The sequence below is a fragment of the Camarhynchus parvulus genome, chromosome 1 (genome assembly GCF_901933205.1).
Source record: "Camarhynchus parvulus chromosome 1, STF_HiC, whole genome shotgun sequence".
NCBI classification, from domain to species: domain Eukaryota; kingdom Metazoa; phylum Chordata; class Aves; order Passeriformes; family Thraupidae; genus Camarhynchus; species Camarhynchus parvulus.
In genome coordinates this window covers 33714837-34003194 of record NC_044571.1, presented here as the reverse complement: position 1 = coordinate 34003194, position 288358 = coordinate 33714837, and the positions used below count along the sequence as shown (strand labels likewise).

General features: G+C 39.8%; 5 protein-coding genes across 8 annotated transcripts; 2 read left to right on the top strand and 3 right to left on the bottom strand.

The window, feature by feature from the left end:
• The first annotated feature begins 114374 nt into the window (after positions 1 to 114374).
• Positions 114375 to 161322, top strand: PPP2R3B (protein phosphatase 2 regulatory subunit B''beta). 2 transcript variants are annotated; one of them, XM_030958715.1, is made up of 13 exons: positions 114375 to 114732; positions 145453 to 145638; positions 147278 to 147381; positions 147920 to 148022; positions 148746 to 148820; positions 152235 to 152321; positions 152748 to 152904; positions 154269 to 154317; positions 155411 to 155500; positions 156192 to 156367; positions 159061 to 159179; positions 159287 to 159393; positions 160154 to 161322. In XM_030958715.1, exons 1-13 carry the CDS (start codon positions 114385 to 114387, stop codon positions 160296 to 160298), a joined length of 1746 nt encoding a protein of 581 aa, XP_030814575.1. In that variant the 5' UTR covers positions 114375 to 114384; the 3' UTR covers positions 160299 to 161322. The 2 variants fall into 2 exon arrangements, with proteins under 2 accessions (XP_030814575.1, XP_030814584.1); XM_030958724.1 differs by lacking the exon at positions 114375 to 114732 and adding an exon at positions 130630 to 131224.
• A 1358-nt stretch (positions 161323 to 162680) lies between these two features.
• On the bottom strand, positions 162681 to 220768 carry LOC115909393 (cohesin subunit SA-2-like). 2 transcript variants are annotated; one of them, XM_030958693.1, is made up of 33 exons: positions 220630 to 220768; positions 220345 to 220512; positions 215921 to 216005; positions 215153 to 215299; positions 213611 to 213707; positions 212505 to 212581; positions 208428 to 208499; positions 206485 to 206689; positions 205257 to 205408; positions 203952 to 204025; positions 203395 to 203518; positions 199287 to 199385; positions 197144 to 197223; positions 189181 to 189288; positions 187122 to 187224; positions 186174 to 186291; positions 185177 to 185280; positions 184648 to 184740; positions 184473 to 184562; positions 183296 to 183499; positions 181670 to 181746; positions 180633 to 180720; positions 179543 to 179620; positions 177729 to 177821; positions 176905 to 177073; positions 174189 to 174334; positions 173217 to 173318; positions 171752 to 171906; positions 171521 to 171649; positions 167545 to 167735; positions 166280 to 166454; positions 165217 to 165301; positions 162681 to 163690 (listed from the first exon to the last, which is right to left on the bottom strand). In XM_030958693.1, exons 2-33 carry the CDS (start codon positions 220386 to 220388, stop codon positions 163682 to 163684), a joined length of 3573 nt encoding a protein of 1190 aa, XP_030814553.1. In that variant the 5' UTR covers positions 220389 to 220512; positions 220630 to 220768; the 3' UTR covers positions 162681 to 163681. The 2 variants fall into 2 exon arrangements, with proteins under 2 accessions (XP_030814553.1, XP_030814562.1); XM_030958702.1 differs by lacking the exon at positions 184473 to 184562 and having other exon boundaries at positions 163292 to 163690.
• A 51-nt stretch (positions 220769 to 220819) lies between these two features.
• Positions 220820 to 232011, top strand: GTPBP6 (GTP binding protein 6 (putative)). The gene is made up of 10 exons (XM_030958659.1): positions 220820 to 221159; positions 223887 to 224024; positions 224450 to 224520; positions 226017 to 226147; positions 226850 to 226920; positions 227366 to 227524; positions 228857 to 229065; positions 230389 to 230537; positions 230848 to 231000; positions 231301 to 232011. The coding sequence occupies exons 1-10, from the start codon at positions 220820 to 220822 to the stop codon at positions 231440 to 231442; spliced, it is 1563 nt and encodes a 520-aa protein (XP_030814519.1). The 3' UTR covers positions 231443 to 232011.
• Positions 232012 to 232343: 332 nt separating this feature from the next.
• PLCXD1 (phosphatidylinositol specific phospholipase C X domain containing 1) lies at positions 232344 to 251370 on the bottom strand. Of its 2 annotated transcripts, XM_030958681.1 has the most exons (7): positions 251241 to 251370; positions 246340 to 246482; positions 242895 to 243031; positions 239557 to 239685; positions 238880 to 239035; positions 235322 to 235505; positions 232344 to 233713 (listed from the first exon to the last, which is right to left on the bottom strand). In XM_030958681.1, exons 2-7 carry the CDS (start codon positions 246449 to 246451, stop codon positions 233418 to 233420), a joined length of 1014 nt encoding a protein of 337 aa, XP_030814541.1. In that variant the 5' UTR covers positions 246452 to 246482; positions 251241 to 251370; the 3' UTR covers positions 232344 to 233417. The 2 variants fall into 2 exon arrangements, with proteins under 2 accessions (XP_030814541.1, XP_030814532.1); XM_030958672.1 differs by lacking the exon at positions 251241 to 251370 and having other exon boundaries at positions 246340 to 246532.
• A 22706-nt stretch (positions 251371 to 274076) lies between these two features.
• LOC115901753 (regucalcin-like) lies at positions 274077 to 280326 on the bottom strand. The gene is made up of 6 exons (XM_030944691.1): positions 280161 to 280326; positions 279522 to 279704; positions 278087 to 278302; positions 276507 to 276638; positions 275737 to 275891; positions 274077 to 274127 (listed from the first exon to the last, which is right to left on the bottom strand). Exons 1-6 carry the CDS (start codon positions 280324 to 280326, stop codon positions 274077 to 274079), a joined length of 903 nt encoding a protein of 300 aa, XP_030800551.1.
• Positions 280327 to 288358: the final 8032 nt, after the last annotated feature.

Here is a 288358-nt window from a genome sequence, read left to right as displayed (position 1 = left end):
TTAGCGAAAAAACAAGTACCTCTGCTCCTCAGCAGACCTATTCAATCTGAATAAGCCTGGGTGTTGCTCTGACAAGCAGGCTGCCCAGAGCCTGCTGCTCTGCTTCTTTCTGTGGCAGAAGTGAGCTCGTTTGAGGATATATCCACAAGAATTTTTAAAATAACATTCTGCTTATGAATAAAGCCAGCAAGGAGTCCACAGTCAGAGGAATCAATAACCTAATTAGTAATTAGTGCTAATTAGAGATTTATTAGTTCAAGCTACTCATAAATGTTCAAGTAATGCAAAGCCACTCATGAGAATACCAATACAGCATTTAGTTAAAACAAAATACCATGTGTACTGCTCCCCAGGATTTGAGCTTTCATTACCACAGGCTCCAATCTCTCTTCCAAACAGAAAAGACACTAATGAATGGTATACAGATTGTGTGTGAGAAGAACATCAGTTTTTATTCAGCAAGATGAGAGAGACTTAAACCAGAATTAAAGATAAATTACATGCGAGGGATCAAGTTTTGCTCTCATTTACACTGATGTAAATCTGGAGTTGCTCTGTTAACTTCAGTTGTGTTGATTTCGATGATTGCATATTTATATTAATGATACTGAGCAAATACTAAAAGCAGTGGGGGAAAAAAAAGACTAGCATTTTTTTCTTTAGCAGACTCTAAGTGTCATCTGCTGCCTGGGATTTAACAGAGATCAGTAACTGAATTTTTGTAGTTGAAATGTTTGCATATGTCAGTTTTAATGAGTCCAACAACTTGGGTTTGAATGTACAGAGCCATTTAAAAACTTTCAGTTCAGTGCACAGACACATTATCTTATATATCCAATTTTGCTGGAAAATGGTTACACTTTTGGACACCCATAATCTTCTGTATCTGGTATATTGAAGCATCTGTGGAGGCAGCAATGACAGTTCTTTGAAAAGATAGCTTCTGAAAAAACACCACCATTAAAAAACCAAACAAACAAAAACCCAAGAAAGACAAATAAAGGAAATGTGGTTAGAAATAACACATCTCAGAAGAAACCAGCAGATTAAAATAAATTCCAAAAGAAACAAAAGAAAACCCAGGAAGATCAAATCAGACAAGTCAATATACTGAAGGCTTCAATCAAATCAAAAGGAGTGACACTGGCACATAGAGGGATGTTGTTGATGCTGGATGAGATCCTGGGCTTGCAGATGAGGTAGGATGGACACCACGCCCTTTGTCACAGCTTCCCAACTCCAGCAGAGAGGGAGCTGCTGGTGGGGAGGGTCTCTGCCCTACACATGCTGTGCTGCACTAATCTGCCCATACAGATGTCTCAGCTGCTCTCATGCCGAGCAGATGTCCCCAGGTGCTACGCACTGGCTGATTAATCCCCCCAGGAAGATCACCTGGCACTTCTGTGGGCAGTGCTCCTCTGGGAAATCGATGTGGGAGTATGCCTGAGAAGCTGGGATGCTGCTGGTTCTGTGGAGACATAAGGTTGGGCCCGTTTAAATAAGATCCCACACAGACACAGGTTTTTCCCTGTCTCTGGCACATGGTTTCACTGGCTGCAGTTGTTTGCACGTATGCTTTCCACATGGCTCAAGCTCTCCCAGGGAGACATTATCTCAAGGAGAGACCATGGGGGTTGAATCAGTGGTCAGGTTGATCTAACTACAGGTTTGGGGACCCCACAATTTCCCCAAGCACTGTTCTGGCAACAAGAAACATCGTCCCTCAATCTGCTGAGCCCAGCAAGGAGGCTCAAGCAGCTTTCCCCCAGTCATGGCAGAAAGAGTTGCCATTCAGGGATGTGCCCTTTCCAGTGCCTCTCTGCCCTAAGCAACACCTCAGCACAGGCAGCAGCAGACAACATGCACCTACACGTCTGGCCTGGGCTGCCAGCAGATACTGCAGACCATCCCTCCATGTGGCCTCTCCCTCCTCCGCAAAAAATCCCCCACAAGTTAGGTTCCACCCACAGGCCACCAGGAGAGCCCAGATTTTTACAGAATATCTAGATACCTAACCATAAGCAGCTTGTGGGATTGCTGGTATGAGATTTTCCTGTGAGTTTAGTGGCTAGATATTTTTGAAACCCCCACTAGGTCAGCCTCCTGAGGCTAGGAGATACCTTTAAAACCCTGTCCCATATGACAAGCAGCTGTGCAAGAAACATCAGCAAATATTGTGGAGCCCATCCATGATGGATACAGCTCACTTTGGAAATCATTAAAGTTGGGGTCCTTGCAAACACTTAGAAGGAGTAGATCTGCTGTCGCTAATATTCCAGCTTGCTGTTCAGCTCGTTTCATTAATCTCTATACAGAGCTATGCATAAGATTTGGGATGTATAGCTTTTAGAAATCTGCTTTTTTTTATGCTCTGGTCTACTCTTGTGCTCAGATACCACAGCAACGGGTTACTTAAACAGAATAGCTTCAATTCTTTGTTCTTTTGAATCCCTTCTCCATATATAATGCAATTAACTGCACTGTTAAGGCAGTCCAGATGGGCACTGTGCTATCCTCAGATATACCCAAATATCAACATGTTGATGATAGCATAATGCTTCATTTGGGTTTCTTTCCAAATTTCATACTAACAGTAGCTTTTGAACTTAAAAAGACTAAAATAGAAAGAAAGAGAAAAAGAACTCTTACTTACAGAAACTACTGTTATATGAAGGATTTGATCAAAATGTATACACATAAATAGAAGCAGAGCTTATATCTGCTCCTTTTCTGGTCAGCCCACAGGAGACATGAGGTTTACTGTTCTCAGGTCCATGGGCAAGAATATTGCCTGAAGCCATGAATGTTTTTGACTTCCAACAGAGGAGAATGCTAACTCATTAGACAAATGTTGGCTGGCTTCCTTGCCTTCTCTGTATGAGGAAGGACTTTGGCATCTTATATCTGATGGAACAAAATTTGTTATTTTCCTAAAAGCTTTCTTTTATTCGCGTACGAACTGTTGACTATGTGATATTCTTACAGAATTTTAATTATATTTTGATTGTGGAAACGCAGTGTCATTTGCAGTAGGGGACAGCTCCTACCTAAAAACCCATATAACCTACATACACGAGACAACAGGAATCACTAAGTGTGGCTGAACTACAATCAAGGCCTGACCCAGTGCTGAACTTCCATTTCCTGCTTCTCCCCTTGTTTGAGCAAGGGGAACACCACTTTGGATGTGATGCAGCTCAAATACCTAAATTTAGCAATTCAGCTCAAGTAGACACCCTTCTTAGAGCAGCTGAACACTGAGGGCTCCACTGATGGCACTGACAGGAGCTCCCTCAGACGGTTCCCCAGCCAAGGAAACACACACAGCAGCCAAATAAAGCACACCACAGCATCATGCCTCTGCAAGAGGCACCAAGGGAACCCAGACTGCCCAGGGCATGAGAACCAGAGCCTTTCTCTGCTGCATCTACCAAAGGCAATGGACATATAGGGGAGGGAGATAATTTACAGCAGGAAGTGATTTAAGCAGACTGAATTCTGCTGAAAGACCCTAGCTCTCTATCCTGTATTGCAGAGAAAGAGATCCCTCAAATAGATGGTGTCAATACCTCTTAATGGACAATTTTCACCTTTTTTTTTAAGTATTGGCAATTCCTACAGAACTGCAGGAAAAATCCTATTTTCCATGTCTTTGCCCATGTTATACTGGAAATGGGAATGATCCAGCAGCACCCTAGGTCCCTCTGAAAGAGACAGTAGTCACAAATTTTAATCCTCAGTATTATTATTCACTGATATTTTTACCATCTGGCTGCTCTTGGTGCCTGGTGGCTGTGCCCTCCTACCTTCCTTCCTGAAGAAGCCCAGAAGATAAGGGGATAATGTGTATTTCCCAAAAACCAACAGCCAGATAGCCACGGAGCAACTGCTGGTAAGAACATACTGTACATGAGGCAAGAATGCTGAAGTTTTGGCTGGAGAAGGGCAGCACTTTTCTGGGACAAATACCCTTGTTCTGGCTCCTGGAGGTAAGAACAGTTCAGTGCAGCACAAGGGCAGGAATGAGATGAAGGGGCAGACATGTACTGTCAGGAGGGAGCAAGACAACCAAAGCCTTCCAAACCCTCTTCCAGAAAGGTCTAGAAGAAAAAATTGTGCATGATAACTCGCACCAAAAGCAAGAAACTTAGCCCCAGTATGGGTAAATTTATCTATGAAAGGTACCCGCACAAAGCCCAGCTTTGCTAGGGCCCTTGACATCCCATCAGCTGGATTGATGCTGGAACCAGGGCTGGGGATCATCTTTTCTTTTCTTTTCTTTTCTTTTCTTTTCTTTTCTTTTCTTTTCTTTTCTTTTCTTTTCTTTTCTTTTCTTTTCTTTTCTTTTCTTTTCTTTTCTTTTCTTTTCTTTTCTTTTCTTTCCTTTCCTTTCCTTTCCTTTCCTTTCCTTTCCTTTCCTTTCCTTTCCTTTCCTTTCCTTTCCTTTCCTTTCCTTTCCTTTCCTTTCCTTTCCTTTCCTTTCCTTTCCTTTCCTTTCCTTTTCCTTTCTTTTTCTCTTCTTTTCTCTTCTTTTTCTCTTCTTTTCTCTTCTTTTCTTTTTTCTTTTTTCTTTTTTTCTTTTCTTTTCCCTGCTTGCCTTCCTGTCTTCCTTCCTTCTTCTCTTTAATCTCTCTCTTTCACTCTACCTATTCTCTACCTCTCTCTCTGTTTTGCTCTTTCTATTCAAAACCAACCATCATGTGTTTATATTAGAAGATAAGGGACTAACATACCAATTTCCATGCCAAGTGTATAATTCATTAATAAAACTTTGCAAGTTTTTGTGGGGCCTCTGATTTTTGTTGTGTCTTTTTGACCGAGGTCATCTATGAATCTTGGATGTTCCCTTCCCTTCAGGATGGGACACCACATCCTTTGCCTCTTCCTTCACAGCTGGCAAGGGCTGTGATGTAAATTTGTGGTTGACAGTGCCAGTGACATTTCAAAATATTTAGCTAGCAAAGAGGTTTGCTCAGCCCCTTTCCTCCTTCCAAGCATCATTTTTAATTGTTAGCACAGACATCAAGTACAGATAGATTATCAGAAAGCCACAACCAGGAAGCTGATGTGCATATTAAAACTCCAGTTGGAAAAAGCCTAACATGCAAGATCACTTGTCATTTTTTCTGTTAATTTACTGAGTTGTTTGACCCCTTTCTTCTTTCTCCCACCCAACCCCCACTTTCAAAATACCAAGAGCAATTAGAGCACATTACAGGCTAAATCACTTGTTAAATTTCAGTTTTTAAGTCAGAGCCAATTCTGAATTATTGCAAGCAAAAAAGTACCTTAATTACAGTAAAGCTTAGGGCACTTAACTCGTCCTAGTTGCCAGATTTCAGGAGGATTATTGCTATTATAAAACAGAGCAGCAATACAGCAAGGCAAGACACTGATAACTTCCCAAGTGGGATGTGAAAAGAAATGCATTTTTCCAATAGTTGAAATAGAGAATATGATGCTATACTACATTTATAATGATTGGTAAATCAAACTCTGCATTTAACTCTCTGAGTAGATTTCAGGTGGGCACAGAAATTCACTTCAGGTTATTCTCCTCTTTCCTCCAAATGAATTGACAGCCTGAGGGGAAATCCTCTACCTGTCTGACACTAATGCAGACTTTCCTAACTAATACTTTTCACCTATGACAGTCACAGGTCAATCCCAGTGCTTGGCACCTGGGATAGAGATGGGAGCAAACCAACATTTTCACAGCAGAAGAATAAATGAGTCTGTTGCTGTGATCACCCCTCATGTTTTGCATGGCAGAAGGGCTTCTCACTCTTAGATATTAGCTAAGGGGCCATTAAGTAAACAATAAAAAAAAAGTGTTGTCTTCCTCCTGCCCCCTTAAGCGAGGGTGGTGACTCCAGCATTGTAGCTGGAGCCAAGTCTCAGGTGAATTTTAATCCTTCATTATTCAGTACATACTGTTTTTTCCCTTTCTCTCTAAAATGACAGTCATGCTGTTAAGCATAATAATTGTTCATGAGTGAGCGCTGCTTTTTGTCCCTCTTGATTTTGCCTCTAAGGCAGGCTTCTTACTCCACTGAGGTCAAGGGTCACCTGCTAAATCATGCATACCCACAATCCCTGGTGAATTATGCAGTTGACAAACTGCCGCTAATGATTAGTACAACCTGCATTAAAACCCTGGCACTAAATTGATATTACTTGAGTGATGGATTACACCTCTAATGAGCGGATTATTGCCACAAGTGACCTTGTCGGCTGAAAGAGTGTTTCAATATAACTAACATCTCTCACATTCTCGTGTCACAGCAGTTCTAAAATAATATTCTCTCTCCTATTTGATTTTTTTTTATTCCTACTTTGCTTTCTAGTCCCTCAAACGAGCGGGTAATCTGTAAACAGCACCTCTAATGGGATTAGTCATTACACTGTACCCCAATTAGTACAGCTTCATGCCTCTGAAATACCCAGTGCGCAAAAAGATAATTTTTTTCAGTCAAAAACTGTTCTAATTTTCCTCCCTGTTCTTCAGAACATTGAAGTCCCCTTGCAAGCAGGCTGCCTCACTGCTGAGGGGATCACATGGCCCTGAGATATCAGTAAATTTGTTGCCCTTTTATGAAGAAAAAGATGAAATGATGGCTGTGCTCTCTCAGAGAAAGTCATCACTGCCTAATCGTATTGATGGGACAGAACATGGTCAGAGCATCTTCTTTATCAAAACACTTAGCCAGAGTTGATCACCTGCCCCACTTGATCACACAGGGCAGACTCCTGAGCTCTCCCAAGCAGGGAGCTTGTGCTCTGTGAGCGCAGGAGAAGCATGTCCAGCCACCCCCGTGTTTCATCGGGCGCGGTTCAGACGGCAGTGCTGCCGCTCACCAGCAACCAAGTGGCAGCTAATTCACCAGGAGGGAGGAAACACGTTTCACTAAATGTTTCACCAAAAAAGAAACCCCTCCTGCAAAGGGACTGTGCTGAAGACGAAGCCACAGTCTGTCTATGGAGTTAATAGACCCCTCGTGGAGCCTTCTCACGCCATTGTCTGGACACAGTTAGTGGTATATTCACAACTGCCTGTCACGCTACACAAGTGCAGATGAGGCTGGAGGGGACCGTATATTGATGGAATTAATTGAGCATAAGCCATGCTGACTGGCGGGGAAAATCACATGAAAGAAACAAAACACACGTGCCTGGCCATTTCTGTGTTCTAACAAAGAATGAGCAGCTACAAACAAATAAAAATCGTGGCGGAGGATGTCAGCACAAGTGGCATTTCATTTATTATCAGTGGCATTTCATTCCCCGAGGGATCTGCACACCCCTCAAAACCAAGAATCATTCCCCCAAAGTCAGACGCGTTATATCAGAGAAAATCCAGTTTAAATAAATGCAATATTAAGTCCTGTGACAGCCTCTGACAGGGTCAGATTAAATCTCCTAGTCCATATTGCTTCCCTCTGACTGCAGCCTCTGCTTCCCCAGTCCTCCCTGCCTCCATCCCACATGCTATCTAATACATTTGATGTTCTGCAAAATGAGGAAAAACCCTAGTGCTATAGCTATAATGAGAATGTGTTCTCGGGATGCCCATTAATTAATCCTGGGAGACCTCTGCTCCCCTGTGCCATACCGTTAAAGCTGCAGGCAGCTCAGATGCTCTTCCTGGCAGTTCCCAGGGATGCAGCAGAAGTGAAGAGGAGGGTTTGCAGGGCACTCTGAGGTAATGGCTCTGCACACCCTCCTCCCCTCTGCCCACCAGAGCCCTTGCCTGGGCACATCCAGCCCATGCTTGCTTAATTGGACGTCTAGCCCATAACGACGGTGTTGGCTGCTTTTCTTCCTGTTGCAGGGCGTGAGAGGGAAAATGTACAATGGGTTGGTCTTGAGATGTTATACCAAACGTCAAGGCCAGGCAGATCACCCTGTGCACATGACAGCTGGCCCAAAAATAGCAAAGGCAGCAGGAGTCAGAGTCACCTAATGAGCCTCCTTTTACTTCAGCAGGTGTTCATGTTACAGGCAAGGCCAGCGATCTTACACTCTGCTTCCTTTTCTTTTTTAACATTCCAAGCTCCCAGGTATGCTTTGGGACAGCTCTACAAAAACAGAAAAAAAAAGTCACAACTTGAAACTGACAGACACATTCATCCTAATATTGCCATGGAAAATCTAGCAGGGAATGAAGTAGAAAGGGGGAAAGAGAATATTAAAAAATTAAATAAATAAACCCTCTGAAAAGAGATTGCCAAGTACCACACAACACCCAGCTTAATTTCCTGTTGTTCATAGGAAGGAAGTTAACAAAACAACCTGGAAATATCCTGTCATCCCCTCTGTAGTGATTACAGCATTTACAGTAGCTATGAAAAGTATCCACAGGCAGCAACAGGATTTGCAAGGATGCCAAGAATAAGACAACTCTGTCACCTTAGGCTGGCATCAGTGACATCAAACGTAAAGTGTCTGTCATGTGCATTAGCAAACTCAGGCATGATCAGTCTTCTGGTAGACTAAGGGAGAATGGTGCTGTAGGCTCCACAAATCATGGAAATGCAGAGGCAGGTGAGGAGGCTGGAGGCAGGACCACCTTCCAGCTGGCTTAGACCTGAAGTGCCAACTTCACAAACCACAATGAGTCAAATTGCCTCTTGCCCTATTAAACTACCTTTCATCTGTCCACTTGCAATTTAATCCTTCACTGTTCATAAATGTAGGCAGAGAAATATTCTGTATTCAGAGTCAAGATACCACTGTAGACAATGATGATGACAAAATATGCACTCAAGAATGAGTTGAATATATGAGAATGGTGTCTGCTGCTTCTCTCTCCCTGCTTCCTGGTGTGAAGTCTGAATGCATTCCAAAATTATAAAGAAAACATATACAGCCATTTTTTTCTTCTTCTCTCCAGCTCTTTTCCATTCAGAATCAGCAGGGAATAGACTTTGTTTGTACTTATTTATAATTGTGGTAAACTGAGGAATGTTCAGAGAGATGTGTTTCACATCTCATCTCAGAAGTCCACATGCCTATTCCGATCTTTTCCAAGCACAGTATCAGATATGTCTCTGGTTGCTTAGAAAGATTTGTATCCTGCACATATGAGCTCTGCACTGGAGGACGGTGGATTTGCTTTCCCGTGGGTCAGAAGAAGAAAATTTTGGCTATACTGCTCCTTCCAGTGAATTAGTCATTGCCTGGTTTTTGTTCGCTTGAAGATGTGGCCCAACACCTGCTATGCCCTATTATGTTAAATGGCTTGCTACAGTAATTTGCTTTTGGCAGCAAATTGCAGACATGGGTGCTCTGTGCTGAAACACTTGTACTGCCCACTTAGCACATATTGCCCTAATATTTTTATAGCTATGTATACAGAGGAAGGCTACTCAAATATTTTCCATAGAAAAACAGTTTACTGACGGTTTCCATAAAATGCTGCTTCTTTCCAAGGAAAATTTTACTACTGGCTGAGAAACTAAACAACTGAAAGCTAGTGGGCTTTTAGTCTTGAGGCAATAACCAAAAAAATGTTAATTAAAAAAATATAGAAATGGTGATTCAGACAGCAGAACAGCTTTTCCTGCAGGAAAGCTTTATAAAACAATTCAGTGTTTCACAAGATGCGTCGTTTTTATGCTCCTCTTTTATGTACAGGGCTTTTCTGCCCTGTTTCATATGTAGCAAGCAAAAACCTAACATGATGCAATCAAGAGAAGATGCAGTGGCACAACAAATACACAAATACTTGAAAGATCGGTCACCAGTGAGAGAGAGAAATTACAATGCCACCTTCACTAACTCTTTCAAAGTCAGTCTAAGATACAGGGAGTCTTTCTGGAGGTATCTCTCCAGATAGAGTTCTTTCTTTCAACAAAAGATAGTCCCTGCTTCTATTTTAAAAATAATAAGCAGTTGTAAACTCTCTTAGATGTGGAGGAGAGGTAACTAATGGGCCTTAGAGGCTTTAGAAACATCAGGCAAATAAAGGAAACTCAGAACATACCCTGTCTTTAAAATTGTGTCATTTTAAAGTCCATTTCTAACAAGAGATTAGGGGAAACTGAAGACAATTTTTCTAACAGACTTGCACTGGAAATCCTGGAACTATATTGTGTGATAAAAAGCAGTAGCAGCAGACATAGTTTGCTGAAATCAAGAAACACCTTATTTTTTCTTACAATCTAATTAATTGGCTTTATTTCCCATGGTTGTAGAAGCACTAGTGTTTGAAGCATTCTGAGTTAATTACAGACATTCAAGAAAAGAAATCATAAAAACTATGAATCACTGTGGATTCAAATCCAACAGATTTGGGCATCATTTTCTAAGTAACCCTCTTAACTTATATACCAAAAATGTGCACTGAAATCCTACACTGGCAGAGAAATTAGATGACTAGATCTTTTTCATCTACACTTTCTCTGGTTTCAGATTTCTGTGGTTTTATTATTACAAATTGTTTTAGGAATCCTTTATCCTGTAACAATGAACATACTTGTTCTCTGTTTTAATCATTGAGAGACACAACAAGGCTAATAGTTTCATATATTAAGTAATTGAAACACTTGGCCTTCCATTGTGGTGACATCCCAGGAGATTACCCCTCCTGCTGGGTGGTATCACTGAGATTATATAGCTCCTATAATCTTTCGGTTTTGGTGGAATGAAGTAAAATATTGACTAAAGGGGAAAAAAAAAAGGAGGGGAGGGGAGTCAAACTGTAGGGGTTTTTTTTCCCTGAGATTTTAAATTTTCCAATTGTCTTTCTTCTTAGGACTGCCAACCATGCCAGCCATTCAGAGACCATACCAGTATGAACTCCAGGATTATATGCCTTGAAGTCTAGCCAGGACTAGTAGGGTCCTCACATTTGGACAAAACTGCAGTACTCTTAATCTTGATGAATAGTCTGGTTTTGGTCTATATCCACCAATTAAGTTGTCTAACGTCAGGAGCAACAGGGAGCTGGAAAGAGCAGAGCTTTTGAGTACTCCATCAAAGCCAAAAGGTGACATGAGCAGTAAAGCACTGTCAAATGTTAGGAAAAGCATCACTGCATGACTTTTCATGAACAAAGGAGACTGGAAAAATCTGTGTATGCTACAGTCCAGAGTGGAAGTCAGGCAGAGGTTGAAGGAAATTACTTTCCTTTGCTGCTTAGAATTATAAAGCCCAGTGCTTTAGACTTCTCCAGCCCAAGCAGCTTTGTCTTACATGAGCAATTCTACTTCGGTCATAGGAAACATTTCCATCAGTATGAGTTTGTGAAGTTGAACCACAATATAATTCCCATGTTTATATGAATTGTCACGGGGAAAAAGGAAAGAATGAAATGAATGACAACTAAACCTGCCATTGTAGTTGGCTGAGGTAAAGAGAAACAGGGTATTGAAATGGAACCAATACAGTCTGCAGAAAGAAGCACCTATGAGCTAAGAAATACACTGCAAGAAATGGGCATTATATGCTGAGTATTAAAATGCAATGCTCTGCTTTAATGAGCCCCGCAGAAGTAAAACCCACTTTTTCAATGTTTGTGGTAATCCACTAAAAGCAAACTGTGGAAAGACCTTAACAATGCTCATTCCTTCCAGTAACAACAGATACAGGCAGTGTTGTTCATTTCTTGAAAAAAAAGAACACTTTCCATTTTTTTGTTCAGTTTCTTTATGCTGTGCAGCGCAGAACATAATTACTTTACACTGTAGGCTCAAAAAGTCACTAAGCAGCTGATAAAAGGCAAAGAAATCAGTACGATTTTCCAGCTGAAAAAAGGGCTTTTCTTATTGGAGCTGATAACTCTCACCAAGGGCTCCAGGCTTTTGTTACATCAATTTGAGAAACTCATAATCTCTGCATTATGAATGTTCAACCAGGATATTTTCTGTTGTAGTGTATCAAGCACCTTCAATATCACAGCTCCTGTTGTCATTGTTGGGTAAACAGCTTTTGACACGTTTTCAATATGATTACATTAGAACAAGTGGGTCATGATTGATAACCTAATATTCAGGCCATGCAAATCATCAATCACAGGAAGTATATTAATTATTCAATGAAACCATCTAATGCAAGAATCAATGTTGGAAATGAAGAAAAGAAACTCACAGCTCCCAGTAGAGGCTACACCGGATAATAAAAAAGGAATACTAAATAATCTCAGCCCATAATCCTGTTTAATAAAATCCATTTATTTAGCTGTCAAAAACATGATACAATTATTTTTTAAAAAAACAAAAAACAAAACCCAAAAACAACAACCAAAAAAACGCAAGATAATGAAAAACTTTTTTTTCTTGTGGAAAATAGACTTTTGCACTTTTACATTGTGATTAAATGTGAAATCTAAAAATACACTGTAAATAATGAGAATAGCTGTGACATATGTGAAGAAAAAGAATCACTTAGAAAAAACAGGTGTTCTCAGTTGTTCTTGGTGAGGTTAAATCAATTATAACAGTACGACACATGGTCTGCAACAGCCCAAGAACCTCACAGATCCCCTACACATCACACACACATGGTGTAACTAATGATTCTGCATAGGAGTGGACACTGTCCCTCCTTAAACAAACCAAAATTACTCAAGTAGCCAAAGCAGCCCTAGAAAGAAGGATCCTCAAAATGTCTGCCATTCTTCTAAAGTGACAGAAATTGTGGCCAAAAAGGTTTGTAATACAGAAATGAAGGGGCATAGCAGGCAACACTGGAAATTGCAAGATTCATGAGCCACCTGGCTGATGTGTTGCTGTGATGGTGGAGGGGGATTTGATGGCACTCACCTGAGCAGGCACTTGACCCATATTCTCTACTGGTTTCGACTTCCACAATTCCTGAAATAACTCATCCTGCTTCATTTGAAGCAGACCTCAGGGTATCTTAAACATAAAATCTCTGGCAATTAATGTTGGCATTATCAGCATCCACTTAGGTAGGAAACTATGTACAGACTTCTACATTCTCCTCATAATATAATCCTACATGACTTCTACTCCATCCACTCTCTTGCTGGTTATTTTCTCCTACAGCACATCTCATCTCTAGTTCACAAGGCCCTTTGCAATTTTTGGCATAACACTGCTTGGGCTGCCACTGAAATTATCATCTCATAGCCACCTCTCTTTTCATTTTAGTATGAAATCCCTTTCTCAATGTGTTTTCCTTCTGCATTTTAGCATCAGATTTTCAAAGCATACAGTTTATTCCTAGGATCTGCTTTTCTTTCAAAGGAAACATCAAAATGTATCGGTGCTCCCCCTGCACTCAAACAGATAAGTATGAGATTTTTCACAAAAGTTCCACCCACCAGGATCAGAAAGAAAACCAAAGAGAGGAGCATCTGACTTTGACTGTAAATGCACAGAAACCCTCTTGGAGCTTGTTCCATTTTGCTGTTTCTAAGATTTATAAAGGTCTACACATACTCCCTGAGTGGCATACTCCCTGATTGTGACAATATGCAATAACTAGTCCACGAGGATGAAATAGTGACCAACCTCACTAATCTTGTCTGCACCATGCCCATCCACCTGCAGAAAGACAGTAATTATCTTAATTGTGTGGCAAATACCACTAATTATCTTAATTGTGTGGCAAATACCACTTTATCATTGCCAAGAAGTAGATACACTCTACCGTGAAACATGGCTTTCAAGTTATATGCAAGAAGGACAGTGACAGTCATAGTAGGTTCTTGCAAAAGCTCCAGGAAGGAAGCCTTGAGTGATGAGGCAGCAGCTCCATCCACAGTATCTACCCAGTGAGGTGCACCCAAAGATTTCACTCAGCCAAACTTACAGGTCTCCTAGTTTATCTTCCCACTAGGAAATAGTATAACAATTTCAGTACGCACCTGCTTAAATGGTGCAGTGTTTGGCAATGAGAGGTTTGGGCTTCTGGAGAAATGCTGCAGCACAGCTTGTGATCTTCCTCAGTGTACGGGTGGAAAGCCACAGCAGCACAGTGGCAGCACAGGGCAGCGTGTCCCCACAGAACCATTCACCCCCCTCTACCTGAACAGACTCATCAACAAAGTCTTGATTTTAAAACATCATCTTCTAAACAAGCTGAAGAAGTGAGTTTCTCTCGTTTCATTACTATGTTTGAAATGTTTGAAATGGACTTTCTGTTTACGTTGACAGCAAGCTGGTGTTTAAGCCCTCAGTAGTGGGTTTTGCATACTTATAAGTTCCCAGGGGTCTTCACGACTCCCATGTTTGCCCCTGCCTCAACATGTTTCAAGTGCTTTTCTTGAACATTGGTTACTACCTATAACCCCTCTATTAATACCCATCTTAAGATGCTCAAGGTCCAAACCAATGCCAGTCCCAGAGGTGTTTCAGCATCTGAAATACATTTCCCCTGTTTCCAAATCTCTTCCCTATCCAGGGACAAATGTTAACTGAGCTCATCAAAAACAAAGCTGTTGTAGTGTTTCAAAGGCAATCAGGTTTTAGGAATGTAAGACCTGAAAGGACTTCTACATTGAGAGTGAAGTTCCTTGTTCTTACAAGGACTAATCATACAAACACTTTCATGACACTCCTCAGAAGCTTATCAGGTTCAATCAGGTTCTAACTTTTTTTTTTTAACATATAAACACACATATGTGTATGTATATTAGATTTTGGGCTCACCATACTATGGCGAGATTGATCCATAGCCTCACCACTGGAAACTCAATAGAAATTCTGTCCTAATTTTCAGACACAAAGTATTCATGAGCAGTTTCTGTTCATTTATTTTGATATTTACATTGTTCTGTAGCTCATCTCCTTCCTTGGAAGCAAAAAATTGCAGAAAACGCACATAAGCCCCATATTGGAAAAGGAGTATACAGCTATACAGTTTAATGTACATAGAGATAGGAAGTCTATAAACCAAAAAAAAGCTTCTTAAATTATACAGTCTCCTTCAAATTGCACATTAATAAAAATCTTCATGTCTGTTTTCTAAAAAGATAGCAAAAATAGAAAAACATTGTTGAGTAGCAAAAATGCTTAAGCCAAAGCTTTAAATGTTGTACCAATACCTAATGAAGGTCTACTAAACTTCCTAAGAGAACACAGTTGTTTTACAGGAAAATGGAAATTGAGTGTGTTCAACTCTCTCCATTCAGTCTGTAACAGGGGAAAAATACAGATATACACACAAAGAAAATGTGTTTAACCGTTTTTCCTATCAAGAATATCAGGTAGTTATTTTTGGAGGATATGGGCGGGGGAGGGGGGGAAGTAGAAATAAGATCACTTCATCGATCTGGAGAGATTTCAAAAAACTTTTTCCAGTACTATTGTGAGTAAATACAAATCACAAGCAGATGAAACCCTGGGGTCAAGCGGCAGTGTGACTGGGCCCTGCCATTCCTTTTCCTATCTCCACAGTGCAGCTTTTCACAGCCCCCTGCTCTACTGCGCTGTGATTCCAAGTTCATGGGAGAGCATTGTGGCTCATCAGAAAAGAGTCAGTGAGAGAACTTGCAAGCAAATAGCTTTCCACTATAATACAACAAAGCACTTTAAGATTCTAGTAACAGGAATGTGTTGATCACTTATTCAAACACATCCAGTTTTTCTTTTAAAAGAATTGAAATTATGGCACAGAGCAAAAGGAGTTCAACCACAGCCAGAGCATTTTGATCACTACAGAAGATAGTGTCATGGAGACCTTCCTGATTCATGTCAACTCTTGCTAGTACACTCAGGCTTCTCCTTTAAAATATTCTTAGTACATCTTTTATGCTTAGTTCTAAAATGCATTGTATTTACCCAAGAGATCAGACCAAGTTTCTGTTTCCAATACATTTATACAGACTTTTTTTTTCTTAATTGCACAAGAGACTAAAACTCATCTTTCTGGTCTACCAGGCAATTATACATCTAGGCATTCAAAAGAAAAAAACATTTTTCTTCCACACCCCAATGGACAGTTGATTAAACACACATTATTTTAGCTGTGGATTATCTTTTTAGTCTTCAAATCAGAATATATATATTGGTAGCTACCTGGCCTCTTGCATGAAGAAGTGGAGAAAAAAGTATAGGTCATACAAAAGGTGACAGAAGCCACACCAACAGAAAACTAGTCAAAGCATAGAGTCAGAAAGTCCATCATAGAATAAAATTTGGCCCACAGTCTGTATCTTGAAGTGTCTGTGGCAATTTATTCACAATAGTTTAGCTTTATCTCATTTTGAAATCTTATTGACTTAATCAAACCATTAGCTTGACCCCACATATCCAGAGGCAGAAGATAAACTTTGTCAATCTTGCTTGCTGCTGAAAAGCTCTTGGACCAGACTTTCCTTGTTGCTGTTCCCTAGCCATATATTCTTGTCATAGCACTGAATGTCTCCCCAGGCCAATTTCACTTATCATGTACTTTGTATCTTTCTATATTATGATATTGCTCATGTGAAGAAGACCAGAACAACTCCAGAACATCACCATGCTAATGCAGATCTCCAGGTTTTAGGACCTGTGCTGGTCTCTCCAAATGGATATGCTTCTCCTCTCTGTGCCTCCAGCTCCTTTTTCAGTAGTACCAATACACTCAAAGCCCTGAAAGCTCTCTCCAGAGTAGCTGTCTAAACCTTTTCATTCAAAATCTGAGTGTGGATTGCAGCTTTCTTTCATAACCACTTTAGAGTTTTCACAACATAAGCCACCAAAATCTGGGAACCCTGGGCTCATTGCCTTTTAACTGATGGGATTCATGTGCTTTGTTTCACAGGTAGTTTTTCCTTCCTCCCTCTAGGCTAATCTGCCAAGAGAAGAATGCAGTTTCAGCCAATCTTGGAAGTTATTTCGTTCTGCATCAGAGATTTTACTGCGAGTCTCTTTAGGTATCAGTCAGATCAGATATCAGATTTCTCACACAACCAAGACAAATGCTTTGTCACCTGGCTGAGGGAACAAGGATGAGGAGATGGAGAGGTACGCAACAATTCTATCTTGTGTAGAACTCAATCAAGGTGGTGTGTTTGGAGAGCCTCTATTGGATTGAGCCCTGCACACAAGCAAACAGAAACACCTAATTTATGGATCCAAGGACAATTAAAACGTGAAACAAACTGTGAGCTGCTAAGACTGTCAAGAATGAAGTGCCTATGAGAAGGACCAGGAGAAGAATTTAAGTTCCCAAAAAAACCAAATGTCAAAAACTTGTGCAGTGGCAGACTTAAAGCAGTAGTTGAGCAGAATTTGTGAGGTTAGGATACCAAAGTCACATTTGGAAATTTTGGTCCCTTCATGAATTTGACTCTCATTTTTCAGCATCTTCATTTTCTTTCTTCAAAAGAGGAACAGCAGCACTCTTTTCACAGGAACATCAAAAAAAATGCATGCAATAAAGTCTGTGAGGGGATGAGCCTTACAGGAAAAGTGCAAGCCTTTGAAAGAGAAATTACAGTTCACAGGTGGAGTTTGCAAAATGGCAAACTTCCAGAAAAAAACATGTTCACTCTGGAGCAATGAGGCCTTGTACTTAGCCCAGGGGCTGTGCTGGCTGGCCACGAGTTAGTCTGTGATACCTGAACACCACCGTTTCATTTATAATACCATGTGCTGTGATGGTTGTTATCACACCATGTGTACAGGACTCAATATGTGAGCACAAAACACATGCAGAACCTGCTAGTCCCTCACTCCACCCTGCTCCTGATTTGAGCTGTCAACGTAGTGGAGGAAGAAACTCTGCCCTTCTTCCATATCAGCCTTCATCTGCTTCCTCCATCATGGAATTTGTCCAGAGTCCCAGAGAAATTTTCACAGGCATTTGTTGTATGCAAATAGCTGCCAAATAAATCATTGTATATTGCAGCACAACCCCTGAGGGGGTTTGTACCTATGGAACTTGCTACTGTCACTCCACTTCCCCATATACCTTAATCATGTTATTCATTCAGCAAGAAGGATGAATGTTACAGCATGAGACTTTAATCCCTCACTGCTGAGGATCTGATTCTCTGAGAGAGAGCAAAAGAGTGAGCAGGAAATCCAGAGGAAAAAACTTAAGGTGAGAGGCAAATACTATTATTTCTCAGCACTGGGTTTAGGCAAGAGTTATATTATAAAAGCATCTTCCTAAAATGCTTTGGAGAAATTTATTGTATGAACACACATTGATTGTGCATGTGTGCACTTATGTATGCACACATCTGTAAATACAGAGCCTAAACAGGACCATTAAGGCAGAGAATTTGCAACCTTTTAAAGCTTCTGAAAAATACTTCCCTTCTCTCTCCCTCTGTGGGCTAACTCTACGGATTACAAAGTAACTTTACAAGAATGTTTCCTCTGTCGCCCAACCCTTTGAATTTTTTCCATGAAGACAATAAAAATGGAATAGCAGCAGACACAAGGAGAGAAGCACAGCATTTAGGGGTAATCTAAGAGCCTGTCTCTTTAATAGCCCAGTACATTTTAAAGGTACCAGTTTATTTGATAGCGCTGCAGTCAGTGCTCTCTGTATGAAGGGCAATGCCTATTTCATCATGCTGCCCTTGACAGTAACCCTGATGAATCCCTTCCACTAAGATTTAAGCTCTCAGGCTTCTGTTAAAACTGCCAGCAAACATGCTAACTACCAGGTCCCAGACAAATCTGGAGGAAACTAGAGGACCACTATGTCACACCCCATAAAACAGTGATGGTGTAACACTAAATGGCGCTGATACTTTTGTTTACCTATATTCAAGAGTGTTTATAAATCAGCAGATGAGAGATGCAATGCCACTGTAGTTCATTACAAACTTCTCCCTCCAGTTGGCCCCTATTATTCCAAAACCCAGGAAAGTACAAGAATTTGAGTGAAAAAATGCAGACTTTGGGATTTTCAAACAAATTGAAAAAAAGAGCTAACACAATGTAGTCCAGTTTATGTTTTACAAAAAGCACATCTAACATTGTTTTTGTGAACATTTCCTCTAAGCCTTATTTATGACTGATGACTTAATCAGCAATCTTCATCAGATCCACTTTCATAAGGTGAAGATGAGGTCTCACTTTCTTTTCCGGTATATCTTTCTGATCTCATCCCTGCTGGAGGGATTGACCTGTGTCGATTTGCTGGATCCATTTTGATGTACGGTGTTTGCAAACCTGCTGACTCTCTTCTTGGCCTCATTCCACGTCCTCTATCCATCAACATGGGAAAGAGTACTCCCTTTCTTGAAAGCCCCTACTTCTGAGAAGCCGCAGAATGACAAAAGTGATGAGTTATTAGAGATGACAGAGGTGTTAGCCCATTGACCAATTCACCAGTTTTAGTAACTCGTTAAATTAATAATATTAAAGCAGATAGCCATAAACTGCATTGTTCTGTTCAGGAAGGGAGTAGGAAAAATCACTTTTTTATTCAGACTAGTGTAAAAGTTAGATTTTTATTTTTTTCCCAAAACCTTACCTATCAATCAGATTTCCCAACTGGCTGGTGACTGTGAGGGACTCACTACCGTACAACCATTATTCAGTGATGTTGTGTTACATTGACACCACTTTCATTCTTCCAGTACTTATCAGTCTCCACCAGACAGACTTGACACCTTTTTTGCTCTGTAAGCCCCACATGACTGCTAGTTTTCCAGGTGACAGAAACGTGGAGTGTGAGAACAGAAGGACTGAATCCCATTTCTGCTACTGCTGCCCAGCTCTGAGTGGCCACAATGCACAGCATAGTGATAACCATGGCATTCCTGAGTCACCGTGGATTTGCTGCACACATTTTATAGTCAAAATACAAAAGACTGTGATGAAGACTGGTAATACAAAGCCCTCCACACTCCTTTCTTGCCACCCCTGCTAAGCTAGGGAAGAACAGTAGTTTATGGATAATCTCAGTTTACTGTCTTGTTCATTACTATTGAGCATTCTATGTCAACAAATGAAAGTACAGTGGTTAACATTACAGATGAATTGTTGCATCTTGCTCTATATTTAAGCAATAACATTTGACAAGATTATCAGAGACAGGAATGAAAAAGAGTATGATAAGACATAGTATCTGGCATGAAAATTTTGCTGACTTTGTAAAATCACAGCTCAACTTCGAGCTGCTACCCAAAAACTCCATATCCTCTCAATTTGCATCTAACACAGGGCAATACAGCACAGGACTATATCTTTGCAATTTTTGCAATACTTGCAAGACATAACATAGACCAAGAGCCTAGTTGAAAAATGTGCTTTATATTTTAGGATTTTTTAATAACTTCTTTAATTTTTACTAAATCAAATTATTTGGGAAATGTCAGCATTTTATATTTTCACATAATCCACAAGGAAGGTAATTCTACAAGTATTTACTACACACTACTCCACAGCATGCTGCAGTCTACATAATTATGCTTCATGGACTTTCTGTGGATGGACCATGTCATGCTAAACTTCAAAGCTCCACTGAATTGCCCTACAGCCACTATTTCATGTCATGGCCAAGAATAGCAACCATATCTTTGATCTACCAGATCTGAATGATTATCCTTGATCCCAATGTGTTCTACTTCTGTTCCAGTGCTTGTCCAAAGCAGTGTGTCACGACAAAACCCCATGATTGCTCAGCTCATCCCCAACACTAGAAAGTCTTGCATCAAGACTGAGCAAGCTTTTTTTGTACAAGGGGGAAAGGTGGTGGCCTCATGTTCTGATTGTCCTCATGAAACCACAGTTGTATGGGCAATTGAAAATTAGTTGTTAATTTTAAGTACATAGGTTCAATGAAAGGATGGCTAGGTTATGAAAACATACCCAAATCCTTCCAAAAGTGAGGGTCTGTGCAACGTGAACAAAGCGAGCAATTCACTGCTGAATGGTTTGATCAGGTTGCCAGCACTGGTTTCAAGAAATGATGTACTAAATAGTTTTCTCATTATTTCCCATTTACACGGATTGTTATCCTGGGAAAAACTTATTTAAGAGTACCAGCATGTACTGTTGCAAATTAATGACAGTTACTTTCTCAAAGTCAAAAATATTTTACAGGAAAATGATTTCTTATGTTATTCACCACTTTTCTGAGGTTACATTGTTTGGATTCAGCCTTAAGTTTAGGACTGAAATCCAGATACAAACATATATCCACTCTTAACCCGTAATGTCACCCTGGATAAAAATGCGATTAGAATTTTCTCTTAATTATATTTCTGCTAATACAGCCTGCATTTTCAAAGATGCTCAGGACTTTGTTTTATGCAATGTGGAGATTTTCATGAGGGCACATACATACTGTTAAATTACAGGGATATTTAGCATAGGCACAAAATAGTTATGTGCTTTTTTCTCTTTTTTTTCCTTCTCTTCCTTTCTATATAGTCATAGTTCACTGGCCAACATCAGCATAATAGCTATGCTGCCAAAAAAAACCTCTAAGTAATAACGGGCAGAGACTTTGTAAAGAAATTCACCCAAGACATTTCTTACTATTTTTTAATCTGGAGAGACATGTTTTACAGAACAAATAGGAAGGCACAAGTGCTACCCAAGTGACCTTGCAGTCCAGCTTTTGCAAAGCTGCAAAGGCGAGATGTCATGCCACACACCAGGCTTTTATTCTTGGCTCTGCCAGCAGCCTGCTAGCAAGCTGGGCACTCACCTTAGCTTTCTGCCCCTCAGTTATCTCATCTGTAGGGGAGAGATAAGGCTACAGCATACACTTAGCTCTATGGCTGAAAACAGGAGTGCAGTGCAATGGCTGATCTTTTGAGGGAGTGTTATTCCCTTTCAGAGCTCAGTGAATTTGGGTGGGGCATGGAGGCAAGTGGGAACACTACAAACCAAACCATGGAGGATTTCCCCTCATTAAAACCATCAAGCTGTTGCATAGTTCTGGCCTAGGGGTCTCTTCAAGTGTGAGGGATATTTCTGGGACCTGGGCTTTCCCCTCACTTCAAAGTGTTCCTGGACAGCAGCTGGCTTTGGAAATGCCCCTCCACAAGGCTATACATACAGTCAGCCATGAGCTGCCATGTACCATGGAATCACAGAATCATGGAATGACCTGGGTTAGAAGGAACATTTAAGACCATCTAGCTCCAAACCCTCTGCCATGGGCAGGGATATCTCTCACTAGACTAGGTTGGTGAGCGCCCCATGCAATCTGACCGTGAGCACTTCCAGGGATGCAGCATCCACAGTTTCTCTGGGCAGCCTGTTCCAATGCCTCATCACCCACAAAATAAAGAATTTCTTCCTAATACCGAATCTAAAGCTACTCTTTTTCAGTTTTAATTAATTCCCCTTGTCCTACATGCTTTTGTAAACAGACTCTCTCCATCTTTCTCGTAGACTCCCTTCAGTCACTGGAAGGCCACAATTAGGTTACCCCAAAGCCTTCTCTTTTCCAGGCTGAATATAAATATATATGAATATATACATATGCTGTATTACCAGCAACCATTTTTACAGACATCCTTCTTCAAAAGAGGGAAAGGGTCACAATTAGGCATGAAGGATGAAATACAGCAGATTCAGCCATGTCACAAAGCACACACATGTGAGCACATGCACACCACATATCCACACTCACTGAGGGTCAGACTCTCACCTTTATTGCTGTAGTACAAAAGTAAACCAAAGGAGGTTTTAGAAATATGTTTCTGCCTTCTACATTCTTATTGCATAAAATCATCAGGTGACATTCTTACATTTTAATTTCATGCAATTAATTGCAATGCTGTAGACTCACCTGAAGGGTTGTCCCCACAGTCGTCAGTTTAGAGGAATACTTGGACAGTGTGAAGCCATGACAAGAAGTTTTATGTCACTAACCAGCGGCTACCAGGGGCTACATCCCTTTGCATGGGGCTTGTTTAGGCCTCTGCAGCCAATGTCAGTTTCAGCCTCCTAAAGCTGATAGTGCCAGATTGTTAATGGAAAGTTTTCAAATTCTGTCAACTAATATGATCAAGAAAATAAATTTTTCTCCTGTGTCACATAAAACCAGACATTTCTACCCATAAATAGGACTTTGTAACCATACAAGTCTGTATTTTTCAGTGGTAGTGTTGCCACAACAGCATCAAGTGTCAAGGAGTGGCGTGGATAAATCATGCAGTATCTGCAAGACAGTGGTTTAGGTTCACATGAATTATCCCTTTAAAGAGCTGAAATCCGTAGAGAGCTGTGGGCAAGGGAGCCCCATTCCAGGCTGAGATAACCCCTTAAGAGCCTTGGCAGTCCATGCTTTCCCAAACACACCTCAGCTCTGACACTACATCATCACCCAGTCACAGCTCTTCAAGATTCAAGTGATGTGAAAGCAGGAAGTAGCACAGCAAATATATTTGACCATCAGATGATAAAACAGGCCAGCAGGAAGCCTGATAATTGCATTTTTACCAAATGGGAAGAAATATTTCATTATTGTTCAAAAAGATACATTTACCAAGCCAAGGTTAGGTGCCTTTTTTATTTTTTTGGCTTTCCTTGATGCAAAAAGGAGCAGAGGAGCAAAAAAATTACTCAATAAAGGCTCTCAGATATTGTACCTCGTTAGCATATAAATTTTTATGTGAGTTTTTCATTAGTTTGAGACAGGCCCAACAGACATTTGAACTCCTGTAGCCTCATTCTTGGTTTTCATTAGTTTCCATGTAAGGAAAAAATATAAATAAGCACCCTTGATATATCCATTTTACATTTTTCATCTTTCTATATACATTCCTCATGCTCCCTTCTAATTGTCCTCTCATGCTGTAACCTTTTCATTTTCCCTAGCTAAAGTGTTCAGGAATTGCCTTTTATAACTTCTATCCATTGCCTATCTTATTTATGCTCTGTATTTCCAGATAAAATTATATCATGACAATCCAATACTTTCAGCGTTCTTGAGTCCTTGATTTTAACACATTTTTTGCTTTTTCATTACTGCCACTCCCTAATTTGTCCACTGGCAAACTCTTTCCTGCAGTGACTTCAGTTCAGTTAAAAGGCAGTGATCAAATTATTCCTTCTAATATGTATTACAATGTATTTGTCAGCACTGAATTTCATCTGACATTGTGCTCCCCAGCCACCTAGCTTTAAGTCCCACAGTCTCATTTCATCTGGACTAACCTAAATAATTTTGCAGATTTTGGGATCTCGAGGTTTTCCTCCTCTAGTCCTCACAGATTATAAATGGGTCTGTTAAATGTTTGGGCTCACACACAGCAACATCATAGTATCATGCTGAAAATGGACTGTCTAGTCCAGTCCCTTTTTTTTCCTGAAAACCAGCCATAATTGGTGGCAGAATTTTACCCCTCTCACCTCCCCTAGAATGGCTGGATTTTGTTGACTTAATTTTCTTAGCAACTTTTTTAAAAATAAAAACTGTACCTGCTAGTTCTCAGAAACTGAACACAAGAAACATGTAGTCCTTACCAGCCTCTCAGGTGCTGAATATATTAATTTGGATGGATACCACATCTTTTGACACCTCTGCTTCCTTAGTCAGGGAAAGTATCCTTGAATGCTTGCCCTGTTTAGACTCTTCCCTAGGCGTCTTCTATTGGCCACTTCTGAGACAGAAGATGGAATAAATGGGCCTATGGTCTTGCTTGGTACAGCCATTCCTATGCAGTAATCCCATCTTCATTATCTGAAATATTAGGTTTCAGGTTGGGTTTTCCCCAGCCTCCCTGTGATGACGAATGATTTCAAGAAAGCATTAAGACAAAAATGTTCCAAAGTGACTGATTTCAGATGGCATCCGATGACAGCTTTGTATCACGTCTGAATGTAAATAACTTCCTGCTTACTCTCACCTTCGAATCTTTAATGGAGACAGTAAAATAAGACAAATCTTATATTAGTGCACCCTCGAGCCCATCAATCATTTCCCTTTCTCAACAGAATACAATTACCTTTGTATATGATTTTTTCTACAGTCTTGAATCCACATGACAGTGGACTCAACCACCCTTCAATGAATTAAGAGAAAAATATTTTTGAGCTGCATCTAATGTTTCCCAAGCTGTTATCATATATATGCTCTGAATTTACAATTTTTTTTTTTTAAGGAAGAAAAATAGCAGACGAGCACATATATAAAGCAAACAGTTTATAATCCCACGACTGAGGTCAGAGCTTCAAAGAGGCTGTATTGCTTCCTTTTCTTGTGATATTTGTTTGTTTATGGTAGTAGGAGGTCTAGTCCAAAAAGAGATTCAGTCGCCCTTCTGGTTTTAGAGATTATTACAACACTTGTCATTATTTAACACTAGATTTGAGTGCCTCAGTCCTAGACTGTCTCATTGACATCAGTTCAAAGTCCTCCAGCACTAACATCAGGCTTCACATTGATAGATATTTTAAATTAGAAGCTGAAGGGTCTGGATGAAGGGCAAGATAACAGCACTGACTTTGGGTTGCTCTTTGTACCAAGACAGATGTGTATGCTTTTGACAGTAGGAAGATAAATCAGCACTGAATGTTTGGGTAATATTCCTCCTCTGGGCCTGTTACTTGCTGCCAATTTTTCAGAAATATGTGAGCTTTAGCGCATTGGTGATTTGGCTTTGTACTTTTGGTGCGAGGTCTGACATCTGGACCACCCAGGTGAAAGTCCACTGCATTTCAGAAAACAGCTGACTCTAAGTGGGAATGTCCCCATACAAAAATGATGTCTGGGGGCTAATCCACGAATTTTACATATGCTGGGAATATCTGCTTATGCTCCAAGGTCAGAAGACCTCTGAAATAACAGAATTTTTAAAGAAAACAACTATTTTTATGTTTTCAAGAGACCCAAACCTAGACCCCCAAATCTGAGTGTTACAGAAAAAAAAATTACAAGGCAGGTTGAGGCAACTGCTTTGGGATTCTTTATCATTGGCTACCATTTAGCCTGGAGACGCAATGTTCCGCCCACAAATCACATGTTCAGTAACCAACCCGCTCAGCCACAGCCAGCCAGTAATTGTTTGCTGCACAAACTCTGTAACACTTCATTAGTTCTGCCACACATCTACTTCCACTGAAGGTACCTCTCCAAAACGAAAAAGCACAGAGCAACATTACAACTTCCATCTATTTTTAGTGCAACTTAAAAAAAAAAAATTACAGGAAATGCAATTGAGGAAAAAGGCTGCTCGCACTGCAGTTTACAATTAAAAGCAAAAATATGACCTGTGTTTTTAGTTTGGTTTTATTTTTTTTTTCTGTCAATCTTACATTTCTCCAATGAGACTGTGAGAAATGTGCAAAGTTATGTGATCATTTCTGACAGTTCTTGGCAGCTGGGCAGGCAAGCATTGGAAAGGATCTCTCTCTCCCGATCCAAGATTAAATTTGGACTGAAACACAGGGCTCATTTAGGCAGCAATTAAAGGACCTTATAGACTGAGGGAGAATGAAATGATAAATGCAAAGAGGCTTATTTAATGGGGATATTAAGTAAACTGCTGGTAAAAATGCCCATTTATCATCCACTGATTCCTAATTGGTTTCCTGTTCCTGCCTGCATGTGGCATTTTCAGAAGGAATTACCTTCCTTTAGTGCGACTGTTGCAAATGCAATAAATCAAGGCCATAGATTTCTAGCTAATTTAGATGGAGACTAAATTGGAGCCAAAGCATGCAAGAGTGCTTGCAATTAATGTTCATTACAACTTTTAGCTTCAAAAACAGGAAGGATCATTTTAATGCACCATTCCCAAGCAAGGACACAGCTTCAAGACTTGGCTACCCTTTGTATGCTCAACAAAAATCACTTGCCTTTGTAAGCCACTGGCCTTCCTGAAACCTTCCTAGGAATCCAGTTTGAGGTCTAGCAACCCTTTAAACACCTGTATTTCCAGACAATTCCCCTTTTTTTTTAACACTAATTTGCCTCTTCTTTTATAAAGGCCAACTTAGACAAAAATAACTTACATTCACCACATCGTTATTGATCTCAGCCACCTGATTATATCGTAAACTTTATTTCCATCAGGTGGTAGGAGAAGGTGCAATTTTCTAGATGGAAAATTAATGAAGTAAACTTTAGTTTCCCAAGTGCAGGCTTTAGTAGATGGTCTAAAGTCTTTCAGTATATTCCTTTTCCAAGGTTTCAGCTTTGCCGAAGAGAGGAAAAAAGACTTCTTACTGTACTTTGCCATTCTCACAAGGTACTTTAGAGATGGAGTCTGTGTCTCATTTTATGGCATTTTATTGTTTGATACAGCAAGCTGCTTTTGAAAACTCATGCAGCAACCCAGAGTTTCTGCAGCTCTTGGCATTTGCTCCACTTGAGTGTAGACCTGATATGCAGCACTGTGGGTATAAGCAAAACTTGGGTAGCTGTTGTGAGTTTCCAAACACAGCAAAAAGAACAAAAACTATTCCGCTTTCTGAATCCAACTAAGGTCATGGAACTCATTTATATTCAGAGAAGATTGATTTACTGGGTCTGAATCCCCCCAAAAGTTTGTATGCGTGTTTCTCTTTGTTTCTCTTACACAGTGAAAATAAAAAAAGCTTGCTTGTCTTTTGCTTTCAAACATACAAGTGGCACAATCTAAATACCTCATAGCAATCAAGAGAAAAAGGTTTAGAAATACACTGTATTGTTGGCATCATAAAACAGACAACAGTCTATCTTTTCTTTAGACCTGAATCCAGCCACAGACATATTTTTTGTTGTCTTCTGCTTGGTCATTTACCATTTAATTCCTTGTTCTCAGTTTGGATCACCACTCACAGAATTAACATTCAGAATTTACAGCTTTCAGCGTTGGCATGTTTGTTGCAAATGATCAGTTTTGAGTGCAATAGGTTGAAACCCAAGTGGGTGATAAAGAAATCCATTAACTTACTGACACACAAGTCTTCCATCTTCCTCTGTAATGTACCCATGAATGGTTAAAGGCAGTACCCTGGGGAAGATGAGGGTTACACTTATTCTCCTCCCCCAACCATATGTAGATAAATATTCATTGGGAAAAAAACCTGACATGGAAACACAAATGTTGGTATTAATGCCCATTCTGAGAGTCCACGCTGTGGAGGAAATGGGCTGGCAATCTGAAGATCCAATTTCCTTTTTCCAGGCTCTGCTACCAACTTACTATTTCATCATATGCAGAACATTTAATTTTTCCATGCCTCATCTTCTCCTTCACAATAGCTTGTCTGAATTCCACAGATGGGGATTACCATATACAAGCACTAACTACTTTCACTTTTTAATTTTAAGCAGCTTTAGGATATTTACCCCTGAATGCCAGGAGCACAAAGAAACACTAAGACAGGCCTGGGAATGCTCTGCCGTGACAGAAAGCAAGGCATAAGTGTTGCTTAAGTGAAACAACCTGTCTAGCTCTTGCCCCAGCCACACTGCTGTTTCAATGCTTGCTGCACACACAACTGAAATGACTTAGTGTTAAAGGAAAGTGTGGATTATACAGAGAGGCAGAGTGCTTAAATTTGCCATTCTATCTAAGGATTCCCATTGGTTTTATATTTGATTAAGCCAACTGAGGTTCCAGATTAAGGAAGATCACATTTAATTTACACAATACTTCAAACAGTAGAAAATTACTCTTTAAAAGTACTTATTCCCTTTTTTTCCCCCTCCTTTTACATTACTCTAATACCTTCATAAATCAGGGCCTAGATGACCTCTGAATTTAAAAGCCAGAAGCAGATTTTTACCAGAGGAGCATATAAAGCTGTTGGGGCCTGGTGCACTGAGCCATTACACTTCAAAAGGCAGAGAGTGCAGATCTTCAACTACAGTACTTTCAATTCCAAATAACTGACCAAGGCTTGATCTGACATTAATGGGTTTTATACTGCTTTAATGCCTTTGACTGCAGTGGAGCTACTGATTTTTACCAAGGAAAGTAACATCAGAATCAGGCCCCAAACCTCATGGTTGATAGGCTCTTTTGCCCAAACAGCTCAATAATTTGCTTTAAATCCTTCTCAATTTACCATTCTTAAGGCCTAAGTCTTCAGAAGAGAAGATATTTGGGGTTTCTTTAAACCAGATGCAGCTTGTCTGCCAAGCATTTAGTCCAATTAAGTCCCAATTTTATATTATTTTTCAGCCACATGTTACAATAAACAACTGAGTAGAAATGCACATATGGTTTCTGATATTGGAATAATGAAACTCAAAGAAAGAAAGAATTGAATTTCCTGTGGTTACTTTTAAAAATACAAAATGTGTAATATTTTAATAGACTAAAATCAGTACACATGGAATATTACTTGGTCCCAACTGAATACAAGGTTGTACATTAATGGAAAAGTCCTGCTGAAGTAAATGAAGAGGCAGAACACTGTACTAAATAACTGGGAATTTATTACTCAACCAAAACCATATACAGAATTGGTACACATCAAATCCATCGGCAAAAGGGGAGAGCACATTTATGTTAAAAGCAGCTGCCTGTAGCCAGTGGTGGTAGAATGAACAGATTCTGACCTCACATACCTACAAATGAAGAGTAATTCCAGTGTTTCCATAGGGACTGCAAGACTGCAAAGCAGTTGTGGAGAAAACTGAATCAGCCCAAGGTGTAATTAACTCCACCAAGTTCTCATGAACTCATCAGCAAAACACACATAACACTGTAGTCAAACAGATACGGTCAGGTGTGTTTCATTTCTTTCAAATAATGTGCCTGTCCCATAAACAATGTGCCCTGATAATCAATTTCCTGTTTCAGTCTGAGATGCACACATTTGACAAGGGAAGACTAACGCAGATTGAGGGCTCTACAGGCCCTCCAACATGAAGACCCAGTAACACACCTGCTACTGGTGTTTCCTGTATGCAGGCTCCACAGAATCAATGACCATCCAGGGTGGGACAGGTTTGGCTCAAACCAAAGCCATCCATGCTTTTGACATCATTGTTTCAATCCTCAGTGTGTGACTTCCCACACCAGTAATCCTACCTGTACCATGGAAAGATTAATTTCGGGGGGCAATAGCTAATACCCACATGGCACAACCCTCAAACCTGGATGTCTTACAGCAAGCCAGGAAGACTGAAAGAAGCTTAGGTGCAAATTATTTATTCTCTGTGGGGTTCAAAGGGAAAGAATCATAGAACTCAAACCTTCCCTTCTCCCTCCATTTCTTCATCACTTGTCATGATTTAGGAAAAGAATTGAAATAACATGGTGACTCTTACAACCCATCTCAAAACAATCCTGTGTGAGGAATGTACTGTTATTGACCTTCCCCTTGGTATATATTAATCTACAACATTCTTTACATCTGTAGGATGTCAGATGCAGGAGAGAAACAACGAAGTAAAACTACAGTCTGAGTCTCCTGAACAATAGTAAAATGCAGCAATCCACAAGGGTAAAGTGACCACTACAAAATTAACTGTGAGGATTTACAGCTGAGAATTAATTTCATCTCTATTATTATTTCAGGTAAAATAGTCTAAGTTATACACTAATTTATATGGAATCACAAAGGAAATCCTATTTCATTAAGTGGGTTAAGCATTAATGTATTACCCTTTCCATTTTTATCTTCATTTCATAAAGTGCCTAACAGGAGGTCAAATTAAGAGACCAAATTAACATTTAAAAAAGTCATAGTGAATGTTATACCACAGTGATTCTAACTACACTATTCTTTATCATGATGGTATCAAGGCTATTTTAGCCTTGGTACTTGAAATTAATAACTGTTATTTCCACAGGGACCCATTTTTCCTGAATGTAAATCATTCAGCAAAGTCAGGCAGAAGAAACAAAAACATTACTCATTTGAAACAAAGGTGTAAGCAGAAGAGGAAGAAAGAAAGCAGAAAGTGCTAAATCAGTTCCCCATTCTCCCTGTGTGAGCCATACAAAGGAAGCCCTCAGCAATCTCATGTTTATGACTGAAACCAATGGAGTCCACTCTAACCCAGTATGTCATAGCAGCTTTTTTGAAGGCCATTCTTCAATTACTGACTATTCAAAACTATATAATATGACCATTGCCCACATCAAAACACACCCTTGTGCAAAGCCTTATATACAGTTACTCACCAGTGCAGGTCTCCAAATCAAATTCCAGCTACAGTATTTTGATTGGTCTGTTTGTTTGTGGTTTTTTTACACCACAGGCATTCTCCTGTTAACACAGTTTCCTAGTCTTTGTTGTTGGTAATTCATATTATCCTTAACTAACATTAAAAGTTTATCACTCCAATGTTACTAGATCAGTTTTCTAATGAATTTCTATTTTATTTGTGTAATGTTGTTTATATGTCAAATATGTGTCAAGTCTGAGGGCACTGAGAGTATAATAGCTTGGAGTGACTAGTGAAATCACATCTGGAAATCAGCATTGTTGGAATCTGAGTAATAAACTCATCTTACCATAATAACAAACAGGAAAGATTTCTGTGCAGAAATACATAACTTTGAAGAAATATTTTTTTTCTATTCTAATCTTCAGAAGCTCCATTACTAGGTTGTAGTTGGACCATTCAATTTAATTTGTGCATCTGCTTTTTTGCCCTTGCTGATTATGAGCTTTCATTTGGAATGTTTTTATATGCCAGTGAAGATAGATTTCCCACATGACATGGGTGGGAAATGAGTAAGAAAAAGAGTACCAAATGTAAATTGAACCTGTCCTCTGTGAAGGACTTGGATGTGTTGTCCTTCTACCCCTTTTTTCCACCAGCAGGCAACCCATTACCTCCTAGTCTTTTCCTAAGAGCTTCTCTTTCTGTGCAAAACATTTTACAAACATCCTACACCATCAGCGGCTGGCTTCCCCACCATTCTCCTACTCCCACATCCAAGAACAGCTTTTCTGTTGGCTGGTATTACTTCTCATTTTTGAGGGTCAGACTTTCTTTTCGTGAGATTCACCTCCCTCCTTAGAGACTTCTCACACTATGAGAAGAACATAAAGGCAGCTCTGACCCCTCTGCCAAACTCTGCTTCCTGCTCTTCCCGTCTTTCAGCAAAGGGCATTGTGGGTCAGTTGCTAACATGGAAAGAAATGGCTTCTATCAGAGGCTGGTAAGTTCTATTGGGAGAAAAGAGGAAACATGACTGGGGATGCTAAGAGAAAGTCTTCCCTGGACAGCTGGTATTGGTTCTGTGGATAATGTGACTGAAAATGTATCTATGGATCAGGTTACAGAACTTCTGCAAGTTCAGGCTATGCTTGGCAAATCTTGAGGTTTCAAAAAATAGCTTGTCAAATTCACAAAAATTTGTATCCTGTAAGATTTGTGTCTCTGTAGCTAAAAAAGTTATTCTACTGCTAAGAATTATTGCTGTTGTATTGCACAGAAATTGCAGGAAAGGAAAGGAAAGGAAAGGGACAAATACGTCTGAAAAGTCCTTTTTTTTAATTCAGCATGGGATGGCTTTCTAAACACCTCTCAATGTCTGTTTCTCAGAGCTATTTTTAATACATGTAGTCTTGCAGAGATGTTTAGTCAAGATGTGCTGTGCTGGTCCAGCTGGCAGAAAGAAAAACTTCCCTAAGGAAAAAATCAGTTAAAGTCAGTTTTTTAATTGTGCTGCCACAAGTACTGTTCAGAGTGAATCAGTGCTACTCAACCTGTATCTAGCCACTTTGGCCCACTGTACATCAAGGACAAAAGGTGTGTCAGGCAAATATGTCACCAAGAATGTGGGATTTTCACTCTGAATATGTGTCTCTCTCTCAGCTAGCTGTAGAGAAGGGATCAGTTACTAATATAGACTACCTGGACTTTAAAATACCTAAACTGGAAAAAATAAATTGTGCTCATGCCTGAGACCATGAGTTAGTCAAAGACCATTTTATATTGACACACAACAGAAATATAGTTTTGTGCCAGCCCAGCAAGGTCAACCCAGTAAGACTGAAAAGAAGGGAGAAGACAGTGAGATACTACTGTTTGTACTTGGCATAGATAATCCACCCATCTTCTGGTTTTGCACAAAACAAATGAGCAGATATGTAGGTGGGGAAAGGAAACAGGTACATTTGGTCCTAGCCTACAGTGCATTTGAAAAGACAAAGCTTAGGAAAGGCATGTTTGCTTGAAGCCACATTCTTCTTGACCAGGGAAAATTTCTTCCCTTCCTTTCCATTTGGCTAGGGAGTCGCTGGTATGGAATTACAGATGGGACAGGTTGAAGAGAGTCACTTCAGCAGTTCAGAAACACAGAAAAGAGCTTGGAAAATAATGTTCAGTGTTTTAGAACTTGCAAAGAGCCCAATGTGGGGCAGGGAGATAACACACCTAGCAGGCTGGCAAGCAAAAGACAGCAAAGGGGTAGAGGGGCTGTGGGTCCAAAGAAGCTGCTGAATGAGGTTATGTCTGATCATCTGTCCACATGTCTATTGACCACATGGAAAACAATATTGGAAAACAAGCCAGAATGGCCACACTGGTCAGTCATCCTGATGGCAGTCCTCCAACAGGTGGAGTGGATTATGGAAGGAAGAATGATCTGTTTTGTACAAGTTATTGCTGGATAGTTCCCAGATGTGTTAACAAAGCTGCAAGCTATTCAAACAGCATCTCAGGGTCTATTCTGGCTCTTCCTCTACCTCTACCCTAATCTTGAGAAAAAAAGACTGTTAGATAAGCCAGCGACCAGCTTCCTTAAGGAGTCTCATTTCAGTGGTCTCCAGAACTCAGAAATGCAAAAATAGTTGTATAAAATTGTGCAAGTTTACATGGGTCTAATAAAATAATGTGTTTTTTTCAGGTACCACAAAAATGGCAAGATAGCTTACTGAGCTATGGCTTTCTGCCTTTACAGGTATGGTCCCTGTCAGCTGTTTGTTTCCGCTCTGCAACTGGAATGAGACTCCTTGTCCTGGCTTCTCACTAAGCCCATGGCAATCAGAAGTCAGGAAACTAGCTTAGTACATGTTTTCTTAAGCAATGAAAAGAGACATTCAGGCACAGAAAAATCAGCAGACATAATTAAAATACTCCTGATGATTTTGCTATATTTTCTAAAACACTGCTTTTGTTTGAAAACAGTGATGTTTATAGCCCCCTTTAATGCCTTTGCAATGTCAACTAACTGTGGCCAAACAGACTGAAATAATAGCTGTATTCATTTAATAGACTGTTAGCTTTGAAGTTTAATTATCAGGGGTAGGAACTCTCCACATTCAGGGAAATGCAGACTGAAGTATAAAATCCCCTTGGCTGCAGATCATTTCTATACCATGTCAGTGCAAGGAGGAATTTCAATTGCGTGCCTGCAGAAGTGAAATCAGATCTCTAGACTGTCCTTGTTGCCTCTCACAATCCCAACATCTGATCCACTCCATACAACCTCTCACTGATTTCCTTCCAAATCCTGACAAATTCTTCTCCTCTTTCCGCAGAGTGACCCTTGGGAAATAGGAACTTGATTGGATTGGATTTTTCATTTCTACTGCTGTCTGTACCACTCTTCGGAGCATCCAGCACTGCGGCTTTGGCACAGACATCAATAACCACATAAAAAATCCTGAGATTTTGGGAACCATCCCAACTATCTGAGAACTCTCCCAGAAGATGGAGGGACCTTTCTCTGCTGTTTAACATTTTGGGCCCTCTTCTCACCTCCATAAGAGGTAACAGACTCTCCTCCTAGAGCAACAAAATTTGTTACTTGCATTGCAATAATGTAAATTGGGTTGATCAATCCAGCTGGCAGATCTGACCCATGCAGTCCATGCCTTTCTTTCCTATGGCCTTGAAGGAGATCAAGAACAATTGTTAGGATGGCACACAGGCTGCAAAAACTGTTTGGAAACCTCTTCCACTTTCAGGACATGGTTGGGTATTTGGAGCTGTGAGTGGCCGCAGCCACATCGGACCTGGAGACAGTTCCCAGTCTGGCATCCAACCCCAGCCTGACTGAGAAATTCAGAACAGTTGATTTTAATGTTCCCAAGGAGGTAAGGAAAGAACAACACAAATCACATGCCTGGAGCAAGGCAGATCTGCTTGGGAAGAGAGTTGTTCCTCAGAATTTGGGGCTCTGTGAATATTAAGGGTTTATAAACAGGATTCCAAATCTTCTCTGAGAATGTCACTGCACTTCATCCAAACAATCCAAACCTGCTGAATATCAAACCAATCTTTTCCAAATCCAGTAATGGCCTTTCCTCACAGTGTCCATTCTCAGTTTATACGCTTAAATGTCAGTTGTTTTTCCTAGAGTTTACTTCTCAAGCAATGCTTAAAATGCTATATTTCTGAAACCACAAAACAATTTCCTTTTCATTCATCTCCAATACTTCAAAAGAGATCTTAGATTTCATTTAAACATTTTAAAAGTTAGATGTGCACCATTAAAATTTTTCACTCCTGTGGCAATAAAATCAATTACCACAACGTCTCACACAATTATTTGAAATGTCAAGGTTTATTTTTTTTACGTCATTCTATATAGTTGAAAAAAACCCAATTACTTTGACTCAGCTATCTATTATATCACAGTATCTTATTGCATTATTTTTGGATTAAAATTAATGAACATATAATATTGATATGAAAATACAAGATCAAATTCAACAGCTTGATGGTGAGTCTAACCATCATTTTAACCTCTAACCTTTAACTTTAAAGCATTAATCTCAACACTGATTGTACAAGAATATGCAATGAACTGCCCATACAGTGTTCACAGTAAACAGCTTTGCACCTTCTCCCCCAGTATTAAAAGGTGAGATAGAAAAGTACATCTTTCCTAAAAAAAAAACAAAAACAAAAACAAAAACAAACAAAAAACCACTTCACTTCTGACAGATAAATCCCCTTAAGCTAAAAAAGGCAAATAGGATGTAATAATTAGGATAAGTTATCCAACATGCAAATCAGGTCCCGTGGATTGCTCGGGAGCTACTGAAGGTTATTCAGCAGGTTTATCCAGACACTGTATTCCTTTAAAAAAATCATATCCTGGGAAAAAGGCACAATGGAACAAATGGGCCCTGCCCCTTCACAGAACATCTGGCTGACATGCAGCTTGCTAAAAGAACATAAATGATTTAAAGAAAGGCTAAGCAGAAATGTACATCAAGTGCCATTATTTTATCACCCACTTTAATCACAGGCCGCTGTTCAGGATGGTTTGGGATGTTGGTTGTTACAGAAGAGATTTCTGTACCATTATTAGTACCTCTGAACAACTGCGGTGAGCATGGGAAGAAAAGACAGCAGGAGGGAGAGAGTGAGAGTGAGAAGGAAAATGTAGCAGCGGTTAAAGCATAGTTTAATAACTCCAATCTCAGTCACTTTTTTCATATTCATTGTATGTGCAAGTCCATAGTACAGCATAATGTGTCATAATTTGGCCTCCAATTCTGACAGCACTGCTTGACTTGGGCATTAAATCATTGCCCCGAGGAATTCACATTCTGGCAATTCCTGATGGTAGGGCTGTCATCTCCTCCCACACATGACCTATCATTTTTGACATGATTGAATCAAAATTAGTCAGTACATTTAGATGTAAATTAGAGACATCCAAGAATAATAATGAGCACAAAAATATAGCTCTGTGTAATTGACACGGCAACAGCTTAGTACAGTCTTCCACAGTGTCCTCAAAATTATTAATATCATGATAACAGAAGCACTGTATCAAAAAAGTGAGAAAACTTTTCCTTTTTTTTATTTTATTTTATTGTTAGAGGGGCATATTTAACTAACCCTTAAATCCTAGAGAAAATCTGTAAGTGTTCACCCACCTAACACTTGCATTATCCGTGTGGTCCTGACCAGAGAAAGACTTAACCGGATGGCCAAGGAGCACGTGAGGGCTGTGGCGTCCTGCCCCATTCACGTCCCATCCTTCCACCTTCACCACCATTCCCCCTTCAGACAGCGGCCACTGCCTGCCCTGGTGCCACCACTGGTCCCTGAGAGGGATGGCCAGGTGCTGCTCCAGGAGATGGTGCCTTCCAAAATCATCAGGACTCCTGTGCACTTTCCAGTGCTGCCCCATAGCAACATTGTGCCCAGCATTTCCCCCCTTATCAGCTCCTTTTTGATGTGTTTTACCAACCCAGACAGGCGAGACCATCAGGAAGATGCCAGAAGCCACCAACACACTGCTCCATGGGCCCAGCTCTCCCCACACCTCCCCGGACAGCTCTGTCCAGGCAGAACCCAGACTACCCTTGGGTTCCATCACCTCACAAGCGAGGAAGGCTAAAACTCTTGAAGATAAACTATGCTGGTCCTTCCCCAGAGCTTTTTCCTTCCCTGGGCAAAGGGTCCTCCATGTCACCACAACCCGAGGGAGTGCCCACACCCAGAGTGGGTGTGAGGGGTACAAGAAAGAGCCACTGACTTTAGGGAGGAGAAGCACCCCAACTCTCTAAAGAGTGGGGTGAGTAACACACCCAAAGTACTCTTCTGTCAGGTGGAAAGAGAGGAAAACGGGAGGAGCTCTTGATTTTTCCATTTCCCTACTTCCAAAAGGCTTGGGTGACCTCAGGACAGGTACGTGGCAGAGAAATCTTATAACCAGAGCCACTTTACACACCGAGCTAAGGCAGACAAAAATAGGCACAAGATTTAGAAACATTTCCAAGTGGTTTCTGTGTTTTGCCTACAGAAATGCCATTTAAAGTTTCTGGTGGTGGTGATTTACCCACAGGGTGTGCCAGCTCTGGTGTCCTAGCGGAATGGCTGCCCACCATCAGCCGTCTCAGAGCCATGGGGTGCATCACAAGGGGAGGGCCTGATTTTGTTCCCATGTGCCCAACAGGAAAATAAATAACTGTTTAGAACCCAAACAGTGCAATGAATCTCTCTTTTTTTTTCTCTCTCTTTTTTTTTTAATATATGGTGGGAGCATTTACATGTGTTAATGTGGCACTCAGTGATCTCGAAAACCCAAGTCTGTGCTGCTACCTTGAAGCAAACCTAAAATCTCCTGGGGTCATGCCAACATCTCAATGGTTGCGTACTGAGTATCTCCCTAAAGTCTTTGATTACCATGTTGCCGGGGGAAAAAAGAAATTAGCTGGAACAATTTCTGTGTCAGTTGTCTGTGATGAAAGAGGAAGTGCCCAAGATTACTATGTCCTCAATGCACTTGCCATACCTTCACTCAACAGAGATGTTAATATTTTGAGTAACCAGGTGAAGCAAGTGTCAAAGCTGCTTTATTGGAATATGTTTTTCTGGAAGCCACAAATCATAAAACCATTTCTGAAACAATATTGCAAACACTACAAAAGTTTCCCTGTGCAGAGCATATATGGCCAGAAACACTGCTTAGTGAAACAAGTCCTGGTAAGAAAAGAAAATTTCTACCCCTTGCAACTCAATTTTCAGGGCTGATTAATAATTTGTACCCTGAACACTGGAGTTTTCAGGTGCCTAGCATCTCTGAAAATGTGGCTAATGAGGGCATGCAATCTGTGAGACTTAAACTGCAAAGCTTACTGGGTGAAAATAATTTCTTTACATACATGGTCTCACTAGCTCTGTTTAAACAGTAAAAAAGAAATCCAAGAATATTTCTGTAAGAGAAGAAAAACACAAGCAGTTCTTATGTATTTCAGGCAGACACCTCTATTTTCTTTCACAAGAACGCAAGATAAAATGCTAGTTTTCTATTTATTTTTAGGACTGGATATTTTTTGCCCTTTGACTTTATGATACCACCCAATATGTGCTAAAGTATCGTATCTTACATTCATAACAAATTCAGTAATGGGTCAGTTACTTGTTAGGGTCGAGAATGACAGAAAAGTCAGAGAAAGTAAGCCTAAATCCGGGTGCATGTCACACCCAATTTTTCTGGATTATATTAATTCAGTAGGACCTATCAAGTGGATTCAGAAAAGGTAGCAGCAATTAAACTCATGGAAAATTGTGCACTGGATGAGCATTGTCAATTGTATTAACAAATCTATGCTAATTTAGCAAAAATGAAGGGCATTTCAAAATACTGTTTATATTTCATGCAGAATGCTACTGAAAGGGCTGACATTTGCCAGTGTAAAATAATGTTCTTCTGGCAACAAAGGGCTGTGAAATCTACACAGAGAGCCTGGCTTCCCTTCAAGGACTGTGTCTGAAAATGGCTGGAAAATCATCTCCCACTTTCTCTTAGCAAGGACCGATGGGTTTTAAAAGCCTGTCCCTTCTTTTTTAACTCAAAGGATGTTGCTTCTAGTAAAGATGACCATTGTAGTGGGTAGAAACCAAAGAGTAAAAATGAGGTTAAAAAATTAAAGAGGAGTCCCCTATACTTCCCTATGGGAAACTGAAGTCATAGAGGACAAAGAAGACTGAGAGTAAATACATAAAGGAGAAGGTAGAAATAGGACTGTAGTGCCTTTTTCAGACAGCGCTACTGGGATAGATTCAAAAGTTCAGAAGGAAGAAAAATAAAGGGGTTGGCAAAGATCCAAGTGAATTCCTAATTTATGGAGGATGCAGCCAATGGGAATGAGCAGGAAGAGGAAAGGCCTGCACTTTAGTGTTACCAGAGGTAGCAATCTAAATTCAACATCTACAAATTCAGGATGAGAACCTCTCAGTAAAGTTGAAAATAGCCAGGACATAAACCCATACACCTAATAACATTCCACTTGAAGTCCTTACATTTTGGGAATATGAATTATGCTCTCTTAGCTGCTGGTAACACCTGTTCTGATAAGCTCCCCCTGCAGTCTGCACAACATTTAGCAATCCAAAAATTCAGGATATGGACAGAATTCAGCCTCTTCAAGCAGGAACAGAGATGGAACATTATTTCTGAAGTACTACAGCGGGCTTCTAAAGGCTACAATAAGCCCACACATAAGCTTGGCTGACTCAAGCATACATACCTGGCATTTGAGCCTTATCCCTTCAAATGCTTTACAGTGTTAAATCAATGGGAGAAACTGCTGAAGTAAACCTTGTGTCTGTTATGTAAAACCTGTAAACCTGTTGTGTTGTGTTTCCCCACACAGCAGAGTGGACAATGTTTTCTTCTTTGTGAGAGCACATGGGTGGGATTGTGCACATGAAGTAGAAGTGCTCTGGCTGGTGCCTGCAGAACCAGGACCCTACTCCTCAGTCATCCGGCTGGTTGTGCATAGTTTGTCAGATTAATTGCCAAAGCAACACTTACACTTTTGTATCTGCCTTTTTTTCATGTCCTACTCTAATGGTACCAAGGAAACCAAATGCAAAAAACAAAGGTATTAAATATTACATTATAAGAGAGAGCATAAAGCGCCTTGATAAGGCTGACAAGCCAGCCTTGTGGGAAAATATTACAAAAAATAATTCTCTTGCAAACTTTAGCGATGCTCTTTTGAAATAAGCCTTCAAAAATTGAGGCAAATCCCACCTCAGTATGACATGCAGCAATAATAAAAGACACATGTGATATACAAAATTTCTATCTGATAAACAGATCAGCCAAGCTACATCAAATTAGGTAATTAATACTTACTTAGTTTGTTAGAAATGTTTAGGGGAGCAGCTGATTCCTGAAAGTGTCATTATGCAGATAGGCAAGCTCCTCTGGCATTTCTTTACTTGACCAAGAAAAGCCTGGTACAGTTAAAACCATAGGGTCTCTGTATACAGCTGTATTTAATGATTGCCTCTACATTGTATCAATGACTGGTCTAACTAGGACAAGGTGAAAACCCGCCTCCAGCTCTGTAGAGGCAGGAAAGCAGAGTGTATGTTTATTATCACCCTGGCGAACAGATATTCACAACTAAAATAATAACACATTGTTATAAATAGGGCAACTCAAAATCCACCTGAAAAGAAGAATATCAGTATTTTACAAAAGTGTTTCGGCAAAATAAACTATAAACCACATAAAACAAATTCTTTGGTAATAGCAATTTTAATCTCCTTTGCATACATAGGTAATTTTCCATGTACTTCTACTACAGCAGATGCACAACATTTTGAAAATTCTGAAATAGTCTTCATAACATCATGGAAAAATTCTGTTACTACAGAGCCCTGCAGAGATTATAGAAAAATAGATTTAATCCCCATATTATGTTTTGTTTGCCTCAAGTAACCAGGCTTTTTGAGTGGCAAGAAGTATTCAGCAAAAAGCATTTATCTTAGAAAAAGGAAACAAGTGAAAAAACAAAAACCAACCAAAACCACAAAACTTTCTTCCTGTTCCTACATTTGAAATTAAATGGGGTTTTCTAGCCTACAGAAGTTATCACAGAATGTATCATTCCACGACATTACAGGATTTATGCAACCCCTGATACCGTCTGTGTCACAAAAGACTGCATTCTGGAAAGTCATTAGCAAATTAACAAACACCTGGAGGATTCCACAGGAGAGAGAAAAAACAGGAGTTTCATACTTGGTTGGTTCCTCTCATAAATCCCTTAAGGTGATTCATGAAGATATTCTCACAGAACTCTAGCATTAATTCAGTTGTCTTTTTAGGCCCCATTTTCTGCTATCTGTAACATAGAAGGCACCATCTGGTGTCATACTGTATGACAATATTTCACAGTCTCACATATATCCTTTATGAATAAAAGTGCATTTTCACAAGGACTGGTGCACTGTCTAAAAGATTTTTGATAGATAAAAGCTTTGTATAGGACAGTAACTGGCTTTATTTGCAGCATTCCAAATCAAAATATTTTCTTTAGACCATATTAGGTGTTATCTGGATTTCAAAACGTCCCCTTTATTCACACATAATCAACAAATTCAAGAGTGAGCCTCAGGAAAAGATCATCCTCTAATTCCCTGGGCTACCTTGGAAGATATTATAACTTCTGGATTCTCAAGAGTTTTCCTGGAACCCTTTACACACATTGTCCATCTGCATCTCTAATACCCTTGTTCCTGAATGCTACACCTGCTCTTAGAACAACAACACAGATGTTTTTTGACCAGATGTTGAAAAAAAGCAAGAGTTCTCAAGTGGCTGCAGTACAGTTAGTGTTGTCTTGGATACTTTTTCTTTAATTAATTTATTTCTTTTACTCGGTTCATTCCATGAGTCTTTCATCTAAAAATTGAATGGGGAAAAATCAGCAGCTCACATGAGCATTCTATGCACATTTTCAGTCAGAAGATGAACTAGAAAACAAACTCAAGACACTCTGAGCAAACATGTATCTCTTTTTATTGTAAACATGATAAACTAAAAATTATCCAGAGCTAAATTCTTATGAACATTAAAAAAGTGGAACCAAAAAAGTGGGATTGTTTAAGAAACTTAAGGAAAGTTCCAATGTCCTCCATAGTAGAAAATATATTTTCTATTAAATACAGAATTTATCATGGAGATATACCATGCCTCAAAAGAAAGCCCCTTGCCATGTTTTGAGGTAAGGGATTGCATGGTAAACAACAATCACATACTCTAGGTTTTGGATGCTTTAAAGACACAAACCCCTGTTGATCACTTTGCTTCTTGTTTCTTGCATATTTGATCATCAGTTAAATAATAGCATGAACTCTGAGACAATCATCATTAGGCTTCAGAGTCAACAAGATGTTGAAGTGAAAGGACTGAATATAGGGCATTCTGAGCTGCTGTCTCCAGTTATTACAGAAGCTAGAGGCAACATGGCATCAATTTGCTGTCAGTCCAAGTGGGGAAGGCTATTTTTGCAATTATATGCTAGAGGCTATTTTTAATGAAGGATTAGAATTTGGAGCACAAGATGACAGCTTCCTAAAACAATAGGGCTTGTTCAGCTGCTGTGAGCCAACATCATTCATCTGCTGAGTTGTGGCCCTGATCCGTCAAAGCACTGGATCTTCAAGGAGACTATTTGCATATTTTTCAGTTTTATTACTTGAGCACCTGGGAGCTTTTCGTCATGAGCAAGAATGGCACTGTATGGACACCAGCAAAACAGCCCTGTCCCTAGCAGTTTACAGTCTAATCTTTCTTCAAGTTTAGGGTTCTGTTGGATTGAGGACTCCCTGGATCTCCTAATCCCATTCTAGTAACACAGATGTTATGAGACAGTGGGCAAGCACAGTATTTCTCTCATCCAAACTACACCTGTTAAAAAATTACCAGGGAGGAATATTAATATGACATTAGGAAATCCTTACTTGGGCTAGAATACAAGGAGAAAAATGCAGTTTACCAGCCTATAATTCTGAATCCAGGTTGATATTTTTTGCATTTAAGAATAGGAATGTGCTCTGTAATATTCTATTTTAGAAAGTGCACTCTCTTCTAAGGGGTCTGCAGTTTGCTTCAAAAGTAACCAAGTTCTTTATTACGTAATTAATTTACCCCATTAAGCCATATTGCAAATTCCTTGGCTGAAAACAACTGTCTTATTGAAGGGTTAAGCTGGATTCTCAGCTGCCAACCCTTAAGCTTAGTGAAGTAACAGAATTAAAATGGGCTTAAATTGTCATTTTTGGAAGAGCTCTGTTTCTCTTAGTGTTTTGGCACATCATAACACAGACTGTTGACATGCACAAAAATCTAATACAACATGGTGAGTCAAATTATTTGGCGAGTGTCACTCTGCAAAAGTCTGTCACTGTGTTAATACCCAGATTTGATAGATTTTGGAAAAATGTCATTGTATATCCAGTGTTCAAGCTCTTTCTGCTGGGAGTGTAGTGAAAGCTATCGGACCTCTTATGTTACATAGAATGCTCTGGCAGGCAGGCACTTACCCTGCAGTTTTGTGGTCATAATTTAGCATGCAACTACAGAATATTACACACAAATGTCTGCAGATAAAACAAACAAATTCCACTGTGAGTACAGCTCAATGGGAACTCAAAGTGTCTTACAGTGGCAAAGAAAAGAACAGCCTTTAGATGCTTAAACAGGGAATGCAGGAACAAGAGACGATTTATGACAATGGTGAACACATGTGGTGTCCTTTCTCTAAGAAGGAAATGGTAAAAATGGAAAATGTGGAGAAAGCATCCCAAGAGCTAAAGAAAGTGCTTTACAATGAGACATTCTAGGAGCTCAATATATTTGCTCTTTTGAAGCAAGACTGAGAAGTAATATGATTTCAGTAAGTAAATATCTTCTTAGGTAGCAAATACTGTGAGAAATTCTAGAAGAGAGAAGTACAGCAAGAACCCAAAGGATGGGAAGCTTAAGCTTTAGATCAGAATAAATGTATCTGGGGTTTATGCTGCAGGAGGTGATTAAGTTTTGGAATTCTGTTCTACTTGAAATAGCAGTATTCTTTCACATTTTTGGACTTCTTCCTTGTAAGACTGGTCACCACTATGAAGATATTCTTTCACTGGAGCACAAGTTATTTGGATTTTATGTCTGTAATTTAGGATATATATGGGTCTGTGATAATACTAAGTCTAGATGACATGATCATTTCCTGGCCTTCAGCTCTTCATGTTCTGGGGAAAAAAAAGATACAATTTCTTCAACAAGGATTTGCTCTCTACATTAAAATGTTCATATTTAAAATAATCTCAATCTTAAATCCCTGATTCTGCCCACTGAGTATATTATTATATAATATCAGATTAGAAAATTCAGCTCATTAGTAGGCAAACAGGGTCACCATACCATTCCACTCCACATTATATAAGTGAGGAATACCAATAACCACTACTCCCAAGAGCCCGCATTTCAAACCTGACAAATGAGGGAGAAGTATAGCCAAAATTAAGACAGCCAAGTGTCCTGTTGATTCTACAGTTATTCTTCATGAAAGGGCAGTGTAGTAAGAATACTACCCTCCTAAGGACACAGTTACTTGTTTTGTCTGTATCACTTTCAATCTCATCAACAATGAGGGAAAAAATTACTGCAATAGGTGGACATCATATCTTTCTCCCAATACTACTTAGTGTTCACTAGCCAAAGACATTCAATTCAATCAATAAACAATCATGGGTTACAAATGGAAAAAATAACAGTATAGTAAAGCATAGTTATCAGTCCAGGCTCTACTCAATTGGGTCATTCCAATAATATTAATTCAGAATTCTGCATGGCATTACAGCAGGTCCAGTGGCACTTGTGAATTACTCCATCCAGATTTTCCACAGCTAAAAAGATGCATCATAAACACAAAACCCCATAACTGTCTTATATTCATAGGGGTATTTTTTGCATGGTACATGATATAACTGATTATGGCAAATCAATTACCTCTAGAAACTAGACTTTTTGACAACCTTCTACACCCTGAATGCTTTCTGTGGCTTCCAAGTTAGCTAATATATTTCTCTGGTGTAGATCCTTTAGATTGATTGTACATTTCTAATGTGTAGTTATATATAGCATATGAAGAGAAAAACAGATAGTTAAAATGCTGCAAAAGAGGAGTTAAAATGCATCCAGCTAAACAGGAATAAACACACACTTAATGAAAAAAAAGTGAAAAAAAATACTAATTTTAATGTGAGAATGACAAAAGAGGTTTTTCTACAGAAAACCCAAAATATGTCCCTCATTAGAGTGCACCCGCAGAGCACCTGGGGCACTTGACTACTCCCTAGAAGATTCTGGGTTCACCCTGAGACGATGTCCAAGGCCCCACATCCTGACTGCAATGACTTCACTGCTCCATGCAGTGCCATAGGAAGGGAGGTTTTCAGAGAGAAACTTTGGCTGATCTCCATCTGTCCCATCTCTTCAGCTGGAGCAGACAGGGTGGTTTGCCCCTCCATAGATACAGGGGGGAAATTACAAATCTTGGCAAATCTCTGCTGGTTCCATTTGGTTTTGCTTGAATTCCACACAGATATTTATTTTCTCATCAGACCCCCCTGAGCTTGCTACAGCATGCCTCTTTTGTGGGGTTTAAGCCACAAAACAAATTACAATAGACAAAAAAAACAATAAAGTTTTGTGTCTTCTGAGTGCAAGGTTTTCAAAAGTGACTAAGTGATTTTGAAAGGTTTCCATATGACACACACATGTCCAGCAGAGACCTCTTTAAAGTGTCCCAATTTACAGAGGTCAGATACTCTTCATTTCCTTAAAGTCTAGTACCTTTCAAAGGCATTGAGATGAGCATTCAAATGCTGAGAAACCTAAAATCACTAAATTGCTTTGGAAAAAGTTGAGCTAAAAATGTACCTAACTGCAAGAGATTGATTTCAGCTGCTTAACATCAAAACCCAACAGTTGCCTTTTCAGAGGCCAAGAGCAAGGCTTACTTTCCTTGATAAAGTGTTCTCCAAAAGGAACTCATTGCATCTGACGGAAAATTAACACAGGGCATAGAAGATCACAAAAGACTATGACCTTTCTCCTATATAAATATTTAATCAGGTACTTGACCTCACCGGATTACAAATTAACAGTAATTGAGACCCAAAAGGTTTCCTCCTCTTAACAATTTTTTTCAATTGAACATGTTATTAAATTGGTTCAACTATTTTTTTTTAGTAGAAGGGAATTTGTTACTTACAAAAATTATATTGAGGGACATTAGGAAGACTGCCATGCCTCTTACCAGTTTTCTGTATCCATGCGCTCCTCCTCCACACAAAGAAAGTCACCCATCTTACCAAAGTTTCATCTGAAGAGATTGTAGACACAGGGCACAATGTAGTTTGTCCTGGACCCCATATTCCAGACAGCAGGTCAGATGCTTAGAGACCCTGTTAATATCCTTTTCACCTTGTACATGTAGGCAACAGAAACAGGGAAACTTCCACCAAAGCTTTTGATCATCTTTCAAAGCAGCAGAGGATGGATTTTGATCTAAGCTGGGACTTCAGTTCCATTCAGGACAATGATTTTCCAGCCTGGGAATTTTGTGTGCAACCATCCTATTAAATAACATGCACATGTCATAAAAATTATATGGGCATGCCTGTCCACTCACAGAGCTCACAAGTCCATAATCTGCACTCAAGAAAAACTACCAGTGAAGTTTTCAAGAAAATTTTCATTTGCCCCAGGATTTCTGACTCTAAAAAAAAAATGTTTCTTTCTTTCTTCATGAGTGTAGTAGTCTCCACAACTTATGCTATATTTTTATCAACAATATAATTATTCTCCCAGCATTTTCAAAAGTTCATAAAGCATACGGAAAAAATTCATATGGAAGGAAACAGCCTGCACATTTATGGGAGAAGACTTTTACTGGACATAAAATAATTTGGTTCAGCTGTGTGCAAGTAAAAAGAGAAGAAAAAACAAATATAGCAATTTCTTTATATCTGTAATTCAAAAACAGCTTTGAAATGACAACTTTCTGCTGGCACAGATTCATTCTTATCTGCAAAGGGCCATGGCCTTTTTTAATACCGTGCTCCACAGGAAAAATTCCCATGGCACAACAATCTCTGCCCTCCTGAACAAGAAGGATCTCTTTCCCTGGGCCTTCATGTGTTCATCTTCCATTTCAGCAGGCATCACAGTGCTCAACACAGCTCAGTTGCAACCTTTCAGGTCTAGCAAAACCTGCTTTGGATGGCCAGAGACTGCCCTAGATACACAATGTGAGGAAGAAGCCTGTGGAATGAAGAGCCTGCCAGTGACAGTTTTACATATGAACCGGCCATAGCATGAGTGAAAGGAAAACTCAAAGAAATGACGGTGGGAAACAGGTCTTCAAATTAATCCAACTATTTGCCAAATTAATTTCAATTTCAGGGCTGATGGAAGTACAAAAGTGACTTTGAGCCCAGCTTTGACAGGTAAGTGCAAGTGATCAAAGAAATATCTTGTTCTTGAAGATTTTTATGCCTGTTCATTATGTCATGAAGACCAAGGTCATGCTGACCTTCATCCTGGCACTAGCCAAAACCACATTAAACACCAGGTCCCTACAACCCACAAGTTCTGTACCAGCTTTTTCTGGGATGGCTAACCAGGGGGATTATCCAGCTCTTTCTTACGGTGACCTTGCATTTCCAATTTAAAAGAAGAACAGGCATATCAGCCAAATCCTAAAATTTAAATAAGTTTTCCTATAACCCAAGTACTGAGATGATACATTTGTCTGAGAAGTCCATTCACTGGCTCAAGTCCCAGAATGTAAACCAGGTGATGTATCTTCACTCCTTTTTTCTGACAGCAGTAATCTTGCTGAGGTCTGTATTTCTGGGCTGTGGCAAACACCTGGCGACTGTTACAGTTCTTTGTCCATTTTGACTTTTCTAGGCTGTTTGCCAAAAATCACAGTTATACGTTGTTCTCTGATTTAGTCTTGTTTTTATGTCTCAGGTACCTATGTAGATTTGTATAGCTGAATTTACTTTTTTTTTTCCCCAGGGTTCTCTTGTGCCAAGTGTTTTCTGATCAAATTCTTCTTTATGCAGAGAGTGTGCTCTGACATCTATGGTTAAAGAATTACTGGAGTCTTTATAGGTATATATGGGTATCTATGAGATTTGAGATGCCCTAATACCCTAATATGTCCACCATGGCCTCCAGCTTTCACTGTAGTAATGCACAGGTCTCCTTTAAGTCCTACATCATTCCTTGTGGATGTTTCAGGTATGTCTGTGCATCTTAAATGGAATAAGAAGAATCAAGCCTTTGATGTCTTATGTTAAAATGCATACGCCGTAGAAACATTTGGGAGTTCAGAATTTGTGAAGTATAATAATAACCATTCGCTTTCCCAACAGTTATGCATCAGTTGTAACACATTTGATCACAGCTAAACCTGTGGTCTTTTCAATTAGTGATATGCCTTGAGAGATGCTATGCTTATTCACATAAATCATGTTTCACTTCTGATTTTGGAACCTGGAACATATCAACACTATAGGCATTACAGGCTAGCTTATGGAGGTCTACTCGATGCAGTTAAACCAGTCACCACGTATGTTCACCATTTCTGATATCTGCCTCATCTGTGAATAAAGTGCAACTTCACTGGTATGTTTTTTGACTAGTCATTCCAAGGTGTCCTTCTTGATGAACATCTTCCCTGCATTTTACTTTGCCTTACTGTGATAAGTGCCATTCTTGTACTTCTTGTGACTGATCTCCAGATGATCCAATGTGAGCATGAGAAATGTTTTTGGTTTTTATCATTCTTTGCTTGTAGTTCATACGACTGCTTGCATAACTTATCCCACATCCAAGGTAAATACAGAGCTTCATACATTTATAGTAGTCATACTCTGTGTTATAGCTCATTCTAGGTCACCTGGTTGCTTACAATTACAATTGACGGTCTTAGCAGGACCTCCATATTCACAGCCTTCTTTCAGCCTTTGGAAAAAAAATTTCAATAAGCTTGCTTGGCAAAAAAAGCAATTGCAATAAGCTTGCTTGGTTTCAGTGAGTCCTTTCTTGTGTTTCATAAAAAGTTATCTATACTTTATGTCTTGAAAATCACAGAACTTTTTATGGCTGTTGCATGTTCTATTTAGAATATACATTCATACATCTGTCCTGTGTCACTGTCACAGCCCTCAAGGCCTCTGCTGTAGGTGAATTAGGCATCATTTGTTTTGTGGTCTACTTCTCTTATTAGCTTATTAGACATTGACAATTTGGAGTTGTTCAATTTGAGGATGCTTCTTCTTGCAATTTTTAGTGTTCTCCACAATAATTCCTGATGGTCAAAAGTGCTGCTGCCCATTTCTCTTGTGTCGTTCACATGTATTTTCACCCCAGGGACACCTCCTAGTGTTTGGGGTGTTTTTCTGCAGTATGCTACATGGATTCCAAAAGGCAATCCCAGGAAGCAGCATTTGCAAAATGGTGATTTGAAAGCAAATTTTGAAGTGTTCAATGTCCAGGGGAGCCTGCCAAAACCCTCCCTCTGTATCTAATATTCTGAAGAACTTGGCTTCTGCCATCTCAGCAAACATTTTGTTCCTTGAGAGCAAATGGAAATGTTTCCCTCTTTAAATGATCTTGTTCAGCATCTTGTGGTCACTGCAAAAATCTAAGACCAATCCTTTGTGCTATTTTTCTCCACAGCTACAAAGAACAAGCCTGTTTTATTGCTCTGACTGATCCTGTGAATGAAGCCATCTGTTGTCATGTTTTGCTGCACTTTTATTAGTGCCACATGTAAGACATTCTGCGTCTTCCATTAACTGTACCTGGAATGTCACCAGGTGACCCCTTTTTTTTTCTCCAGGCACTCTTCACTTCACGCATTGGCACATTCACGTCTGGTTCAGGTTGTTCCCGGGGCTATGAATCTACTGGGCTTTGGCACACATTTCAGTGACGAGACCAAACTTATGCCCACGGACCACTTGCTCTCCTTAATGCATTACCACAACGTCTTGTTTTACTCTTTGTGCCTTTGAACATCAGTGACACTTCACACTTGGCCAGGCCTGGAATTTGTCCCTTGCTTTCAGATTTCAGTCTCACCTTTGACTTCTCCAACTCCATACTTTCTTTTGAACAAGTGTGTTTCAGTTTTTCTCACTCCTTTCATTTGTGCTCCTGGGCCTAATTTGTGCATCACATGGAGGCCATTTGTGCTTTGTTTTATTAGGCATTCTTTTGACTTTGCAGCATCTTTCTTTGTTGAGCAAATGCACAGCTCACCTCTGCACACTATTTATCCATTTCATTACCTGCTCTAGTCTGAGTGATTTTGCCAACACATGCTTGTTTTCCTTTCTTGATATTGGTACATATACTGTACTGGTTTATATTCATTTACATCAGCTGAAAAAGCTACTTTTGTCCTTTTTTTTGAAGAAAAAGTACCTGCATTTCTCCTACAGACCTATTTGACTGGTGTTCACAGATATAGGCTCAAGCATTTAGTCTAAGAACTTTCAACTGATTCACCTCAAGGTGTGTAACTTTGAACAAGGGCTCTTTTCATTGCCCTAAATTCACAAGGACTGGCTAGTTCTGAGTCTGCGCTAAGTTAGTCCCTTGTTCCATCTTTATTATATATAATATCTCTTCTAGAGGATTCTTACCCCCTGATGAAACTTCGAAGATCAAATGTCCATTTCATTCACCTTGCTCTTGGGAAAAATAAGGTTTATTTGACTTTAGAGTATATATACAGCCTCTACACATCTGCTTGAGCTTTCTCCTTACCTTTTCAGCATTCATCATCCTTTTCAAATATTGGAGATTTTTATCTACTCCAGGTACTGGTTCTTTAGCAGAGAGAAAAATAAATTCCTATTTTTCTGCTCAAGGAAAGCTTAGCACCAGTTGGCTCTTCTTTTGTTTTTGTTTTTCTAGACCTTGAAACAGATCCTCTTTGTGGCCTGCTGATAAAATTGCTAAGCTACCACAATTGTGTCTCTCTTTGATGAAAGCAACATCTCCCATCCATGAGTCAGAAACATCCCCATAAGCCACCCTGTGAGCAGTCACTGCATTTCCAGTCCTTATGTCTCTACAGGCAATCACAGAAGATTTGCAGATCTGCCAGCCCTCCATCAGTTTGTGAAAGTTAGTCCTAATGAGGACAGGGAAATGTCACACCAGATTACACTTCCACGGATTTTTTGCCAAATCCAAAGCACTCTGTTCCCCTTCCCTCTTCCTCTTACCATTTGTTCTCCTTCTTGGACTCTCAGCACCCTGGTTTCTGATGCATTGCACAGGCAGAGCTTCAGATTGGTGTGCCAGTAAGGCAAACTACTAAATTTGGAGTTGTAGCTGTTATGTATGTGATGTAGCATCACATACATACAGGCATCACCTGTAACTTCCTACTTTTAGCAATGCATTTCCCAGGAAACCTGTGGCATTATTTTATAAATCAAACAAAAATGGCCATGAAAAATGATGAATTTGTGTAACAGAAGATTTGAAAGACAAGCTAGCACATTTGGATCCAAATGAACAGTCAAGTATTTAATATACTGCAGCTAATCTCAGCAAACCTAAAGGAGTTTGTCTTTCCTTTTTTTCTGAACCTGCCAGGCTTTATGCAGAACTATTTTGAACAGAACAAAATTGTTTTGTCTCCTCTCCTAGGTAAGAAAACACCTCAGTGACTGTCATCTCCATGAGATATTTCTTGGAGTTTTTCACTTACTTCTCTCTATATGGATACAGAGTTTTGCCTCATATTTGCTATTAGCACACAGATGGAAAGTTGCATAGGTGGACCAGAAATAGTTGAGATGTTTGGGTTGAAGTTCAGGTTTTTTCCCCATTTATTTTTTCCTTTTTCTTTCAAATGGAAAAATTGTCATGAAGGTGGTTAACTGTAGACTTAACAAGCCTGGTGTAAGGACTCTGAAATTCATTTAGATCAGAATCCTTAGGACTAAATTGGGTCAATTGATCCTGGAGAAGAACTTGCTCTGTAGCTTTGGGACTTTAACTGTGATGGTGTTCTTCAAAAATGTAGCAGCAGATGAATGCTCAGTATTCAGCCCTTTTTAAATAGGTTGTATTGCAAATACAAAAGTGAGTATGTCAAAGGGGTTATGTGGAGTGCTGTGGTGAGAGGGAGATGATATTAGGACCATTGTATTTTGTTGAGTTGAAATCTTATCCTGAATGTGAGGGATTTCTGATCTGCTGCTCTGAGGAATTCTACTGATAACCTATTCTAAATATATACATATATATATATATATATATATGTATGTATTTAAAAAAAATCCCAAACATACTTCAATATACTGTTTGAAACAGTATGCATGCAACATTGATCCCAAATGAAAATACTGATGTACTCTAATTCCCTTAGAGTGGCTTGCTCACTTGTTTGCTTTTGGAAATGAAAGAAAAATAATTACATCTTTATACATGAAAGAGTGTATTGTCTTTAATGTTTAATTCTTTATTCTCATGGTTTGACTTTATATTATAAGTCAAATATTTGTACTCAAGGAAAGGTATTAATCTCAAGCCAGCCCAATTATGTATATATGTTCAAACACAAGGGAATCCTATTCTCATACAAAACCACCCAAATTACTTAGGTGTCTGCATGTATTCTGAAGATGGAATTGAAGGATTTTGGGATGAGGGAAGGGTCTGGAAATCCATCCAAAAGGAGGCACCAAATTTAAATTTTGTAACCAGAATCAACGTCAAATCTCTATTTAAATGTCATTAATTGTAAATATTTTCAATTTCAAATATAACTGATAAATGGGAATTTTCTCAAAGCCTATACCATCCAGCTAGCTATTATAGCATTAGAAAAACTGGTAAGTCATGAACCATTTACAAATAATGAGAAGGAAAAATGTGCAGTTAGCTGGCCATACATGTTATTCAATAGGGATGAAAAAAACAAAAGCAATACAAACGGTGAAAAGACATTTTTCCCAACAATTTTTTCCTCCTCCATTATATTTGGACAGTATTTTTTTATTTTATGCATCATTTTATCGGTAATATTTTTTCCATAACAATTGTGCTTAATTTTAACAGTATCCACATTTACACCCTTAATGTTAAAAATCCTGTTCCTTTGCATGAGCCTCTTCTGCTAGAGTAAAAATATGCCATTGCCATGCAAGCAGACCATCCCACTGTGCATTTCATTTGTGCATTGAGTGTTCTCTGTAAATAAGAAGAAAAACTACAAACTCTTAGCATCCAAACAATTGTTTCTTTTAATGTAGAAACCCAAGCTAAGGTCTAGAATAGGCAGATATTAAATTTGATTAGTCTAAATATACGCCTAAGGACAGCTTTATGGTAATTCTGTGTATCGCCCCCTCCTCAGTCCATTGAGTTAAAAGCAAAAGCACAGACATGAGGCGAACATGGAAAATGCCATTACGGTATGTTGAGAAAAGCAGCAACCTGGTGTCTATGAAAATTTAATAACCATTGACTTTTTTTTTTATTTCTTACTGCAAATCCAGGACAAACTTTTATTTGACAACCATATGTCCTTTAAAAGAGATCCATAAGTCTTCAAATAAACCAGACTGTTCTTCCCTCTCTCTTTCCCCCCCTCTCTCTCTCTCTCAATCCCTCTCTGTCTCCCCTTTTAATGCCCACATCTCCACTATCAGGAACAAATATGATTTCTGATTGAACATCACTTTATTTGCCAGTTCTGTGGTCTTTTCTTATCTTGTTCCACACTTCTCAGGCTTTGTGGTTAAATTATGTATTAAGGTCAATGTCAAAACACGGAAGATCTGTAATCTACAGGGAGCTCCCTTTTATTCGTTATTACAGTGAAGGCTGAGTGCAACTGTCAGGGAGCTTGGGATGTGCTCAGCATGGAGGCTTGCTACACAGCAGGGCTCTACAAAGCCTCTCTCCTTGTTCTCCCAGGACGAACCCTTGATAGATTTACCCAGATAACCCATCTCACTTTAAAGCTCTCTTGTCTCTGCTTCAATCTGAAAGCTGTCAAGTGCACCTATATAGTAATGTCATAAATCAAACGTAAAATGTGTACACTGGAGACACTGCAAGTGTCATGTATTCACTTGTACTTTGAGATCTTCTAAAGTAAAATGGTGTCAGAATAAGGAAGGCTGGGAGGAATGTTTTTTTCCTTAAAAACGACAGAATATTTGAAGAGGTTGGCTGTAAACTTTTTTTAAAAAAACTTCTGTTGTTATAAAGCCAAATTCTGGTCTATCCTAAATTAATCAGGGACAGCTATTTAGTAAACAAAAAAAAAAAGTTTCAGGAGATCTATCTGTAAACAATGTGATTTAATGCAAGAGTATGTATTGATTTTGTTTCTTTGGTTTTCTTCTTGACAAGCATTTGTCAACATGGATTTGTACTAGCTCCCAGGTTTGTTTATTAAAGACGCATCATTCTTTCCCTGAACTAGGAACAATTCTCTTGCAACAGGAGTACCACATCAGAGGGATCCTAAAACAAGATGCCAAGCATGACAAGAAAGAAAAGGAGCCCTCTATGTGGAACCTGCCATCACTGAACTTAATTTGTTTCATATCTTTAGATAAAGAGAATTTTAATTTTTTTATTGGCAGAAAAGGCTTGGTATTTCTTAAGTATTGGAACCTGCATTTTAGTTTTCTTACAGGAAGAAAGGGTTGCATTGCAACACTCATATTGCCTCATAATCAGATAACTCCTAGCAAAATATCCTAAAAATTGGTTGTGCACTTCAGGCTTTTTGACTTTAAATGTTCTGGCCCAAAGCACATCTATTTTGAGGCCAATCTGCATATGACATACAAGTAAGGGAACCTGTGAATCAAACTGTACTGGGAGGTCATCAATCTGTGTTCCACACTGTGTCTCAAACAAGTTTACATCATTAATCTACAAAGAGCATTTAGCATTACTGAGAAAGAATCTCACCCGTTGAAGCCCTAAAAGAGGATTGTCTCTCCTTTTAAATCATTTGGAAGTGAAAAGTATCCAGTTCAGCTGGGATCCAGAGCGTGTGTGTTTTCTGGTGAAGGGCAAGGTGAGGCCCAAGAGGTGTTCAGCTCTGGAGACAGATGTGTGAGTCTGAGCTATAAACCAGCTGGTGCCAAAGGTCACCCCAGAGGGTGCCAGATTTTTTAGGCTGGGGAACCAGCCTGAACAGGATATGATACTAGCTTTTTCATCCCCCTTCTTAGTGCGGATTGCAAATCTCTCCAGCTCCTTCACCGAACATATCTCTGGTCTGCATAGGTTCATGGAGGTTCTTGGATCTCTTGAAGCTATAAAATAATTTATATTTATTTCCAATGTTTCTGATATTACATCATGCAATATTCCAAAAGGCTTCAGGTACAGGCAGTGACTTTTCCTGTACTCCATACTACTGACATACTACTGACTCCATACTTTACTACATGAGGTGTTACTTTTACACTTTGCTAATCTACATGCTTTGTCTTGTTTTCATTTAAAACAAAGGCCTTTCTGCATGGTGGTATCTTCTTCATCTTCTTTCAATTTGAAAATGACGCAGAAATGTTTTGCCATCAGGACCTCAATTTGATCTATCTGGAGACATACTACAAGAATATCAGTGAGAGACATACTACAAGAATATCAGTGACCATGCGGAGTCAGGACAGAGCCCATTTGCCCAGTTCACTGGGCACACTTTTTAGCAGTTTACCCAAGATCTGTAACATGGAAAAAAGAGCAGAGGAATGTCAAAAAAGGACCTGATTTAAAAGAATCCACAAAGCATTAAAGACTGTCTAGTCTTGTTGTCATCATCTGGAATCTTTTGATTATTCCAAGCAGGAGAGGACTTTGTGCTTTTCACTTTGAAGTGTAACCAGATCTACAACTCTATTAGTGTTCTTATGTAGAAAGACAAGACTTTACGAGGAGAGCAGTCCCAACCTCAGCATCTCCTTTACCAGGAGAAATTTTTTTGTTCTGTCTTAAATATTTCATTCATCATTATTGAAGATGAGAAAGTCGGAAAAAATGAGTTTTTTCCTGCCATTCTTCAGCCAGATTTCTTTGGAGTAATTCCCAAGTAATGGCAATACTCTGTGTTACTGAAATTTAAAAGACTGCGATCTCACCAGTTGTGTCTCTGTATTGTAGGCTTAAATTCAGCTAGAGGAGGCATTGGCTATGACAAAGAAAACACCTTGGCTGAATGTTTCAGTGCATGAATCTTTGTATACCTCTTCTTTCTCAGGTGAGCAACATTCTACTGAGACTGGTTATTACTAGAATCAAGGATTTGTATTTTGAGGATCATGATTTTACAGACTGTTTAAGTAAAGACAAGGTAAATAGAGCTGTGCTTTTAGATAAATGTACAGTCTAAGATATCTATAGAAAATACATATTTCTCTAAGAAAAATAGAAATTGAAATTATTTCACTTTCTTTAACTATACAAGATAAAAAGGCCAACCTGTATTCAGAGTTTACTCAATCCTTCCTCACTTGTAATCTCTCAAAAGTACCTCTAGGCTCCAAAAGTACCCTGACTTATCTGGGTAATGTAGCAACTATTCTAACACAATATTTTCCCCCTTTTTGTTTTTAAAAAGAGATAAGTAGGTTTGTTGTTCAATGTTCTTCTTTTTATAGAGGTCAGAGGGTATATCCTAGAAACTCATGGTTACATTATACTCAGGAGTAGCCAATCAAAAGAGGAATGAGCATTCAGCAATACAAATCACATTATCCATATTTTGCACTTTTAAATTCTTCTCAGTGTCAACATTCCTAGGTTGCAAGAATAAGGAAAGCAATAAGAAAAGTCACTGAAACCCCTGTAGATTTTTTAACAGGTCACTGTTAGGAGAGAGCAAGTTTAGGGCTTTCTTTAAATCCTTGCTTTTATATTCAAAAGCGGTTGAGTGTCAGGCTCACCACTGCTCCACTTTACATGTATGCTTTCCACTTCAGAAGGAAAAGCCATGGTGAATCTGAAACAAACCCTATCTGAAGAGCCATGAAAATAACTTCTGACTACCAGGCCTAATTAATGCCTCCATGCTGACCTCTACATCCAGCCCATATCAAAAATGTTACAGCAGTGCTGATTCAACATGAACTCAAGATCAGGCAAGACCTGGTGCTAATGAATACTAATGAACAGTAATTACTGGAACTCTGCCACAGAAACCCACTGCAGAGACATATGCTAATGGGCTTTACACAATCAGGCACAGGACTTCATATCCACTAAGAAACTTCTGCTAGACTGAAAGCAAAGGGAACCATATGTCACACGCAACCCTATGTGCATCCATTTCCTCCCTTACTCCCTCGTACCTGGCATCCAATTTCTGTCTCCCATACAGGCCAGATCAGACCCAGCTCAGGTCTCCTTTCCTTAGCAAGCACACAGGGTCATTTGCATCCACTTGGTGGCTGAGTTTGCTTTTCTGCTCTTGTTTCTCCCTCAAGATGGGCAAAACTCTCTCCCTCAGGATGGAAAAAAATGGGATTTTAAGTTTGGAGAAGAGGAAGCTCTGGGAAAATCCTATTGTATCCTGACATGGGCTATAAGAATGAGAGGGGCAAACTTTTTAGCAGGACCTGTTATGGTAGGATAAAGAATAAATGTTTTTAAATGAAGGAGGATCTATTTAGATTAGATATAAAAAAATAAGTCTTTTACAATGGGGGAAGTGAAACACTAGAACGGATTGTCCAAAGACGTCATGGAAGCCCCATTTCTGGAAACCTTTAAGGTCAGGTTGGATGGGACTCAGCAACCTGATCTAGTTGAATATATCCCTGTTCATTGTAGGGGTGTTGGACTAGATAATATTTAAAAGGAGCCTTCCAACTCACAGCATTCTGATTCTATTAAAAAATAACCTAAGGGAAAGGAATTTTAGAAAGATAAATCTTTGTAACAATTGTGTAGATAATATTTCTTGTTAGTGGGAAGATATAATGGGAATATAGATCAGCATGTATGACATGTGGATTTCCCCTGATACATATAACAAAAATGGTATCTTCCAGAAGGAACACATGGGATATTTTCAAACATGATGGTGGCCAGTCTGACAGCATCCTCCCTTTTATAAAGTCCAATGCTGGTTCTGCCCTACTGAGAGAACACCCAGACCTTAGTAAAACTTGCTCCTGATGTTACTTTGATTTTATTTTCATTTCTGAGGCCTAATCCTTGCAATAAAGGAATAGTCAAAGGAGTAAATGTCATGTAATCAAACCCCCAAGCGAGATGTTTATGCAATAAACTTACTATTCTGAGTTAGTGCAAGAGGTAAAGTAATAAGTACATGAGTAAAAGAATCAGGCTTAAGGCTGGATCCAGCATCTAAGTTTCTGAGTGTGGGGCAACATAGAGTTAGAACACCCCAAAACGAATATTGAAGAGGCATTATGCATTCCTCCCTGCACTCACAGATACTTGAGTCACACAAGCTCTATAATACCTGTGGTTTTATTGAAGCCTCAGTTTCTGGAATTATGTAATTAGAATCTCAGCTTGCACTTTACTTTGTAAGCCATTTTCTAACCCTGGTGGATATGGGCAAGAGTTTATAAATATGACCCAGATGATCACTAATGGCTCCAAAACACAGTGTTAATTTAATAAAACAAACAAACAAACAACAACAACAAAACCTATGAGTATTCTTTGACTTTGTTTAACAAGGTGATTTAAAATATCCTTCCCTTTGGAGTAAGTGTTGAATTACAACACTTGGAACTCAGGGCTGTGTGCAGACTGTATAGAGGTTATGCTGTGAGTGCAGCCTGCCGAAGGATTTGCACCCATCTTTGAGCACAATAAAAGGGACTGGCCCTGGTGGCTCCCTCTGAAACCCCTCAGCTACCAGGACGTTGCTGGTCATAGCTCACTCAGGCTGTTTAATTTGCCATGTGTTGGTGGTAGCTTCTGTGCTGGTCCACATGTCCATAAACACAGAAAGGAGCTTCAGGAAGGAAAAAATAACCAGCCTTGTCAATTTCCACAGGGACAGAAAGAAAAGAGATAGAAAAAGGGCACACAGCAGTTTTACTTCTTCATTTGACTGCGCACTTCTACCCTTCCTCAAAAGATTTGTGAGTTCAAGTTTCCCCCACCAAGAGATGGGGAAAGCACAGCACTTGTTTACCTGGTACAAGGGAGAAATGACTGACGTGACAAACATCTGCATGTTGGGCCCTGGAGGGTCATGAACACTAAAGAACATAGGGATCTGTGGTTAGCACTGCCAGTACTCAGCCACTAGCTTAGCTGTGATTTAGCACTCTATCCACTCAGATCTGTTGTTCTTTGTGACATTTTGGTGCTCAGTTATTATCCAGGTATTTTCTGCCTCTGATCCTCCGTCCCTGTATTTTTTCTTCTCCATTTGCCCCTACTGAATGTACAGCTTTCCTAGTAACTCACGCATTCTCATAATTCATTCTTCCTCTGACATTTAAGTTCACTGCTCATTGAGCTGGGAATGGAATTTTGTGTTTTGAAGCATTGTTTTAGCTGGTGTGTTCACTCAGAAAGGGTGATGGCTGGACCTGTTTACATTTAAAATTTCTATCTTTTTGGCTAGAACAGAAATATTTCAGATTTTTCCTTTTAAATAGAAGCCTAAACTCTACAGAATCTGAACCTACCACATCACCCAGAGAAATGCATCAAACAATAAAGAACACCTCATGGATGAGCAGTTTGACATCTGGCTCTTACTTCTGTACTTCTGCACCTCCTCTCCAGCCTTCTCCCTTCTCTTATCCCTGCTGCATTCATATCTTTCTAACTGAAATTGAACTAAACAAGACATCATGATGAACCTGTAACAGTAAGCAGAACCAGAGGTGTATTTATCAGCTGTACTATTTAGGAAAAACACACACCTGCCCACTGAAAGGCCTCAATGTATTTGACTTCCAGTCTGAGAAGGCAAGACACAGAATTGTTTTGCTACTGCCCAGTCAATATATGGAAATCCATATTCCTTGTCCTCTAAGATGTTAGTGAAGTTATCCCAATTCTAGAAGTAAAGAAGTGCTAAACTCTTCTTGTCTCCTGACCAGCAATCTTCTGCCTAGCACTGCCGAAAAGCTCTTGCTCATTTAAGTACCTCCTGAAATTCCCAGGGTTGCAGAGTTTACAGAAGGTTATATTTTCTTCTTGCTCCTTTTTTTTTTCCCAAGCAGGAATATTATTTTTTTCTTGTCTATTGGCCAAAATTAAGAAATCAGTTTAACTACAGGTACCTGGAGCTGACTGCAGTATTTCTGGAAATAGATCCACAGATTCTTTAATTAGTCACTACAAGAAGAAAGAAAGAATTGTAATGTCTGTCTGCTTTGTTTTTAAAACTGCTCCTCCTCATTTGTCCATCAGAACAAAAGGCTTCCTCTCAGTCAGCAATCAAGCTGCTAAACTAGAATTGGATTTTTCCCAATCAACATATTTCTCAGAATGTTTTTCAGAATTTAATACATTAACAATTTTGATCATTTTCATCAATGCATTCTTTTTTTCAATGTTTTTCTTATACAATTTTCCTGTAGTTGATATAGCCAAAGAAATTCTCAGTACTAATAGACCAGACTTTGCTAATACAAAGGAGGTACACACTTTGTGAACTCTCTCAATTCAACCAGAAAACATGGGAAGCATTCATTAACATTTTTCAAACTATTCAAGAGTGAACAGTGAGATACATCACCCCAGTAAAATCAACATTTAAACACCTGCCCAAAAAGTATATCTGAAGGGAAGTGCTCCTGCCAGAAAGGCCATTCACTCATCAGACACATAGTCCCATAAAACCAAGGTTTTATGGCAACGTTGGCACTTGTACCCTTAAGTTCCCTTAAAAATACACTGTGTGGGTCTGGAGATGAAAAGATGTGAGCTCAATGCCTTGAATACTTTGATATCCACAGTGCAAGAGTCACATACAAGCAGAAATAGATCTGTTTTCACACTCAGCTATAAGCTTTGCCAGAAAGATTCCCATCCCACCTGGTAGTCCTTTCTTATACCAGAAGACAAAAACATACCCCTTTTCTGACTTGTCCTGTGGAGAACATGCTAAATTTGAGACACTTTCAAAAGCTAGCCTCTTTCAAAAGCTCATCTGCCATTTCTGAGTTCTTCCTTTTTACATGTAGTAAAACTTAAAGTGTAGTTTTGTCAAGGAGGCTTGGAATACCTGTTGCTTCATTCCTAACAAAAAGTTTCTCTGCCAAAAATTATCAGTAATCCATTGTTTTCTACCCATCTTGTTCATCAGCATTTGGGCAGTCTGGTAAGCACCTGAAACGTTTGAATGTTCTAAAATGCAGCATCTTTGTAGCCAAAGTGACAATTGGCTTCAGCCTTCAAAGTCCAAATAAAATAACACTGGCAATATGTAGCGTTACTCCCTCCTGAGCTTGCTTCCAAAGTCATGTTCTTCGAAGAGCTTCACAAATATTAAGAAAGTTCCCCACTTCTCTGTAAGACTAGATATCATTATGGACTTTTAAAATATGGTAGAATCCATGAGGGATGAAAGAGTTAAGCAATTTTAACCACAAAATACATCAATTCTAGACTGGGACTTGAGCATTATAGCTTTACAAACTCAGGTTGCAAGTTGGCTGAACACATCACCGACAACCTTTAAAATATGTGGTAAGCATAAAAAATTCCCATGTCCCAGCAATGGAAAGAAGTCAGATGCTCAGTGAGCAGGATTTTACACAGTATTAGTCAAGAACCACTTTAGGGATTCACAGTTTAATGAAGGATGACAACAGGTCCTGTGTTTGCAACTTGAATCCTAAAAGACCAGTCCAAAGTTATCAAGACAGAGGTCAAGTCAAGGCAAAAAAGCATAGATCTTGCAAGACAAGTCACAAAGCACAGCAAAACTGCAATCCATAGCAGAGTAAAATAAAATATAAAGCATGCCAGATGGAGATACTTTTAAAAGCTAAGGAAAACTACAATCCCACAAATCTTTGGCTGACATCACTTCAAAACTAGTAGAATCCAACATACCCTTCCCATTACTAGCTGGTTATGGGAGCGTTAAGCTGTTAACAGTTATTACATCATCAAAGAAGACATTGCTTTAATATGCTGTCAGAACAACATGCACCCCTTAAATATTTCATAAAGAAATGAGAGCACCACTGTGAAGGGAAGGAAATGGTGTTTTAACATACATCTTGATGGTATCTTCTATTGCATCATTCAGGACTCGGTGAGCAGGTGCTTAAATAACATATAGAATAACTGCAGTTTCTGGTCTGGAAGTGGACCAAAAGAAGTGTGTCATGAAAATTAATCACTCATCCTTTATGCTTTATTGTAAATAGCAGTGGAAAAGATCTGGATTTGATAATCAATGCCGAATACATTCTATGAATTCTGCAGATTTAGCAATTGGTAGGAATAGTTGCTCATCTTGGTGACTGCTGGAAGAGTATTGTTGCATACAGATGTTTGCCTAAGTGAGTTTTCCAATGACTCCACTGCACCATTGAGCAGGTCATACAGTGCTGCAGTCTAATTTAGTTACAGGCAGATCAGAGATTTTTTAAGTAAATCTTTAAAGACATGCTCATTCAGACTCAGCGTTCCCATGCATTTTCATTCAATCGTAGCTCAGTGCTATTGTTTTTTACCAATAGTAAAAATAGTTTTGATGTGAAATGTTATGAGAACATTTTAAAAATATTTATAAAGGGTGGAATTAGGACATTGTCTCCAAATTCACACAAAGTTTGAATGTCTCACTTATAGAAAAATCACCTCTTTCTTCATTAAATCTCTTATCTCCTTTTATCCTTCCATTTATTTAATTGTAAATCTATTGTAGGAAAACGTCATCCTAAGTCACCTCATCATAATACACATAGTAATTTGCCAAACAGATTTTTTCATACTGGTGGTAATTTCATTAAAGTTATCATCCTGCAGTGTTGGAGAAGTTTCTAAAAGCAGCTAAGTCACAGGACAGTAAGTGTGCAAATGGTTATCTGTCAGTAATGTGGGAGGAAGTTCTGTCAAGAATCACCAGATTTTCCATTTTGTACAGGAAAAAAGCTACTAAGCGTGTTACTGTTGGGCCAGGAACCTGCTGGATTTTACAATACCCCTTCACAGAATCATGCTCTCATCTTAAGGCCTGCTCCTTTGACAGACAGAACATTTCACAGAAGGCAACACAGGATATCCTCCAAGAATCTCCATGGTTCTGCACCGAAGACATGTATGTTCACTGTTGAAGGCTAGTACTTGTTACTCATTCATCTTCACCCGAATGAGGATGGGCACTTGTCAACATTGGCAGATTTTAATTGAATTAATTTAACTGAAATAAAGCAGATTTAATTGAATTAATTGCATTCATATACCCTTATACCCTTATGTATATGGAGGTCCAGGTTTAAGACAAATCTTTTGAGGCAAATGGACAAAAATAAAAATCATGTGCGTGTATGTGAATAATTACATTGCCAATGAACTGACTTTTGGTTGTTATTTACTACAACAGAACCTACTTGAGGTTCTTTCTCTCTCTACCATCTATAGTCAGCTCCACCAGTTATACTTCATTCTTTTGGACAAGCTATCCAGCAGCAAACCAAAAAGTTTCAAAATACCATAGATTTTTGTTTTCATCTCTCCCATCTCTGCTAGAGTAATGGTGAGGTGAACAATTATATTACAGAATGTGAAGAAAAAAAAAATCCAGCTCTTTAGTACTCTCTTTTAAATATAAAAGCAGAATAATTTCACAGTGCTTTGCCCCCACTCCTTCACCCTGTTACAATACTCAGCTCTGGAAAACATAATTTTCTGTTGTTCTTTCTGAAACTCTTCAGTAAGATGCCTTTTTACTGAGAGTTGTATGAACACATAGCTGTCTCCTAAGAGTGGCAAAAGGCAAACCAAGGAAATGGGAGTAAAATGGCCCCTGAGACCTTCAGAGAGAACTTATGGCAAGAAAATGACAAGAACTTTCCAGGAACTTGTGTATCTCCAGAAGCTGGAGATATGAGATATCAAATAAATGTTTTATCTCTTGATAGCAGTGCTCAAGACACAAGGAGTACGTGATCAATAGCACCTCCATGTCTACAAAAGAAAATTAAAGAAAAGGCAAAGGCTTTGGGAGAAGTCTGTCATTGCCAGTAACCCAAAGTCACAGAGGAGCAATATATTCTCTCTTCAGTTGTGCAGCTCTTCAGTCTTGTGCTTCTTTTTTGGTTTTTATTTCTCCATAATACTCCTGCTCTGATCCAGAATTGTTATCACTCTGTAGAAAACAGAAATCTTCAGAGTTTTGGCACTGAAGTTCTAGATAATGCATCCCTTTATTTTGCCACTACTAGCCTTTCTGCATGCCTGAAAGTACTGCAAAATGAGGCTACAGACAATGAAATCCTGTCACCCAAAACGTAAAGGAAAAAGAGTAAAATTTACCTTTTAGTCAATCCTTGACTGTACTGTGTTGTCCCTGCAGATACCATTCTGCTCTTTTCCCACAGTGTCAAAAATGATAAGCCAAAAGCTTTTTTTTTATGCAGCTGAAAAGATATATTTCCCAAGTCTCCTTTCAGATTTGATTGTTCCATTTTTATCACAGATGAGATTATTTTGTATATGCAAGCACTCTTCCTTCTAGATTCTTTATTTTTTTTATTGAAACTACCATTTCTCAGTTTTTCAATCATTTGTTTTTACTCTTGACAAAAATCTTCTTGATTCTTTCTCTGTTTATTTTCTGAACTAAAATATTCTACCCAATTAAATTGTCATCTTTCTCCAGTATTTAGCATGAAGAGTCTCACTGTTTAATACACACAGTCATGTATTTCTTCTGTCCAATGCTTAGTTTTTTCTTCAACTGTTTGTACCTCAAGAAAGATTCATATTTCACCAAAAAAACAATAATAGATTAAACATATACCCCCTCTTACTTTCAAAAGATCCTATCTAACCCCCTCTTAATGTGTTGAGGTATGCAGCCTTCATCCAGTTTCTACTGAAGACAATGAAAATACAAATTTTGTTTTTAAAGCAGATAATTCAAGCCCTTGACAAAAAACTACAGTAAATACAGGTAATAACGAGAAGGAGACATTATTTCCATATATGGAGGAAGACAACAGTCTTGAAGCTACAAGTCTCACACTCGCATGTGCTTAAAATCCATAAAAATATTCCTTTAAAGAAATAGTGAAAAAAATCTCAGAATATCATATGACACAATATAACCTATCAGAGTAATAAATCAAAGATTCTGATCATGATTACAGATATTATCTCTTATTACCTGCAAAAGAAAATATAAGCCAGATATCCTATTTTGTATCCAGAATGTCTCTAGCGGCTCAGTAGCTTTCTAATGAATATCAGCTTAAAATAAGCTCATCTCCTTAGAGAGCTGCTTCTGTGAAGGCAATATTCCCAAAGAAAACCCATGACTGCTAAATAACCTTTGTTATACTCATATGGCAATGATCTATTGGCCTAGGAAGCATGTACCTTTTGTATAATTCTCAGTAAAAGGTATTTTTTCCCTGGGAGGTTTTAAGAAAATATCCCTTTTAAATGTTGATGTAAAACTAATTCTCTTTCCTGACTGATTAACAAAAAATATTGCTGCTGTGAAGGAGAAATGTCAATGAATTTGACAGCAACCCAGGCTGCAGAAGAAAGACAACAGTAGAAGAAAAAACAAAGCCTGTAAGAGAACTAAATAAAGGTGTTTTCAAAACAAGCTATTTAGATTATGTGAAAGCTTTTAAAATCTCGCATGTAAAAAATTATTTTTTGTCATTTATGTGTATTTCACACCAACTTATATGGAAGAATCCTAGCAGGCTCATGATGTAATTCTTATTCATCCCGTGAAAGCTATTAGAAAGTTACCACATGGCACCTTTTGCTAAATAAAGCAAATCAAAAGAAAACCCATTGTTATTTGAATATGCTTTTCTGACAGATAGAGTGCAGTAATGGGGAAACTTTCAGCAACTAATCTGTACCCAACATTATTACAGTATTTGATAGTTTAGTTTTGACATATTTGTTACTTACCTCATTATCTTCCTATAAACCTAGATCATCATATTTAATTATATTTTAAAAACCCTCCATCCATGCTGGAAAGTTTTAAGCAGCATTCTTTCCCTTGCTCTTTCAGTACTTCTGGAATATGTTGTTTGATTAGTGCATGCCCTTTCCTCATTTAAATATGCTAAAATGCTCACCTCTTCTGATTAGCAGTCTGCCATGCAAAGCCTTTGTGTTGCACTTTCTAGTGATTTGTACTGAATTTCACTGAGATCCAAGTGTGTGTCTCCTCTTTTCTATTGAGCTCATTTGTCTTTGACGGTCAGCCTCACATGTGCATTTGGTGTCAAGTGTTGGAGAGAGAAGCAGTCACAGAAAGGCCTCTGCTCCTTACTCTTAATTTTAGTACTGAAGGGAATGTGGATTCGATGCCTAGCAATTGCCTTTCAAGTCAGCAGCAGAACCACAGATAATTATCAGAGTTTGGATTTGAAAATACTGTGCCAGACAAAAGGCTTCTTGACAAGTCTGCCTCTAGGGGATGGGAAAATGTAGCAGGATGAAAATCACAGTGGCCTAGTACAATGAGAAAGTAGTATACAACTAGTTCTTGGGTCAAGATCCCACAGTGGTTTCAGCATATTGTTGGTACAATTCCCAGAGCAGGGGAGGGTTGAATAGGTACCATGTGTCTTGCTGTCTCAGTGTTTCCAGAGCTTTTAATAAATCAAAAGTTCTTCTTTGTTGGGTATCTTTGATTTCAGCAGATTTCAATGCAAATAAAGGGCCAAAAACATTACACTGCAAAAAGAGGCTTACTGAGGCAGTTGACAGCTCAGGTGGCAAAACTGAAGCCCCCAGCATCCCTTTATCACTGGCACACCTTCTTTGCTAACTGGGCAAATGTGGGAGCTCTGCACTGCCCAAGGTATCCCAGCAGGGAAGAGAAAGGCTATGCTCAAATTATGTGAAGAACAAAAAACTGGACCTGTATCTTCAAGTCTTTTATGTATATGCTGCAAATCTTTTGAAGAACAGTTAGTGCGTCTTTGCTGAGGTACAGTACAGCTGAAATCACTCAGGTGTCAGCTCTGAAACTTTAGAATAAGTGTCCTTAACACCCTCACACAGGCACACCTAGTTTTTCAGCTCAGCCTCTGGTTCCCTCGGATGAGCACTCATGGAACAATGTGCATTAACCCTGAAAGGTACACAAGGCACACAGCACATCCTACAGATTCAAGAGTCACACCAGCATCTCTGAGGTCAGAACTGAGCCTATGGGCTTTAAAGCTCTGTCATCATTCAACAATAGCTGTTCAAACCACTCAGCTGCATTGCAAGCATATGTGAGGACATCAGAATGCAGCCAGCATAATCCATTCAAAAAGCATACCATCTGCAGAGCACCCAAGCCCAACGTCCAAACTCAACTCTGCAGCTCCATCACAGCAAAGCCAGGAATGGTTAGTCTTCCTCTGGGACAGGTAGACAAGCTGTCCTCAGTCTGCCTGTATTATTGTTGGCAGCTTTCTTGTCCATGGGGCTGCTTCTGTACCGCTCAGAACTTGTAACACCTACTCCCCAAAACACATCCAGGTGGCATGGAGGGGGTAAAAATCCCTTTTCAATCCTTCCACTCCTCAAAGCAAAATTTGGCCTTAATGGACAGTCAACTAGATGCCATTAAGAAGGGGAAACGGAGAGCAGCAGAGGAGGGAATGCCATCCATAGTTCACTGATTATTCTGTAACAAACCAGATACTGGGAATTCTTCTCACAGGAGAATGCTGAGATCCTAGAAGGCAGAAAGGAACCTTTTGGAAGGAAAGTGTTGGCAGCCCAAGGACCCAAATGTTTCCATATAAAGCTATAATTTTTCAATGTGAAAAAACAATGAAAAAAGAGGAACTAAAAGAAAACACTTTTCCCCTAGTAAGGAAATCTGATAAAAAGCGTTCTTTCATCTAGCATTTGATACTCAAATGCACTTTCCCATTCACAGTTGGATGGAGATTTTTTTTCAAGTTCAACCCTAATTTATTTATCTTAAAGCAGGCAATGTACTGTAATTTTACAATAAAGGACTCCCAATCAAAGCTTACCTTATCCAGAGGTAATTAATACAAAGATTGTTGAATTAAAGATGTGAGTCTTGACACTTTGGCGGGGGGTAAGGGACATGGTCTCAAAGGCACAAATTATGCCTGAAACAGACCAATTAACACCATGTATCTTCTTTTATGTTAACTTCAATTAAGGTTTCTTAAAATTTTTAAAGTTATTTTCTTCTTTACAATCTCAGAATGTCAGAAATGTACATCAAAGAAAAACGCTTCAGTATGAACACCATAGGTAACGCTCATTTGCACACAAATCTGCATATTGGAAAGGAGTTCAGAGCCCATTTTGCATGAATTATTGCCGGATGTGAGTCAATGAATTAAACAGCTAAAAAATAACAACCATCCAAGTGATTATAAGCTGCACCTACTTATGTTGACATAATGAATTTCCAAAAAAAGCATATCAGAATTTGAGTTAAGTTATAGTGGAAATAAATAGGTGATTTAAAATACAGAGTTAGTCAGGCACAGGCCTGTGTATTTTACAATACTTTTCAAATTCATTTTGCTTATCACGTTTCACATATCCTGCACTGGAAAAGGATTTTTTTTTTTACCAGATGAAACAGAAATGGAAAAAATTTCACACTCTCATGTCTCTTGGTTTTGACAGTAAATCCATTGACTTTTTTTTCAGTATGTCATCTATCTAGCATTTATTCTGCAGTCACCCATCTAAAAGATCACTTTGTCCTTGTACAATTCCTCTTGCAAGCTGCCATCTCTTCATTTGCCACTGATTTGCCAAAACTTCCTTCTTTTCCTTGTGCCAGTGTGCAAGCAACATATTCCTGAAACTGTCACAACAAAAAGAAACATAGGCTAGCATGACAACTGCAGAAATCTATTACTAAAGAAAGGGTTGGTTCTTTGAAGGGTAAAATTATAGTCACAAATAAATAGCCAACTATAAAAGCAGAAATCCGAAGGTTTTTAATATAAAGCCCTGTTTTGAGTCAAATTTATTCCTTCTAGGATGTGTATGTGGCTCCCCCTGATTCCAGTTTGCTCAGTCCTAATCAGAATGAGCTGCAAACAATAGACTCCTGTGCTGGGTCCTTTTCTCCCTCACAACTTCCCTGCTCATGAAGCAAGAAAATTTTTTTTGAGCTTGTATGCTATTTGTAATTGTTTTACTGACTGCTTTTATTAATATATTTGGGGTTACAGATTTTCCACCAGAATTCATAATAAGTGTACCACAGGGCTTTTGCTATATAGAATTCAAACCCCAGATTGTGTGAGTGGTTATATATGTCAATTGGCATGCTGCTTCTCTCCTTGTTAGATGACATCCCTCTTATAAAAAGAATAATAGCTTGAGAAGTCTGAAGTTGACTGCATTTCTCAAAAATCAAGAAAGGGCTTTAAGAAGAAAGTGCTAAGTAGGATTGCAAAAATTCTTCTTGCACATAAGGGGAAAGCATTCCACAATGAGAGTGGTTATGAATGGGAACAGGCTGCACAGAGAGACTGTGCAATCTGTCTGTCCTTAGAGACATTCAAAACACAACTGGAAAAGCTCTGAGCAGCTTGATCTCACTTGGAAGTTAGGTCTGCATGGAGCAGGGGGCTGGACCAAACATCCTCCAGAGGTCCCTTCTGACCTAAATCTGTACATGGCTCCAATATGTGGCTCTACAGCCTCAATATTAATGGAAAAAGAAATCGACTGGGCCAAAAGCCTGATATAGTTAACAGCAATGACTACATTTTCCTACATATTCTTGCTGCTCTCCTAATAGCTGCCACACTCCCTATGGTGCTTCAGCCAGTGACAATCCAGAACACATGCCCAGAGCAGAACTTGGGTGTTTTTGCGAGCAGCATGTCTGCTGTGGGTTGCACTTTTCTATAGGTTACAACATTTATTATAGTAATTATAGCAGCTTGTTCTTTAAAGAGCATTAGGAGAAGTGGAGCATGACCCCAGCTTCCACTACATTAAAAATGACTTAATCATTCCCAACCACCACAGGAACAAGTAATGGTTAAGGTCAAATGCAGGTTTTGTATGTACTTTGCTCTCTAAAGACCCTCAAGAGTTTGGTAGTGATAATAAATTTTACACCTGTATTACCTCCATCTTTTTATGTTTGTGATCACAGGGCAAAAAGAAAAAAAAAAAAGGAAGAAGAAAGAAAAAGCCAGATCAGCTTAAATTGTAAGGGCTCATATTCCATCTGTTTTAGCTCATTTTTTTGTCAGAGATGTCAGTATTTTTTAAAGACCAACTGTGATAAAACTTATCTTTGATCAACAATTCTGAAAACACTGGCCCTTGGCCAGACTCATGTGTTTCTTCAGTTTGAGCTCAATTAGAAGACTCTACTTTTTCATGAACTCTGTCATGAAACTCCTAAAGGACTGTAGTTCCAATGGGCTGGAACCATTTTCTTGGGTTACAGGCAACTTGTGCTATCCCTGCTACCAGTTGAGCCTTTTACTAAAATCAGTAACAGAGCTTGATCCTTCTGAGCATCCCAAATCTTGCTTACTGAGATGAAAGAAAATACTACGTGTATTAATAGTGAATTATGGCCTTAGTTAAGGAACACAATCTCTTTTGGTTTTAAACCAGAAAATTTCTGCCTGTAATTCTGGCTGGTTTCTGAGAAGAAAGACTATGGTAGCTGATGTTTAGCCAGCTAATGGGATTGTATCAGCAAGTTGGTCTTTTCAATGAAAAGCCTGTGTGCAGACACTTACCTGCAAGAAATGCAGGTGATCTGCGTGCTGCTTTAAGATTCATAGTGGACCATTGTCCAAAAAGTGTGGAATCACTGCTGAAAGCAACCACCACTACCACAGGGAGAAGGGGTCATCCATTTAGCACTTCTTCTGAAGAACACCAAATTTGACCAGGAGGGAGGCTCAGACACTAGTGTTTTACCATCATAATACTGAACATGACTCCAACTCCTGCTTGGTCAACCAACAAGAAAACAACAGAGATACAAAAAAAAAATTTAAAAATCTCTCCTTCTTATGCACTCTTGCTCTATCTGGACATAAATAATAAGGATTATCTATGCTGCCATCAGTCATCTGCCAAAATAAAAAGACTGAAGCCATTGGGCAAGTAGGAGAATTCCGCACGATATTGTACCAGGGCAGGGTAGTAGTGAAAGGGCTTGTTAGCTGTGATATGCACCTAGAGACAGGTTATTATGGCTATTTAAGCACCTAAACTCTCATTAGAAATAAACTGTAAGGCACCTGAATTGGTGTATCTGAACATCAAGAAAGCAGTGAATGCTTTTATCAATGGCCAGCTCCTTGTGAATAGAATTGCAGAATTCAGTCTGCAAACATTATCATGAACCAAACTCAGAATTCTCACAATTATTACTATTAGGACAAGTAATCATCTCCAAAGCTAAATTATGAAAGTACTCTTACTTATTTAAAGTAAGAGTAAATTTAGAGTATTTAAAGTAAATTATTTAAAGCTAGATTAGACAATTCTCCAGAGAATATTAGGAGGCAGGGGGGGGAAGGGGAAAGAGGGAGGAAGTGAGGACTTTGTTATGATTAGACTGAGGCTATAAATAGGAAGATATTAATGCAGGGCAGCATTACTGAAACAGCAATGATGTTTTATGGGGTTTTTATAATCTAAAACTAGGGACATTCTCACTTCCCACAGCAGTCTCTGCCATCCCCAGTTGCTCCTATTACACTGACCAGCAATAACACCTTGTGGCTTCTCATTCGCCTGCAATGCTCTAACTTGTACCTTTCTTCTCATGACATGTCAGAAACAGGGAGAACTTGCAGCTTTCCCATGAGTTTGTGTGTGGCTTTTGATTCCAAGGTTTACATCCCACGTAAACCTTGATTTTGTTGATCCAGTAGGGCTTGGACTCAAAGAGCAGAAGTCTTAGAGCAATATGGGCAAGAGAAGTGCAATTTGACACCTCTGTGCTTCAGAATGAGGAATGCATAAGACAGTCTCCTCAATGAGGAGCATGTAAAGATGTGTTACACATCCCCTTAAAAGTAGACAGCCTTTCAGTCCACGCTTAATAGGCTTTGGAAGGTGTCATGTTTTCTTCTGTGTGACAACATGTCTTTTGGTGCAATTAGCTGGAAGAGTAAGTTCAAGGTTAACAAGATGGACATCTGGAAATAGTGGGATCTTTCCTCAGCCCCTTCCCATTGTAAGGATTTACATGTATGCAAGTGAAGGTAAAGCAATGTTCTACTTTGGAAAAGTCTGTCTTTGCCCACTACCCAAACCTAAAGATACACAACATGTACAAAGCACAGAAAAGTCAAGCACTTCAGGCAATATATGCTATCCACAAAGGCAGAATTACAAGGGAACCCCTAAAAACAGGAGAGTTTGGTGCTTTAAGAACTTGGCCACCTACTTTTTAATGTCTTTTTTTTTTTTTAATTTTGGGTGTCTCCTTCCTTTATCTGATTTTTGCTTGCTTGTTTCAAGAATTACTTCTTGTCATCTCAATCCAGAGGCAGTGAAAGTTATGAAAGGTGCTTCTTCATCTGTTGGATTTCTAATTCTGACCCGTAACATTACATTACAGGTACCAGCAGACATCAACATACTGTGCAGCTTCTCAGTAAAACAAGCCTTTTCTTCAAGTGCTTTCTTAAAATGAGTTTTATGAGCCTATCAACATGAGCCAGAGTAGTGTGTATCTACACTTCTGAATTCACAGAGAAAATGGAATGTGACACTCAGCATTATGGGATATTCAATTACTTCCAACCCACCTGCACACTTGGCTTGTAAAGGCCATGTTATTGTGTTCTCTTCCAACTTCTAACATCCCCACAAACATCACTTGGCATGAGAGCTTACTTTTTTCTTTCAGACTTTAGTGTGTAGTTTAAAGATGAAGCTGAGGAAAATGTTCCATAGGCACATGCACTAGAGCTGAGCAGATGGCTTCAATAGGCTGGGTGGCACGCACACATGAAAGCAAACATGCTTGAAGATAGGAAAACATTCTGCTGGCCTAATTCCCACCCTGATCTCAACCATTTTTCTTGTGATGAAGATCTGCTTGTCACATTTGCCTGCAGGAATAGCAGGTGAGTTGTGGGGACAGGTATGTGAAATACCTACAGGATTTCTTTATCAAGGTAATCACCGTTCATGGAGATAAATAATACCAGCACTTCTGCTCTCCCCATGAATGCACAAGGGGACACATTGTGAATCATGACACAGCATTTACTAATTCTTGCCTCAGTCCTTGCCCAAAGTCCCCTCTGCTACTTACTGAATACTAGTCCTTTCTAATAGTTAAAAAAATCCTTGGTAGTGTGGCATTCCAGAAAGCACAAGCAAAGCTCAGACCTCTCTTCTAGTGCAGCCAACATCTTTCTTCTGCCTGATCAATGGTATTTTGCTGCAGCTCACACATAAGAAAAGCCCGACATTGCGACAAGCAGACCTTCCGAGACCAAGGCCCACCTCTTCCTGCCACTGCTGTGTGTGGCCTTCTGCCTTAAAAATGCTTTCCTTTTGCTGCAGTCACTATATGTTTTAAGCCACAATTTTGTGCTAGACTTTTCCAAGAAAAAAAAGTCCCTCTAAGTATTGTTTAGGCACCCAGGGTGAGGCAGAGTCTGTGCACGTGAGGCCACAGAAATTATCACTGCCCTGTTTCAGCCACTTGCAGACATTGCACACAGAATTGCTTGTGGCATCTCAACAGAAGACAAGAAGCCAAGAAACTGACAAGGAGGAGAAATACAGACCCTTCTTTTTTTTTCAATTCTAAAAGAAAACTTTTTAAATGCAGACCTGCATTTCACTCCCTCTCAGTCTCATACATCATCAAAGTTTTTCAGTAACAGTAACTTGATTTTAAGCATAAGAATGCACAGAGGACTCCTCCCCCAGCCCCAATCTGCACATACAGATATGCTACGAGACATTTTCCAAATCCCTCCTGCTGAACCTGGTTTAAAATCAACACACAAACAGCAGAACACAGGCTATGGTTGCTACCCACATTAACAGGTTCTTGTTGAAGACAGAATTAGCAGGAAGGCAGGAGGTAAAAAATCACTGTTGCATCATCTCTGACACAGACTCTGAAACACCACTGCGTACCTCTGATCACTTTTATTTTCAAGTGATTTATTTGAAGGATCTCTCAGTTCAGACAAATACAGGTCCCCAGCAGAAAGCAAGTAGACAATACAGTCAGTGGGTGCACTCTCATCCCTGCTTATTCTTGCCCAATATATTCATTTTTCCATTTTCATTTAGCTTGATGGGCACATATTGATAATTTCCCATCACTCTAATTAAATACATTTGTAACATTGATATCTTCAGAGCCATGACTCCTTCCAGGACAATAGTACAAGGAAAAAGAAATTCACATGACTATTAGGCTAAGAACATTTGACTCTCTCAAGTACTTATTTAGTGGTGAGCATTGGTGTCAGTGTTCTGTGTCATTGCTAGGCTAGGACTTTGATCCAAAAATGGTCTTACAGGAGGCTGCCGTTATCAGTATCACATCATATGGCAAATTTTAAACAGGACCTTTGGAAGGCAAAGGTAGACTTCCAAAAGATCATGTTAGAAAATTGAAGCTCTTCCTGGAGAATGCCTAGACTGTTTTATTGTACTGCTAACTCTCATCATCATCAGAGGATTTGCATGTGACCCTTCTCAGGTATTCTCTGCTCTTTATTGCACAATTCCTGAACAAACCTGAAATTATAAAGTGGAAAAAAAAATCTTGGGTTTATTTTGTAGCATTTGGGTGGCTGGATTCTCTGTTGCTTTTTATGATACAGTGAAAACCTGCGTGACAGCTGATTCTTGTGATAGAGCACTTCATTTTTTCACAGCGCTGAGCAGCCTAGAAACAAATGTCAGCTATATACAAAGATGCAGTAATTAAGTAAACTCTAAAAGTCTGTTGGCTTTTGAAGTAATGCTTTCTGTAAAAGTTGTGTAGCAGAAGGCAAACTAACCCACAGGTGACTGTCCCAACCGCATCTGTAAGAGCAAGGCTGCTTCTGCCGCACAAGCAAACTCATATTCATTGCATTAAGTCCCTGCTCAATATGTTTTGGAAAAAACAATGCAATTTCAAAGCTGCAACTGAGAAAGGTAAACATACATATTAAAAGAGTGCAAAAAAGATTTCTTTAATTATCTTCTTTTTTATATCATCCAGTGTTTTTGCAGAGCACAAGGCAGAGAAACAAGCGAGGTGAATACAAGGACGATCATTGCTTCTGTTTATCCAAGAAGTCCAACTTCACATGAAACACTTTCTTTAACTCTTTGAGAAACAAGTCATCAAATAAGAGCAAGAGAGAACATACTCATGACTCAGGTTAGGTTAAAAACAGTAGTATACATTCAGTCTCTTTTTACACCAGTTTGCCAGTGTTTCCTTGGTGTGAATCTTATCTGTATTGCAGCTAGTTAAAAGGGACCACCAGCTAGTTAAAAGGATTCACCATTTCTTCCTCTCCTTCAGACAGTAATATCTGAGAAAAGCACCATCAATCCAGGAGGACAACGCTCAGTGAAAATAACTACTAGAGAAGCCAGGCAGCATTACCAGGAGCTCAGGGAGAGATTCAGAAATTAATTACATCTAAGTAATTAGGAATGTCTATTTCTTGCAGGTTTTTTTCCTCAAGCACTTGCCCAGGACTTGTGGATAATATTTTTGCCCTTCCAGCTAATAGCATTTAGGGTGGAAAAAATTAAAGCAGATAATTTCACATTTCGCTGAATTCCAGTGGGTTCTGACTGGATCCAGCAAAATAAGTCTAACAAACTGCTCATGCAAAGAACAAGTTCAGTATTATAATGTATTGAAATGCTGATTTAGGTATCGTATCAGTAGATTATACTGTCATCTAGTGGCAACTACTTAACTTGCATTCCAAAATGCTGGACACCAGTCTACATACTGCAAATTCCTACCACAGAATTTTCTCTTGACCAGCTCTCAAAAACAGTCAAATGTTTAAGGGAACTTTCAAGGGCTTTCTCCATAATAATTGAAGACTCGTACATACACTGTGACCTTGACCCTCCTGTACACATTGAAAATAAAAAGCCCCTAGAAACTATCTCAGAAGAGGCATAGATTCCCTAAACTTATCCTACTTCCTGAATAGTGGAAGGTAAAAATCATGAGCTGAAAGTTCGAGAAAAGCCAGAGCCCTCTATCAAGGTGCAAAGGAAAACATACTAGTCCCTAACACATCACATTAGGAACTATCTGGTGCTATTCTACTCTTTTTTTATAGGAGTGCATTTTACTTGGATGTCACTGACATAAGAATGCATAAAGTCAAATACTAACTTGGAAATAGATTAAGCAATAAAATTTTTTTTTCCCTTCACAGGAACTTCCAGATGTTCGGAGAACAGAAGTAAATGGAAGGAAAAGGACAAAATCATTAATAGATGAATATCAGCAATGATTTAAGCATGATTTAAAAACCACAATTTTGTTTAAGAGCCGCAATTCTAGGTGTCTGCCTCATTCTAACATAAAACTGCCCATAAAAATGGGCAGTTGATTAAATGATTGTTAGAATCAATCCACTATTGACAGTCGGACAGAAAGAGCACAGTGGCATTAAACAGTTAGCCAAGCTAAATTACTGATCAGTATGCTCAGAGAAAACCAGTAGTTTTCAATTTTCTTATGCTATCAGCCAAAGCATACAGTCTGGAGTACTCTGCTATCTTTTACTTTTCTGAAGGATAATACAGATATAAAAGAGATCTCAGAAAGAAGTCCAAGGAGAAGAAGAAGGAAAACAGGAAAGAGTGAGCAGATTGAGCAAGCACTGAAGGACAGGCCCTAGGGAAAAATGTACAAGACCTTTGGGGCCAGATGCTGGCTGGAAGTGAGGAGTGTGGACACAGATGCTGTTATTGCTCTTCAATCATTCTGGTGTCTGGAGACACGGATGAGTAAGGCTTGGGGGAAGGGAAGATGCACAGCCCTGTCTGTGCCCTTATGCTGCAACACAGACCCCCTGCATCCCTCTCCCATAGATAAAGCTCTATCTGCCCAGGGAAACAGGTGTTTGTACACCCAAGAAGCAGCTCTTTCTTCTGCTCACAATAGCACAGATTTAACCAGCCCTTTTGAAGACAGGTCATGACTCTGACAGTCAGGTTCTGCCTGCAGCACTGTGCCAGCATAACCATAGCTTACCTATAAAGTGTCTGTGTAAGAGAAAGCAGGCGTGAAAATAACATCTAGCCTGCACCAAGAAGGAGGTTTTTCAGCTATATTGCTGTTATTGGTCTGGGCAGATGGGTACACTGTTTATCCAGACTATTTTATATTCAATTTCTTGCACATACTGATATTTTGTTTGCTTTTGTAGATTGCTGTGGGAGAGATATTAATGTTTGCTGGACTAGACCTTTGGGTTGGACTTGTGCAGATGTCCTGGTTGTGAAATCCTGTGCTCTCCATTATCTATTATCCTTCTCCCAAGCCATCCAGTTCTCCAGTGAATTCTCTTTTTATGGCTGTAACAAGTAAATTTTCTGGCTTTCACAACTCATGATAAGTGGCAGTGTTCCACAATTTATTTACACTTACATTTTTGCAATTTGCACAAATGAAATGATCTACAGGAAGGGATTTTCCGTAGTATAAATACATGTTATCACAAAGAACACATTTGTAACAGCATTAAAGAAACTTCAAAACTAAAAAGCATTTTGATTGCAGCAGGCCACTTAACATGCATACCCCTCACTGAAATTAAGCTACATTAGCTAATCAGTGAAGAAATAAGAGAAGCAATATTTTGGTGTGAATTAACAATGCTGGCTCTGCAAGATAGTTAATTGAGATCTGAACCATAGGGAATTGCAAACAAGAGACCAAAATATTCAGAACTAGAACACGTTCTGAAGTTTGACAGCACTCTTACTTAACAAAAAATTTCTTATCTTTTCATCAGAAAGGCATGACTAAAAAAATCAAAACCAAGGGGTGACAACTTATTCATCTTACTGTGTTTGTAGCTGAGGTTTATAGAGAAGAAAAGTGCAAAAGGAGGGGTAATATTTTTATGCTAGACCTGTATTATCATATGGCTACGGCTACTGCCACAAAAGCAAGCAGTCTTGAACAAGAAACTGCTGTGCTAGGCACTGCACAGAAGGACACACATCTTCCTTAGATACCATGCAGGAGACAACAGATGGTTGGAGATAGATCATGTTCTGCAGGGACTTGAGGGCCAGGCAGGAAGGACCAGTCCCAGAGCATGGACAGCCCAGCTCCACTCTGTGCTTTGAGAACAGCATTTAATCAAGGATAATAACACCCTCCACAAATGATAATATGATGAATTGTGTCCACTTCATAGATGGCAAGACAATCTCAGCAAAAATACTCCTTGAATAAGCACAAGTTTTATACATACAGATGATGCTGATGATTGTCCTGTACTGACACATGTCAGAGAAGCCTGTGGTACCCCACAAGGCTGCCTCAACTGTCCAGGGATGATGTCCAGAAACCAAAAGTCTTTCAGAAAAAATTGTTCACACATACATCTCTTCCATGTTCTGTGCTCTGCCCAGCTCATGACAGAGCAGGGGCCTGGCTTGAGTGTGCCCATTCTCAGCCCCTTGCCTTAACTAGTGAGGAAGGTAGCCCTGCAACACAGCTTCTCTGCTATAAGCTTATCATTTAAGACGCACTACTAGATAACTTCAGTTTTAACAGCTGTAACAGCACAAGCCTTACATTCTCATGGACCAACCTAATGTTCATTTTGTACACTCTTATAATCTTGTACTGATTACACATTTCTCTTTTTCATTATCTTTAATATTATTAACTCTCAGTTGCCAGGGCAATGTGGAAGACTGGAGACATAATAATCCAGATAAAGAAATACCATGGCTAATACAATAGAGACCCATATTAGGTTGTAAGAATCAAAGTATATTTAATTTTGAAAAAGTTATGAAGAATGACACAGTAAATATAATAAAAATGAAGTGGCAGGTGGAAGTGGTTAATCCACAACTCAGTCTTCACACAGGTAATCTAAAGTTGATTGTCCACATTTACACCTGCAGTGAGCTCCACTGCTGCTCTTCTGATCAAAAATTCCAGTCCTTGGGTTGCTTAGGCCTAAGACTGTGGCAACTAGAGTAAAAAATTGAAATCTGATCTGTCTTGGTAAGGGTCATCTTGTCTTCCATGGAGGTAGTTTCTCAAATTATAGTTAGTGACAGTAGAAATCATAACTGGTAACTAATGCTTTGCAAGATATAAGATTTCTAGCAGCCCACACACCAGGCTGCACATGCATGCTTCACATTCTTCAAAGCATTCTTATCCATTGTTGGACTGAGACAAATACTAGACTGGCTAAACAGTCATTTTTGGGGCACTTCTACAAAATCAAGCTGTGCTTTATTCCCTCAGAACTTGTTAAGGAAAAATAAAATTTAAAGACTTTTAATTTTCCTGCCACAGCAAACAATAAATGTTGCCCCAACTCTTCACAATACAGGTAGAAATTCCTCTGTCTTACTACTGCAAGCACAGAAGGATTTGTTGTGCTCTGAATTTTATTCTAACAAAGAAGTAAAAGTAATAGAATCAAAAAAGCAATGGAGATTTTGTGACATTTTGAAAGCTGCTCTGAAAATCTACCATTTTAAAAAGATATTATGTCCCATCCAAACCCTGGTCCCCAAGGCCAACCCCAGAAAACAAGGCCAATGAAGAAATTGCTTAAGAACATAGTGCCTGTTTTCAATACTGACTGAGAAGGACAAGGAAAAAGGGCCACATGACCAATGAGTCTGGAAGACTTTAGATTTGAGGCTTCGTCTGCAACACAAAAACTTAATTCAAGAGCTCCTTCTGGTTTCTGACCCCCACCACAAAAAAAAAAAAAAAAAAAAAAAAAAAAACGCCAAAAAACCGAGAAACTTGTTTACTTCAAGAGTTTTTGGGTGTTCCCAAACAACCAGATTTATTCATTTGCACTGCTCCAATTTTCAGAAGAAAACTGGAAATGTGCCTGGTGCTGGATATAATCTCAAAGAATTTACAATCAAAATGGATGAGACAATGAAACCAAAACCTCAAATTACACAGAGTTAGAAATCAAATTTACATTCCTGAACCTGATTTGAAGCCTTACCTGCAAATATCTCTGTCTTTTAATTGTACAAATTTACTTTAAAACTTGCCTCATTTACAAAGGCTATTAAATTTTACACCTGAATATAAAAACTGACACAGTTTAAAGAATTGATAGGAGAACAAACAATGCAGTCTTGTGTCCCATGCTGATTGCTACAGCTGAACTTGTGCAGCACAGGAGTTCCTCTTGGCTAGGCACCAGTGCCAACCAAGGGAAACTAAAGAGCATTCAGCTGGCTGAGGTGGGATGAAATTAATGTGCCATAACTGTGTGCCAGTATATCAAGACTTGTCCTCATTTAGACAAGCCCTCTTACAAGAATGAATAATCTTGAACAGCAATATCTTAGTTATGAGAAGATTGAGAAGTAATGGCAGAGAAGAAGCAGAACAACAGGTGACATTAATACTGGTCATACATGCAGCGAAGCACTCTACACTTGTCCTGTCACTTCCCCCGCATTGTGGGAATGCAAAATAACTCTCCTTCAAGTGTCCTTTAGGAACCTATATTCTTCCACAGAGCAAGATCTTGTTGGCTGCCATGTCTCACATGAATGGTGTAGGGCAGGTGTTCTGCATTGCTGATGGAGTTTCCCTTATTCTGCTGTGTAAGGTCACCCTGCTAATGGAAGAAAATGGAATAGTACTTTCTGTTTAGGAATCCCAGACTGGTATGGCCATGAAAATCATGATGTTGCTTCATTTTATTCCATACTCTGACTGCAATAAGTTTTCTATTGTTCTAATAAATTATATATCTTTGAAGTGAGTGCTTGGTGTAGATTTAGATCCTAATGATTAGTGCACTATTTTTCTCTTGATACACCAGAGAGACATGAAGTGACATCCTCGTGGAAGTTTTGTTCTAATAAATTTCCAGACTTCAGCTAAGTATATGTAAAGGATGGATCTCAGCAGTTTGTTACTAACTGGAGATTGGTCTTGACTGTGAAGGATGTGAGCTTCCCTTGGGCTGCATTTTATGTTCAGTATGCTCAAAGGGATTTGTCCTTACTGCAGAGCTCACAGATTAATCTGGTCCCTCCGAGGAATGGAGAAGATTTGAGCCAGGCCCTTCTAGTCAAATAACACATTCCACAGCTACATATCTTCTAATAGTCCCCAAAACCACACCTCCTGCAGAATTGATCATATGTCCTTGTTATATGCAGTCCTGCAAAGAGCAGGGAGTCGGACTCAATGATCCTTATGGATCCCTTTGAACTTGATTTTAATTACAAATAAAGTATCTGATACAGTAAGCATATTTCCTTGCTTATGGACCAGCTCTTATTTCTACTGATGTTTTTGTTCATAAATTGCTGCAAGCAATTTGGACAAACAGGAGGTGGTTTGCCTGGATCATTTGCTTTGAATATCTGACATTTGTAATTTACACTGGGTGATTCCTACCTTAGATCAGAAGTCGGACATTTGTCCTTCTTGATTAGATGATAAAATTTAATGAGAGAAGATACAAATAGATAATGAATAATAACAGCTCTTTACATTAATATTGCATTACACATTACTTAGCCCCAAACCTAGACATTAACAAATCCAATGTAATTGACAGTTTAAGAGGCCAGCAGACATTGTCAAATGCAAGATGATTGTAACCAAATGTCTTCCAAGTCCTTACACTGCAGCATCCAGACAGCTCTAGCCTATACTGCTGTGCTGTCTCTAAAAATATAAGGTTATTTGTGTACACAGTTGAGTTTTTTGTAAGGCACAGAGACACAGAATTGTAAGAGTCACATTTTACCTATCTCTTTTCCTTTCACCTAAAAATTACACTCACTCATTTTATTTCTACAGAAACTTCACTAAAGATTTTTCCTTAAGTACCTTTTTGAATAGGGGCCAAAAATCATAAAATTAAGAACTTAGGACTACAGAAATAAAATTTTTAAGCTAGTGTGCCTGGGGGAGCTTATAAGAAACCACCATAAAATAATAACAACAGTAATGATCTCATAAGAAAAGGGGGGATGGTGTGCACATTTGTGTGTTTATGTTTATATTCAGTTGCTCCTGGAAAAGTGTATTACACAATATAAGTCAGTAAAGCATCCAAGGAAATTATTTCTAGGAGACACAATAAAGACCATACCAAACATACTAATATAATAGCTGCTAGGAATAATTTCGTGTATCAGGTACACTCTTTCTCACATCATGTGCTTGCAGGACTGATCACCCATGGCATGATAGGCTATAAGGGAGACACTTGCTGATACAAAGGTACCATATAAAGTCAACTCCACATTCCTCTGGAGCTGGTTAAAAACCTCTTACAGGGAAACTTATTAGGGCCTCTGCTATGCATAAAATAAACTCACACATAAAAATTTCAGGGTCTTGATCCAGAGTCCAGAGAGACAGTGAAAATCTCCTTTTCTTTTGATGAGTGTGGCACTGCCTTTCCTTTTTTTTTCTGATTTGTTACCTCAGTCGAAGTCCATCTCAACTCTTCAATTGTATGACAACAAACCCCAGATTCATAAAACTTTTTCATGACTTCTAGAAATGAATTTTCTATCTAAAAATGGCAAGGCCTTGAAATAGTAACAACATGAGATGTTTGCATTCTGGTCTTTGGAGATCATAGATTCAAATGTACTTACATGCCATTTTCAAGTGTTTCATTTCAAAGACTTAAAAAATCATTCTGCTTTTGTTAATGAAAACAGGTTCTCTTGCACAGACACTTGTTCCAAGGATCTAAGGCTTTAAGACAGACATATTTAATGAAAAGTACAATGGTTAACTTGTGTTGTCTTATAGCTAACTTTTGTTAACTATGTTAAATAAGGCTGAGTCACAGATCTGTAGGAAATAGCATCATTAAACAGTAAATTTGGCATAAACTGATCTTCTAAGGAGTAAGAATATTTGTCAAGTCAAATCAACTCTTACGGACCGTTTTAGACTCAAAAAAATGAAGAGGGAATGTCAGAAATGTCAAAACGCTTCTCAGGAACATCAACACCTTGTATCCTCATTTTCCAAATAAGACACTGATATTTTCTATTTGGAAAGGTATTTTTTCCTTACAAATTGAACTGAGGTTCATAAAGGAGGTGTAAGAAAGGGTTAAATGAATTGGCAATTAAACCCAAGGAATTGCCTGAAGCCAGCTGGTCTTGGCATTGTTTTTTAAAGCCAAAATCTTCAAATTCATTGTAACTAGCTTCAAGGAAACCCATAGCTTCTTAGCTGTGAGTTGTTGAAATTATTAAGAAGGATTTGCCTCCCTAAATTTGACTGCCAGTTTTGACAATGTTTCCTCGATGACCTTGAGTACATCACTCAACAATCTGTGCTTCACCTTCCTTTTCTATATACTCGAATTTCACTTGGATTGTATTGAAATCATCTCATGTCAAGAATACCATTTACCAGTATGGATTGTCATTTACTTATCAGTTTATCTGTGACAAGGCTGCCCTGTAATGTCATTGTCATCTTATTAACTGGGAAAGTAGAGCTTTTCATGTATTTTTATCCTAGTATGGATTACAGCAGCTTGGTTGGTGTGGTTATTTCCATTCCTTTAAGTAATCAAGTGATTTTTGTAGAGTGTTTGTAAGAATTCCTAAACTGTTCAGCTCACACTTGCCCCTTGGTGTTTTCTTCAAAAATAATTTTATTTAACTTTGAAAATTAATAAAGAGAAAGGCTGCTGAATGCATAATGCAGCACACGATTCCTTCCCTGCTGGGGGAGGTCTCTTGCCCGACCTACTGCATTCTCATGCTTTTTGCTTTCCTCTCAAGGAAATTAAGTGAGTTTCCACAACTGAGCTTTAACCACCAATAAAACACCAACCCTGCTGGCATTACCAGCAAGGCAAAGCAGCTCACACAGAAGCAGGTACTTGTCCCTAATCTGTGCTCTGGGACCTCTCAGAAGTTTTGCAGCATCAATTACTGGGGCTAAGCCATCAGGAAGGTATTTACACACAGCAAGTTTCCAAATGCACTTGCTTAGTATGACACTTGGTGGTCACATGGGTTGCCAGGTGGCACAGGTCAGGGACAACATGAGGCCTCTGCTCCCAGGGGACTTGTGAGGGATGCAGCCTTGCTGCAGGGCACAGCAGCAGCCACAAGTAGTGCAATTTCTCAAGCATTTGATGACAAAATCTCTCTCTTCCTGCAACAAGCAAGGAGCAAAAGTATTAGACAATTTCCAGCATTGGTGGGTTTCATTTTGTAGCAAATGGAAGAATTTGGCTCCTTAACCATAAGAACCTGAACAAATGTGTTTATCTAAATTACACACAGATTGTTTTCTATAATGCAAATGACCTCTTGCCACATTTGCGCTGTTTCTAGGACCAGGAAAACCATCCTACTCTTTCCTGCCTCAACTCCTAAATAAAATAGCCCAGGGACTAGTCTCTCTCACATCCCCACCCTTAAACCTTCCCCAGCAGGATAGCCAAGCCCAAATCATCTTATGGGAATAGCTCCAGGCAAACACCGGGCTGCCCAGCAGAGCCCCAGCCAAAGCCCCTTGCTCTGGCTCCAGTTCCTGTACTGCTACTGGAATACCTTGGGGGCACCACCAAACTTATCTGGGATGGAAAGAGAGAATGTCACTGCTACAGTCTCAAGGATGGGATGCTCCATCACACACCCAAGGCTGCAGCCATTGCCCGTGGGAGAGGCAGACAGAGGGGTCAGGGCACTGTCTGGGCACCTCAGCACTTCTGTCACAATCTGTCTACTGAAAATGAAGAGCCTCGGTACACATCCTATGGCCCCTCTGGAGTACAAAGCAAGGCAGCAACACTTCAAAAGCATGAAGGGGTAAATCTGACATCAATTTAATCAAACTATGGCAATGAGTACCAGGAGAGGCTATTGATCACACTCAAAATCACTCACACACAAATGAGAAACCAAGGTGAAACTCAGGTGACCTGCAGGACCTACCATCTCTTTGTGGAAAGCAGAGTAGCTACTACAGACTGGGTTTTGATAGGTGATTTCATAGCTCAAAGAACATCTGTTTTGCAAGTTTCCAGTTCGTGATACCAACAAATGGAAAAACATTTCTTCCAAGCTGAAGTACATATGTATTTTTGGGGATGTTTTTTGTTAAACATTTTAAGTTAGATGATGTTTAGTTGAGGGTAATGGTTTATGTAACTTCATCGTTTTTGTTCAATTCCAGCAATGATACCTCACAAATTCTTAACAGGACTCCAGTACAGGCTTAGCTGATTTGCTGAACTGAAGTGGGATTTTATTCTCCACCCAAAGACAAGCAAATTATTGAATTTGCAAAACAACTTTCTAGAATTCTTCCTGGAACAGAGGTCAGAAGAAGCATGAACTTCCTTTTCAATCTGAATCCACATTTTTTTTTTTTTTTTTAATTAAGGCAAGATCCAGATTTTTCTGTTCCTTCCTGAAACAGTCACAGAATGTCTTCTATGATCTCATTCTCTTACAGAAATAGAAAGTATGCTTAACTCCATAAAATATGTGTTTAGCATGAAAATCCATAAATTTGACTAGATATTGCTCCATTTGTTAATATCTCTTTCAGCAAAGGACCATGATTGTGGATGAGGGAATCTCCCCAGGTTTCCAAACTATTAATACATATTTTTAACAGGGCATTGTATTCTTTTATATGGCAAATAAATAGTCATATTTATTTGCAATAGTCATATAAGCTTACTTTTAAAGACACATATTCAATTCCTGTTGAAATCTACAGCAAAATTTGTGATTGAATTCTATGCTAAATGTTCAGCACCTGCCTCCCTTCGCTGCATGCCAGTATGGACAACCCTTCATTCATGTACTTAAACTGTGTTTAGAACCTCCCACAGGTGTTCTGAAGACACCACAGAAGACTGATAATTATTTCACATGCTACAGCTTTTCTTGGAACTCTACAGCTGCACATTAGTATTTCCAGGCTTCTTCTTTGTCACTGCTAGGTACCACCACATCTGTCTATTCTTGCTGGGCTTTTCCTGCTATTACGATATCCAGATTTTAACATAAAAATACCTTGATTTTAAATAGATTAGAGGAAAAAGTTTTATCAAAAGACCAAGTTTTTATTGCACTTTCAATGAAATAAGTTAATTTGAAGCATGAAGCAGCCCTAGTCTTCAGAAAGTCCATCTCCCAGAATAAAATCTTCCATTTTTTTATTGTCTGTTCCAGGCAAAATCCCAAAGAATTTGGTGGAAAGTCATCTTTTCTGACTCTAAGGTTTGCCCTCCACTGATTCAATAATACAGATGATCAAGCTGTCAGAGATGTCTGAGGAAACATACACATTTGCTGTGGCAGAATGGCACAAGCAAGACACATTAACACCTATGCTGCTGCTACTGTGCACAATCCAGCAGAGAAGATTCTTAAGCAAGAGGGATTTTTCTTTGGAGATTTTATTTGTCTCAGGCTGGCTTAAAGAACATTTTCTCAGAGCATATGCCTCTTTTTATTCTTTTTTAAAATAGTCATTACCAGAGCAATATCTCTGCAAGAAAAATATATGGTAAGAAAAAATAGATTTGAAAATTTATTTTCTTTAGAAATCTGGTGTTCTCCAAAACTGATATTGATTTTTTTTATTTGTCTTGAGGAAGCACTGCTACATGCATTTTGACTGGTTATAAAAACCAAGCAAGAATGACTGGCAGATATTTGAAATGCACATCTTTTCCAATACACCAAGATGAATACTGCCCTCTGCTATAAATACAGGGTCTGGTAGCATTCCCATCAAAGTTAGGGGCAAATTTCCCATTGACTTTAACAGTGCAACAGAGGGCCTTTACAGAACAGACAGAGCACCTTTTTATTTCTGGATAGGAAATAGAAAAACATGAGTACCAAAGTTTCTGATCAAAAAGAAAACAAACACACCTTATGGGCTTTTTAATAACTTTTTCCCCAGTAAAAGCAGTAAAGTTGGTCAGAAATTATTATATGTTTGAACAGAAGGCATACTTTCTTTCTAGCCAGGCATTATATCATTCAATCTCTGAACACAGAGATGTAATATAAAGTAATAAAGAGAAAAAATAAAAAGATTCAGACATATTAAATTGCTTAATGAAAACACAAGAAAAGGACTGAGTAGAAAATATAGTTTCCTTTATTGAGAAAAATTCCCCTTCAAAAGCTTAATCAATAATAGCATTCATATTTCCTGACTTATTTTTTACGTTTATTTTTTTAGAAAATTATTAAATGTCTTTAATGAATATAGATTGTCATTCTTCTGCAGCCTGGCCTGGCAGCATCATGGAAAGATTGCTCTCTGCTTACTGTTTCCCCTATGATGCTGACTCTTCTAAGCAGCACATTTCACAATTTCATTTCAGATCATTTTTGTCACTGACTTTTAGCCAGTAAATGTAAATACATATTTGCAAATGTACCTGGGGAAAAGGAAATCCTATAGGATCATGCTGCTGGTAATTTGGAGATGAATTGAACACTTGTTAACACTTAACATTTTTATTCTCTTGTACTGCAAAGCAGATTGAGGCCATGATAGTATTGTAGACAAACAACCAAGATAACTGTTTCCATATTCTTTGACCCTAATTCACCTTCCACAGGCTACTAAATATCTGGAGTACAGTGACCAGGATGGTACTCTCTGGGGATGAGGTGCTGGGCACAGAGCAGGAAAGGTGCAGGTGTGTCGTCAGTTCTTCACAAGGTTTTCGGGGTGAAGGAAGAGACGAGATGGGCTCCATGATCAGAAGGCTTGATTTATTATGTTATGATATATATATATATATATTACATTATAACTATACTAAAAGAAAAAGAAAGGGAGAGTTTCCAGAAGCTGCTAACTACCTAAGAATAGAAAGTAAAGAATGATCAACAAACCTTGCTCTCTCGGACTGTGTCCGAGAGAGCTCAGTTCTGGATTGGCCATTATTTCCAAACACTCAATCTGGGCCAATCCAGAACTGACCTGTTGCATTCCACAGAAGCAGATAACCTATTGTTTACCTTTTGTTTCTGGGGCCTCAGCTTCCCAGAAGGAAAAAATCCTAAAGAAAGGATTTTTGTGAAAAGGATGTCTGTGACACAGGTGGCTCTCAGCCATAGAAAGATCTTTAAAAGTTTAACCACTCCCAGACTAGCCCACTTCCTCTCTATTTTTCTGTGACCTACCATCAAGAGAGCAATCCCTACATGTACGGGTGAACTGGTGTTTTGGACAGCAGATATCCAAAAAACGAGACCAGAGGCAGCAGACAAAATAGAAAATTTGTGGAAGTTGAAGGTCCTTCTGGGCTGGTACCTAATTTCTATCTGGGAGTCTTCCAGAATGGCATCCATGCTTAGGTTATACCAAATCTTTGGCAACTGGTCCCCTGCTGATTTTTTTTAAAAAATGCTTTCATGCTGACAAAAGCTTCCACAGGGTGTGTGATCTGCAAACAGCCAGATCTCCACATTTCCCCACCCCAAACCACTGGAGATTAAGCCCAAAACTCTTCTTCTCTGGATGATACCCATAAGTGTCTCTTGAGGGATTACTCAAAATTAGTGAATATCGTCTGAGGCTTCTTTAACTGCACTTCATAAATAAGGGGCAGGGAAACAACAGTGTGCAGAGTGCAGTTTCTGGTTTGAGCTGCACCCCGGGCTGGCTGAGCAGCAGCAGGAAGGTGAAGGGACTGGAGCCCCCCACATACTACACATGCCACACAACACCAGCTGCAGCGTGGGAGCAGCTTCTGGAGATGCTTTGGGTGGTTGTGCTGGCATGAGGCAAGTCACAGAAAAGGTCAGACAAGAGAGTAAAACACCACAGAGCATAGAGGTAATCTTATTTACATATCTGAGTTAAATCTGGTTAGTTTCTAGAGTATCACTATAGGCAGTTACCAAGTATCATCTGGAGCATCATCTCCTTCCAATACAAACCTCTAGTGATGGTTTATAAACAGAAATGTGGTCAAGCTAGAAATAAGCTGTCACACAAGATGCTGACATCTCTAAATACCAAGAGTATCTGAGAGATTTTTTTCTCCTTAAAAATATTGCATTTGTTTTTCTCTGAGGAAGTAGAAATCACAAGAAAAATCAACATTACATTACCTAATCTTTCTCATTTTCATTTTTAATTCCCTCAGCATGGGGCTGAGATAGCTCTGCTCCTTTGCACCGAGTGCCATGACAACCAACAGACCCACCCGGAATCTGCACTGCCATTCAGCTTGTTACCTCAGGAAAAATGTACACACCAAATGCTCAAACTCTTTTTAAACCTATTAAATATAAATAACTAATATGATCTGACCTAGATAGCTGAATGTAATGTACCATAACATCCCAATATAAAAAAAGACCCGTAGTGTAAATGCATTTATAAATTTTATGGAGACTAAGTAAAGTTGCTACAACGAGTTCATCAGTTTTATTATAAGAGAAGTTTTCCTTAAACAAAATGTTTTCAATACCAAAAACAGGAACATAGCATTCAAGTATTCATTGTATGCTATAATTATAAATTTCCATGAACAGTGTAGTTAAAGCATTTCATACATATGTACTTTTATAAATTATATACATCATAAATCTGGATAATTAATATCCCCAGAGAAAAAGTGTATTTTAAGTTGCCCTTAAAGATTTAGTTTTTGCACCTTATTGGAACCTAAAACTCAGACGTAAAATACCACAGCTTTTAGCAGTATTTGTCAACAAAACAAGCTGTAGTCACATACACACTCAAACACAAATAAGCAAAATAAATATATATTAGTTCCTTGCCACTAGCCATTACACAAACATCACTTATGAATAGGTGTATCAACTCAACCATCAGTCTTGTGTTTTCCTTTCATCTTGTAGTTTATCAATATGCTAGAAATCCCATGGGATACCAAATGTCCAGTTTGCATTTGACGTGCAAATACCTACAATATATCCAGTTTTACTTCATGTCCTTATAAATTATGTTACAATTTACACAGATAGTTTATTTAAAAGTCCTAATGCTATCCCTAAAAGCACCATCATTCTGGCAGCTGGCCTTTGCAAGAGAAGGTAAGATTCTCATCTGAAAAATTACAAAGAGCTGTTAAGATCAAGCTCACACTATTCAGCTGATGCAAGGTGTGCATTTAATTAGCACATCTTTACCTCTGCCAAATTTAAATGATTGCATCTCTTGTTGATACAGGAAAAATGCCTAGCATTTGCACCCTTAACCTATAACTGCTTTAAAGATGAAGGGCTTGGAGTTGTCTGGCTGATCTCTACTTTATTCAGTTTAATTCTCATGTTCTCTAAACAGTATTTTCCCATTCTACTGCAGCTTTCTTCTCAAACATTTCTTCAGTCTTCTTCCCTTGTATCACTGAATTCTCTAAGCCTTTATTTTGTATTTGATTTAATTTTTCTTCCTTAAATGTCTCTCTAAATACTTAATTGCTTTTTCAGTTCCCCAGATAACATCCAGAGACGTTCAAACATTAATGGCCTTGCTTCCAGCTACTGACCAGCCATATAAATCTGTTCACACACCACAACTGTCTTCATGAAAATTGGGCTCAACTCTATTCTAAACTTCAATACAAAATCTGTTTGAAATCTGCTGATTTAAACCAGTGTGCCACAAAAAACCACAGTTGTCAATGCAAACCACCCACCTTCATGACCCTAATGTTTTGACACATTTGAATCTGTCAGGAAGTGCAAAACAAATGAATTTCATTTGTAGCTGGGAGACAAATAAAATTCTTTTGGGTGGGGCTTGTCCCATAAACTAATTCCAGTAGATTCAGCATCGCCTTTCATCTGGTACCACATCCATTCATCTTTTGCTCAGAAACAGGAAGAGGAGGCTGCTGCTTCTGCCATCCTTGATTCAGACCACATGAACCCCAGCTCAAAGACGCACAAGTTGGCTTGGGGCTGGAATTTGGTCCACAGGAGCTGACAAAATTACTTTTTTCTCTGCTTGAGATCGAACTACTCACATAGAAGTGCAGCAGAGAGAAGGACTGTAGGAAAACTTAACTAAACTTCTCATACTTGTTGTCCTCTGCAATGTTCTACAATCTATCATGTTCTAATTTCTCTCCTTCATAACAGTCTAAGTGCAGAAAAAAAAGATAAACATTTAGCTAATGTGAGATCATCTCAATGATTTATTATTGGGACCTTTTTTTAATTTGTTTACAGCTGTTGCAAGAGAATTTCTTTCATTAAAGGATCACCTGGGCATGACTTCCAACAGAAAATATATTAACTGGAATTAAGTATGAAGACTACCAGGTATGCAGAGCTGTGCCATAGAAATGTATTGTTATCTCGTCACCTCCTGCATGTTACCCCATATTTTTAAAGTTTAAATGAGCATCTGAAAGAGGAAATTGAGGGCATAAGACTGAGAGGAAAAATATGAAAAAAACCAAAGTATCAAATAATCCCCGTTGAAGATATTTCTAAACAAAAAGATAATCAGAGAAATGAAGCCCCATATATGACTCAGAATTAATTGCACTTGACTATTTATCAAATATATGTGCATTTCTATGAGCATGAAGAGAAGAGTCTTTCCAGCAAGGGAGGAAGACTGACTGAATGACACACAAGCATCATTAGCCACAGCCCTTGGGGACCCAAACCATTGGGTCATTGCTTATATAAGAAGAAGAAGATAAATAGGGTAGAAAATGTAAAAGTTTGACAAACTACAGGACTATGGTCTGATACTGCAGAGGCTAATAAGCAAAAGCAAAAAAGGACAGTAAGTAATGTCAGTGGTAGAGAAATCAGCTGCATTACAGGCAGAGGTATACAGTTCTGGAAATTTCTTATTTTGAAACAAACAGTGAACAGTTTTTGCTGAACCAGTGGCTATCAGCTTTGGAGTAGTGTTTCTTTTACAGGCAGGCAATATTTCTGAACTGGGTTTCAGCTGAGGGTCTTAGCAAACACCAGCATGGATAACATAGGCAGATCCATTCTGGACGTGCTTGTGGAAGCACAGGTATACATACACGTGCCATCCAAATTTCCCAAATATTTCAGACCCAGGTGGACATTGTAGGAATCCAATGTGTGCCATGTTTGCATTTCAAACACTGATCATGTGTATCCTGCCCCCTTCTTCGGTGAATGCAATCCACAGGAAAACAAGATACCAACAGAGCTGTGTTCTTGCATTACAGCACACTAGTGTTAGGACTTTTTAGGGTTTCTCTGCCTCTTACTTTCAACAAAGTCTTGAGTCTATCAGTGGGAAACCTTGTTTGGGGTTCAAAAGAGGGGAAAAGGAGGTTTAGTATGGTATTTGCTATATACAATGTATGTGTAAGAAAGAAAAGATAGTCAATTTCTACCACACTTAAGTGTAAAGACTTTGGCATCTTTAATTTTCCTCCTTCCTCTATCACCTCTATAAAAGCAAGGCTGCTTTTAAATGTGTTATTTTTTTTGTCTTGTTTTTTTCTTCATTTTCCATGCACTATTCCTCTGGCATTCTCTCTGTCACAAAAATCAATAGATACTAATATCACTACATGATATTAGGGGATGTTAGAGGTGTTAGCTTTGCAATAACTTCTGGACATAGACATGCAGTTTATAATTTCTCATGTACCTTTTTCCCCTTTGCTGTCTTACATACCTCCCAGGGCCTCATGCTAAGAGACACCATAATGCACACCTCTGTTTTATGTGACTCAATTGGTCAGGAAAAAGTCTTCTGTTCATACAAATATAAAATTACCGTTGTTAAATATTACATTCACTTGTACAAGGCCTAGTAATAACAAAACTTGCTCCTTTGTTTGTGAGACAGATATACGTAACAACGCTTCTACTCAAAATTCAACAACTAAACCCACTGTGACAGTAAGTTTTGACACATGGAAAATGGACTTCTTGTTTCATGGTATCTTTTCAGACTGCACTTCATATGCACTGCATTACAGGGAGCAGTTATGTTGCAAGAATATTGTAATACTCCCTTTTATAGCTATATTATGAAATAGTGCAAAAGGAAAGGAAAATGCTTTTTCAGTAGACCACCAAGACAGTATTGCACTTTGAGAGAATAAATAGTCCAGATCCATGCTGCATTCAAAAATTGCTCCTCTGCAGAGTCATGGGTTTTATTTAGACATTCAGAGCAAGGAATATTCTGCTGTAAAAAATATAGATACCGCTAGTTACTGGGAAACAAGTCTTTTATTAATGTTTTTTAAGACAGTTTTATGTGTCTCCAACATATCATTGACCTGATTTGCCATAAACACATTGCTGTTTCAACTACCTTGAAAACAGTAACAGAACCCAACAGAACAGTCAGTCAGTAATGAAGATACACACATTACTGCCTCACAAGTAGCTCAAGGCTGAAATTTAAGCTAAAAGAGAAAATAATTAAAGCACTAGATTGGAATTGCTCATTTTAATGCTGCCTAACCCATCACAAATAATACAAAAATTCTCTTGTGATTTTGAAATCACTACACATTTTAAGTGAATGAAAGAGGTGATGAAACATTACAAGGAAAAAGAGAGGCAGGCACATGTCTTTTTATATGATAGGAGAGTATTTGTACTGTGTCATTATCATTTGAGAGGAAAGAGAGGTATTTATCTGACTCATCAGATTTGATAAGGAGGAAAGAGGTGATTCTTCCTTCAGTGAATAGAAAACATAGATATATACAGATTTTTCTTAACTTAGAGCTACAAATATACTGCATGCCTTCTCCTCATAGCTGGTGATGCAGTTTATAAGCTTCACGTCAGGAAGAGCAAATCTAATATCCCCAGTAAATGTTCAGGAATTTTGCAGTGCTGATGACATAATGTATCTCAACAAATATGACCTAGAGGCACTGCAGCATGGTAGATATAGTATGTGCACAGCCTCTGGATACAGTATGTGCAGGTGCCAAACAGGAGAAGCAAGAAAATCCTTTCCCTTTAGCACATTCACATCATTCTCATTTCCTGAAAGACAGGATAAGCACATACACCAGCTCCTACAATGCAGGGAAATAAAAAGGGTCCTTTAGCTGTAGCAGTAATGGCAGATTCTCTGTTTTTCTTTGCTTCATGATTTGGAAGAGCTGTCTTGCAACCGAGGTCAAGATTGTAAGCAAGGTTAATACAAGTCTCCCCATGTTAAAAAGTGAAGACTCCTGGAAAATGGAGAAGAATTTTCTCATACTCTGTCAAAATAAAATTCATCTGTGAGGCCTTTAGAGACTCTAGTGCTTCACTTCTTCAATATGGCTACAAGTATTTCATCTTGTTTCTACAGAATGAAGAGGAACAGGTAGAGGTAACATACACAGATCCTTTACCTCTCAAGTTATTTAGAACAGATGAATTTGAAGTTTCCTTATTCATCCTCAGAGGAGTTGTCGAAGGAGTTCAATATTCACAGTTATGTATTTTTAAGCAAAACACTTAAAATTATATCAGTAGCATACATGCTGATGGGTGTTTTATGTTCTCTTTATATAAAAGCCCATTCAAGTAACTGTGTTTCAGCCTTTGGGAATGGCAAGAAGGAAGGCTTTACTTGCTGAACTGCACGGAGTTACCACTGAGGAGTCCCTGCACACATCTCTAGCAATATAATTTTCATGTTGTTTCTTCAGCAGACAGCAGCCTGGTCATTAGAGAATACAAGAAAGAGTTTTCCAAAGCTTAATAGGCTTCTGCCTTCTACATCTATCAGTACCTTGCCCACAAGTACAAGCTTTTGTACTTGACTATGGATCCACCAGTATGGGTTTGATCTACTTTAGGTTTTCTAGTTTCCCCCACTTCTCATTTCCAAAGAGGATGCTTTCAAAGTCCTATCCTATACAGCATCACCTGGAGTCCAAAATTCAAAGAGTTTTCAGCTGGTGCTTAATTTCACCCTTTCACTTTCCCCATCCAGAACCTCCCTTCCCACTAGACAAGGATGACAAGTCCATCATCATGCATATGTATTATTCTCAGCTGAATTCTGTCTTTGGCAATCAGACTGTGGTAAATAAAAGGTATGGCCTAAAGAGGATTCTGCTTTGGTTCTTATTTGCTTGTAAAGCAGAAAAGAAAAAAAGGGATGATTCTTCTCTTTTTGTAAGAGATGGGTATCAAAGAAATAATTTAGTGTTGAAATTCTGCATCTACCAATCTGGTATCTTTTCTAAAACAGACCGTTCTGCAATACACTCATGTAACCCAATTATATGATTGGTTTTATCTTTTTATGTGCATTTCTTTCTTCCCGATGGCAAACTAATCATTAGACTGTGCGCTTGTGCAAAGCAACCTCTTGGACAAATTCTACTTGAGAGCTTTAACAAATTATAGTTGTATTTTAATAAGCCCATGATCCAACAGACAACAAAGTAAACAGGAAAAGCTCTGCTGGAGCCAGACACTCTCTCTGGGCTTTTCAGCTGTTTCTGTATGTAAAATTATTAGTACATGTTTATATATTCATGCATGGGGGAAAACAGTTCAGATTTAACTGTCAATATGTATATGTGCATACCACAGTACCCCATTTGTTGCTATTAAAAAAAACTAATAAACAAGGCTTTGTGAGTTTACTTTTCATTAAAAAAAGTCAATAAACACAAGTGCTGGCTTTCTCCTGCTCTCAGCATGTAACCTCAACATAACTTATTCTACCCAGTGAAAATTTTCACTGTTTATCAGTTTAAAATTGATCTCTCTTTTCTTGTTTACTGTTGCAATAATGGGTCTGCAGCTGAAAGAAAAGAGGGTTATTCTTATAAATAAAAGAAACACAGTCATATTCATGTTAAAATATTTTCCTGTTATTGTAGAGTTATGAAAATGGAGAAAGGGGAAGGGAGTTGCCATTGTGCAAATTTCTGTTAAATAGATGAAACAAGTCCATGAAGTATGGCTTCCTTGTTCTGGCAGCTTCTGCCTCCCTTCATTCCACTTATATTTTACTGAGTAAAATTGCCTTCTACTACATCTCTCTGTCATGGTAAAGCAATATCCTGCTGGTCAAAACATTAAGTATTGCTAAAGTCATTGGTATCTCAAGGTATTCAACATCTCATTTAGACTCTGATCCAAAATATGCTGAGATAACTGATGCATTCCTCTTACCAGAGTACAATCATATCACAATCACCTGGGCAGGCTCTTTTTCCACCAGGTATTCTGTAATGCTCTACACTATTTGCACTGAACTCAACTGTTCAGAAATCATGGTGTTGACATGTGGCTAGGAAATTCCTTTATACCCAAGGAGTGCACAACTGCATACTGCTGGCTAAGGTCACTCACCCTTAAAGTCAAAGATGACTCTTCCAGCAATATCAAGGGGAGCTGGAATTATTCCTTTGGTCAGCATATCCTGGCCTGCAAAACCAACATAATCTGTAAGCTGCTAAAGTTGAAATCTTCAGAGGAAAAACAGATTTGTGTCACATGTTCCAGCACAGTCATAAAAAATTTTCACCTACTCAAGTGAGTTCTGAGTGTCCTTCTCCAAAAATATCTCTTTTACTCTTTGTGGACTTTTCTAAATATCTGGCTTATCTAAATTCACCGCAGAGAAAACAAAAGCAAATTAAAGAACTGCATTAGAAAGGGTAGTCCCATCCTCTTAAGTATTGATACTTATTTTATGGGAGTCCAGCAGAGGTCATATGAGGGACAGTGACTTCTTTTTGTACTTTAATCCCTCCATTCTCTCCCTTCTCCAGGAGCAACATAGTCTCAGAGGACAAAAACTGGAGTTGGAGTAGCTCTAAGGAGCCTGGCTCATCCCCTGGGCTGCAGTCCATGATGCAGAATGGTCAAAAGCAGATGTAGAATGGTCAAAAGCAGTTCAACAAGCAACTTGTCTCTAACGATACCCAGAACCTTGGGGACAGGCAGTTCCACCCAGACGTATTGATCTAGTAAAGTACTTGTCTCCTGCTCCATCTGTGTAACCTTTTCTACACGGTGAAAAACAATAGTGCTGAGCTGAGCTTAACACCTTACCCATTGGGAACTGCTGACTATTGAATGCCTGATATCAAACCCTAACACTGCGTGGGAAAGGGTTTTGATACTTAAAAATCTTCCCAAAGGTATTTGATTAAGTAGGTCAGACTCTTGCCTAGTCAACACAGCTCCTTCACTTTACTACAGAGCAGTTTCAGGAGTGTTTTCCCATTTAAATTATCTTACTGCATTAGGGTAACAAATAAATACATGTGGCCTTTTACATCATTGGCCTTGCAAGTACAAATTGGTACCCAGCCTCAACTCTCACTCAGATAACCTGAGCTGAAGATCTCCAGCATCTATCTTACAACATCGTGCAAATCATGCTTAGAGCCTTCATAAAACCCTTTCCCTCTTTTGTTGCCTATATCTTCCAACTCATCTGTTTTTAAAGTGATACCTCTGAGGGGAAGTGAAGGTTTGCTGTTACATCTTGCATCTGCCCAACTACCACTTTACTGCATAACTTCTACTTTGCTGCATTCTCCAGCAGTCCATAAAACTGAGTTTAAAAAGGAAGCTCCTCTCTACAGTCCAGGTGGTTGACATTGGTTTTATCTCCCTTTCCCATATCTTAGGATAATATAATCAAATTTCTACAGAAGATCTATCCAACAGAATTTGAGGTTCTGGTTTATTTTGAAAAATCAAGTTCATTTTATATTTACTTTCCTATTTTTTTTTGTATAATACCTTTTCATTCGAATAATCTTAGTTTCATTTTCCGCACTATATATATTCTTTTGTTCCCATCACCCAAGTAGCTGTTTAATGGTTAGCTACAAATTAGCATTTGTTTGATTTCAGGTGTCTTTCTGCCTAAAGAATTAGTGGTGCTTTTGATAATATATACTCCAAAGGTATATTGTTTTGAACAACTCTTTTGACCTACTTGTTTCCGTAATGTTTGAGGTTTCTGTCAGTGTGATTTCTCTTTATCATTTTTCTTCCCTTCCCTTTACCAGAGGCTGATTTTCTTCTAACAACCTATTTCAATTCAGTAAAACTCCCTTTATTTTTTAATTTTCTTAGGTTATTGAATTCCCCAGATTCCAAAAACATTAATTTTACATTTTGTCAAATAGAAGGAAGTTCAGTAGATTCAAACAGAACCAGACTGAATAATCTTACCTATGTAATGTCCTTTTTCCTTCACTTTGAAAAATTCAACAACTGTAGATGAAATTCTTGTTCCTGTGACAGGCTGAAATGAAAATTAGAGTAAGCTTTATTTCATTAGATATAAAATATAAAAGTCTCTGTCACTTTAAAAAAATTATTCATATTGCATTATATAAGTAACATGCAGACAGTCCTGATCCATCTAGTAGGCATTTTATTTTACAAAGACCCCAATCTTGCAATCCAATCTGAACAGAAGAGCCCTTTCACTTCCACTGAAAGCCAGTGAATCTATTAGGCACTAGGCTTATAGAGGTGTTCTGGCACTTTAAAATGCAGACAGGCTCATAACAAAATCTTTTCAAAAGGTACAGAAAATGAATTCCCACTCCAGCTCATTTCTGTGTCTATAACATAGCCCATTATGTTTTAGATGAAACAGGGCAAAAAAACTGAAACATAATTTTGGTTTACATTAAAAAAAAAACAGAGATTGAAATTTCTTTCCAGAAATTTCTTCCAAGGCTGGGATTGATAAATTTAGATTTTTAAAAGGGGACTATTTTGTGGAAAAACAGAATAGCTTCATAGTCAATATAACATGCTTTTAATCATAGAGTCATAGAACGGCTTGGGTTGAAAGGGACCTAAAACACCATCTAGTTCCAATCCCCCTGCCATGGGCAGAGACACCCTTTATTAGATCAGGTTACTCAGAGTTCCATCTAAACCAGCCTTGAACACTTCCAGAGACAGGGCATTCACAACATAACAATTATATAGTATTACAAATACACCAAAAAGGCAATTATCAGGTTTTAATTATTACATGGAGTTTGAAGATTTACTTTCCAGGTAATTTCTCAGAGATTACTGCATTTGTCTTCAAAAGTAACAACACCTTCAAATTACTTTTTGTAGAATATGATAAAAACGTTTTATCCAACACTGGAGAAAACCCAAACTCAGAACTGGTAGTTGCAATATGAATGAAAGGCTCCTTAGAATTAAAATATATTTGAATGTTTGGCTATATATGACATTGTCTATTCTAACTAGAAAGACCATAAATGGATATGTAATGATAAATTATTTAAAATTATCCCTTACCAAATACAGAAAGGTTTCTGTAAATATCATAGTGACTTTTTCTTGGAAAGAATAAATGTTTAGGAAATGACTGCTAACTAAAACTAACAAGTACAGACACAGAATAAGAACTCCTGAGATATCTCAAGCTGATTTTGTAAATCACTCTGTAATTTACAGAGTGAGCTTATGAAGTTGATAAATTATCATTCCAGGATCTCACTGGAAATCTCCTTTCCTCTACCATTATCTTCAGCATTAGCTCAAAGGCCTTTATCAAGACCTCCTACCCTGCAGACACAGTGCAGTGGTCCCAGTTGTGCAGCTGAGAACTGAGCAAGCTCTTGGCTAAATCACTGCCTGTATTTGTAATTGTTAGTGTTTCACAGCTGCCCACTCGGGGCAAGGTCTGGCTTATTTCATAAGGGCTTGGTATCTACACTAAAACAAATAAAGAGAAACTTCAAAATAAAGAGAAAATTAGGCATCTTTATGGCATAACACCATCATACTTTTACAATGATTTTGAACATTTATAATTTAAAATTAGGAGTTATGGAGGGAAAAGGGCAGAAACTGTTATTACAAACTGCCTTGGAGAGGAAACTGATTACAAACATTACAAGTCTTTCTAAATAAGACAATTTTATCCATACAAATTGTCGTAATTAGATATTCATTACCTCTCCCCACCACTGCTGAACAAGCTAAAACTGCAATGTTTAAGGCTTTGAAGAATTGGCCATTCCACGTTCATATGGACTTTTACTATCTCTCTATAACTGATTGAGAATGTTTTCTGATTTATACTTTAAAAAAAAAGTTTAAACTGCTTGACAAATATTTCATTGTCCCTATACAGCTCCCTGCTGCCACTTGTTTGGAAAAATGAAAGGTAAGTTGAAAAATGCACCTTTTCCATTTTCATCTCTAATTGAATTCTCTCTTGACCCCCTTATTCCCCACGGCTGTATTTCAGGTTTTGATGATAAGAAAAAGAATTTTGTATTTGGATAATACAATTTTCTCACTTGCCTTCAGCGACCTTCAGCTCAATTTCCTCTCCCCAGAGACACTGTATATTATAGAATTGAATCAAATTCCTTATTCATAGAAAAAAAGTTCCAATTTAATCTGAATATTCAGCATTTTACACTGGTCAGGGTGATGGATGGCAAATTGAAATGCTTTTGGTTCAGGTAATCAAATGGTAGAATTCAGACTTGTATTGAAAAAAATAATGAAGTCTATTCAATATTCTCATAAGGTGCAAAAAATGCACATTACATGGTAGAACTGGGGTTTTTTCTTATTATCTAACCAATAACATCTCCACCACAAAAAGTATAGTAAAACATTAAGAATTTATGTAGGTTAGAAGATGTGAAAATCAGCCACCTTTGGAGGGAAATGCAGGCATCATTGCAAGAGTGCTCAGATGAACAACTACAAAACCGGGGGAAAAACAGACCTGCAATGTTCAGTGGTGGGTTACTGAAGCCTTTTAGTATGTCTTAAATCCTTTTTGAGAATAAAAAACAGCCCTTTTAATCACTTCAAGTTGTTTGCTAAACTGAACCACTGCAATGTTTCATTTCCATTCCTGAAAGTTTAGTCAAATAATGTCATCAGGCATCTCATTTTTTTCCAAGGACTATCATTTAATTTTGGAAAATCCTCTTGCTACTTGTGCAGTTCAACCCCAAAACAACAATTGATTTGAACAATGCCAGCTTGGCACCACACTATTGATGAAACTTACTTGGACATTTGGCTTGGACAATATGTCTCCAGGAAAACAAGAGTATAATGATACTGTGTAAATTTAGTTTGGTTTAAAAATTCCATCAATAGTTACTTTCCTCCCTTCTAGAGGTGCATGGAATTGTGCAGTTTGGTTTTCAAATACTGCATACCATTTATTTCTTTTCTAATTATTTGGAGTATTTAAGCCACAAGGAATGCCTAACTGTAGGCACCACTAACACTCAATCAAAAATGTGATGCAGCAACCTAAATGTTAAGGCTAACTGTGTTAAAAATAAGTCCTAGGCTGCCCTTACTGACTGTACTAGAATTTGTTCCTTCTCTATGTTTCTGCTCTCACATCTCACACATGAACTTGGTGCACAGGCATTATCCAGGACAGCAGGATCAGGGGAACTCCTGTTCAGAGAAACTTCCCCATACCTGGCAGACACATCTCCAGAACTGGGGAAGAACATTTTTCATCAATTTTCCTTCCTCAACAAGTAAGCAGTGCTCAGACTTGATCTTGCTCCAGGGAAAGACAGAGTTCTGCATGATGCTGGGCATGCTCACAGGGAATTTGTGTTCTCTAAGTAACCTATGGGTGGAGTTTGCCTTATCAGCTTGTGCAGTTTCCCAGCCACAGGGTAAAGACGGAGTGTGAGGCAAGTGGAAAAAGTATGCACAGAAGCACTCTGAGGAGCAGGATAAGTGCTCAGACAATCTAGGATAATGGCTTTTTTAGAAATACTTACAAGTTAAAGCTCTTAATGTTGAACTAACTCTTAAATTAAGACGTATTGGCAGGAAATGGCGAATGCTAGCAAGAACCTGTGACCCACCAGCAGTTGTGGAGAAAAGAGCTGAACCTAAGAAGACACACAAATATATTCATTTCAGTCTGTTGTATTTTCAGGGTTTCCAGACGAAGGAAGGAATGTTGAATCTGACTCCAGGTTCTTACAAGGCTAATTTATTATTTTATGATTCTATATTATAATAAAGAATACTATACTAAACTATACTAAAGAATACAGAAAGGATACAGACGGAAGGCTAAAATGATACTAAATAAAGACTTGTGACTCTTTCCAGAGTCTCGACACAGCTTGGCACTGATTGGCCATTAAGTAAAAACAATACACATGAAACCAATGAAACAATCACCTGTTGGTAAACAATATCCAAACACATTCCAAAGCAGCAAAATATAGGAGAAGCAAATAATATAATTATTGTTTTCATTTTTCTCTGAGGCTTCTCAGCTTCCCAGGAGAAAATCCTGGGCAAAGAGATTTTTCAGAAAATATGATGGTGACATCAGTCAAGCCCCAGATTAAAAAAAAATTACATTTTTTCAACTTTTCCCATAACAGCAATTGAGGAACCAAACATTACATGCACCACTGTATGGCATAAGGGTGGTTCTGCCATGGAAGCCACTAACAGGTACACTGATTAACAAGAAAATAAGAGCCCAACTACCCTTCCCAGGTCCCTTACATCCTCTGGACTTGCAGGAATATAAATAATTAAAATGCACTATCTTATAGGTAAAAGTGAATAGATACCAAATAGATACACAAAGTTTGGAGTGTGTTATACAATCAGAAACACAAAAATTAATTTAACATGTCACAGGAAGAGGTTTTAAGCATGTGATTTGCAAGTAATTTGCAAGTAATTCAAGTAGAAGCTTGTCCTCTGTCCTGAATACGACGGAAAACAGGTGCATAGTTCTGACTAATCTATTACCTGCATTTCAAGGTCCAGAACTAAGGACATTTGCTGCATGAGTTTACTTCTGCTGAATTATTTGGAATGTCTTTTGTGAACACTTCTATGAAAATATTAGAAGTGTAAAACACATGTGACAGCAACTTTTACTACACAGTTAAAAGGAAAATTAGAAAAATATTTTAATTTTGTTGAAAAGTTGCATTCCAATCTTGTCCCTTCCAGAAGAGTTCTTAGTACCAGTCCTTGCAGAAGGGCTGAGTACTGAGTCAGGACAGTCAAGATATGTGAGGAAGTGCTTAAAAGTCAGGAAACAGCAGCACTGAAATACTAATACAAGCTAGTTTCATGTTACCATGGGGACTATTCCCAAAGGCCATATTAGCCTATGGCCACTAAGCCCCATGGGGGAACTTTCACAACCAAGGGATACCAACAGGCTCTTCTGGAGGGCAGTTCAGATCAGGAAACCAGCTCCAGCCCAGAGAAGTCTGCATCACCCAGATAAATTTAGCCACTGTGAATACTCTTCATACATTCAAATTACATTCTTTAGCTGCAATTATTTTGCCCAGGATCATGTGGAACATTATGCAAGCTTTGTCTTCTTCCAATGTGCACTTTTCTCATTTCCATAATAGTCCCACATTGGATCTATACCTTGGCAGTTGCTGACTGCTGTCACATTCACTTCTTTTTTCAGCTGCTAGTATTAAAAGTAAATGTTAATTACAGGGACTATTTCTCTAACCTTGTCTCTGGGACAGAATATTTAGTTGGGAACAGTATCATTCATCACAGCTGCAGCCTATTTCATAAGTGCTTCTCAAAAGCCAGACTCCTTGTCTGCTGCATATGCTGCCTCACTGAGGACTGGGAGAGTAAAGCAGCTCAGACAGCCATTGTTAGTGTCCCTCCAGTGCTCCTTTCAGACCAAAGGGCAGACATGGTTGTGACAGTGTGCAAAATACTCTGGCCCAGTGCTCAAGAGGCTTTTGTTCTTCGTCTGTGTGCTAACCCCAGTGAGCCTGGAGAGGAGCAGAGGTTGCCATGTTAGCTGGCACAGCAGCGTGAGCCGCTGATACGCTCTGAATGCATGCCAGCTTGGGTAGCAATTTAATAAAGCAGCTGAAGCGAATGCCATTTTTTGGCACCACATAAAAGAGTTTGTTGTAGGGTCACATATATGCATATAAAGGGTCATGTACCAGCAAATTTTCAGGAAATAGTAGACATGCACATTATTAGACTGAATTGCTGTCTGGCTCCAATATCTAAAATATGTAGCCAACTCTTAACCCTACGTCTCAGCATTCTGATGCTCTTAAATCAGAAAAACGTGTAGGGTTTCTGTGTCTTAAGTGAAGTTTCTAGAGTAGGAGAAGAATACCAAGAAAGTAGCACCAGATTCTATACAAAAAATACTTGAAGAGCAATACTGCTGGAATTAGTGCCACTACTGACACAATGTTTTGATTAAAAAACACTTTTCAAAATCTGAGATTGCCTCTAAAACCTCGATTTTAAAGAAACTAATCTCGGGGTCTATTTTTTATTAGGATTTTTGAACCAATAATTTTGTATTTCCAATACTTTCTTTGCAACTACAAGGACTCCTTTTAACATGCACGTTTAATGGAAGATAACATTATTACATAATCATGGGACTCTGGAGCTTTATAAGAAAAACACTAAATCTTATTAAACTTGTGATAAAATTATTGGTGTTGGCAACCTTGCAGACATATGCCTAGAGCTGCACAGTGTTTTCCTCCTCTAACTACTGTAACTAAAAGGACTTTAATGAGAGCAAAAGAATGTGGCTCTGTCTGCCCAGAATCTTTTGGAATTTTCACTTTTCCCTAATGAAAATGAAAACAAATACTTTTCTTTTTTTTTCCTGTAAGCTTTTACGGACATCTGAACTGACTTTCATAATGAAGAAGGATTAAGCAAACTCAGGAAAATTATAAATGTGGTTTGTATTAGTGTACTAATTAGCTCATAAATTTAGAAATAGTTAATCTTTTAGTTTTGCTGAATGAAAATAGCAGTCAAATTGCAGATCAGATCTTGTAAATGGAGTAATGCAGCAGTGAATTAAACCCCCCAGAGCATAGGTGTCTGATCTCATAGCATTATGAAAACTGGAAATCTTGCTACTGACTTTGAAGAGCACAAGGTGAGTTTAGCCAAAGTTGTAAAATATTACTCAAGCAGCCAGATACTTAGCAAATAATAATAAAAACAATGTGATTTATTAGGTGTGTACTTCTCATTGTATTGTAATCCAGCAACTAACTATATTAATTATTTTTAGTTCCGTGAGCTAATTAGAGCAGTGGTAGCTGGCAAAATCTGTGGTTTACTGCAGTTTCTATTTATTGCATGTATTTATGTACATGGATATTCAAAAGATCCTGCCCTATAAATATTCATGTTATTACAGAAACAGTTGTGTATGCCAAGTAATAAAAATATACTTGTCCATTACACGATCTACATTTCTTTAGAACGGCCAAAGTAGAAAAAGAGTAGAGGCACTATTTTACACTGCCCCATTGATAATCTAATGAAGACTGCTCTGATGAAGCAAAGAGAAGTAGATTCTATCCCAAAACAAGTTTAGGTCTCAGCTCTTAAGACTGGGTCCTAGCCAGGTGATGGAGATGCAAGAGCCAAGCACCTGGGCATGGTAGCAGACAAGTAGCTGGCAGACATTACAGGCTGCTGGATACAAGAGCTCAGAGTCTTCTCTCCCCTTTAATGATTGCACCAGGATGAGGTTAGAAGAGAACTGGGCTCAGTAACACTCAACGTGGAGAATGAATGGACTCCCATTCTCACACCCCATAAACATCCTCACGCACACCTTGTTAAACACCACCCCAGAGACTGCATTTCAAGCAGTTTTCCATAAACTCCATGTGACCTGGACACAATACTAGATAAAACCATCAGATAAAATACAGCACTAGAAGTATGTGAACCTGGGATTAGAAGATCAGGGTGACTAATACAGAACCAGCCTTCACATCTGGACTGCTGTAAACATCGTTCAGTCCAAGGCCCCTGTGGAAAAAAACCAACACACCAACAGTAATTCAGTAAAATGTATAAGAACTGCTCATTGCTAGAGCCCTGCAGTGATATGCAGTAGGAATTAATCTAAAAACATGATGGCAAACAACTGCCGAATCAATTTTCTTTTTTGGCTTGTAGTGCACCTGCTTTTTCAGTATCTACACTTTTACTCTCTTTTTTTCTTGCAGAGATGTAATACTCCTGCATTAAACCAACTGTTCAACTAAGGAGAGAGCCAGTGACAAGGCCTTATTCTAACTACATGGTGCATGTGATAAGGAGGAAACAAAATGTGTCTGCAAGTACAGAATGTTTAAATGCCTCTACTCAGATCACAAGCTGGCAGGTTACAAAATAATTTGTGATTATATCTCTTATTTGCTCTTAAGGAGTTGTGCACCAGCAAGCTATTAACTAGATCCTGTATTACTGCAGTATTCTACCTCGAGGTGGCAGGAGACAGAAAATTCAAGCCTCCCATCTCAATATTAGGCTCTTCAGAAAGCATTGCTGGCTGCCAAACATGTGCACCAAGTCAGCATTGCTGACATATTTTTGCCTGCTTATGATGCTACTTCTGGAGGCCATATGACCTATAGTTGACCATTCCAGCTCTATTTTTGGTAAGCTGCTGCAAGAAAGGATGGAGTGGTATGGTTAGCTGGTATGAGTACATAGTTCAATGGACTACCAGTTACTTCCATTTTCTTAATATCTATCTTCATTTTAAACGATGCAGCATAAGGCATGCATCTCTTCATTCCCCCACAAATTAGTATCGGGACTAGGAATCTGAGTGACAGTATGTTAGACTTTATCCTTCACTTAGTGAAAAGTAACATTTACACTCCCCTGAAGTGTCTCTGACTGCATACCATAAACAGGTTTACAAGGAGCATCACCTTGGCAGCACAACCTCAATGAACCCATCAGGCCAAAATTTTCAATAACAACAACTTAAATAAAAGTGACTGGTTTGTCAGAGCATTCAGCACACCTGCTTCTAACTAAATTAGCACATCAGGAAATCATGACATAGTTATTTTAGTGCTTATATATAGGTTAGAACTGGACTTCACATGCCTAAATTTCAAAGTTGTGAAATATGTCAGCAAAAGCATTATAAAAACAAAAGCTTAATCAAAAAGCAATATTGGCCTTAAAGCAGCATTCAAAAGAGGTACTGTAGTTCTCTTCCCTGAGTGATAGGCTATCATGGTTTAACCCCAGCCATCAACCAAATACCACACAGCTGCTCACTCATTCCCCTACCAGCAGGATCAAGGAGAGAATTGGAAAGGTAAAAGTGAGAAAACTCATGGGTTGAGATAAACATAGTTTAAGAGGAAAGGCAAAAGCTATGCACACAAGCAAAACAAAACAATGACATTTATTCACTTCCTCCATGGGCAGGTAGGTGTTCAGGCATCTCCAGGAGAGCAGGGCTCCATCACACAGAACAGTGGCTTGAGAAGACAAGAATCATCACTCCAAACATCCTCTTCTTTCTCCTTCTTCCCCGCTCTTTATACACTGATCATGATGTCATATATTCTAGAATATCCCTTTGGTCTGTTGGGCTCAGCTGTCCTGGCTCACAATCTCCCATGCATCCATAGTCTGCTCATCAGCAGGCAGTAGGAAAAGCAGAAAAGGCTTTGGCTCTGCATAAGCCCTGCTCAGCAATATCAAAAACATTTCTCCATTACCAGCCCCCTGTTCAACACAAATCCAAAGCAAGCCCCATACCAGCTCCTGTGAAGACAGTTAACCCTACCCCAGATAAACCAGCACAAAGGCACATGAAAAGCTCCAGAATAAGTACTCAGAAAGATCCTGCAGTGAACTGTATTTTGATCTCGGGCACATGTTCCACCTCAAACTGCCAGTCTGTTTAAGGATGATGACTCTGCTTTTGAGACTGGATGAGAGTACATCAGACACAGACCTGTGCAAGCAAGTAAATATAATACTCCAAAAATGTTGGGGTGCGTTTGTTTCATATGGTTCTGTACTGTTTTACTGTTTGGATGTCGAGTTTTATAAGTTTTATACTTTATTCCTATTGAATTATATTGAGTTAAGATGGCGACCAGGGCAAGGGGAATTCCAGGGTCCCTCCCCACCCCCAGTAATCGTTATCTGTCAATCGTGCCGGGTCCTCCTTGTTCTATGTAAATTCTGTTGTCACTCAATGTTCCCCCTCCTCTGTTGTCCAGGCGACCCCCTTGTCCATCACCCCCAACCCACTCCCCAAGTCCAGAAAGTTCCCCGGGGTTTGGGTGGTGATTGGGCTAGGGGGGAAAGCCACACCTTTGTCCTTTCTTGATTTGTCCTTCATACTTATGTAATGTGTTCTGATTGGTTATGTTTTGTCTTCCCTCCCCCTGGGGTTGGTCATATAAGGCCAGACCAGGCGGAGGATCGTGGTCAGTCTCTTGTGACCCCTACCTCGTGTATTTCCCTCTCCCTCCAATAAACCTCGTTCCTCCACGGGAGATTGACTGGCTCGCCTTTTCCTTCATCGTTCCACCGCTCTAGCAGTTGCCGCTGCCGAGGATTCGTCTCACCTTGCTGGGTTGCATCCTGGTGCTAAACCGCCCAGGGGACCCAGGTGGTCGGGGGATAGGTTCTGCTTCACTGCAGCCTACCTTCCCCTGATCAAGACAGACTGTGGCCGCTCAGTCACTCCGTCTCAGAGTCTCTGCTCTGTGGAGCAGCCGGCCTCCGTCAACGAGCGACCGCACAAAAACATTTATCCTATCTAACTTTAGACTCCTAAAATGTAGTTATGTATGCTTCAAATACTAATTGAGATTCTTATTAAGCAATGGAGAGGAACACTTTTAAGTCATGTTACACCTGATCTAGGTTATAAGTCTACCTCTGGATAACATTTATCAGGCCTTAGAAATGTTGCATTAGTACAGAGAGTTTGGAGACGCCTCTTTATTGCCTGTATGTCTAAGTTGTACAGACCCAAGGATATCAGAAAGGAGCCCAGCTGTCACTGCAAAATGCTGATTAGGAATGAAAATATTCCTTATGAACACCACTGCCCTGTGTCACTGTACACAGTGACAAATAAAGGCAAAGGAAGACGTTGATATTTAGCCAGGAACATATGTTGGCAGTACTGCTAATATCACACTTGCTGAATCAATACTAGTGAAGCAAGGTCAGAAAGGAGCTGTAGGCAACAGAGCCAACAAGAGCTGGATGTGGCTCTTCAGTTTCTGCTCCGGGGTTAGCACCTCCACGCTCAGCATGGAGGGAGGTACTGTGCTACACGGCTACACCAGCATGGTGCAATAAGTCCACTGCACTGGGCTGTTAGGCCCAAGCACTCCTGTTATTAATTGGCTCAAATTATATCAATGCACCACTCTCTTGCACTTATTAAAGAAATGCCTTACCTAAAGCATAGTCTGTGTCTTTTACAGCAATGCTAAGTGTGACCACATCACTAAACTTTCAGGTATCAGTTGGATATTGCATGCTCAGTACTTTAATATTTAATAATTATTCAGTGGATTTTAAAAGGAGACCATCTTTAAACCAGATGGATAAATTTCATAAAAATGGTAAGACACTAGAACAGATTTTTGTTTTCCATACATTGAAAGCAACATAAAAAGGTTCAGCTTCTGTACTCACTATGTCATGCAAGAACAAGGAAATAGCAGTCAAAAAGGATTTCAAGTTTCAATTCTCGGTGGAAGATCTGAACAAAGACGTTTAATTTAGGTATTTCTCCACTTTTGGCCAAGTTTGAGCCCCTGTATCTCTACAGAAACACAACCCTACTAGTAGATACACTGCTGAGTAGATCTGATTCATTCAGACACAAGTTCAAAACATCTGTCTCAATTGCCACTACTGGTACAACCTGAGGAGGATGCCCAAAGTGTTTTCTGCTTAACAGAAGGCAGATGGAATTGATTCCCCTCTCACACCAATGTTACCCATGACACAGTCTAATGAAGTCAGAGTTAGAATTGCTTTGAATCTACACTAGCATGCATGAGAGAACACTATGACTGTGTGCATCTCTCAGAGGGTTTTTTTTCCATTTCTTTTTTCTTATTTCTAATGTTCCTCTGGGAGATCTCATTGCCAGTTTCAACAAAGGGCATCATCTCTTTGCAGATGATATCCAACTCTACAACTCTGTCAAGTCAGTCTCTGATCCCCTTCTTCCCACCTGTCTTCAACATGTCAATCAACAGATGGCTACACCATCACTAAGGAATGCTTCAAAGGCATTCAAAATGTTTTAAAAGTCCTCTTTGTTCCATGTCTCTTGCTCTGCTATCAGTCTTCTTAATTCAGCCCTTCAGTTCTCCGCCAAAAATCTTGCTGCTATCCATAACACAGGGTTTTAAATTTCTTTACTTAAAAGCTACTTCCATATTATACACAGATTTATCCATACTTTGACATCTGCTTCCGCTGTGTTATGTTGAATGCTCTACTCCAGTTTAAAAAATGCCATTTTGTCCACTGTGGCTTTGCAAAAACCTATTTTCTAACTTCACCAACCAATAGGTAGGAAACAGAATACCACCCTACTTCAAAAAGTGGAGACTCCCTCAAGAACTTTCAATGTCTTCTTAAGTACAGAATCTCATTTTAAGACTTGTGAAAATATATTTCAGTGTCTACAGCTGGAAGCTAAAGCCTTCTGATGTACTCCGAAAAGTAATATTGGGTTTTGCCAGATGACTGTTATTATCAAAATATCATTCTGGTATTACCTAAATGTAATTGTGTTGGACTGTACCAGATTTCTCTCACAGCATCTTGGCTTTTGCTTCTTCTAAGCCCTTTCTTATCTCCGTGTCCTCTCTACAATCTTCCAAAAATGAGAAAGCAAGCCCATTCCTTCACTTACCCTATTTTACTCTTGCCTACATTTTCAAGCCTTCCCTCCAAAGCACTCTATCATCTTCAGTACAGCCCCATTTCCACAGTATTAAGGTTCCAACAATTTGAAATAATAACCTGTCATAAATCTGGAGTGTCTCTGCTGGTAAAGGAATTGGCAGAATGTAAAATGGATTAACAAAAGTGAAGCGTAGCCACATCAGGAAAAATCAGTGCAGTGGAAGTAGGGAATCTGATGTAAAAATACCAATGAGTCGCTGATGTAAAAAATACCAAAGAAGAAAACTATATGGGACAATGGTCAACCACCTGATAAGTGCACCCAGGGAGCCTCAAAGGGGTGACAGCCCTGAAAGCTGACAACCACAAAATCCCAGTGTATATTTTCAAGTACAGAAAAGAGGCGGCAAACAAATTGGCCCACATCGTTCTCTTAGTAAGGGGATTATCCTTCTATTTGTTACTGCCGCCACCTCCCCTTTCATCCTATCATTTGCGATCCCATAACAGTAGTGGTAACCATAGCCATTGTGTAGAAAGAGCATTTAGTGTTCTCCTTTTATCAGCATTTAGCAGATGGAACCAGCTCACTTTCACAGAACCACAGAATGGGTAAATTGTGTGGAAGGGATTACAGTGGGTCATCTGATCCAACCTCTCTGCTGAGGCAGGGTCATCCTAGAGCACATGGCACAGAAGTGCATCCATATGGTTCTTGTACGTCTTCCACAAGGGAGACTCTACAACCTCTGGGCAATCTGGGCAATCTGTTCCAGTGTGTGTGGTCACCTGCACAGTAAAGACACTCTTGCTTATGTTCAGATGGCGCTTCCTGTGCATCAGTTTCTGGCCCTTGCCTCATGTCCTAGTGGTTGGCATCACCAAGAAGTGTCTGGACCTACCCTCTTTGGATATTTATACACATTAATAAGGTCCCCTTCTAGTCATGTCTTCTCAAGGCTGAACAGGCCCAGCTCCCTCTGCCTTTCCTCTTTACAGAGATGCTCCTGTCACCTTACTCTCTTTTTCACCCTCTGCTGGACTCTTTCCAGGAGTCTCTTGGGCTGGGGAGCCCAGAACTGGATGCTCCAGATGGGACCTCACCAGAGAAGAGTAGAGGGGCAGGACCACCTCCCTCTGCTGGCAGTGCTCTTCCTTATGCATCCCTGGACAGCACTGGCCTTGTCCCCAAGGACACACTGCTGGCTCAGGGACAGCTTGCTGTCCACCAGGATGCCCAGGTCCTTCTCGGCAGAGCTGCTCCCCAGCAGGTCAGCCCAGCCTGTGCTGGGGCCACGGTTATTCCTCCCCAAGTGCAGGGAGGAATTTGCCTCTGCTGAATTCCAGACAGTTCTTCTCTGACCCTCTCTTCAAGCCGTCGAGGTCTTTCCGAAGAGCTGCGCAGCCCTCCGGGGTATCGACCACTCCTGCCGGCTTTGTGCTATCAGCAAACTTGTTGAGGAGATACTCTGCCCCTTTATCCCTTTGCCAGCTCCTCTCGGAGAACTAGTGAGGAGCAGCCCGTGAGACGCCGAGACCTTGGCAGATCTCTAAGTTGCGCTCATGCGGCGGCAGCGGCGGCTCGGGCAGGGCAGGGCAGGGCAGGGCAGGGCCGGCCCGGCGGCCCCTCTGGCCCATCGCCATGGCGACCGGCGGCCGCGTCCCGCGGAGCGGAAGGGCCGCGCTCTCGCGAGATGGCGGCGGCCGGGCCGGGCCGGGCCGGAAGGAGGCGCGCATTTGAAGGCGGCGGGAAGGGGCCGTGGCGGGGGTGGGACGGGGCAGGTGAGTGTCTTTGGCTGGTGTTTTGGTGTCACGGTACTCCTGAGCTGCTGCTGGGGACTCAGTGCGGGGCTCGGCCGAGGGGAGCGAGCCTGTGACCGCAGCGCCGGCTCCCCGTGCTCGGGCGGCGCCGGGCTGGCCCCTGCCCAGGACCGTTCCTTTCCAGGCGGGTGGTGCTTGAGGGGGGCTGAACGCAGCCGCCGGCGCCGTGAGGGTGTTGAGCTAAAAAAAAGTAGGGAGACGAGTTTTCTTCACTTTTAGAAACAAAATAACTGAACTGCGAAGTTATAGCGGTTTGGAAAGTTTAGGTGGGGCAGTTTTAAAAGGCTTCTAGTTCTGCCGTGGAACGAGGATGAGCTTTAGGTTTTAGTAGGATGTTCGCTTGCTAGGTGTTATTATAGTGTTAACACTCCAAATTGAAGTGCTTGTTTTAAGGCTTGTTCAGCCAAGTATTTGTATATAGAATCATTTAGGTTTGAAGAGACGTCTAAGATCATCAATCATGTATCTTTTATCATGTGATTTTTGCATATAGATCAAATTCCGTGAAGGGCTTTAAAAAAACCCACAAACATGAGGAAGCATAGATTTTTATTTGAACTGTACTAAATCATCAAGTAACTGGATGCTGAAAATCTTGATAGTAACTTTGATTCTGTTCTCAGTGTTTCATTCCGGTCCTCTGTCTCTCTAACACAAAAAAAACTCAAAACACAAAAAAAAAATTCAGAAAAACAAAAAACCACCAAAAACTTGTTTGTTTCAGGTGAGTAACTGAACCTGAAATCACACTGTCGCAGTTCTTGAGTAACATTGGATTTTACATTGGTTTTGAAAAGCTGCAAAAGTGAATGTCAAATAAGAGGTTTTTAACATATCAAATGTCAGGGCTTTGGGAATCACTCACATGGGGGGATGTAAAATGTTGAATCCATATCACAACCTCAGAATGAAAATTGAGCATTCAGTCTTCGTTCTAAATCTCTTGACTGAAAGACTTGCTTATTAAATCTTATTTGTTTTATCACCAGGGTTTTGCATAAACTGCTTAGATATTTACTTCTTAGTATGTTCAATTATAAGTATTTTCAAGTCCTGTTTTCCACAGTACATGTGTTTTCAACACATATTCTTAGAGGATATTTGTAATATTTGTTAGCTATCTCTTTGAGAAAGCCCAAGTGCAGTTTCTTCTTCTCTAGTCTCCACCATTTACACAGTATGCTTTTAAAATAAGTTATCCATTATTTAAAAGAAATTATTGGAATTGACTCTGGCTGATTTATGGCTTACACTTATAAAATGTTGCTGAAGTCACATGTTAAAATATAATTCTCAGTTTCTGTTGGTATCTTGAGGGAATCAGTATTAACACTTTGTTAAATAATGCCTGTGAAACACTGGAAGGTGAATTGAATGTTTATATGATTGTCAATATTTACTTTGAATTTGTACCAACAAAACAGAGAAACTGGCAGAAAATGTCACCTGGAAAAGTTCTGCAACCTGCGGTGAAAATGAAGGTGGATGAACTCTTTTTGTGCTGGTTGAATCAGCCTGCAACTCAGCTAATACTAAAGGACTGCTTGAGAAGAATCAAGAATAAGGAGAAAACAGAGTTTGGTAACACAGATTCAGGAAACAGTAAAAATAAGAGCTTCACCAGTAAAAATTCCCATTCCAAGCAGTGCATATTAGGAGATACCAGATTGCCTTTGTTGTCTTTGAGTCCTCCTCAGCTTTCTACTACTCTTCCATTGGCGACTCCAGCTAGCTCAAGGAGCATTTCTAATATTAGAGCAACACGTCGATCCTCAGGAACCAAAGAAGTAAGTTTGTTTCTTATTAGATTTATTTGTTTAAATGGAACTGACTTTTGTGTTTGTGGTATTTGCAAATTATGTAAGTAGTTTCCCCAGAGGAGGTATCAGGAGTGGAGTGAAGCAGGTGCACTGAACCTAAAATACCAATGTTTGTGTGTCACTAGTGTTAGTGGATAAGTGGCCTGAGCTTCCATAAGACTGTCTTGGGTCCTTGCCATCTAATTGTGGATAAATTTAAGTCCTTGTGTTTGTGTTCCTTTTATAACATACTGCCTTGACTGCAAATATTCCTTTGTCCAATGATACCAGGCACTGTTGTTAGTACAAGGCTCAAATTTGGCGTCACTGGATCTGCATATTAACAAAGTAATTGTTTTGGTACTGCATGGTACACTCAGCACTTCCTTCCTAATGAGCTCTTTATTTATAACAGACAATGCCCTCTATGCAAGGATGGCAACCCTGCCCCCAACCTGAAACTTTTCTTTTTAAGTTTGCAATTCAGTTCAATCTAGTTTCTAGCTCTTTTCATAAAGAAGAAGCAAACTGGATAGAAAATGTTGGCATGACTGACGAAGTTAAGTGTTGCTTATGTATGATCAACGGCCCTAGAATCATGGAATTACAGAATGGTTTGGACTGCAAGGGACCTTCAAGACCGTCTAGTTCCAACCACCCTGCCATGGACAGGGACACCTTCTATTAGACTAAAGGTTGCACAAAGCCCCATCCTACCTGGCTTTGAGCACTCCCAGGGATGGGAGATGCACAGCTTCTCTGGACAGCCTGTTTCAATGTCTCACCATCCTCACAGTAAAGAATTTCAATAATTTCTTTATAATATTTGATCTAAACCTACCCTTTCAGTGTAAAGCCCATTCCCCTTGTCCTGTCACTACATGCCCTTGTACAAAGTTTCTTTCCAGCTGTCTTGTTGGTCCCCTTTAAGTACTGAAAGGCTGCTCTAAGTTCTCCCCAGAGCCTTCTCCAGGTGGAACAACCTCAACTCTCTCAGCCTGTCTTCTTTGGCAAGGTACTGCAGCCCTGGGATCATCTTTGTGTCATTCCTCTGGACTTGCTCCAGCAGATCTGTCGCCGGTTGGCCACAAGGTTTTCGGGGTGAAGGAAGAGACGAGATGGGCTCCATGATCAGAAGGCTTGATTTATTAAGTTATGATATATACATCTATTATAACTATACTAAAAAGAAAAAGAAAGGGAGAGTTTCCAGAAGCTGCTAGCTACCTAAGAATAGTAAGTAAAGAATGATAACAAACCTTGCTCTCTCGGACTGTGTCCGAGAGAGCTCAGTTCTCGATTGGCTATTATTTCCAAACACTCAATCTGGGCCAATCCAGAACTGACCTGTTGCATTCCACAGAAGCAGACAATCTATTGTTTACATCTTGTTTCTGGGGCCTCAGCTTCCCAGAAGGAAAAAATCCTAAAGAAAGGATTTTAGTGAAAAGGATGTCTACGACATGTCACCCTTTTAATTTAATTAAATTAAAAAGGAAAATGTTTGTAACTTTCTCTGCTGGGCTCATGCAGAGGAAAGAACAAACACCTGACAGATTTGTGCTCCTGTGGAATGAACAGGGAATTTCTTCACCTATAAAACATAAAATTCTATGATATCACTAAAACAACCTTACAATATAAGAAAATGCAAAAACAATGCAAAACAAAGTCCAAATCCCAACAGCTGAGTTTCAGGAAAAAGTCCATGGACTGAAGATGTTCTTCTTTGCCATATCTGAAAGTCTCTTTTGGTCCTGAAACAGACTTGCTGCAGAGAATCCATCAATAGTTATCAAACAGTTCCAAACAATTTTTTAAAAAGTTTCTAAAATGTCTTTGACACAGCCCCTTATTGAACAACTTGGGCTGAAGCTAGGTTTTGGCCCTTCAATGCTTTTTGAGCTGCTGCTGCAGGTATTTCAACCCTTTTTTATTAATTTTTTTTTTTTTTTTTTTGAAACAACAGCAAGCAGCAGAGGGGCCTGAGAAGAGACCCTGGGGGGCCAGGCCCCCCAGGCAAGCTCTGCATTAACACAGGCCAGCACCCAGCTGCCAGTTTGGCAGAAGGGGTGACCAAAGGCCTCCATTCCCTAAAACCACTGACACATGCCAGCAGTGAGGGAATAGAAGCACCCCCAAGAAATTCCATCTCGCGTTTGGGAACATTTGTTCCCCAAAGCAAACGAGCCATGATGGCTTTCCGTTGTCCCTCCTGCTTCTGCCATGCAGATGCAGAGGGTGTTGTTCTCATTTTCCCCTTCGCATCACCCCCATCCTCTCTGGACTGGGGACCGGAGGCAGAACTTTCGAGATCCACCCCCAGCTCGCCACTGGAGCGAGTGAGGGGCGGCGAAGGGATCTGCGCGCCCCCCAAGGGGAAAAAAACGACCAAACACCCCCTTTGGGCTGCAGACCAAAGGCAGACCCCTTGAGACCCACCGCCCCCTCGCCACTGGGGCGCACGAGGGGCGGCAGAGATGACAAGTTCCAAGGAAGGACCCCAAACCCCCCAAAAACTCTGATTTTGAAGGCAGGGATCTTGGCTACACCAGCATTCAGCTGACGAGCAACACCTGCTCCACGGAAAGGGAGGCTGAAGCCCTCTTCCCTTGTCCCAGCTCCTCCCGCAGGGACAGCCCTGGGACAGCCCGAAAAACTCGCGGTGGGAGCCACGCTGGGTGCAGGGGACGGGGCCTCCGAAGGTGCCAGAACCTCTGGGGCGGGCAGCTCTGACGGTGGTCCCGCGGGCCCATCGCCGCCCTCGGCATCATCCTGGACTGGAACCGGGTCGGCGGGAGGCGGCGGGGCTGTTGGGGGGTCTGGTTCAGCCACAGAAGGTGGCGGAGCCGGCCCGGGAAGGGCCGGAGGGGGCGGCGGGTCGCTCTTCTCAGGTGCAACCTCCGACCTCGGCACTGCGGGCAAAAGCGTGACCGCTGGAGATTGTGGGGCCGGCGGGAGCCCGTCTTCCACCGGGACGGAAGCAGCCGCGGTCTGCAGAAACGGCGAAGCCGGCCCGGGAGACAGAGGAGGAGGCGGCGGGGGCGATGAGAGCTCGTGCCCCGCCGGGACGGAAGCAGCCGCCGTGTCTCCGTCGTCACCAAGGAACGCCGGGGCCACGGGGGGCGGAGCCATGGCTGGTGCCGCTGCCGCCGCCGGGGCCGCGCGGGGGGGCACCTGCCCCCACGGCGCCGGCTGGGGCGGAGTGTACGGCACCGGCTGCAGCGGGGCCGGCAGCGCTGGCTGCCCCCGCGGCGCCGGCTGGGGCGGAGTCCACGGCACCGGCTTGAGTGGAGCCGGCAGCGCTGGCTGCCCCCTCTGAGAGCGGCGGGGGGAGGGAGAAGGTGGCCCCATCTGCGTATGCGCCGAAGACGGAGGAAAAAAACCTGAAGCTCCGGGCGAAACTTCGCCCCCCCCTGATGGGATGGGGGGGGGCTGGGAAGCAGCCGTTTGTCCCCCTCCGAAGGGTCGTCCCCCGTGAGTCGGGGGGAACGGCGCCTGCCCCCTCGCTTCCGCGATCCAGGGAAAGGCAGCTGCTCTTCGTTTCAAAACCAGGAACAAAGCCATGAAGACGGGATAAACGCGAGGAACACGGGAAGTCCGACCCCAAACAGCTTGGCAGACAAATTGCATGCATTCCCATACATACGAATCCAATGCATATAGAATATTAGTAAAAAATCCAAAGAACTTTGCCCATCGAAAAAAGTCATATAAATCTTTTGTCAACAGGAGAATTCCATCCTCCTTACCCCATTTTTGCCAGAGGGAAATTTGTCTCTCCTCTGACGGAGAGATATGGACCTCTGTTTCAGTGGGAAAATTCGTCCACTTTTCCAGCCACCACCATCGCAGGGCAGCATCTTCAGGAAGGGAAAACCCAATAGTACCTTCTGAGAGAATCCAGCACTCTCTGGCCAGCTCCTGTTCGAGGCTGTAAGGCTCTCTGGGCATCTTCCTGGAGGCTTCAAAAGGTCCTTTTTGTGGTCAGCCTTGCTGTGAACTCTGTCCAAATCTGGATCTTCGGTTCTTCAGCTCCTGGCTAAATCCACTTCTGTGGTCACCTGTGAGATGACCATCAATGCCACATATTCAGGGTTTACCCAAATGCAGCAATGCTCCTCTGGGGTCTCACCAAGTGATAAATGTCCTCAAAAACACGAGGGGTCACCAATTGTCGCCGGTTGGCCACAAGGTTTTCGGGGTGAAGGAAGAGACGAGATGGGCTCCATGATCAGAAGGCTTGATTTATTAAGTTATGATATATACATCTATTATAACTATACTAAAAAGAAAAAGAAAGGGAGAGTTTCCAGAAGCTGCTAGCTACCTAAGAATAGAAAGTAAAGAATGATAACAAACCTTGCTCTCTCGGACTGTGTCCGAGAGAGCTCAGTTCTCGATTGGCTATTATTTCCAAACACTCAATCTGGGCCAATCCAGAACTGACCTGTTGCATTCCACAGAAGCAGACAATCTATTGTTTACATCTTGTTTCTGGGGCCTCAGCTTCCCAGAAGGAAAAAATCCTAAAGAAAGGATTTTAGTGAAAAGGGTGTCTATGACACAGATCCACATCCTTCTTTTGCGCTGAGGACCCCAGAGTTGGGCACAGCACTCCAGCTGGGCTCTCACCAGAGCAGAGCAGAGGGGCAGAATCACCAACCTTGCCCTGCTGGCTGGCTGATTTTGATGCAGCCCAGGATGTTTGGCTTTCTGAGCTGCAAGTGAACACTGCTGGGTCATGTTGAGCTTTTCATCCAGCAACATCCCCAAGTCCTCCACCCCAGGGCTCCTCTCAATCTTTTCCCCACCCAGTCTGTTTTTGTCTTGGGATTTCCTTGTCCCATATGCAGGGCCTTCCACTTGACCTTGCTGAACTTCATGACATTCATAAGGACTTCAAAGAGTTTTTTTGCTGTTTGTGCTATAGGACTATAAATTCATACTTTTTAATAGTACTGGAAAATTTTGAGAGGTTGTAATTCTCAATTGCTCTATATACTTTGGTATCTAACTTACTGCAGTGTCCAAACCTGGTATCCCAGGGAAGCCTGCTCAGTTGGGTAAGGGTAGAGAGGATAAAGCTGGGATGTTTATCAGTTATTTATTGTTTGTTGTTGATATGCATTGAGTGTATAGACTTACCCTTTAACCCACAGGAGTAACAGCATGACACTTTTGCACTTAAACATTTAATCTGAAGTGACCTCTTGGTTTCATAAATACTAATTTTCAAATCTAGTTTGACAACTTCTTAGCTGCAAAACACCACATGTCCAGTCCAGTGTTTGTCTAGATTGGCTTTACAATAACAGGGACTTGTGTTTATGTATAATCACCAGCCAGACAGCAGGGCATGACGATTGATTTACTTTTTTTGTTGTTGTTCACACTGTTATATTTCCTGTTCTAGTGAAATGCAGAAAGTCAGTCAGCAGATGCTGTTTATTCTTGTATCAGATAAAAGCAGGCAAAGGAAGAGTTTCTGTTAAACCCACTGTTATTTACTATACTTGATCACTAGCTTGTGTACTGCAATTTCTTTTCACGTGTCTTGGTTGATTGCTTGAAGTAAATTCCATAAAGTAGAACTAGAAGAGATTAATGAAGAGTAGCATCCTTGACTTAATTGGAACTGTTTGTATAGTGCAGAGAGAGAACCTAGAGGAGTTAGGTTGTTGGTTGCTTGAGCAGACTGAATTTCCAAGCAATGAGAAATTTATAGCTTTATTATTCAGGTGAACTGAATCTTCATCCAAAAGTTTCTTGATCTCTAAATGTAAATTACATTTGCAGCTGGAATTAGCTCTTGAATACCACCAAGAATTGCATGTTCTGTGATGATAGTGTATTTTCTCTTAGAAAGCACAATGTACCCCACTTTCTTCCACAAACTACCTCACACACTGTCAAAACTAATGCATCTGCTATTGTGCATCTTGCTATGTTTCTCAGATGAAGCCACAATGGTTTTACCTACCTCATATGAATTTTAAGTAAGTTTGAGGCTCTCATCTTGATTCTGTAAGTCAAAGAAAATGTTTCAGGTGCTGGACCTATAGTACAAGCTAATACAGTTTTAAATTCTAAAATTTAAATTCTAAAATTTAAATTCTAAAATTTAAATATAATATGGATTTCAATTCTAAAATATCAGTCCTAGAAAATGAAAAAAGTTAATGTGCTTAGCTCTGTGTGCATGAGGGTGATATTAGGAAAAGGCTTTTACATCCAGTCATAAAGAACTGGGGAATTATTTCTTTTTGGACTATATAAGTCAGCTTAAGCATCTTACTAAACTTGTTCTTACTGTGCACTGGAAGTCTCATAAGACAGCATACAAACAGTTAACTTACTTTAGCATGATACATTTTCAGTATCACTGAGCTAAATTACTGCATTTTATTATGGGTAAGGCTGCTGTATGCCTTTTTGCTGCTTCTTAAAATGTTCCTGCAATGTTTTTGAAGGATACCAAACAATAAAGCTGTTAATAGAAAATCACCATCTTTAAGTAATTACCAGGAAGTAAATATGATTGTGTAGGAAAACAACATTTTCATCCTACAGGTTTCTGTACTTGTTAGCAAAACATGTTTTTCTGAACAGGAAGTATTCTTAATTAGAATCTAATTAGATGTGTAATCTTTTTCTACTTTAAACAGTAGCATATGAGCAAAATAAGTTGGTGTGCTGATGGCAACCATTAAACAGTATTAAATGTACTGTAGCTGTCAGCTATTGTATTCAAGGAGATCTATGCTTTTTTTCCAGAGATTAGCTTATAATTGGAGCCTGTGGGTTATACTTCTATCCAAAATTCAGAAGTTGCCATGTATTTTGCTGAAACACTAATGTCTTGCTAGAGGAGAATTTGCTGCCTTTCAAGATAGTTGAAGCCCTCCCCTGATTAGCAAGTCAAAAGTACTAATTCCAATAATGAAAGAACCTACATGGTCTTTGTGGAATTTTTTCATCTGACAGGTCACTTAAAGACATGTTAAGAGTAAGCTGTTGACTTAATCCAAATGCACATTTTAAAATCTGTTCAGTACTCTACCATGAAAATTCATCTTTCAGTGTGTTTTAATGCAAATGAAAACACAACAGTGTTTGTTTAGGGATTTTTTTTTTTCCTTTATGGGAGGAGATACTTGCTTCACTTGCATGGTGCCATTCACAGTGAGGCGGATATGTGACTGTCCCCATTGTGTAAACATGTTCATTGCAGAGTTCTGGTGCTTTGGTTATGTGATGTGAAGGGCTTGCTAGCACTTGGTATTCTGCAAGTAGGCCTGTGATTTCTATGTACTATATGCTTCAAATAACAAAAATTTAGAGACAAAAAAAATTCAGCATTCAAGTCTCAAATATTTTCTGAGTGTATTGTTGAAGAAATGCTAGGGCTGTAACTTTCAAAATAAAAGGACGGCTGCTGTAGATTTCTTCTAACCTTATCACAACTGTAGATAGATTTAACTGTGTTTCTGGGACTCTAGATTATCCTAAACACATGGGGCACACACAGTTGTACACTGTGCAGGACACTGTCAAAAATCTCAGTCCTCAAGGTCTAAAAGGTGCCATGGGCAAGATGTTTAATCCTGACCAGCTGGTGTGCAAGGCATCTGGGGAAACTACTCACAGAATTCCCTATGGGCTTTTTATGGGATGGTGGTGCAGAGAGAATGTGATATAATCAGAAATACTTCAAAGTTATTTTCCATTTCTCTGCAGGGTCAACCTTTGATATAAAGGTGCTTCTTGAAGTGGTTTCTCTATATCCTTTATTTGATAAGCATGCTGTTCCTGACTGTTATCCTGTGGCAATTAAAGCTCTTTTTCCTCCTATATCTGTGACTTGTAAATGTTTTTACTTCTTTAATATATGGCTGCTTAGCTTTATCATGAACAACCTACTTGCCAAATTTTTGTGATCAGTTACTTGATTTAAACATAGTGGTACTGCTGTGATCCATTTTAGTTTAAAGGGAGGCTACCATGAAACCTTTTAACGTTGGCTGAAGTCTGAATAACCCTTAACAGTTGCTTTTTGAAACAAATTAATTCTGAGAGCTCCAGGTAGAGAGTAGCTGGGCTGATACCATCATCTTAGAGGGTGTCTGTCTGCATCTGAATTGCTGCCTCGTTCATACCTGAAGAACTGTGAACTCCAGAGCCTGGGCTGTGTGGGCTGTGCTAGCATTGCTCTGCACACCAGGTTGTGCTGTGTGGTCTAGCACAGACACTCCCTAACTCTGTATCAGGCAAAGATAGTGTTAGTAGTGCCATGTCCTGTCACTAAGTGGGGAGGATGCTGGACTTGGCTTTCAACTCAAGCCCGTGACTTAAAGGGAGACTGTAAATAACCTGCTATCAAACTGATGTACTTTCACAGTGATAACTGGGTACTATGAGAGATGTCAGCGTTAGTGTGATCTCAATAAAGCTCCTTCTATGGTGCCAACAAAGGAAAGGCAGCCAAAAGTTCATATTAAAGTCTGGGAGAGTGCAGCTATAGATGCTCCTGTAAAATCATTATTAGCTTTGAGTGGGGTGACATAATAGTAGTCAACATAAGCAGCACTGGTAGTATGTTGTGTTATTCGTCTTAAGCTTTGCTGTACTGAATAGCTTGGAATAGAAGAGCCATTTTCCTGATTAAAGAACTAACTATTCTTTTTATTCATAATTGAGAAACTCACTGTTGCAGGGTTTTGATAGTGCTCCTTATTCTAATTGTATCTTGTTACCCTGGCACATAAATGTTACTCTTGTTAGCAGTTATATTGATTTTGCTTACACTTTTTTCTTTATTTAAAAAAAAATGAACTTTTGTCCTCTTTCAAAGTGGCAGTGGCACTTGCATCCTACTGGAAACTCATATTTTTATATGCTGCGCCCAGTCTTAAGAGTTTTTGGCATTTCTAGTACTGAGAAATGGAAATCAGAATTGTGTGGCTTTCTTCAAGTTTGAAGCTCACCTGAATCCTGACCCAGAACAATTAAAATTAATTCAATTTTGAATTGTGACATTTATTAATGATAGTCACATCTTTGTGAGTAACTGACACTTAAAAGTAAACAAAAAAAGTTCAAAGATCTGTCATCTTAGCTTACATTACTTCCAGTTGCTTCTCTGTTCAGTCTTTCAAAACAAGTAAACTTAATTATAGCTTTACATCAGTCATTTAAACAGTGCATTTTTTAATGGATGTTCAATCTGTGAAGAAATTAGGTATTGATATAGATTAGATAGCTTTTTTTTGCAGCCAGTGATGCTTGAGAACCTGTTTTTGAGAACTTCTTCATATGTCTTACATTTACTCTGTCAGCAAGAAATGAACTTGAGGCCAAAAGTATGTATGGGCTTACTTCAGTATAAAATCATAAATGCAGCTCATCCAGTGAACTAAGTGAACTAGTTTGTCCACTGTTGTTTCCTAGTCAATGACTGCGCAGGATCTTTCAGCAAGCCATGTTATGAGAAAAATCTTCAAAATGCCAGTGGTAAAATCAGATGACCAAGTCTTGGCAAATTAAGAGGTTTTGCACACACAGCATAATATGTAAATATCTGCTTTATTATTTGCATATAACATGTAAATGTGGTAGTGGTGTTGTGTCGGCTGCTTAGTGTGGTGTTCTTGTCTTCCAGTTAGCCACATGGTACCAATGTCTGCTAGATAAGAATAATTTGTATTCTGCAAACAACAGATACATCTTAAAATGGGTCCATGGAAACCTACAGTGACCAAGATGTGTTTATAAAAGTGTGTTGCAGTAGTTAATGTTAGATGTGCCCCTTGTGTATAGCAATCGTGTGAAAAATAGCTAGAAACTGTAGAGCACTGTAGAAGCTGTACTGCTTCTTGACCACAGGCACTTGCAGGAATGATGAGCTCTTGGGATGTGTGTCCCATTAACCTTGTGCATGCTGTTTAGTTTCATTTCATATGGAACTAGCCTTGCATATGTGTTCTATGCAGATCCTACTAGTTACTTTGGCTGATTTCAGGTTGAGTGGGATGAGGTGGAAGTTTAAAAGAAAAATGTGCATGAAGTCTGCATGGGGAAATGTAGGGGAAAATATTGAGTGGTGCTGAAGAAATTGTTGCCAGATATTTGCAAGATGTGCTCAGTGTGAATTAGGTTCAGGTTGACTTTCTTGACAAAAGAAGCCTTGTAGAATTTATCAAATTACTCGACTTGATTAGGTTTTTTTGATTCAGGAGAACAGTTTCTAATGAGTTTTATTCCTTTAGAAGCTAGATTTGTATTGATAAACAATAAACAATCTTCTAAATTTTGTAAACATTTCTAGTAGATATGATGACTACTGATGTATTGTAAATAATAATCTTTGTGACATACTCTACCAAAAGATAAAGCAAACTATTTGAAATTATGCAATATTGAAAACAATGAGCTAGACTATTCTTCTACCTGCAAAATCTTTCTGAATAGTCATAGTATTAGATTGTCCTCATAGAAGTTCTGTCAGAAATCCTGGTTTTGGTTGGTAAATAAACCATTTGTGATTTTACTGACAGACATGTAGGACAAAGTCTATGTCTTAAGCTTCCTGATTTGTTGGTTTTGTGTTAAGATCTTCAGGGAGGGAGATCTCAAGTGCAATCATAAGCAAGAAGCTGTCCTGCAGTTGTCACTGACTCAAAATTATTGTCTTGTGATTTCAGGGACTAAATTACATGATGCTGGATTTAAAGTAGTAGTTGTACTTTCATGCACTAATCATTCTAGTCTGGGAAAAGATGCTTTTAAAAGGATTAATTGAACATTCAGTTAATGTCCAAAAGATGGAAGTACTGGACAGCTTATACAATGTTTAACTAAATTGCTGGACAGTTATAAAATGTCATTCATGTTCTTAATACCAGACTTCTAAATTACTGTCAACTTCTAAATTAAGGTAACACAATGTAAATAATAACAATCTAGAAATTACTAAATATCCAAAATGTCCAGTGTGACTTTGAAAAGTTCCATAATGCATATCATTAGACTTGGTTGTAAAAGCTGCTGTCTCTTGTAGGAAAATCTCTGGCATTCTGAATCGGCCTGAACTGATTGTTTCTTTTAATCTAAGTCTGCTATTCAGAGGCTCATGTTGGTAAAGTTACAAGTGCATATATTGTGGACTGTAGCTTCATCTGTGGATAGCCTCTGTAGCATCACAGTTGATCTAAAATGCAGAAACACAGCGCCTTATTAGAGGAAATATTACTTTTATTTGTGTAATTCATAGTAGTTTTTTTGTTTATATCTTTCTCTCTTTAATCCTCATCTCATCAGTATCAATTTGGGTGGTCCTGGTTTTCATGATCTGATGAATAGGGTCATGTGAAGTTCATGAATAGTAAATAGGCTCCATCTGCAGAACTATTCCAACAACCTTTTTCCCTTAAAATTCAGTTTATGCTGTTCACAAATAAATAAAATGTGAAGTGACTTTCTTAAGATGGCAGAGAACATGAGAATTGTTCTAAAGGTTTGCAAACCATTCCTTTATTGTCAGGCATTGACTTTATAACTTATTGATGCTTGCTGAAGTTAGTCTGTCAGATGCAGTTAACAAGCTGAAAAAGGCCCTTGCTACATCTTTGGAGTCCAGGCTGTGTAATCATAGCAAGGTGACATGTATCTTATCTTAGTTGTAAGATGATAATGACCCTTACCATGGTGTTCATACATGACTTTCTTTTGGTAATGTGCAGAAAATCTGATCAGCCCCTCCTTCCTGGCATACTAACATGACCACACATCTGGCATCTAACAACTGCTGTCTTTTTACTTATTGTCTTGCCTCCAAAGAATTCTGGATTCTCTTAGCTACTGTGGAAAGAACTGCCAGGCATTGTTCTGTCTAATGCAAGAGTACTGGAAAATTTAAATAATCATTCAAGAAGGCATTTACATGCAAGACTTCCCATTCCAGTGGGGAGGCATTGCATCCTACAAGAAAAAAAATTATGTATCTAGGCCCACATGCGCATGAGCTCCCTTCCAAGGCCAAAGGATCAGTTTCTTCTTGGGAAGGTAGATTTCTGAACTGCACGGTGTCAACATCTAGCAGTTCATCAGTATGTCATACTCACTCCAGGAGCACTGTCCATGACTTTAAAGCAATCAGTTTCCATAATTGGTTGTTGAATATGAGCCTAATAACTTGATTCCTTCTGCTGTGTACACACTGTACGTGTTAGCTCCCTTGGGTTTTGGGAGTGTACTGCTGAAAAGGGGTGACTCCCATCCAAAGGAGTTAGGGATGGATAGTAATACTTTGTTATTTTGTTCAGCTCACAAGTGCATTGTCCTCTTGTTCTCTTTTCATCCACAGCAGTTACAAATGGGAAGTTGCTAGCAAAAAGATAGTTCATACCGGGCCTTTGCTATACTGAAAGATCCTGAAACTATTTGGTATAGAAATAATTCTTGATAACTTTAAATAATGGTGGTAGTCTAGTGACAATGTTTTTTTTGGTGGGGGGACTTCAGCATTTCAGGGTTGATTGGTTTGGGTTTGCTTGTTTTCTTAGTCTAGCAAAGAATTTCTTCTTTTGTTTGTCTTCTAGTATATTTATGTAATTTCTTCTTTGTATTTCTTGCCTCATAGTAGCTGTGTTTTAGCAAGCATCCTTAGCTTATTGACTTCTTTTATATTTTCCTGACCTATTTGTTTTTACTAGTGTCTTCTTTCTACTTTAAACCTCTGGAATGTATCTTTAATACTACATTAGTCATGCCGGGTTTTTTTTTCTGTATTGAAAAGGTGCCACCTTGCCTTACTTCTCTTAACTGCTATGTTCTCCCCCTCACTATTAAGTTACTTTTGTAAAGAGTTGCATTAGTTGCATTACAGCCCTTTGATTGGCTGATTTGGAGATACAACAATTTCCTTTCCACAGTTAACCCTGAAGCCAATCTTAGTTTCTGCACCATCACAGGCTGAGGGATGCTGCTGGATTCCATGCTGTTGCCATTGGGATTGGCTATTCAGCCTTATTTAAATTTCCCCCAGAAGCCAAACAGGCTTTCTGTCATCTTGGCTCACATTTCATTGGGTTGAACACTAGACTCCAGCAACTAAAGTTTTTATATTGCTGAAAATTATTTTCTTGGGGTCTTCCTGTAATGCTTTTTCCAGATTTGAGGTCACTTCCACTTAAGAGATTAAGACTTTAATATATTGTTGGTATATGCTTCTGACAAGAAATTCTGTCTTGTCAGGTTTGCTAGGCTAATACTTAAGGGGTTTTTTAAGTAGTCTTCAAGATTGTATTTCCTCTGCAATGTCCAGAATATTGTGTTATTTTTGCTGTGTTACTCTTGTGTATTTTCAGATCTTTGTTGAAGTGGTGAACTCTTTGGCCACAGTCCTTGAGTCCAGTCCATTCATAGTGTGTATCTTTAGCTTTGGAAGGAAGCTCTGAGCATGCATCTTCCCCCTGTTTGTTTATCTAGCTAATAATAAACTGCCAGGATACTTGAACAGCTTCGTGACTGGCACCCAGACCTTCACCCAGTAAAGGATTTTGCCTTAGCTTTCACTGGAGAGAATTCAGATTAAGAATAAAAGTAATACTAGAACACTTCCAGTTCAATCTGGATGAAAGCTGACTTTCCCCTGTGATTAATTCATGACTGAAAAGGTTAAAACAGATCATAGGGGATTCATGACCACGTTGCTTTATAAATGCTCTATGTCCTTAAATGTGGCAATACAAACCACTTTTCCATTTAGATGGTGAAAATGATGTGATTAGTAGCCAGTTGCAATCTCTGGAACAACAAATTGCAACCTGTGAACAACAAATACCCAGGTATATAAATGACCACTGGGTTGGAAACCATAGTGCTAAAACATATTAGACTAACAATGGGATTGACTTGGAGCAGTGAAGTAATATTATAACAAAGCAATGCGGAATATTCAAAATACTGAACCTGGTTTGCTGGTTAAGTTATGATGGGTTCTGAGTTCCATTTGAATAAAGGAGGGAAATACACAACTCCTTCAAAAATGGAGTTCAGAACATTTTTTGTTACTAAGGCTCCTTCAGCAGGTTCAGGAGTTCCAGGCCTTTTAGGTTCCAGACTGGCACTTCACTCTTTTTGGTTTGCTCTCAGTGTGCCAGTCCATCACCTTAATGACATAATACAGCCACATCAAATAAGACTGTGAATGTAGCAGCAAATGGGAGTGCATCACCTGGTTAAAAGGGATGAAAATAGTAATATAGGTGAGAAGATGCCTTTCCTTACCTCAAGTAAGGGCTGTTCTGCCTAACCTGAAACACAATCTGCCTTGCAATACAACCTTCCTGACCTTCCACATTTTGGTCTGGAATGGTTATCTGTTGCCAGAATAGGATTCCTCTCCTACTCTAACACCTCAGTACTTCATCTCAAGTTCCAGGCATGCTGCTGTTGTGTACTGCATGCCCAGTTTTCTGTTGACTTCTCTGTGGCCAACATTTATCCTAGGTTAGTTGATTTAGTCTTCCTAAAAGACAGTGAGTGACAGCCAGGTTTGCTCAATGCAGTTGGATAGTCTGGTCATGCCAACCACAACATGTCTGACTCTTGCCTTGTCAATTCCTTTCTTGTTCTCCTACTTCCGAAAGAAATAAATATCTTCATAACAAGCTGCAGTAGAGAAGTGGGAGGCAGGGACTGGAATGGATACTCAATTAAAACCAAGAAAGCAGGTGTTTTGTCATCATTTACTTTCTAACTGTGTGTGATAAACTAAAAAAAAACATCCAGTTAAGACAAATCATGTTTCACTAGCACTTTTTCATAGTTTTCTTTTCTTAATTGAACAGGGATATTTACTGTGGGGTTTTAATACAGTGTTGCATGTAGAATGGCTATGAATGGATAAATAGGGCTAAAGATTATATGGGAGTAATATAGTGCCATCCAGTAGAAGAAATCTCTGACATAGTGGTGAAGGAGTTGTTTTGGGCTGCGTACATTTTGTGTAATCAGGAAAATGGCCTTATTTAAAGTAGGAGGGATGTAAACAGAGTAGGTTTGGCCAGGTCTTTTCTTTTATGCTGTTTGTAACTAAACTTGTGCATGACAATTATGTTGGTAATAAATAGCCAACATCTCTAGAGAATTTGGAGGTGCTAACAGTGTTCATATCTTGAAATAGTAAGAGTTACTGTACTCATAACTGCAATGGTGATATTTAAAAAAAAAATCCGTCAAAATAGCAGCATTTCCTAAAGATTGCTATGATGAAGGTATATCCATTTAAAATGTGGAAACTCCACTAGTTATAAGTTAATGTACCTAAAACTGCAAAGTAGAAGAAACTGAAGGTCACTTGAATTTTCACAGAAGCATATCAGATTTCTGTTTCCATGAAGTATATTGATGTGTACTAAAACTTGGCCTCACCACCCTCATAAAATGTATTTGAGATTCAATACACTGAAAAATAGTGATAGCAGAGTCTAATGGTAGTGAAATGTGACAGGTATGCAATCTAGTATGTGGATGTTAACGTTTATAAAGCTATTTAATAAAAAAGTATCCTGTCAATTTTTTTCAAATTTTGTGACATCATTTATATTTCTAATGTAACCTTTTGGTAAAACGTGATTTAAAGCAGTGTTTCAGTGTGGTAACGTTAACTTCATTTCTGCTATGGTTTTCTGTCTTAACATTTAAATTTTTAGATTCTTGAAATACAGTAACTTAGGTTTTTTTACATTAATCTATATTTATTGATTATGTGAGCCATTCTGAAAGCCTGTCTGAAGCTCTTTGCCATTGCCTTTATTGTCCCAGTGTAACAGGATTCCTACTACAGAACAAAATAGTTTAAAAGGAATTAATTGCTGTGTAATAAGCCTTATCCTTTGGTGAGGTACTTCATTGAAGCTAGACAGTGAGTGTTTTGTGACAGAAGGGAAAGCTGAGGGGGATGGGAGGAGGAGGAAGCTAGAAAATAACCACGGCTGGCCTCTCTGCATTCCTGTAGGGCTTGCCTTTTTTAAAATTGGAAGCTGCTTTTATAGATGCTCCTCCAAAAACGGTTTTCATTTTCCATACTGTCCCATTTAGACTTTGGAATGCCTGGATGAAAGGGCAGGCCTCCAAAGTGACTTCCCAATCTGTTTTTGCAATTCCAGCCAAGTTCCCTTTAATGTATGGAGCGGGCGAAGTTGAGCTGACTCTTATAATATCCCAGAACTCGGGAGCAGCTGCTGCTTTAAGCAGCACTGAGAGATAATACAACAGCTCTGCTGTTTACTGGGACTCAAGTGCCTGGACTGGCACACAGAGACATTATATGAAATCCGAAAGCATGAGGATAAAGGAGATTTCTTTGCGACAAGATCCTGATCTAAGAAAGGAGTTGGCATTGCTAGCTCGAGGATGTGATTTTGTTTTACCTTCTAGATTCAAGAAGAGACTGAAAGCTTTTCAGCAGGTTCAGGTTTGTCTTTCTGTTCTTATACGATTAAGTTATTGTTGTCAGTTGTACCTTCATAGCCACTCAAACTGCAGGCAAAGCATGGAAGCTGTTACTCAACTAGCAGACTGTTTGATAGTCTGTTCCATATGTGATGATTTCTTCTGTGTTTGAAAAGACTGTGCAGGTAGTTTTGTGCAAAAAAAAGATGAGAGTTTGCTGAAGCACATAGCGCAGCTCAAGTACAATGTTTGCACAGAGTTATATGCAGTGCAAAGTTGGTGCATTTAATGCTATTAGACTTTCAAAGACTCTTTTCCTTAATCTGTATAATTGCAATCTACGTGCATTTCTCTGGAGGGTTTAATTTTCCTCTTATCGGAACTGGGCATATAAAAATACTGAAATAGGCTGTAACTTCACTAGCTCAAACATAATATGGTAAAAAGTGCTTGCATACTAGCATGGTGATCCTGGATTCCTTTAGATTGTTTATTTTGAACTTTTTATTTGAATGAGATCAGTTGTTGCTGCTTGATTCACACGTGTACTGCTGCTGTTTTGTAGCAGCAAGTTAAAGCTACAATTTTAAAGTGTGCTTAAACTTGAGAATAGAAATATTTGAAAAGTAAAATCAGAAGGGAAACTACTTATAGAGTCAATGTTCAAAGAGATTTGTTATCCTTTGGAGTGAGAAAAAGCATACAACTTTTTTTGAGAAACTGAAATTTGGTATTTCTTTGAATACCCTTTAAGACATACAGTGATATCTGAAAGCATTCACTTTGACCTTACTTCACCCTCACTACTAATTCATATACTAAAATAAAGATGTGTCAGTGAAGGCATGTTTGAATTTTTCACCCTTTTTTATTTCAGAAAAGTTTAGCAGTTGAATAAAAATTACATTAACCTAAAATTTCTGGCATTGTTAGTTATTCTAAATATAGCCTGCTACTTAATTTTGAATTCAGAGCACTAGTGTCCCTTCCAGATGACCTTCAAGAGAGGGACATAGAGCCCTATGACCCTAAAATTGTATTAGCCTTCTGTCTTCTATATGATTATTTAAAATCTGTTTCAAGTGGTCTTTATAAACAATGTTTATTCCTTTGTGCAAAGCAGAATGCCAGTGTTGACTGTGCTGGTTTATATAATTCAGCAGAGACATGTGAGTTAAAGGTTTTTTGACTTGTGTCTTCAGTGCTAAACTGGAGACGGGTACAAGAACAAACTGACTAGAGATAGCAAGAGAAGAAAATACTATCTTAATTACCCAAAAGTAGTGGTAGCAGTTAATATTTGGGCTCCTCAGAGGAGGAGGCAAGTTCAGTCTAGTCATGGCATCCTGTTGTAAACAAACACAGCATTACCTTGTGTGGTGCCCCTTAACTTGATCTGTCTTTCATCGAGTGATAGTTGGATCACTTGTACTTTTACAGGGCCTTTTTATGTTGACCTAGAAAACATCTCAGTGTAGTATGGTTCAGCATACCTCCAAGCTACTAACTGCTTTAGAAAACAGCTTGTCTAATATGTAGGGATTCTAGGATACTGCTGGCTATAAACTTACAGTGAAGACAATGAGCACGTATTTTTCATTTTTTAACTAGTCTTGCACTTCCTGGGTAAATGGCAACTATAGAATAATGTATGATAAATGACTTCATTAGATTACAAATTTTTTTGAGCAAAACAGAATTAATAGGAGTATAAAACTAGAATATGAGGTCTGTCATTGCTCAGTTTGATAGAAAGCATTTTCTCTTAAGTTCCCTTTTTCCATGGTGATTTGCTTTGACCCCATGATGTTATGGAGACCATTTTGGAAGTATCATAAAAAATTAAATATGGATGCTAGTAACTGTTGATATAGAAAATGGGTATTTTTTATTTGCTGTTTTATGTTAATTCCAACTTATTCTTCTCATAGGTTAGGGGCTTTTCAAAGAATAGTTGTTGATCAGCTACATAATCACTGAAGAAATTTCATGTTGAAATTAAAGACTCCTTAGAGATTTTGTAGAATTACTTGAAACAAAACTTTATCATTTCAGTTGCCAAGCTTTGTTGGTTTTGGAATTTACAACCTCCTATTTCACTATATGGCTTTCAGACACAACCGTTCATGAATATGATGTAAAATTAGAATGTTAAAGTCAAGCAGAAATGGAAGCCAATGTATTCTTCCATATTTCTACTACAATCTTGTAATTTTATAATTTGTTAAACAAATGACAGATTCACTTTTAAGAGGTTTGTGCTATTAAAACTAGCATCTTAAAATAAAAAATCAGTAATGGTGCTGAATGGTGAAATAACATGTGGCTCAGAATTTGCTCTGAGGCGGGTTGGAATGATTGGGTCTTCCTCAGGTTCCAAGAATGCTAAGGCAGTGGCTTTTCATATAGGGCCATGTAAGTAAATAATCTGTGTAGGTAATCCCCTGTGGTTTAGAAGGGCTGGTCATCAGAGCATAGCACATCAGGTTTCTTGAAAATCTTTAAATAGACCACCAGTAGTGAGGTAGGTTGTTCTGGAAAGTGGAATAGGCAGTTTATCAGTTTTAATTTATTGGTGAAAATTGAAAAAACCTGAACAAAGTAGAGCTTTATGGAGAGAGTAATTTCTCAAAAGAAAGATAAGGCGATATATAACTGTTGAAATGTTCTCTGTTACCTTGGGGAGCTAAATTTCTTAGTAGATATCTCTGCATAAAATGAAGTAAAACTTCATTCCATCTTACCCTGATGTTGATTCTAAAACCAAGGTCTTTCTTAAGTACTTAACACCTATGGAATATATTGAGCTGGGAATGCAGCACTTGAAGAGTCACTGTGCGTGTCCACCTTGCTTGTCAATTTATCTGAAACTTTGGAGGAAGAAGAAACTCTCACCTTGTCAAATGTACTGGCAACTTACAGATGTGAACTGAAAGGCTGAGCACTGTATTTTAGCCAATATCTGGTGACATCCCTACCTGTCAGAGTTGGAATATAAGCAGCACCATTATGCATGCTATATGAGGAAAATATACCTCAAGTTTGAAACATTATTAGAATAAAATACATGTGTGTACACTGACATGCTTATGCAATTGAGTCGGTGTTAGCTAAACCTTGGAAAATAGGTATTTTTTGCTACTTAGAGACCACATTGCCTTACAAAATTGTGGAGTTCTAATTTTAAAACTAGACTTTAAAAACAAAAAACAAATTCATGCTGAATATGATTTTTAAAAAGGAGCTAAAAAAAATCTAGCCTAAGTTTTTAATGAATCTTCTCAAGGCTAGTGACAGACTTGTGCTGCCATATTTTTTGATACTTTTAATGAATTATATCTTTATCTGCTGTGCCTACTGGGTGATCCCTTGGTGTAGTTGTATGTGTCACAACTCAGTGTGAAAATAGAGAACTACTCATTTCATGGCCACCTGTTAATGATACTAAATGCTGCTTACACATGCTATTTATGTCAGCTGTATGAAAACTATTTCTTCAGCTTCTGCAGTGTCTCACGAGATTGGCTTCCTTCTGAGTGAAGCAGCTTTAGAATTTAGTGCTTCTTGATCATTTTTACATTCCTTTGTTACCAAAATGCTACATGAATGCTTGTGGCATGTGTAAAGCAATGAACACAAAAGTCTGTAGGTACTAAAGTGTGCTGGGCTGGTGTATATTTGTGATGTAGTGCACACAGTGATTCTTTTAGTCATGAAGATAGTTCTCATTTCTGAGGCAAAACTACTTTCAAAAACTTTAATTGAGGCTGTTGGGTTTACAGCTGTCATCTCAGAAGAAGGTTGTGTAACAATTAGAGGCTCCAGGCACGACAGCTTTCCTGTTACCATCAGTTTTCTAATTTAACATCATTTGTAGACCTTTTAACACCACAGGGGGGGGACCCAATATTCATTTTTACATAATACTTTTACATCAGGCACACAAATGCCTTATTAAAGAACACAAGTGTTTGCTGGGAGGGCTGGAGATTGAATACAAATCTCATTCTGACTGTAGCTAATAGGTACACTTGATGCTAGCTTGCTGATATAATGCCAGTTTTCCAGAGCAGGTGCCAACATTTAAAACAGAATGAAAATATATAGGCTGCCCACTGAGACTTACTGGTTAAGATGAGGTTTTCCATAAATGGTTCCCTGCTAGTGGATTGCCAGGTTTTAAGCTCTAGTCCCTTAAAAAGAAACTGTAAACAAGCTGGTAGATTTTTACCACTTCTGTAATGGAGACTCTTGGTTCAAACATAAAATGTATTGGTTACCTGTGATAGCAGCTTCGTTACCTGCTTATGTCTAGTCTATTTTTTAAATTATTACAGAATATGTGTACTGTTTCTACAGAAAAGCCAAGATGGTGAAAGTTTGTTACAGCTTACTTGCATTCATGATTTAAGAGTCGGGATGTCAGTTCCCTCTGCAGCAATTCATACATTGAAGAGTTCAGATGTACTTATTTTTCCCTTGAAATAAAATATTTACTCCATTTTAACTAACACTAGTAATAGTAGATGTTGTGTGGCTATTGGTGGTCCTAGAATGCCTGAAACAGTTCAGCACATCTTCATATACAATGTCCTTCAACTTTACAGGGCAAGAGGGAGATGAGATTGTTTTCACAATTGTCCAAATCAGAATTTTTCAGGGCATCAGCAGACAAGCAGTTGACAGGATACTTGCTCCAGCTGTTGACTTTGCAGCTTTGTAGCAAGGCCGAACTTGGTGACATTTCTTGTTTGAGAGGATTCTTCTTGAAGTCAATTGCGCCTAGTGATTGAAGCTTGCTTTGTTGTTAACATGTAAGGATAAAAAGCTATTGCAGAGTTTACGTGGATGTCTGTCTTAGCTGTATGTGTTACTTTTGATGTTGAACTGATGGCCTGTCCTGACAAGGGCTGTTTTCTGTAGACAAATGTTAGAATTGCCTCGGGTGTACCTGTCAGTCCATTGGCTGTGTACAATCAAAATAATCATATACTAGGAGGAACTTGCCAGATTGTGCCCTAGAAACAGTTGGGGAACAGAATACACTGGGAAGGAATAGAAGAACTGATTTAATCTGTGATCACAGTATTTTCTAAGGAAGCTGCAGCTATATAACAACAGTGTATATTAGCGACTGGAATACTTAATTTGACATAATTCATAAATTGTAGCCTGTTTGACAGAAACGCACAGGCACTAGCAGTTATACTAGCAGCGACTAATTTTTCTACTACTTTTGTCTTATCATGCAATTTAGAAGAAAATTTTAGGAAATTGTTTCATGGGGTAGATTTTTCTGAAGAATCTTGGGTTTTTTTTCCATTTTATACTGTGCACTCTTTTCCATTTTTAAATTAGTAAGGCATGTGAAAGAGAGAAAAAATATCTTCACTGGATAAAAAGTGTAATCATTACCAGTGATGGCAAATTCTCAGAGGAAGCCTCGCTCTAGAAGCCTTTGGTAAAAGTTTTGTCAGCAAATAAAACAAATTACCAATGGATGTGGATGTAATGTGGAATGGTCTTGTGCCCCTTTAGGGGGCACAGGTAACTATATCTTCCATTTTATGTTTGTGAAAATCCAAGTGTTTTCTGAATAAATCAATAAGCTCTTCATACTGCATATTTTTGATATTGAAGCTCTGTGTGACTGTGCAAAGAAAAAAGTGTGCAGCCATATTTGGAGGTGTTTCTACAGCAATAATGCTTTTGCAATAGCATCTTCCAGTTTCCAGCAGGACTGCATGATTTACCTAGGTCATCTCTACCAAGCTGCAAACTGGGGGAATCCCAGTATTTCCAAAATCAGAGTTGTAGAAGAACTTGAGTGAGACATCTGTTAGTGCAGCATATATATTACTGAAAGGGAGGAGATTGGTAAGTGTGTGCTGTAATGGTTAGGTATCATGCAGAAAAATGCCAGTTTACCTCAGCCTTCACTAACAAGTGAAAATCAGATTTTGACCATTTGAAAGTTTCCCAGTGCTACTTTTGTTAGTGTGTATGTGATATGGCTTGCCTGTGGTGGCCATTCACAAATGCTTTGAGTTAAATGTGCTTTTAAATTCTATACCCCAGATAGTATGTATGGAATGTATTTCATAGTTTCAGGTGGAAGCTCTTGCTGGATGCCACTGCCTACTGTCTCTTCCTACATTAAAACAGATGGGTTTGTGTAGATGGTCCAAAGTTTTGCATGCTCTGCTGCAGTGCTGACACTTCAGTGGCTTTTTCTTGAGGGTCATTTTGGCTATTTCCATTTGGCTTGGTTAAATAAAGGGGAAAAGTGTTAATAGGATAGTTGTACCATAATTCTTTATGCCTTATAGGAAGACTTCCAGGACTTTTCCAAGTGGTGGCCCTTAGCACAGCAATTTCATTCAAACTGGACAGGGTGCTTCTTTCCCAAGCTATCACAAAATTAAGAGTACTACTACTTACTCTGCTATCTTAAGACTTAAAATAAGGGGAGAAATTAGCTTCATATAGCAAACTGCTTAAAAAAAAACCCCATTTCACTTTTTACCTCAGAATCAGAAATTAGGGTCTTCTTCATTTTTACTGTTACCTAGGATCCTTCCTTATGTTACTCCTGACTGCTCTAAACATCACTGAATCTCTTTTGATTTGTTTATGGAATTGCTACATGCTGTAGCATATCAGTGATCCCAAAATGGGACAGAGCAGTGTACGGGTTCATCTCTAGAGTAAAGTTGATTTTAGTATTGAGGATTAACATTTGCATTGAACGCAAGACCAGATTACCATATACTTTTTTACAGAAATGGACTTGAGAGTAAATGGCCAAGAATATGCATAAATGAGATGAGAATGATAGTCCATTTATTTAAAACTGAGATGAGTGCACAACCTGGGATGCAGGAAGGAGAGTCCCACCATATTTTTCTGGTCAGAATTTGAACACAGGATTGCTAACTGGAACATAGACTGCCTTGAGAGAGTTGCTGAACCTGCTCTCATATCTTAACTCAGGTCTCATGTATAAAATTGGAAACAGTGTAGGTTAAAGTACCTTTTTTCTTCTAATGGTACATTGCTAGAACTTTATGGGAAAGTGTATTAATTTTTCCATTTCCTTCCCCTTATGTAGCACAAATATTGACTACAGACCAAACTAGATGAATGAAATTGTCAGAGTTAAGGCTAACAGCAGAAGTAAGCTAGTGTAAAACTGCAGCAGGGTGCATGTTAATGCATGTTTATCTCTTACTGTGGAAAGAAAGAGGAGCATGTATGATAAAATTAGTCTCTATAGCCCATCTAAAAACAGCTGCCAGACAGTCACTGAAGGATAGCAAGCTGGAGTCCAGGATAGAAGGAAACAACTGGGACTAAAATGATTGTTGCCAGAGGAAAGACTTTTATGTATATACCCTGGTGACTGGTTTAGCATGGGTTCATTCTCTGTATGTATCTCTCAGGATTTGATCAGTTTTATATTTCTGGCTAAGCTATGCAAAATAAATCACAATGTTAGCATGGGTTTAAACCTAATGTAATCTGATTTTAAACAATACTGCCACAGTACTCCCTGGTCTTCCTTAGCTGCAGTACCTCATTGCTTTTAAGTGGGACCAACTGCGTGAGATTTGATGAAGACAAATAGGGAGTTTTAATTTTGCTCTTTAGCTGTCTTGGTGACCTGAGGCAATTCACCATATTGCTTCAATGTCACTAGTGAAGCAAGTAAATTCTGTGGGAGAAGGGGAGGATGCAGGTATGCTGTGGCATAGCTTGCCTTATGCCATGCTGTAAAGTTTATTATTAAGATTTCAGATAAACTTGGTGTTTTTAAGATGATTTTCAGTGCAGTAATTTCATTTTAGAGTAATAGAACTTGGCTGGAGGAAGAACCCAGAAATTTTCAAAGTTGTAAGTTGTCTAAGGATCATCTTTCACAGAAGAAGAAATACTGTTTAGCACACCAAGCTGAATGGGAAGTAGTACAATCAGTGAACTCTTGTAGTAAAAAAAATCTCATGAGTTTGGCTGGAAATATGCTAATGAGGATGTCACAGAAAGCAATAAAAAAGCATCACACTCCAACTTAAATAATTGTAAATGTAAATGTCTACCACAGGGTCAAAAGAGCTTATGTTACAGAGGACATGTTTCTCTGGGCTTCTTCTGAGGAAAGTTCTGGTAGTAACCTTACTTTGTCTATCTTGAAACAGATTTTTGAAGGCACTTCAGCATGTTAAAGTATTTGATGTATTAGAACAGGTTTTTGAAAACTGTTGTCTTTCCTCCAAATGAGAATGAACCCTTTTCTAAATAATAGTAGCACAAGTCTTTTATGTGAGGTTTTCAAGATTTAAATTCCATAAAACTACTGATAATGTCAATTGTTTATCTAGAGGAAAATGCTGACTTTCACTTTGCAGTCAATTAGATAGTAAGCTTTAAAGGAAATATTTCTGTGATTTTATTGGTCAGACTTAGATTGACAGCAATAACAGAGCAGAGGGATGGGAAGGCTGGTCAGGTGTTCCTTGTGAACCTACTTACTGACAACATTTTATTACATTCACAATTACTGCTTAACTGATCAGCTGTAACACACCTTGTATTCTTAGGAACTCACTGGATTTAATAAAGGAAAGACTCATACAAAAAAAATGTTACCCTTTGAATCTCCATGTTGGCTTCCATTTTCTGTTGTGTGTCAGGGAACTTCATGCAGTTAACTGTTTTCATTGTTAGGTGGTTGAGGAGCTTTATATGTGGGTGGTTGCATGGATACTAGGATTTTAAAATGCTGAATTACACATCTCTGCAGAAAATCCTCTTAGCTTATTATGCACTTTGATTCATCCAGGTAAGTTTAGCATAAAGTAGAATATATAAGACTAGATGACCTAGTCTATTGAAGATCTAGATTAACTTATGTACTGCATGTCGTAAACAAGATTGCAACAGACCTTTTTTTCTCTTAAATTCCTAGTTAAAAACTACTAATAGACTTTCATCTATTTGATAGGCAAAAATCTCTTTATAGTATTTTCAGTATTTAATGCCTCTTTTTTTTGTTGGGAAGATTGTGGTTCATCAGTTAGTAAAATCCTAATGTGCAATTGGATATAAATGTGAGGTAGAATTTTTGGGGTCATTTTTTGACCCTGTTGTATGCATTCCAGTGACTTTTCTCTAGTATGGTCATTACCATGGAAATTCCTGTTGCATACTACAGCAAGAGCTGACTGCAAACTCTGTAAATATTTTTAAATGTTTAGGGTTGGACTTTCTTCAGAGAAATAGGAAGAAAAAATGTTGGTGTAATCAGCGTTTCTGAATGAAGTTATCTCATTCTGTAGTCCTGTCAAAACAATGTAAATACCAATCAGTTAAACGCAGATAGTGATAGGATGAGGGGGAATGGCTTTCAACTAAAAAGAGAGGAAAAATTTTTTACTATGACAGTGGTGAGGCCCTGGTACAGGCAACCCAGAGAAGTTGTGGATCTCCCATCCCTGGAAGTGTTCAAGACCAGGTTGAATGGGGCCCTGAGCAACCTGATCTAGCGGGTGGCACCCCTGTCCACAGCAGGAGGGGTTGAAACTAGATGTCCCTTCCAACCCAAGTTCATGTCTTAATCTCAGAAATGTCTAAAAGAGTATTAAATTCACAAATATATTTACTTTGCTTCCTTTTCCAGCAAGTCCTTTATAAGTGAGGTTTTACTCACTTGCATTTGAATCCACATATTCAACCCCTTCTTGGGGCTCAGTGTTTCTGCTTTGGCAGTTGCTACGTGCAAATGTTAGAGCTAGACATTACTGAGCATGCATTATTAAAATATCTGGGAACAAGTCCTCCCTTCCTTGTTATTTCAGCAATATATCCGGTACTTGAATGATTGTATCATAGCATCAGCTCTTACAGTTAAGAGAAGAAGGAAAAGCCCACCCTTTTAAAATTCCTGTATTTAAAATTCGCTGTATTTTTTGCTTATAACAAAGTGAACTGCTGAATGCCACTCATCAGGTGGTAGATGTAAGAAGACTGTCTAGCCTGAAGAATTAATTTCTCTCTTTGGAATATGGTGTATCTGTGTTCTCTGATATATACTAATATATTACTGTATTGTAATTATAATACTGATTTATGCCATTAATATAAACAACTTCTGAAAGAATGGTTGGAAAAGGATCTGGAAAGTTGCAAAATTAATATTAGAAGTTTTGCCCTTTGAACAGTGACCTCAATGGGATAAAAACTTCCATTTCCATTTCTTTCACTGTAAAAATCAAGGCAAGTAAGTGTTGGGTAGCTGTGGACAGTCTTTACAATTCTGTATATCAAGAATGAAAACTGGTTGTGTATTAAAGGTTTTAGTGAATTCTCCTATAGACAAATCTTACAGAAGTTTGTTTACATTACTGCAAACAAGATGTTTTCAAGGAATCCTCACTTCCCATCTGTTATATAAAACCTAAACTTCAGTGGCAACTTTGCAATACACTTACACATCCTGGACTTCATATATAGTTATTGCAAAGTTTAATGCTCCCTTCAGTCCTGGCACTTCAACACACATCTGTTTGAGTTATTTGCAAGCTTATATAGCTGTTTTCCTTATTTCCAAGCATGCTGTTGATGGTACTCTTTCTCAGCAAGTTGCGGGGAAAATTTTCACTGACCAAACAAGTCTCTTTTTTTTGAGTTTAGCTTACTATTAAAAGTTTTAAAGGTTTTAACTTAAAACAACAGGAAAATGTAGATCACTTTCTAACTGTTAACTTGACCACTGAAATGGAGTAGTTGTGCAAAAAGATTAATGAACTGTTCCTGCAGATTTTCCAGTCTAAGACTGGACGTTAGCAGGCTTCTGGCTGTTCTTTTTAATGAAGAAATTCCCCAGTTAAAATTATAATTCATTTTAGAACAGCCCAATCTTACACAATTGGTGCATTTTGATTGTTCTGAAATAGCAGAACTGACTCCTTCATCAGCTATGCAATATGTGCCTCTACAGAAGTAACTAGCACCTAAACAGAAAATAGTGACACTTTTAGAGCCCTTTTAGTATCACACATTCCTTCATTGGAGCACATACAGCAGAGCAGCCTGAGTTGTACAAGGAACCTTTTGGTTATTGAAATTCAGACTGAGAGGAGAATCTCTGGCCCTTCTTGGGAAGGTGAGAAGAGGGAGGAGATGTAATATCAACTTTAGAGTGTATTAGTTGGAGCTAATGGTATTGGACAATGTGCTTCTCTCTTTGGTACAGTTCCTATCCCTGTGTTGACTGACATTAACAGCACAATTCGATTGTCCCATTCCAAGTTGCTGGTGGCATTTAGGAGGCATTAGCATGCTCAGAACATCCACGTGGCAGATGCAGAGTGAGAGCTGTGCTGGATGCCACAAGGAATGTTCAAGGGCATTCTGTTTCGTGCCGTAGATGGTATTCTCACTAGATGCCTATATGTAGGCACCAAATAATTCTAGCAGAAATTACTGTGAAGTGATCGTACACTTGCTAATGCAAATGAAGCCTTTTTATAGTTTCTTCTTTTGCCTACTTTGAGAAACCAGCATGTGAAAATAGACATCTTTCAGTATAAGGAGAGTTAATTTGTCTTGCTATGACAGATTTGTAGTCTGTATTTGGTCTTAGAATTAATATTCTGTTTTATAGATTAAATATTATATATTTTTACAGTAAGCATGCTGAATTCAAATGTTTCAATATAACATTTTCATCTTAGAAAAAGTAATTTTTCTTCAACTATATGTTTGTCTTAAGTTCTGGATTGGTTGCTGAACTTCTTCCTTATAATCTTTGACTGTTGTGAACACGTTCCAGACTAGAAGATGAAAAATAAAAAAAAGCCCTTATCATATAATTCTTTTAAATAACTTTTGCTTGGATTGGTCTTACTACAAATCCTGAATTGAGATTTCCATATGTATTTAAGAACAGTTTTTAACCTGGACCAATGGAAATCATGTATTGTGTAACTTAGGGATCTAAATTAGTGGTTTCTGAAAAAATGTAGTATCCAATGATCAAATGGTTCTGATGATAGCTTTTCTTTTTCTCCTGGGATCTTTCCTAGTGTAGTCTTCCCTCTGTTTCTACCTTTCTTTTTAAAAGAAATTTTCCATCTGAGGCTCTAAATATCCCTAGCTGTGGATTTTAAAAATGCCTTGCCTCTTTGTACTAAGCTTCCTCAAAATGCTGATGTACCTCATGACACGAGCAACATTCAGGGAATGCTAGTAGTCTGTGATTTGCGCTTTCCTTTTTCTTGGATGAGATATTCCTCATCGGGCACCTCTGAAGAGCTGGCCCACCTGCTGCTCTGTGGCCATTTGAGCAGCTCACCATGGGAGTGGTTGTCACAGAATCACAGAATATTCTGAGGAATACTGGAAGGGACCCACAAGGATCATCAAATACAACTCTTAAATGAACAACCTGTACAGGGATTGAGCTCATGACCTTGGTGTTATTAGCACCATGCTCTGATCAACTGAGCTAATCTTATGTCAGTCCAGGCAGTTCTTGGAAACGGGGAAAAGGGGAAATAGGGTAACTGCAAGGGCTCTTGGAAAGTGCTGATGGGTAGAGATGGGCTTGTAGAATGAAACAAGGTGTTCACCCCATTACAGACATTATTTGTAGTGCTGGTGGTGATTTTACCTAGAGAATAAAACATTGCTGTCTTTAGACTTCCTAAAATTTTGGAAGTCTGAAGTTGGAAGGAATTTTTGATACCCCATAGAACTCTTATTTTAAGCTGGCTCATCAACTGGACTGCTGAACCAATGATAAGATATTGAAAGTTGTTACTTAACAGGATTCATAGAAAGTAACAGACATTGACTCCTGGTGTCACAGATTCAAGGTAACATTTTCCTCTATGAAATAAAACTTGTAACATAGTTAAGGTAATTCTGCAGCTGTGGACAGGAATTCTGGCTCAAATGCAGAGAAGGGGAAAGAAAGGTTAGTTCCTTGGGTTTTTTTGGGGCGTTTTTTTGTGGGTGTTTTGTTGTGTTGGGTTTTTTTGTTTGTTTTTTTTTTTGTTTGTTTTGGGGTTTTTGGGTTTTTTTTTTTGTTGTTGTTTTTTTGGGGTTTTGTTTTTTTTTTTTGCATATGTAGTGTTCTAGTGAAAGCTCTGAGGCTGGAACTCTGCAAATTAAAATCTGTTGTCCATAAGCACCTAGTTCTTCCACTCACATAAAGAAGGACTTTAATTGTGGTAGAAGAGCTGGGTATCTTTGCAGGCACTCTGGCAAAGGTGATAAAGAATGAAAACAAGGGTTAGGGTTTTTGGAGAGATTTTGAGCTTATTTTCCCTCAGTTATGGTTGAAAATGAGAGATTAGATGCAGGATCTTGAACACATTCATCATTAGGACCACTCACCCTATAGCAATGTTTTTACATTTGAATAGTAGTATTGGGAATAAGGACTTTAATTTGGTTTAATTGCTACGTTTGAGTTGTTTCCTAACTCTGTTGTTACTTTACCTGTTATCTTTGCTTCTCTGACCTATTTGACATTCTTTTGGAAACTGACTACTAGGTAAATTCTTCTTTACTGAACTTAAAAACTTTTAAATAAGTTTCTCTTGTTACAGGTCATCTGGGGGAATTTTTTAGTGATGTGGTGTATCACAATTCTTGAGAAACAGCTTTCTAACTCTCACTGTATATACTTTACCCCCCTAAAAACCCCTCTGCAGGCTCCCTCTGTTTACTACCTTTATAAAATCTATAATTTTTTAGGGTAAAAAACCCAAAATCTTCACCACAACTTCATTAAATAGGTTGGTGGCTTGTAACAAAGTTATTACATTTATTTCAAAACCTTGAATCTGTAAAACTAGAAGTATTTCAAAAGCAAATTCTTTCATAATATCTGTTAAGATGGAGGTTGAAAGGTTTTTTTCTGAAACAGATAATAGAACCTGAGTAATTTCAGATGTCCCCAAGAAGCTGTCCAATGTTATCAGTCTTGAAACTTGATATGTGTGGAAGATTGAAGTTGTTTTTATTAAGTATTTAACATCCTAGAAGTTTTTCTGAATGACCATTTTTGGAAATACTCATCAATTTTTCTGATGTGCTCTTATTCTGTAATAGTTTATTCAATATATAATCTGGAATCTTTTTGAAGGTGTGTTGAAAAATAGAATACCAAGAGATTTAAGTTATCTGTGGGGGACTGTGTGACTTCATGGTACTTGACTGTCAAATGTATATTTATCTATTTAGGTTCAAACAAAGAAGGAAGAAACTTTGCCACCACCACATAGTCAAAACATTCCAACTTTTTATTTTCCTCGAGGATGTCCTAAGGAAAAAGTAAATATAGATGCTGTGATTGCCAAAATTGAGAAAACGTTTTCTGAATTTCCAAATGAGAGGGCAACGTTAGAAGACATGGGTAAGGTTGCAAAGGTGAGAAGTTGCTGGCCATCTTCTTTTTGTACTGTACTCCTATGGAAAGGAAAGATGAGTTCTGTGTGCTTGGTTTTCTTGTATTGTGTGTTTCCATCTCCCATACATTAGTATTTAATGATATTTTACATTGTTGATAATAGTTATGTGGAAGTTTCTGCATTAGCTGTCTCTCAAATGACCTTATAAAAAGAAACAAAACATTACAACAAAACTTGAACTACTTTTTTTGCTGCACAAACAACCAAATACTAAAGAGAAACATTGTATGTTATTCTCCATTCCATATTAACCAAGAGAGTTAAGGCAAAAGCACTCCTAATATATGTTTTGTTTTCAGATGTTCACACAGGTTGAGTTTTTTTTCTTATCCTGCTAAACCTCCATTGCAAAGACACTGGTAAAGACAGCATGGTTTGGTAACTTGAGATTATAGCTCTCAAATTATTCCTGAAGAGCTACTTTAGAGTTATGGCAGAGTGACAAAATACTTAGCTTAGAAAGCAGCAAATATTTTTTAAACTTCTCTGTAAATTTAAAGACAATAAGCTAGTTAAAATGGACTTAAATTTCCATTTTGTTATATTGAATTAATGCTTGAAATCTCACTGCAAATCATGGATCTTGCTAATGAGTCTCAAGTTCTCATCCATGTTCCTGTCACTTAGTCCAGGGTCTAGAAAATAGAAACTGTGACTGCTCACAAGAGCAGGACTGAGAGTTTGCCTCACCAAAACTTTTTTACTGCTGAGCTGAATGATAGGATCCCTGTCTTCCACAGGTCCTTCCAACATAGAAGTAAGGAGGTAGGGAAGAGACCCTTCTCTCTCAGCAAGGAAGCTGAAAGGGTCTGGTCACCTATAATTCAGTGATGAAAGACACCTTCATGAAGAATACTGTCTGAGGACAGTATTCATCAAAACCACTTTTTTTCTTTGGTTTGAAGTGCTAGTTAAGCTATTGCATGAGAAGTAATTGTACTTTTGCTCCAGTGACCTTACACATCTTGCAGTATTCACAGTGGTTTTGGAGACCCTTGGGGATCCCAGCATGTCTGACTGCTCCCAGCTGGAGTCACTTTTAGGCAGGTTGGGCTCTTGGCTGTTACAGCTGCAGACACTTGGGCTTTAGGTGCTTATGCTCACACTGGAGTTGGGAATGTGTAGCTGTTGAGTGCCCTAAAGCAAAATACTGCTTCTCAGGGCAGGCTGGCCTGCTACTTAAAATTGGATAGGGGATGTGCCATGCATGTGCAAAGGATGCAGATGAGTTGAGCCATCCTCTGAGCCAGACAAATGTCAATTTGCTCCAGTTCAGAGGGTCTGTAAGTGTGCTGTCTTGAGCTTAGCTTAAAGATATCCAGCTCTTGAGCAGAGCTTAAGATGGAATCTGTTCAGCTGTTTGGAGCATGGACAGACAGCCACATGACTCACTGTGTTAGTCTGTTGGATTTCAGCCTAAAGTTGCTTTAAGTGGATTATTTCAGAAGGTGAAGCTGGTTTCCGAAACTTTTTTAAAAAAAAATCTCTTCCCTAATGCTTTCTTCTTAACACTTGTAATTTTTGAAGGATCTATAAATAGAAGAGTAGCCCTCAGATAAGCAATCAGTAAACTGACTTGATGTGTACTTTAATTGCAGGCTTGTGAATGCCCACTGTACTGGAAAGGTCCTTTGTTTTATTGTGCTGGAGGTGAACGAACAGGATACGTGTCAGTTCATAAATTTGTTGCAATGTGGCGGAAGTAAGTAGATTATTGTTTTTTAGAAGTACTGCATTTTTTTTGTCATTGAAATGTGATATTTTAAGTTCTGAATGTGATCTTGTCTTGTATAGAGGAATAAAACACTTTCCCATAATCAACTGTTGTCAGCAAGCTTGTACATGGGAAAATGTAACTAATACTTCAATATAAACAAATCTTCATTTACAGGGTTTATAGATTTTAAAATGTTTGGGTAAATGACAGTTCATGAGAAGTGAAAACCATGGCCCTTACTTGTAGATGCCATTTCTGAACAATGTGCTTTTTATTTTTAGTTCTTTTCTAATTCTGACTTTAAATTGTCCTTTCATGTAATCGATTACATGGCGTACCCACCTCCTTTAACATCAATTTAAGAGACACTTCTGCTTTGATAAGTTCACTTGGAGCATGGTTTGACATTTGTAATGACCTTTTGAATAAATATTGTTTCATAGGCCTTGCTCTAGGATGTCTGCATGAGGTAGCATGAGCAATTTTCTGTGTGCAATACTAAATAGAAATATTTCCATTTCAGAGTACTTCAGACCTGCTATGATGATGCTGCGAAGTTTGTTCATCTTCTGATGAACCCTGGATGTAACTACTTGGTGCAAGAAGACTTCATTCCTTTTTTACAAGTAAGTTGCAGTTGAAACTATTTCTAGGAACACAACAAAATGATGAACTGGCAAAGCCCCGAGTTGCTTGAACTAATCATTAAAGTTTATTGATAATATTTAGTGCAACTGACTTTCCCTGATCCACTAAGATGCTAGTGACTTGTTTTACAGTTAATAATTTTGTATAAGGTAAGGTGTTTTTTAAGCACCATGGTAAGATTTAAAATCAGTTGTAGGAATAACATATGCATTGGAATCTTTTATGTTTCATAAGTCAGTTAAAGTTATTTAAGTCAGGTAGCCCTTTGGAGGGCAAAGGAGAAGTGGGATATGAATTCAAATCCTAGTAAATCTTTGTTGGAAGAGCAGCAAACACCACCTATAGAAATGACTGAATAAAACTTGAATTGACTTCACTGAATCATAGCCACAGAATTACAAGCTAGGACAGTCAGCAGTGTTCAAAATCCTCAGCCTGTCTAAAATAGAGGAAAAAATCCTATTAAAATATTTCTAAAATACAGGAAAGCTTTTGTTTATCCAATTTATTTAAAAGATTATTTTATTTTTAAATGGTTTGTAATGTGATTTGTCTGAAGCCTTGGTAAAAATGTAGGTATCAGTAATGATTGTGGTAGTTAGTTTAAACTGTTTTGGTTAAGGAATAGCAGGTGTGCTATTCTTTGCTAATTGTCTTAAATGGACACTAATGAATACTCCTTGTGATACTGTTTTTTGTAGGATGTGGTGAATAGTCATCCAGGCCTTTTATTTTTAAAAGAAGCATCTGAATTCCATTCTCGGTATATTACAACAGTAAGTGATTTGTATCTGGAAAAGCTATTTTTTGGTTAACTAAGGAAATCAAGATTAGTCAAATGTCTCTAAGCATCTTTGTCCCATGGGAAGAGTAGAGTTAGAGCAGGCTGTAAGTCTTCATTTCTACGTAACTAGAAATTTTGTGGAAAAGGAGTCTTTCTTAGGCCTGATAGTTCTCAACATTTTTAAGGAATTGCTGAATTTAATACTAGTAAGAGAAGCAGTGAATTGTAATAGTGTTGGATAAGTTAATGAGAATTAAATGAAGAGCAGGCTGTTATTTTAAACTCTTGATTGTGGCTGTAGACTGCATTCATTAGAATCCTGACCTTAGTCTGGGATTAATTAAATGAAGTCTTGAATGAAACATCTATATTAATATGATTATGTTCAGTATTAAGTGAAATAATGATAATATTGAAGCTACTTGCCACTTGTCTCTCTGGGGACTTTTCTTCCAAGGAGGGTTTTTATACATGAAAAGTTTCATTCCTGTCTTCCCAGGGTTATGTGACTGAAGTATTTGTTCTGTACCCAAGGGAGAAATTGGTGACATTAAATTTTCTCAACTGAGGACTAGACAGTCGATTCCACTGAAGTCTCAAAAGATTAAAATTCTTCAAAATGACATTCAGTTCACTTTCTTTGTGCATGTGAAAACTAGCTTAATGAATATTCTCCAACAAAAAAAAAGAAACATGCAGTGTTGATCATCTTATATCCATCTTACACTTTGACCCAGGTTAAAATTGTGGAAGGTTTTTTTTGAGAGCATTTGGGTTTTGTTCGTTACATCCTTCTTACAAAGACTTGCTGGCCTATCAAGTATGTCTTGCTGCATTAGGTTTTGCTTCTTGTTATAATGATTACCTGAGCTCACAGAACTTTCTCCTGTCAGTTGTGATTGAAGGAATTGTTCTGCCTGTGAGTTGTTTTGTTTCTTCATGGATTCTTGGTTGTGTAACAGCCTGCTCTGGTAAAAATTGTGAAAGCTTGCTGCATGACCTGAAAAAGAGTAGGAAAGAAAAGGTCCTGCCATGTCCGGTTACTTTTCTTTGGAGGAACAGCTTATTGGAGTAGGTCTGAGTCTAGCAATATTGAATAAATTAGTACTGGAAGTATTTTATTAACAAAATTAAGAATATTCTGAGTTGGAAGGGACCCATAAGAATCAAGTCTAACTCTTAAGTGAATGATCCATACAGGGGTCAAACCCACAACCTTGACATTATTTGCACCATGCTTTGACCAACTGAGCTTGTTACAGTCTTCCAAAATTCTGTCCTGCAAGTTATTAATGATAATAATAGATTATTTTACCTATGATGAAAGAAGGCATTTCATACCTGTATTCAGTTAGCTTAACCTTACTACATGAAGCTTCATCTAAAGGATACATCCAGCTGCAAACCAAATGAGCCATTCTGCTGGGTTTTTGTATATACCTACACATATGTATGTGTGTATGCATACACATTACACACATCTCTTTAGCACGTGTTGTGTAAGCCATGAAAGCAATCTGGTCTGTCTCCTAAGATATGTTATAGGTTTGTTGGTCAGCCTAATTATATATGGCCAAGATAGAGCTGAAATAAGTTAAAAATGTTTGCTGTGACAAATGAGATACTAAATTTATTCTTCCAGGATGTTAGGTGCATATCTGAACTATGAGTTCTTGAAATTGTAGTTTCTGTATTGCAGCATTTCTTCTCCCTTCTGACAAAGCACTCTGCAGAATAGTAAAGGCAATTCTCTGACAATTTTCTTATACTCTGCATCAGTTTACTTTAGAAAATAGTTTAAGTTTGTTCCCAGTTGTCTTTACCAAACATCCAATTTTGTTTTTATTTTTAGACCAGTTAAATGTATAACAGATGAGATAATGGCATGCAGATGGATTAAGTTGCAAAGCTAAGGCAAAAACCTTTTTAGAAAAAATTGCTTTGTAGTGTAAGCCAAAAAATGGGTCTTCCCTAAATTCACAATTAGAATTAAGTTAATTAAGTTTCAGAAGCAGGATAATCTATTCTTCTGTCTGGAGTCATTGAACCAGCTGTTCTTGTTCAAAGTAAGAACAGAGGAGCTTGCTGCTCTACAGTTTTACGTTTTCTTTCAAAACTTCATCAGTATATTATTCTTCTATTTGTAATTTTAAAATGATTGCTTAGTTTACATTATTGATTTACTACAATTGAAGTCTGAAGTGATAAAGAGCTTAGCTTGTAGTTGGGAGGACATATTAATTGCAAGAAAGGGATTCCTAAGGAGAGGGGATTTTAGTACCTGCTCTCTTGCAAATGAAACACTACACATGCATTACTGAGTCTTGCCAATTAGCAGGTATAATCACCAGTTGAGCAGTTATAGTTCATAATATGCTTGGGGTGGTTTTTTTGTTTGTTTGTTTTTTGGGGTTTTTTTTGTTTTGTTTAGTGGTGAATGACTGACTTGAAATGTACACCTGGTTGTCTTAAGTCAAACTAATTGAGGTGAATACTGAATTCAGTTAAGTAGCAGAAAAAATATATTTTAAAGTCTTATTTCAAGTCTTTAGTTTGTAAACTAAATCTAAGAAAATTATAGCAAATGCATGAGTTGCCTAAAATAGCCATAGAACCATTAGTTTGAAAAAGACCTGTAAGATTATTGAGTTGAAGTACATGTAAAATTTATTTTTAAAAATGTGTAGAGTACTCATATGGATGTGTTTGTTTCTGGTTCCAGTATCAGTCATGGCACAAGAACTAGTTGTCTTTCTTGCATAGATTTTTTTTGTTGTTCTTCACTTGGAAAATATTAATGTACTTTTAATGCTATTAACAAGGGTTTTTTTCAAGGAACTTCCAAATAGAATGGAGTTAAATGGGGAAAAACATTCTCTTTGCACCTGCAGGAAAGATTTCTGTCAGATGTAAATTTGTTGTGTTTGTAGACTTCAGAAGTAGCAACATCTGCTGTACTCTGATCCTTAAGCAGTCCCAATTCTATTTCTGTAAATTCAGTTATGAAGTAAAACAGTCTCACAGCAAATGCAGGTCTTTAAATCTGAAATAAGATACATTAATAGGTTTATTTGATTATGTCCTGTAGATCTGGAAGACTTGAGGTAGTGAAATCGCCAATATACATTTTTTGAATAGCACATAAATACTCTGCAACATTACTGAGTGAGATATAGGTACTGCAGCATTGAAATAAAACTTACCTAGATGAGCTTAGATATAGATTTAGAAGTGGTTTGAATAGTGGATAATATGACACAAGAGAAGTTCTAAGTAATGAGAACAATAGAAATAGGGGAAACATGGAGCTCTCTAATGCAGCTGTACTAAAACATCTTTGAGAAATATTTGGATGGGTATTTAATTACCATAGCTAAAGTTTCTTTCCATTTTCTCTTTCTTGCAGGTCATACAGAGAATATTTTATACAGTAAATAGGTCCTGGTCTGGGAAAATAACTTGTAATGAGCTCAGGAAAAGCAACTTTTTGCAGGTTTGTAATATCTAAAATTTTGCAAGACAGATATTTCTGGAAGTTTTAAAACTGCATTAACTGAAGACTTAAGGGAGTAACATAAATAGCATTTCTTCCTTTTCCAAAAAGTAATGAAGACCCAATTGCATTAATTCTCATACATTAGAATATGTTTAAATGTAACTTTTTCTGTCTGGAACTGTATACATGTAACTGTGTGTAGCAGAAGTTGGTCTGATCTGCTCATTCTTTTGTGAATGCATTCATTTTCTGCCGTGTGTTCAGTTTTGCTGTCACACTATATGATGTGCATTGTCCCTGAAAACAAAAATTGTTCCACTGAAATAGCATTAGATATTAACTTGATTATGAGAACTCAGATCATTCAAAAAATAAATGTCTTACAAACTATTTAATATGTTCTGTTTGTCCTTCTGATAATAGAATGTGGCATTATTGGAAGAGGAAGCTGATATTAACCAGCTGACAGAGTACTTCTCATATGAACATTTTTATGTTATCTATTGCAAATTTTGGGAGCTGGACACAGACCATGACCTCTATATTGATCGGAAGGATTTAGCTCGACATAATGATTATGGTATGACAAATGAAGCACCTTTGTTTACATGTATTAAATGACCTGTAAACTTTGAGCTGAGGAAGTTGTTTAATGCCAAGGACAGTTTCCTGAGTCTGTTGGTGTAGCTGGTCCTGCTGACTCAGTGAACTAAAGCAGGACAAGTCATCTGTGATGCTACTTTGCATCTACAAATACCACATTTGAGGAAAATTCTGAATTTGAATTCTGATCTTGACAAAGAAGTAGGGCAAATATCACTTACATGTTGGTGTATTATAAATGGTTTTATTTGGCAATTTTGGGTTGTTATCTTGGACAAAATCCCATTTTACTGACATTATTCAAGTAGCGTTACTTTTATGGCAAGATATGGAAGGAGTAGAAAAGGCAAACATACGTTCAGGTACTTGGCTTATTTGGAGTTTTGCTAACTCAGCTGCAGTGTGTTTTGCTTTAATACTGTTAAGCACTACTTAGCAGGTTTATATTTGCTGCATGTATACTATGCAATGACTGTGATTCTATAGTCTTGCATGCTTGTTCCTATTTTAAATATTCTTGTAGCTTGTATGGAACTGTTGGGGCTCTTTTTAGATGCCTCATGTCCATCTTCATAGTGTTCCTTTCAGGACTGGAAAGCTTACCTAAGCACAAAGTGATTATGGAGTACTCCCCACGTTAAAAAGGATAAACACAATTTTGATTGCTTCTGAAAATTTGCCTACTAAAGTTTGACTATGCTTTAGGACAGTGAGAAAAGAAAACTACTTTCATTTGAGTGGCTGCTCTTTTAAGTTAGTACATTTTAGAAAGAAAGCACAACTAATACAGTGCCACCTGCAATTTAATTTTGCAAATTCTTAAGGACAAATTGAATATCCTTTACAAAAGTAGTGCTTAGTTCAGACATGTCTGTAAAATCCCTGAAATGGTTTCAAAATAGAAGCATGGGTCAAAACCATGTCAAAAATAGACCCCCGTCAGAATCAATAAGGTATGTTTATTATGTGTGATCGTGCCAGTTCTGGTTTGGCTCTTTGCCAAGGTCATGTGAAACTTACTGCCACTGGAAAACATTATTTACTTGTCAAAGAAGTGGGAAATGCAATTTTATTAATCAGCCAATTTTATTACTTGTATTGCAATTTGATTACTATTTCTGCATTAAGTTTGAATTCAAAGCTGGGTGGTTGTAGTTTTGCTTTGGAGGCTTTGTGTTAAGTGATCCTCTCTAAAAGGACTTAAAGGGATTAATGAGCACTACCCTTGATCATTCTCACTGATCTGTGTATGTAAGAGGAGAGTTCCAGTAAACTCTTCAATAGGATACATGCAAAAATAACTTGCATAGAGTTGACACTGTTTCAAACTTTTCTTCACAGCAATTTCAAATAAGATGATAGAGCGCATCTTCTCAGGAGCAGTAACAAGGTACTTGTTTTGTATGCTGGTCTAAATCCCATTTAATTTTTGCTTGTTAAATTCTGTGGTATTCCAAGGGAGAAAGATGGTTCCCCTCACAAAGGAGCAGTGAATTTCAAGGTTAGATTTGTAGTTAAATTCTAGTAGTACTAATGGTCTTGGAACCTTTGGCACAGTTCGAGTTCTTCACTCTCTTTACCCATATGAACATGGGCCACTGGGTATCGTATGATGGGAATGAAGAGGGAAGAAATGTTAGCATCATTCTTTTTCCATCCCTCAAACCTGTAAAATGTTCAAGGAGAACTGAGCTTTTAAGTACTAATTGTAAAATCAATGCTTATTGCATCAATAAATTTACAAAAATGCCTCCAGTTGAGTTAGTTCACATTTCTGACAGTCATTCTTAATTTCTCCCCTTGGGATTGACTTCCTCTTTTGTATTTATGGCATTTTATTAATTTTTGAAATGTTTCCTAGCACAGTATCTGAGATAGAAAGCAACTGATCAACAGAAATAAAAGCTGAAATAAGAGATTTACCAGGAATATGTCTAGAGCCTATTCCTTTATCTGAGTGTCTTGGGCAAGACAAAAACACATACCATATTTTCCCAGACATCTTGAAGATAAAACACAAAAAAAATAATTTCATTATTGAAATGTAGTATGTCTAGGAACTGCCTACCTGACTTTTTACTAGACAGGTTGACTATGTGCAACTTACTTGGTTACTGCAGTTATGAGAGTAGAAAGAGACAATTATGTTCTTGCCATGGACACTTACTTCCTGAAGATTTCTATTTCATTTTTATCTTCATATTTTCATTCCAAAACTTTTAGCTAGTGGAGTTCTGTAAAGCTTTTAAGTTCTCATCACTTCTACCTGAATAGAAATTCTAAAAAGCATATGTACTTGTAGATAATAGATCATCAAAAATTTATTGAGATGCTCTTCTGTTAACTATTTAGCACTTCATGAACACTGGATGATTTGGGAGTAAATAGTTAATATCAACAAGGAAAATAATCCTTAATTTTGCTTAGTAAAAGCTAGGTGTTCTAAAATAAATTTTCTATCTTTTTCCTCATTGGCCTCCAAGAGGTAGAAAAGCACAAAAAGATGGGAAGATTAGCTACGCTGATTTTGTCTGGTTTTTGATATCTGAAGAGGACAAGAAAACACCAACTAGGTAAGAATGAATTTGTTTCAGCAGAAATAAAGACTGATTTTGTTTTTCCAGTCCTTAAATGGGGACCACTGATGAACAGCTGCAACTCTAATGGAAGAAGCTTAAACTATTAAAAAAACATGAGTGGAAAACTGGCCCAGTTCTTTACATTGTCCTTGTTTATCAGTGTCTCCTGTTGTAGCTGTGGAAGTCTAATTTAATGACTTTAAAGAGGCTAATTCAATGTTATTGTTTCATAAGTTGTGTGTGGTCCATTTATGAACAGGACCATACGTAAGGATGTTGCAGCTGTTTCATGATGCCAGTGACTCTGGGAAGCTGTGCAGCTACTGTATGGTACTGATGAGAAACCTATCATGCGACATGTCACTAGCTTGTTCAATATGGGAACATACCCAAAATACTGCAGTTGTCATGTACAATTCAATTTTCCATTGTCTCCCTTGATTTTCTTTTTTAATGTAAAACTATGTGTTTTAGTCTTCTCCTTCACACCATTAACAAATGTGTTTTCAAATGCAATAATGGATGGTGTAGCAAATACCAGCAACCAGCAGTAGCTGCTGTTTAATACTTTCCATGGATTAGTGGAAAGTACTCTTAAGTCTAGTTTTGCCTTTGAAACAGGCAACATGAATTATTGAAATTCTGTAGTAAGTTTGTCTCTTTGCTGTTAATGACTGAATTCCAGCATTGAATACTGGTTCCGCTGCATGGATCTTGATGGGGATGGTGCTTTGTCTATGTATGAATTGGAATATTTTTATGAAGAACAGTGCCAAAAATTAGAGAACATGGCCATAGAACCTTTGCCATTTGAAGACTGTCTGTGCCAGATGCTGGATCTTGTAAAGCCACAACATGAAGGTAATAAACTCCTTTTCCATCTTTAACTTCTGTTTCTCTGGATTTAGGAGTTAGTGCAGTCTTAAGAGCAATCAGTCATACAAATAAAATGCCTTGAGGTTGTCTTTTCACTGACATCTGTTAAAGCTTAATAATTGATTGGTCATCCAACAGCAAGCAGGCATTCTTTCCATACTAAAATTTAATATGCTGCTTTAAAATTCCTCATCAACTTTCATTTTGTGATTGTAGCCACATTTAGTCTTAAGTAAAACCTTGTCACTATCTAGCTGAGGTGAAGCTCTCAGGAAAACCTCTTGATGGTTCACTCATTTCTCACCTCTTCCAGTGCTCATTTAGTTGAGTTTCTCTGGAGGGAACAGTTCCTAAGCAGTGTTTGTTTCTTAGACTAGTATTGACTTATTTTACATTAGAAGCCTAAGCTGCCCTTAGGAAATTTGTGACAAGGGGCTTAAAATTAACAGAACAATAAACTTTTCTGAGTTTTTGGCTATTTTTCACATTTGACCTTTCCTAGGCCTGAATTCTATTGTCCTGCATTTGGCTTTGTATCATCTTTAGCTGATGAAACCTCAGTTTACATTTTACACCTGAAACAAGAAGTGAGCATGATGTTCTATACAATTATGGTTAGATGACCAATTAGTAAGTCATCTTTATTGCCCACTTTCTTTCTGTTAAGAAATTTAAAGTATTAGGAATATTTAAATTACAAGAAACCTAATTTTTTAAAAAGACACTTGTCATTTATTGAGATGGGATTTTTTGCATTCTGAGAGAATTGAAATGGCTCAAAATTAGAACATAAAGCTTGATATTCTTATTGAAACAAGTTAAAATGGATTTGCTTAGTGAAAACACATCACTAAAGGCAGATAAAAATTGTAAATTAAGAAGGAATATTAAGTGTGATTCATCTGGAAGTCTTAGACCAACATTGTGTAGTGCATGGGGGCTAGGGGGCATTTAAAACGAAGTGAGCCAAGCTCTGAGAAGCACATTTGTGTTTTATGGTTGCTCACAATCACCTCTTGAGCTCGGTAGTTCCCTTCCAGTCTTGTGTTATGCTTCTAAAAGACATTTATAATAATGTTTCTGTTCTGCATTTAAAATAAAACAAGATTGATGTATCTCCTCTATATCATGAGGATGATAAAAGAAGGCTATCAAACAAAACCAAGATGAGTTATTCAGGGTAACAAAAATTTAAAAGGTAGATTAAGAAAAAAATCTGTTTTACTAATACAAAAAACTAGCAGCATAAACTGATGTTTTACTTTGTAGCTTTGAAACAAAAGAAGACATTTTCATAAAGTTATGGCTATACTGTGATACAGTTTCTATAGAATGCTCTGTGTGCTGAAAAGCAAACTTTCATTTCTGGAGACCTGAATTAATTACTTAAATTTTACTCCTGTTTTGTTGGTGTTTGAGAGAGAGTGGTAGGCATCTACACAAATGTTACGTGTCTAAGCTCCCATTGCAATAAATGGAAACTAGAGAGCAAATCAATGAACCAAATATAGGAGTCTAACTTAAACTGGGAGCTTATGTAACTAGGATTCAAATAATTTGCTTGCTTGTGGAGAGCTGCTGCCATTTGAAATGGCTCTGTGCACCAGCCATCTGTGTGGGTCTGACAGATAGGGCACAGGTGCCACGGGGGATTTGTGTCCTCCTGCAGCACCAGTGACGAGCCAGCAGGACACACTGGGACCCTTCATGACAGATGCAAGCATGGCAACCATGTACAAATGGGATTTGGATTTTGCTTCCATGTGATGTCCTTGAGTTACACTTTGTTAGAGGCTGGGACAGTATGCTGAGGAAATACTGTTCCAAGTCTGGCTTTTATTGAACTCATGTTCCATAACATCTTCAGTTAGCTCGTATTTGATTAACAATGGAAGATTGTCTGTATTCCAGGTGAATCAATAAAGGGGAGTTGTAAGGATAGTCATCTGCCTTCCCTTGTGTATCTCATATTTTTTAGCCTTTCTGCAGAAGCTTCAGTATTCAGCTTTGAAATAGGGTAACATTTCTGAGCAACCTGACAAATACTTCTAATGCTTAACACATCCATTGATTTGAGTGTTTAAAGTATCACACTATAAAAATCAAACAAAACACCTCTGTGCATTTAGCTTTCCTCTCAAGCAGTAAATATTGATCAGACTGGACAAGTGTGGCAACCTTGACTCTATGAAAAATTCATCTGTATGAAGCATAGTCACACACTGTCATCGCTGTCGTACGTTTGTCTGCTCAAGTCAGGGAAGAGAGAGGGCTGCTACCATAGGAGATTCCTACCTGCTACCCAAGCACTCCTTGGGAGGGAATGGCTAACTCACTAGAGACTTCTATCTTTGAGGAAGCTTAAACAAATACCTTAAAGGATTTTTAATACCTGAGGGTTGTAGACTGCATCTCACTTCAACATTCTGACAGGCTGTGGGATATGACAACCACAGCAAGGAAAAAAATCTGAACCATTTCAAGTTTTGTACACTTTGAAGGACACATCTCTAGGTATGTATTTCATCTGTTTGCATCTCTCCCATTGCATTGAGGATCAGTGACAAATGTTGCTAAGCAGTGATGACCGAGTAATGGTAATGTACCTTTTGATTCCTCCACTTTTGAGATCTAATAATTTTCTCTCTAATAATCTTATCTCATAATCTTCTTTACAGGAAAAATTACTCTGCATGATTTAAAGCGATGTAAGCTGACAAATGTGTTCTTTGATACTTTTTTCAACATTGAAAAATACCTTGACCATGAACAGAAGGATCAGTTCTCTATGTTGCGGGTAAGTATGAGACTTTAGAAGTCTTTATAGCTATGTGCTTAGCAATTAATAGTGTTTAAATTAATGAATTAATACTGTTTTGTCTAACATGCAACATGCTTGTTTAGGATGGTGAAGGTGAAAGTCAAGAGGTCTCTGACTGGGAGAAATATGCTGCTGAAGAGTATGATATCTTGGTAGCAGAAGAGGCAGCAAGTGAGCAGTGGAATGACGGGTAAGAATGCAGCAGGACAGTTAATATGAATTCTCTCTACTAAAGTACAGCCTCACCACCACTATCATTCATTTAAAAAAGAATAAACACATCCTTCCCAAAACTCTTATTCTAGAATATGCATCTTTTTATAAGCCCTTGTTTTTAAATTCATAACTTGGTGAATTGAACCTTCAGATGACTTTTGTTTTCTTTTTAAATCTGTGGTGAACTCATGGGAGAAACTCAAGGTACTGCTCTATTTTAGTGTGCACAGTGGAGTCTTAGTATTTAACTCTACTTTGCCCTATGTCTTTCTCTGAAAGAATAGCTGATGAGCACATAATGCCTTTATAAAGAAGTTTTAAAGAACAAAAACGCAGTATCTAAAGCTCATTCTCTGCACAGTTCTGTTAAGTAGATGGAAAAAATGTGATGAAATTCAGTAGTAGTTAGGAAGACATGCATGTGAGTCACTCTAACCCAGGACATGGTCAGTGGAGCAGCGTGTCAGTATGTGCTTTGAATCCTTTCATAGAGCTGCATTTCATACTGGAAAGTTCAACATGTGATAGGAGAGAAAGCTAACTTAAATTCAGGGAATTATTACAGAACCCTGGTGCTGTTGTGGTTATACTTATTATAAAATATTGGGAAGTATGTTTTTCCTGCAGCTGCCTTGTTAGTGTTCCAACATTTAGGCAGTTCTTGGCATAGTTAGACTCTTCAATTTCTTCTTTTTTTGTTTGTTTGTTTTTGTTTTGTTTTTGTCTGCTTCTAGGTATGAAGCAGAACTGAGTCCTGTAGACCATCAGAAGGCCAGTGCTCTAAAGTATCAAATGGAGAAAAGACCATTTTTTGAAATGCCTTCCCATCTGGCTGATGTAGACTTGGATGAATATGGCTATGATGAGGATTTTGAATAGAGGTTACTTATGGTCAGCACTTGCAGAAGAGAAGGGACAGTCTGCAGCAGGTCTGCTACACACTGATATGTTTCAGTGGGGTTTCTTTCCCCACTGAAACGTATCAGTGGGGAAAGAAACACTTTCTTTAGTTTTGTGCTAAAAATATCTAATCACTACACTACCTTGTAAGCAAAAGAAGTGCATTTATATGGAATGATGAGATTTTTGTATTTATTCAATAGTTTATCGTTTGTAAAATAGATTAAAATATTTATTTTCAGATGTTGCATAATTCCTTTTTGGAAGAATAACAATATTTGACTTAAGAGAAAAGTAATCTACTGTTTTTATGAGAACTGTATAATTCTCTTTAAGCTGATGTGTGGTGCACTGACCATCTCCATCTCACCTGTGAATAGGTATTTCTGTCCTGGTATGGGAGGTAAGGAGACAGTTTGTCTCCTTGTCACATACCAGTGTGCTCATGCTCATAGACAGCCCTCTTTTAGGTTTTATGCCTTGGCAAGGAAGAGATGTGACAATGAGTGCACAGTTCAGCACTCATTTACAAGCAGTTTTGTCTGACAAGCTGTGCATATTAGTAGAATACACTAAAGTGAACACCCAAGACAAGTTGTTTTTCTTTTCTTTTCTGTGTAGTCCTTGTTTGCCCCAACTTTAATTTTGCCCTTTTAAACTTCAGGTTTTTTGTTGCTGTTAATCATAAAAAGATTATTTAACAGTGAAGTCTGAGTGTTCATACTTGATCCAAAATGGGTGTGTTAATTCATGCAGAAGGAACCAATTTTTTTTTTTAAATCCTTTATGTAAATGTTACTTGATCAGTGATGTGCACTAATTTGTTGTGGGCATTCAGTGCTTTTGTCTGTCCTCCCCTTTGCTTGTTTGCTATTGACACATTCCATGGATATTCATCAGTGTCACAGCAGCTTGAAATTGTTGCCTCACTCGTTAACTGTTAAACAGGTTTTGTTGGGAAAAAATGTACAAAAAGATGTAAGTTATTTTTTTGGTTGCAGTGTAGATCTTTTAAAATGTTTAGAAAACATGTTTGTATTTTCAAATAAAGATTTTCATACATGTAATTTAACAGATGTAATTTTTACATATTTCACACAATTCATGTCTTGCTAATGAAGAGCCATTCACCACAGGATGGGCTACAGAGGTATGCAGTCTGGTTGGGTAATTACAACAAGCTGCATAGGCAAAGCAATCAGCCTCTAGCAGGTTTTTCTTCATCCAAAAGAGTATTTGCTGAGCAGCTGGAAGAAACCTGTTGTGCTCAACTTCTCACACCAGCTCCTGCACAAACCTACACACCTGTGTATCAAGAAACTCACTGCTGAAGTGTTGGTGAACCTGACTGAGGGAAACTCAAGTAATTGTAATACCATTTGAAGGATTTTGGTTAATTATTCCAGTTTTAATACAGACTCACCAATGTCAAAGTGCTCCAGGGCTGTCTGGATCCCTTTCACTAACTGCCCATGGTTTGGGGCTTTTAAACAGTAAAGATACACAGCATTTCTGTGATGCTCTGGTCCCTCAGGGAAAGGATGACCAACTGGCATTGCAGAAGGTGATCCTGAACATCTGCTGCACTGCACGATATGCATTTTCCTACCTTAAAATTTTTCTCAAGAAGGGGGTCTTGTAACTGGGCAGCAAAGAGGCACAGGCTTTCCCAGGATGCAGTGACACATCTCTGTCACACAGCACTATGGTGCAGGGTCGATCTCTTCTGCAGAGCCTGTAGCTGTTGTTGCCACTTTGTGTTTAATGAAGTGCCTGTTAACTCCTGCTCTCTATTATACCTGTGCTAGCCAAGTCCCTTCTTTCCTAAGTCGAATGTATCCTGCTGTTTTCAGAGAAATCCTTTTTCCTAAAATATAAGTTTGAGGATTACTGGATCTTGCCGCTGCAGGGTAATTACCATCCCAATCCTACTGTTACAGAAATTAAAGTACCCATATGTGTGATGTGGTTCCAGGTATAACTGTTTTCCTAGTCAAGCTGTATTCTGCCTGTCTGATGAGTCCTTAGGCCTACATCCACAAATCATCCACAGATGGACGAGGGGAAACATCAGTACCCCAGTCCAGGTAGGGGGAGTTACTGATGGAATCATAGAGGAACCTGAGAACCATGTCCCTTGTGTCAGCCTGCATACCATGCGCAAGGAAAATCACGGATTCACTGTGGCCACTTCAGTGTACCAAATACCTGGGCAACAGTCATCTTTCATGTCCACCTTCATGGGAACTCCCTGCTCAGCCTGTGGAGTAACACAACAACTGCAAAGGCCAGCACATATTTGCTGCCATTCTTTCTCCATGACAGTGTGGGACTATCACTTACACATTCAGTACTCATGGATAGCAATAGTTCTGTAGTTTATTTTACATACTTAAAATCCAAAATATATATATATATATATATATAAAAAATAAAGCTGATATGATTACTGCAATGTACAATTCCAGGGAGCAGTGAGAAGGGTCAGTGAAAGCAGCCCCCCACTCCTCAGCCGACTGCCACTGAAACATTCGAGTGACCATCATTTGCAAATTCTTAATGCAAAAACCCTCTATTTTTGAATGGCCATATTTACAGTCTATTTACATTGTCTTTCCAGGATTTTTCCAAGTAAACACCACATGATCACTGTATAAAGGATTTCCAGAGGAAAATAGTCAGCTGGTCCATTGTTTCTTTCTTTGTTACTCTAAAGTCTTGACACAGGTTTTCCAGCAACATGTCCTGATGCTTACAGACCTCTAAACACATTGTTCTAAGCAATGGAATTCAGAAATACTTTCAGATGATTGATCCAGGTTTTCCATTTTACAGGCAGGAAATGGCACTTGCCATCAGCCAGCATGTCCCAGTGCTCACAGGTGGGCCAGGCTCTTTTCTCCCCTGCACTGGGTGCAAGGAAACACACAGATCTCCATTTGGTAATCTTAAACAGTAAAGAACACAGCCAGCAGAGCACTGCCCCCACATGCTTCAAACAAGCTTGTCTCACCTGGTTCACAGTGTCTTTGATTCAGTGTTTGTCAATACCCCGATTCCAATCCTGCAGCTGTGAGCTTTTCCAAGGCAGCATCAAGGATGAGGATGCAGCTGAGTAATGATGCTCAGAAGGCCCAACCCTGGAACTGCAGCAGCCACCTCAGTAATGCCCACAGCCAGCAATGGTGAGAAATCAACCACAGTGCTACAACCTGGTTCTGGGTGGAGGCCCATGGGCACAGAGACACCCTGACCCATGTCTCCTGCCACCTCAATTGATGCTCTCACACCACATTGACGAGTTAAACAATTTGCAGAAAAAACACAGCATGTGCTTCACTTCTGTTCATCCTCTCAGTGTCTTAACTGTCCTACATCACAAGAAAAAAGAGATTAAGTCAGTGCTCTCCTCTGAAGAAGATGTCATGTAAGAGCCTATAAGGAATAAGAGTAACAGTGGAGCATCGAACCATTCAGCAGCTTAGCCATAGAGCCAGCTCTTATAAAGAGCTACAGCTTCCACAAAAGGAAAGAAGCATTTCCATACCCCAAAAAGCCCAGAAAAGGCACAACAGAAAAGGCACCATACTGCCTAAGTAGTGCAATTTCTGTATGGCTTTGATATTTGTCCATGGAGTTAAATTCTTCTATCTTCAGTAGGAGCTGCTTCAAGTACATGGGCCAAACTGTCTACATTTTAACATGCATATAAGTGAAAGAAAAGGTAGAAGTCCCTTTTTTTTTTCATTCTAGTCCTCTTTAAAAATTAAAGCCCACCATATGTTAAAAAAACATTGGCTGAACTTTACAGCAAAAACTCATTTAAAAAGACAAAAATCATGCGAAGTCTGAATGTGGTGGTTACATCCCAGATAACCAGTCACTGGAAATCAAGGGGTTGCCTGACTCACTGCAAAAATACTGTCTGCCAAACACTGAGTTATGTTCTGAAGAGCAGATAACAGGGAAAAACCTGAAGGAACTGCTCAGCCCCCTGCAGTGGCTGACACAGAACCCTTTAGGGGGCAGAAGGGTTGTGATTAGCTGCAGCACAGGAAAAACCAAGGCCTTTCTCTCCCCTCCACCCCTTTCCTTGAACAGTCAACTCCACAAGACCCTGCTGTACAACATCCTGAGTCCTTGCACTCCACTGGCCCACAGGCCTGGAAGTCCTTCCCTGCTGCAATGAGCCAGCCCAGGGCTGAGCTGAGGCCAGGCAGACAGCTGCAGCTCTGCCGAACTTGGATCCCAAAGGCAATCAGTGCCCATGAGACAAGCCCCTGGCTATGCTGGTTGCCACTCCAAGCCCACAATGTTCTCATGCTTCCCTTCAAATCCCCAGTTTGTTCGGGGACAATTTAATCTGCCCAACAGTCTTGACTGGAAAAGGGCAAGAAACATGGGATACTCCAGCAAGAGCCCAGGGCTGTCCAGTGATCAGACACATTCTGAGTCTTGCAAGCCAAAGAGCACAATGCAAACACCATTTCTGAAGCAGATATTCCCTGCAGGCCACACAGCAGTACCATTTCTGCAATGTGTCAGTAACACGAAGCAACTGCAGCAAATGGCTCTTAACAAGGAAGCTTCACAGTATGGGGAAAAAGAAAGGGGATCCTCCCCTTAATGCATCCTAAGTGACATTCAATCCTTACAAATGACCTAAGGATGTCTCGATACTACAATAAGGATTGCCTCTAAAATGTAGATTGAGCTGAAGGAAGAAACTACAGTTGCAGCTGGAAAGAGAAGAGGGCATCCCCCTTTTCTGATCCTGAAAAGGGCCACAAAAGAGCAACTCCCTTTGCTGCTGCATGGCTACCCAGGGGACTCTGACCTGACACTGATCCACCTCAACTACAGCTGTCCTCAGAGCTGGAAAACCAGCCAGAATTACCTGGTCTGTACCAACAACATCAACATCTTCAATTGTGTCTTCTGGACCCTCCTCGGAGACATCTTCTGTCTTAACCTCATCTTTGCTGGAAAAGAAAAACAAACCAAAAAATAGCTAAGTCTTGAGATATCTCGTAACAGAGGCTGCACGTGGCACAGGTGTGCTTAAGGTAGGGTATTCCACGTAGTAAGATCTGCTGCTGATATCCATGTAAGGTAGCCTGAAGTTACTGGCCCAGGATTTCCCAGTATGAAACAGGTTATGCTCTGAGGAATTTTCAATAAAGCAGTTGAGAAACAAAACACTGGTTTAAACAGGGGCTACCTTCATGGTTAATATTTTGTTCTAGTTTACTTGTATTCTCCAGGTTCATTTAACAAGTATCCCAAAACCTGGAAAAGTATGCATGTTCCCAGGATTTGTGTTTCACCTTTTAACCTACTAATAGGGGAAATGGCACCTAACACCTCAATAAATTAACTGAATTAAACGAAAATACTGCAACTGAGCACTTTGCTCAAAAGCAGACTCCAGACTCCCTATTTCTGCAACACCTCCCTCACATCCAAGCTGTGTGGGGTTTCACTGCAGCACGTCTACATGCTGCACACCAACACTTCTCTAAAAGGAAGCCATAGGGTACACAGTAGTTAATAGTAGATCTGCAGAGACAAGAATCCTCTTTCATTTCCAGAGATGCAGAAAACATTTATTGTCTGGCTGCAGCAAACAGCCCGAGAATAACCAGCACCACAGATCTCCAATCTGGACACAGGAAGTGGGACAGGGAACTTTCCTCCATCCTTGTCTTTTTCTCTGCACACCTGATATTACTTCAAGAAGGCACAGAAGCCCTGTGACAGTGGCAGGAGAAAGCAGCAGATGTAGATATTGGACTAAGGAAACAAAAAACCCAACCTGTCCTTGGGACACAGCCCATAATAAAGACAGGAGGGGCACACACCCTGAGCTCATGAAATATTACAAAAACCAGAAGGTGGATAGGGAGACCCCAAGTCTCAATGCCAGAGGTGAAGGAGCTTGTAAGACAGCAAACTCTCACCAGTATCTTCTACGCATCCCTCCTGGACAAAGGAATGGCAAATGTTCCTGTAAGTGCATCTCCTGAGATTTCAGCCTCTTTCTGCTTTTCCCTGCTGCAGAGGGAAGCTGGGAAACACACTGCTGTTCTGGGGCTTTGCTTCCTGCTTCAGTCTGGCTGGTTTCAGGCAAAGACCCTGCAACAAAGAGTGAACACAGTCATTCTTCAGCCTCACCCTCAGAGGTCCTGAGATGGACATTTCCAGTATGTTCCCCACAGCAGAGAAACAATTGGGGCAAGCTCAAAGATCATCTGGGGCAAAGCATTCCTTTATTGAAAGAGACAGCTAAAAGCCACTTAAAAGAAAATCCATTTAATTTGCCCACTGGTCATTTTTGCAATCTAGATTTATGAACTTGGCCCTGGTCCATAACTGCTATCAGTACTGCTGAGTCTATATAATGCTCAAGAAAGCAGGGCCTTTGGGGATACAAAGGAACAAGCTCTCTGAAGGCAAGTCACTGAAAAGAAGATTTATGAGAAAGAATGAGAAAGAAACTAAAGGACACTGTGGGAAAATTTCCTTTCCTCCACATACAACTGCACATGTCCATAACACTTAGCATTTTTATTAGCAATTGTTTTCATAATAGCTTTATTACATTTTAACTAAGTCCCACCATATCCATGCAGTGAAAACTTCATTACAGATTGGCAGTCCATAAATGCTGCCAAAGCCTGGATGCAGCCCATCTAAATATAATTCTTTAAGGTAGGAGTATAATTTTACAGACTCCCTAGAAATTCACCAGAGAGAAAAACCCTAGAAGATGATTTGGCCCAGATAATCTGGCCTGAAGATCTGAATCAACTTCTGGAAATACCTCTCCTGTCTCAGTTATCTACAGGGCCTAAAGCAACAATGTCCTAAGTTAACAATTAAAAGCAATCAACCAAGTCTCAGTGGCTCAGACAAATGCCAGATTTTAGTACACAGCAGAATTCAGATAATCTTGAATTCTCCCCACTCGGAGTCCTCAGCCCAACCCTACTGCCACTGAGTGATCAAGGGACCTGTAACAACAACAAAGCTGAAGGCAGAAACCACACATCAAACTGGGCAGTCCACAACATCCAACACACCATGGTACTCTACTGCTAATGCAAAGCATTAAATACATTTTAGCATGTGCAAATTTGCTACAGCAAAGCAAAATAGCAAACACAGCAGTTCTTCCAGACAGATAAAAAAATACAGCTGATCAAGAACTGGGAAGTTTTCATACCATTAGACAATTTCCTTTTAAAAGAAGATGTCTTAGATGAGCCTACAGGGGGCCACTCTCCCATACTGCCAAGGACAGAGCTCTCCTCATCTTCATTTGCCAATAAAGAGTTTCTGTACCAGACCAAAGGCTGCCATTTGTCTCCTCTGCAGGCCAGTGGCTCTGTTATGTACCTCTGTAGGTAACTGTACCTGGAACAAAAACAAAAGCAAGCATAAGGAAACTCACTATCCTTCCATTCAATATCTGGGGCAGGTATTACAGGAAAGGATTTTCACTTTACTCTCCAAAGGTGCAAACAGAACTGTTGAAGAGAGGGCACTATTTTTCTGTGAAATACCTGACATCTCTGAACTATCTATTTAAAATGCAAACATCTTCGAAGCTAAAGGAGTGCTTGATTTTTTAGCATTAGAAACAACATAAGATCCACAGAAATTACAAAACTACAACAGCTTCTATAAAGAGTTTCCTGTGCAGGGAAAGTCTGCCAATTGCTGCTGCCAGCAGCAACCTGAACAGAGCAGAAATTCTGCAAGGATTCATCTCTTCTGCTGGCCTTTTCTGCCTCATGGACATAAAAGAGATCCCAGGCAAGAGATGCTCCCGGACTACAGTCAGGCAATGGGGGTTTTACACCATGAATGCCTGTTCTGTCAAAATTTAAAACCAATTAAACCATTTTTCTATATTATCAGCTCAAACTCAATCCAATTCTCTCACTAAAATGTCAAGTGTTTGCAAGAAGCAGATAACTGCTCTACAGTTGTGACAATACATGGGATATGGGAAACATTATCTCAAATCCTTGTTCTGTCTGATTCAGTCCAGAGATTTGACATTGGGCCTTCCTGAATCCCAGGTGAAGCCATCACCTTTCCTGGAGCAAAAAAGGCCATCTTCAAACACTCTTATTTGAAAAACAGGACTTTTCCAATAAAGTCTTTCTGACCCATTCCTGCTTAAAAAGAAATGAAAACCAGTCTGACTCAGGATTAGAAACTGGATATTCACCACATTTCAGCTACAGTTCATCACTTTAAAATCAAGCCCAGTGTTGTTAAAACAGACCCCACCTTAGCAAATACCAGAAGTGACAGTTTTAACACCAGCCTGTGCAAATTATTTTTTTTTTTATTAGGAGAGTGGCCTGGAAAATATCAGACGTTTCATTTGCTTTGCAAAACACGAAAACCTGTGCTGAGAGGAGGTCAGGGTAAGCACTGGCTCCGAAACAATTAGAGTCCTGGACTCTGGGGCCCCAGGGATCAAGAAACCCTGGTAATGGAATTTGTTGGTTTCAAACAAGAACATATTGTAACTACAGTTTCAGGGTCTAATCCAACTGCTATCAATGTCAATGGAAAGACTCCTACTGATTCAGGAATCAGGCCCTTCATGCTGCTTGCTATTCAGCAATTCATTTCTTGTGTGCATTTTGTGGCACAGAGCAACTGACAAGCCAGGTATTTTACTGCTAAAGCCTGTGCAATTACAGGGGAGAAGGTTAAAGTCCATATACTTCCATGGTGTTGAAATATAGTCCTTTCTAACAAATGCCCATATTCTGTATCTCATCTGTTACAGGTACGTTCACATATGTTAACATATTGACCTGGACATCAATCCCATGATTAATAAGAAAAATGAAAATAACCAGATGTTTGTTTCTCAAAGTTCATGTTGACCTTAAACATTCCATCCAATAATTTATGATGGAACTAAACCTAAATATTTCTAAGAGGAAATATAATCTCCAGCCTCTGCAAGGCACTTAAGGCCTCCCAGAATAGAAACTGTTATTCTAGAAACATAGTATGAACCTACTTGTGGATAAATTGCAATTTCCCTTCTAGCAAATTTTATTGTTTCCCATTTGTTCCCAGCAGCAGAGGGAAGGCCCAAAGCAGTAAGCATTCCCTGCTAGGTTCTGTTATTTTCCACAAAACCTTTCCATGAATAAACCTACCTGAATGCATCAAATGTATCTGACACATTCAGGAATATACTTCCAGGATATATCCTCTAATCAAGAGGTTTAATATAGTCCTAGGAAAAAAAATATCAGGATTTAGCTTTGATCTGCCCCATCAACAATTAAATATTTTCCTCTTGTTTAATTAAAAACTACTCCCGGGAGGTAAATGAAATGACAGTTTTTCAAGGATGGTTTAACAAAAATCTGCTTATTGCCTGAGTGTCACCACAGAAGCTTACAGCTCTTTAAAATACAGACAACATGGACAGAGTTTTACAGAAACTGTCCAAACTGGGGCCTGGAGTACTTCCCCTATGAAGACAGGCTGAGGGAGTTTGCATTATTCAGCCTGGAGAAGAGAAGGCTCTGGGGAGGACTTACAGCACCTTCTAGTACCTAAACAGAGCTGGCAAAAGAGCTGGAGAGGGACTTTCTATAAGGGCATGTAGAGATAGGACAAGGCTTTAAACTGAGAGTGAGTTTAGATTAGATATTGGGAAGAATTTCCTGACTGGGACCATGGTGATGCACTGGAGCAGGTTGCCCAGAGCAGTTCTGGACTCCCCATCCCTGAAGTGTTCAAGGCCAGGTTGGATGAGGCTTTGAGCAACCTGGTCTAGTGGAGGCCTGTTCCTCCCCATGGCAGGGGGGTTGGGACTAGATGAACCCTGAGGTCCTATGGATTCTATGAAAACTAATTTTAGCAGCAGACCTCAAAGATTCTCATCTGAGAAAAATGCAAGATTAGCAAATGAAGTTATCCATACCCATCGATTATGGGTCTGTAATCAGTGTATGTTGACTATTTTTCTTCTGCATTTTGCATTCCAGCTTTAAATCAATTTTTTCAAATGAATTGTCTGTATTGATGGCAATCATTAATAAATTGTGCCATGTGAAGTAACAGGAAAATAGACATTTTACTATTCTTGACCCAGGTTACATAAACCCAGCTAATGATTCCCATGGAAGTTCTCCTCCAATGTAAGACAAAATGACACAGGAACAAGCAAGTTACACAGAGCTCAGAAAGATGTTACAGTTGGTTTTCTTCCCTTTCTGCTGACTTCCTTTCAAAAGTAAAACTTTTCTTGTTGTTTACTGGAGTGATTTGCTCAGAAATGCAAAAAGTCAGATGTGTCTTACTGTCCCACATCTTCAAATATGCTTTCAGGAAAATGGAAATACCTGTTTTTTACAGTATCTGTAACTAAAATAATGAAGTGCAGAGATCCAGATCCAAATGAACAGCACTGACTAAGGAAATAAAGCTAAAGGTTAAATAGAAGGAAGAATGTTACGTCCATCTCACAAATTATCAGAGCTGAGGCAGGTGAAGAAAGGAATAAGATACATACCCATATATCTCTCTATTCAGGTGCATAATACCCCAGTCATGCAAAAATAAGGCTATCACTCTAATATCATTAAATGTAAATATTTAAACCACTGTAAAACATGGGCCCACTGGATCAGGGCATATTCCCATGTAAATAGAAAATTCTTGGATTTAAATATCTATATTATGAAGAGTGTCACATATATTTTTATTTCAAATATGTTCCATGGAATTCACATAATTGAGGCCTGAAGCTGTGGAAATAGATAACTACAAAATAATGATCCCTGCATTATTTCTTCCACAATATTTTTATTTACTTTTCTGTTCAGAAAAGCATTCCTGCCATTCCACTAACCAGTCAAGTCACAAATCCCTTCCACCAAACTAATAGCCTTTCCTTCAGAAGAATTGCCATATGTGGCCACAACTATGTGTAAGAAAAATCTAGAATGCTTATTGCACATACAAACTGAAATAACTACTACTACAAAATTCAACAAGTGTGTCTCAAACTAACAGCCTGAGGGGCAGACTGATTTCTGAGGTTCTCAGAAGAGCCCTTGTGCAAATTCTGCCACACTGAAGTTCAAGTGTCCTTTGTACAGGGATACACAAATCACAAACTGTGTATGATGGTGTACAAGCACTTAACTTACACTAGTCTTTTGTCTGGCTTTAGCAGCTTGTTGGAAAATTCACTGATGATTAACAGAAAGCTCAAGTTAGGAGGCAAGCATTTTCCATCTACTCCAGTAGCTCCTTGAAAAGCAAATTCAATCCCTTCCCTATTGAAAGAAAAACAGAAAAGAACAGAGTAATAAAACAGATAAAAAAGACAACTAACAAGAGCAATGACCATGGACAACACGATGCTACATGGCACATACTTGTGTATCATGGCTATAGATTCTCTAGATTTCACTTGGTCCCAACCAAATGTTAGTGAAAAGCGACGAGCAAGTTCTTTGATGTTTGCAAAGGAAGGAGAGGAGAAGTCCACACCATTACTGCTGTCTTGGCTTTCTGCATGTGTCTGAAACAGCTGCAAGAGAAGTCTCAGATAAGCAAACACAAGTAATCCTACAGGCAAACAAAGCACCAGGCAGACAGAGAGACGGGCATGGCCACCTCACACAGAGAGGAGCCTCACAGAAGAGCAGGTAAGCCATGTGCTTCTGAAGTACTGCATGGAACAACGACAAGGAACTGACACAAAGAACAATGATGTGCTCCTAAGGCAGGCACAAATTAAAAAATAAAAATAAAAAAATGACATGCATAAACAGAAAACTGATTCCTGAAGATGATGGTCCCACTGACCTCATCTCCTCTTGGGTCTTCTGAACCAAGCCCCAGAGGCCTAATTTGCCTGAGATGCTTTCAGAGTAGCACAGTGCAGATACAAAGCAGCAAGTTTGGCACTACCACAGTCCCATTTCAGAGAGTAAGAGTAGGTCAAAAGCACATCTTGAGCTCAATTAACTGTGCTTTGGGGTTTTTTTTCTAATAGAATTTGGAAGTAGCTTGTTCTTGTCAACCTGTTAACTTTCAAGGTCAGGCAAAGGCCAAAAAGGGCCTGTTGTCTATGTGATACCTAAACACAAAGTCCTGACTATGTCAGCAGAATATATGTAGCCAAATGCTGCTTAGACTCATCTAAGCTCAGATTTCAAGGGCTGGTTCACAGATCTAAGCCCCCAGCAATGTGTGTGAAATAAGCAAAGCTCATGTGTCAGTATCCCCGGGAGGAGCCTGCTCTCTGGATTACAGCAGGACTCCAGGCTAGAAGCAGCTATGGCCACGGGCAGAGCTGGCAAAAGCAGCTGCTAAAATAGCTAACTGGCTATCAGTCAGCAGCTGCAAGCAACTGAGACCCTTCAGAAGAGCTGCAACCCACTTTCCTCCAGAAAAAAAAAGCTGAAAATACAGGGGGGGTTGGAGCTGACCAGATACAGGCACATCCATGAGTCCTCAAATTGAGCAGGAATTAAGGTAGTCCATAAAACACAGCGTAAGATCCTTAACATTTATTAAACTTAAGAGACATCATGTCCCAAGAAACACTTCAATATCTCACATCAATTCAAATATACTATGCACTTGAAGATTAAAAACATGACCAAAAAACATCGTGGACAAAAGCACCTTTTAAGATAAGTGTAATGATTTGAAAGGAGTTTTAATTATGACATCCAAAAACAGCATACATATAGAAAGTGCAGGAAAGGAAGTAAATTCTGTCACTAGGTTTTCTAATGATTTTGAATAATTATGGCATGGGAGGTAAAAATCTTCACTGTGAATACAGCTGTCATAAGAGCACCTAGATTCTTGCTTTAATCTTAACCTTACCTGCTGCAGACAGAGAATCAGTGTCTTGGCACTCTGAATTTTGTCATTGTACCTCGTCTTGCTTAATGTTTCTTTAATTATGTCTCCAAAATCACTGTAGGTCTATTAACAGCAACAAAACAATTGAGAGTTATCATTCCCCTTCTTTAGCACTGGGAGAACACAAACCATATGACTGTTCAAGTGACACAAGAAGTTCCTAAAACACTCCCAATATCAGAACATGCAAGTTAAAAGATGAAAACTGGATCTTTTATATTTCATATGTAAAGCAATGGTATGCTCCTTGAAGAGTAATGTGAGGATCAAAGTTACACTGAAATTGTTAAGTATTAACAACTAATTAATTGTCAATGCTTAATTCGTAATTAATTGTAATTCTTTAAAAAGAGCAAAGCCTCATCAGGAGACAAATAGAGTTTTCTGTACTTTACCAGTGCTTGCCAATGAAGCAAAGAACAAGATTCATATTCAGGTATTTCCAGAGTTCTGTCAGCTGACTCAAGGAAACTGCCCACTCTGATGTTCTTGGCCCTCCAGAAACCCCCTTTCGAGTTGCTAAACCCTGGTCATCTAAACCCTGGGACTCCTGTGAAATGTAGGCACCTGCATATGCCCTGTGTGAGCTGTATGAATTAAGCTGAACGCTTCAGTGTGAGAACTTCAACACATGAATCACCCTCCAGCCATAAACTGCTGCTCTGCAGTGGCCTCTCTGGAGAAGCTGCGGAGCAGATGTCCAGACAGACACATCCTCTCCTCAATTTTCACTTGCTTTGTCTTCAGTGAGGTACCTTTGTGGAACCAAGAGAGGAGCTCTGCCCCACTCCTGCTTGATTCTATACCCTTTTGTGATTATCCCAGGACTCTGAGCCATAACACTTATTAACACCCTATCTTTCACAAACACTGGAGACACTTTCAAAAACTAAAATTCACTAGTAGGAAGAACAACCTTATCTAAAACATTACCTTCACATAATACTTATAGATCTCAGCAGCTGCAGTCATCTCTACCACGTTATACACTATTAACTTGCAATATGCTGCCAGAAGACTCCGCTTTTTGTGCAAGTCATCAAGTTTGCAAGCTTCATCCTTTCCCTCTTCTGTCAGATCTAGGGAAACAAAAGCATTGAAGCTTTGTTCTATTACTTTGTTCAAGGTATCTCAGTTTAAATGACCAACTTTCACCTAAATAGCACAGACTCAGCTGTTCAGGAACAGATGCCAGTGCTCATTCCTGTGTACATCACAAAACACGGGTTTATTCCCATTTCAAAGCTCCAGTTGGTAACAGTGAAAAGTCTTCTTCCATTCTCCTACTCTGATCTTCATAGGACTTTGGCATTTCTACTAGTCAGAATCTCCAAGTACAACACTGCTCACAGCTACAGAACTGAACCAGCAAGTAGAATAAAAGGCACAAACACACCAAATGGAAGGGACCTGAAAAACTGCAACCACATTTTTTTTGGTAGAATAAAACAGATGGTAGAAAAGAGCACATAACTCACTGGAAACCCTACAAAAGCACACCATCAGCAAGAGTTCCAATTAAATTCTCCAAATTCCAATGAAATTCTCCAAGTGCTTATCAACAAGAGTGAAAGGAAGGAAAGTCACTTAATAGCATTAAGAACAAGTGTCTGGAACATGAGTTAGTTACTAGCTGGATAACTCATGGGAAAGAGATACTCTTAAGTATCTCTTTTACTTTTCATGGGAAAAAGATACTCTTAAGAGTATTCCAAAAGTGCTACAAAGGTGTTTGGGGAGAGTTTGTTGCAGTAGGAAAGCCAAGACACACTCTCTCTTGCTGCACATGTGAGCTATCAACTACCAAAAGACTTCAGTCTCTGACCTATAATTTTGGTGTGGACTGTTTCTGCTTCTAGAATGACTGTGGGCCTGGAAACAAACATAAGGCAAATGACTGATCAGAAGTATCTGAAAGTTAGAGTTTAAACTGAAATAAACCAGCTGCCAGCTGTGCACACAGACAAACACACCTTGCATCACAAAATCACTTGTTCAGGAAAGAATCTGCAATGTGGTGAAAGGGATCCTTTGTGGGGAGAACTGAAAAATTGAAGGCATCACAGAATAAAGGTTTGAAAAAGATCTCAGGCCATCTAACCCAAAGCAGTATCAATTTTATCAGTTTCAGATACATAATGTAAACATCCTGAAACATAACATGCTTCAATAACTCCCACAACTAGGATACTACAACCTACTTGTGCAATCTTTTCTACTGTATCTTTCCTAATTCAGATTCTCTTACTATTTCCCTGTTGCAATTTTGGCCATGCAATGTTGCCCATCAGTGGTTCTTGCATATACACCATGACCTAAGGAAGTGCGGTGCCCAAAACTGAACAGAGAACTCCATCGGAACAGCTGGACAGGAGTTAGACAGAGAAATCTAGAACAATGTTTGTTTTTTCAAAGCATGGCACTTGAACTTGTCCTCAGAACCACAATGAACAATCTATTTTCAAAACAGTCCCAAAAGAAACCAGCCTTCATAATTACAACCTCAATACAGCATCCAAATGGGTTAGAAAAAAGGCAGTAGAGCAACAAACACTATTTCCCACTGGACTGAGGGCAGCCCTGCAGAAAAGGACTTGGTGTTGGCTGATGAGAAGCTCAGCAAGACCCAGCAGTGTGTGCTCACAGCCCAAAAAGCCAACTGTGTCCTGGGGTGCATCCAAACCAGCGAGGCCAGCAGGGTGAGGGAGCTGATTCGGCCCCTACTCTGCTCTGCTGAGACCCCAGCTGGAGTGCTGTGCCCAGCTCTGGGGCCCCCAAGACAAGAAGGATGTGGACCTGCTGGAGTGAGTCCAGAGGAGGGTCATGAAGATGCTCAGAGGGCTGGAGCACCTTGCCTACGAAAACAGGTTGAGAGAGTTGGGGTTTTTCCACCTGAAGAAGGGGAGGTTCTGGGGAGACCCTGTAGCACCTTCAAGTACCTAAACAGGGCCAACAAGAGAGGAGGAAAGGAACTTCTTACAACAGCATGTAGTGATACAGTGGGGAATGGCTTTAAACTGACAGAGGGCAGATTTATTTCTTAAACATAAGGAAGAAATTCTTGACTGTGGTGATGCTGAGACACTGAAACATGTTGCCCAGAAAAGCTGTGGAAGCCCCATTCCATGTTGAAGGTCATGCTGGATGGGGCTTTGAGCAACCTCCTCTAGTGGAAGGTGTCTCTGTCCATGGCAGAGGTGCTTGGAAGTAGATGATCATTAATGTCCTTTCCAACCCAAACCAGTCTATAATTCTGTGAAATCAGCCCCACAGCCCCAAAATCAAAATCTACTGGTTCTTTACTCTGATGGCCTAGGAAGGGTCCATGCAACACACTGCAACACTGCAAGGCCTTCCTCTAACACCATCATCCGGACTATGGAAGTCAGTCCACCAAACACTTTTACTCATCCAGCCCTGCTTTACTTCAGCCCTTTTCATCATACAGGTAAATTTGTTAATCCACAGTCTGTACAGATCAAAGAATTACAGAGTTTTTTTGTTTGTAAAGGGGCCCAACCAGAAAAAAAACGGAGCAACTCAATTAAAACAACAAAAGAAAGGCCAGCCCTTTTCCCTGGAATTCACTGCAGATGACAAATGATAGAAAAAATAGTAGATTGTTTCTCCAGTGATGAAGATGTCTAACCTTTTTTTTCCTCTTCTTCATCCATGAAAACGTGTTCCTGGATAAATGAAAACAGTTTTTCCTGAAGTTGTGTGTTAGGAAGATAACCTAGAAGTCCAACTGCTTCTTCATTATTATTTGAATCCAGGTGACTCAAAATCATCAACCAGTCACAGAGTATCATGAAGGCCTGTACCAAGCAAATAAAGCCAAAGGAGGATTTAGAGACCATGTTACTTTTTGTGCCAATTCCATTTTGCATTTCCATCAAACACAATCAAGCTTCCATCCCACTTCTTCTTTGCAAACTAAAGATTTCTCTTTGCCTCAGCTGTGATTAAATGCCCCAGGTAAATCCTTAAAAAACTTGTATGATAGGATGCAGTGTATACAAGTATCATGCACGAATACCACCTAAAGATCTGTGGGAAAGAAGAGGAGTTGTATTAAGTTGAAATACCCCTCTTTTAACACATGAACCACTGGAGAATTTCTCTATTTCTTAAGTAATATTCATAGCAAAACATGAATGAAGCAATGATAGCAACCAGTACACTGATAGGTCTAATCAGAAAACACAATGATTTTCATTCAGATTGAGGCCTTGGTTCTGCAGATGGACTCATGCAGACAGCACTAACTTGTAGCATTTTAACTAACTTCACTTTAGCTTTTATTTAAAATAAATAGTTGAAGACTGGGGTTTTTATGTGTTATTTCTCTGCTAAGAGACAAAAACACAGGAAAAATTTAATAGAATGAAACACCAGTACGAAAAAAAGGGCAGGCATTTAAAAGGAGATCTGAGCACAAATGCTCATTAAGTGATAGAAAAACACACAAACCTTTTCTCTTACATCTTTTTCCTTATGGTGGAGGAAGCATGTGCAAATCTGACTGAAATGTCTCAGCTGCCTTCTTAGTGGAAAAAGAGTCTCCTAAAAACACATTTAGGAAAAACAAAAGGACCAATATGTTAGAGACTACAATTCAACAGAGAATTACAGAACAAACAACAGTTGCATCTTTCTTCCACTCATATTATTCATTTAAGATAGCACAGCTGATGACATGATGAAAGAAGGTGGCATTTCACACAACAGCTTACTAGCTATGAACAACTGCATCTGTCACAGTTGCTGAGGCCAGTGGAATTCAGCAAGTCACAAACTCTTTGTTTCTCCATCTGTAGGGAGGGCAGCACGTATTCTCTTATTCACTTCATCTTATCTGTATAAAGCAGTGATAACAATAGAAGCAGAGTCATAAAAACCTCTGGTCCATTCCACCTAATGTTCAATGTGCACTGCCTTCTGGAGTTGGTTTTCTCCCTTCCTCCCCTAATGACTACAAAGGGAATAGAATTAAACTTTGGCACTCAGAAACTTAAGACACCACACTTTGTTAAGATTAATCCAGTATGGGAGACTATTTCGTTTGCTCACAACCATACAAAAGACTTTCTGATCCTCTACCAGGTCCCAGATGCACTGCACTGAGGTCTGAGCCATCACTGTAAAAGGAATGTCCTTACAAGAGAGGCAGATTTCATGCTATGCAGCTCTACATTTATAAGAAAAGGGATTCATCCCAGGACATGCTGAGGAGAACCAGGTGAGGGGCAATACATTGTCTTAACATTGCTATGGGAGGAGCAAGGGGAAATAACAGAGCTGCTGTCCAGGAATTTTTTTTTTTGCTCTTGGAACTTCTCTATCTGCCAACATCCAGATTTGGCCCTGCAGAGTGGGCCGTCACATCTGCTTCCAATCAAAATCTGCTCCCATATGAATGGCCAAATTAAAAAATGTGCTGCCCCATTACCAAGCTGAGCTAACTGTGTCTGGAGTGAAAGGCAGAACACACTGGAGCAGTGAGAGATGTGGGGATCCATGCAGGAATGGAACAGGACAGGAATAGACAGTGAATCAGTGGCCAAACGGGTAACGCCCCAGCTGGCATTCCTCACACCAATGTCTGTGTCAGCGCCTGTCCTGTGTGCACAGGAGCGCCAGGGAAGGGGACAGAATGACAAAGCAGCACTCACTGGAGTCAGAAATCATCATAAGGAGGAGCCCCAAAGGGTACACATTCACATATGAAACAAAACATAAAAGAGTTTTCCCTTCTGGTGTCTTAAACTAGATTTGCTTCTGAAATATCTGCTAGAGCTTGGTACTTTAAAAATTACAAAAGTAAATAGTCAACTGATGAGAAAATTACCACTATCCTCGACCTTTCTGACAGAAATATGTAGGTAGGTAAATCAAGAAAATAAAAAAAAGAAAAAAGTTACAGAATGTTCTGGAGTTTTCATTTAATATTCTTTGTTGCTTTAAAACAAGAAAACAACAAACTCTTTGGCAGTGAGACAAGTTCCTTATCTCCATCAAGCCCAAGAATTTAATGCACATGTTTTGCAGTAAAAATAGCGGTGAACCATTGTTCCTGCAGACTGAAAAAGCACACACAGATTAAAACAACAAAAAAAAAGAGGATAAGATAGAGAGAAAAGGCCTCAATTCTATTTGGTTTCCTCAAGAAAACAGACAAACTATCTTCTTCTAAGCTTGCTTTTTCAGGAAATCTCAGAACAGGAAAATTAGCTTTAACTTCTATAAGCACAACCTCAGGTTTCAAAATCACATCAGCGACCAACCTTGGGAGAATTTTCCGAAACTGCAGCTAGCTGCCACAGGAGAGAAAAATATGTGCACTGGAGAGCTGGTAGGATGATCTGCAAATAAAAACACATGCCCTTTATTTACATTAAAGGCTCAGCAGCAAAAAGCTTAAGACTAAACAAAGCATTCAAGCCTGACATTCTGCACACTGCTTGCATGAACACTTCCCAGTTGTATTTAGATCCTTAAAATAAATTTAACAGGTTTACATACAAGTAAGCACTGCCCCCTGAGAAACTTCATTACTAAGGTCTTGCTTCTGCAGAACTTCTCTGACATCTCAATGAGTTCAAGGGAAAGCAACCCACATATCCAAAACTGTATTCCCAGAGGCTCACTTGAGCTTAGCTCCCTGGGATTTCTTTTAAGCTTTTGATGAAAGGCAGACTGCTCCAGAGGCCAGTTCAGAGCAGAAGCCAAACCTTGGTGCTCCAATGCACCATCTAAAGGAGTCCACTTCTACCCACTGGCTGCAGGCTCTCTCTACTCAACTCAACTTCACCCCTTGCCAAAAAGCTCCCCAAGTTCTCTCCTGCAAATGGGCTGGTTTCATTCATAACTGCTGAAGTATTTCACCTTGCAATCCTAGAATACACAACTTCATCTTCACACAGTGTTTGAGGGGAGGCAATCAGATAACCAAAAGGCTGCAGTTGAGTGGTAATTATAAACCACTACAACAACAGTCAACGTGTAAGCAACAGATCCAAAGTATTCTAATTTCTGGTTACATGCAATCTAAAAGGGGTTCCTCACAGTCCCAATGATTTCATATGTACTGAAACTGAGACTATGCAATCATTGGAAGTACTGAACATGACAAAGGATCAATCCAGATGTCAGATGATTATCACAGTTCTGAAAAATTTCCAAACTTAATTAATATAGAGGCATGAATTTACATATTCCAATAACCAAAGACAGCCTCAGTTTCCCAGATTGAGAAATGGACACAGTATCTTCCTGTCTCATAGGACACTGACATATAAGATAATTTAATACTTTGTATTTCTTTGTGCTTTCATCAAGAAAAACATCTTTCAATGTTAAATATTAACTACTCACCAGAACAGGCAAACTGCCATGTTCTGTTTCAAACACCAGGAACCTTAAAGTCTTGTCATACAGATTCCACTTGGTAAGATCATGGGCACTGCGGGTGAAAAAGAAATAATAATGATACACTAAGCAAGAAATGAAGACTCACCTGATCAAACAGGTTAAATGTATCCTATTTTTGCCTTCATATGATGTATAGCAATAACATTAAACAACTAAATATTAATTATAAGGGGCAAAAATTAAGTTTTCATCATCTAATACTGTAGTCTTTAGACCGTAGCTTTAGAGTCTGCACTCCTACCATAAAACTGCAGTGTTATGAGGAGAGGAAAAAGAAACCTGAGTTCTGTATCTTTTGCTATACTTTATACATAGTCTTCAAGTACGCAAAAAGGTCTAAAGAACAATTTCCTCAGCCCACTCTAAAACATTGTTTCTAATAGTCTTGAGTATTCTCAACCCAACATTAGACTTCTCTTTGGAAAACCACAGTAGCCCCAGCAGGCTGGACAGGTAAAAGACACATTGAGAAGAAGGCCCAGTTCCCCTAACCTCTGTACTAGCTTGCACAACAATTTACCAGTCCTTGGAGAGCCAAGCTTTTGAGAAATCTTTTAACAAAAGATGATCAGAGAAACTAAAATTAAAACGCATTTACACCTGCTGCAAAGAACAACTGCATTCAGTATACCCTCTTCAGACTGACCACCAGTATTGTCAGTAAGGCTGTGGAAAAACATCTAACTAGGACAGAGGCACCATAGAGGGGATCTCTGTATCCACTCCAACATCTCAATTCTGTAGCATACACTTCTTAGCCACATTAGGGCTGATGCACAGTAATGAGTCCAAAAATAATTCCATATCCAAGGATACAGTTCTATTAAGAAGAAATTAAAACTTGCAGCACCTCTCATAGGGATCACTTTCATTCTCTTGCAAAAAAACCCAATAAAATAAACAAGCAATTTTCACTTTGCATCTGTAAGGTTGATACTTTAAGTACATGGGAACATAAATTGTGTAAATAAAGATCTCACTTATGAAAAGCTGCTACTCTTCTCAAAGTAGAGTGCATCCGGGAAATTTCTCCTGCGTCCATACAAAATCCTCCTTCCTAAATCATGGAAGTTTGAGAAAGAGAAAGGAATTAACCAGTGTGGGCCAAAGGAATGACTGTGTTCCCTTCCCAACCAACCCACAAGCTTGGATCACTCTCCTCCAGCCCCGCTTTAACCTTTACCTTTAACCACGCTACCCATGTCCTGCTCTACAGTCAAAAGAAAACAATATAACTGCACAGGAATTTTGTATGAGGGAAAATCCCTGTCATTAATAAACCAATGGCAGCCTTCATAGAGGCTGCAGTATTGCTAACACAGAGTAAAAAGTAGCAATTAGTCTAACATGGTCCCTCACACAGTTGCTAAGGATCTCTGGAAAGCTAAGTGTTCACATGGTGCTGACCTTCCCTGCTTCCAGCTGCCAGATCACATTCAAAGATAGCTAAAAATATATTAAATACTTTCCCATAGATGCAATTGCGGTAGTTTCCACAAGTATACTATGTGATTCTGGGGGACGAAATATACAACCAGGAATTAGAAGGGAGGAGTTCCAGGAGAAAAAAATCTCTTTATTTAGATATAGATCACACTACAGAGGAGTCGAAGAATCCCTGGTCTTGCACTGATCTTGTTTCTCATAAGTACACATTCTCCCACATTGACATAGATCTCTATTTAAGACCAATAAAATTAATCCAATCTGAGGTTAGGGGATTTTTTGGCTTGACACATTTTGCAATATCCCTGTGTCCAATAAAAACTTGCCAGTGTTAACTCTCATACCATGGCATGACACCTGTTCATGACGGCACAGTTGATCAGATCAGCTGCAGGCTTCTGTTGTTCAGCTCAGCCAGCAAGCTATTCATATCCCCACCAGCTGTTTCTGCTTTTTAGACCTAATGAAAAGCTTTGAGGGAGACTGTAGTCCTCTTTCAAAGGGGAAGTCATTATTTCCAAGACCCTCAAAGCTATACAATCTGCATTACAGACTGCTGTTTGCTTGGGTTTTTTCCCTACATCCAAGTAACAGCACAAAGCGCATCCTATGTACAGTCAAATATGGAGAACTACAGAACTGTACCTTTTTGGGAAGAGCCTCATCACCTGTAGATTGACAGCACTCACTAGCTGATTTTGCATATAGTATCTTTGGCACAGTACTGGAGTAACTACAAAGCAATTTCTTAGGTCCAGAATATCTGGTGTAGCCATTTTGTTCCTCACAAGTACACATTCTCCCACACTGGCACAGATCAACAAAATAATTCTGAGGTTAGGGGACCTTTTGGCTTGACACATTTTACAACATCAGCATCCAATAAAAGCCTGCCAAAAGACATACAATGCCCTGTTGGTGGCGTGGACTACCTTGTTTATTATTTTCCCAACTCTATTCCTGCCAAAATATACTGCCAAAATATATCTGCTTCATTAAAATGTGAAGAACCATTCTTTTCAAAGGTGCAAACTCATCTTTTAGAGTTCTGCCTCCTTCAAGCAGAAACGGCAGGCAAAGAATAGCTCCATATCCCCCTTAATTTTCTTTGTCTTCCTTTTTTTTCCTAGCAAAACAGTCTGCTTACCCCTCACACTCACCTTTTGCCAGAAGCAATCTAGTAGCTGGTTAAGCTGCTTCATCAACTCATCTATCATTTGAGTTCGAGCACAATCCACCTGGCTATAGATGGCAATTTCCTCACGGCAGAGGATATAGTAAGTCCTGGAGGAAGCCTCGAGGACAGACATGTCGGAGTGTTTGGCCACAATGTCTTTTATCTCTCTCAGCAAAGCATCCAAATGCTGCAGGTGATAAAAGGGGCATTATAGGTAAATTCTACAAAAATCCTCTTATGCTTTAAATCATTTCACTAGGCCCATATATCCCTATGGGTCATATAAACAAGATGAAACAAATGCCAGACTAAGCAGAAGAGGGGTAGGACTTTTTGTTCTGTATTTATGGCTCTCTTTCATCATTATGTCTCTAGATCTTCCTAAAGAATTAAGCAACTGCTTTAAGTTCTACTTTAGCAATACATGACTAGCACTACATAGGGAATAAATGCCTTTCCAAAGGACAGGTCTGTCTTTAAACAGTAGAAGTTGTCTCCGTCAGCAATGGAGAATGTTTTGGATCACGTCAGCAACAGTCTTCATTCTTAGTGGGAAGAGGTAACTTGTGCCATTCTGCTGACTTGCTCTCTTCCAGTTCAAGTTTTGGGCTGAAATTAACCTCAGAGTGTTTGCCTAACACTGCCCTGCTGTAAACACCCCTGCTTAAGAATATGTTAAGCTATTTCGAGGATTTCATCTATCCATTTCTGACCATCCCTTTCCCATCAGCAGATATATTATCTCCATTCTTATCTTTCACTCACTGTCATTCCCCAGCAGCTGGGAGTCAGCCTTCATGGAGAATGAAACCTATTCTGCAGTAAACTCCTGGGAGACACCAACTTAAGATACATGGCATAATCCATGCTCCCTCCAGCCAGGAATGAAAAAACCCAGGGCTTGGTCTACCACACAAAACCACAAATCGTTATCCACCAAGGCCAGACCCAGCGTTATCAGAACTGACAAGAACTAAGGCTTTTTTTTGTAGCTCCAAATCAAAAAGTAAAGCCTGAATAAGACCACTTTCCTTAAGGTATGAGACCATTTCATTGTATTTCAACAATTTTCTACTTGTTCCAAATCCCATTAAATTCCCCACATTATCAACTAAATTTAGGACATTCCACATGAACTGATTGTCCCAAATCCTATTCACCTTCTCTAGATGTCCTGTACTGTAAACATCTAAATCGTAATATTGAGGAATCTGCAGAAGATTTGCCACTTTTTGTGCATCTGTTGAATACTGCAGAGAAAAAACAGGATATGAGTACATTACAGGAATTTTCATGAAATATTTAACATGCATTCATAGAGCAGCTGTTAGTTACCTTTGCCAAGAGCTGAGGAAGCACCATAATAAAGTGCTCAGTAATTTTGGTACAATCTTCCAGTTGGATTTTCTTCTCTTTTACTGACAAAATCTGCAAATAAAGAATTTGGTTTCAATTATAAAATCTCTGGGATTTGAGTGGAACCTTACATATAACCCAAGCTTAACTTATATTGCATTGTCTCAAGCATATCAACCTAAGATAGAGACACTTTTCCATGAAGTAAACCAGATGCTTTTTTTGTTGACCTTAAATTAGATGCAAATTGCTGAACAGCTATAGGTTGTGGATAAAATGCTCATCATTTGTCAATAACATGCTTCAAGTGGCTCTCCTCTAATGCTCATCTCCTTCAACATCCACTTCTAATAAGATCTAGAGGTGAAAAGAAACTGCAACATTTCAGAAAAATAAGCTATTTTATTTCCTAAGATACATCTGCAATGAGGAACAAGCTGTCTGGCAAAGTACACAAGGCAAAGATAATGTGATGACAGGACAATAAATAAGACTAAGATGCACTGACTTTTTTGGCTGCACCTCTGCCCACTGGAGGATGACCTTCAGCTGCTTCTCTGACTGTTGCAAGGATGATTTCAATGAGAGCACTTTCCTGGGCATCACTCAGTGCTGGAAGTAAATCAGTCTCAGCATCACACAACAGAAAAGTGAAGATGCAGCAACAATTGATGTAAAGTCTACTCATTTACCTGAAGAACTGTGGAAGGACACTAAAGAATGGGAGATGCAGTGTTGCTAAATAAACAGCTAAAGAGTGTTTGACTTCATTTGAAGGAAGTTATTCTACATTTAGTGAGTACCATTAATCCCTTAATGGCTTAACTTTTTGGGGCAGCTGGGCTTGCAAAAACACAGGCAGTTTTAATGAGGTTCCCCACTGACTAGTGTCTCAATCAGGACGCATCTTCTTTGAGTACCAAAACGCTCTAACTCACTGGGTCTACAAACTGATTTTAATCACACAACCAACTCCAGGTCTACAACAACTATACACAGAATGGTTTGGGTTGGAAGGGACTTTAAAGATTTATTTAAGTTCACTTCAAAATAATTCTACAAAAAAAAAACCTCTAGTGTTAAATGTTAGTGAACTCAATACATTACTCATTTTCTTTTGAGGAAGGAGTAGAAGCCTGACAATAACTGCATTTCAATCTATTAACACTTTTAGATTCTACAGTTTTGGACAAACAAAGTGAACACAACATAAGCATTACAGTTTAATTACACAAGTATTTACTGGACAGGTTCTAAACTAACATTGCATAAATACAGAATACTGAATAAAACAAGTATGTTGATATAAATATTACATTGTAATATATAAATATTACAATGCACTAGCAGTGCATTGAGTTGCATCTGCTTTGTGGCACTTGGAGACAACAATTTGGGACCAAATGGTACTGCAATATGAAATAATCCTAAACTACCTAAGACAAGGTTCAAAAAATAGCATGGGGAGATTCATTCTGACAAAACTAAATTCTTTGCTTACCCACCTTCTCCAGCTTCTTCAGCATTTTTTAATAGAAGAGTGGTCATGCACTCCCAGTCCTTCAGGAATTTGCCTGCCCAGTCCCACAAGCTGTCCACTAGGTATGCAACATGTTTGTGTAGCTAGGGATTAAAAACACAAGCTTATAGAAGCAAACACATCACTAAAAGAAATACAGCTTCATATGTTCCTCTCCCTCTGTCATATGACAAAGCTCTGTCATTCACATATATATTCAAATGCAGTATTCCAACATATTTATTTCCAGGCCAATCAGCATTTAAACACCATGTCTTCAATCTGATACAAAGCAGGAAAGTGGGGTAAAAAATCAGGAAAAGTAGGCAAAGAAATGTAATTTTCCCTTTTAATACAGATTTAAATTTAAATTAAATAATCTCTGAAACTAGTTTCTGTATTGCTTTATATTGCTGACTGTAACAGCCAAAAATGCAGTCACAGGACTAGAAACAAGTCATCCATCCAATTCTTTGCAAAAGATTCAAAACTGCCGTGCCTGAGACACTTTGGCCAGATAGAGATCTGCACCACTGCAAATGCTAAACTGTGAACTGTTTATCAGCACTTAAGCTGATAAAACTCTCATAAAACTACAGTCTTTGTCAGCATGGAGCCATGGTACAGCAACCTACATCTGCCTCCAGAAAGACATGGACACATACCAAAAAACCTTCACTTGGTGGCATTAGTCTTCCTGGTTGTTTCCAGAAACTGCCTCAGCACTGATTCTCCCCATTAGCATACTTGTAAATTAGGTTTAATACAACAGAACAAAAATGGCTTCATTAAAAACTTAACCTAGAGAGTAAAAACATTTCTAACACCACACATTTCAGAGCTCACCAACAGAAATTGCTTTCAAAAGCAAGAAGATAATTGATTTAACATGCAACACTGGATTTAAAAGGCTTACTGCACAGGCAGTTCTCACCTCACTCTCCAGGAAAAAGTGTATTAATCTTTTCAACTGGTCAGTGCTCGCCCCAAACTTTCCTCCTTTGGGCTGTACTTTATCTCCCCCATGACTAAGCAGCCTGCCAAAAGAAAAGCAAGTCAGTCCAGTTTTGCCACATTCTCCTTACACTCATTTACCAATGTAACACTAATTCTGACAAGATCACAAGGACGGTATTTCTCTCAAGTGTCTACTTATTGACCCCAAATCTCATTAGACTTTTTTATAAGATGAAAGGAAAAGAGATTGCTTTCCATTACGAGAGACATGCTATTTCTGTGGATGCAGAGACTATTTCTGACAATTTCACAGGTACCCTGCCACCCTTCTGGATGATGGATGCAGATTCCATAAACCGACCATACAATGACATAGGCATTTGCTCATGCTTGAAAAGAGGCTTGCTCTAGGCCAAATTTAAAACCTTAACAACACAGCAGAGATATTACCACACAGCCACTATCCACATCACAGTGCATCTTGGAACTGCAGCTTCTTAAGGAAAGCAGAGTATCTTGTAATTATAAGAGGCAATTAATGTCACAAATACAGTGGAAACTCTGCTCTTCCTCTTCTGCCTGAGGTATGAAGCACAGTATGACACTTCCATTTCCCCCTTTATCCAAAATGAGTCTGACTACTACCCACAAAAAGTGCTAATCCCAAAATAAATACAGGGAGGCCATCCCTAGATTAATGTAAGGCCCAAACAGCTTGGATTTAAGAGCTGGACCACACTACTAAATGTCAGCAAAAGCTTGTGCATTCAGGAAGAGTTTCTGCTAGCATAATTTATGCCAGCTAAGTAGCCTAAGTTAAAATATGCAAACATGGAAGAGATTTTGTGCAAACCAAGGGCAAGAAGATTTTGTGCAAACCAAGAAGAAGGGGCAGCAGGGGTGGAAAACATAAGCATTTATACTAAAACTTAGCAGTATAACCAGGGAAAGGAGGGTGTCACTAACATCTCTTATCATACCAAAGCCAACATTCTATACTGGAAAAAGTGCTGGAGAGAAGCACTGGACAAACAAGAACAAGGATGAGATTTACAGGGTCAAGGTGTCCACAAGGCACTGGCAAGCTGGGTAGAAAAAGTGAAGTTATCAGGGCAACCACTTTGGTAGCAAAATGCAGCAGAGTTCTGAGAGGAGAAACATCTAATTTATGAGAGCATATTAGGACCAACACAAACAACTAAGTCTAGCAGATGTAACAGCAGATTCATCAAAACAGAAGTTTCTCTTCATTTGTCTTTCTGTTGGACTTAGCTCCACAAATTCCAGAATGCCAACATTTCAGTTACACAGGAAAAGGCAACTAGGAAGAGATTCTGTATGCGTGAAAACACAATTATTATTTCTGAATGTCCCCCCACAAAATCCTTGCCTAAATATTTTTATTTTCATTTCTTTTTGTAAGTCAAGGTTATTTCTCTCAGTAGTAAAGACAGAATATTCATCTCTTCCCTTTTTAGCATGCCAACTCCATACAACTTCATGCAACCATTGCTATAAGAAGCCCATTTATAAGAGTTACTCCTGGGGAAGATAAACCCTGTATTTCATTAACCTGACAGGAAATTGGGAGGGCTTTTTAATCTGCTGCATGTCTCATTATTCAAAACCTTTACAATGTATAAGGCAACTTCCAAAGGGAGACGAGAAGGCCATTTTTGTGATTAATCACCAAACTATGAAAATCCAGCAGATGCCAGGTGACAGATTAGCTTGTAAGAAGCAAAGCAATAGGAAAGCAGAGAGAAAGAGGGCATGTTCTCAACACAGTATGGCACTTGTGGATCAATTAGTTTCATATTCCCTGTGTTAGTCTTGCAACTTTTCTCACACCTATTGTTTCAGGGCTGTGCAGGAAAACATGCAATTACCCCCAGACAGCATTTCTCTTTTGATTACCAGAAGAAAGGTGGCACACACTTTCATCAGAAAAATTAATGCTTAATATCCCCCTTAAATAAATCCAACTTAATTCCAAAACAAATGAGACTATGCAAGAAGTAGGCAGGCAGAGATACCTTTTATAAAGGAATTCCCCAGCTGCTACTGCAAGCGGCCGGTGAGTGGTATAAACAAACTGGTATAACATTTCACAGTCTTCAGCTGATAACACATCCCCACAGTTCCTAGGCAAAAATAACAACGGAAGTTATAGGCCAGGTTTATCTGCAAAGAATAGCATGAATGCTATGTCCAGCTTTTACTAGGCTTGATTCTCCATAACTGTGCAACTTGTTTACACAGCTATGTGTAAATTTTTGTAGGGCATTTCTAAAAATGCTCTCAAACAAAATTGGCAGCGTTTCTTTACTCACTGTGTAGAGAAACAGAGGTTTGTGTAAGCCATGACAAATCAGGCCCACTGCATGGACACAAATGTTAATTTAAAGTATAATTACAGTTGATTAGTGATCATGGTAAAAACAGTAATACTAGTAAAACAGGAAAATCATGCATTTACTTTATGCTTAGACATTCACCATAGAAGATAATAAACAATTAGAAACCTTCATTCTGTAATACAAATTATTCTTAAGTAATTTATTCCAGTATTTTAAAACCTATATTCTATTACACTAGAGTCCCACAAAAATAAATCAAAACACATTCTTGATGGCACACTTATGGCTGTGACCTCTTTGCACAAACACATTCAAAGTCATGACTTTTTTCATTCAGCTACACATCTTGAGAACACCACATGCCAACAAGTACACCTAGAACACTCTCTGGGAGGTAGAAATGGTATTCGTATCAACTATTTACAAAAAAGAAACTGAAGCATCAAGGTTGAATAACCGAATGAAGAGGTACCACAGCAGTGAAGCCCAAAGCCAGGATTACAGTTTCCAAATACCTGCTTCTTACTGCCACAACAATGTCACTGGACTAGGCTACTTCAGAGAATGAAAGAGCAACATAGGAGATCCTGACACTTACTACACCCAGCAGAGAGGAAAGGGTTTTTATTGATCACTGCATTCAATCCTCGAGCAGTAACATTTTAAAACCATCTACACCTGTGGTCCAACACCCTCTCTATAACTGAGGATTCATGCTATTCTCCAGCTAAGGGTAATGTCTACAAAAAAACAGCAGTCCTTCCTATGCTTGCCCATTTGTCTCCAACCCATTTCATCCTTTAGCATCCTCACAAGTCACAAAGCCCCAAATATATCCTCCAACCTGACCGAAAAAGAAGTGAGCTCACACTAGGTGACATTATCACTGGAGCATCCATTAAAAAGGTCTTTAAATGAAAGTGCTAATGGTATGTCCCCAAAAGTGATGAATCAGTCTCACAGGATAATCTGAAATAAAAGCTGCCTTACATATTTAAGGCAGGTTTTGGTGGACTCTTTAAACATGCAATTACCTTGAGAATATATTTGCCGTATTAGAACATATAGGAAGTGTAAAGGAATACATATCAAGAAATCACCATAAAGAGAAATATTTATGTCACTCATTTAACTATCTACAGAACTGGGAAAGTAGAGTAAAAATGTGTTTATTGATGTTAAGCAGTAAAAAAATGAAACAAGTAATATGGTTTTATGGTGCATTACAGCACATGAATAAGCAGTGGTGTGTCCTGTGAAGCCATGAATGATCAAATTTATTAAACTTCTACAAGTTTAACAAGTGAGAGTAAAACAAAGAATGACAACAAAGAGCACTTACAGGAATAAAAAGACATGATATAATAAATATTAAAAGGCTATGGGGAATTTACAGAAAAAACAGCAGTCTGACAATGTTTCTTTCATTCTTTTAAATGTCAATCTATTATTGAGTTCTTTTAAAGCACTAGTTTCCATGAAGATGTCTTTGTCATTTTTCCTCTATATATTTTTTTTTCAAAACTAGTGGAAGCTGGGAATGTAAGAAATTTCACAAACATATGGTGATCCAAACTGAACCAATACAGAATCATAGAGCACTGAGGATGGTCAGCACCTCTGCAGAGCATCTGCTCCAACCCCCTGCTCATCACAAGAGGATCAGCTACAGCAGGTTGATGTGTCCAATCCATGAAGTCATAGATTCTACAACATCTCTGGCAATGTGTTCCAGTACTGGATCACTCCTCAGTGAAAAACCTTTTTCTTATGCTTAAATGAAATTTCCTGTATGAACATGCCAGTCAAGTGCATACATTTTATTATATTTAATTTTTTTCTTCTTTGTATTTCAGGTTTTCTCTCTTTAGCACATTTATAGAAATAATGAATGCAATACCTGAATGTTTATATTTTAAAAGAGTTCCTTGACTAAACTGTTCAGATAGCTTGAAGACCTAAGCAATATCTATCTCTTTGATAGAAATTAAGGACTCTTCCTTTCCAGTACTAATGAAACTGCTTTTCCATAGTTATTTTCTATCCTTAGAAAAGGAATCCTGGTGGACACCAAGTTGAACATGAGCCACCAAGGTTCTCTTGCTGACAAGAAGGTGAATGCTATCCCAATCTGCATTAAGTGTTACCTGCAGGTTTGGGAAGGTGATCCTTCCCCTCTACACAGCACTGGTGAAGCCACACCTGCAGTGCTGTGTCCAGGGCTGGGCTCCCCAGTACAAGAGACAGACTGGGGAGAGACCAAGAAAGGGTCACAGAGATGATCTGGGGATCAACTTTCATGGGACTGAAGCATCTCTCCTTTGAGGAAAGGTCAAAGGAGCACGGACTGTTCAGCCTGGAGGAAAGAAAGTTCAGGGGGATCTTAGCAATGTGTGTAAGTAGCTGGTGGTGGGAGTAAGAAGACAGAGAAAGGCTTCTGCTCCTGGTACCCAGGATCAGAAGCAACAGGCGCAAACAGAAACACAGGAGGCTCCTTGTGAACATTGGGAAACATGTTTTTACTGTGAGGGTGGCAGAGAACTGGCACAGGATGCCAAGGGAGGCTGTGGAGTCTCCATTGCTGGAGGTACTCAAAAGCCATACAGACACAGCCCTGGGCAATGCGCTCTACATGACTCTTCTCAAGTAGGGGGTTGGACCAGATAACCCTTCTAACTTCAGCCACTCTGTGATTTCCAAAATCCCAACCTCCCCATTTTTAACTTTGTTTTCTAAGAGGTTGGGAATCTATCCATTACATTAATCTAGTGCAGTATTATTTCCTCCCTCCTTGAGACATAAGTAGGTGAGATGCTGCTCCAGCTGCAAAGGAAGCACCCCCAAACAGCAGAGAAGCAAAGGAAGGGAGAAGAATCCATTTCCTTTGCAACACAACCTGACAGACACTCCTGACACCACCTGAGCACCTGATCTTCTGCTTTTCCCTTTCTTGAGTGGGAGGGAATACCTGTGTGCAGTACTACTACTATTACTGTTCAACCACTACTATCTGACCATGATGACGTTTAGGCTTGTAACTCCCCCTGAAATGAGTGCTCAGGCATTTTACCTGCCTCTGCAAGCAGCAGCACTTGACTACACCTGCAATCACTAACACTACCACACTTAATGTGTGCCTTTCTTTTTTACATCCATCAGGCAATCATCAACCACACAAAGAATACTTCAAATACAGCAGTAATACTGCTGCAAATTTACAGCCTCAGCATGCCAAGCAACAGATAAAGGTTAAGCCAGAAGTGCCTGCCAGTGTTTAGGTACCTAAAAATAAACAGGCATGGCCTTCCACATACCAATCTCATTACATACCATTTTCTCTGCACTTCAGTACGAACATGTCCCAGTCTTCATGTCCCAGAGGAAACTGGGACATTCTAGAGGGAGATCATAGACCCATTTTGTTCTGCATATGGTACCAGATGAAAGATTTCATATCTTCCTTTTTGTTTCCTTTGGTTGCATGCAAGAGGTATGACTGCTGGTCTAGCTTGACTTGGTCTGTGCTGTCTGCTCATACCAAGGATAACCATCAAAATCACAAGAGTAAAATAAAACCATACCTGATGCACTTTACAGAGTTTTATTCTAGTCTTTGTTTTTAGTGGCTGTGCAAGGTAAGATCTGGTACACATTATGGTGATGACAATCCAAGGTATAGCATCTCAATCAAAAAATAATCTGGTCACTTTGCATTTAAAATTAAGTCAAGTTAAACATCCAAATCTGCAGATGCATTGTAAAAGTAGTATATGTGCATGGAGCACTATCAACCAAAAAACAATGTATGTTAAAAGTATGCTAATGTCTGCAGTAAAAAATTTAAGTACAAAAATCATGTACTACTAAACTGTTCTGCAATTTCACTCTCACTCCTCTGCTCTCATTGCAGGTTATTTCAAGACACACTTTGGTGATCAGCAAAATGACAATATGGTTGCCACTAAAATGTAACAATAGTCCTTTCCCACCCACAGTACAATGGGATTAGCATGTTGCAACACACTGTGATTATGCTGTGGCAGACCGATGTGTTTTCTGTTTAAAACTCAGTTTAATTTCTAATTACGTTTAACTAAAGTAAATCAAAGTCATTTTCCCCTGGGCTACTTACATATTCAAGCTAATTGTAGATTTGTGCCCCTACCAACACCACCTGTAACCTTTCCCTGTGCATCTACTGTGGTTACCTTATTACTTTTGCTGCTCTTTTCCAAAATCCCTCTATGCTTTTAGGTAGTTAAGCATACAAAAATTAACAGAATTGTCTAGCAGTAGGCATACTGAACTAATTTGCCTCCTAAAAGGCAATGCTTTTTTTACCTTGGTCTCTCATTGTCACTGATGCTTTCTCCCTCTTTATTTCCTCCCTAGTTCTATTCCCTGTCAGATCCTTTGCAACATTAATGCTAACAATTATGCATAATTCAGTACCATTAATAATTTCTATTATGCTAAACCTCATAGGCTCATTTCCGTTCAGGATCACATCATGCTGTGTTAAAAACAGAAATCTACTAGCCCAAAGACTGGCATTCAATTGAGACAACAAGCAACAAACAAGAAGGAAAAAAAATCTCAGCTCACAGAAACACACAAGAAGAAAATACAAATATGGATTTGAAAAAAACTAAGTATATCCATAGCAAGAGTTCTGAATCAGCACTGGGATTTTTTTTAATAATGCAGCACATATAAGTGAATTGAAAAGATCAGTGTTTTCACTGCCTCTCTAGCTATCAAGAGAGAGAATGTAAAGGCACAGCAGCTTTATGGGGCAGTAGTACACAGAGTAGTCAGTGTATATTCCACAGAACTGGAATGCAGTGATGGTTGAGAGATGCTCAAACCTGTTACTACCATACATGGAGCACAGCTCTCCTGCCACTGTAAAACATCATAAAAATGGTGAATTAGCAACAAGGTCTTGCTGCTATGCTGACCCAAAAGACAACTACGGAAGTCAGTCAAAGAAAGTTACTGACATAATGTGTTTTTCCCAAGAAAAATTACCCAACTGAGTAATTGGAAGAAAAAAAGCTATTACTGGATGACTGACATCATGAATAACAAAATATTTATTCCAAGATTAGAGACATGTTCTGAAGGTCTGTACCTCATCAATGAAGACTATTTTTTTAATTAATGATTCCTGATCAAATAGAGAGAATTCAGATAGACATTCTTTCCAGTGGCTTTAAAAATAGCTTTCAGAAACTTGATCTGAAAGGTCTCTCACATCTCACTAAAAATGCAAGTTGGGCCACTTGAATTCAGTTGCCGAATTTGCAGATGACAAAAATTAGTCATTCAAAGAGAAGCCAAGACAGCATTACAAAAGTGGCAAAAATTGTATTCCACCACTGCATACTAGTAGCCATGCCATTTATACAAGCTGTCATTTATTACTTTATCATTCCCTTTGAGGCAAGGGAGTTGCTGTCCCCCAACTCGATTTCATGCTTTACTGCATGTATCAAGCAGCACTACTGCTCAATATCCAGACACACTTTTTGTGTGTGTCTGGACACACACAAAAGCTTTGAGCTATGAGACACACCTATTTGAGACACATTAGCCCTGCAGGTCTTTGTTTCTGCACTGCCAGCAGCAAGTCCTTTCTGCCACTATTGTAGGTACTAAGGCATCAGTTTTTCCCCTGCTAGAAAAGGATCTTGATGCAGGCTCTTATTAAGAAGCCTGTGCATGTGACTGGCTGTACTGTCTGCATTCTCCTCACACAGAGTTACAGACTGGTCAGCACTACTCTTATCAAAGAGAAGAGCCGTTGTTGAATTTGCTTATTGAGTCTCCAATGCACACTTTCACCGCTCCAATAATTATGCCAAATCAGCAGGGCTCAGAGCAATTGGGGGGGTACAGTGGAAGAAGGCAGGATAGATATGCAACAGAGGAGCAAAAAGAAAGAAAAGAATGTATTTGCTAGGTCTCTACATAGCTTAATTTGAAACAATTTCATAATGTATTAATTTTACTTATGAAAATTGCATCTTATGATGGAAAAATATCATTCAGAAAACTTTAGATGGCATTTATTCACACTGGAAACCATATTTAAGCAAAATTCAGAAAAATTGCTTCAGGGAAAAAGAAACATTGATCAAACTTTTATAGCTGCAGCTTGCATTAATGAGAACATGATCCCTTATAATAAAGCCAGAGATGATAAACAGCTGCAGTGCCAATATAGCTCTTGTTAATTCAGATACGGAACAAGTGCAGCCCTAACTGGTGTATGGAATCTTTGTACTTCAACAATGGTGAGCTGCTCCTCCTAGCACAGGGACATGTTATCCATGGACACTGCATTGTGCTTTGTTCCAACAGCTAGGCACCATAGGGAACCAAGGGATGTAGAAATGGACATTGTGAACACAGGAACAATATAACCCTGGCTACTACTAGTGAGGTCCAAACAATGGCACTACCTCCAGAAGAGGGTGCAGTGCTCACAGCATCATATGCTGTTCTGCTGTGCCTATTGAAGGAGGCTTGGAAAAATGCCATTCAAACCAGTGGAATGTGAAGTGAGACAGGACACACTAAAGCAGCACCTCAATATACCAAACTTGAAATTTAATGTAAATATCTACATATTAGTTGGACCACTAAGGTCTACATGGTCCCCTAGTAGCAATGACTAATACTTCTGGCTTAAATAGAGAAGCAAATCCCACAAGGCTATTGGATAATGTCTCGTGCTGTACATGGAAATAAGTATCTACATCACCAAAATTCAACTTACACTCTCAGACAAAGGAGACACTGAGTCCTAACATCTCAACTGTATTATCAATGGAATGCAGTGAAGTTTTTATTCCCATTTTGCTTTGAAAAAGAGGGACAGAAAATTTATTCTACACATATTTTGCAAATAAAAACATTTCTAAAATAAACATGCTGCTCAAGGATGCATCAGAAAAAGATTTAAATACTTTTGTAATACTAAGTCTAATTCTTCCCCACATTTTCAGCTTGCCATTATCCTACCAAATCTAAAGCTGGCAGGTAAATTTCCCAAGAAAACAACTCTTATGTTAGTCTTCCACCTCAGCAAAATCACACACTTGATCATTTCCTGTCAGTCTGCTATGGGCTCAAAGGCTACCAGATTCTCTGCCCTGGAGCCAAGAATCTTGAAGTCCAGATTCTAACAAAAGCCTCAAAGTTCAAAGTTGCCTGCATCAGGTGCAGAGACAGGGAAGAGGGCAGAGTTCTCCAAGCTTCTGGTCAAGACCTGGCAATCCTGGGACAGAAGATGGGGCAGGGACCCCATCTTCAGTGGGAACTTCCCCCAAGACAGTCAAATGCTCTTTTTGAGAAAAGTGAAAATTAAAAAAGGTGGAATTTCCTTTCAGAGGCAAACAAAGATATGAAAACCTAGTTTTTCAGACTGAATCTCAGTACAAGGGTTTTCTTAACACTGGCACTTCCCACAGAAAGAAAATGTCATGTCTTGAGCAGCTTTAACTGTAATTCTTATCCTGCCAGAAGCAACTGTTTCCCAACAAGTAAGTGATTACAGGAAGATTCATCAGGTTTGTACCTGGATCGTGTTGCCATTAAAACAATACAGTAAATTAAAAAAGAAATTATTTACTGTGACATAAGCATCAAGAGTTTCATGGCTTGAACTGCTACTTCATGGTCCTTGTCCAGAGGCATGGACACAATTCGATCCTAATGGATGTAAAATGACAATAAAAAGATGTAACATGGTTTGTTCTCAATAAACATGTATTTTTGCTACAGCTAGATCATCTACACTAGTACAGCAGAGATTTATTTTTATTTCAGCAGCTATTTCCTAAGAGACATAAGGCAACTTGATTACTACCAAGTAGTTCCCCAGCCCCTGAAAATTAACAGCATGTTAATTTTTTAACTGAATTAATCATGCAGTAATATGATATTTTTTATACATGTAATGTATGCGTTCACAAGAAATTAACTACGCACTACAAATTAAAAGTGACTGACAACTTGTTTCTAAGATGTTACTACTGGCACTTCAGTATGTTAAATGAAGGTAAGCCTCAAATTACAAGCATTATCTAATCAGTTTCTCCCACTAACAGTAAAGTGCCTGCACCTACACATTACAGAAGTCAGTGCCTTGCTGAAAAGACAGTTAAAGTCATAAAGATACCTCATGGCATAGCAGCGATATTGCTGACCTCCAGAATTCACAATATTGTAACTTAGTACACAGGCAAACAACTCAAAAAACTGAAAAACTTCCCATCCCATGAAACCAGAACTTGCACACCTCAGAGTGGCCTACATCTTTAAGATACTATTACACCTTTAGACTTGCTTGATTTGGAACTATTTTAGTTTCCCCATTTAACACATGGTTTTCTAAATCTCTACATTCATTTTCCTTTGCACCTTCCCTTTTCTCACAATCCAGTTGGAAGGTATGTAAATCCACAAATCCTGAGTCTGAACACTCAAGGGTAACAGAGGGAGCATGTGTAACTCTCATTTGTAGGAAATGGATTGATGGTTATATGATTCCACTCCTCATCACTGAGAAAGCATGCTTTAAACTTTGAAACTGGTATTTTGTGTGTAGCTTTTGGATTTATTTTGTTTAGAGGGGATGGAGTTGTTTTTGGGTGGGGGTTTTTTGACTGGGGGATGGAGCTAGCAATAATCCATTTAGACTGCATCCTCCACACAGGGAGAGCACAGCACAAACAGCCCGGAGCTATTTCATCACTCTTTATTGAATACCAATCCTGCATTTGGTTACAGAGCTTACAGCAGTCAGAAAGATAAGGGACTACCACATAATCATTTAAAACAGGGGTCAATCTTAGATAGCTGAGTTTAATTCTGAATAATTTATTACTAAAATACCAATATTAAAGCCATTTCATGTTCTTTGAGGATATGTGATAAGTATTTTTCACTATTAGCAACTGCTTTGACAAATAGGTAAGCCCTGCACCTTTTACAAAAACACCACAGGTTTGCTACCACATGCAGGCATTGATTTGTCCTGACATTGAATCATGTCCTGATTCACATGGACTGAGATATCAATCACATCATCTTGAGCTTTCTTACTCAAATACTGAGAAGGTGCAACCCTGCTAGGGTAAGAGCAGCTGACAAAATCCTTAGCAAGGCCAGGGTTAAAAAAATGTAAAGGGCTAACTTCTTAAATGAGTGGGGATACTGGAATATGACAAAAGCAGAGCACAGGGTCAGTGAAGCCACAAAATAAGCACTCAAAACTACAGTGTATCACCTGATTTGTTCAGAAAGGAGATAAGGGATCCTTCTTCAAGATTCATACTGACATGGTAGATCAAGAGAGAGCCATTCCCACATCAGTGTGATACATGGACAGCCAGTCCACTATCTACAAGGTTAACCCATTATCAGGGACAGCAAAAAGAGGCTCTTTAGCATAGGAAATTCTTTGTCATCTGCCACAGATCCTCTTTTTTTAAAAAAAACCTGGGCCAATCTGGATAAATGGTGGAGATAACTGACCACAGTGCATGCTAACACCATTTTGTGTGAACTAAAGTGAAATGGAAGAGTTTACAGAAACAGAGGGAAACATCCCTGCAAAACTCCTTCATCTGTTCAATCAACAAGGCTGCTTCTGCAGGAGTCTAAGCTCCTCTCAGTCAAGAGAGTGGGGAGATCAGCTCTGATCAAAACATCAGGCCCTGTGTATACACCCAACCTAAACTTAAAAAACCAGCAAAGAGTAATTTATTTACCTTGAACCTGTTAGTAAAGAGATCCATCCTGGAAACAAGTTCTTTTCTGCTATAAATTCCCTGCAGCCCCAGAAGACACTTCAACCGCACTTCAGCTTGCTGTAAGACAAAGAGAAATTGGCTAACAGTAAAATACATGTATTTTGTTAATCACTATCAGCATTTACAGCATGTAAATAAAAGCTCTTTGTGGGTGCCTACAGCAGACTATCCAAATGCTGCCTCATCTTCTTTATCAGTGACATCAGTACCAGTTTGTTTGTGTATACACACGCTCATCTCTCTCTCACACACACAGAGGAAGCCTGCAGTGAGCCAAACTCAAAGGTAACATCAAAGTTTGTGTATGGCTCCCTAAGAGTCAAACTCTCACAGATCACAGTTAGTAAAAGCAATAGAATACAAAAGATACAGGGATTGTGCTATTCATCTGTTAAAGACACAAAGACAGGAGTATGGATGGCCTACTTAGTACAACCAGCACTCTCCCATACATCAGACTTTGCTTCTTGTCAACTGGGACAATTGTTAAACACAGACAAGGAGCCCAAGAAATTACGGATTTCTCTAGATTCCCAGAGGAAGAGGTACAACTTAGAAATGCACTGTGGATTCTTATAGAGTTAAGCACCATGCCTTCTCCTACTGCTGTTTTACACTAGAACATGGTATTATAAGTATTGAAGGAAAAGGGTTGCTTTGAATTCAGCCTAATTAGTTGATTTAGGCAAAATATATTTATCCATACAAGGTGTTATTTCATACTGTTAGTACTGCTGCCTCAAAAAGAAGTCTTTTCCTTAGCCAGCTTTTCAATTAGCTCACACATATTGTTACATCATTCAAAGGACAAAGCTTTAAATGGAACTAGGAAAGTGATTTTGATGATCCAACATAGAAAAATCATGTGTTCTGTAAATTTATAATGCTAAGCATATCAGCAGGGGCACTAAGATGAACTGCAGGCTTTGAATCAATCTCTTGATATTTCTTCCTTAATTCCTCTTGCTAACAATAGTAGTAAGAATAAACATGGAAATCCAAGAAAGGAGACCACCTACACACAGGCTATCTATTGCTACAAGTTCCTGTTCACCTGCTTAGATGGAAAGCCAAGGATGATACCCAGTGGCAGGCTTTGACTAACAGCTCTGTTTAAGACAGCTTTTTGCTAGAAATATAAAATGAAAGGTCAACAGGTAACAATATACACTGTTCTGTAATCTGCCCATGACACACCAGCAGTACTTATTCTGTATTATATTTTAAAGTATCTGAGGAAGAGACTGTTGCCCACACCTGCTGCTTCCTACTGCCACAGAACTCATTCACAGACAGTCCAAGGTGGCACCCATCACTGCACACTGGCACAAACTCAGCTCAGCCAAGGCACTGCAAAACTGACTTGGTTCTTTGGTTCTCTTGGTACTTCCAGCTGCCCTTGGTTCTCTGTCACAACACTCTGTTTGTGAATAGGGACTGAATTTGTGTGTGGAGAAAGGGACAACAGTGTGCACTGGTTTGCTGAATGGTCATACAGCCCCTGGCACACGCCTGGTAATGCCATTTGTCAGTCAGGCAGAGTCAAGTGTAGGTCTGCAGACAAAGAGTAACAGATTAAAGTGTTAAAAGGTACCACCTCCCTTCTGAGGTTTCTACCCAAAATGTACAATTAAAGTGCACATTAAAGTGTACCACCTCCATTCTGAGGTTTCTACCCAAAAGCTCTCAGTCACAACTCCACACATGTATGTTCCTTTAAGTGCTGAGAAAATTAACTCTAGTAAACAGAAACATATAACTACTTCTATGACTACTTCTGTTATTTTTTCCTAAGTTTTCAGCTGCATTTTCCTTGCTTCTCTTTCTCAACCACCTCCCCTTTTTTAAATTCAACATTCCCCATAGTTTTGGAAGGATGTGAAGTAATGTTGAATGATCAAGAATATCTCATTACCTTCAGGTTCTTTCAACAGCAGCATCAGCAAACACAAACACCCAGGCACTTACTGCCCTCATCAGAACTACCATTCTAATCTCAACAAAAAACCTGCCTGTTTGGTCCTGCAAAGCTGTGACAGAGTGGAGAATAATGTAAGCACATTTTCAGGATACTCTGAACACATACACTGTGCCTCAGCTGTATCATCACACATTTTGATCCTGACCTGATGACAGAAAACATCAGTAAAGTGGTGGGCAGCTCTAGTGACCTCAGAGAGCTCTGCACAGGCTCCAGTACTGCTTGATGTACTCCAGTACATTCAGTTATGAGATTTCAGCTCCACCACTATCACAGAGATGGGGCCAGTCAATAAACCTTACAAATACAGGCTGGGACCTGGATTCTTTGATAGGACTCCTGGGTCAACACTTCCCAGATTACGAACTGGGAAGGTCTACTTCTGAGTTACTCCTGGATAGCAAAGACAACCCAACTGTCATTCAAGGCAAAACAATTTTTAAAACTGCTCTCCCTCCCCAGCCCTGCCAAAAAATCCATGACAGTATATAAAAAGCACTGCTGCCCCTGTTGGTGCTCTCGTTTTGAAATCAGGCAATTTGACAGTGGCTGCAAATCACAAAGCATAGCCAGGACTGCAGTCACCAGTAGTGGCACACTACCAGGTCTCAGCCAAATGCAGAATATGGAAGACACTCCACTTTATCTCACTCTGCTTGCATCTGCATTGCCTTGAGATTAAAAAAGCCTTAGAAAAAAACAGCTATTTCCAGTTTCCAGTAAATGGCACTGGGTGAGCTGTGTGCATTAATTAGAGACATCAGCTGTTAATCTTCACTGCAGAGCGCTGCAAATGAAGACACATCATCTTCAAGAAAAAAAAAAATTTCTTTTGAGAATTCTCCAGATGAAAAGATATTGTGACCAGATAAAATGTATGCAGGAACAAACGAGAGTTCTTGATAGACTTGTCGCCCTAAAACCCCAAACGCCACCTTCAGACGGAGGGCGCAAGCCGGGAAGCGGGAGCCTCGCGCGCCCCCTGCTGGCCCCGTGGCAGAGTGCAACCTGATCCGCACAGCACAAACATGGCCCGCAGCCGACACAAACAAATAAATCCCGGGGGTTTCAGCATCCACACAGGAGCTACAGGCGCCTTCAAAGGCGGCCTGCAGAAGTACAGCGTGTCGATTTCGCTAATTAGCCGCTCCCGATAAACATTCCTATCCCCCTGAAGTCTCTCATGCTTTTTCGAAGCAAGAGAAAAAGTGTACTTTCACAGAAGCACAGAACAGTCAGGTTGGAAGGGACCACAATGGTGCACCTGATCCATCTGGTTGGCCCATCTGGTCCAACCTCCCTGCTCAAGCAGGGTCATCCCAGCACAGGATTGTGTCCAGATAGTTCTGAACATCTCCACTGAGATGCCTACGACCTCTCTGGGCAATCATCTCTAGGGAACAGTCATCCACCCAGTGAAGTTCTTCCTCATGTTCCAGTGCAACTTCCTGGGTATCAGTTTCTGCCCACTGCCTCATGTTCTACTGCTTGGGGTTTGGACTTACTGACTTTTGGTTTTTTTGCTTGTTTGTTTTGCTGCTATTTGGAGGAGTTTTTAAAGCACCTCTACTTTTATAAGGAAAAGCCGAAAACCCTTTGGGTAGCAGGACTCCCTGTAAACATTTTCTGTATCTGTCTAACACTATAGGAGAAATGCAACATTGAAGACTATTCTACTACAATAGAATAGCAGTAGACAATATTTATTTGTTCATTCTTTATAATAATCTAAACAAAATGTTAAATGTCCATCAAGCCTAAAAGCAGAATTTCAGTCAACACCTAACCCTCTCAAAAGAGATAAGCCATTTTACAGTTCAGAAATAACTCCCAATTCAGTGACATATAAATATAACTGCACATACAGGGATTCACACAGAACTGGAAACAACGTTCAGTGTTATTTAGTGTTAAAATGGCTTTTAAAATATAACCTGAAATGGGGAAGAAAGTAAATTCTTATTGTACCACCACAGTCTTAAACATCTACTTTCAAGAATTTAAATGATAGAATTCTTTCAAAAAAATTTAAAATGAAAAAACTAATGTACTGCCCTAGGCAAAAAAAAAATAATTAAACTTTACCTTATCGTAGAGCATCCATCCAACATATTTTAAGTAGCTATCATTCAAAAAAGCATCTGGGTATGCTTTAATCCAGCTGCCAATTTCTTCCATGCAGGTTGCTCTGATCTCAGGGATAACATCACTATGAAATTATAAAATTGTAATGTTAATACATTAAAAATTAATTTTAAAACCAATTATATTATTTGCAATATTTTTATGTTCTGGAATTTCAAAAGCATGTATAATTCAAAATATTCCAAGTATCTTCATATTAATATTATAAGTTATTTTTCAATCAGTACTTAGACCACTTTTACCTACAAACTATTTTGCAATTCTGGATATCTTCTCATTCACAAATGCACTGCTATACAGCCAGCAGGAAGAACTGAAAGAACACACTAGAGAGGTCCTTTCGGAGGCCCAGATTCTTAAAAATAATTTAACTGCTACACTTTCCTTGACACCATCAGTGCCTCCAGGATGTTTAACTTGATTCTCCTATCTGTACAATCTGAGCAGAAGTTTCTGGGGAATGCAGATACACGTCACAGCTTTATTTTTACTCTTACCGGTAACGGGTGAGAAACGTCCCCTTGAAAATAGCATTCATCATGTTCTGTATCTCTAGAAGCTTGTGCTCATACTGAAATACAAAGAGAACTGAATGTTAATATTGGTCCCACAGTCCACTACACATGAAAAATTTTCATCAGAGCCCTTGGAATACTACTGTGATGCAAACTGCTGGTGTTTATACATAGTATCAACATAAAATGAGGGGTCTGTATCTGCACTAGCAACTGGCCTTTATGTGGCTACATCCTGAGGAAAGATTTATTGGACACTAACTGCTACCCCTGGGAAACAAGCTACTTGTTTGATACAGTGAGTCTTGATCTATCGGAAATCACACAGAAAGATACAGCACAACTATTAAGTGATCCTCACATACAGATACAAATTCTCTCTTCATGTACTTGAACAGAGATGGAAAAAAGGCAGACAAATAAATTTTCAAAATACACAATGAGCCTATTAAAAAACTGGATCCTGAAAATGTAGGTAGGAATTTCTGAAAATCCAAGTCAACTAATAAAAATATTCTCTCACCAACAGCATCAGGAAGGTTGACAAGTTTGGGTTTTCCCTCCAACACACCCATTTCCTCTGTCCTTGCCATAAGATCAAACTTACAATGATACTAAAATATCCTGTCTCACCCAAACACTCCTCCCCACAAAAAGGGTATTGTCTCAGAACAGAGGTAAGTGATTCTAAGGTCAGGAGACAAGGAACTATACCTGATGTTCATTCACCAAGTCACCCTCTCCCTCAAGTCAAAGTTATTTTTTACAGTTATAGCTCTGCCCCTGAGTGCTGAAAAGGAGCTGTCTTTGAGCAGGGAAGAAACAACAGAAACTGAAAATCAAAAATGATACTGGACATCCCTGAAGTTCAATCCGTTTTTATCATTAATTACTTACACAGAGATTACACTTAACCTGTGTCCCTTTTGATTCATCACTAAAATCTGGGCTTGTAACTTGTATAAATATATACAAAACTGCACTCCCACAACACCAGAGCTACTGAGACAATTAAATTTGTGTATAAATCTGTATTTGTGTGAAGATGAAGGGCTAATGATGCCAATTTAGAAAAGCAACCAGTAGGACAGACATCGCAGGTTACCAGTACATAGGGCAGTTGTTACCTCAGTCATGTTTGTACCACTTAACCCAGCCAGTCACACCTGCTCTGCACCATGCATTAGATAAACATATAAACCTCAGAGAACTGCAGGGACCCAAGAGCAAGCAGCCAGTAATCCTTTTACACTTTCACAAATCTCGCATATAAGACACTTCCCTAACCTCTTTCCTTTTTCTCTCTAGCTGATCAAGTCTGTAACTGGTCCTCTTGCCACTTAGCCTCTTCTTCTCCACCTCATACAATCTTTGAGCATTGTGCTTGTTGACATCAAGGTTCAGATGGACACTCACAACTGCTGTCAGAAGTTTCATTGCTAAAAAAGAAACAAACCCAGCACAATTAGCTTAGCTCAGAGATATGCAGCATAAATATATTCACCACTTTACCACAAAAAGGATATGGTTAGCCAAATCCAGCTTATATAGAAAATATGAACACTACTAGATTATAGTAATTTGCCTTAAAATACAATGTTTATTCTAAAGGCAGACAATGATCAAAAAGGGAAAATTAACTTCTATTTCTGGTGATTTAAAACTTTTGGTCAGGGTTCTGGTCAGAGAAGTAATTTACTGGGCAACTCTCTTGTAAGTTTATGTAACTTTGACTTTTCTGCAAAAGAATCTAGAATTGTGGAACAGCAGATTGTTGGTAATCAAAAAGAAAAAAAATTGTAAAAACAGTGAGGCTGGCTCAGAAATTGCTGGGAATCCTAATATACAACTGGAATGGACAAAAATTCACATTCCTTTAAGGATTCCTGGATGGTTTGAACAGATTTCAAGTCAGTTTTTTGAGCCCCCAAAGTAAACAGCATACTTTAGAATAAATTATACTTTAAGTGCTCTTTGCATGCCAAAGAGAGTATTTACTGGCTTTATGGGAAAAAAAGTAGTAGCTTTAGTACCATCACACTGCATGAAACAAAAATGTGTAATAAGCAACGTTCTTTTCTTGCACAGAGACCACAAGAATAGCAGTTCTCCAAAGGAAGTTTCTTAAGGTGAAGCATCTACTGCAACCTCATCACATTAGTTAGTGGAGGGAGAAAAACAACAAAATAGAAAACTGTGAAAAATCAGTAACTGAAAAATATAATACTCAGAACAGCAAAATTCTGAAGTCAGTCATGTCAGGCATTAAAGATTTCTTTATAAAGAAAAAATTATGTTAGATCTATCATATCTAAAGCATTCAAATTCAATTCAGATACACGTGGGAACAAACAGTTTATATTACAGACATTCATATAACATACACTAGGAGGAAGGTACTCTAAGAGCATAAGAGAACTGCTCCAGTAAACAGTTTTTCAATTTAGAGCAGTTTTGTTAGTACACAAGTCAATAAAACTCAGCACCTCTAGAGCAACTCTGCAAGTGATTTTACCTGCCAAAGTGCTTGTGTGCCTGAATGCTCTGACCATGGAATCTGCTAACCCTGTAAGCAGTGAGATGATGGTGTCCATCAAGTAGTTATCATACAGGATGCTGCACTGGCACTGCTGGACAAGCACTGCAATGAATTCACAGAAATTGGCCTTGAACTTCTTCCAATAGGGCCCTGTTCTGATCAGCGGGTAGTCTTCATTGTCCTGCACAAGAGAGACAAGTTGAGAGAAAACACACTAATTAGTTCTGCTTGTACTTTCCCATCTCTCCCACTGAACATCAGAGTCCTGCTGACAGTTTCACTTCAGCCCCTGTAACTTTCTTCATGGTTAGTATTCCAAAGTAGGGACAAGCAACTAGGATACAAGCAAGCAGAGAGACAAAATAGCTTTATTTGAGCTACACTGTCATAACAGCTCAGTTTTGAAAGCAATGTAAGCGAGGTGGCTGTGAATAGACAGGAGGGAGAAAGTGTGTGAAGGCAGAGCAGAGTAAGTAACTTTCACTGGCATAAACCATGAGCACTCCTGGCTTATTCTACTTTCTCACAGGTAGCAGTGCTTCCTCACTTTCCTATCCCTTCTCTTCCTGCAAAAGTAAGGTAAAATCCAGGCAGAAAATGAAGTAAGTGAAAAGTGGAGGCAAACAACTATGGTGTGAACAGGACAGGACTGTTCTCCTCAGCAGCACTGCCAGCTTGAGCAGTTTATCAGGCTAAAGCTTAATGCCAAATACTCAGTCATTCACCTATACCATCTGCACGTGGATCTCCAAAAACCCCCAAAGAAATAGTAAGTGGGCAATACCTTTGACATCATGCAAAAAGCAAGTTACAATAAAAACCTAAGTGTCCACAGTATGGTTGATACTGCCAGGAGGAAAGCAGACAGGGCGAAGGTGAAATGACTTCTCACACAAAGCAGTGGAAAGCACACTAGACAGACTTTGTAAATGGCAGCCTCAGACAGTGTAAACATTTATTTCATGTGCACCTCACAGATCCCAGGAATGGCTCAGAATATGAATTTGCATCTTCATAGTTTCCATGTGTGAGTGGAGTCAAGGAACTCCAAAACTTCACTCGCTGTGGAAAACCTCTTCCTGAAGGCTGGCCACTGCTCAGCTAGTCCTTCACCAGTGGGCAAACACCTTCTCAGTCACATTCTAACACAGCATCACACTCAGCATAACCTCCTGTGCTTATAAAGGACACTTCATGCTCTTCTCTTGTAACTATGTTTCCAACTCATAGGGGCTGTTGCTTTCTTTAATGAGAAATGCCAATACAGAATGATCACAGGGCTGGCTGCAACCCAAAGCACATCAGGAATTTGGAATATGCTCCTGACCAGGCTGTAAGAGTCAGTTCAGAGCCAACAGTAGCAGCAAGCACCAAAACCAGCAAGCCTCATTTAACGCTCCTTGATCATGACATGGACAGCAGAAAGACCCTCTACAGCTTCAGGAAATACCTACTTTATCACCATACCTTACTCCTCAATCTGAAAAGCAGCACAAAATACATAAAGACTTCTCACTTTTTAAGAGCATTTCTACTGCCCATGTTTATCACACTGGAATACTCTTTAACGGTAACATGCATGCTGTAATCGTATACACAACATGAAGGGCACACCACCTAAATTTAGGCACTTAACTTGGGATTCCCTTAGATTCCTTTCATAACCACTAGAGAAATAACTCTGCTTCCAGAAACCAAGTCAGATTAGCCCCTTAACACAGGTTCTTCCAGAGAACTATTCAAATCACTCAACAGAGTGATGTGAACTCCTGTTCTGACTCAACCAGGAAATGTTTCCTTCTTTCATACAAAGTTTACAGAAAGAGAAGAAAGTCAAAATGAAGTGCCAACAAGGAGTTCAGATAAATTCCCCATAGAAAAACCTATACTACAGTTGTGGAAAACAACAACAGACCTACCATGTCCACCGGCCAAGTAACTGTCAGGATCCAAGGATAGGCCATGAATTTCTTATACTGCAACCCAGTTTCCTGTAATGCAGGAGACAAAATTTTGAAAGCTTGTTAATGAAATGGCACAGATAATTCATAGACAAAAGCGTTACAAAACATGCAACATATTTCAAAGGCCATTAGAACTTCAGCCAGTGTGTGCTACAGGTGGCCCATACAAGACAAAATACTACAAAAAACCTAAATCCTTCTCATCTGGGTTTTGTTGGTTTTTTGGGGGTTTTTTTAATAACCAAAGACAAAAGAAAGACACACTTTTTATATAAAACCTGAGCTGTCTTGTTGCTAATAGGAGACAACTTGTTTACAAAATTTAGAAGCAAACATATACAAGGTATAACCCTCATTATCAATTCTAAGATATGGCTCCTCAGCAAATCTAAGTACATAACCCTTTTTAACCTTTGGTACCTAGATGTAAAACATCTAAACCCTAAAAAAAAACATTCTGAGCTTTTCAAATTAGAAAAAAATGTTTTCAGTACTAGTGTGACTTGATTCAAGATGTTTTCTCAATTCTGCAATTATTCCAAAACAAAAGGCATTAAATCTAGAGTTCTTTATCAGGTTCAATGAAGCACAAGTATTTCTGTCCTCATCTAGCTGTACAGTTAAGCACCAAAGTTAACTCCTCCCTTCCTAAATGTCTGAGCAACAAAATGGGAAAGAAAAACTATATAAGAACAAAGAACTACAAGAAGTAAATGTCACAAACAGGAACTAAAGCAGAAGAAACAGATTATCTTAAAATAGAAGAAAAACAAAAAACAGTGTAAAGACAAGACTGTCTCATCACTGAGGAATACCATGGCTCACAAAGACAAATGCCTTAATAACCATATTAAAGCCATTTTCTGCTTCCAACATCAGTACAAGTTTTCACAGAATTACAGAAATTGAGAGGGACTCTGAGATCATTTAATCCAACCCCACCTGCTCAAGCAAGGTCAGTCAGCACAGGCAGCCCAGTGCTGTGTGCAACCAGCACTTCTGCTCTCAGCTCCTGGAAATGTGGTTAGCATAACCAATGCAATTTTAAGAGGCAAGCAGCCCTTCTCTGTGACCAAGCAGGTCACATATTCATTCCCTTTCCCTCATTACCAGGCCCTGAAGGTCCTGTGAACCAAGCCGACAAATCAAACAGATTAACTTCCCTCCCTCACAGTCTCACGGTTCACGGATTGGTGCCAGACCAATCACTCCCTTCCTTACCAAGCCTGTAGGTCCCAGGCATTCAGCCAGGCAGGTGGTGGCAATGACCCAGTCAGAGAACAGGGAAGCATCATAGCACCCACAGCACTGTCAACAAAATCAAGGTACTGCAAGGTCTAAGTGGTGAACTCTGACCACAACTCCTGCTGGACAGTGAGACCTGAGCTATATTATACATTCTATATTATGCTATTATATTGATTCTGCTTATAGAAATCCTGTGCCATTTTAATCATAAACTCTGCTCTACACTAATAATAAGATACTGTTAAGAAATAAAGCTTTAATTTTAACTACAATTGGTGCCATCATCATTCTGTCAAGGATCCCTCAAAGTACACGTCTTTTCCCTCAATGTCAGGTGATGCCATGAGCAGTCAGATAATATCTTCAGAGACTCCACAACCTCTCTTGGCAACCTGTTTCACTGTTTGACCATTCTCTGAGTAGAAGTTTTCTTGTGTTCAAGTAAAACTTTGTCCATTTTAGTTTGCACCCACTGCCCATATTGGCTTGCCTTCGCACTCACCATCTCACTGCACACCACTGAGTGCAGCTGTGCTTCCTCCTTGTCCTTCTGTCACATCAGGTTTTTTATGGGCCAGATTCCTTTGAGTCAGCCTCTTTCCAGACTGAACAGGTTCAAATCCCTTAGCCTCTCCCCATATCAAAGATCATAAATCATCTTTGTGGCCCTTCACTGACCTCACTCCAGCAAACCCATCTCTCTCTTGTTCTGTAAGGTCCAGAACTTGACTCAGCACTCCAGATGAGTCTCACTAGTATAAGCAGAGAGGAAAGACCATCCCCCCGTCATGGTCATTGCCCATGACCTCCTAGCAATGCTCTAAGGCAGGCCAGGAGGTTGTTGGTCAACTTTGCAGCAAGGGTGCATTGCTGGCTCGTGTTCATTTTTTCACCCACACCAAGATCCTACTCAGAAGAGCTGCTTTCCAGTCTATCAGCCCCCAATGTGTAGTGGTGCACAGGGTTATTCATTCCCACGTTCCTAGGGCTTCCTGTTGTAGAACTTCATGAGGTTCCCCTCTGCCAAACTCTCCAGTCTGTTGAGGGTCCCTCTGAACAGCAGAACAACCACCTGATTTGGCAGCTAATCCTCCCCATTTTGCACCATCTGAAAATTTGCCAAGAGTAAACTCTGCCCTGGTGTCCAGGTCATTATTAAATATGTAAAACAGCACTGGCCCCAGTATCAAGCTGGGGTTCAGCACTAGTGACTAGCCTCCAACTGGACCTTTTGCCACTGATCATTCCCCCACAGGCCTGGTTGTTCTACCAGTTTTCAGTCCACCTCACTGACCACTTCACTCACGTCCATGAGGATGTTAAGAATTCTTTTCTTGCCATACTGAACTCTATTAACATTTCCCACTAACTTTAGTAAGAATTCTAGGAGGAAGCACTGGTACAAGGATATAGTGCTGCAATTAATTAACTGAACAGCAATGCCAAGGTTGCATTCCTTCACTGAAATCATCATGAATGAATCCTCTGAAAGCCAGAAACGAAGAATAAAAATTCAAAGGCAAGATGATGTTAAGCAAATATCTGGCAATATTTTCCACTCTCATTACTACTTTCACTATTACTGTCATTACTTTTCAAAAAATGTTTTTGAAATCCCAGTAGTCCCATATGGCACTCCTTCTTGACTAACTTAAACCACTAACTTACAATTCCATCTTATTTATGGAAAAGATAAGAGAGAACTCACTTTCTTTACAGAGCATAGAGAATACAGCTTCTAAGGCAACTGCAGAACCTGCCTTTTTGCCCATGAGGACAGATGAAAAGGTTACAGGGCTGTAATATTTCCAGGCTGATGGTAAAAGTAATCACATCTTTGTATCTGCCAGAGTGCCTGCACTATCATGAGTGTTATTCAGGGCTAATTTAGTTGGCAAAAAAGTGCCAGACTACTAATTCATATGGCCAGACACATAGAGGTTCATTTCTGTCAAAAAATTAGCCCAAGTGCTACTACACTTCTAAAATGAAGAAAACCATGTTGGCAAATTCATTCTCTGTGGGAATTTCTATAGCAGCTGGTCTTTGAGAGATGCTCAATTAAAACAAGGCTGATGGCTGCTGCTTGACAAATCAACTCAGAAGTGACAAATATAAGGGAAAAAAAAGCATGGAAGCAACTGTGAAAGCACTGCAGAAAATTTAATGCAGCCATAATTAGTCAAGGAGCAGTCAAGCAGTGAAACAGCATTGTAAAGCCATGTACCTTTCTTAAAAATCCACAAGAAATTAAATACTCACTACTGTTTTCACAATTATCTAAAAATCTGAAACACACTTTTCTTCTTCCATATGAGGTAATACAGTTATTAAAATCATAATTGTCAGTAAAGCAAATATAAGATATTCAAATAAAATATCAGCTAAAAATATCTTTGAATTAATTCATCAGTAATCCATATTACTATTTTTTAAAGGACCAATCAACCAAATACCAAAGGAGCCATTTACCTGCTGCAGTGCCAGGTTAGATCTACCTCTATAAAGTCATTATCAAAAGAACTCTTAAGAGAAAGATTCAGGAAGGCTGCAGTCAGACAGCCCTAATAAAACTCTCAAAATAAAAGTAACTAAAAAAAAACATCTCCTGCTGTTGCTAAAATGGGTCATTATGACAACAAATTTCTCTTGCAAAAAACCAGGTTTATTTTACCAAATTAATGAAGAGCTTCTGAAAGCAACAGGAATTCCATCCAGGTTGGATATTAAGGTAGAGCCTACTGTTTATATAAAAAAGATATGCAAAATCAAAATTGCACCTACCTTATCAAAGGTCTCTGTCATTTTTTGCATGACATCTTTCTTGTACAAACTTTGAAACATCTCTGCTGTTACCATGCCTAAAAAAAGTAGTGTTTTAAAAAGAATTACTGACAACTCTATAATATTAATCAAGTCCAAACCACAGTAAGAACTTTATTAAATTTAGAAACACTGAAGACAGGGGAATTCTGTTTTATGTATGTACACTGGTGCAGGCAACATATACAGAAAGGGATACATAAATTAATTTATAGGAAAAAGTACTGATGAAGCAAAACTGAAATTCCCATTAGAAAAGTCTGCTCTGTGCTGTCTGGAAAGACTATTTTCTCTGTTCATTCATTTACTTCAAGGATTGACTAAAATTTTGCCCACAGGTCAAAACTAGTCAAAAACCCCAAAGTACTTCACATAAGAGAAGGCATATTAGTCAAAGACCTAGGGGAAAAAAATTTTAAAAAGAGACGTATAAAAACTCTAGCTGCTTAAATTTCTAGCTGCTTAAATACACTCAGAAGTTTCAAACTAATAGGACAGTCTTCTTAATCTCTTACTTGCCATCCTGAAGCATTTCACTAGCAGACTGTCCCCAGAAGGCAGTGCTTCAGTGTTTGTTATGAAACAGACAGCTTCACAACTCTCTAGTAAAAGCAACTGCAATGAGGCAAGAGATTGCTTTTCTAGCCACCAAAGCAGGGAGCTGAATTTGCTAGCTGCTTATTTTCAAACAAGGATACTAGCAAAACAAAAGATACCAAGAAATACCAAACAAATGCCAACTGAAACACTGGATTTTAATTAGAACACTCATCAAAAGCACTGTCCCTATGTGAGGATTCTCCAAAGCAATGTGACATGCCACTTCAGAAACCTGACCCTGCAAACCTTGTTCAAATACAACTCTCAGAGCTGGAATGCTGCTAGCACAAAGAATTTAACCAGCAGCATTCTTTTCTATTTTGCCTGCCCATCTGGAGTTCGTCTTAACGAACAGTACAGATCATAAGTTCATGATTTACTACAGAGAAAAACTCCATTTCAAAAAGCACACTTCAGACTCCTCTCACACACAGACAGTGGAAGGAACTGTGAAGAAGGTAAATTACCTTGACAGCCTGAGCACTGAATGAAGAAGTTGATGAGATCCAGAAGAGCCACATTCCTGTCTTGTTTATAAGCTTCAACCCAGTCAACTACTACAGACTAGAACAGATTAAAGAAGCTTATTAGTCAGGAGATGAACACAGTTTGCTGCACTCCACTGAAGATACCCACAATAAAGACAAAAACTAACACTGCTCCATCTCCATTAAATTACAAAACTAAGAATAAACTCCAAGCAATTCTCTTCCATTTCTATAGTTCTAAAAGACTCTTTCAAGTCTTAAACTGCTTTATACAATGTTGTTTTTCACAGATGCTTTATTCCTGTTAACAGGGAAAATTACCACCGTTTTAATAAATGTAATAAAAAGAAAAATAAAAAAGTTGTCCTCCTGAGTTCTTGACTGCACTGAGGTAACAATTTAATCTAAAAAAAAGAAATAAACACAAACAACAAAAAATCCAAACACACATTTAGCCTCTGCACCATCTAATAACTAGTATTAAATCCTACCAGCAATTTACCCTGGAAGTTCACTTTTTCTCTAGGACTTGATTTGTGCAGTAGGTTTGAAACAGTTCACATGCTAACATAAGCCAAAAAACTACTCCAGATTTCATTTCTAGGGCAGTACAGTCTACAGCCTGTAAGTGACATGGGTCTCCTGGGACAAGCCATCCAGGCTTCAACCCACCAGTAGTTCCACACAGGTCTAATACATTCCAGCAGCAACAGAACTCAAGCCCTGCTGCCTTTCCAAGAGCTTCCCATGATGGTTGGCAGAGCAGAAGCCAAGCTCTTCAGGAAGCTCTACTGAAGTTACCCCAGCTGTAGCACGAAGATTTCACATCCAAAATATAAATGTACTTTTCATGCATGTGCACACACACACACAGTCTTTGCTTACAAACACTACACACCAGAGACATATCTATAACTCTACATAAAAATATTTGGGGCTCCAGATTTTCATACACATATACAAAGATAATATATACATGTGCTCACAGAATATGGGGAGGTGGGCTTCCTCACACTGAAGAAAATTGCTAACTATATAGATGAACAGGGAACCTGGCTATTATGCAAGCTGCTGGCAAACTGCATTGGAATGAAGGTAAAAGATTAATAGTACAAGGCAAGCACAGGGAGGAAAAAAAGGAAAAAAGGGGAAAAAAAGAAAAATTTAAAAAAGGGAAAAAAAACCAAACTGATTTTTCAGAATTCTGGACAACTCAAATTTGCTATTGATGAATCTTTTCCACATTTTTAAAAATAATTATCTTTTTGTATATTAAGGTATTGTAGGCTGATTTAGGTACAATTTCCTTCCTATTTTTAAATATCTGACAGCTACCTCCTCACTAATTTCTTGAAGCTGCAAGATGTTCTTTCCAAGAGCCACACTCACAGCAGTTTTCCAATTGAACATGTTGCTTCCCCAGCTAAGCCAAAACTTAAATATTCCACAAGTAATGGAAATGACCACTGTTCATTCATCTTTCCTCCACCAAGTGCTTTCAGAACTCAGTGCTGGGAATACCTGCATGGCCTGCTTCCCCATGCTAACCACTTCAAACAAGGTAACTGCCTCAACCACTTCTCCATTCTGCAGCTGGCTCACTCTTCTGCTAGCGGGAGAATTCCTCCTGATGTTTTCACACTGCTCTCGGACCTTCCGCTTCTCTCTCTGAAACAAGTCAAGTACACATCGTGTGTGAGAAAACACAACACACAACAGGCATTCACAGACACGAGTTTATTTCACTCTTACTGTAAACACTTCCCCAGGCTGCTCAGTTTTATGCCCCACAGACCCAAACAATTCCTTACCAAATACAACCATAATAAAAGAGGATGAAAGTAAGGATTTACCAGTTTGTATTTTACTCTTAACAATTAGTCATAAGCATAGGAAGACACAACAGGAAAGAAGTTTTTGTACAGTTGCACACTACCCAGAAGGCAGTTTTCAGTGGCAGCTGTCATTTCTGAAGAATAGAAAGCAAGCACAGAAGCTCTTCTACATCCTTTCCCTCACAGGTTAAACTGACTACCTGCAAATTAACATCAGCTGCACACAAAGCACAGAGAGGAAAAGCAATGCTGAAATGAACCGACCATTCAAAAGCCAGCACTGAGGCTCTGCTGCCATTGGAATTTTAGGGTCAAGCTGTATCCAGTGACCAACTTTTAGATGCACTGTGATTGCTGCACACAATACTCAATTTTGTAACAACTGAATGAGACACAAAATAAACTCCACAATTTAAAAGAATTAAAACTTTTAAAAGTTTTAAAATTGACTTACTGGTGTTTTCAGGTTGCCATTTCTCACACAAGTGCCATTCTGAGCAGGAGACTCGGGCACAGACTCATCATGGACAGCATTCTCTCTAAGGTGTAACAAACATATTGAAGGAGTTAGCAGCAAGCAGTCAGAGCTACACACTTTAGGACAAAGCCACAAGAAAATAAAAGCAAATACATGCATTTTAGTGTTTTTAATTTGTTGTTTGGAAGTGGTGACATTTTTTCACTAAAAGTCAAACAGCGAACTTAAAAAGTACAACAGAAATTTGGGGCCTTTTTCAGACTATTTGCTTTCCTGTAAGATATGCAGATAATTAGAAAACCAGCAAACCTATCAAAGGTATCAAGGAAGTATAAAGTAAGTAAATGAAACAGAAAGCTGACGTTGACTTAATGCAGCCTTTGTTGACTTAAGAGCTTTGCACCATGAGCCAGTAACACAAGTAGGAATTCACTCTGTGGGTGCCCTAAGCTAAACAAGGCAGCAACATTTCATGTGTCGACATTTTAAAATCAGAGGAAGAAATTGGTTTACTTTGTTTATAAAACATGCTGAAGAAAAAAGAAACATAAACTTCATTTTCAGGTCATTGCTAATATCATGGAGGAACAATTGTATAAAGAAAGATGCACCTTCTGGGAGATCTGAAGCCATACATTTATCTGCAATGAAACCATGCCATTTTTCATCATTCCCAATGCTAACAATGTGCTTTGCCAAAGGTCATGTTTGAGTAGACGAGCTGGATCCCACTTGTGCAGCAGGTCCAGTACTGGAAGCTGGCTGCAATGGCCTCCTTTAAACTACAGTGGCCAGGACATGAAACCAGTTGACTTGTACTACAGGAAGGCACAGAAAGAAAGTAAATATGAGAGTGTACAATTACTTCTATTTTCATGATACTACTGCAACAAGAGAGTGTCCTAACACAAGTGACCACTTTACGAACAAAAAACCAGTGTGCTACACTATCAGATACAGTCAACTCTCCAGTATCCAGTGTTGGCTAACACAGATGGAGAATTAGCTGTTCTATGGATGCAGAGCCAGCTCAACTCCACCTAGGTTTATCAATGCCAGATAAGCATTTTTAATCATTCTTCTTCCCACAATTGTTTTGCAAAGCAAATTCTGAGACTGAATAGCATCAACTGCAGGACCAAGGTCCCAACATTATTTTGTTGGTAAGAGCAGACAAGTTTTATTTAAACATGTCTCTGCTTACTTTTTTGATCTACTGAGACATTTCAAGAATTGATGTAGAATGAGACTTCCAAAGATTCCTATAAAAATCCTATGGAAAAATAAAATATGCAAAATTTCTAAATAAAATTATGCATATGCTTACCTTCTCTACAGAGAAATGAAAGTTAAATTCCGTTAATTATTCGCTATAGAAAAGTTCAAAACATACCACAGTGTTTGATAGATGGAAGGAAAGAAAATAATTCAAGATGAACCAATCCTTATACCAACTGTCTGGACAGAGTGGGATAAACCATAGCTCCCAGCTGAGTCAACATTCTATAAGAAATCATTCACAAAATTTTTCAATTGTCTTCTTTGATTTAGAATTGCAAGCCACAGAGATTAAGTAGCCCAAGTACTACCAGAGACTTCCCAGCTGAAAAGAACAAACAGCAAGGAACAGCAATATGCATTGCTTTTCTGATGCCAGTTTGCTCTTCTCAGATCCTTCTACAGACCACAAAACCAAAAAGAATCCAAACATGTTTGGCAAGGAGCTGTTTCTCCTATGTGATTAAATCCTTCCACTCTTGATTTCAAAGCAGAAAGCATCACTGTGGGGCTGGGTTAACAGGTTCTTACTTGCACTGTTTCACAGGAACTGCAACTCAGGTGCCAGCCAACACTGCAGTAACATGGGTTACCAGTTTCTGCATCGTACCTCAACACCTTCAAAACCTTTTCTGAAGTGTTTACAAGTACTAGTACTATTTAGCAACTTACTCCATCCCAGAAAGAAGATAAATGCACTGCATTTGATTATAGCAACTATATTTGAGTCCAAGCTGGTTTAAAACACTTAAATAATTCAAAAATCAGAACTGCCACAGGACAGTTCCGTCAAGGACTTGTCTGATCACGTACTGCTTTTAGTATCTCTGTGTAGAACATACCTCTTTGAAGGTTTAATTCACGCCTCTCTTTCCCAAGAACATTCTGAAGGACAGCCCTCCGGACAGTATCTCCTGGCCTTGTACTACTTGTTTCATTTCTTATGCCACACAAAATGTACTTGTAGCAAAAGAGGCCCAACAGAGTAAGGAAATGCCTGGCATATGGAACAGCATGTTACCTAAGCTCAGCAAAACCTCCAAGAGCAGGAAGACCACAGACCTACAGCTCCCTCATGCTGGGCCAAATAAACGCCAAATAAAACATACCTGGAGTGAAACCTGTTGCAGTAATTGTTATACATGCAACTAAACATCTATCTTAAGCACTCAAGAAATATAACTAAGCACTAAATACTAATATTAAAAAGCCATTTAGTTTCTGAACTGTTTTGGTTATCAGTGCATTGCAGCACATAGCTATGCCTCAAGAAGCACTGGGCAACAACAGACAACTTACATAAAAGTAGAGGTTGTTTTTAAATCCAGGTACTACTAATTTTCATGTTTCTCCTTTCTCTCTCTCTTTTTTTTTTCTTTTTTTTTTTTGGTAGCCTTTAATACTGGTGTTTCCAGCAAGGCTATTCATAAGGCAGGTACAACTATTTGCAGAAACTAGACCAGCACCTAGAAACTGAACGCCATGAAACCACTGAGCAATTAATTGGGATTTAAATGGCACTTTCATTTGCACAACTACATTTCTATTGAAGAAACTGTTAAAAGAATTAAGACATCCTCTTATCCTCTTAAGCAAAACATAGGTATTACTGTACCTAGCTGGGGGAATACACAGGGGTCACTTCTGCAGTGATCCCAATACATATCTCCATCTAACATCTTAAGTATACAAGTGCAATGGCAGGTTTGACAAATTTTGAACTAGCTGGGTTTTTCTTTTCCTCCCTTTGTTATTCTACAACATGTTGAGCATTTCTACATGCATACATTCACTGCTTCATGCACGGGAAGAAACACCTATCAGCCATTTAGTTGCTTCCATCAGCAACCATTAAGAAGCATAAGCTGAAGGTCATTTCTATTTCCACCTTTATACTCTGTTATGTATGGCTCAGAGACTCATTTTTACCTTGTGTTCCTGCCACAATGTTGTCCTTTCGCTAGCATTTGAAGTATTACTTATAAAACACTTGAAGTACGAAGGAAGCCAAATCCCACATCTAATCCTCACGCACAGCACTACTGTGATAACGTCTGAATTCAGTTTTCTTATCTTAATAAACATTTAGAATAGATCTGGTGACTCACACTTGAAAAGATACCAAGGAGGCAATATATTCCTTTTGTTGTGTAAAAGGAACAATTAATCTATGCTACTGAAAGAATCCTACCTGTAAATTTTTTAAATTATAAATTTCAAAACAACTGGTTCATCTATTAGAACCAATATAAGAAGCTCCAATAAGCAACTGCCATGTGCCTGCCTAACATCTCTGAAGGTAAAAGGCTGGTTTCAGATGAAACATACTGGAATGGACATATGGGAAGCTACACATGTCATCATGGGCTACAACTCTCAGCTTTCATTAAAGCATAATGAAGCAAAACACACGGAACAAACAGGCCCAGAACGTGACAGGATCAGAAAAGACCGGGCTGCAATGAGTTCAAAGGACACAACATTAGACATCTAAGAAGTTTCACTCTTTGAAACCAAACAAGAAATGCCCAAATGTTGTAACTTTACCTTTTATTTATTTATATTTATTCTAGTAGAACTTCTAGTTGCCATTTTGTAAACAATTATATGAATACTTTATCTCATCTCAACAAATTACTAACAAATACATTATAAAAGGAAGAAGACATGATGGCTCCCTGATAAAAACAATACAAAATATACAGAAGCAATGACCCCATCAACGCCTACTGGGAGCTTGCAGATTACTTAGCACTCTTCCCCCTCAGCATCCCCAAATTCTCCAATGAAGGGAAACGTGCACTGACAATGAATCTGACCCTGTTTTTTGTAAGGTAGGGTGCACATATGCGCTGTGGTGAATAAGGCGCAGAAAAGCTTGCAAAGCCAAGCTCCCTGTCAAACAGCATAAAACACTACATTAAGGAGATGCTAAATCGTACATGAAAGGAAATAAAATGAAGATGTTAGTAACAAAGCACAGTGCAGAGCAACCCCCTTTTTTTCCCCTTTCCCCCAAGGCGACATACCACAGATTGCCGCGGTGTCTGCACGGCACAAACCCGAGGGACAGCACCCGAATTTACCCACAGATTTTGCAGGCAACCTGTGCCAGGTCTTACTTTTGGCTGGGAAGTGTACTGGCTGCGTTGGGCTCGGCTATCATTTCCGCCACATTATTTCAGCAGCACACACAAGCTGTCACGACCTTCTGAGGAAACTTCATCGAAATCGAGCGTTAAAAACTTAACACTCCCTTCGGCTTCTGCGGGCGGAACAGCGGCCGAAAACTGTCACGACAGGCACACAAAGAGACTTAATTCCATGCAAACCAGGGCAGAAACACCCCCTCCCCCTCCAGCCGCTCAGTCGCAGAAGAGGATGAAACAAAAAGAAATTAAACCTACCGACAACGCCGCCGTCCCTCCCTGGTGCTGCCCTGCGCAGCCAGCCCGGGCCCGGCGTCAATCACGGCGGCCGCTGGGCCCGGCAGGGGCGGGAAGCGCTGTCACATGGGCGGCGGCGGCGCTTCCGCAGCGGCCGGAAAGACGCGGCCGCTGACGGTCCCTGCCCGCCGCCCCGGGCCCGGCAGTGCCGATGGGGCCCGGCCGCCTCTCGTGGTCGCTGCTGCTGCGCTGCCGGCGGGCGGCGGCGGCCCTGGGCGCGCCCCGGTGCCGTCCGCTGCCCGCCCGCCCGCTCAGCGCCGCCGCCCCGCTCCTGGCCCCACTGCGCCCGCCGGGCAGGGGCGGCGGAGCGCCCTGGAACGGGGCGGCGGGCGCCGGCGAGGATGAAGAAGAAGAAGAAGAGGAGGAGGATGAGGCGGCCCTGGAGGAGCTGCTGGCCCCGTCTCCGCTGGCCCCGGGGCCCGGCGCCCAGCGCGTTGCCGTCGTGCACCCCGCGGTGAAGTGGGGCCCGCAGAAGTCGCCGCTCACCACGGGTGCGGGGCTGCGGGGGCGGGCGGGCTCGCAGGGAGCTGTACATCAGGGGGGTCGGGATGGACTGCCCTGGGAGGCGGTGGAGTCTCTGTGCCTGGACGTGTGTGAGAAAAGACTGGTGGTTGCACTGAGTGCTATGGGCTATTGACATGGTGGTGTTCGGTCATAGGCTGGACTGGATGATCTCAGACGTATTTTCCAACCCAATTGATTCTGTGCCTGTGCCGCTAGCGTGAAGTGGCCCCGCTGTCACAGCGGTGAACCTGCGACCTGCGGCTTGCCCAGGACAAGCTTGGATGGAAGGTCTCGGTCGTTCTTTCTTTCTTTGACAGCTTTTTAAAAGACGAGCTGTTAGTGAGTGCTGGCAGGTCTGTGCGTTGACTTGCAAACCATGCTGACTGTGTTTAGGACAGCAGAACGCCGCAGTGCAGGTTGGTCAGGGAAGCAGTCAGGTGTCCCCCTTATTAGCACAATGTTAGTTGCCCTCAGCCCTGCTGCCTGCCCAGGTGGGCTGGAGTCCTTTGGCCTTCGGGCTGCCCAGAAGTTGGCTGGAGAGCAGCAATACACTCCTGTCCAGAGAAGAGAGTGCACTGAAGTCCTGTATAAATCCTCTCAGGAACTTAAGTGCTTTTATGCAGTTAATTAGTGATGCACCAATAATTCCTCTCTAAGGACTTTTTTTTTTAGGACTACTATTAGGTTTCTCTCAGAAATTGTAACTAGCTAATGTATAAGCATTAATCACACACAATTAAGATACATTATAAACTTGATGCTTCTCTTTGAGCACTTCTCTAATTAGAAGGTTGCAACGTAAAGGATTAAAGCATCTTTTAAGTTAGCTTTTTATGTATAGAATCATAGAATGGTTTGGCTGACCCCTTGCAATCATACAGGACGTCTTCCACTGGACAAGCTTGTTCAGAGCCCTGTCTAATCTGGCCTGAATGTTCACAGGGAATGTTTATAGGACCTCCACCTCTCTGGGCAATCTATTCCAGTGTTTCACCACTCTTATTGTAAAAAACTTCTTCTTTATATCAAATCCAAATCGAATCTCTTGGTTTAAAACCACTGCCCCATTTTATTGCAACAGGTCCTGCTATAAAGTCTGTCCCCATCTTTCTTATAAGCCCTTTTTACGTACTAAAAGGCTGTAAAAAGGTTTTCCCAGGATCTTTCCCCAAGCTGGACAACAGCAACTTTCACAGACTTTTCTCATAGGAGAGGTTCCACCTGTCTGGTCATCTCTGTGGCACTCCTCTGGACCTGCTCCAACAGGTCCATGACTACCTTGTGCTGGGACCCCAGAGCTGGATGCAGCACTGCAGGTGGGGTCACACCAGAGCAGAGCAGAGGGGCAGAATCCCCTCCCTTGCCCTGCTTTGCTTTGGATGCAGCCCAGGACACACGTTTGGCTCTCTGCGCTGCTTGCTCAGAGTGCTGGGTCATGTCCAGCTTCTCATCCTCCAACGCCCCCGAGTCCTCAGCAGGGCTGCTGTGATCTGTCCATCCCAGCCTGTACCAGTATCCTGGGGGCTTGCCCTGACCCAGATGCAGGACCTTGCACTTGTTGACCCTCACTAGTTTTCCATGGGTCCACTTCTTGAGCCTGTCCACGTTCTTCTGCATGGCAAGAGACAGTTTGTATATACTTATTCTTTTATTCCAATTTATTATGTGATGAACCTTAATCATGTTTAGTTTTATTAGTGCTGCTAAATTCTCACATTGCAAAATAAAGCTTTTAACCTTTTCAAAATTGAAGTGACATAATTTTTCAAGTGAAAAGTAGGTAAAATATGAAGACACCTTTCTGTCCAAACATACAGAAGAATAGCAGTGGTTCCTTTCCATTTATTTAGGCCCTCCTTAGAGCCTGAAATCTGAACAAATGTTTTGGAATGATTTTTTAAGCACCACAGATACAACAAGAAATCTGTGTATTTTACAAAAAGCATGAACAATATGAGGGAAAAGTGGATCATGATTATCTTTAAAATTATGTTACCTCTTGGATCAGTGTAACCTATTTAGTATATAAATTGTGTTTTGCTGTCTAGGGAAACTTTACAGATTTGTTCTGAAAAGGAAAAGTTTGGCATATCAAGACTAGAGTTGCTGATCTGATATTCTTGTGTAGTCTTTGTGATTTCACAAAGTCCTCAAAAATCATTGCTTTGCAGTGTAGATGGTAAAAACTCAAAAGTAATTGATGAACCAGAATACAGGGTTCAAATCTGCTGGTTTTAGCAAGTCACAAAGCAAGTCACAAACCAGTTTTGGTCCTTTATTCATAAGTGGCTGTGAAGTTAGCAGCAGGATATGCTGTATTAGTAATTCCCAAATTATTGCTGCAAAACACTGAAGTGTTAATTGTGTGGCTTTGTGCTCATCTGAAATAATAGATTTTCCAGCTAGTTATGAGGAAAAAAGCTTTGTGATTTCTTTCCTTACAATACAATTAAAAATTATTCTAAGCCAACAACCACAGAAATAATTTATACTGTCAGAAAGACACTTTGTGTGATAAAATTGCATCAAACTGTTCCGTTACTCTGATTAGAGGTAAAACACTGTGCTCCTTGTGCTAGAGGTTAAAAGAATTTCAGTGTAGCTTAGTCTTTCCATGTTCATGCATGTACAGTAGTTATTGGAGATCTGAGCAGAGTTATGGTGGTACATTGTAATATTTATTTCTTTTTTCTGTTTTTGTTATGTTCCTGAAGCTGAATTACAGGTTGCTGAAGCCGTTGCTCTTGTAGATACTCTTCAGAACTGGACGGTTATAGATAAAATAATTATTCCTACAAAAAATCCCAACAAGAAGTTTGTTTTTGGCAAAGGAAACTTTCAGGTTTTGACAGGTAAGGACTGAGATCTTTCAGCACTGCATCACTCTAAATAGAAGACTTTTGCAGACTAACTGTTCGAGGATAGGTGTGAAAGCTGAAGAGAGGGAGAATTTTGTTTATCTATCATGCAGGTTTCCAGGCAAACTTGAAAGAATTTTTAAGGTTACAAAGCAATGCAGAATAGACATAACCCCTGATCACTAAAAATGTGTGAGGCAACTTAGTCTGTAACTTTATGTGATTGACATAAGTGAAACTGATGCTGTTCTTGGCACAGTACTGAAGTAGCAATTGAAACTGCTCTATGAACAAAGACTATGGTGCCATTTGATGTTTTATGAGCGTTCTGCTCAGTGCAAAATGGTTTATAGGCTGGGCATTTTAAAAAGAGAATTGACATTTAACACTGTATTTTGCAATCATTATCCATCTTTTAGAAAAGATTAAAAAATTGCCCCATGTGACAGCTGTCTTCTTGAATGTGGAAAGAATATCTTCACTAACAAAGGTAATTAAACATAATATCAAATCATATTCTTTGCATCACTATTGTTTGGAAGCTGTTGATGTTAGAAGTGGTGGGTTAAGATTCTGAATTTGCAAATGTTAATATATGAAGCACCAGGACTGAGTTTTATTGAAAAGAATCTTAATACCTATTGCATTTGTCCAGTTGATATATGTTTCCAGCTTGTGCATGAAATTTTCCAGCAGCTTACTACAATTTATTATAGACTCTGCTCCCACATTTGACACTAGCCCTTTTTAAAATGTTGAAAACGTTGCTCAAGGTCTTTTTTACAAAATTATGGTGTTAATACAGATTTTGTCAGGAAGAATGTCAATATTTTGGATTAGCTATGTGCTCAAGTTTCTATATTTATAATGGATAGCATATTTTTTTCCCTATGCTGTGGATGCTGAATTGTATTTTGAATATGAGGTGTAAATTCAGAGCAAGCTTATAGTTGAATGTTTCAAATACTTAAACTTTCATTCCTAACCCTTAAAAGAAGCATTGAGGGGTGCAGCATACTTCAGTATTTTAACGCTAGCAGTAAAACAATTGGTACCTGAACTACAGATATCCATGGACAAACTGAAATAAAAACTTTTTGGGTTTTTAGTATGTGCAGTATCATGCAGGGTGTAAAGTGTATGCAAACTTTACAAGCAAACATTAATGCTTTGCTGGTGGTTTTGAATGCTTTCCCTGATTATAAAATGAAGAGATGACAAATATCTCTAACAGGTGCTTCCATTTGTTGGTGAAAGGGAAGTTGAAAATGTTTCACTTCAATTTCCTACTTTTTAGGAAAACTTTTTATTTTACAGTATGAGTTCTTTTACTACTAGATTTGCTAAAAATTCTTTTCATGAATATAGCTCTTAAGAGAAATTAAACAGGGTTGATTCAAGAAAGTATTTGAGAACATGTATACAAGCATTCTGGATTTTAGAGATGGCATAAGGGAACTACTGCATATTTTAAGTGTCTTTTGCTGAATTAGAGCCAGGGTGAGGAGTTTGGGTTGGTTGGATTTATTAAGTGTTTCATTGAAATAATTTTCCTGCATTTCTCTCTGTTTGGAAGTTTTAGTAATCTTTTTTCTTTTCCTATGTTATCCCTAGCCATTCCCATTCCAGTATTTCATAATTATTTTTTACAAGGATTTAACTACTGACGTTCTTGATTCTGAGATATTATGCTGTAAGACTTGTTGCAAGAATCCATAAAAGGCAATGGAAAGATTCTCACTGAATTTGTTGGGTCTAGACATAAAGTTCTACTTTCTAAACTCTCTTTAACTCCTCTCTTTCTGGTCAACCAAATTTTGACTTTGCATGCTTATAATGATTGCCCATCCATTGCAGTGGAATCTTGAGTTCCTCTGAGTTCAAGTGTCCATCAGCTAACTAACTGTACTTGCTGTGTAGGAATTGATCTAGAGATACTGTGGGGGACAGAAGACATCTCGATTATTTTGTCTTGCATGGCTAAAGAAAGAACTAGAAGGTGCCTGGGGCATGCCAGTCTTTGACAGATACACCGTGGTACTTCACATTTTTCGCTGTAATGCCCGGACCAAAGAAGCCAAACTGCAGGTAGCACTGGCTGAAGTTCCACTTCTCAGGTACCTGGGCTGTGCACATCACATACTCATATCTACATGGTTTAGTGACTATTTCTTTACAGTAACAAAAGCCAGCAACATTTACTGTAAAGAAAAAATACATAGGGTGTTCAGTGATTGATTAGAGCACAGAATTATTTACTAGAATGCCATTATTTTAAGCTTCTGCAGTGCTGACAGGCAAAACCAGAATGTGTTCAATAATCTTACAAAAGGTATTTTTCATGAAAAGGTCCCAGTTCTTTCTAAGACACAAGATGGATTGCAAGAATATGTAGGAATTGGATATGTATATCCCATATATAAAATTGTTGCATGTAATAAGGAAAGCTATAAACAAGGAAGATTAATTTGTATTTAAATTTTCCATATTTCTGCAGTCTGTGATATAGAAATGTATACATGGCAGTTGGTGTGAGTTATGTGGATGTTTTAGAGGTATAGTTGGCTCTTTAAAATTTCAGAATAGCAATTAGAGTTTACCAAAAGAGTTGTATGCTTTTTCAAGCTACAGTTGCGCCAGAAAAATCTGGGGATTTTTTCTCCAGGCTTCTTGCAATGAGCAGGTTTTATTTACAACTCAGTCATTTAGTGGTTTTATTTGTACTAACAGAATAACACTACTGCTTCACAATTTTTAGGTATTTTGGTATAACTGGATTTAAAAAAATTCCTTCCAATTAACTGTTACTCTGCTGCCAGGTCAAATCTGAAAAACGAGGTGTCTCAGCGAGATCAGCAGAGAGGAGGTTCAAGATACATCATGGGCTCAGGTAAATTCTAAATAATCTCATGATTTAGATGATTTTTTTTCTCCATGGCTTTTAAACAAATTTAGTTCCATCTTATTTTATTTGGAGGAGGTCAGGAGGAAAAACAGTGCTCTGCATCTAATTAAACAAATGTACAAAAATCTATTGGAAAGTCAGTTAAGTAATAAGGTTTGGGTCTGTACTGGTCAAGTTTTTTGGTCAGTAAGTGGTGAAGGATAAACTGTTTGCTTGCCACAGGGATTTTTCATAAGTGTACATGGATATTTTAGAGTGGTTAGCATATGTTTTATAATTACTTACTTTTTTAGGCAAGAATACATAGTTTTAGTGGCTTATTTTTAACTTCACAAGCCCTAGTGCTAACTCACTTGATTTCCAAATACATCACTTGCTATACAGTTTCTCATGTAAGCTGTTCTGCCAATTACTCATTTGTATTTTTCAGGTGAAACATTTCTAGAAACACAGAATCGTGTCTTAAAAGAAAGGGAACTTAAAATTAGGAATGCCCTGGAGAAACTAAGGAGAAAAAGGGCTTTACTTAGAACTCAGCGCAGAAAATGCGAGTTCCCAATGGTCTCAGTAATGGGCTATACCAACTGTGGTAAGCAAAACCTCCTGAAATCATAACACAAAAGAGCTTATATTGTCTAATTTTTAATTAGAAATTCTAGCCAGATTCTCATTTGTGTGTGTATAGGCTTCGTATTTTAATTAGTTTTTTGTAATTGTGTAATGAATATTTGTCAGTTAGGATGTAGTTAGGAAAGCAAATTAAGCTGCTTGGTTTTTTCGGTCTCCAAGACATGTTTTGGAGAAATGCCTAGCACCTATTGTGTCAAAAAGATTTTATATACAGTGCTAAAGACTGCACTGTTATTGTCTCTTTATATGAATCTCTACTACTTGATCAGAATGGGTACAGAAAAGTACATGGGTGTTTAGATCACCATGAATACTTGAGGCATAGGAAGACAATTAAGAGTTGGCTATTGATCTGAGAAATCTGCTTAAGGAGCACTGTAGCTTTTCATGGATTATGTGTAGCACTCTGAGATGTGTTCCTAGGAGAAGCTAAATAAAGCTAAAGAGGTTTTTTCTGCTTTTTTTGGTTTGGTGTGGTTGTTTAGCTTACGCAAGTGAATTCTTATTCAAGGCATAGACTTTGGACTAGAAACTTTTTCAGGTTGGATTATCTTAAGACAATTTCATTTTCTTATTCAACTTCTTTAAAAAAACAAAACTATCTTGGACTCAAAGATTTGGATTATACTATATGTTTTTCTTAAATGTCATACTTCCATACTTTTCCAACTGAAGATTCAAATATATATAGATATAAAACAGTTTGGCATACACATAATTGAAATGCTTTAATTAGGCTATATACTGAGCACTTTAATGACTAATTATATGAAGTATTCATTGACTCAAATAAATGTCTCTATTATTATGTTCATGAGGAAATGCCCAGTAAAGGCCTCAGCCTAATAAGGTATATATTATTAGCACTTATCTTTATTTTTTTTATTTAGCAAGTAATTTATTTCATTTGACAACAGAAGCACTGAGGACTGTGTAAGTGCATGCTTCCTAATGCTGTCATGGCAGTGCTCTTCAGAGAGTCTTACAGGTGAGAGATGTAGGTAGGTCACTTTGCAGGTCAAATGAGTCTGATCATCTTGTGATTTCACAGCACAGCTGTAGATACCAGTATGTGATTACATATGTGACCTTAAACCCAATTCCAGGTTATAAAATGTGAGACTGTCTGTGGATTTCCTAACATCACGTAGATAGCTGATCACAAGCTGCAATTAAACAACTCAAATAGATGTAAAAACATATGTTACATCATACATTTCACCTGAGCCTTGTAAATTAAATTTTACTTGGAACAAGCCATTAAAATACTGTCCTTTTTTTATTTAATTAGGAAAAACTACTTTGATCAAAGCCTTGACTGGGGAAGCAGGACTTCAACCCAGAGATCAGCTGTTTGCCACTCTGGATATTACAGCCCATGCTGGCTGTCTGCCCTCACATATGCCAGTTATTTATGTTGACACCATTGGGTTTCTGACTGATCTTCCACATAATCTGGTTGAGTCATTTTCAGCTACACTAGAAGAAGTGGCTTACTCAGTAAGTAGTCAACTATAAAAATTGGGAAATGAAATAATTTCATTTTAGATAATCCTCACCCCTTCAAAACAGGGGAAGTTAATTGACATGCTGTTCTTAGCAAAGTATCTGGCTGACTATAGTAAACTCCTAAGATAATGATGTAAATATCTTAAAATAAACTAATTTTCTGATTATTTATGCAGAACATACAGCTACGAAGGGATTTCAGAAAGGGCTTATTTGGAGTATATATGTCTATCTTCATGATATTTAAACTAGATTTTTCTGATAAAATATCTGAACAGTGCATCCAAGTGAGTCAAGGCTAGCTTTCCTGGGAGTTAAAAATGAATTAAAGCATCTGAAATTACCTGGTTTTAACTTAAGATTGCCTGTAGAACTACAAGTGGGTGATTGTGATGTGATGCAGGCAGCATGTAATAAATATAAATGTACTTTAGCAATTATTTTCTCATTAAAGTTTGTTTTCCTGTGCTATAACAAAGTGTAAAGCTGCATACATACACACAGATATTTAAACAAAAACCCTGTATTATGCAAGGTAATGAAATTTAGTGGTAGCTAGATGCCAGAATGCTGCTAAAGATTAGACTTAACCATGTAATAGCAGGGCTTTCAAAAGCTGGCTGAAACCATCCTCTTTGTCATTTACTTCTAATTATTTTTCAGAAGTATAAAGCAATGTCTTGAGCAAAGATGATTAAACTATTTGAATGCAAATGTTGAGTTTGATTGCTTGGTTTTTATTATGGCAAACATTATATGTATGCTTGAAACTGGTAAATTTTGTATAAAGCTTTTTAGTGAAGCATCAGTAATAGTATCCTGGGAGCTAAGCATAAGGACAGTATTCTATATTTTGAATATAAAAATAGAATTACAAGTAACAGGGAGGTTTTTTCCCTCTGTTTTTGAAATAGTTTTGCAGCCATTACTCTTCTGAAAGCTTTTTTTGGAGATCATTCTTTTTAATCTCAGTGGTTTTGAAGCCTTACTGTTACAAAGCCTTGGCTTAGAACAAAATGGATCAGTTATTATTTGAAATCTGATTCTGTAACTAGCTTGATTGAAAACATTTGCTTCAGGTTTGGGGGGGCAGTTTGTACTCACTAGAGGTGGAAGGCTAAGCTACTGCAGATTTTCTTCCATCCTGGTCTAAGAAACAGTACTTTAATACTGGTCTAGTAGTTAATTTTACAGTGCTAATCTGCCAGTGTATTACCAAATGGATAGGAAAGTATTTTACATTAAATAGCAATGCAAAAATGGTATACAGTCTCTACAACCTGGTAAATGGTGTTGTGTATTGATCTTTGCCAGGATCTGATAGTTCATGTGAGGGATATTACTCATCCAGAAACCATCCTCCAGAAAGCAACTGTTCTGTCAGTTCTGAGGAATCTCAATCTTCCTAGCCATTTACTGGACTCAATGGTAGAAGTTCATAACAAAGTGGATTTGATAGAAAGGTAAGCAAGAGATGCTAAGTATACTTAAACATTCCTTATGTTCCAGAATCTTTTTCATTCTTAGTGTAGAAAAGAGATCCCACACTTCAGAATATATTTAATAGTGTTTCTCAGTCTTTTACATATGTAACTGTGGTCTGAAAAAGAATTAATTATCTTTTAATTACAAAAGAAATCACTTGAGTCATACAAGAAGTGGCCTCTGTAGAAGGTGTCAGTACAAAGTAACTCAGTTAAATTGTCCGTGCTTGGAATATTTTCACAACCTAATCTTCATGAACAAATGTGCTAGCAATTAATTTTCTTTCAGGTATAAACCCACTGAAGAAAATGCTTTAGCTGTTTCTGCTCTGCATGGGCATGGTTTAGAAGAACTGAAACAAGAAATAGAGAAAAAAATACTGACAGCAACAGGGAAGAAGATTCTAACAGTTAACATAAACTTAGAGGGACCTCAGCTAAGGTAAATAATTTTAAATCATGTGGAGGACTTGGAGAAATATGAAACACTTAATCATTCATGTCTGAAAATTCTCAAATCTTACCATACTGATTTTAATCTGCTATCTCTGTTAAGAATAACAGAGATAATTATCAATGTTTTGTGACCTATTGACAAAAAATAGCCCCATTAGAGAAGTGAAGTGAAGCTCTTCATCTTTTAAAGTGTTACCTAGATAGGAACCTTCAGACCTAGACCAAGAATCACATTTTGTGCAATGTGTCATACTTTTAAGATGCTAATATGCTTTTACATTTACAGTTGGCTCTATAAAGAAGCAACAGTTCAGGAAGTAGAGGTCATGCCTGAAGACAGCACAGCCAGGGTGAAGGTGATAATCGGCAGTTCTGCTTTTGGCAGATACAAAAACCTCTTTCCCAACAGTGAGATTTTCATGTCATGAAACTGCATCCTGTTCCAGGAGAAGAAACTGATCTCCTCGAGAGGATGTAAAATAAAGTAAACAACCTGTTAATCTCACTACTGAATAGTTTATTTTTCTTCCACACTTGATGGTTTTGGCGCATTTTGGAAATGGACGCTGTTTCAGAAAACTTCTATATGGAAACAATAAGAGCTTTGAGCTTAATTTTGTCAGCAAGTACCAGGACAGCACTAAATTTTTTATGTTAAACCTGTTGGTGGCTATAAGCTGAGGACCTCAAACACATGGAATGGCATCTGACTTAACCTACAGGAAAGTACCAAGTTTCTTATATCATACAAATAAAGCTTTTTATTGCCTTTTTCAGAAGAAAATAGTATTTATTATAGTTAAGGTGTTTCAGATGGTCTTTGGAAAAGGAAAGTTAGTGAAGAAAATATTGTTGGTTGTATATAAATAATAAAGATAAATCTGTGTTCAAGCAGAATGCGTGAATGTAAGTAAAATAACTGTCATGTCTTATTGCAGTGAAGAAAAAAAAAATCAATTAAGGCATTAAATAAAGTTAGCTGTGAACATCTTTTACCTATACAATTTTCTTGCCTACAGTAATTTATCCACAATACCTATTACTATGTCAGTTCTTGGAGAAAACATTTAAGGTACAGCAAACCTTTTCACAGAGGAAAGCAATAGGAAAAAACCCACAACAGATCTATTTCTTAAGTTACGAAATACTTCTGAGAACGAATAAAACAACATCACAGAAAGGAAAAACCAAACTATTTCACTCCATATTACAGAGAGAGATCAAGTTTTATTAGAATAAGAAGGGTAAAAAAGAGGGCACAAAAGATAGGCAGAAAAACTTCTGCAAACATTAGCAGACATCTGAATTTAGTTTTGTATATAAAGTGCATCTCAAAAGTGAGGTATATGGATGAAGTTGCATAGTGAACTTTACACAATAATTGGTTTTATTTTAGTCCTGATGTTTGACATTTTTCTTGCTTTCATGATGATCTGTTATTACACTGTTCATTTAGAAAAACAGAATTTTAGTATGCGATGGGAAATAACATAAACCTCTTAGTTTTGACATAGGCAAAAACTACTTAGTGAGAGGAAAAATAATTACAGAGCTACTAGAATAGCTAAATAACAGACCAGGTGTGAAACCCCAAATGAGCATGATAGAAGCCAAGAATCTGTATTTCTAGGGCAGTTTAAGTTAAGATCAGGAATTTGTTTCCTCTGTGTTTATTTTCAGTGTAAGGCATACTTAGGCAACACCTAGTAAAATGTTTAACTGCCACAGACAAACTGTGTAAGGGCCTCATTTTGGTATCTTTATCCCTGCAGAACTGGCATGACTAAGTGCAAATTCAATTACCTCTTAAAAATTCCAAATAACTTTGGGGCTACCCTGTTTGTAAGGTAGCTCACAACTGATACTCAGCACATTGGTGTGTATATGTAAGATAATTTCAAATTGGATTGTCAGTGCAGCATCTCTGAGATATTAAAAATATTTTAAACTGTTCCTTTTGTTTATTTAATAGAAACTATGAAAACCAACAAGTCAATTTCAGACTGATATAAAAGAGTAAGGATTTGGGTTGCAATTAGTGCAGAATGTCCTTACAATTATAAGAAAGATAAAATCTTACCACTAAATCGTGCACCTACTGATATTTTCCTCCTTCTTAGTCCTATGAAAAATAAGATTGAGTTCTTGGGACTTTTAGTATTGCCAGTTGCTACAGAATCAAAGCATCTCCAAAGAAATTACACCTATGCCGTAGTTCTTTAGAGACTTCAGCAAAGTACCTGCCCTCGTTTCTGTCCAAAGGCCTCAAAACCCTGATGGTGTTGAGAGACCTTTTCCTACTAAGCCTTGAAAGCATTACTGGTTTAATTTAAGTGGACCTTTATGGGATTCAGGATGTTTACAGCAGGGCACAATAAATGCAGACAAAGCCTTTTCAACTTTTCATAGATTGGGAAGCTGAGAACTAAATGCTATTTGTTCCACTTCACTTTGACAGAGCAATGGAGGATTAATTTTTGTGTTAAGTTCTATCACATCTTTGACAAAATCATTGTTTCCTATAAAGTCTCCAGCAATGATGTTAATACATTTTCTTTTTGGTCCTGGATACTGCTGCTTTATCCAGATTTTCAAACATGGAAGACTCTGGAGTGTCATTTTCTTCAATGATCCAAATGGGTGTACGAGAATATACCTTAAATTTTCAGTAAGATTAATTCCTGCCACAAAGAATTTTCCTGAAACAAAAATCAGAAAGTGACACATTAAATATTCTTTTGAGGAGAAGAGAAACTTCTCAGTATTGCATTACCTTCACATCTCGTTCCAGTGGGGATCATTAAAATGCTAACTTCACACTCTTTCTGTATTGTTTCATGTCCCTATAACTGTTTCCCCTTGTTGCAACTGCATGCTGTATTAAACAATTCCTGAGCCACACTCACTTATCCAAACATTCCAGTTTAGCTAACTTGGTCTAGTTACTCATTGCAGTCTAAAGGTTCTCCACTGACTAGCCCTCCTCTGTAAATTACTCCTCTGTTTCTGTGAGGGTTGTTTCCAAAGGCTCAGCCTTCCCCCACAAGGGATGGGAGCACAGGGTGCACCCTCTGGCTGGGGAGCGTGCTTCTGAAGCAGTTCCCCCATCACCACCCTGTGTGTTCACTGCAAAAACTGTGTCACAGGTTCTGAACTGAACTTCTGTCAGACTGCACTACACCAGCATACTTGAGTGCTGCTGTTCACGTGCAGCTACGCCCTTCTCGTACTGCTCTCATATCACAGAATCATTAGGGCTGGAAAAGGCCTCCAAGATCATCGAGTCCAACATTTGACCCAACACCACCATGATAACTAAACCATGGCACTAAGCACCACTTCCAGTTGTTTCTTGAACACCTCCAAGGATAGTGACTCCACCACCTCCCTAGGCAGCCCATTCCAATGCTTAACCACACTTTCAGTGAAGAAATTGTTCCTGATTTCCAAGCTCAGCATCCCCCTGGCCTGAGGCCATTTTCTCTTCTGGTTGCCTGCGAGAAGAGGCCAATTTCCATCTTGCTACAAGTCCTTTCAAGTAGCTGTAGAGAGTGATAAGGTGTCCCCTGAGAGAAACCTTGTAGGAGCTTCCTTTAACAAAAAGGCTAGTGCAATGCACTTCTCTCACCATCTGTGCTGCCTAAAGCAAGACTGGACTGAGGAAGCAGCCTCCTCCCCATAAGGGGGGCACAGCTGCTCCAGCGAGCAGATCTGCACTGAGGGCTCCCTTTCTGTGGGTCACACCAGTGAAGTGGCTGCCACAATCTCTGTGGTCTGTGCATGTGTGTACACTGACAGTATCCATATAGCACACACAGGGTGGTTATATCCCAGAAGGCAACAATTGCCCAGCTTCCTTCTTGTTCTGCATGGCTATAAGTGCCCCTTCTCTCTTGCGAGCGAACTGCCTGTGTCTATGTCACAGACACATTTTCTCGAAAAATCCTTTCCTTGGGATTTTATCCTGAGAAGCTGAGAGGCCTCAAGAACAAAATGTAAACAATGGTTATCTCCTGCTGTGGAATGCAACAGGTGGATCTGTGAATGGTCTCATGTGGTTGTTTCTAATTAATGGCCAATCACAGCCAGCTGGCTCGGGCTCTCTGTGTGAGACACACACTTTTGATATCATTCTTTTGCATTCTATTTTAGCTAGCCTTCTGATGAAATCCTTTCTTCTATTCTTTTACTATAGTTTTAATATAATATGTATAATAAAATAATAAATCAGGCATTCTGAAACATGGAGTCAGATCCTCATCTCTTCCCTAATCCTAAGACCCCTGCGAACACCATCACATGCCTACCTGGCCGGCCCATCCGCTTCATGCGCTCCAAATACCGGATAAGAGCACGAGTGGAGGTTTTGTTTCCCCACCAGTATGGGATGGGAGGCCACAGCTCACAGTGCTTCCCCAGTTCCACCTCCTCTTCATACGAGACTATAACCTGGTGGCCAAGGTGCCACATGGTCCGCAGTGTGGGCACCACCTAAAAGGAAGCATGCCCAGGTTGAAGTCAGCAACACAGCACCATTCCCTAACTCCACATATTGTGAGACATCACCTTGGCACAGATTCAGTTCAGATAAAGAGTTTAAATGAGCAGCCCAGTAGGTGATGGGCTGTTCCACCAGATGCAGGGCAATATGACCCTGGGAGCTTCAGCAAATTCCTCCTTTCCTCAAATAATTCAGCTATGATCATGTCCACAACTCAAGGTCCTACACCTGCATAGCAGGAAACCATCCCTGTTTCAGCCCTCATGCACAAGCCACTGCTGAAAGTTTGTTAGGGGAGGAAGACAGAGACCATCTGCTGCAGGAATGCAGACAGAGAGAAGCAGGAATCATTTTGGCAGATTCCGAACATTGATGCAAATTTGGCACAGTAACCACCAAAGAAAACTGAACTGCTTAAAACTTGGTAATACTAAATGTGAGTCACCAAGAGCTACAGTAGTTCTTGTTTCTCTAAGTGGAAAGTTCATGAAATTGGGATACTCCAGACATTTTTAATTGAGAAAGACCTGAGTTACACATTTTCTCCATCAGATAGATGGGCTAAAATAGCTGTTAAATTTAAGTATCTCAATATGAAATTACATTTTCCAGCCTCAGAAGTTACCATTGGAGAGAATGGAGGCCCTTTGACTAATTTTATTTGCAAAACCAATTATTTAACAGGCATTGTTTTTTCTAAGAATGTTGTGGTTGAAAACTACATTTGCTGCTTGTGAAAAAGAAATTGTGGCTTTTTGATGTTCCTATTAGGTTATTAACTTAAATAAAAGCCAAAGGCACTTGAAAATTAATAATGTAAACATTAGAAGAAAGTTGTGGGTTGAATGAATCCCTCTCAGTTCATCCACAAAAGAAAGAATGCTAGCTTCCATTAGGTCAGAAAATATTGCAAAATTAAGACACAAGCTTCTTATGCTACAAAACATTGTGGTTGACTGAAGCCTTTGCTTTATTCCAGCTACCTTTCTAAAGCTGGAACCTTTTAAACAAACAAGCAAAGATGTGCAATAAAAGCCAAAAAAACAAGCTACCAGAGATGTGTATATAAACACAGGTGCTTATTATGCAAACAAAGCAGAAATGAAAGTCTAACAAGGGATTTTTAAACCCTAGTAATCCAGATCAAAGGAAGACACCTTGAATAGTTAAGACAATTAAAATTTTAAATGCAGTGTAGTATTGTCACACTGTGGCCTGTGCCAGTACTGCATACAGACCTTGCCTGAGCAGCTGCTTCAGAAACACTTTCACATTTAATCCTGTACGACAACAGAGATGCAGTCTTGAAAGACAGTAGGTAGCAGTTTATTTTAAAATAGGTCAGCAAGCACTTGGATATCCGATGGCAGATCTAAATCTGTGATCGTGAAAAATCCCACAGGTACCTAACCTGCAATGGTACCACTAGCAAAATGGTGAGATCCATTGTGCTGGTCATAGACCCCATGGATATAAAGGTTTCCTATTCGAGGAAAGTACTTGGTTTGTCTTTTCTCCAGTTCTCTTCCTCCATCCTCCTGGACACAACTCAGAAATGTTCTTCAGTGATCTCAGACCATTCTTTCAATATATTAATTCAGTAAGTTGTTATCAGCAACTTTCCCCTTTTGCAGTTAATAACTTTCTTCTGTTTAAGAGCTGCCCGTGTGTCTGAAAGCAAATTTGACCGCCTTCTGCAGTATCTCGGTTCATCCACAACTTACACACTCAAGTTATTTGGGGAAACAATAAAATAGTGTCACTCAGGTCTTCAGTTATTCAGCTGAGGCCTGAATATTCAGAATCCCCTAGTTTTGCTGAGAATTGTTCTATTTTAACTCTGCTATACAAAATGCTTTGAAGTGGTAATACTCACATGTTACTGATACACCAGCTTCAAAGGCTGAATTTGAATCATGAACAGGGTCATCGTTCTCCTGTACCACTCACATCTCCAGAGAAAACCCTCTGTTCCTCTGCATCTTTGAAATGTTAATTGTTTAACCACTAAAATCTCCCACACCTTGTAAAAAAACAGAGGGAGCTAAAAATCTCAACTTCTAAACTCTGGCAATCAAGTATTTTCTGATTTAAATTAAGGCTTTTCTGGAGATAATGGGTAACTGCAAGACTGGTTAGGAGTCATGCCGCCAGAAATACACTGAGGGCAGAGATGCTATTAAAGGGTCCTCGACAAGTTGACAGAAACCTCATGAAGCTCAACAAAAGCAAATGCAAAGTCCTGAACAGACTAACCCCACACACCAGGACAGACTGGTGGAAGCTGGCAAGAAACCTGCTTTGCAGAAAAGGACCTGAAGATTTTCGTAGGCATCAAGCTGCACTTGAGCCAGTACTGTGCTCACCTGGTAAAGGTCAATTGTGAACTGGGCTATATTAGCAAAAGCACAGGCAGCAAATCAAAAAAAGGAGATTTTCCCTTCTATTCAGCAGTTGTGGGACTGCAGCTCAGGTATTGTTTCCAGCTGGGGCTTCCCCAGTACAAAGAAATCACTGACAAGCTGGAGTGAATCCAGCAGCACACCACCAGAGCGAGCAGAGGCTGGAGCAGAGGCTGGAGCATGACACATAAGGACAGGCTGAGGGAGCTGAGTCTGTCCAGCATGAAAAGAAAAGACTGGACAGGTCTTACTGCCATCTGCGAATACTTAACAGGTAAATGTAGAGAAGACTCCTCAGATATGCACAGCAAAGGATGGAAGTCAGCAGACACAAGAGAGATTCTGATCAGGTAGAGAAGGAAAACAATGTTACTGTGAGAGTGGTCAAATTTTGCATAGAAAGTCTGTGAAATCTCCATCCTTGGAGATAATCAAGAATGAACAGGACGCAGCCCAGCGTAACTTGGAAGCTGGTCCTACTTGGCATGGTGATGTTGGACCAGATGACCTCCAGAGGTCACTTCTAACCTAAACTGTTTTAAATAATTAATTTATAATTATTGCTGTGAAAAGGCAGAAAATGGATTATTTAAATTCTAAATAATAAATATAAGATGCACAACTTTTATTTTCCTTTCTTTTTTCTTTCATTTTCCTTTCTTTTCCTCTCTTCTTTTCTCTCTTCCTTTCCATTTCCTTTCCAAGAAAACTCAGATAGGACAATGGATGAATTGTCTCTACTATTGTCCCACATACATAAGAGTCAAATTTAACTCCCTCCTCTACACTGTGGAATGTATGTTTGCTTTATCTCTTCAGTTCTATTAGGCAATGCATTTAATGGTACTTTTCCAAGGTTAAAAACACAGTGAAAGTAGAACATACCTAAAAATTTCCAATCAAAGATCTCACTGTGGTGTATCATTCTTTTAAAATGTGAAAAAAAAGCATCTCATACTTACATTTCTAGGACACAGTTTACACTGGAAGATCTCTTTTATACAGGCAACAAGATGATTATGAAGTCTTCTGGTTAATCCATCAAAATTCCTGCAGGCTATGATAACAACTTCCTGAGGATGAGTTTCTAACCACCTCAATATTTGCCACAGAATATCCTACAAGAAAGAGATATGGCAGCTTAGAAAGTTATCTATGCCATGCAGTGGAATGGACATTCAATCAACAGAGCAGTGATGGTGGAGTAGACTCACAATCACAATAACAAAAAACTGTTTTCTCAAAAAAAAAAAAAAGTGTTTCTGTAATTATATAGGCTTTAAATGCCTTCGTCCCTTTAACAACTTCTCTCCTTACCAGGGTAACAGGAATGCCCTGAGTATCACCCTGGAACAACACATGATAAACCCCAGAACATCAGGCATGGTAGGGGATAGGCAGCAGAGAGCAGGCACAAGGAGTCTGGTTTGAGGATAAGGAAAACACTGATGCTCCAGTGTCACATGCAGCTGCCCAAACTAACTTCCAGCCCTGCTGATTTTCTCTAATTTGAAGTCCTCACAAAAGAAAAACAAATAACCTACTCAGAAGACCTTGAACCAGCATTTCTGGATTATGATGGCCCTCAAATGAAAAAATGACACTGGTTTCATAGCCATCACAAAGATAAGGAAAATACCTGCACAGTAACAGTTGTGTAAACCATATGCACGAAGTACAAATTCATAGAAGGATCATTAGCCTTGTGGGCAATCCTGAAATCCAGGTATCTAACTCCAGCCTCAAGTTGCTCTGTCACAGTCAGGACCTGAAATGTGAAACAGAAGACAAAGCTCCTGAGAACTTGTAAGAGATTTGTTTCTTTAGTTTAGAAAGCTAAAAGAGACGTAAAAAGTTAGCTCTATGGAATTTTTCACAGGTCTTTCATCTTTAAAATGTTACTGTATGGCACCATATTGCAATTTGGAAGCATTTTGCTCTCCGGCAAGAGGGATTCCAATTTCTCTGCAGTATTAACTACAAGTACAGATTACATTAGTTTTAGACAGTTGCCCTTGTTGTGTTCTGAAAGTTAAAGACCAATTAACCTGTGCATAAATACATGATTGCTCTTCACACAACTATTCATTTAAAAAACAATTGCAGGATCAGCAAGTTAGAAATGCCGTATTTATCTTATTAGATCAAAGGCTTTACCATGGTTGTCTCTGTGGACCTCGCACATCCTCAACAGAAGGAAAAACAAAAATAGAAAAAACTACTAGCTATTGTTCTTTTTCAAGATACAGTTTCTTATGAAGTTTGAATTAACCTCTAGAAGTCCTACAAAACAGAGACACTCCTCTAGATCCACTTCCCTCAAAGCACTTCTGCTGGATTTGAGGGCTGAATAGAACAGGTGATGAAGCTGCTTCTGAGTCAAAAAGTTCCAAATGATATGTCTTTTCCTTATATCAAGACTCTCTTAGCAAAAGAAAATAGAATCAATTTAATTAGATATGTTTAAACACTAGCCCATCTTAGTTCAACCGGCTAGGGATAAAAATTTAGGCTTCAGAAACCACACATTATACTGCTTTAAGTCAGAAAGGATTCAATGAAAGCTAAATCAGTACAAGCCATTCCTCTTGAGTATCCAAATTCATAGCTTTAGCACTGTGGCAGAGCTTAAGGCACATGGCACGATGCTCACCTTGCTCAGTTTAACCCCCTAATTTCCTGTTCTTTGGACATGAATTTAGCCTGCCCAGGCTGTGCCCCAGGGTTCAGGGCTGCAGTGGGTCTGGCCAACAGCTCCTCCTGGGCCTGCTGGGTCTCCACCAGGCTGCAGCAGTTGAAGGGATGATCCACACCCCTTTGCTTGGGGTATGTTGGAGGGGAGTGTACACGGCTGTAGGTCATTTATAACCTCTGTGGCCAGAAAAAGCACCAAATGAAATTGCTGTTCTGAACTGCCCTTCAGATTAATTAATTTCTTATCTGTTGACTACACAGGAAAACAAGACAAATTAGACTCTCTAATTAGTCACCTGGGTTTGGATACTGGATTAGGCATCGTGAACATTGCCCCCTAAAGGGCAAAATTGAAAAGAAAGCCCTGAGGAGCAGCGCTGCTCAGTGCCTCAATCTCACACCAGGCATCCAGGGCATGACTGGAAGTTACATGGCCATTACACAGGAACCATTTGGGCCTCCAGACTGACAGCCACAGCAATTGGGGCTCAATCAGGCAACTCCCAGGCACTGGGCCATCCAGGAACTTGGGGATCCTACCATCAGAAGGGCTCCATGGTGTCTGTTCTGCATTCCAATGAGTGGAGTCATCTCCCCTCACAGATAACTGGAGCACAGCAGAGCTAAGGAGGGGCAGGATTGTAGCTGTGCCTCTTCCCTATCAGCACTGGGCCACTTCCTGCTTGTCACACTGGTTTGGACCAGAAAATTATTATAATGATGTTAAGAGATTGTTTGTCACCAACAGGGTCACTTTGCCAGCTAGAAACCCACAAGTTAGGAGGTTTCTAAATCTTTCATTGGCTAAAGTCCCCCCCAAAGTAGCAGCTCAAAATAAACAAGGATCTGTGCTAAGCAAGTGCCTATCAACATCAGCTCATGATTGCTGGCTCATATTTGATAGCTGGTAGTGTCTAAGATTCCAGTTTGCCAGAGCTGCTCAAACACAACAAAAGAAACCTTGGCATGCTTATTGCTATTTATCAATTACTCAGTTTAAATTCTCTAATAATGAGCTACTCCTTCAATAAGAACAAAAACAGAAAGATTTTTGGTACCTCTTTGACATCAGGAACATCTATTATTTGGAAGAATCTTCAAAAGCTGAGCTTAAATCATGATCATCAATTTTGTCTTTAACATACATTTGTGAGGAGCAAAGAGATAACTACTAGCTTAATATTTGCACATTTAAAAAAGTTAACTAAACCATACATGATGGACCACAGCTTCACACTCTTAATCTTTATAGGAAAAAAAAATTCCCTTCAACAGGGGATTCTTCTGTTTCTGCTGCTGGTGAAATACCCAGTATAGGTGGGAAAACAACTCACATCTCACACAACAGTGATAGCAAAAATGACAAGCAAAGTTCCTGAACAAAGTTCAAGAGAAAAAACCTCTGTTAATTACATTAATATTACATTTTATTTACCACTCCAATAAACTTGTGAAAAATGGTTTCTAGTACCAAGTGGTCAGCTTTAAACAACAACTGCAAGTATCATCCCTGCCTCACATGCATGCTTTTTCCCCAGAAAAGATGATTAGATATGTGTGGCTCCTATCTCATACTCTGAAGTGCTGGATTAAAAAGAGTAATTTTCTTCATATTGGCTGGAATGGAACTGTGGTTTGGATTTGAGTTGGAAAGAGCATTGATTACACAGGGATGTTCTTGCTGTTGCTGAGAAGTGCTTACACAGAGTCAGGGCCTTTTCTGCCTCTCACCCCACCAGCAAGGAGGCTGGGGGTGCACAAGGAGTTGGGAGGGGACACAACCAGGACAGCTGACCCTAACTGACCACAGGGATATCCTGCATCATAAGGAGTCGTGCTCAGAATATAAAGCTGGGAGAAGAAGAGAGGGAATGTTCAGAGTGATGGTGTTTGTCCTGTTAAGACACCGTTACACATGATGGAGCCCAGCTTTCTTGGAAATGACTGAACCCCTCCATGTGCACGGGAAGTGGTGAATTAATTCCTTATTTTGCTTTGCTTGCATATGTGGCTTTTGCTTTACCTGTTAAACGTCTTTATCTCAACCCACAAGTTCTCCAGCTTTTACCCTTCAATTCCCTCCCCTGTCTCACCCAGGGGCAACAAGAAGCAGCAGTGTAGGGCTGAGCTGCTGGCTGGAGTTAAACCACAACACCCAGGCATGGGATCTCATGAGAGCACAGATTTCTGGGCAGCAGGCTATTCTGTCATTGTACACTCTCAGCCCTGCAGCACAAGCTTCAACTTTGCCAAGGCAAGAAGAGAACACCAGACAATGGTTACCTGTGTTATAGACCACTTCATGATAATGGGGCGCACAATGCAGGGCAGACATTTGTTTAAAAACTTCACCAGCTTGGACTCATTGCCACTAACAGCAGAGCTTTTATCCAAACAGTAGGTCATAGTATCGTGACTCCCTGTAGAATACAAAAATAAATGTACAGAAATTCTCATTTCTTAACTACTCAAGACCACTTTCCATGGCTACACTTCATGTGCACACCTTATAGGCCATCACATTTGCAAGCCACAAACCTACATATTCTGAGAGCCTCTGTAGTCATGGCAAAAAGGTGTAATTGTCTACAGAGGTTGGTCGCCTAACATTAATAAGCTTAGCATGAAATCCTTGTGAAGGGAAGGCATTGACACTTTTCAATAAACCATCTGAACTACACATGACTGTTGTTTGCCTCAAACCACAATAAAATGGTTTGTTTCAAATGGCCTCTTCCCTCAAAATAATTATCTTGATGTGAAAACATATTTTTTTCAGGGAATAAATAGCTGAATGCTGAATTTATCTAGAAATTGTCCTGTTTTCAGAGTTGTCCAAATGTAGGATTTCATTGTCCAATACCCTCATCTCTGCATGTGAAAATATGACTGAAAGAAGAAATTGATCTTCTTACACCTTTAACACTTAACTTGGCACTTTAACCGCTTATATCTTAAATATCTGCTAAAAATGTCCTCCTGAAGTAAACACCCACCTGCCCTACAAAAACAACAAAGGTGGGTGCTTGAAGGTTTCTGAGGCAAATCCAAGTTTATGAGTGAAAGATGAACAAGATCCTCATTTGATGGACTTCAAAAATTACCTGACTCTTTCCAGCACAGGGAATATGCAGGCATGGAAGCCAAGACCAATATGCCCAAATATTTTATTTCCTTGAAGTCTTAATAAATCTGACACATCTCTTGCATCATGTTTGGATGAAACTATTGCAACTCACAATTTCATCAGGACACGGAACCAGTGATTTTGCTAGCTTTTCTGTTCCATTATTTCTTCCAGTTTTATGAAGCATCAATAAGAAAAGCTAACAACTCAGTGAAGTGACTTGCTTGGATCTAAACAGAATATCTGCAAAGAATTTGCTTATCATTTTGAGGTTTAAGTCTTCTGTCAAATTAATTGTTCACTGTGCCTGGAAGTGCTTTCTTGAATTGTCAGTCTTGCTGGTACCAGTGGTAATATTTCTAATAAACACAGTAAAAAGGATTGGTTTGCAAGTAAAAATTCTTTGGAACTATCAAGAACAGTTTGGTGTCCCAATCGATTTTCTCACCTTCTAAAAGCCATTTTTTTATTTATTTTACTGCTTTAAACACCCAAAACACACTCACAGCAGATGGGAGATCAGTATTGAGAGTAGGCAATAAAAGAAGTATGTGTTAGAAGATGTAGGAGTCAAACTATTCAATATCCATGGACCAAATCCAAGTCTGAGAGAGATAAGCAGGATTCCATTGATGGGTGTTGCATCTATGGATGCCAACCAGCAAATGGATAGTAATCTTTTACTTATGAGTCTTTTGTGATGTCATGAGTTACAGTAATGAAAGGAAGATGGATACATACATGACACAACACATATGATGCAAAGATAGTGAGCTAGCACCAAGCCAGGTAGCTCCAGACCTTGATTCCACACCTCCCCAGCAGCACTGTGCTGAATCTGATGCAAGCACAACACTAATTAATGAGATTTGCCACTGTCTCATCATCATGCTTTTAGAATCCACTCTGTCATGCTTCTTGCATACCTTCTATGAGATAAACTTCCACTTCCAAACTGGGTTTCCTCCCTCTGGAAACCTGCCAGAGCTGTCTTGACCTGATTGGTCTTGATCTGTTTGTGTTCTGACTTGGGCTAGATCAGCTTTGTAGGTCAGCTGGACAGACACCAAAATATTCTAAGCTAATAGCCTGCAATGCTCTGTAAAAGTCCTCTAATGTTTGCTGAAATGGACTTGCCCTCAACTGTTCTTCATGCCTGTTCTCCTTGCAGGCATATTCACAAGAACAACAAACATTTTCAAGAATAACAATGTTATTAGGAGGAGAGCCAGGAAGGCAAACAAACCTGTCAGTAGGTTCTCCGCTTTCTAAGATGGCCAAGAAACACCAGGGGAAAGTCTTACAGAAACAACATGGCTCCTTTTCCAGCAAAACAAAATCCCACTGAGTGTGCTACTGGCTTTTGAATGATTTTTGCAATAGGAACAAAAATAGAAAAAGAGAAAACTATTACCTTCTTTCTTCGGTCATAAGACAGATATGTATTTTCTTTTTTCCTCTCATGATGGTTAAATAAGAAATCTAAAGGGTTTTCTTTAATAGCACCTGTCCTAGTCCTCTTACATAGGCTTTATTCTAAACAGAGACGTGCTTGTTTTGAAGTTAACATCAATTCAAACTACATTATCTAAGAAGCCTCCGTGAAATAAGTTTCTGGGTTTCAATTTTAATTGGAACTCCGCACTCCATTAGTTCACAACAGGCAGAAAAAAGCCAAAACACTACAATTTTTGGATTCTCCCAAGGCTCTACCCACGGAAGACAAGACTTCACACTATCTCTAAATATATGCCTTTCCTAAAATTAACCTATGATCCTGTGGCTTACATAAAACATTCATCTACACACTGTGCTGCTTTTCCCCCAAGCTACCTGTCACATCTACAGATGTGAGACAAAACACAGGCTAGACTTTTCTTTAGTACCAATTTTGAAGTGGAAGCAAAGGGAATCACTCAAGAGCTGATGGTCTTCTGTTCCTCCCCATGTGTTAGTGAAAACACATTATACCATAATTCTTTTTGGACAGAATGAGAGGGGGAAAAAATCAAGGCAACAGAAAGAAGCAATAATATGACCAAAGAAAGGTTAATAATACACAGGTATCGTTTAAATGCATTTATGCATAACACGATAAATCCAGGTTTTATAAGCTGGATCATGTAGAAAAGTAACAGTCTACATTAATAAAAACAGGTTAATTATAAGTCTCAACTCTCCTTTTTCTGCAACTTCACAGCCTCTTTTAGGCAGTACAAAGAAACAAATAGTAAGGTAAACCTTAATTCTCCCCTCCTGGAAACATTATATTATATAGGAATTCACAAGAATTAATTAGGGAAATTTTATCATTGCCCAAATAAGTTAATCCTTAGATTATTAATAATATCTCACAAGATAATGCAAAGTGCCTCTTTATTTTTATTTCTAAAAAAGCAATAAAAAATTCCTTTGTTACCCCTCCCCTCTAAGAAACACCAAACATTACAGACCAACATTATTCACATAACACCGCACAAACCCTCCCCCACATGCTGACCCAAATAATAAACATAGCCATCCTGAAATGGGACAAACAGGATATTCCAATGCTCAAATGGTAAGCTAACAGAACAGTGGAGAACAAAAGCTAACCTTTACCTGGAAGAGCTAAGTTATAGAGGGGAATATCCCAGAGCTTCTCTGGTAACTGTGACATCCATTGACCGTTTTCATGGCACACGTGAACGAAGGTTTGCAAAGGACCTTCCATTGGTATGTGCTCTGGGACTTCATAGGGTGTTCTGGGAGGGAAAAAGAAAAACAATAAGCCACTCCAAATAAACCACTCCATATACTGTGTTTGAATTAATGGCACTGCACCTGTGAAGGAAGAATTTATAGATGTTAAAAAATGCCAATCCTTCCCTCAAGTAGTTGCAGAAAAATGTCAAGAGCTTGTAGGCACGACATGTGCTGCTTTTGATAACACTGTCTCCTAGCACATTGCCAAAGGGTGGATTCCAGCTTCAGGCTTGCAAAGTGACCAAGTGAAAGAAAAAAAATCAAGTCAAGACAAATATACACAGTTTCATTGGTATGGAGAAAATGCCGTCTGTATTTGCTATTGTGAAACCACAAGGGATACCTCCCTCCAGCGTGAAACTGTGTCCATTCCTTTACCCTCTGCAGTCCCAGGAGCACAGCAATGGGACCAATGGCAGGGCTGGGACAGGGGCTGGGTCTGCTACCCTCAGGTCCCTAGAGAACACTTACCTTCAAGGATCTAGTCAGGTGCCACAGGAGTACCTCTATGAAAAGCTTTTACAAAGTTGTCAGGACACTAGATTTGCAGGTCATTCCAGCATCTGGGGTCAAAGAGGAAAACTTTCCTCTCTTTATTCCTGCTTTGGAGAACACCAAAGATGTTTTCACCACTCCTAGAAGTCCATGATCACAAGTATTTCAGTTTGGTCTGACCTTCCTGAAACTGCTCTGGAACTGTTCTTCTCTGGGATCTTCTGCAAAATTTGCAGTGGTCATGCAGAAGTGCTGGTGGAGGAAGCCCAGGTGAGAAATCATGCCATCACCAGGGCCTGCTGGAGTTATTCTGTTCATTTTTCATTTTATGATCTCCTGGATCATGCAGAACACAAAAAAAGCTCTCTATGTTTTGGGGTCTTTTTCCTAGTATGATCCTAGTTCAGGTGGTGGTCTGAGGATTAGAGCCTTCATTCTTTTCACTGCTTTCAAGGCTTTATTTTGTCACAGATAGTGTGAGAGTTTCTTTTGGCATAGTGATGGCACAGTGACTACCAGTATATTACCAATATCACAGCTTCCTTTTTAATGCCTTTTTTAAAAGCTGTCAATGTAAATGATTCCTTCTTGTCTGCTACAGCAATCTCAGTCATATACGTATTTTTGAGGTTTTGTACTCTGCAAACACCCTCAGTGGTCCCTGGTCCCTTTTGCTGCGTCTTAGCACATTCATTCAAGATTGTTTCTCCTAGGAGGTTTTTGGCTTTTTTCCTCGTATATACTGGAGAGCCACAGTGCTTATATGAAGAGCATTTCCTTAAACATAGTGCAATATTTTTTTTCTTTTGACAGTCACATAGGGTCATCTGAAAGGCAACTTTAGGAATTGCATTCCTAAACTTTATGTCCATACCACACAAAAGATACAATCTGCTTTTATACAGCCAATGCACAAAGCATCACCTGCCTAGCCTGCCTTGCTGTGCTTTCGGTGCATCTTTGAGTTGTAAGAAACAAATGGTCTCTATATGCCACATCAGCCATTCTCATTCTTAGAAAAATATTCAAATCTCAGGCAGATCAACTCACCCATTCTCTGGCTCTGCACTTTAATATGATGAGCTTCTGTCCCCCACAGACCCCTGTTCAGACAACAGATGTCTGCAGCTCATTCTGTCACCTTTTGCTGTTTCATGCTTCATCACACTGCACACCACTGCTCACCCACAGCTGCTCTGCTCTAGTCTCTGTACCAAGTAACATCAGCGTGGGCAGGGGCTGCAGGTGCTTAAAACAGCATTTCTGTCTGGATGGTCTCTCTTTTTCTCCAGCTCTGAAGCTGACAGGAGCTCTGAGGCTGCAATACCCCAGCATATGGCAGCATTTATGCAGGTCCTGTATGCAGACAAGAGACCTAACTATTAGCCTTGTTTTTCCTCTTCTGTGTGGGGAGATTTGCAGCTCCCTTTCCAGAGCTTCTGGGGTTCTCCAAAGCCACCCATGCTCCCCCAGAGCAGGCACCCATCATGCCAGGGACCCATAGCAAGACCCTTAAGCCCTGCCAGGTGGTCACACCTTGTCCTGGCACAAGCTCCTTTGCACTGACAACACCCCCAGGATGCACCCAAGGGTGTAAGTTTGCCTGCTGCCACTCTCCTCCTACCATGTGCTCCCACCACCTTGGTTTGGGCAAACGCAGGGCAGCTTCACAGCTGACAGAAAAAAGCTGGGTTTCTGCCATGCTGGTCCCTTTCTCCAGTTCACCACAGAGTAAGGATAGCACATGCTCAGGATGTCCCTGCAGAGGCATCAAGCCCTGCAATTGCCTTTACTGAGCTGTACAAGAGATCCCTTGGCATTGTCCAGCCAAAGTCCATGGGCAGCACAGCTGCCATCAATGCCCCAGCCTCTGCAGGACCAGAACACTTCACAAAGAGTGTCCTGCTGGGCTTGAGGAAAGCCAGCAGAGAGCAGAAACAGCAAGACCAAGACACACTGCAGTCCTGCAGACACAGACTTGTGAGAGATGCACATCTCCTTCTCTTCTTCCACAGTACCCTGAGACTGGGGATGGCAGCCACTGGCAGTGCAAGGCAGGAGATGCACCATGGCCATCTGCTGATCAAGTCCTGTACAGAGTGCCTGGACCAGGTTCTATCCCACTCCCCCATGCAATGCAAAGCCCTAGATGTTCACACTGCCACCTCTAAATTCAGCTGCTGCCTTGTGTTTGAGGGGCATCCTATAGGGAGAAACCAAGGCTTACTTGGAGAAATGAAACTGCAACCATTAGCTGCTGCCTCTCATGACTAAACCCTAAACATCACAAATAAGAACTGTTTCTTTATTCCCCTTATCCAGACAGGTAAGTCCACCCTACACACAGTACTGTGATAAACTACTGTGTTGGGTTTGCATGGCAAGACTTTGATAGTGGGGGGAGTCTACAGAGCTGATTCCTGTGAGAAGCTGCCAGAAACTCTCTCCAAGTAGAACAGAGCCAATGCCAGCTGGCTCCAAGGCAGGCCAAGGGTGAGCCCATCAACAACAGTGGTAGAGCCTCTGGGTTCAAGAAAGGGGGAAAAGTTGCTGTGCAACAGCAGCCAGGAAAAGAGGAGTAGGAATATGTGAAAGAGACAACTCTGCAGACACCAGAGCCAGTGCAGAAGGAGGGGCAGGAGGTGCTCCAGGCACTGCAGCAGAGATTTGCCTGCAGCCCATGGTGAAGACCATGGTGAGGCAGCTGTGCCCCTGCAGCCCATGGAGATCCATTCTGGAGCAGAGTCCTCCACCTGCAGCCTGTGGAGGGTCCCACACTAGAGCTGGTGAATGCCCAAAGGAGAATGTGACCCCATGGGAAGCCCATGTGGGAGCAGGCTTCTGGCAAGACCTGTGGTCTCATGGAGAGAGGAGCCCAGACTGGAGCGGGTTTGCTAGCAGGACTTATGATCCCATGGACAGGACCCACACTGGAGCAGGTCACAAGGAACAGCAGCTCTTGGGAAGGACTGATGTTGGAGAAATTTGTGGAGGAGTGTCTCCCATAGGAGGGACCATGCTGGAGCAGAAGAGTGTGAGGGGTCCTCCCCCAAGGAGGAAGGATTAGCAGAGGCAAAACTTGATGAACTGACCTCAGCCCCCATTCCACATCCCCTTGTGCCACACAGAGGGGATGTGAAATGGGGGCTGAGGGCAGTAGAGGAAATCAGGAAATCAAAAGTGAAGTTGCACCCTGGGAGAATGGAGGGGTGAGGAGTAGGTGTTCTAAGATTTGGTGGTTATTTTTCTGATTTCATGGGTAATGAATTCAATATTTTCCCCAAGCCGAGTCTGCTTTGCCTTTTTTGTGATGGTACCTGGTGAGTGATCTCTCCCTGTCCTTATCTTGGCCTATGAGCCTTTTGTTACATTTTTCTCTCCCCTTGCTGAGCAGGAGAGTGATGGAGAGTGGTGGGCACTTGGTTTCCAGTCAGGAGCAGCCCACCCTAACTACCCTCGCTCCCCTTGTTCACATCAGCCATCTGACCTGCCCTGGGTGCTCTGCATACAGGCAGCAATTACATTTTGAGGACTTTACCGGTACACATGCAATAAACAAGCAATAAAACATGCAGACCTGTAAAGCCGCTATATCTTATATATATCTTATGTATCTTAGATCCAAATCTTTGAGATCAGAAGAAAGGAAAATTTCATACTCTTGATGTCAGGTAAGTTATGTAATACTATTGAAGGCAGATATTAAGCAGGCTGTGTTAAAATGTTTAAATAAGGATAAGGGATTTACCTGCATCCAGGGCACCTGTTCAGAAAGAATAATTGAAGTTGTGATATGAGTTACAGAAAAGAATTCAGAATTACAGAAAATAATTCCTTTCCTAAAATGAATTGTTCTGATGTGATTTGTCCAGCCCCAGGGCACAGAGAGCATCGGGCTGGTGCCCCTCGCCCGGAGGGGCTGTGCCCGGTCGGAGCGTGCCTTGCCCGCGCAGCCCCGCTGGGACACGGCCAAACGCCGGCCAACGCAGTTCCGGGAGGCAGATATAATTAAAGAACCATTCGTGATGACATCAGTAAAACATGTGCTACAGCCGACCCAGAAGCTAGAAAAACCCCACGGGAGTTACGGGAAACCCTGTGAGGAGCAGTACCCGAGCACCCGGCGAGGAGGGGCCGCCAGCCCCTCGGGGGCGATGGGGACAGGGGCTCCGCGCTGCCCCCGCCTCCCTCCCGCTGCCGGGCCCTCCGAGGAACCGCATCCCTCCCTCCCTCCCTCCCTCCCTGGCCACTGCTTTACTCACTCCGAGGAACGACTCCGTGTCCATGCCGGCTCCTCGGGAAGCCGTGCGCAGCCCAGCTCGCCCGGGCCCCGCACCAGGCGGGGCGGAGCTGCCCCGCCCGGCTCCAGCGGCCGCAGGTTTGAGGAAGGTGAAGAAGGGGCGGGAGGGATGAAGAAGAGGAGGAGAAGTGGTTGTGGTGGAGCGGCGCTGCCCGAAGCGCAGAGCCGCTCTCTGGGCTGACGGGGCATTGCTCCAGGAAGAGCCTGCGGGCAGGGACAGGCGGGGGGAGAGCCAGGTATGCCATGCTGCTCCTGCATTTGAAACCTATTCATGCAGGAAGGCTTAAGATAAATATTTACAAATATATATATACTTTAGAAGTATCTTACTTTCTTGCTGTGTCTGTCCAGCAAAGCTTGTCAGAGCCTCAGCTGTGGTGAAATTCACTTATGATGCCACCTGGCAGAAATCTTGGCAAGCCCTTCAAAAAGCTTTTTTGTATAAAGAGGCAGGAGGTAAATAGATGAGTGAATGGCATGTAGAGGCAAACATGCTTACCCTCGGTGCAGTTCTTGGAGCAGGGTGTGTTCTCAGCCTTCCCAGAGAGATGGGGGAAGGATCTCACCTACCCCTTAGTGTTCCAGAAGCACACTAAAAGACACAGTTCCTTAAGTGAAGAGTGGTGAGCTGAAACTCCAGCTGAAAGAATGGATAGACAAGATTAGCTCCTCTTTCTCCACAGGGCAGCATTCCTAGAGGGTCATCTACAACGGAGCTGTGATCTAAGTGCTCTGGGATAATGCTGCGGTCGGCATTAGCAATACTTCAGGCTGCTGCACTGTTGTGCTTCTTAATGCAAGGATGTGTTCTCCAGACAGGCCCTTTTTACTAACTCATTTTTGCATGAGGCAGAGCAGTGTATATGCACAGAGCAAAACTTGCTGTGGTACCAACAGCAGCAAGATCAGGTTAACAGTCAGCTAAATTAATCATTTCCACTGGTGATCCCAGGACAGCAGGGCTGCCTGGGCTTCAGGGTGATGATTACAGTTATATGTATCAGTCCAGGCTGCTGGACTGATACATCAGGTCTTGCAGAGTATCACAATACCAGCTGCCAGTAGATGCAGAATAGATGTGCACCACGCTGTAGCACTAGGCACAAAAAAGATGAAATGCCAAAAGGAATGAAGCAAAGCAAAGGAGAAGGTAGGAAAGAAAAGACACTATTTGATGGCCGTGTGGTTTTGTACCACCACAATAGAAAGTAGCTGAGAACAGAGAAGTGTTATTGTGCTCTTCGTGGAATGAAATAAATAGGAAAGTATTTCAATCAGAAAAGGCTAGGAGTAAAAATCAAAGTCAACTTTAATTCTTCATTTTCTTAGAAAGTTAAAACTATGAAGGTGTGACAGAACAACAGTCAGGCAGTCTCTGGATACTACCATGATGAATACAGTACAGCCAGACATGGTTCCAGTCTTGTGAAACAAACCTGTGTGAAATTGCTTGGACTAAAAGGCAAAATATGACTATTGAAAGAAAAAATTAAACTATTTTTTTGTGTGTGTGGATTTGAAATGAGTAACAGAAAACTCAAAAAGAACCGTGAAACTGAAATCCCACATTTTATTCTGAGGGCCTTAACACAGGACTTTTCACCCTCGTAACGTGAAGTGTCTGCTGAGCGATGTGGGTATGATCTTGCAGGTCTCACCTCAACAGAAATACTCTATCAGGAAATCTCTAGCCCTGTCCAAACCCTTCTAATTCCTACCCTTGCAAGTCTGAGTTTGTGTCTCAGTTCTTTGTTTGCACTGGAATTACTAGAGATGTCAAGAGAGTTGCTCTTGGTTTAGTTCTGAGATCACAATCTCTTAGGAGGGATTTAGGAATTCCATAAGCCAATGAATGACAGGAAGTTAATCAGCAAATTATTAAAGCCCTGAATAAGCATGTCTTCTGAGGAGCAGTTAAGGCAAGGATAACTTTTAGCATAATTTGCAGAAATGATAAGCAAATTTCAAGATGAGGAAGCAGGGACATGAAAAAGCCCAAGATTTACCCTCCTTGCAAAAGAAATGTCTGTACTAAAAAGACAGGACAGACCTCAAAAGACAAAGAACTTACCAGAAGGAGCTTATCAGGTTTTCAAGCAATCAGTACTGAAGAGGTTTGAAGCTGGTGGCATCTAAGTGAGTCGAAAGAGGCAGATACATCAGTGTGGGGATTGATGGAAGTGCAGCTCTGATTTACAGCTGTGGGTCAGAGTGAGATTTCTGGTTTGTTAGTCACAGAGGCAGCAGTCATACAGCCTTAAACTGGACTTTATATATTTAAACACTTTGGCATACCAAAATATGATGCTCTCAGTCTAAGAGAAATCAGTTGATTTGTTCCGATGAATTAGAGGTTTATGACATTTTTTTGAAAATGTACAGTATTTGAGATGTTGCATGAGACTTTTGTCTTCCAACCTAGTTTTCTATTTTTAGATATGGAACACCTTTAGTCTATGTTGTAATGTACAGAAATTATATAAAAATATGCCACTAAGCATTTGAACAGCTTTAACTAAATTGCCTGGATTTGGGGTGTTTGTTCTGAGGACGTGTCCAATGCCCTGGGCAATGTGTGTATTTGTCCCTGTCCTGACTTACTGATAAGTCCTCTCAACCTTCACCTAATTTCTGGCTTTGGAACAAACAGGCAGTTTAATATTTCTGAGAGTAGGTTGTATATCTAGGGGCCGCAGCCATGATGTCTCCTAAGAGCAGGGGAATCATTGAGGAGGCAGCTTGCAGCACCAGGGAGGTCACTCTGGGTAACAAAAAGACTTGGAAGGAAAATGCAGCCCAGACCTGCTGAGAGCTTGGAACTGCTTGTCTGTGTGTGCTTCTAGAGTTATGAGACCACAATGGCTACTCAAGGTTGCAATGCTGTGAGCAGGATGTGATGAGGATAGGAGGTGGTCTGGAGCCCTTCAGTGATGTGCCTCTGATAATCTGGCACCAGCTGGCAGGACACCCTAGGCAGAAGAATTGGGGTGGGATTTAGGCTACCCAAACACATAGCAGCATGCCAATTCCACCATGAAGAAACAGCCCTGGCTTTATTTGCAACAGGTAAAGCCAGTGATAAAATTCGGTGGCTGGTAAAAATGCTTCTGGGGTGGTTAGACATGAGGTACAATGTTGCTGAGAGGAAAAAATAGAGTTAAATTTTATTAGTGAAAATTTTAATTGAAATTTTCACTAAAATTTCACTAAAAACGTGGGGAAAAAATCCTCAAATTCTTCCATTTTGATCCATTCCCACTAACATAAGAGAGGCTTCAGTGGGTGTGGATCAAGGTGCAGGCAAAATAGTCTTCCTCTCAAACAGAAGAAAGCGAGATTTTAGTTTCAATTTAACTACACCATTATTGACAAGAAGAGTTAAAGTGCCCTAAAATACTTTTGGTACAGCCAGCTTACCTCATGTCTGGCACTAACAGTGTTTAAAACAAGGTAAGAAAAGCCCTTCCAACATGCACAGGAGAGCTGCTTGTAACGTCCTACTAGGAAGAGAAACTTAAGGGGAGATAAACAAAACTCTCTCCTCAGACCCAGCATCTGAGAAAACATGAACAAGAAGAGAACTGGGCTTTGTTGCTAGAACCTAACAGAGAAGCTAGGGAGAAACAAAAATTTAAATGCATTCTCATCCACTAGAAAGGATTTCAAGTTAGAGTTAGAAGGGAAACCTCCTCATTCCTCCCTTTGCCATTAGTTTGTTATCTAACCCTTTAAACTTGTGGGAACTCCCTGTCTTGCATGAGTGTCTGTCTTTTTTCCTAATTGGAACAGATCAGAAACAAAGCCCTCTACTCCGATGTCCCAGTCCCTGGAGAAGCTGAAACTACGGACTCACACTTTTTATCCACAAAGGCAGCTCTCAGTTCAGCATCAGAGACAGCTCCCTGGGCAGGAGGAAGTTGAAGCATTGCCCTGGGAAAAGCAGGACCATCAAGACACCATGCCCTGTCCATGTCTTTCCTGTGTGCAGCTTCAAACTTGGTGGCACACAATGGGGAGGAGGAGGAAGGACTCTTTTTTGCTTAAATTCATCACTTTGATGAAGCTGAGGGAGTGAGCCATGTGTCCTTCAGCACCATAAATAGCATCCCACTTCCTTTCTGTTGTCAGCTGTGAAAATTAGGCTCCCAGGTCCCTCGGGACAAATTTCCAGTACGGGGCAATGGTTGGAGTTAACAGTGTCTGGGTCTTTAAGCCATCCAGACTTTAACCCCTGTGATTCTCATGTTGGTTAAGCCTTGGTAACCTTGAGTTATAATGGATTGCTGGGAAGTAATTGAATATTCTTCTAAAAGGCTGGTGAGTTCTTTTTCTCCCGTGTATTGCGGATTTGTACTGTCACCCATAACCTGCCGTGGAGCAAGACCTTTTAAAGTCCATGCCTCGGCAACAGATGACTCACAAGCTGATACAGATCAGATAAACTGTATCCTCAGTGCAGAGCCAGTCCTGTTCTGTGCCCTACAGAGCTACATCTGTTGCAGTTTCATAGACTTGGTGCTTTTTGGTCTCTGCCTGCAGTTCACACCTATTGGGGCACAAGGAAAAGCAGGCCAGGATGGGTGTCTCAGGCAGGGCAGGTATGATCTGCAGTGGTCTGCAGTAAATATTCATCTTCCAGTAGAACTTCACTCTGCAAACAGCACAAGTCATCCATGGCAGAGGATTTAGATGTAGGGGTGGTAAAAGCTGAGCTCAGGATGTTAGTATGGGTCGAACATTGCTAATATTAGACGCTAAAATCTACAACAGAAAAATGATATAGGTTTCCCAAGGGGGCAGATAACCTAAGAAAATACTTCATCTCTTGTTACATTTACTTATTTTATTGCAGTGTAACAAAGCACCATGTTGACCTCCCATACTACCACAGGGCAGTAATTAATAGCATAATCATTTATAAACTACTTGATACATATTACTGGGCCTTTTTTATTTTCCTATCCACATCTCCTAAATCCCACTGTCCGTTGGTAGATAGTTTTCCCCTGGTACTTGTGTCAGGAATGTGGAGGTGAAAAATTGCACAAGGGCTGCAGCTCCCAGGGTAGTCCCACTCCTGCACACCCAGGACAGCAGTTTTGCTGGAAGGCTTCATACAAACATTCCAGTTAAGTTTTCCCACCAACAGTTTGTGTTATGGGGTTTTTGTGCCTGAGCTAATTAATCAGTATTCAGACATACACTAAATATGCCCTTCTTAAAACTCTATGATAGTATAATAAGTACCATTCCAGTTGTCACATAGCATTTTTAGTTAGGGGATGTTGTTATCACTGTGTAGAACACGCAGCCTCCAATGTTGTCTGGCCATAAAAGCAGATTTGTCAAGCCCCAAAATGTTAACAAACCACCTTCCACTAAAAGCAGTGGTAAGAAGCCATTCCAATCCACTGGGAGCCCAGCAGCTGTCTGCATGATTGCCACAAGCAAGACACAGAGAAGCTCTGGCAGTGACCAAACCCTACCTGACTGGAGTTGTTTTCACGTTTCATTTTCCATGGCAATTTTCTTTCTCTTGGACTGCAGATGCAGCAAGACTCTTGTAACCACACCATGCCTTGCCAGGGAAAAAAATACACTGCCTCTTATAAAAAAAAATAAATCCTACACAAGACTTAAGCGTGAAGGCTGTTTTCACAGTTGGCTTTTCCATGGATTCAGGTGTTTGACATGACTGACATGATTGACATGTTTTTCTGTAAAAACAAAGCTGGATTTTTTTCTTTCAGTTATATACCTCCATATCTATTTTACCTGTCATGGCAGGGGCAACTAATCAATTTATATTAATAAAGCTGAGTAATAAATCTCCCTTACAGGAGCATATAAACACATTTTTTTACAGCACACATGTTAGAAGCTACAGGAAGCAAGGACATTTGTGGCAAGTTGAAATGCAAGTTTTTCCAGTTCCCTGGTTACAAGTGAAGAACACGATGCCATGCCCATTGCTCATTGTTGCACTTATTGACTTTTTTATATGAACAGCTGTGCTAGAAAAATGAAAGAATTTCACTCAGTTCATGGGTGTGATGAGAACCATCAACTGAAAATTCAGACCATTTGAACCATTTCTGATCCTGAAATCATCCTCAGGTCCTCTCATGTAGACAAAACTTTATATCAACCTACAGGGTTTGACCCATATTTTCAGTCTCTGCACCATATTGAAAGAAAAGTCAGGGCTCAACTAGTGGGGAAAGGAGATTAACACAAAATCAAACAATTGATGGTTTATAGGAAATAGAACCTGACACCTGGGAGAGTTATTTCTTTTTTGGTATGTTTTGTTCCTTGTTAGGTTTGGGCTTGGGATTTTCATAAGGAGAAGGGAATTTTTTTGAAGGAAATTATTTATGCAGTTGCCTAATCTGGTACAGTTCTTCTTCCTACTTTCTTACCCACAGTAATTTTAAACCACAAGCTGAGTTGATGCAAAATTTTATCAACTGTATCATGAGGTTCTTGAAAACAGCCTCTCCTCAATGTTTTGATAACCACACTAAGAGACCCTTGGGTTTTAGGCCAAATGAAAAGGAATGGGCATTGTTTGCCTCTTGTGGAGGTCATATAGAATCCTAAAATCATTAAGGTTGGGGAAGTGACCTCTAAGATCATTGAATCCAATCTTTAGCCCAGCAATAGCATGTTTACCTCTAAACCACGTCCCCAAGTGCCACATCCACAGACCAAGAGTGCAGAAGGTTCAATATAGAGGATTTTTTTCACTTTCTTCCTACTGCCATAGGTAGAAGGGGCTGATACCCTTGCAGAGGGCTGTACACTGTAGGGTGTACTTGCTGCTGGTACCCTGTCTAAGAGGGTCCTGGTGATTCACCTTTAAACATCTGTGGGCCTTTACATCTAAAACCCTGCTGCATCTCCTCATGTAGTTGTGTTGCAGCACCAAGTGGATCAAGCCCTGAGCAGCCCATCCCATCCTCTCGGGGTCGGCTGTTTGTTCTCTGCCCCAAGGTGAGTTAGGTGGTCCAGGGAATGGCCCCAGGCTCTGAAGAATGAGACTGGACTCTCTGGAGTTCAATCTTCGGATTGCTTATTGTATCTTATCTATAGAATTTTCTCCCTGCCAGACAGAGGTCTGACCAGCAAGGCAGCCACAACACTCTCCAACCGCTCCCGAGGCTGCATCATTTTTATACTACAAATTACGTACATCATATTTACTTTTATTTTCCAATACATATCACCCATGTTAGACAGTGCATTTCTACTCTAAACCAATCCCCAAGCGCCAACGTCACAGCAGAAGACGGAGAACAAGAAGAAGAAAGAAGAAGGACGAGACACGCCCTGTTCCCTCCATCTTGTCCCCATTACCCTTATACCAAAAATCTTAAAACTTATATTTTCACCCTGTGTGCACCTTGTAAATACACCCATTAAACCTGTGTGACCTTCCAGCCCTCATACCAAGCTGGCAATTCATTTGCAGGATCAAAGTCCAGCCACCAAATGTTCCGGGCATCATGCCAAGATCACCGAGCCCCTCTGGTGGGGTCTCGGCTCTCAACATGGTCTTGGGAGGCTCCTTACATCCGAAGTGATGTGCTGAGTTCCCACACCATCCCACCCCATCCCAGAGCTGCCTGGCTTTGGCAGGAGGTTGAAAAGGAGCCCTGCAAGGGCTCTTGCAGCCCCAGCAGTGCTCTGAGGCTGCAGCCACATTCCAGGCCAGGAGATATGACCAGAAAAACAGAATTAGAAGGAAGCATTCTAACACAGTTAGAATCAAACAGTCCTAGTCTCATGGGACATACAGTTAGCCAGACTAACATGATTTTTTAATTGGGGTTTCTTTCCAGCAGGTAGGGTGTGTGCAGCCACACTGTCATACCCCTGCTTCTACTCCCATCATATCTTCTCTTTCTCCCCAGCTGCTTCTGGATACAAGCTAACAACCCTCTAAAGTCAACAGGGAGAAAGGACCACATCTAGCATGCCCATCATCTAACCTTCTTCAGATTGGCTCAAACAGAGACATACTGCTGCCAAAGCTTTCTGGTTGATTTCTACATCCTTCCTAAGGACACCACATTACTAAAGACTCACATTTCAGGTGTCCTTACTTTTTCAGTGGTATGACCATAGTCTCCAATTCTCCTTTTCTTCCTGCTGCTTGTCCCTTTCCTTTTCATTGGTGATCATCTCAGCAAGGAAACTCAGTCACCTTTCAAAACACCTGCTTTCCTTAACACAGTCAACCAAGGGATGCAAAAGCTCATTCTCATACAGTTCAGGTTGCTCCTTTCCAAGCCTGCTTTCTCCCACTGGGTCCTGTGCTCTGCAAGGACCATGCCTACTGCTTGGGGCACAGAGCTGTCTCTCAGCTCTGGAGTTGAGGAGCACAATAGGGAGTGTTCCAGACCTGTTTCATGCACACAGATCTCTGTGCTTCTCATTCCTGTACAAGGGGCTTGAGCAGGTCCCCCAGTTTGGACAACCACAAGAGAAGAACCTTAGGACAGAGGAAGCAAAAGGCATTGAAATTTTTTTTTGCCTGTGAGAGGAAGTATGATAAATTTGAAACAGTCACCCACAGTGGCTCACATTAGCACTGCAAGGCAATTGTGAGGAAAAGAGGTCACAAGATACCACCATGCAAGAGCCAAAAGTTAGTAGCTGGAGAGCAAGAGAGCAGCTAAAAGGGGACGCACATTTCTGCTGTTTCTGCATTCATATTTTACCCACTAGGCATACTGCTGAGAAAGGAAAGTGGTGGTGCCACATTCCTACCATTGCAGCTTGAAAGGAGATGGTGAGATTATTGAGTTAAAGCTAATAAATCACTGCAGGGCTGGGTGAAGGGGAAAACAATGGTCCTAAAAGGATAAAAATTTTTCTGAGAGCATATCCCATAAGGCATCAAAACATGTGAAACTCACTCTTCACCCAACAGACCTCAGCTGTTGTGTAAGCAAAAAATCCCCAAATGATTTCAGGCTTGCAGCTATTAGCACGAGGTTGAGAAATGCAAGTTTGTTTGCTCTTACAGTCTCAACTCCCTTTGCTCTCACAGACAGAGATTAGGAGAGGGTAATTTAAAGGAGATATAGGATACAACAGGATACATATAGGAGATATAGGATACAATAGAATACATAAATGTGCAAGCACATTTATGCAGAAGTCTGTGTTCTTTTTCATTGCCTTGCTTACTGGAGTATGACACCCTAGAGAACCAAAACCAGTGATATGCTTGTGTTAAAATGCTGGTGTATAGCAGGAGAGTGGTGTGCTTGCAGCTTACCTTTGCTCAGCATGGGCTCTGTGTACCACCCAGATTCACTCTGGTGGCAAGCACTGGTGGTCAGGATGTGGTTCTTCCCTCAGGTCATCCTGTGTGGGCTTTCTACCAGTGTTTTCAAAGAAAAGCCAACCAACAGTGATGCAGACAGAGCTGCTATCTTAATGTCACGTGCTGTAGTAACCACCCCAGCCACAGAAGTGCCCAGCTTGTGCAAGACCTTGGCATGATAATTGTGGCTAAGAGAAGTATTTGCACAATCACCAGTTACTATTTAATCCAACACCTAGGGCACAATGTCAGGCTATTGTCTTGCAAAAGTGCAGTGTGATGTCAAGGGCTGTAAAATTTCTTGTACAAGCTTTCTCAATTCAGGCTCAGAAAAACACAAATAAAAACATGACTCATATTCTCACAGAGCGGCTGAGGCTCAGCCTGCACTTTGAGCAGCGCCTGAGCAGGCATGTCCCTTCATGCTCTGTCCTTCTCAGCTCAATCAGGCAGGGCCCCTTCCAAAACAAAACCCAACCATTTTGCTCACTACATAAGAAACAAGGGCTGGGGAACTTGTTTCTTTCTCCACTCTACTTTAAAACTTATCTCCAAAGGTTAGCCAACAGGGAACAGGCACAGCTTCACTTTGAAATGTGTACAGACTGACGGAAGTACTAACAAAATATGGATTCATGGATTTTCCTACAGTTATTCAGTAAGCCTAGAAGTCTCTAGGGAATTTCTTAAATACACACAAGTTGTGCAGGTGCCCCCAGGGGACTGGAAAGGAGTACAGATTCCTCCTAGACAGTAAATTCTGAGGTATTTAGTCCTTGTGTGGGCAAACAGTAAAGGAAAGCTCCTTGAACTAGGACAGCCATAGTTCACATAACCATGTCCCACTGTCATTCCTCCCTGCACACAGTCTTCAGTTTCCTGAGAGTATTATGCTCCTTAGCAGCATTTTGATTGCTTTACTAGGTGAAAGCCAGGTTTGGTGATACAAAGAGCTGATAAGTTCTTCGTATCACCTGGAGTTTCATCTGAACCAAACCTGGCTTGCACCTGGAAATCATTCCCATCAGAGGAGGATCAGAGCCACAGAGCAGGGACTACAGTAGAGAGCAATTTCTAGAGAGTAAGTCATTCCATCCCAAACTAAAATCAGAGAGACCACAGCCTTGAAATTGCCATTTCTCTCCACCAGCTTCCTTTCATGCATCTGGCAGCTAGCACCCCATCTCCAGGAGAGACACCGCTCTGATAAGAGCTACTCGGTCACAGTTGCTTCAGGGGTTGCAGAGAAGGTCACTGACACAGCCAGCAGTGCATGAGCAGATGTGCCTGATGGCTCCTGTTGGCTCAGGGTGATGTGGTAGCACAGAGCAGGCTGGAGTCAGGCAGGGGCACACGGTTCATCACACGCCAGGGCGTCTCTCAGAGACATGGCACACACTTTTTCTTTACATCCCAGCACTATGTTGCCACAGAAGGACAGACAGCCAATACTTGGTCCAACTCAGAGCCTGCTGGTAGAAATCATCCATAAAACATAAGATTGAGGGTTTCCTTAGGAAATCAGCACTGTGTATTATGCCCAAGAACTGTGGATTGGTTGAAGAGTCACAGTGCTAGATGTAATGTACCATTAGAATGTGGCTTCATCATGAGCTGATTCTGCCTCAGGTCTTGTCTCAGATGTATCATCTATTTGCTGGAGTATCAAATTCAGCATTTAAAAGGTGTTTCAGTAAGAAAGGATGATGCCAGCAGAAGTCAGTGCATCACCGTACTCATCCCATTTTATCTTATCTGGTAAAAAGTTCAACTTGCAGATTATGAAGCTTTTATAAGAAGGAAGTGATTTTAAAAATATTTATAAGTAGCATGTTTGGAGAGGAATCATCCTAGTCACTAGCTCATCCTGAGAATTATGATAGAGGAAGAATGAACAACCAAAATCCCCTACTTTAAAAAAAAAAAAGAAAAAACTTTTATGAATTTAGCACTTACTGGCATCAGTTTTTCCCTCACCCCTCAACTACACAAACATTTAAAGCACATGCTGAAAATCAATGAGGAGTTTATAAAATTACCCTTTTTTTTAATTAGAAGAAAAGTCACTAACATGACAGGAGATGTCCCTTATGAACTACACTTCACCCTGTCTTTGCATCAAATCAACTGCACATGGAAATGAGTGGTTGAAATGGATAAAACCAATTATTAAACAGGAAGTTTGCTATCTGCCCTGTTGGGAAGTCCCTAGTGACAGATTGTAGAAAATAGCAACTTGTTCTCAGTGACCTGCTTCTTATGGAAAACCTACAGCAAATTCCCAGGATAGCCACCCTAAAACCACCCTGGCAGCTTTGATGTCTGCATGCCAAGCAGAGATCACCTGCACTGAAGAAGTGGTAAGGAGCTGACTCATGTTACTCCCACTCACTCTTGTGAAAGTGGATGCAAACAGACCTCATTGGTGTTGGCAGAGAGTGGGAGAGTGCAGCAACACCAGCAGCAGCCTGAGCAGGAAGGATGGGATCTGAAGGGCTTGCTATCAGTTTTTCCAGGCACTAACCTTTACCTTCCCCTCTCTCAGCAGTTACTCCCACTTATTCCAGTTACTGCAGACCCCATGTCACCAAAACCCACCAGGTGTTAGTGAAGTAGGAGGCAGCAGATGGGGCTCTGCCGGGGCTCTTCAAATCTGCTAAAGAGTTCTTAAACAACCTGGTGTGTGCATCAGTTACCCACGAGTGCTGAGATGATGATGCTGATGTCTCTCCAGCTCTTCCAGGAAGATGGCCCTTGTGTATCTGTACAAAATTTTCTCTAAAAGGCTATGCTCAGGGAAGTTGTGATGATAGGACAAGGATTAAGGGGTACAAATTTAAAGAGGGAAAAATTAGGTTAGATATTAAGAAGGAATTCTTTACCCTGAATGTGGTGAGACACTGGAACAGGTTGCCCAGGAAAGCTGTGAATGCCCCAACACTGTCAGTGCTCAAGTCCAGGTTGGATAAAGCCTTGGGCAACCTGGTCTAGTGGAAGGTGTCCCTGCCCATGGCAGGAGGGCATGAGATTAGATGATCTTTATCCCTTCCAACCATTAACATTTTATGGTTCTATGATAAGTTGCAGATGCCCCATCCCTTGCAGTGTTCAAGACCAGACTGGGTGGGACTTGAAAGTAACCTGGTCTACTGGGAAGTGTCCCTTCTCATGTCAGAGGAGGTGGAACTAGATGATCTTTAAGGTCCTTTTCAACCCAAACCCTTTAATTATTCTCTTATCAAGTGTCCTTGGTATCCTTTACACCCCACTCTCATACCAGCAATGTAATGGACATAACAAGCTGCAGAGAGGGTTATTAATTGTGAAAAAGGAAGCTCTTATCAAATGAGGGGAAAAAAACTGAGCAATGTCAGGCTACATCACCCCTTAACAGAGATGATTCCTGTGCCAAACTACATAAATTTCTTTCTGAGAATAGAGCTTGGAGAAAGCCCTTCAGGCACTGGGAAGGTAGAAGTGACCACTGCCACTACACAGCCTCACCACCCAAAGGCACAAGCCTATGACAGCGCTCAGTGATCTCCCAGGTAACATTTTGACCAGTGCTACCAACATTTGAGGGACAAGTCCAGGTCACCAGAACGCAGAAGTGGGATTCAGCTCACAGATACCTGCAGCAGAGACATCTACTGATGCACCCAGCTAAGCACTACACAGCTAAGACTCCTTTTGCAATCAAAGAGAGTAATTAATCAAAAGTGTGCAGTTCATTAACCTCTAAAATCAGTTTGCTGAGTTACACCCTAAAGCTGCCTGTTTCTCTTGACCACATAGGGAAGAATTTGTTGGTTTCAAAGCAATAACCTTTGTTTTGAAGATTATTGAGATTTGGAATTGTGTCTTCCAGTGAAAAGAGCTCTGGCCCAGGTTGAAGACTGGCAGAGGCAACAAGAGCACACTGATGCAGGTAGCCACCCCACGAGTAGTGTCTGCAAAGTATTGAGAGATCCCAGACTGGAAGACACAATTCCAGATGCCAAATTGTTCAAGGCCAGCAAATATACAAGATAGAACAGTCAAGTGTGTCCATAGTACTCTTTTTTAAAGCCAAAGTGAGTGTGCCTGTTCCCTGCTGTGCAGAATCTGGCAAAGCATTTGGGAGGTAGCCCAAAACCCACCCACCCATTTACAGATTGCATGAGTCTCGTTTTGGTGCAGGAGGAGAACACAATATCAACACCAACTGTTTCTTTGACTTTCAGGTTGTCAATACTGCAGCACACTACACAAACAAACTCAATAAAGTGGTGCTTTATGCAGCTAAAACAAGCTACAATCCTAGACAAATTTAATCTGCAGCTCTTTCAAATGGTGCCTACTGGGGATGAACAGGTCCATGGCAGAATAAAGAGGTTGCTGCCTTGCTGACCTGACATGGCATGGCATAGTTTTCAGATCCAGTTCTGCTGTAGGAAGAGATTACATATATTTGATTTTTTTTTATTGGCTGTTGTTCACATCCTTGTTTTCTTTCAGTACTAACAAATAATTTGTTTTGTCAGTTTTTTAAACATTTTCTGAATACAGAAATTATGCTAGTGGCTGAATCATACCCTAATCTTCCTTTCTCCTTATTTAAAGACAATTGCTATCTTTTTCTTCCTGAACCTTTCAAGACATTTCCTGCCTATGACATGTTCTCAGGTAAAACATTATTATCCAATATTCCTTGTTAAGTTCTTTAATATCTTCATGAGGAAACTCACAATCCCTTGCTGACTTGAAAAATTCTAAATTTTTCTTTTCCTGTTCAAAGTCAATATCTTTACTTATATCGCTGGTATGGACTATAATATATCCTTCAATTGAAATTGATCATTCTTCTAAAGACAGAGGCAAAAAAATATTTTTACAGAATTTTACCATCTGAGTATCATCTAGAAATATCTTTTCCTCTCTTCTAAACAGCTGACTAATCCATCTTTGCCTTCACCTTCCCTCTGGTACAACTGCACTTCTAAAATTATATTATTATACCTCTTGGCAGATGCATCTTGTTTTGAGCTTTTACTTTTTAGAAGTTTGTTCCTCTATCTTCATGTTATATTTATCACTCATCCTCAGTAGTCTGACCTAGTTTCTGCTTCCAGCCTGATCCTTTCTTGTGTTTAAGGTTCATGGACAGTTCATGCTTTAATCAAGCTGATCTCTTATTGCACTTTCTCTCTTTTTTCACAGTGGGGTAGTATATGGCTGTGGATGGATATTGTGTTATTGTGTGTATTTTTTGTAAAGCACTAACCCTTCAACAGCTTTTATTGAAGTCTACCTTGTGTCACTCAGCTGCTATTCCTCCATCTTGTACTGGAATAATCATGAATCATTTTCTAATGGCCACTCCTCAATGGACTTTCCAGCCTCAAATTCTCATCCATTCCTCACAATTGTCAATGAATACACAAAAATCTCTCCTTTACTCACTCACTTTACTTCTTGAATCAGAAATATTTTTCCAGATTAAATAAAAAATTTTCCAAGCAATCTACTGTATTTCTTTCCTAGCAGATATTCTTCATTATCCCCAGTAACCTTGTGCAACATATAGCAATCTTTTTTCCCCCCACAGTTCTTTTCTGTTTATGCTAAAAACCTTGGGAATAAGATGCAATTTAAAAGGTCTATCTTGCATTCAAAAGCCAAATTTTGCAAAATTTATGGCTAGCACATGTTTTGTTTGATAAGAACACTAAGGTCAATTTCAGGATAGCTTTAGTCATCAGCAGCACAACCCAGAGCACATGAGATCTTGCAAGTAAGGGCATTTCATGAACTACTGATATGGCATCGGAGAGTGAATATGTCTGGATAGAGACAAGCCATGCACTTGTCTCCAGTCAGTCTGGGGTTTGCCTACAGGGTTGAAGAGTCTGAACACTGGAAATGAGTGGATCTCGGAGTATGCCAGGCTGCTGGCTGCTCATGTATGTCCTGTTTAAAGTCATGATAACATCACTGAACCACAGGGGAGAATACTGAGGAGACCTCTTACATAAAAACATTAAAAGCCTTTTCCAACACAGCTGGACATTCCCCTGAAAATGTGACATTTTTTAATATAAAATTCTCCAAATATACCAAATCTAGGTAATTATGCTACTTTCAGTGCTATGAGCAGAAAGAATATTAAAAATTATATGGTACATGCACACACAATGGAAAAATAAGGCAATTCTGTAACACTAAATGCAAACTCCATTTTATTTAAACAAGCATGGAGTTTTTTATTGTTCATAAAAATACAGCATAAGAATAAAATAGTCATATCATGATATTATATTTGTCATGTACCAGCACACAGGCCAAATGTCCATAGAAGACACTGATGTGGAACTTGTCATTTCAAATAATTACTAGTCAAACACAATGCAAATTATAAAACATAAAGCTTGCAAGCTGAAGTTATATCCTAGGCAGACTTCAAGGTCATAGGTATTCTTCAGACAGAACACAAGGAAGAAGAATCTCTGTCCCTACTGTGTATGTATCACAAATAGGCTCTATAGCGGAGCCCAGAAAAAATAAAACTTATTCTCCATCAGATCATGTATGGGGCTTGGGATCATACCTTAGCATTTCAGCTTTCATTCTACAACAAAATGTTTAGGCATCCTGAATATTTGATATGTAAAATCAACATCTTGTTTTGGTCTTGATTTCTGTCTGGATCTCCAAAGATCCAGAATGAAGAGATTTGAAAAGGACAAAATTGTCCCTATGTCATTATAAGATCTTCTTTTCAAGACTGGTAATCCATCATTCTGACCTTCTAAGTTTTAGATAGATTAAGTGAAGAAGATTTTTAAGTTCTAGATACTTTGAGGGCCATAGAACTTAAGAACATATGGCTACCTGCACCATAAACCATGAAGACATCAACAGCTTACTCTTTAGGGTAAACACTTCTTTCAGGAAACAGAACAATGGGAAGGATGAGAGAGACAAGCTAGTGTTTTTCAGAAACTACTTAACCCAGCTCAACAGGGAATAACAGGTATCTGCACTTGTCTCAGGGATGTAGGGATGGGCTTAGTGCTAAAGGAATAGAACACTTCCAACTGAAATGGCTCCTTCTGTGCTGAGCACAGAGAAACCTCTCCTTGCAAACGCCATCAGGAATTCATAAGAACTGAAGAGTTAGCTTAGACTTAACTAAGTTACCTGAAGTTGTCTTCCATCAGTAAGAATCTCCTTCCTTTAATTGTGCTGGTACCTTAAGTGTTGTGTTATTCTTTGGTTGCCTGCTGTATTGTGTGGCAAAGACTGTGGGTACATTTTCACCTGCTGGGTCACGGACACTTGGTGTCTCTGCTGTTGATTTCTGATTCTCCAATGGCCACAGTGCAGGATTACTGTATTTATCGGAGTGGCTACTGGGAAATGACAGGTTTACAGAGACTCTCTTTGCTGCATGTGTGGGAGGAGTACACTACAAGAAGTCAGTGGGACATAGCGTAGGCAGTTATATGGTACTGAGGTGGGGGTGGCTGTCTTGTCCTCATGGAGTACCCCCTAATCCTGTTGTCAGGGGAAGTAGTGCTTGTGAAACTGATGTCTTTACATCAAATAGGTAAGAAATCCTTCATCACAGTTTATGAGGCCTCTTTGTCACACAGAACAGGAGCTGGTTTATAGCAATGCTGCAAGGGCCCCGACGAAGGAGGAGCGATGAGGAGGGCTCCATTGATATCAGAAGGCTAATTAATGACTTTATTATACTTTATTAGTCTATACATCTACAACTGAATCTACCAAGCACTCCTGCCCACACTGCACTGAATCTTGTGACTGTCCCCTGACAATCCCAACACACACACACACACACACACACACAGCTGGCCCTGATAGGCCAAGAAAACAAAACACCATCACTTTGGGCAAACAATCTCCATGTTGCATTCTACTTTTGCACAAACACAAGCACAGCAAATGATAAGAATTTTGTTTTCTTTCTCTGAGGTTCAGAGAATGTGAATCCCAGAAATATTCTTGGGAAGAATTGTGCCTTGCTTTTCTCTGTGAAGAGAAATGTGGGGCTACATTGGTTAGATAATTTAATCCAGTTTGGACTGAGGTTGGTCAACAGGTCCAAAACTTAGCAGAGGTGGCAGTCTAGAACCCTTTTCTTTTGAAAAAGACATAAAATGCCCACTAAAGCCTTGTTGTTCCCCAGACCTGGTTCTTGTATCACGGATAACACAAACATTCAGTACACAGGTAGTACATGCAGTACAGAATGAAGGAATATTTTAGCACTGTCTAGGGATTGTTATCCTCAGGCAATGCATCACTGGAAAATCTTGTTGTCTGGCTAGTATTAAAAATTATATCAATAAACATTTTCTCCATTCCTTTCTGATTACTGTATGCTGATCTCAGAGTTCTGCCTCTAAGGCAATAAGAAAGGTTTGAACTTACACCCTCCAGCATTACTTGAATCTTCTACTGCTTGAATCATTGACCTGGTCTGGTCTTTCAGCCTAAAAAGAATGAAATTTTGCATAAGCAGAAACAATTTTAGGAGATCTTTGACCAATGATCAATGCCAAGTTGATTTTAGTAGAAATGGTCAAAAGTATCTGATAAATGTGGTCTATATACCACATAGACATGTAAAAATAAAGGAGCTGGCCCACATGCAAAGAATTCTGCCCTTGTTTTATTTGGGATTTGTGGATTTGGTTGTGTCTAATGGTTAAGCATCTACCTGTTGGACCAGTCTTCCTCAAGTAAATGAGTCAGCAATAAAAGGAAGAAGGTGTTTCAAAGATGTCCAAAAAAAGCTCCAATTTACCAAAAGGAAGCTATGAGTTATTGACATTACAAAATTTTAAAGTTCATTTCAGTTGGAATAGATTTCCCACTGGAGGCCTTCAAAAGCATCTAACATTTCTCCTACATTTAGGAAGACTATTTATTTATTTATTTATTAAAATATATTTATTGATATTTTTATTTTTTATTTGTATATAGAGAGTTACTGGGGGAATTACTAGGCACCCAGGATGAAGATTCCAGTGCTGGAGGTATATAAATAGGTCTCCATGCGCTATCCTTCCTTTGGAAAAGCAGAATTAGGGAAAGGTTTTTAAGAGAAAATGAAAACAACAACCTAGCACCATTGCAGAACAAAATAATTTTCCATTATTCTATTTATGAGCTTTCTTGTCACTAGAGATATTGGTAGGAAAGCAAAAACTGAAGGTGAAATAAATATCTTTCCAATGTTAAAGACTAAAATTGAAGTCCTTAATAAAGATTTGACATCATCTTATTTACATATTCTTACCTGAGGGCGTGCAAAATCTCTCATTTCTTCTTTCATCTCCATGCAAGAAACAAACAACCCTAAATTTTTTTTTCCTAACAATTTCCCAAAGTTTTTTGTTAATGTTTGTGTGGGGTTTTTGTGTTAATGTTATAATACAAAAAGAAAGACAACTATTTTGTCAGGCTAGTGTACATCAGCAAAGGAAGAGCTGACAAAAAACCACTGAACCTTGAGGCAGTTTCTATAGTGGAAAATAAATGCTTGGCATGAACACAACTATACAGATGTAATGCCAAAAGTGAAGTAACTCCTCTCTTTAAAGTCCCAGAGAGTCATGGGAAAGCTTCCCCAAATTTCAGATTACTCTGTAATTTAATTTATTTTTCACTGATTCTGTGGTGGGTAAATTGCTCAACTGACATTGAGGAGATGGAGTTGGTTTCCTGCTCCTGACACAGATTATCTGCAACACCCTGGGTCAGTCACAGTGCAGTAACCAAGAGCAGCCCTGCCAAGAAGGGCTTGAGGCTGCTGGTGGATGAGAGGCTGGACATGAGCTGGCGATGTGTTCTCACAGCCCAGAAAGCCGACTGTGTCCTGGACTGCATCAAAGGCTGGCTATCACAGCCTGTATCAATCAAAAGCTTTAAGTTCCAAATTCTGTAAGTATTTTTATCCCAGTTTGCTGCATTTCAAAAACAAAGTTAACCAATGCCTGGTTACTAAGAGGGTGCTCTGATGCAGTTAGGTAGAGAATTTTACAAAACCAGTCAGTCACCAGCACATTTTTTATATGCTTCACAAGGTGAAGAATGGAATGGCTAACTTAAAATACTATTAGTTTAATGTCATCCAGTGTGGTATAGGACAAATATAGATAAAACATAATAAATACTTCTAAAAGGCAGGATGTACAGAGCAATCCCTTAAAAAGGAAGCCAGGTCCCATCAGTCTGTGCCATATATAGGGGGGCAGTACAATGCAATCTTACCCCTCCAGGAGTTGCAGCTGGGATTAATTACTAGAGATTAACAACACCTGTAACTAATGAGAACAAGTGACATAAAAGGGTGTAGCAAGAAGAGGAGTCAGATGGCTGCTGCAAGGATCTAGAGGAGTCACTGGTCAGAGGAGCTGCTCCACAAGATGCATTAAGAAGGTATGAAGCTATGGGATCCTTGCAGCTTAATGATAATAGGATTGTTGCTGTGCACTGTTCTAATATATAAGGCGACACCATATTGTTGACTAGCTGGTTTATTTTCTGTAGTTTACCCCTGGGCAGGAGCACATGGGGTAGGGCTAACCCTCATCAACCAAGCGCTCAGCCACTGAGTAACCACCTCAGAGTGTGCCCTTAGCAAGGACTATGGATATATATATACTATGGATATATGCAGAAAAGGAACAAACCCACTCCTGTGCCAGCTTCCTTCATGCCTCCATCAAGGCAAGGGGCCTTGGCATTGCTTTGGTGAACTGAGGCTGGAGAACAGCCCCAACACGGCTTTTAATTAGCACTGTCTTTCAGAAAGCTAAATCACAGAACAGCAACTTCTGAAATGTGAAAGAAGCAAAGCAGTAGGCCTTTGGTAGCAGAGAGAAACTCATCTATCTTCAAGGCTTTTTTTGGTTTGAGAAGCTAAGCTACAAAGAGAGAGTTCCCAAAGGACCCAGACCTTGGAATGTGAGAGCAGCACACACCATGTCTCCCTTTAGAAATGGATGAAGGAGTGGCTGCAGAAGAGCAAACCAGCAGCCCCAGCTTACATGCCTGGGAAAGCTCTAGGAAAAAAAAATATTGCAGGGATGGTAAGTGTTTCTCAAGTGTAAATTGTTTCAAAATTATCTACTTTGCTTTTCTGGCAGAGCAAAGGACCTAATAGGCAATTTTGCAAGTAACTGGGTATTTTTGGTTAAATAAAGTATCTGCGCTCACTTCCTATATTTTTTTTTTAATTAAAGGTTAGGGCACTCGACTTGCCTCCAAACACCCTGCCATCACATTCCTCTCCAGATGGGGTAAACAGGAAATCTTGCATAATTCTTTATGTTCCCTATACCAGTTTGGCATTGACGTGGTGCCAAAGGGCATTTAGCACCTTTGCTCTTAAGAACCTTCAGCAGTTTAATTACTGCTGGAATTATGACTTAGGAAGAAAAACAACAGCCTATTTGTTTAGCAAACATTACAATAAGCTGAATGTTTTATTTCTCAATCTAGTTGTTTCTGTGCAGCTCCAGGGACTCACCTCCCTTCCAGGGTAAAAGGTAGGAATGATAGGCCAAGCCCCTTCATCCTGTTATACAAATTATCTGGTCAAGCAGCACAGGAGCAAAGTGCTCACTAATGATCTAAAGTAACCATCTACAATAAGTGTTTGAAAAACATCTAACATGGGTTTTAGAGCAGACTTCAGGTAACTGCATTGAAATAACAGTACTTAGTGAATAAAGCTCCCTTCCCGGTCCTCTGGATCTCAGATTTCTTTCCAGACTGTGGCCCAGTTCAACTGAGGGGTCAAATATACCACCTAACCTTCTCCTGTCACCTTTGAAATGGGTACAACATTTTCCTAGGACATGTGGCTTGACCCACCCCCTGCCTGATCAGATCTCAGCACCAGATCTCCTCCTGCTTGTCAGCAGGCCAGAGGGCTACCACATAAGAGAGTTGGGCAATAAGGGTATTTTTAAAGGAAAAATCAACCCAGCTTGGTTCTTTCAAAACCAAGGGACGCCTGGCTAGAAGAGGGATGCTGGATTTGGAGAAAACAGCTAATTTTAGAGGCAATCTGCATACAGCCCCATGGAAACTGTGTTTAATATTTCTGCATGGCTAACCACAGTTCCCCTGCTTCTCTGTGCATGGGTTTTTGGGGGAGATTATCCTCATGAGGCACTGAGTACTTTCTCCCTACTCATACTGTCCGAGGGCTTTGAATAGCAGGGGTGAAAAGGTCAAATACCTCAGAGGAAGACACTGAAACATCTGGTCTGGTAAATAATGCGTATTATTGCCTTCTTTGCAACATTACAAAGTGCCAGCATTAAAGATCTGAAAATGTAGTATTTTAAAATGGTGTGTCTCTTTCCAGGCAGCAAAAAGATAGCAAACTCAATGCAAAGGCTGGATTTCACTGTGTGTCTGCAGGTCTCAAGCATTCTGAGATCCTGAAAGGATCACCGTGGTTCAGTGAGTCCTGGATAGAGCTGGGTCGTTATTTAAACAGTCTGTAAAAATACACCTTGATGTTGTGCTTTCTGGAGGAGAAAGGAGGGAAGGATCTAAAGGGAAAAAGTGGGAAAATACTTGAAATGGGAGTGGATGAGCACCAGAAGAAAGGGGAACAAGACAGTGAGGCCATGGGTACATTAAGGCTGTAAAGCAAAGGGAAGTTCGTGTGTGTGTGTGTAAATATCACCCCTGAAAGGACAATTCCACCAAGCATCCATGTTTGGTATTCCAGGCTATCCTGGTGGCTCACAGGCTGTGTGTGCACTGCCTGTGTGTGGTCAGGCAGTGCTTTCAAGGTAACATCTGAATGCAGAGGAAAAAACGTCTGTAAGCATTTCTTTAAATGTAGTTGTGTAGTTTATTTTCAGCAGTCTAAGTGGTGCCCTAAAGACAGGACAGCCTGGAAAAAGGCTAATGAGGATGGAAAAATGGAACCTTGATACTACAAATAGGTCTGATCATTAAAGGAAAAAAAAGACCAAAAACAAAACCAAGCAACCTCAGGGGAATCAGGGAATCCTGCAGCAGAGGAACAGTCCAGTTCAAGACATCACTCTTTAAAATGTTTATTAAAATCTGCTGTATTGTTGCTGGTGCATCACTGTAACATGAGGAGTCAGATTCTGCTTTGGGAACTGCACAGACTTGAAAATCCAGAGCTGGTCATCAGAAAGTTCAGCGAAACTATGCTTGAGCATTTAAAGGTTTATGGAAAGTCACAAAAGCTACCAAGGTGTAACACAGATTAACTTTATCTCTCTAACCAAGCCACAGGCCCACAGAAGAAGAAATATCTTCAACTCCAAACAAGCACGCTCACAAATGTGGGCTTAGAAATCTTCACACAAATAAATTCTGTAGTTCACTTGACTTCTTCCAGTCAGATTCACTACAAGATGGAAGCATTTCTTCTTTGCTCTTTAGTGTCAAGGTTCAAGCAGCATAGAAATTCTGTGGGATCCCTTTCACACCCAGGCCTGTTATCTGTTTTAAAAAATTAAAAATTAAAAGATAAAGGAAACAGATAAATCTCCAACCGAGTATAATGAAAACATTCAAATATTGTTGAACAAATATCATAGCAACAGACTACGATGTGGAGGGTCCCCAGCTTCAAGAGGAGCCCAAAAGGAGTCATTATTAGGAGTTCTTCCAAAGTCATTAAGATCACTAAGATTATCAAGCACTACCCAATATTTTTGCTAATTGAAATGTTATCTGTGGCCTTCGCATGTAGTCCTTATCTTCAAAACAATTAATAGTAATTTTTAACATGCTTTGCCTATGCAAGACAAATGTGAGTTTGGAAAACACCAATTCCCTTGTGGAATGGAAGAACTCAAGAACAAAACCAAAAAAGATGCTTATTTAATCCTTCTGTGGGCTTCTAAACTGTGATGCTTGAATATATCAGTTCTCTGCCATGTGATATCTCCTCTAAGCACTGCTTTCAACAGGAGTGTCCCAGATCTCAGAAAATATTTCCATCCTTCCAGTAACACGTCCTCATCCTGTGGCCAAACTGATAAAAGAGTTTGGTCTGGGTTGATGGCAATTGCTGAATAAGAACTGCATTTTATTCTCCTGATGTGCTTTTTGCTAATGGAGTGAAAAAAAAATGAAGAGAGAAACAAGTTTCAGATTCAAGAGCCCCAGACAAAAATGTTCTTTTAAAAGTAGCAATAATTTTTTTTGGAATCTGAAATGTAGGGAATTCTCAGAACTTTAGGCCTGTAAGCCAAAGCTTAGAATTAAACACAGAATTTGATTTGAGACCTTATAAAAGGTTTCCAAACTTAAGTGTGAGAAGTGAGAATGTGGATTTATAGTTTAAAGTAGAGACACGTTAAGATAAGTAGAGGAAAGTTTAGAGTTTTAGAGTACAGTATTATAGATTTATATATCAAAACATGATTACCTAAGAAAGCTTACGCTGTAACATGAATCCATAAAAGAAATATTTAAAGATTAAATCAAAAACATACATATCCTTGTTAACAATGTTTTATTAGTTAATAAATCCTTAGAAGATCTTATAGCTAAAAGTCTCATGACCTTCTAAACCATGTGGCAAAGATGTGAGCCAAACTCGCTCTTCCTGCCTATATAGAAGATTAAAAAAATAAATCACATCATCTAAAACAATTCAGAAGTCCCATTTCTAACTCTTTCAAAATTCCTTCAAATCCTCACAATTTTTAACAGACAAAAAATCCTAAAAGTTTTCAGATTGAGATGCAAAATTTTGCCCTGGTAAATTTAAAGCAGAAATATGTTCTGTAAGCATTTAGATTTCCTGGCACAATTAAAAACCGAGAAGTAAGAAAATGAAATTTGCAAAAGGGATTAAATTATAGTAAGAGATAAAGGCAATTTCATGCAGTGTATTATAGAACACACTATCCATATGGCAGATCCATACCCACTCACTGCCTTCAGATCCTCACCAGCCAATTTTGGCCAACCCAGATATCAACACTGTAACTTCTAATTTCTCCAAGTCTTCCTTCCAAATGCATGGGCAGCTCTGCAAAAGCAGCTGGACCTGGCTGGGGGACAGATGTACAGAAAGAAAGAAATAAAATCTGCTCACCTTGAAAATCTCTCCCGCATGAGGTTCCTTGGCTAAGGTGGCCTCGTCCAGTCCATCATATGCAGAAGTCACATACATTTCTGAGTAGTCTTTTCCACCAAAGCAGCAAGAGGTGATCCTTGGAGTAGGCAGCCTCACAGTTTGGATTCTTTTTCCTGGGAAAAACGTGCAATTGTTTTCTAATGTTCATTTTCTAGGAAGTGTGTAATTATGAATGTACTGTTAGTACACGTGGCACAGATGTGACATTTACTCAGAAGGCACCTCCCCTTCAGACAGAGACCACATCCTAAAGGACAGTTTGTGGCAAAATCAAATTACTTCATCTGTCTCATTTCTAACTGTCTTTCAGGCTCTCCCCCGCATCTGTGAGGCTTCATTTCCTTTTCTCAAAACAAAGCAGTACTGTGTGTGGGGTCAGGAAGGGCAGGGACACCTGGCTTGGGATGGATGTTGTTCCTTAAAGCATTTTCCAGTTAAATATTTCAACACTGAGAAATGTTATATGCAGCATCTTGTGGGGTTTTTTGGATAGTGGTATTATTAAGAAGAGTGCAGTTAATCGGCCAGCGATGGGAGCAGGGGTACCTGACACTGGGAAGCAGCACAGGGAGCTGCACTCTTTACATGATCAGAGCCTGAGCCAGCCATGCTCTTGGCAACCCATAGGGCAGAAATGGGCAATATTTTCCCCCTTATCTCCCCTTCAAACCATTCCTCCTGCTGCCATTCCCCTCACATTTATATGCACAAACTGGTGGAGGCCTTACCTGTCTCCGGGTCGATGCGAATGACTCTGCCGCCATCAATACAGGCCACCCAGAGCTTCCCTTCTGCGTCTATGCACATCCCGTCAGGCATCTGCTCCTCCTTTTCCAGATGGTACAAAAGCTTGGGGCAGGCTGCAGGAAGAGTTACAAAGCTGATGTTAAGTGGGCTGCTCCCCATTCTGTATCAGATCCCAGTCTAACCTCTTCCATGTCCTTGCAAACAGGCTGCGTTCATTTTCTGTGAGAAAGACATGCTGCAAAATGTACATCACACCTGCATTCTGCAGATGTGTTAAAAGCCTAATTCAGCCTGGCAGAGACAAGTCCCCAGCACAGCCATTTCAGTCTGGGATTGTACCAAATTAGTGTTCCAGTTATTTTAACAAGAAAAGAGAACAAAATGCCCCCATCTCTCTTGTTAACCCACCTGCTGCCTGCCACACACAACTGCTGCAAGTGCAGTAACTTTTCCTGGACCTTTATTGGTCATATCACATAAATAATTACCTGCATTTAAACATTGGTGATAAGCAATCTCTCCTAGATAAAGATCAAAAAATTTACTTTTTAATGGCCAACCAAGAAACCAGTTTTGATTAAACCTGGACACCAGCTCATGGTCAGGGATGCAGTGCAGATATGTTGGTGAGCACGTCTGGTCCGTGGAGCAGGGCCCATGGGTCATGGATCACCTGCTCTGACCCACCCAGCACCTTCTGGTCATTACACTACCCAAGAATAGACAGCTGTGAACATAAAGCCAGGCCTAAGAAGCTCAAACATGTTACTTTTTTATATTTGCAGGGAGAAATGTTGCATTATATCCTCTTTTGAAATCTTACATCCTAAAATCTGTAGAAAGAGATGTTCTCAACAAGATGAAATCTGAGTGAATGCAATTACTTTGTGTGATTTTCATCTGTGATTACCCAAAGTCTGCACTCTCTAAAGTACAAAGGCAGTTCAGACATTTAAATTCCTGTGGAGTATATCAGCTTGATACAGCATGAAAATATTTCAAAGAGTTTTGAAATGAGGTTAGATCCATTTTGCTTACACTTAAATTTAGTTCCTTGCAGATACAATAAAAATGTTTATCCATAAAATGAACTTAAGTTAAATTTGAAAACATCTTAATTTCAGAAATTTGGTTGGGAAAACTCTGTCACAATGACAGCTTGATCCTCCAAGTACCTTTCTGTGAAATACGTATATGCATGTTCTCCACTTCTATTTATGGAGCTAGGGCAATCAAAGGAATTCCAGTAGATGGCACTCAAGAATAAATACCATCCTAAAAGCTCTTTCTCATTCTGCAGTGTAAATGGCTTCTTCGTGCAACTCCTTGAACAAGTCTAAGTATGAGCCATCTCTCCAGATGAAAGAAAGCTGAAAGACTGTTAAAACTTTGTTCACCAAATGCACCTTCTGAGTAAATTTGAGGAACATCACAGCCAGCTGACAAGTTGTAACCAGAAGATATGAGACCTGTCAAATAAATCCCTGCATCTCACAGGCCCAGGTCTTGCTGCAGACAGAGCAGTGGCACTACTTGTCACCAAATTTAAAAGCATGTGTACCAATCTTTCCAGTGTGCACATCGTAGCTGAAGGCATGGACTGCGTATGACAGGCTGTCGATGTGGAAGAAGGTCCTGTGGTCCAGGGACCAATCCAGACCATTGGAGATGTCCAGCTGGTCTAGCTGTTTTATTACTGAGTGGTCAGGGAAGAGGGTATAGAGAGCTCCTTGCCGCCTCGCTCGGACTCCTGGCGCCGTCTCTTCAGCCATTGTGCCTGAAATGGAAATGGGAGCACAGGGGTGAGAAAGTAGAAGCTTGCTCCTCGTGTTTGATCAAAAACTTCCTCTAAGTATTACCAAGAAGTCCTAGGGAGAATCACAGGATTGTGATTTTTTTTTCTTTTCTTCCTAAAAAGAAAATATTTTTAGGAAGAAATTCAGGAACAGGTTGCCAAGAGAAGTTGTGGATGCCCCATGCTTGGAAGTGTTCAAGGCCAGGTTGGATGGAGCTTTGAGCAACCTGATCTAGTGGAAAGTGTCTCTGGCCACAGCAGGGAGGTTGGAACTAGATGGTCTTAATGGTCCCTTCCAACCCAAACCATTCTATGATTCTACAGTTCTGCAATCCTATGGTGAAAGGGACTAACAGGTCCTGTCAGATTGATGAGGAAGAGCAAAAGGAGCAGATCAGGGGCAGCTGCCTCCCACATGGCAGATCCTGGCCAATGAAAGGATGTTTCTGCATTGCCATGACGTTTAAGTCATAGACATCAAAGACCCAAAGGACCCCAGGACACGCCAGGAGGTTGAGTTTTTTTGCTCGCAGCAAAAGTTGAGATGCAGGCAGGCATCGATCATATGTTGTTTTTGTTGTTGTTCTTTTCAGGCTACTTTCATAATTTAAATGGGCTGTGACCATTAAAATACAGGTGCACACCATGTGGCTGAGAGCATTGTTCAAACAATTCTTGAACTCTGTCGGGCTTCGTGCCGTGACTGCTTCCCTGGGGAGCTTGTTCCAGTGCCTGACTACCCTGTGGGTGAAGACCCTATACACAATGTACAACCTAAGCCTCCTTCTTGCCTTCAGGAGGCTGAGGATCTCCCCCCATATCCTTGTTTTTCACAAGTTAACCAAAAGAGGCTGCACATAATGGGTGCAGCAAGCTGCAGCTCATGCTCTGCTCTAGAAGCTGCATCCTTCTCTACATCTCCAGAAAAAAACCCCACCTACATGAGCCCTTTGCTGGCTTTTCCATGAAGGCAGTTGTTTGAAAAACACCTTCCACCAAGCAGGAGAGCCTTCCTGTCAGATGGCCCTTGTCAACAGCTTCTGTCCTCATCTAGGTCAGAAGAAGAGTTCCCTGTCCTCCTCCACTGGGCAATAACCAAGAAGAGCACTCACAAGACAGGGAATAAATAAAAATGCCTTATATAAAATACACTGTAATTAGTTTTCCCTTGCTCCAGGGGAAATTTCTGCCGGGAACTTACCAGCAAAAAACCTCCCCTTTGGATCCACTTTCCCATCATTGAACCTGTTGTTGGGTTTATCCTGCTCGAGCTCGAGGATGGTGGTGACTGCCTGGGTGTCCCAGTCCAGGAAGGCAAACCTGGTCCCCAGGGTGATGACATAGCCCCCACACTGCCGCAGAGCCACTGAGCTGACACGGGCATCTGTGGGGGAGAGAGAGCAGAAGATGAAGGGCAGCTCTGGGGCTGTCACTCAGCCCTCACCGAGGGCATCTGGGCTTGACCAGGACATCCCTGGCCAGGAAAGGCTGAGCTGATGCTAAGATTCTTCTCCCCTGGGATTGTTAGCACATCTCACTGCTCTATTTTCCATGGATTTTTCCACCTTCTAGAAGGGCACAGCCATTAGGACTGTGTCTTTTCCTCTGCAGGTCCCAAATGAAACATGCATTCCCTCTTAGGCTTATCAGGGGCAATACGTGCATGGTCCTCTCCACTCAGCTGGCTTAGGCCACACTGTGCTCAGCAACACATTGTGGGAAGACAGGGAGTGTGGTCCCATGGAAAGTAAGACAGACCACCAACCTGCAGGACCCCTAGCAGGAGGGGTGGATGGCACACACAGAGTGCCAGGATGAAGCAGTGGGTGTGGACTCTTACCCACAGACACGCTCTGCACCTCATTGGTGACCGGGCTCCAGCGGCAAACTTTCTGTGAGTTGATGTCTACGTAGACAAGTGCATTCTCCCTTTCCTCCCAGACTGGGCACTCTCCCATCTGGTTCTTCTCCTTCACAACAGACTCGATTTTGATGGAGGAAGACATGGTCTGAGGGGAAGTTAATAATAGATGTAATTAAAAGCTGTCATGTGAATTTTTTCATGCCTACAATATTGAAAAGCAGAGGTTGTAAATAGCAAAGCACTCCAAATCCCACATGACAAAGTAATTTAGGAGGTTCTTATGACATTTCCATGGCCTCGTGGCTGGAACTGAGCTTGAGGTGCCAAAGCTTCTCCTTACCAAAACTTTCCTAAACCACAGCTGCTGATCAGGCACCTGTCTCCAGGCACAGGAGTGCTGGGGCTATGGCCCTAAGGTGGAACCAAGCTGCTGTCTGGGGATCCATGATCCTAAGGGTCCCCCTGACCACAGGGAGGGATCAGAAGGCAGCAGCACCAACGAGTGGTGGATCAATCTTTTTGTGGAAAATCAAGGCTCTGCCCTATTAACACAACACAAATGAATTGATTTCCTCCACAGGAAGACATTTACACACCCACAGCACCCACTCCACTTTGCCACAGAAGCCACTGCACAACAAATGCCTGTTCCCACACCAAGTCAGTGAGAACATGCAAATAATGAGGAAGGCTCCTGCCTTTGTAATTCTACTGCTTTGTTTTCCCTCTAAACATTTCCTCTTCATCAGCCCCCTCAGCGGCCCAGCTTCATCTCCAACCGCTGCTGCACACTCCAAATTTTGCCCAATGCCAGGCTATGGGGTGCAATTACCCAGCTGCTGCTTGGGGGGCCAAAGCCACCAGTGAAGCTCCCATTCCATATGCCTGCTTCTGCCAGAAGTTGTTCATGCTCTGGCTACCCTGTCCTCATTGCAGCAGGGTGCTTGCAGGGACATCAGTCAATCAGCCACAGCTGGGTGACACCCACACATGGTGCACAACCCATCAGTTTTGTGTCCAGTACCCACTAAAACACAGATCCTGTCCCTTCCCTGACCTTGCTGTGGGGTGGGAAGTGAGCAATAAGCTCCACATTGAGCTCTTACAAAAGAAAGGGGCCCACTCAGTGCCTCAGTCACCCCTAATGGAGCCTCCTCCCCTGCTGCACCCACTGGCCTCAGCACATTTTTTTTCCACAGATTGGGAGATAACTCTTGGAAGGCAGCCAATCCCTGACATAACATCAGTCCCAGGGATTACTGTCTTCAAGTGGGTATTGTTCCCTAGTAGGTGAGCTGGTGATAAGGTGTACCAATAATTAATTAGCATTAATGCACTTCAAAATACGTGGGAAGAGACAGTCAATCACTGTGAGTGGAAATGCCAGGGCTCAGGGACATGGGATCTTTCCTGCAATGAGTCACACCACCAAGGTAAGTTTGAAACAACCCATCTATCAAATATATCCTTCTCCCTTCCAAAATACCTTGGTCACAAGAGGCTGGGAAGCAAGCTGTTCCACGCAGGAAAATAGCATCTAAAGCATAAGTGAAGATACACAGCAAGATGCCAAGTTTTAACCTCCAGAAACCTGTTAAACAGTGCTTGAGCTGGAGGAGTGAGTTTCTTGTGGGTTAAAGCTTTGTGTCATGTGGCTGCCATATGTGGGACCCGAGGCTTGGAGACACAATGCTGACTTTATTGTACCATGGTCTGGGAAGCACAGAGCTGCTCTCACCCCTGTGGGGAAACAAGGGTTTGGCAGCAGCCCGGCAGCACTGTGGCTCCTGCAGAGGCAGAAAGTCTCCAGATCTGCAGCAGCCAGTGTGTATTTGTCTTGTCAGCTGTTTCATTGACCCAACCGAGCCTCATTAAACCTTTCTTTTCCCACCAGCTCCTGTTTCATTTACATGCCCCTTGTCCAAATTCTGCAACACTAGAACAGGGGCCTGGCAGATAAGCCATGGTGAAATACTGATTCACAGACCCATCCCACATGCCACATGAGGAGTACACAATCACACCACTGCCAGATGTTTCACAAGGCATAGGCAGGGGAGAAACCATCCTGCCTGCCCCAGCTGCCTGCTCCCCCCTCTCCTGCTCCCCCAGAGATGCTGCAGAGACCTGCCCTGTCCCATGGACCCTCAGAGCACATCTGCCTTCCCTGACTGCACATTCAGCCCCAGCGTCCCTCCCCTCTGCCACAGAAATAACTCCTGTGTGTCACTCCAGCTGTGGAGGTTCCCATACTGGTGAATATTGTGGATCAAATCATCCTCACCCCTCCCTGTTTTTAAGAAGAGGGCAATTAGAAGGGAAGGTCTGTGTTTTGCTAGCTGAGGTTTCACTAATTTTTACAAGCAGCTGAAAATGGAGGCTTTTAGCAGGAAGGACCATCCAACCCTCAGTGGCAGCATTGCCTCCAAGAGTCCCCACAAGCTTTGAGGGACTCAGCCCTGGTCCTATCCAGTCCATGTCCCCCCTCTGCTCAGTGCTCTGCTCATTTCCTTCCATGCCCTCCCTGCTGACACCCCAGGGAACTATGCAGCAGTAACATTTCACCAAATACAGCATCTCAGAGGGAAAAATGAGGAAATAACCCCCAAAAATCTGGTTCAAAATCTCCCAGCATAATCAGTCCCCAAGCATCCTGCCACCTGGGCACCTTTATCTGTTGCACCTTGCACCCTGCTTGATACTGCACTGACCCATCAGAGATGAGCATGCACGGAAAGACGAGAAATTCCAAGCAAAAATCACCAAATACTTCTGTAATCTCAAAATCCCTGCAGAAAAAATCATCACATTCACCCTCCCTATATCCTCTTTCCAAAATTTTGTTGGCTTTGCAGCCTCCTGGACTCATGCACAAGGGATGGACAGGTGTCACTGAAACATTTTCCAAGTTAAACCGTTAAACTCTTTAACTGGTAAAAGTTACCAGAATTTGGAGACTAAGAATATTTTCCTGTTAGGAATAAAAAATGAACATAAAAACATCCTGTCTGCTCTAGAAATTAAACCCTCTCTCTGGCAACCATTTGAAAACAGCCTTTCTAGACCTCTGTCCACATCCCTTTTCAAATCATCTGCACAGACGTTGGTCATTTCCGTACCCCTAAAAAGATACAGGTAAAATACAAATGAATGACTGCCCTTAAAAGTTTTTTTGCTGGTTCCTTCCCTCTCTCCCTCCCGTGCAAACACACATAATTTCATTGTTAATGTCAAACTGACCCTTCAAATAAGCAGGCAGACAGCTAAAACTTTTAATGTACACTCAAGCAACCATCTGCATAAACCAGAGAATTTTAAGAACCCTTTTCCCCTCAGTCAAACAGCTGAATATCTTTACCAAGCTGGAGGACACCTATGCGAAACTCTGCAGTTCATCACACCAACGCACCTGCTGAGGAAAATATTGCAAGGCCTGGCTTGGTGACTCTTTTCCAGCACTGGTCCAATGAAACTGGCTGCTGTTTTCAGCGACGGTTAAAAATGTGCACCAGTTGATGTTATCTGCATGGAGCAGGTAACCCTCTACATTTTGTATTCAGTCAGCAGTCACATGAATGATGAGGCAGGGACCAAAGCCTTTCTGAATGGTCTGGTTTGCAGTGCCAGCAGCAGGACATGTGATAGAGAAAAATCCTTGCTCAGGACTTTTCTCATGTCAGGAGAGTGTGAGAGGAAAACTGAGGCGTTGCACCATTCAGTCGCCCCAAGGGCTAGCTCAGCCTTCCAAAATTTAGGGTGCTGAAAAGGGAAGGTTAATGAAAGATGCGAGGGAGGGTTTTGTAGTATTCTGATAAAGAAAAAAATATTGTTGTGATGAAGGCCTATTATCATCTTTAAGACTTGGATCCTACTCCCAGCTGTGCCATGGCCTTCTGGTGTGTGCAGTCACGGGGCTCCTCACCTCGAGCATGAAAAGCCTGATCCCCCTTTGGCAAAAAGCTCCAAGCTGCTGCCTGTAGCACACACAGGGCAGGACTTTTACCAGGCAGTCTCAGCAACTGCCATGGATGCTGCAGGATGGTGATGTCTTGCCTGGCTTTTATTTTCCTCCTTCTTTGACATTTGCCTTCTTTTTTTTGTCTGTGGGAGGCCAAGGTGGAAGATGCCAAGTGCCTTCTGCCAACCCAGCCCTGCTCAGCAGAGGTAGGTGATGGCAGGGCCAGCAAGGTGGGGACAAGGAGGGCCTGCCATGGGGACAGGGACCAAGCTGGGCAGTGAGCCAGAGAGACCACCAGAGTTTTGGTGACAGGGCCACACTCAGCAAGGGCAGAAGCCACTTGGGAGAAATCAGCTTTAGTCCAGCACACAGGAACAATGCATTTCCTTATTCATGAAAGACTTCAATGAACTTTGTAATTTGATGTTCAAATGATTCACAGGATGAACATGTTTCCCTGATAAGCAAGTAGACAAGATAGATGTATTATCCTACCATAGTCGCTATCGATCCACATGCAGAGATTAAAAAATTACAGCCTTAAGACACAGACAAATTCAAACATTTCTAGGGAAAAAGCCAGATATATTTCCAAGTCAAACTCCTTCCAAAATCATTGTATTACAACAATGTGATTCTGGGTGCCTTGAGGACCCTTCTGAGATTTCCTTGGCCTCCAATGGCTCCATCTCATCTTCGCACAAACCCTCAGTCTCTGCTTGCTCTCAGAAAAAATATTATGTTACTCTCTGCTTTCTTCTTCATAACCTAGATGATAACTACGAAGGGAGGTTCAAGTAGAACAATATGCATGTTTTTCACAGCATTTTCAGCTGGAAGACATATTCAAAAGGAAAATTCTGGTTTATGATAATTTTCACTGAAAATTAATTTTCATCTGAAAAAAAACAAACTGAGAAATATAAGTTATCTTGTTTTCTGCAAAATATTTCCCAAAGCATTTTTTCTAAATGGATTTTGGAGGAGAAAACCACATTTTTCACACAGCTTTTCACTTCTGGTGACTTGACCTCCCCATCACAGGCTGCAGCTACGTAAAACCAAGTGAGGCAGAGGGACAAAGAATTCACCTTGTTGCAAATAAAAACACAAAACGTGCAGCTTGCTGGGTGAGCAGCTTGGATGCTGGATCATCAGTGGCACAGGAAGGACAGCAGCTGGGAAAATTATACCAGAACACATCTCTCTAATTTATTCATGTGGCTGCAAATGCTCTGGGGATGCCCCTGCCACATTTTTCACCATCTCTTATTCCTACCCTGACCACTTCTAGGCTACCAACACAATTACCACATCTCCCAGTCTGCCATTTCAACATCCTACGTGTCTGCCTTTCCAGAAGCCGGTCACTTTAGAAAGAGACACATCTCAAAGGTTTTGTGGGTGTTGCTGATGAGTGATGCAGCTCTGCAGGAGCAGGTGCATGTATTTGCTAGCCAGTAGCTTTTCTATTAATTGTTTCCACAACATAAAGAGCCTGGCCCTGCCATGCACTTTGTTTGTTTCCAATGTTGCTGGGTTGCAAAGCAGAAGTTTCTAGTGAAGTTGGCCAAAGGCAGCCACACACCCCTGTACCCCTGGCTGACACCCAACCACTTGTCTCCTTCTGGTGTGGCTTCCTCTCTCCTTTTCCACTGCTTTGGTGTCCTCTGATGCAGCTCTTACCCGCTGCTTTTTGCAGTCACTTGTTTTTATCAAGATAGTCAGGAGAATATCATGGCATTATCACACCACATAATGTGGTATTTAAATAGTTGTCTTCTGTTCCCCACAGGCATGTGCTCAGACAATAGCTCAGAATTTGTTCTTGTGGCTTTGCAAATATTTAGTAAATCCATCGCTTCCCTTTTTTTCCCCATAGCTCTCCAAAATATACTTGCGCTACTAATTCCCCTTGAGGATCCATCCCATCATTCACTGCTCTAGAAACTCAAGTTTGCTTGTTATTTGGTTGTCCTGATCTCTTAAAGTTTTTGTGCACCTTTGCAGCTCTTGGAGGAAGAGCCCTCCCTCTAACAGGCAGAGTTAACAAAGACACTAGCATTACAAACCCCGGGCAGACACAGGTATAGTTACTCACCCCAGAGATATCCCACTTGACAGCGTGGTCCAAAAGTGAAACCAAAGCTTATCTTTTCCTGGCTTCACTCTTTTGTGGGAAGGGCCTGGTCCCTCCCTTGTGCTTGAGACGAGATGAACTGGAGCTCCCCAGGCAGTCAGTGCCGCCTGCTTTTATTTCAGCAGAGCTATTTTGCCAGTAAAGGATTACAAGAGCTTTCTCCACCTTGGTTGGGAACAGCTACGTTTCACCTATGACTATAGATTTTGGTCATGAGGGTGAAGAAACCCTTGAGGGCTCAGCAGCTGCTCCTCCTGATACAGCCTTTCCTGTCGCTGGGTTCTTGCTCAACCCTAATTGAAATCAGTGCTGATCTTTGATCAAAGAGGTGAGCACCATTAATAAGCGAGGGATTAAACAAAAGTCAGGAAGTCTTCCTAATTGAGGGAACCAGCAACGGCTCAGCTCCAGTTTGCCAGATCCAGCATCCTGTCATGGGACCTGAGTGAAAATATGCCAGCAGCACCAGTTTGGGCTCCTCAGGGCTGGGGTGCAGGAGGCAGTTTCAGCCTCTGCACTGCAGGCTGCACTGAGACGCGCTCCCAGGGCATTTCGGCAGCATTAAAAATGCAATTCTCCTGGCAGAGTTGGCTCTTCCTGCTCATGGGAAGCCCACAAAACCTGTGCAGCAAAGAGTAGGTGCTTTTACTGAAGGGGGAGGTGGCATTCATTTGTAAAATGTCTGCAGCAGCTTATTTTACCTGCCTGTGCTCTCACACTCACAAAGTACAAAGAAACATGTTATTCAGACATTTGCCCAGTGCCACCCATGCACAGCATGGAGGAAGAGGGGCTCCAGCTGCCATGTCCTCCTCCCTGTGTCTCATGGGTGCCTCCTAGCCAACTCTGATAAACTAATCTTTGACCCAATTTTTCATGTCTGTACAAGCTGTTGCTCTTACTTTTCTAATGCAGCAACATAAAAAAGATTGGCTTGTTCTTTTGTGCTGGCAATCACCTTGCTGCCAGGTGGTGTGAGGGTGAGCACAGGTACAAAACCTCAACAGCAGTGGCAGAGGGAGCTTATCTGTGTTTATGCCCACTTATTTTCTGCTGCATCTCTGTATCTCCCCTAGTGATCAACCACAGCAGCCCAACAGCCTGGTTCCAGAGCTGCAGGTTTGTGACTTTAGTGAGATCAGAGCCCTAAATTTGCCACACTCACCATCTCCCTCAACTCAAGCTTTCTCAATACTGTGCCTTGAGTAGATCTTAGGTTGTGCCTTTAGATTGGCTTGTAGCACAAAATAAATGAAGGATTGGACGCTCCAAAGAACAAGGCCCAGTTTCCATCACTGCCTCATGATCATCCACACTGAAGTGGAGCTGCTTAAATCTCCTTTTTTTTTCTAGCTGCCAGGACAGATCCCTGCATGATTTAAAGAGGGGAAATAGTAATGTGCACAAAGTAATCTTAGAACCCTTGGATCAAAGCAGCACTGAGGCCTTGGTGGACAGCTGAGACACCCGCTGCACACTTGAGGGCACAGCCAACACAGATGATCCATCAGAAACTAAGTGCAACAAGCCTGCAGAAATGGCAAACCATTATCTACTGATTCTTGGAGCTACCTGGAGGCTAATGCACTGCCACAGGCTCGCTTGGCAGTCACTTGGTGGGTTACCCTCACACAGCAATTCCACCTGCAGATGGAGGTGCACTAACATGGGAACGTGTAACATTCCAAGAGCAAAATTCTGCAGAATGAAATCCAACTGAGATACATCACAGTTGTTGCAGCACAAACAGGCCTGAAGTTAAAGTGAGTAAGTTTTCGTTCACAACAGGTGGTGTGAAGAAATTGCAACAGATCTTCCCTTTCCTTCACACTTGTAAAAGGGAGGATCTTGCTTTTTGGGCATGTGGGCCTGCCTTGCCTCTCTGTACTCTGGGGGAAGTTGGTTCTGGAGGAGGCATGTGCAGGTTGTGTTTATGCACAAATAGCCAAGAAAGCCCAATGTTTTCCTGTCATCATGGATGTCCCCAGAACAGGCCAAGATCTTCAAAGGATAGAAATCATATAGTTCTTGACTCCAAAATTTTGGGGTTGTATTTAACAAAATGAGCAACATGGT

Excerpts from the sequence above, each read along its gene's own strand:
- PPP2R3B (XM_030958715.1), top strand. The coding sequence starts at position 114,385 with ATGTCACCTGGAAAAGTTCTGCAACCTGCGGTGAAAATGAAGGTGGAT. Across the intron at positions 148,821-152,234 it reads ATTCTCGGTATATTACAACA|GTCATACAGAGAATATTTTA; the intron begins GTAAGTGATTTG and ends TCTTTCTTGCAG. Across the intron at positions 159,180-159,286 it reads ATCAGTTCTCTATGTTGCGG|GATGGTGAAGGTGAAAGTCA; the intron begins GTAAGTATGAGA and ends ATGCTTGTTTAG.
- LOC115909393 (XM_030958693.1), bottom strand. The coding sequence starts at position 220,388 with ATGATAGCCGAGCCCAACGCAGCCAGTACACTTCCCAGCCAAAA. Across the intron at positions 189,289-197,143 it reads CTCTTGATGCTTATGTCACA|GAACTGTGGGGATGTGTTAT; the intron begins GTAAATAATTTC and ends ATTTTTGCCTAG. Across the intron at positions 177,074-177,728 it reads AAAAAGATGTAAGAGAAAAG|GCCTTCATGATACTCTGTGA; the intron begins GTTTGTGTGTTT and ends TGCTTGGTACAG.
- GTPBP6 (XM_030958659.1), top strand. The coding sequence starts at position 220,820 with ATGGGGCCCGGCCGCCTCTCGTGGTCGCTGCTGCTGCGCTGCCGGCGG. Across the intron at positions 224,025-224,449 it reads AAACTTTCAGGTTTTGACAG|AAAAGATTAAAAAATTGCCC; the intron begins GTAAGGACTGAG and ends TCCATCTTTTAG. Across the intron at positions 229,066-230,388 it reads TAGAAGAAGTGGCTTACTCA|GATCTGATAGTTCATGTGAG; the intron begins GTAAGTAGTCAA and ends GATCTTTGCCAG.
- PLCXD1 (XM_030958672.1), bottom strand. The coding sequence starts at position 246,532 with ATGGAGTGGTTTATTTGGAGTGGCTTATTGTTTTTCTTTTTCCCTCCC. Across the intron at positions 239,036-239,556 it reads ACACAACTGTTACTGTGCAG|GATATTCTGTGGCAAATATT; the intron begins GTATTTTCCTTA and ends TCTTTCTTGTAG. Across the intron at positions 235,506-238,879 it reads GTAAACTGTGTCCTAGAAAT|GTGGTGCCCACACTGCGGAC; the intron begins GTAAGTATGAGA and ends GCTTCCTTTTAG.
- LOC115901753 (XM_030944691.1), bottom strand. The coding sequence starts at position 280,326 with ATGTCTTCCTCCATCAAAATCGAGTCTGTTGTGAAGGAGAAGAACCAG. Across the intron at positions 279,705-280,160 it reads GGTGCAGAGCGTGTCTGTGG|ATGCCCGTGTCAGCTCAGTG; the intron begins GTAAGAGTCCAC and ends TCTCCCCCACAG. Across the intron at positions 278,303-279,521 it reads AAAGGGGAGGTTTTTTGCTG|GCACAATGGCTGAAGAGACG; the intron begins GTAAGTTCCCGG and ends TTTCCATTTCAG.